At 44.0% G+C, this 288,358-nt stretch overlaps 1 protein-coding gene across 1 annotated transcript; it reads left to right on the plus strand.

The window, feature by feature from the left end:
• Positions 1-50,870: 50,870 nt before the first annotated feature.
• ELFN2 (extracellular leucine rich repeat and fibronectin type III domain containing 2) lies at positions 50,871-210,500 on the plus strand. Its single transcript, XM_040407313.1, has 2 exons — positions 50,871-51,087; positions 206,901-210,500. The coding sequence occupies exon 2, from the start codon at positions 207,267-207,269 to the stop codon at positions 209,694-209,696; it is 2,430 nt and encodes an 809-aa protein (XP_040263247.1). The 5' UTR covers positions 50,871-51,087; positions 206,901-207,266; the 3' UTR covers positions 209,697-210,500.
• The last annotated feature ends 77,858 nt before the right edge of the window (positions 210,501-288,358 follow it).

Genomic DNA, 288,358 nt, shown 5'->3' on the forward strand with positions numbered 1-288,358 from the left:
CTCATATCTGGTGTCACAGCAGCTTACACGCATAGTACCACTAATCGAAAAAAAAATGACAGGCAGAGGCAGGCCACCCCGCAGGGGCCGTCGTGGTCGTGGTGCTGTGATTTCCTTTGGCCCTATAATAATGCCCAGTGTTCAGAGGCCACGTACCCTGAACTCGAAAAGTTCTGAGGACATAGTTGACTGGCTAACACAGGACACCCAATCTTCTACAGCTGCCGCTCGGAACCTTGACGCACCATCCTACTCCAGCTAAGCTTCGGGCACCTCTCAAGTTACCACTCGCCCGCCTGCTGCCACCACCAACACTAGCACCACAGCTGCTTCACTTGATCTGTCAGAGGAGTTATTTACACATCAGTTTGAAGAAATGAGTGATGCGCAACCATTATTGCCAGAGGATGTAGATAACAGGGATATGTCTCAGTCAGGCAGCATTACACACATGGACGTACGATGTGATAATGATGATGTTGTACCCGCTGCTGCTTCCTTTGCTGAGTTGTCAGATACAAGTGAAGTGGTTGATGATGACGATGTGTCCGTGGATGTCACGTGGGTGCCCGCTCGAAGAGAAGAAGAACAGGGGGAAAGTTCAGATGGGGAGACAGAGAGGAGAAGGAGACGAGTTGGAAGCAGGGGGAGGTCGTCGCAAGGAGCTAGTGGCACAGTCAGACAGCATGTATCGGCACCCGGGGTCAGCCAGACAGCATGCCAATCAATGCATGCTGTTGCCACCACCAGAATGCCGTCATTGCAAAGCTCAGCAGTGTGTCATTTTTTGTGTGTGTCTGCCTCTGATAACAGCGATGCCATTTGCAACCTGTGCCAAAAGAAACTGAGTCGTGGGAAGTCCAACAGCCACCTAGGTACAACTGCTTTGCGAAGGCACATGATTTCACATCACAAACGCCTATGGGATCAACACATGATGAGTACAAGCAGCACACAAACTCAAAGCCACCATCCTCCTCCTGGTCCAGCATCTTCAGCCACGTCAACCACTGCTGTCCTCCTTGCCCCCTCTCAACCATCCGCACCTTCAGCAGATCCTGCTCATCTGCCCACGATCAGGTGTCGGTCAAGGAAATGTTTGAGCGTAAGAAGCCAATGTCACAGAGTCACCCCCTTGCCCGGCGTCTGACAGCTGGCTTGTCGGAACTCTTAGCCCGCCAGCTTTTACCATACAAGCTGGTTGAGTCTGAGACCTTCAAAAAATTTACAGCTATTGGGACACTGCAGTGGAAGGTACCCGGTCGATTTTTTTTTTTACAAAAGGCAATCCCCAACCTGTACTCTATTGTGGAAAAGGAAGTCATGGCATGTCTGGTACACAGTGTTGGGGCAAGGGTCCATCTGACCACTGATACCTGGTCTGCAAAGCACGGTCAGGGCAGGTATATCACGTACACTGCGCATTGGGTAAACCTGCTGACGGCTGCAAAGCATGGAATGCGTGGCTCTGCAGAGGAGTTGGTGACACCGCCACGACTTGCAGGCAGGCCTGCTGCCACCTCCTCTACTCCTCCTACTCCACCCTCTTCGCTAACCTCCTCGGCTGAGTCCTCTTCTGCTGCTGTGTCTTGCTCCACATCAACTGCACCCCCCAGCTCCCCAGGGGCTATTCCACATCTCGGATACGACAGTGTCACGCCGTCTTGGGGTTGACTTGCCTGAAAGCAGAGAGTCACACCGGACCCGCACTCCTGTCCGCCCTGAACGCACAGGTGGACCAGTGGCTGACTCCGCACCAACTGGAGATAGGCAAAGTGGTGTGTGACAACGGAAGCATTTTGTTGGCGGCATTGAATTTGGGCAAGTTGACACATGTGCCGTGCATGGCACATGTGTTGAATCTGATCGTACAACGCTTTGTGCATAAGTACCCAGGCTTACAGGACGACCTCAAGCAGGCCAGGCCAGGAAGGTGTGTGGCCATTTCAGGCATTCCTACACCGCCACGGCACTTTTCCGATATTCAGAGGCGAAACAACATGCCATTGAGGAGCTTGATTTGCGACAGCCCGACACGTTGGAATTCAACACTCCTAATGTTCGACCGCCTGCTCCAACAAGAAAAAATAGTATATGCGTGTGCGGGGTGATATATCTACCGTGTTGAACAGAGTCAAACACTTGCAGTATAGACCCCAAAGACAGAATGAGGGAAAAAGAGCGCCAAACCCTGTGTCAAAGTACAGTTGGAAAATAAAAAATGGAATTGGAATTTTTTTTATTTATTTTTTTTTTTTTTTCAACTGTACTTTGAGACAGGGTTTGGCACTCTTTTTCCCTCATTTTGTCTTTGGGGTCTATACTGCAAGTGTTTTACTCTGTTCAACACGGTAGATATATCACCCCGCACACGCATATACTATCTTGTTAAGTGTCTGTAACCACAAACACTTTCTGGAGCTGCCTTCCCCTCCCTCTTCCTCCTACTCTCTTTTTCCTTATTTCTACCACCCCTGTCGGCGCCCGAATTTTTTATTCCTTTGGGATACGTCGTGATCCCTACGGGTCTGAATTAACTTCCCCTTTCTTTCTCTGTTCTTTATTCCAACAAGAAAAAGCAGTCAACGAGTATTTGTATGACCAGGGTGCTAGGACAGCCTCTGCAGAGCTGGGTATTTTTTTGCCACGTTACTGGACACTCATGTGCAATGCCTGTAGGCTCATGCGTCCTTTTGAGGAGGTGACAAACCTAGTCAGTCGCACCGAAGGCACCATCAGCGACATCATCCCATTTGTTTTCTTCCTGGAGCGTGCCCTGCGAAGAGTGCTGGATTAGGCCGTAGATGAGCGTGAAGAGGAAGAGGAAGAGTTGTGGTCACCATAACCACCAGAAACAGCCTTATCAGCATCGCTTGCTGGACCTGCGGCAACGCTGGAAGAGGAGTCAGAGGAGGAATGTGGTTTTGAGGAGGAGGAAGACCAACCACAGCAGGCATCCCCGGGTGCTCGTTGTCACCTATCTGGTACCCGTGGTGTTGTACGTGGCTGGGGGGAAGAACAGACCTTCAATGAGATCAGTGAGGACGAGAGGAACGGGACATGAGTAGCTCGGCATCCAACCTTGTGCAAATGGGGTCTTTCATCTGTCATGCCTGTTGAGGGACCCTCGTATAAAAAGGCTGAAGGAGAACGACCTGTACTGGGTGGCCACGCTACTAGACCCCCGGTAAAGGCAGAAAGTGGCTGAAATGTTACCGAATTACCGGAAGTCGGAAAGGATGCAGCAGTTCCAAAACAAGTTAAAAAGTATGCTTTACACAGCGTATAAGGGTGATGTCACAGCACAACAGGAATCTAACAGGGGAAGAGGTGAAAGTAATCCTCCTCCTACCACAACCACGCCGGCAAGGACAGGACACTTTACAGACGTGTTGTTGATGGAGGACATGCAGAGCTTTTTAAGTCCTACGCATCGCCACAGCCCTTCGGGGTCCACTCTCAGAGAACGACTCGACCGACAGGTAGCAGACTACCTCGCCTTAACTGCAGATATCGACACTCTGAGGAGCGATGAACCCCTTGACTACTGGGTGTGCAGGCTTGACCTGTGGCCTGAGCTATCCCAATTTGCGATAGAACTTCTTGCCTGCCCCGCTTCAAGTGTTCTGTCAGAAAGGACCTTCAGCGCAGCAGGAGGTATTGTCACTGAGAAGAGAAGTCGCTTACGTCAAAAAAGTCTAGATTACCTCACCTTTATTAAGATGAATGAGGCATGGATCCCGAAGGGACTGACAGTGGGGGATACATTTGACAAAAAAAAGGCCTGATGAGATGCCTTGGGCTAAAAATGGTCCACACGCTGCTGTATTTAATCTCTGCATGCCGGATGACTTGCGTGACTTCTCCGCCACCAATTAGGGTTCAAGCCGCAATGTTTTAGTGCACTTTCTGCCTGGAAAACATCAATTTTTCCGGCTGCTGCTACAGCAGCGGCTGCAACAATACCTAATTTTTCAGGCATGTGTACATGCCTAATTTTTCTGGCCTCTGGTGCTGCACTGTGGCTGCAAAAACAAAACAAAAAAAAAAGGCACATACATGTGTCAATTCCCCTTTGTGATCGTTACCTTGTTGTTGTGAAGGGGCTTGCGTATCACAATGAAGCGATCACCTCTATGAGTGTGTTGGCAATGGCAATGTTGGCACACCCCAGATGATAAGGTCGTTGCTTCATTGTGAACAGACCAAAAGTGATCGGCTGGATAATTTTGCATAGAAAAAACATTAGTTTTCTTTGTGATCATCTAAGGTGATCCTTAAAGCCTACTAGGCCAACAATGGGCCCACACTGCAGAATCATTGTTTTCTGGGTCACTTAACTGTCACTGAACTACCTCAGCACGACCATAGGCTTTGAAAAACCACCATCGCCTGCAATCTCCCAAACGTGCGCACGAGCACAGTCATCACTACACCAAGATTGACGCATAGAGGAATAAAATTTATGTCATGAGTGTTGTCTAAACTGCGGTTGTCTAAACTCTATAGGGGACGTAACAGGGATTAAACTGATAGGAATAGTACTACTTAACATACCACTCATATCGGGTGGCACAGTACATTGCACGGCGCACGCGAAGTGCCCCATATTGGAAGTAAGTGGACCAAGCATCTTTTTCCATCTCCCGGTTCCTAAAATCTATTCCATACACCACACCAGCCCCTGATAGGGGACAAAACAGAGATTAAACTGGTAAGAACAGATTTTTTTAATAAATAAAAAAAAGAGGACAGCCTCTGCGGAGCTGGGTATTTTTTGGCCGCGTTACTGAACGCTCATGCACAATGGCTGTAGACTCATGCGTCCTTTTGCGGAGGTGACAAACGTGGTCAGTCAAACCCAAGGCAACATCATCGACCTCATCCCATATGCGTTTTTTCTGGAGCGTGCCCTGCGAAGAGTGCTGGATCCGGCCGTAGATGAGCATGAAGAGGAAGAGTTGTGGTCGTCGTCGATTGCTGGACCTGCGGCAACGCAGAGAGAGGAGTCTAAAGAAGAGGAGTCAGAGGAGGAAGGTGGCTTTGAGGAGGTGGAAGACCAACCACAGCAGGCGTCCCAGGGGGCTTGTTGTCACCTTTCGGGGACCCTTAGTGTTGTAAGTGGCTAAGTGGAGGAAGAGACCTTCAATGACGTCAGTGAGGACAAGGAACGAGACATGGCTAGCTTGGTATCCAACCTTGTGCAAATGGATTGTTTGCGGTTGTTTGCGGTGCGTTAAACGGGGAGTTTGGTCTGTCACTGTGAAGCGGGCGTAACCCTTACACTACCTGATCGATACAACATCATTAGGGATGAGCGAACCCGAACTGTATAGTTCGGGTTCGTACCGAATTGTGGGGTGTCCGTGACACAGACCCAAACTCGAACATTTTCGTAAAAGTCCGGGTTCGGGTTCGGTGTTCGGCGCTTTCTTGGCGCTTTTTGAAAGGCTGCAAAGCAGCCAATCAACAAGCATCATACTACTTGCCCCAAGAGGCCATCACAGCCATGCCTACTATTGGCATGGCTGTGATTGGCCAGTGCAGCATGTGACCCAGCCTCTATATAAGCTTGGGTCACGTAGCGCTGCACGTCACTCTGTTGATACAAGCGTAGGGAGAGGTTGCAGCTGCGACGTTAGGGTGAGATTAGGCAGTGATTAACTCCTCCAAAAGACTTCATTCAGTGATCGATCTCCAGCTGTGGATCGTTGAAGTGCTGATATTCAATTGCTCACTGTTTTTAGGCTGCCCAGAGCGTTTTTATATCACTTTTTTCTGGGGTGATCGGCGGCCATTTTGTGGCTTGTGGTGCGCCAGCACAAGCTACCACCAAGTACATTTAACCATCAATAGTGTGGTTATTTTTTGCTATATCCTACATCAGGGTCAAGCTTTCATCAAGTGCATTTAACCATCAATAGTGTGGTTATTTTTTGGCCATATACTACATCAGGGGCAAGCTGAGCTTGTGTCACCCAAGTGCATTTAACCATCAATAGTGTGGTTATTTTTTGCTATATCCTACATCAGGGTCAAGCTTTCATCAAGTGCATTTAACATCAATAGTGTGGTTATTTTTTGGCCATATACTACATCAGGGGCAAGCTGAGCTTGTGTCACCCAAGTGCATTTAACCATCAATAGTGTGGTTATTTTTTGCTATATCCTACATCAGGGTCAAGCTTTCATCAAGTGCATTTAACCATCAATAGTGTGGTTATTTTTTGGACATATACTACATCAGGGGCAAGTTGAGCCTGTCACACAGCGCCTAAAAAATAGGCCTCACATTTATATTCATCCAAATCTGTACTGTTTTAGCTGGTCAAGTTATTGTTTGTGACCGTCAAAGCACAGTTTTTGTTCTGGGTTAAAAAACAATTCCCAAATTTGCAATTCTCAAAATTTGTGGTTTCTGCTGTATCAGGCCTACTTTAAATCTATCCCTAAAAGGGTATATTAGATTCAAGGTGCTGATAGGGTAGTTCTCAATAACTTCACACACACACGCTACAGTGCAGATCCAAGTCTAATTCTGTGATTAAACGTATACCTGTCACCCAGCGCCTAAAAAATAGGCCTCACATTTATATTCAGCTAAATCTGTCATTACTGGTGTGCCTGTATTAGTGTAATACGGTACCTAAATAGATAGCCAGATAGTGTTAGGTGTCTGTAAAAAAAGGCCTGAATTTTAATTCAATACATTGGCCCGAATAATATTTTCTTATTGTGGTGAACGGTAACAATGAGGAAAACATCTAGTAAGGGACGCGGACGCGGACATGGTCGTGGTGGTGTTAGTGGACCCTCTGGTGCTGGGAGAGGACGTGGCCGTTCTGCCACAGCCACACGTCCTAGTGTACCATCTACCTCAGGTCCCAGTAGCCGCCAAAATTTACAGCGATATTTGGTGGGGCCCAATGCCTTTCTAAGGATGGAAAGGCCTGAGCAGGTACAGGCATTAGTCAATTGGGTGGCCGACAGTGCATCCAGCACGTTCACATTATCTCCCACCCAGTCTTCTGCAGAAAGCGCACAGATGGCGCATGAAAACCAAGCCCATCAGTCTGTCACATCACCCCCATGCATATCAGGGAAACTGTCTGAGCCTCAAGTTATGCAGCAGTCTCTTATGCTGTTTGAAGACTCTGCTGGCAGGGTTTCCCAAGGGCATCCACCTAGCCCTTCCCCAGGGGTGGAAGAGATAGAATGCACTAACGCACAACCACTTATGTTTCCTGATGATGAGGACATGGGAATACCACCTCAGCACGTCTCTGATGATGACGAAACACAGGTGCCAACTGCTGCGTATTTCTGCAGTGTGCAGACTGAACAGGAGGTCAGGGATAAAGACTGGGTGGAAGACGATGCAGGGGACGATGAGGTCCTAGACCCCACATGGAATGAAGGTCGTGCCACTGACTTTCACAGTTAGGAGGAAGAGGCAGTGGTGAGACCGATCCAACAGCGTAGCAAAAGAGGGAGCAGTGGGCAAAATCAGAACACCCGCCGCCAAGAGACTCCGCCTGCTACTGACCGCCGCCATCTGGGACCGAGCACCCCAAAGGCCGCTTCAAGGAGTTCCCTGGCATGGCACTTCTTCAAACAATGTGCTGACGACAAGACCCGAGTGATTTGCACGCTGTGCCATCAGAGCCTGAAGCGAGGCATTAACGTTCTGAACCTTAGCACAACCTGCATGACCAGGCACCTGCATGCAAAGCATGAACTGCAGTGGAGTAAACACCTTAAAAACAAGGAAGTCACTCAGGCTCCCCCTGCTACCTCTTCTGCTGCTGCCGCCTCAGCCTCTTCTGCTGCTGCCGCCGCCTCGGCCTCTTCCTCCGCCTCTGGAGGGACGTTGGCACTTGCCGCCCAGCAAACATGGGATGTACCACCAACACCACCACCTGCGTCACCAAGCATCTCAACCATGTCACACGGCAGCGTTCAGCTCTCCATCTCACAAACATTTGAGAGAAAGCGTAAATTCCCACCTAGCCACCCTCGATCCCTGGCCCTGAATGCCAGCATTTCTAAACTACTGGCCTATGAAATGCTGTCATTTAGGCTGGTGGACACAGACAGCTTCAAACAGCTCATGTCGCTTGCTGTCCCACAGTATGTTGTTCCCAGCCGCCACTACTTCTCCAAGAGAGCCGTGCCTTCCCTGCACAAACAAGTGTCCGATAAAATCAAGTGTGCACTGCGCAACGCCATCTGTGGCAAGGTCCACCTAACCACAGATACGTGGACCAGTAAGCATGGCCAGGGACGCTATATCTCCCTAACTGCACACTGGGTAAATGTAGTGGCGGCTGGGCCCCAGGCGGAGAGCTGTTTGGCGCACGTCCTTCCGCCGCCAAGGATCGCAGGGCAACATTCTTTGCCTCCTGTCTCCTCCTCCTCCTACTCAGCTTCCTCCTCCTCTTCTTCCACCTGCTCATCCAGTCAGCACCAACCTTCACCACCAACTTCAGCACAGCCCGGGGTAAACGTCAGCAGGCCGTTCTGAAACTCATATGTTTGGGGGACAGGCCCCACACCGTACAGGAGTTGTGGCGGGGTATAGAACAACAGACCGACGAGTGGTTGCTGCCAGTGAGCCTCAAGCCTGGCCTTGTGGTGTGCGATATTGGGCGAAATCTCGTTGCAGCTTTGGGACTAGCCGGTTTGACGCACATCCCTTGCCTGGCGCATGTGCTGAATTTGGTGGTGCAGAAGTTCATTCACAACTACCCCGACATGTCAGAGCTGCTGCATAAAATGCGGGCCGTCTGTTCGCGCTTCCGGCGTTCACACCCTGCCGCTGCTCGCCTGTCTGCGCTACAGCGTAACTTCGGCCTTCCCGCTCACCGCCTCATATGCGACATGTCCACCAGGTGGAACTCCACCTTGCACATGCTGGACAGACTGTGCGAGCAGCAGCAGGCCATAGTGGAGTTTCAGCTGCAGCACACACGGGTCAGTCGCACTGCGGATCAGCCCCACTTTACCACCAATGACTGGGCCTCCATGCGAGACCTGTGTGCCCTGTTGCGCTGTTTCGAGTACTCCACCAACATGGCCAGTGGCGATGACGCCGTTATCAGCGTTACAATACCACTTCTATGTCTCCTTGAGAAAACACTTAGGGCGAATATGGAAGAGGAGGTGGCCCAGGAGGAAGAGGAGGAAGAGGGGTCATTTTTAGCACTTTCAGGCCAGTCTCTTCGAAGTGACTCAGAGGGAGGTTTTTTGCAACAGCAGAGGCCAGGTACAAATTTTGCCAGACAGGGCCCACTACTGGAGGATGAGGATGAGGAGGAGATGGAGGAGGATGAGGATGAAGCAGGTTCACAGCGGGCTGGCACCCAACGCAGCTCGGGCCCATCACTGGTGCGTGGCTGGGGGGAATCACAGGACGATGACAATACAACTCCCACAGAGGACAGCTTGTCCTTACCTCTGGGCAGCCTGGCACACATGAGCGACTACATGCTGCAGTGCCTGCGCAACGACAGCAGAGTTGCCCACATTTTAACGTGTGCGGACTACTGGGTTGCCACCCTGCTGGATCCCCGGTACAAAGACAATGTGCCCACCTTACTTCCTACACTGGAGCGTGATAGGAAGATGCGCGAGTACAAGCGCACGTTGGTAGACGCGCTACTGAGAGCATTCCCAAATGTCACAGGGGAACCAGTGGAAGCCCAAGGCGAAGGCAGAGGAGGAGCAAGAGGTCGCCAACGCAGCTGTGTCACGGCCAGCTCCTCTGAGGGCAGGGTTAGCATGGCAGAGATGTGGAAAAGTTTTGTTACCACGCCACAGCTAACTGCACCACCACCTGATACGGAACGTGTTAGCAGGAGGCAACATTTCACTAACATGGTGGAACAGTACCTGTGCACACCCCTCCACGTACTGACTGATGGTTCGGCCCCATTCAACTTCTGGGTCTCCAAATTGTCCACAAGGCCAGAGCTAGCCTTTTATGCCTTGGAGGTGCTGGCCTGCCTGTCTACAGCCAATGTGGACAAGCTGACGTTCATAAAAATGAACCAGGCATGGATCCCACAGGACCTGTCCATCCCTTGTGCAGATTAGACATTAACTACCTCCCCTTAACAATATATTATTGTATTTTTATTTTCATTTTACCATTATATTGCAGGGCAACCCAAAGTTGAATGAACCTCTCCTCTGTCTGGGTGACGGGGCCTAAATATGTGACAGTGGCCTGTTCCAGTAGTGGGTGACGTGAAGCCCGATTCTCTGCTATAACATGAAGACTGATTCTGTGCTGACATGAAGCCAGATTCTCTGTTACGGGACCTCTCTCCTCTGCCTGGGTGCCTGAGCCTAAATATGTGACAGTGGCCTGTTCCAGTGGTGGGTGACGTGAAGCCTGATTCTCTGCTATGACATGAAGACTGATTCTCTGCTGACATGAAGCCAGATTCTCTGTTACGGGACATCTCTCCTCTGTCTGGGCGCGGGGCCTAAATATGTGACAGTGGCCTGTTCCAGTGGTGGGTGACGTGAAGCCTGATTCTCTGCTATGACATGAAGACTGATTCTCTGCTGACATGAAGCCTGAATCTCTGTTATGGGACCTCTCTCCTCTGCCTGGGTGCCTGGGCCTAAATATCTGACAATGGACTGTTCCAGTGGTGGGTGACGTGAAGCCTGATTCTCTGCTATGACATGAAGACTGATTCTCTGCTGACATGAAGCCAGATTCTCTGTTACGGGACCTCTCTCCTCTGCCTGGGTGCCTGGGCCTAAATATGTGACAGTGGCCTGTTCCAGTGGTGGGTCACGTGAAGCCTGATTCTGAAGACTGATTCTCTGCTGACATGAAGCCAGATTCTCTGCTATGGCATGAAGAGACTGATTCTCTGCTGACGTGAAGCCAGATTCTCTGCTATGGGACCTCTGTCCAATTGATATTGGTTAATTTTTATTTTTTTTATTTTTATTTTAATTAATTTCCCTATCCACATTTGTTCGCAGGGGATTTACCTACATGTTGCTGCCTTTTGCAGCCCTCTAGCTCTTTCCTGGGCTGTTTTACAGCCTTTTTAGTGCTGAAAAGTTCGGGTCCGCAATGACTTCAATGGGGTTCGGGTTCGGGACGAAGTTCGGGTCGGGTTCGGATCCCGAACCCGAACATTTCCGGGAAGTTCGGCCGTACTTCTCGAACCCGAACATCCAGGTGTTCGCTCAACTCTAAACATCATACCTGATCGTATACACACACTGGATGTTTTAAAGCACGTTATTCCAAACAATTTAGGAATGTTAGGTGATTTATGCCCTTTATGGATTAAAACCCGACTCTGCGTCAACTACGTAATTTTCCATGGGAGTTTTGCCATGGATCCCCCTCCGGCATGCCACAGTCCAGGTGTTAGTCCCCTTGAAACAACTTTTCCATCACTATTGTGGCCAGAAAGAGTCCCTGTGGGTTTTAAAATTCGCTTGCCCATTGAAGTCTATGGCGGTTTGCCCATTCGCGAACATTTGCGGAAATTCGTGTTCGCCAACGGAAAATTTTATGTCTACGACATCTCTATTCAGGAGTTGTCTAAGATTAGAAAAATAATCTTTTATCCAGAAACAGTCCTACTCATGCCCATTGGTTATATCGGGTACTGCAGCCTAGCCTTATTCACAGTAATGGGACTAAGCTGCAACATTCCACAGAGGCTATGAAAAATTTTGCTGTTTGGGGGGGGGGGGGAATATTCATGCTTCTCTCATTTCTGACAACTTTAATATCTGGATACTTAGATATTATTCTTAGAGTCTTCCTACACTAATTACTTCATATGCTCTATTTTAGGGTAAAAAGGGAAAACTGGATAAGGTACAAAATAATTATTACTCATTTTAAACTATGCTTTTTTTAACCACTTAAAGGGGTTCTCCAAAACAAGGAACACACTTTTGATATTGCTGGGCTGGGTTTAAAGATTAAAAAAAGAAAAAAGACTCACCCATCAAGTTCCATTGCCAAGCTCCATTCTCCTCCTGTTCCTCAGAAGTGACATAATTGCTACCACTGTTGAGTCCATTGATTGGTTGGCAGCGGTGACAGACACATAGAGGAAAGGGGAGAACGGAGCTCTGCACTGGAATCAGTGCACTGGTGCCAAGTCTATTTTTGGCAATATTAAAAGGGGTTTCTAGTCTTGGAGAACCTCTTTAAGTCCTGTACTCTTATAATCACTATAGCATGATCAGGTCTTGTACCCTTTAGGCTGATCATCTGATTACATGACCCGGATATTCTTGTACTGTACCTTCTTTAGCCTCACTACCAATGATAGATCATCATTTTATATTTCTCTGGGCAGTTGATATAACATGACTATCATGTACCTTTCTGAGCCAGAATCTCTGTAACACAGCCATTCATTGCCATGCTGTAGGGGCAATCCTGCAACTTTATTAATACCTTTTGGTACTCAGCAAAGGGCCTTGTGGGGATTTTAGTACTTCTCAGCTGCTATCATCTTTTCTTGTTCCGTCAACCTGATGTACTAGTATAGCTGTGCTGACAGGGAACGCCATTTGCTGTCATAAGCTTATGTGCTGCTATGTTATTATGCTAAGTTCATTAGCATTGTAGAACATCAGTCTGCAGCAGCAGGGCCTGAGCCGACAGTTGTCGGCTCTAAATGCAGCATTACTGACAGCTCATATGTCTGACATTATAGTCAAGTGCAGAATATACATTTTGCATTATTAACATAAAAACTCTGAATTTTGAAAAACAGACATTAAAGCTGCTGCGGTTTAGAAAAACAGTAAGTGTTTACTGCCTTTTGTGTAGTGATAGACATGTGAGTAAATAGAGGCAAATCTGGATTTAATACGGGCAGAGGGTCCTAAAAGCAGGTATATGTGCATTTGTATAACATTGGCCCTGTATATTGGCAGCAGCCATGGAGGAGCGAGTGGAATATGAGTAGTTATGTAGTACCCCAGACCTGGGGGTACTAAAAATTGTATATTGTTTATTGTTATGCATTTTACTGTTTGTTTTATGGCTGTTACTACCAGCATGGAAGGACTGGCAATGGTTGGCTGTAACAGGGTTAACTGCCCTGTTCCCTCCCTTTTGGGAGGAGTAGGATGGTCCTCTTTCCTGCCAGGGGAGGAGTTCCTGTCCAGAGACAGAGTGAAGAGGAAGCAACTTGCAAAGCTCCTGCTCCTGTTACAGACTCCACATAGATATCTACTCCATTTATCCTCAAGTAAAGTCTTTAGTGTCCAGACAGCAGAGTGGCCTGCTGTGAAGTGAGGGAATACAACCAAGCCCATTACCAAACCACTAGACCAGTATCACCTTAGTGCTGAATTGCCACCAACCAACCTGCCGCAATACCGTTGCTGGTGCCAGAGAAGAATTACATGAACAAAGCTGGCTACTATTGTATGCATTTCGAGTTCTACATTGCACTTAACTCTGGCCTCATTCTTCAGTACTATATTTCCACTGCTCCAATCCCCAGGGAGCAACAGCCTGAGGGCACACCCTGGTATTGGGGCTCTGGTCTGGTGGTAGTTGGGAATGCCCTTGATGTTAGGTGTGGGTGCAAAGCAGGAGGGCAGATGCAATGGCCAGCAAATGGTGGAGTCAGTAACCAGGCCAGTTGGTATCAATAAATAAGTCTCTCTTTACTAAAGTACAGAATAGGAGTAGTAGTGCATCCGATAATAACAAGCCACAGTTCTGAGGCATATAACACAGTGAAGTCCTTCCCCAATAGCAGCATATGGGCAGCAGCAATGATGGAGGTTGTAGTACTTTCTTCCTCCGTCTCACTAAAGTCGCTCAACAGAACCATAGGAAGGCAATGAGGTTTTTGTTAACTGTTTCTTCATTTCCCAGGCTAAGGGGGGAAGATATAAGGTATTTGACCAAACTGTTCCCAATTATGTAAAGCTGCTATAGCAATGTTACCTCCCACAGGAGCAAAGTCTCCCGGTCATAAACGCGCACTATACCTTGCTGACTGACTCCAATACATAGCCTTGTATATTCTGGACTTTCTGATTTCCTTTTCTCTAGAACACTTTTGATGATAAAGTAGCTTCCTTGGATGTAAAAGTCTCGAAGATGAAAGTTCTCAGAGCTTGCGTCTAGCTTTGAGGAGCTTGCATATGTAGGTATTCACTGTAGCACAGCTAAGAACAGACTCTCCACAGACTATCCAGTGGGTGGACCCAGGTCCATTTTATGGTCACCTAGCAGGATGAGCCAAGGTTTTAACCCTTAGTTGCCTATACAATGCTATTAGGTACACAGATATAACAAATTACAACATTTAACTTAACAATGTAACATTACTTCAGTAAACTCTTTGCCGTGTCCCTGTTTTGGGATACCGTGTGTCCCATTACTGTACAATTAGTCATCCAAAATAGTAATAGATGGTAGATAGTAAAATAGTACTAGATGGTAAATAGCCACATTTAAAGGTGCAGTGCAAAGATAGTAATGACTTATCCTCAAGATAGGTCATCAATATCAGATCGGCAGCGCTCCGACTCCCAGCACTCCCATCGATCAGCTGTTTGATGGGCTAGCAGTCGCACAGTGTAATTACCACCAATTCATTTGAATGGAACGTGCAGTTGTAAATACACTGCACTGACTCTACAAGCAAGATGACGAACAGGTAATCTGAGGCCTGGCGAGAAAGCAGCTCTCCGAATGCTGTGCTAGAGAATTAAAAAGATCTTCCGGGAGTCCGGGAGGTCTCTTCTTTATCCAGAAGCCCTTCAGATGTTTCAAGGAGTTGGCAAGTATGTGTAATAATAGACATAGGGAACCTAATGAAACATAATCCAGTATTTGGATTATCTTTGCATTTAAGGTAGTGAAATCATAATATATTTTGTTGCAGAAAATCTGCTATAGATTTTTTCCACAGATCTTTTTCCACACTGCATGTCAAGTTATAATTCCATTGAGGAACATTTTCAAGGGTATAGGTCAATTTTTTTTTTTTAAATCTCTTAGCTCTGCTATTTTCTGGAAGTGTATAAGCCATGTGTGGCCGCACTACCAGTAAACCAAGAAACAGGCTCCTCTTTACATTAGCAAAAAAGAAAAAAAATGGAATTCTCCACACAGTCTGGAGCAATGTAAAAGAAGCACTCCACATTAAGGACATCATCCCAACCATTATACTGTAGTATTGTAGTGATGTGTGGATGATTTGTTGCCTCAGGACCTGGACAGCTGGCTATTATTGAAGGAACCATGAATTCTGCACTGTACCAGAAAATTCTTAAGAAAAATATCTGGCCATCTGGCCAAAACCTGAGATGAAGTGTAATTGGTTTATGCAGCCAGACTGTGATTCAAAACACAAAATAAATATACGGTATGTGTGAATATGATGAGTGGTTAAGGAGAAAAACAATTGAAGGGAATCTGTCATCATGATCTTGGACTAGTGCTGCAGATAAGGAGTCCAGATCTCTATTTTGTATTTTCCTACTGCCCCCTGTTCCTCCGCTCCTGACATGAACTGGCCCAGTGTGTAAGTACAAGTGAAGAGTATTTGATCCGTGGAGCAAATGACCATTTAAAAAAACTACAATAAAAATGTGTGGACCTGACTTTATTGCTATGATAAGGTAAATTGTATTAAGAGGTTAAAATAAAGGGATGAGTCCGTCATGCCCATTATTGAGTATTGCAGGGACCTGGGGCATTTTCAGATGGGCAATATTTTCCTCCAGGTGTTGTCTGATTTTTTAAATGACAGCAAGAACATTGACCCATGGGTACCCTGACATGGACCAATTTCTGAACAGACCATCGGTGTGTGCAAAAAAAACTGCCAGCACGTTCCGTGTCCATTTTTTCTGCAATACTTGTTCATTCGAATGAATGGGTCTACAGCAAAAAAAAAATCACAGACTGTACCACACAGTTTTTAAAACTAGTCCATGTTTCTGTCTGGAAGAAGGACAAATTTCCCATCAGTCATCTGATGACCTGTACTTAAGAGTCCCAGCATTCCCTACACTGTGTAATGGATGGAAAATGTACAGCAATCTCAGTCCCATTCTAATGAAAAGGAAATGTTTTCTTGATGATGTTCTTGTGGAAAGCAAACTTTTGCATGCACAATCTTTTGATCACATCTATTTATCATAACACCATTTTCAGAAACAATTGTGAACATAAATACGATACCCAGATACAACAATAACACTGGTCAACACTGCTCTTATTGTCACTTGCAACAGAGCGTTTTTAAGGTGACTTTGTTGAGCTGATTCTCGGTTTTGCAGGATTGTGTCTAATTTATGAGATACAGGATGCCATGTTAAAAACATAAATAATGCAAAAAATGTATTGGCCTCTCACAAATCCCATAAAACAGCACTGTATTCCGTAAAAGAACAACAAAGTAAGCTATCTAAGATAATTAGTTAAAGTGGGATTTTTTAACTGATGACTTAGCCTCTGGAAAGGTAATCAGTATATGATCAATGGGGGTTAAGACATCCGAAACCCCTGCCGATCAGCTGTTTGAGTAGGCAATCACGCTTGCAATATTGCTCACCGTCTCTCAGCTTACCATGTACAGCGCCGTAACTATTACAGCGGCTGTGTTTGTTATGTCAGCTTAGCCCCATTCACTTCAATGGTGCTGAGCTGCACCTAGGCCATGTAACTGATGAACATGAGGTCACATAGCCTAGGCAAATCTGCAAGAAGGCCCCAGTGCTACTGTGAGCACCAGTGCATTTTCAAGAAGCTGATTTGAGAGGGTCCCGGGTGTTGGACCTCCACCAATCAGATACTGATGACCTATCCAGAGGATAGGTCATCAGTTAAATAATCTCAGAAAGCCCTTTTAATGTAATATATAAAATATACTTTTATAACCTTATAGCTTGTTTTGTACTAATTCTTCATAATCATCTGCTTTGTAGTTCCCTGTGAAGTTCTTGAAAACCAAATCATAGCAATGGGAGGCAGAAGCTTCGACATAATTCACAACTTATGAGAAATTTTACTCGTTGATTTAACGAAATTGAGGACCATCAAAGATTAGACCCTTTGATAAAATAATCTTAACAAGTAAAATGGCAATCCAATCCCAGGGTTATACTGGGGTATAAACATTTGAGGGGTATTTCAAATTCTCAAGCTAATTCAGGATCTTCTATCTTACAGCCTAAGGCTACTTTTTACACTAGCGTTCGGGGCTCCGCTTGTGAGCTCCGTTTGAAGGCTCTCACAAGCGGCCCCGAACGCATCCGTACTGCCCCGATGCATTCTGAGTGGATGCGGATCTGCTCAGAATGCATCAGTCTGCCAGCGTTCAGCCTCCGCTCAGCAGGCGGAAACAATTGTGAACATAAATACGATACCCAGATACAACAATAACACTGGTCAACACTGCTCTTATTGTCACTTGCAACAGAGCGTTTTTAAGGTGACTTTGTTGAGCTGATTCTCGGTTTTGCAGGATTGTGTCTAATTTATGAGATACAGGATGCCATGTTAAAAACATAAATAATGCAAAAAATGTATTGGCCTCTCACAAATCCCATAAAACAGCACTGTATTCCGTAAAAGAACAACAAAGTAAGCTATCTAAGATAATTAGTTAAAGTGGGATTTTTTAACTGATGACTTAGCCTCTGGAAAGGTAATCAGTATATGATCAATGGGGGTTAAGACATCCGAAACCCCTGCCGATCAGCTGTTTGAGTAGGCAATCACGCTTGCAATATTGCTCACCGTCTCTCAGCTTACCATGTACAGCGCCGTAACTATTACAGCGGCTGTGTTTGTTATGTCAGCTTAGCCCCATTCACTTCAATGGTGCTGAGCTGCACCTAGGCCATGTAACTGATGAACATGAGGTCACATAGCCTAGGCAAATCTGCAAGAAGGCCCCAGTGCTACTGTGAGCACCAGTGCATTTTCAAGAAGCTGATTTGAGAGGGTCCCGGGTGTTGGACCTCCACCAATCAGATACTGCCCCGATGCATTCTGAGTGGATGCGGATCTGCTCAGAATGCATCAGTCTGCCAGCGTTCAGCCTCCGCTCAGCAGGCGGACACCCGAACGCTGCTTGCAGCGTTCGGGTGTCCGCCTGGCCGTGCTGAGGCAAACGGATCCGTCCAGACTTACAATGTAAGTCAATGGGGACGGATCCGTTTGAAGATGACACAATATGGCTCAATTTTCAAACGGATCCGTCCCCCATTGACTTTCAATGTAAAGTCTGGACGGATCCGTCTGAACTACTTTCACACTTAGAATTTTTTCTAAACTATAATGCAGACGGATCCATTCTGAACGGATCCAAACGTCTGCATTATAGGAGCGGATCCGTCTGTGCAGACACCAGACGGATCCTCTCTGAACGCAAGTGTGAAAGTAGCCTAAGAGGATCTGTTGGGAAGGAATTTTTTTACCCTAAAGTGGAGAAAATTGGCTTCTACCTCACAGTTTATTTTTTTGCTTTCCTCTGGATCAACTTGCAGGATAACAGGCCGAACTGGATGGACAGATGTCTTTTTTTGGCCTTATAAACTATGTTACTATGTTAAATGAATGGCCATGCCAAAGTGATTTAGGTGAACTCAGTTGACAACAATGGATCATCTAATGCTCTTTCCACCCCACCAATCTTAAAGGTGCAACCCTGCTAGCAATGATGTACCCTTACGTTAGACACCAATGGGTCCTTAAAGGAATATGCAGCAATAACAAATTTCCAGTGGATAGGGGATAATATGTTGTAGTTGGAATACCCATTTAATTTGTTCAAGTGCTAGTTTTTAATTAGCCATAATAAGGAAAATTCTTGTTATTAATACCTTATTACAGTCAATTTTATAACAGAAGACTTATTTAAAGATATGTGTCATTGTAATAATATTTTTGATGTTTTGGGTATGTTTTATATTTTTTCTGGGACTGTGTGTTAACAAGGTGTCAGTTACATATTATATAACGGGAGCAATTTCAGGGCATTCGGTTTTATAATAGTGTGTTTTTTTCCCTTTTTTAATGGATTACATGACGATGGATTACAACAATAGATTGCATTATCCTTAATATCTAAATAGTGACTGATTATAATTATTTTTAATGAAGGACTTTTGTACTACATTCATTTTGAATATTATATATTCAGAGTTCTTACAATAACTGTCACGAACCAGCGGGTGTGAACCCACTCTGCCACGTGTCCTACCTCCTCTAAGGGTGTTGTCTAAGTGAACCCCTCGATTCTTCACAATACCCCTGATGGTGGGGATAGACTATCCCCTCGCTACCTCTTGAGGAGGATAGGTACACGAGTCAGCTGGTCCAGACAGACCAGGAGGTACCTGAGAAAGGTACCAGAAGTACAGGCATAGTCAGGCAGGTGGAGTCGTTACCAGGAGCAACAGTGCAGGACCAAAGGATGAGGCAGAGGCGTAATAAGATAGGCAAAAGGTCAGGGCAGGCGGCACAGGTACAGGTCAGGCAATCCAGATCGGCAACAGGAGAGTCAAGGCAAGCTGGCAGGGTTCAGGCGAGTAACAGAATCCAGGAACACAGGTACGAGTCAGGAACACAGGAACACAAGTGTTTATCAGCAACCTAAGCAGAGCACAAGGACCTTGACACTGAGGCATCTGGGAAGTGGGCTGAGCCACTTACAGTGGATATGAAAAGTCTACACTCCCCTTTTAAAATGTCAGGTTTCTGTTCTGTAAAACAATGAGACAAAGATAAATCATTTCAGAACTTTTTCCACCTTTAATGTGATCTATAAACTGTACCACTCAATTGAAAAAAAAACTGAAATCTTTTAGGTAAAGGGGAGAAAAAAATATAAAAATAAAATAATATGGTTGCATAACCCTTAAACTAATACTTTGGTGAAGCACCTTATGAACAGTTCCAAATACCAGTCAATATTGGCACAAAACCTTCAGGCTTCTGCTAGAAAGCTGAACATGAACAGGAACTTCATCTTTCAGCATGACAACGACCCAAAGCATACATCCAAATCAACAAAGGAATGGCTTCACCAGAAGAAAATGAAAGTTTTGGAATGGCCCAGCCAGAGCCCAGACCCAAATCAGATTGAAAATCTGTGGGGTGATCTGAGGAGGGCTGTGCACAGGAGATGCCCTCGCAAATCGGACAGATTTGGAGTGTTTTTGAAAAGAAGAGTGGGCAAATCTTGTCAAGTCAAAATGAGCCATGCTGATAAACTCATACCCAAAAAGACTGAGTGCTGTAATAAAATCAAAAGCTGCTTCAACAAAGTATTAGTTTAAGGGTGTGCACACTTATGCAACCATATTATTTTATTTTTATATTTTTTCTTCCCTCTACCTAAAAGATTTTAGTTTGTTTTTCAATTCAGTTGTACATTTTATAGGTCACATTAAAAGTGGAAAAAGTTCTGAAATGATTTATCTTTGTCTCATTTTTTTTACATCACAGAAACCTGACATTTTAACAGGGATGTGTAGACTTTTTATATCCACTGTATATATGCGCATGAGGGCTAGGATTGGTCAGCGAGGTCACATGACCTAACCCATAAACCCAGGAAGTGACTCGCGCTGGCCCTTAAGAAAGTGTTGCAAAAAACAGCATCAAGCATGCTGTGGCCAGGGCTGAGATGAAACTGTGGAGCGGATCCTCAGAACCACAGCACCTACACAAACAGAGCCCAGCGCTGCAGCGCTGAATGGGAAGCTCTGGCCACAGATCACCGCTGAGCACGGCCCCCGGGACCGTGGTGGTAAGCAGGGGAACTAGGGTTGCCACCCGTACGGGACTGACCCGGAAAGTCCGGGTTTGTAATCCTGTGCTCGGGTACAAGCCTTTCTCAGACCCGGGCACAGCGATCAGCTGGGAGTGATGCGATGCTAGCCCAGGGCGGCGCTGACTTTAGACACGCCCACCCTCTCTCCCTTCTGTTCGGGTTTGGCTTTAAAAAAAGGTGGCAACTCTAAGGGGAACAGCGGCGCACAGCAGCCACTGTTACAATAACGCTGTATGTATTGTGGACAGTGGGGTCTGGGTAATAATGGGTGCATGTGTTTTTTAAACTCTCCTGGTTTTATTGCACACACAGGTTGTAGGCATAAAAAAGAACTTGGAAAGAACCAAGATAAACATCAGCAGTAAATTATGTGAAGTTTGTCCTCTTCTGATCTTCATTGTGGCTTGACCTTCTTTTCTTCATAAGATTTATATAGACATAAGTTAAAGGAAATCCCTTGAAAGAAACTATATCTCGTGCAGGGCTGAAGTGGCAGTGCATGACCCTGGAGCTCAAAGAACACCAAAGGTAAAAGCCGTGCATCTCCCCTCCCTGCCCTGCAATAGGCATAATACATTTATCAGGTTTTTAGGGGTGTTCCTTTAATATTTTACACTAATACGATTATCTAATATATAAAACTGAGTGTATGTGTGTGTATGTCCGCTAAAGGAATCCGCATCGTCGCATTTCCAATCACGAAATTTGGCACACAGGTACATCAGGTGTCTGGGAAGGTTTTAGACCATGTCTCAGCTCTCTAGGACGTACCGTTCCTGGGATATTCCCAAGAAAATGCATTAGTCAATAGAAGCTTGGTCACATGACCCTTATCAGCCAATAGAAGCTCGCAGGTCCTCCAGCCTCCACATAAACAGGCTTCCATAACAACCCAGCCGCTGTAGGAGAGCTTTAAGGAAATCTGTCACCAGGATAATCACTATTGCAGTAAAGCCATGGCCTAATAGCACTTAGTACTTTATTTCAAGATGTGCCTTTGTTCCAGCAATAGATGTTTTAATCCTCTGAAAATCCAGTTTGTTTGGTATACAAAGTAAGGTGCCCAGAGGGGCGTCACTCTTGCAGGAAGTAGCCCAGACACCCTCAAAAGACTTAAAACCCCGCCCCAAGGTCCCACCAAGCTACGACCCCCATTTCTGGTTATGCCACACACCCCACACACCTGAGCCAATGGCAATTGAAAAAATGAAGGTAAAAATCAACTTCTATCAGCTGCAGGGGTGGGAGGGAGGGAACTTTATCCCTGCAGCTTACACTCAGACAGCACAGTGCTGCTGTCTTAGAGTGAGCTGTTCAAAAGGACACGCCTCCGATCCAGTAAAGGCCACTGTTAAGGGGGCGGGCCCCTGTGTAGGTCACTGTCAAGGGGGTGGTATGCTGTGAAAGTCACTGTTAAAGGGAAAGGCTGCTGTAAAGGTCAAACTTAAGGGGGTGGGCTGCTGTGGAGGTCCAATTTTAAGGGATGGGGCACTGTGGGGGGGTCATTGTTTTGGGAGTGGGTTTCTGTAGATGTCACTATTATAGTGGATAGTATTGATATCTTTTAATGATACATACAAACATTAAATGAAATAGATTAAATATACCCAAGCGAAGCCAGGTCCTTCAGCTAGTGCTTTATAGTGATCAAACAATATACAAAACCTATAGGTTGGCAATGGTTGGATATAACCAAAATTAAAGGATATCTTAATAAAAAAAACACGTTAAAAGGATTGCCCCAATTAGATAACACTTCTCCTCCTCCTTTGACAATGAGCTTATTTTGGTGATGGGAGACCTATTGCCAGATCCCCTATAACCCACTGTTATGATCAAGAGAAGAAAATGGCCCTTTTTAATTTCAAACTAAATAGTCTGTCTATTTAATGTATGGAGAAGATGGTTCTTGGTAGTGTTTCTCCACTCTGGCTAATAGAGGGCAGACCCAAGCTGGGAATCTTCCTTCTATAAGTTCCATATGCCCTATATCCATATAGGCAGGCGTTGTACAGATTGATCTACCAATGGTTACTGTTAGCAGTCAACAAACTTATAGACAGATTCACCTCAAACAACATAACGGGGAACTTGCAATGCAAAGCTATTCTCTAAGCTATTACTCAACAGAGCCTGGTGTAAAGGGGGCACTTCCAAGAATGCAAATAAGTAAGTATCACATGCAGTTCAAAAGAGCAAGCTTGGTGAGAGAGAAGGAAACAACTCTGGGTTCAACAAATGGATAGAGATGTGCTATTGATAATGGTCCTTGAGCCAAATAGATAAACCAAAGTAGTTGTGGAGTGACCCAGTGGATCATTGCTAAAGGTTAATTGTTTGCAAAAAAAGTTAAATGTTGCAATTTAATGCTAAAAGCACTTATCTCTCTATGCACTATGTATTTCAAATACTTGTGTATGGATATAAAACAGTAAACACTGGCAGTCTTGGTTAGGTTGCCTTGAAGAACAGTCTGGCCTCCTCTGGTTAGTTAGTGAGTCTTAGTTGAGCGGAGCTAGAGACAAGACCTACATGTGTAAGCTCCTGCCAAATAGGGCCAAAGAGAAGCCTCATCCAGGAAACACCATTCCTGAGACTGAAGAGCTGCCCCTGGGGGAAGAGAACAGATGTCCACAGAAGGTTTAGAATAAGGAGGAGAGAATCAGTTTGGATGAGCCAAACAATCCTGCAGCAGGCAGATAGGTACTCTAACAGAACTAGTAGAATGTCATTTTGTGCTGGGCTGTGAATGAGGGTGGTTGGGTCTTAAAATGTCTGCCAGAAAAACAATCGTAGGAAATCAGGGAGAGTGAAAAAACAATCATGGACTGTCAGAAATCAATCAAGCTTGTATTCTACTGCCAGGAACAGTGAAGGGAAAGGCTAGAATTACAAAGAACAAGAATTGTGTGTGTAGAATAGGAACAAGCAGGAAAGCTATCAGCCAGGGAGGAAAGAGGGAGGAGCTGTGGCTGCTGTACTTCCTAGCACAACTGCAGATGCTGCAAACCTCAAAAGCAGCTACCTACAAAGAAATCATTTAATTTTTTCCCCCCATTTTCACAGAAATCCTTTTTTGGGGGGAGTAGAGGAGTGGAATAAGTGAAAGCTGTACAACATGTACATGTACCATCAATCTAGCACAGCATATAGAATACTAGTGAGACCTCTGTCAGGTCAACTCACATATTATATATTTTTTTTTTATGGCCATGTTGATAACATTGCTGGAGAGCAGACTATAATTCTACTGCTTGTTCCTGTCACAATAAGGCCCCATAAACAGATGAATATATATGTGCTGCTACGCAGTTAAATCTAAATAGTTTTGTTTCGTTGAACTATTCATATATTCATATGTTGTCATATGCTCCCATCTAGTGGCCGTTTTTGGTTATGCACTTTGTTTTCTGCTTTATCTGTCATTCATTTCCTTGCTCCACCCCTTCTTCTGTGTACCTCACTTCCTGTGTCTTCATTCTGCTTCTGGGATTCAACAGGTACACTTGTATTTCATGCTAGCTTGCTAAAACATCATCTTTTGACCCCCTACAACACCGCACAACTACAAAATCCATCTGTTTCTGCTGTACTCTGTATCTGGGCTACAGAATAAAGCAACTTTCTTGGATAAACTCGGTGTTGGTGAGTTCAAGCTATCTGATAAGGATTGTCCGCAGTGATTATATCTGCTCATACAGGCCAGGCATAGAGGTCTCACTAGGGATAAGTCGCTATTACAACAATCGGAGTCAGAATAGTCAAAAGATGCATAGAATTCTTACAGCCTGCTGTGTATATATGTGTGTGCCTAATCTGCAATCAAGCTCAGTGCCATCCGCCATCTTGTGAAAGCACATGGTCACACAAGCTTACTGCACCTCAAGTGAATGTTGAAAACTGTTTCTCTACATTGCACTGTGTTACCTCACCTGTCTAAGCTGCTGTTCGTCTTCTTAAAGAGACAGTACCATTTTGCGCTGTTTGTCTTCTTAAAGAGACAGTACCATTTTTTATGCAAAACCATAAAAAATGTCTAGACAAGGCTCTGAACACTCTTTTATGGCTGAACCAACGAAGATACATCATGCCTCTGAACTGGCAGACGTACAGGGAGCAGATTCTGCAGATATTACCGAACGGAGTGTAAGACCCAAACGTACAATAAAACCAACACAGAAACTCAGAGAAAACTATGAAGCCACTAGAGATGAGTTCTCCAACAATCTGTCAGACCTCTGGGACAGAACCTCACATTGCATGTCTGTTTTGTCACCCTCTAATGATCAACCAGCTGAAATAAGAGACTCTATAAATCACCTATTTGCTGTGTATGTACGCTACTAGCGGCTGTCTGCAAAATACGTAGCCTTCTTGCAGGACTCTAATATAGAGGATTCTTCAGCAGAACTGACCTGGACTGATGCACTGAACCAACAAAGGGATCTCGCAGTGCAAAATCCACCACAACCAAGCGCATTGCACTTTCTTCCAGATCCTCTCGTTCTAGAAGATCAACATTAAGCGACAAGTTAATAGAGGCCCGCGCTGTTGCCGAATCAAACCAGAAAGCAAGCGGAGATAGAAGCTCAAAGGGCAGCTCAGCAAGCAGAGATGGCAGCTCATCAAGCTAAAATGGAAGCTCAAAGCAAAGCTCTCCAAGCAGAGGCAGATTCACAAATAAAGATTCTGCAAATGGAAGGAGAGGAAGCAGCTTCCCTAGCAAGGCTGAAAGTCCTTGAACAAGCAATGGGACAAAGTACTAATTCAGACTTCCTTATCCCAGTAGAACTGGAAGATCCAGCTGAACGCACCAGTGAATACGTTCTAAAGCATAACATCTGCAAAGATACAGAGTTATCTCCTGTACCTCCTACTAACAATACTGTTCTTACTCCCAACGCAGAGACCTCTCAGCTCTATTTGCCTGAGCCTCTTCAAGTCTACAATGCAAGTACATCTATGCAGCAAACCGGATCAACTCATGTTAACAACAAGGTGACTTCCAGTGATAAGCCGCAGCTCAAACCAAAGCCAGCACAAGCCTTAGAGACTATACCACAGTTGAACGCTCATGCAACATCATTTTACCCTGGTAAACCTCACCCTACATCACCAGAGAACTTTCACACCCAAGGGGTTCCACAAGTTACTTTGACACCAAGGAGTGAGAGACCAGACATGAATGACTTTGCCAGATACATGGTACGCCATGAGCTCATTAACACCAGCCTCTCAAGGTTTGACGACTGTCCAGAGAGCTACAGGACCTGGAGATCAACCTTGAAGGCTACTATTGCCGATCTCAACCTTACTGCTAAGGAAGAACTGGATTTGCTCATAAAGTGGCTGGGACCAGAATCTGCAGGTCGTGTTAAAAGACTCAGAACAGTACATGTTGACCACCCAGATGAAGGTCTTGTTGCTGCATGGGCAAGACTTGAGCAAGCCTATGGTAGCTCCGAAGCCATAGAAAGTGCTCTATTCAAGAGACTGCAAAACTTCCCAAAAATAGGGAACAAAGACTACCACAAGCCCCAAGATCTAAGTGACCTCCTCATGGAGATAGAGTTGGCAAAGAATGACCCACGTCTACCTAGACTAAGCTTCCTGGACACCGCTCATGGTGTCAACCCAGTGGTGTCTAAACTGCCATACGGCCTACAAGAGAAATGATCACATCAGGGCTCAAGATACAAAATAGACAATAATGTATCCTTTCCTCCATTCTCATACTTCTGCAGGTTCATCAGTGATCAAGCCTGGATGAGAAACGATCCCAGCTTCAGCTTCAGTGAACCTAACCTGCCTGTTTTATCCTCACCATCATCAAGGTATGATAATACAGCAGCTAAACGTAGAGACTTAAATAGAGCAATATCTGTTAAAAGGACAGACATCTCACCCTCCACTACTGATAAGGGCGTTGTGGATGACAGAGATAAAGACCCTAATCGTCAGTGTCCTATTCACAAGAAGCCTCACCCTCTTAAGAAATATCTTGGGCTTAGGGCAAAAACTTTACAAGAGCGCAGGGAGATTCTCAGGAAACTTGGCATATGCTACAAGTGCTGTGCTTCTTATAGCCATTTTGCTAAAGACTGTAAAGTTGTCATCAAGTGCACAGAATGCGGTAGCGACAGACATGTTACAGTCATGCATCCTACTCCACTTCCAGACAACCCACAACAGCTTCCTACCTCCACTCCCATCTCAAATCATGGCGGGGAGCAACAAAGTCATGTTCCAACCAAAGATAATGTCTCTTCTTCATGTACAGAATTCTGTGGAGAAGGCAAGGACGACAAATGCTGTGCCAAGATATGCCTAGTAAAGATATACCCAAGGGATCATCCTGAGAAAGCTGCTAGGATGTATGCTATAATAGATGAGCAGAGCAACAGATCCCTGGTTAAGCCTAAATTCTTTGAGATCTTCGGCATAGAGGGTCATGCAACACCATATACTCTCAGAACCTGTTCTGGTCATGTAGAGACCTTCGGCAGAAGGGTTGATGGATTCATGGTCTCTCATATCAACGAGGGAGAGGGCATACCCCTACCAACGTTAGTCGAGTGCGACCAGATACCAGATGAAAGGGAAGAGATTCCCACTCCAGAACCTGCGTATCAACCAGTGGCGTAACTACCAGGGAAGCAGGGGAAGCGGCTGCTTCGGGGCCCGGGCTGACAAGGGGCCCGGGAGCAGTGTCTCATACACACACACTTACTGTGTGTACATCATTTTACGTTTTCAGGCCGGCCCCACCCCCGAAAACAACACCTCCAAATCCCCTCCCCTTTACATTTGGTGCGGTCACATAGGGGCCCGCCCCCCTCCCATCCATCCTACTTCCCCATTCATTAACACAGGGCCTGCTTCGGCGGGCGACTCCGTCCATGATTATCTGCTGACTCGCTGCCTCTTCTGCCTGCATAGTGTGACACTTGCCAGAGAACAAGTCGGCAGCACACTATGCAAATGAATCTCTTCAGGCAGCACAGTGGCAGCCCGCCCCCAAATGAAGTCCTCCCCACGGGGCGGGGAGGCTGGGAGAAGAAGCACAGCAGAGGGCGGAGGGAGGCACAGCAGGCATGCACAGCACTCGTTTTTTCAGGTATGTGCCTGGGCCCCCATGTTCCCCCCCTCCCCCCCTTGCCTGCTGCAGCTGCACCTGCACTAGTGCACAGTGGTTCTGGGGCCTCTCTGGGCATGAGGAAAGAGGAGGGCAGGGCAGAGTCAAAGTAGTTAACCCTTTCCTCCTCTCCCAGTCTGTCAAGTTCACAGACTGGGAGAGGAGGGGAGGTAAGACCAGGTACAGCAGCAGGCAAAGTTCTGAGTGTGCAGCCATGGCAGGCTGCAGCATGTAGCTGCCATCCCAGTCCCACCAGCCTCCTATATAATAAAATGCATTCATCTGCTTCTGTTATAGTACAGGAGGCTGGCAGATGCTGGGATCGCCCCCTGGCAGCTGCATGCTGAAGCCTTCAGCATGTAGCTGCCAGGTAGCCAGATCACAACCTCTGCCCACGCTTCCTCTGCCAGCCTCCTGTACTATAGCATGCGGGACATGGCAGCCTCCCCTCTCTGCCTCCACTGCTCTGCCATGTACTAGTGCTTATTATGGCTTTCTCTTAAGTTACATATACACAAATGTGATGCCAGGATGGTTCTGGGCTGGCATCGGGTGCATGCATATGTGTGCCATAATAAGCACTAGTACATGGCAGAGCAGCGGAGGCAGAGAAGGGAGGCTGCCACGTACCGCATGCTATAGTACAGGAGGCTGGCAGAGGAAGGAGTGGGCAGAGGTTGGGATGAAAGTTCCAATCACCCCCTTTCACAGTGTTTTAAATATAGGTAAATAAACATTAAAAAAAAACATTGCTTCTGTCCAAAAATGCCTTCACTATTAAAAAATATAAATAATTTTTATTCAAAAAGGGTACCAATAAAAACTACAATTCATCCACCTGAAGAAAAGCTTCAGCTCTTTAGGCAGAAATCTAAAAAAAAGTTTTAGCTGTCAAAAAAGTGATACAAAGAGAAAGAGAGGTTTTTTGAAAGGTTTTATTTTAAGTAAGGGTCCATTCACACGTCTGTTGTTCTGGGTCCGCATCCGTCCCACAATTTTGCGGAACAGGTGCAAACCCATTCATTTCAATAGGGCCGCAAAAGATGCGGACAGCACACCGTGTGCTGTCAGCATCCGTAGTTCCATTCCGCGGCCCCCGCAAAATAAGATGGAACATGGCCTATTCTTGTCTGCAATTGTGGACAAGAATAGGCATTTCTATCATAGGGAACTATCAAAATGCGAAACGCACGCAGCTGGTATCCATGTTTTGCGGACATTTTGTGGACCGCAAAACACTTGCGGACATCTGAATGGACCCTAAGGGAGGGGGGCCCTGTAAAAAATTTGCTGTGGGGCCCAGTCAGTTCTAGTTACGCCCCTGGTATCAACATCCTCATTTAAGGCACCTTGTAGATGAGATTCCTGCAATGGACAAGAATGCTGAAATCTTAGTCCTGATAGGAAGGGACATTCTCAAAGTACATAAAGTACGCGATCAGTGCGATGGGCATGACGACGCCCCTTATGCTCAAAGACTTGACCTAGGCTAAGTAATAGTGGGCGATGTATGCTTGGACAGGATGTGTACCCCATCTGAGATCCAATCCTTCAAGACTTATGTGTTGGAAAACGGACGTGCATCCCACTTCAAACAGTGCCCTCGCCATTATGTAGTAAAGGAGAAGCTTCTTGACATCATCCAAGTACCTGATGTTACTCCTGTCCTTTGTGATGACAACCTAGTTACTACAGTGTTTTGTACTACAAGTGAGGACAACAAAATAGCCTTGTCAGTTGAAGACAGAGAATTCTTTAAAATAATGGATAAGGAACTCTTTCAGGATGAGTCTAACAGTTGGGTTGCACCATTACCTCTTCGTGTTACAAGGGCCAAACTCCCAACCAATCATGAACAGGCTTTATCCAGATTCAACTCACTTCAACGAACACTAAGGAACAGGCCTGAAATTAAGGACCATTTCATCGCCTTTATGAAAAGGATCTTTGACAATGATCACGCCGAACCAGCGCCACCACTTCAAAGACACCATGAGTGCTGGTATCTGCCTTTCTTTAGAGTGCATCATCCACGTAAACCTAAACAAATCAGGATAGTATTTGATTACAGTGCCAAGCATCAAGGTGTATCCCTAAACGATGTTCGTCTCACTGGCCAAATCTAACCAACAACCTTGTAGGTGTACTTATGAGATTTAGAAGAGAACCAGTTGCCATAACTGCTGATATTGAACAGATGTTTCATTGCTTCATTGTACGTGAAGATCATAGGAATTTCCTAAGGTTTCTGTGGCACCATGACAACAACATGGACAATGAGATTATTGAATACCGCATGAAAGTACATGTTTTCAGAAATAGTCCCTCACCCGCTGTTGCAAAATACGGTTTACGAAGGACTGCCATTGATGGAGAAAAGGAGTATGGGGCGGATGCTCAACACTTCGTTGAGAGAGACTTTTATGTTGACGATGGACTTAAAGAGGACCTTTCACTTGTAAAAACTATGTGAACTAAGTATGCTGCCATGTAGAGTGGCGCCCGGGGATCTCACTACACTTACTATTATCCCCGGGCGCCGCTCCGTTCTCCCGTTATGCCCTCCGGTACCTTTGCTCTGTAAGTTATAGTAGGCGGGTCTTCCCTTGTCCTGTGGGCGTCTCCTTCTCCTAGGCTGCAGCGCTGGCCAATCGCAGCGCACAGCTCACGCCCGGGGAAAATAGTAAGTGCAGTGAGATCCCCGGGCGCCGCTCTACATGGCAGCATACTTAGTTCACATAGTTTTTACAAGTGAAAGGTCCTCTTTAAGTCTCTACCTACAGACGAAGGAGCCATAGACCTGCTCCAAAGGACACAAGGTATGCTTTCTGAGGCCAACCTCAGACTACACAAAATTTCCTCAAATAGTGTTGCTGTTATGAAAGCCTTTCAACCTGGCGATCATGCCACAGGGTTTAAGGACTTAAATCTGGGAATGGACATGCCACCTATACAGAGAAGTCTGGGCCTACGGTGGGACTTATTAAATGACACTTTCAGCTTTCAAGTCAGCTCTACAGACAAGCCATTTACCAAGCGTGGTGTTCTGTCAGTGGTAAACAGCCTATATGATCCAATGGGATTTGTGGCTCCTATCACCATACAAGGTAAAGCCTTACTTAGACAGCTCTCAGAGTCTATTAAAGATTGGGATGCTCCACTGCCATCTGACAAGCTTTCAAAGTGGGAGTCCTGGATGCAATCTCTACATGCCTTAGATGGAATCCATATACCACGCTGCTACACCTCAGCTTCCCTTGCTACGAGCCGGATAAAAGAGCTTCACATCTTCTCAGACGCATCTACTGAGGCCATAGAGGCTGTTGCCTACCTCAAGGTGAGAGACTCTTCTAATCCAACCCACATAGGGTTTCTGTTTGGGAAAGTAAGGTTGTTCTGGGCTACATATACAACCAGACTAAACGTGTCTATGTCTACGTCAGAAACCGTGTAGAAAGAATCAAGAAATCATCTAAGGCTACTTTCACACTAGCGTTCGGGTGTCCGCTTGTAAGCTCCGTTTGAAGGGGCTCACAAGCGGCCCCGAACACATCCGTACTGCCCTAATGCATTCTGAGTGGACGCGCATCCGCTCACAATGCATCAGTCTGGCAGCGTTCAGCCTCCGCTCCGCTCAGCAAGCGGACACCTGAACGCTGCTTGCAGCGTTCGGGTGTCCGCCTGGCCGTGCGGAGGCAAACGGATCCGTCCAGACTTACAATGTAAGTCAATGGGGACGGATCCGTTTGAAGATGACACAATATGGCTCAATCTTCAAACGGATCCGTCCCCCATTGACTTTCAATATAAAGTCTGGACGGATCCGTCTTAAGCTACTTTCACACAATTTTTTCTAAGATATACTGCAGACGGATCCGTTCTGAACGGATCCCAAGTCTGCATTATATGAGCGGATCCGTCTGAGCAGACATCAGACGGACCCGCTCTGAACGGTAGTGTGAAAGTAGCCTTAACCTGAACAATGGCATTATGTTCCATCTGAAATTAATCCTGCAGATCATGCTACTAGGCCAGTGTCTGCAAGTGTATTTGCCAATTCTTCCTGGTTAACAGCTCCTAAATTCCTGCTGGATCACACAGAAGAGACCAAAGTCTTCGGTCTTCTAGAACCTGACAAGGATCCAGAGATTCGTCCTAAAATTACAACCCTTATAACCAGAACTGATCAAAGACTCATCTTGGGCTGTCAACGCTTTGAACGTTTTTCCAAGTGGATAAAACTTGTACGCACCATTGCAAGGTTAGTCCATATCGCACACTGCTTTCACACAAAGCCCACGGATGTTCAATGTCAAGGTTGGCACGCGTGTCAAAAGTCTTTTTCTGCAAAGGACATTGCTAAAAGTAAAATGATCATAATACGCAGTGTACAACAGGATGTCTTTGGCTCTGAAATTAAATGTATCCGTGACAAGAGGGACATTCCAAAAAACAGTCCAATTGCTAACCTGAACCCATTCACAGGGCTCCAGATGGCGACCAAAATGGTCGCCAATGCGACTTAGAACTGCTAAATGGCGACAAGACTTTGTAGTCTTGTCGCCATTTGCGCCTAGACTCTCCGCTCGCTGCTCTGCCTCTTAAAAAAAAAAGGCTTTCATCCTGCAGACAGAGACACGCTGCAGCCGTCTGCTGGGTGAAGACCCGCCCCTCAGATTACCCGGCATAGAGGGTGGGCGTGGCTTGTGCTCCCGCTTCCAGCAGTCTGGCAAGTTTTGGAGTTGAGTCTGTGCTGTGGCGCTGAGCAGCGATGGGAAGTTCGGCTCTTTTAGGTGAATCGGTTCATTTGAATCAGCTCATTCAAATGAACCGATTCATGAATCGGATCTTCGGTTCACTTGGTGAGTCAGACTGCTGAGCTGACTCGCAAGTGCCAGCCCCTCCCCTCCCCGCCCACCAACCAATCACGGACCAGAGCTGAGGGGGCGAGGCAAGCACAGCACACTAGCAGCTCTGACTCGAGTCCTCGGAGTAGTGCAGGGTCAGGGAGTCTAAATGAATGGAATAAGTCACAAGAACCTAAAGATCCGACTCAGTATTAGTGACTCATTCTATTCATTGAGCTAGAAGAGCCGGGAGTCAGACTGTAGAACAGGTTACACTGAGGCTGAGGCTCTTGTTGCAGCAGTGATAAGGAGCAGAGAGATAAGAGAAGGGACAGATGACACAGACTTTAGATTACAGGATGAATTAAATTAACCCTTTAGAATCAAATTGGCTTCTCAGAAGATATATATGTTAAAGGCATCTCATTCAGTAGCTATATAACTAAGGGTGGGTTCACATGAGATGCCTTTAACATATATATCTCCTGAGAAGCCAGTTTGATTCTAATGTAATTCATCCTATAATGTAAAGTCTGTGTCATCTGTCCCTTCTCTTATCTCTCTGCTCCTTATCACTGCTGCAACAAGAGCCGACAGCCTCAGTGTAACCTGCTCTACAGTCTGACAGCCTCAGTGTAACCTGCTCTACAGTCTGACAGCCTCAGTGTAACCTGCTCTACAGTCTGACAGCCTCAGTGTAACCTGCTCTACAGTCTGACTCGCGGCTCTTCTAGCTCAATGAATAGAATGAGTCACTAATGATCCGATCCGTTTGAAACGGCTCATCACAGCACACAGACAATACAGCTCACCACCTCACGCTGGAGCAGGAGCCTGAGGGCGGGACTGGGAGGAGTCAGTAATATGATCTTAGAGTGGAAGCTGCTTCTGCCAGCCCCTCCCCTCCCCGCCCACCAACCAATCACCGACCAGAGCTGAGGGGGCGAGGCAAGCACAGCACACTAGCAGCTCTGACTCGACTCCTCTCTGAGTAGTGCAGGGTCAGGGAGTCTAAATGAATCGAATGAGTCACAAGAATCTAAAGATCCGACTCAGTTATGACTCCTCCGGTTCACTGAACTGAATCGATTCAAATGAACGATTCGTTCATGAACCGGACATCACGCTGCTGGAGACACTTCAACCAGGGCCGCACAGTCCACGGCTGATAACACGAGGCGAGTCACCCGTATGCAGATTTATTAGTGTGTTTTATAGGACTGGGTCCTTATGGGGTCACAAGGAGAAGGCAGAGATCCGTAAGAACAAGTATAAGCACCGGCTGTGCTGCTTTAACACTCGCTGTCCTGGTCTGCATAGCACTGCCGGGGTCGCATGGCATTATATTGATTTATGATGCTATGTAACCCTTAGAGGTCTGGAATGTACTGGATAACACTGACCTAATGCGGTCAGTGTTGTCCGATACATTCCAGAACTGTAAGGGTTACATAGCATCATAAATCAATAAAATGCCATGCGACCCCGGCAGTGCTATGCAGACCAGGACAGACTCCGGTGTGAAACCAATTGACAAGGAGAGATTGCCGCCTATACTGCGCACGTTCTAGAAAAGGAGGGCGATGTCCGTGCACGGCTCCTTACTGACACGGGGGTGATGGGCAGAGAGCCCTTAACTGCTCCTTTCTGTGCCAAAGACATGTGGTAGAGTTAAAAAGAGGGAAAATGGCACTGAAGCAGCCTATAAGGGGCTAAGCACAGGCTAGTTCAGCTGCCAGAGGAGGTCCCCTAGCTTTCCTACATCTCTGCTTGCTGGCAGTGAATGGAAACCTTTAAGGTTGACATTGACAGACTGAATGTCCATGTCCAGCCACAGTGAGCAGCACTAGAATATGGGCGATCTTTCCTCAAGAAACAACAGCAAACAAGAGGTTTTCATTCACTGACAGTAGGGATGTCCCGATACCATTTTTTTAAGACGGAGTACGAGTACCGATACTTTTATTTAAGTACTCACCGATACCAATTACCGATACTAATTTTAACAATAAAATACACACACATGTATTTTCTGACCACTGACCAACCAAAAGGCCCAAAAACAGAACTATAACATTCCAAGGAGAAATTATACTGTATGGGGCAGCCACAAGGAGACGTTACACTGTATGGGGGCAGCCACAAGGAGACGTTATACTGTATGGGGGCAGCCACAAGGAGACGTTATACTGTATGGGGGCAGCCACAAGGAGACGTTATACTGTATGGGGGCAGCCACAAGGAGAGGTTATACTGTATGGGGGCAGCCACAAGGAGACGTTATACTGTATGGGGGCAGCCACAAGGAGACGTTATACTGTATGGGGGCAGCCACAAGGAGACGTTACACTGTATGGGGGCAGCCACAAGGAGACATTATACTGTATGGGGGCAGCCACAAGGAGACGTTACACTGTATGGGGGCAGCCACAAGGAGAGGTTATACTGTATGGGGCAGCTACAAGGAGACATTATACTGTATGGGGGCAGCTACAAGGAGACATTATACTGTATGGGGGCAGCCACAAGGAGACATACTGTATGGGGGCAGCTACAAGGAGACGTTAAACTGTATGGGGGGCAGCCACAAGGAGACGTTATACTGTATGGGGGCAGCCACAAGGAGATGTTATACTGTATGGGGGCAGCCACAAGGAGACGTTACACTGTATGGGACGGCCACAAGGAGACGTTACACTGTATGGGACGGCCACAAGGAGACGTTATACTGTATGGGGGCAGCCACAAGGAGACGTTATACTGTATGGGACGGCCACAAGGAGACGCTACTGTAAGGAGTCAGGACAACAATTTTTGAAGCCCTTCCCTCCTCAGTATAATAGTCTTGTGGCCATCATACAGTAATGTATATTTCTTCTTGCCCTAATGCCTGCTTTTAGAGATCAATGTGCAGCTTGCAGGCAGGAAGGGAAGGACCAGGGCCATAGAAGACAGACACTATCTCCTTTAGAGGGACTCGCTCCTGGCAAACACAGCTCTGCTGCAGTGAATGCAGTGGAGCAGACTGATGTAATTACAATGTATAGTTATTGCAGGGACTCAGAGAATCGTCTGAGAGTTTATTAGTTAAAAGAATCTAATGAGTCAGAGACTGTGTCACCGAGTCCCTGCCAGACTTCCTGCTCTGCTACACGCACCCTGTACACACCCAGCTCCACTACATGCTATGCTAATAATGCTGCCCTCCCCCCACCCCCACTGTCATGCTGGTCCCGTCAACACGTGATGCCTGCTGATGTGGTCACTGGTTGCAGTGGCGACTCTCAAGTGATTGGCCTTTTAAGGAGTGCAGTGGGGATAGTTTTTTTGAACCCATTCTGAGTCACATATAGAATAATACTGGTTTGAAACCCCTTAAAGAAAAATATAAAAATTACTCCTTAAAGGGTTTGGATACACTAATTTCTGGACCTCAGACTGGCAGGACCTTTGTTGGTGATCATACTTGCCTGATGCCCAGTGCTGGATCCCGGCTCATTTGCTCCCCAGCCTTTGTTGCTTGTCTTGAGTCCCTTCATGAAAACCTCCTATTTGACGGTGTTACAGCCAATGACTGACCCCTGCTTCCCATGCATTATATTAAATGGTCATGTGATGCCAGGGGAGCAGATCTCCACCGTGGCCAGAGATTGTCTTGATGCCACTGCAGCCAAACGTTTTCATGGAGAAACCCAAGACAAGCAGCGGAGGCCGGGAAGCGAATGAGCCGGGACCCAGCACCTAGGGATTATCAACGCGAATCTGGCTAGTCCGACAGGTCATGGAAATGAGTGTACAACCCCTTTAACTGCGTGGGCTGTAGCTTAGAAAACCCCAGCTATATTATGTATTTTAAATTTGGCGACTAAAAATTTCATTTGGCTCCTAAATTTTTCAGGTTAGGAGCCAATGGCTCCTTGATATTTTTTTTAGTCTGGAGCCCTGATTCATTGACAATGATGACATGTTAAGAGTTGGTGGACGTTTAAACAAGGCTGAATTGGGAGAACAAGAACAAAAATCCTCTCATAATACCTGCTCGCCACCATATCACCACTCTGCTCATATGGCACTACCATGAAAAGGTTAAGCACCAAGGTAGACACTTCAGTGAAGGTGCCATAAGGGCTGCCGGCCTTTGGATCATAGGAGCAAAAAGACAAATTACAGCTATGCTGCACAGCTGTGTTCAGTGCCGTAAATTAAGAGGTGAACATCAGCAACAGCTAATGTCAGATTTGCCAGCTGACAGATTAAGTACTGACCCATCTTTTTCTCATGTTGGATTGGATGTCTTTGGGCCATGGATGGTAACAGCCCGCAGAACTCGAGGTGGCCAATCAAACAGTAAACGATGGGCAGTGCTGTTCACTTGCATGAGTGTGCGCGCAGTACACATTGAAGTGATAGAATCTATGGATGCCTCAAGCTTCATCAATGCTCTAAGACGATTTCTTGCCATCAGAGGACCAGTCAAAACACTGAGGTCTGACTGTGGAACTAATTTCGTTGGAGCCTGTAGAGAGTTACAACTCAACTCTAAGCCAATCTAAGAACTTTTAGCAGAAAAGTGCTGTACATGGGTTTTCAATCCTCCTCGTTCTTCCCACATGGGCGGCTCATGGGAGAGAATGATCGGCATCACACGAAAAATACTGGACTCTATGTTTATGGACTTAAACTCCTCAAGACTTACCCATGAGATTCTAACCACCTTCTTGGCACAAGCATCTGCCATAATCAACTCAAGACCACTTGTTCCAGTGTCTTCAGATCCAGAGAACCCAACTATCCTTACCCTAGCTACCCTGCTTACCCAGAAGCTTGGGTCCGTTCCTGTTTCACCTGGAAACTTTAGACGGAAATCTGTGCTTTGATCAATGGAAGTGAGTACAGAACCTTACTAACCGCTTCTGGAATCGTTGGAAGATGGAGTATCTTTCCACTCTGCAAGGACGTAGGAAATGGCAACGACAGTACCCTAACATAAAAGTTGGAGATCTTGTTCTGCTCAAGGATCAGCAAGCTGAAAGAATCGAGTGGCCTATGGGACTTATTGTGAAGAGCGTTCCTAGTGATGATGGCAAGGTACGCTAAGTGGAGGTGAAAGTTGCAAGACAAGGGACTGTAAAGATTTTTATCAGGCCTATCACGGAACTTGTTCTGCTCTTACCCTTTGGAGAATGAACTTATTGCCTAGGCTGCGGAATCTTACCTGAAACTTCAAGCAAGAAGTGTTTGAACTTTAATTGATTCACTTGAAGCCTTAAATGTCTGTTTTTGCATTATTTGGCTGTTCTCTTCGCTTATGTTTTTTAGGTCCTCGGACATCAAACAAATACCGTTGTTTATTTGCAATCATATAACTACCGTTATGTTTATATAGTGACATTTTCAATGCCAGACAGGGAGTGTGCTGCTACGCAGTTAAATCCATATAGTTTTGTTTCGTTGAACTATTCATATATTCATATGTTGTCATATGCTCCCATCTAGTGGCCGTTTTTGGTTATGCACTATGTTTTCTGCTTTATCTGTCATTCATTTCCTTGCTCCACCCCTTCTTCTGTGTACCTCACTTCCTGTGTCTTCATTCTGCTTCTGGGATTTAACAGGTACACTTGTATTTCATGCTAGCTTGCTAAAGCATCATCTTTTGACCCCCTACAACACCGCACAACTACAAAATCCATCTGTTTCTGCTGTACTCTGTATCTCGGCTACAGAATAAAGCAACTTTCTTGGATAAACTCGGTGTTGGTGAGTTCAAGCTATCTGATAAGGATTGTCCGCAGTGATTATATCTGCTCATACAGGCCAGGCATAGAGGTCTCACTAGGGATAAGTCGCTATTACAACAATCTGAGTCAGAATAATATATATACACTGCCTGTCCCAAAAAAAAGTCGCCACCTGGATTTAACTAAGCAAATAGTTATAAGCTTCCTATTGGATAATTACTGCATGGGCGATTTATCTTTCAGCTGGGAACAAGTTATTTAACCCCAACTGGTGCAATGAGTTGCTTCTCATTTCTTAAACAACCATGTCGAAAGACACATCTCGTGGTCGTGGAAAAGATTTTAGTCTGTTTGAGAAGGGTCAAATCATTGGCATGCATCAAGCAGAGAAAACATCCAAGGAGATTGCAGAAACAACTAAAATTGGGTTAAGAACTGTCCAACGCATTATTAAAAACTGGAAGGATAGTGGGGACCCATCGTATTCGAGGAAGAAATGTGGCGGGGAAAAAATCCTGAATGATCATGATCGATTTGGTGAAATCAAATCGAAGGAAAACAACAGTAGAACTCAGGGCTAAGTTTAATAGTGAAAGTAAGAGCATTTCCACACACACAATGCGAAGGGAACTAAAGGGATTGGGACTGAACAGCTGTGTAGCCGTAAGAAAACCACTAATCAGTGAGGCAAACCATAAAAAAAGGCTTCAATTTGCTAGGAAGTAGAGATGGCCTTGCGGTTCGCCCAGCAGTCGTTTCGCAGCGGACTTTAAGTGTTCGCGATTCACCGAACATGCGAACATATGGAGATATTCGCGCCTGCCATATTCTTTTATATTGTGAAGAACTTTGACCCATGACACATCCATCAGGTGGTACAGGACAGCCAATTGAGACGTTTCAGCACATGGACATACCCCCTACCTTATAAGTAAACCTGATCTGGCCGCCATTTTACATTCAGTGTTTTGCCAGTGTAGGGAGAGGCTGCTGTGTGGAGCAGGGACAGACTGTTAGGGACACCAAAGGCTAGCTAATAGGGCCACAAAAGTCCTTTTAAGGACTGGTATAGGTGTGCTATCGATAGGTGTGATATAGAGGGGTGCGATATACTTATAATATACTTTTATAATGAGTCAAAAATACATAGATCTATATAGTGATCACCTGGAAGTTAGGGTCTAGAGCAGGGGTACTCAACTGGCGGACCGCGGTCCAAATACGGACCGCGGCCGCCAGTTGTCCGGACCCCGGCCATCGTTCAGAGCGCTCCTCCTCTCCCGCACACTGTACCGTGCAGGAGGAGGAGCTTACCGGCGCACTTCCGCCTGTCCCACAGCGCAGTGAGACAGGGCTTCCTCCACATGTAGCGCTCCTCCTCCTGCAGACTCTGGCAGCTCTGCTCAATACAGCGGCGGGGCACAGGAGATGATAGTTCTCAGCAGCGCAGGAGGAGTCTCTCCCTCCCCCCTGTGCTGCTGCTGCCCCCGCCGCTGCCAGTAAGAAGAGGCAGGAGGAGGAGGGGAGGGGCTGTGGCCACTGCGCCACCAATGAAGAAAACTGATCTGTAATACAAATACAGGAGGCGGGTGCCGGAATCAAATAGCCGGCACCTGACCTCTGTGACAGGGAGCTGCGATCAGCTGCAGTTGAGTTAACCCTTCAGGTGCGGTACCTGAGGGGTTAATTGTAGCTGATCGCAGCCCCCTGTCACAAAGGTCGGGTGCCGGCTATTTGATTCCGGCACCCGCCTCCTGTATTTGTATAAGAAACGTTGGTGGCACAGTGCGCCCCCCCCCCCAACACCCCAGTATAAGAAACATAATTGGTGGCTCAGTGCGCCCCCCCCCCCCCCCCAGTATAATAAACATTGGTGGCTCAGTGGGAAGTGCCAATGAGGGTTAAAAATAATAAAAGAAAATTAACTCACCTCCTCCAGTTGATCGCGTAGCTGCCGGTCTCCTGTTCTTACTTCTTTCTTCAGGACCTGTGGTGACGTCACTGAGCTCATCACATGGCCCATTACCATGGTGATGGATCATGTGATGATCACAGTGATGTCACCACAGGTCCTCAAGAAAGAAGTAAGAACAGGAGACCGGCAGCTACGCGATCAACTGGAGGAGGTGAGTAAATAATTTTTTTATTTTTTAACCCTCATTGGCACTGCCCACTGCGCCACCAATGTTTATTATATTGAGGGGGGGCGCACTGCGCCACCAATGTTTATTATACTGGGGTGATGGGGGGGCGCACTGCGCCACCAATGTTTATTATATTGGGGGGGCACACTGCGCCACCAATGTTTATTATATTGGGGGGGCACACTGCGCCACCAATGTTTATTATTTTGAGGGGGGGCGCACTGCGCCACCAATGTTTATTATATTGAGGGGGGGCGCACTGCGCCACCAATGTTTATTATATTGGGGGGGCACACTGCGCCACCAATGTTTATTATATTGAGGGGGGGCGCACTGCGCCACCAATGTTTATTATACTGGGGTGATGGGGGGGCACACTGCGCCACCAATGTTTATTATACTGGGGTGATGGGGGGGCGCACTGCGCCACCAATGTTTATTATATTGAGGGGGCCGCCAGACGAAAAAGTCGGACATGTAGTACTTTTAGTCTGGCGGCCTCTCACCGTGCTGCACCGTAACTCTGCCCCCATCCCCATTATAGTCGATGGGCACAGAGCAGCGGCACGGCGAAATAGTGGCAAGATGGATCTGACAGGGTGAGCAGCCTGTCGGATCCATCCTGCTGCAAGTGTGAAAGTACCCTTACTAATGAGCGCTTCCATCATGGAACGCCCATTAGTACAGCCTTTACCTCCACCGCTACTTGTGCTAGTAAAAAAAAATATATATTAATTACGGTACCTCCACCTCCATTTGCTCACGCTGTGGAGAACACTCCCTGCTGACTAGAAGCTCAGGACAGGACCTACAAGACGCCATCACGTTAGAGCACCGGTCCTGAGCGTGCAGTCAGCAGCGAATGTTCACCGCAGCCAGGTGAATGCTAATTTTTTTTTTTTTTTGCAAAAGCAGAGAAGGGGGGCACTAATGGGGGCAATACTCTTACTGGGGGCACTAATGGGGACATTTTTCTTACTGGGGCACTAATGTGGCCATTACTAATTCTGTGACTTACCCGGGGCGCTCCACTATAACGTCAGAGCGCCCCACGCGCATGTATCACATGATCGCATGGCATCTTTACTGTTGGCGTTCAGCTCGGACCTTCACCTGACTGCAGACCCAGGTATGTGGACCTTTAATAAAACTAGTTGAGTACCCCTGGTCTAGAGGCTTGCTAAGGCCATTTTTATATAGGGTAAGGTTCCGGACGGGTTCGCCCTTATCAGGGCGGGTGGTCTGTGGTTAGGCTATCAGGGCCAGAATAGCACCCCCCTGTAGGGCAATATCAGGGACAGTTCTTTGCCCACCCTGTCCTTCAATACCACATAGCCCAGGGATAGATGGTTTTTGCTTTCCCTTCGGGATTCATGGATGTGCACTGGAAACCCCCGGATTGTGGTAGGACATATGGTTTCTGATTTGGTGCCGCCGAGCACTTGTTATTGCCTACCACATCTATGCTTTTTGCTTAACTTTAATAATTTAATTTATTTTTATTTTGAGGGATATCTTTTTCCATTCACACGTCCGCAAAATGGGTCCACATCCACAATTTTGCGGAACGGGTGCAGACCCATTCATTGTCAATGGGGCCAGGATGTGCTGTCCGCATCCGCATTTGCGGATCCGCACTTCCGTTTCCGCAAAAAAATAGAACATGTCCTATTCTTGTCCTCCATTGCAGACAAGATTAGGCATTTTCTATTATTGCGCCGGCGATGTGCGGTCTGCAAATTGCGATGTGCATATCCGCAAAACACTTACGGAAGTGTGAATGGACCCTCATAGTAACATTATTTAAGGTTACGTTTTATCTTTATGTATATTCTAATGGATTGCCTTCCTTGTACAATGTTATAATATACTTTCTATGTTAGAAAGTATATTATAGTGCATTTGTATTGTGCGGCAGTTGTGTGCGGTTCTGCTGCAATACCGCAGGTATATAGAGGGACAAGCGTTATTGGAACAAATAATTTCTACTGGTGTGATATACCAGTCGCCCCCAAAAAAACAGATTGAAGCGGGGTGCTATATACCAATATACTTTCTTTATAGTGCATTTGGGTACTGTATAGTGCATTTGAGCAGGCGCGTACACGAAAATTATATTGCCGATATTTCGTATAGAAAGAATAAATAAATAAATAAATAAATGAATGGAAATTTGAATAATACATCTGGTATGTCACTGTCCATGTTGTGGGACTATTTGTGCACGTCTAGTAATTATTCCTTGGCTGCAAATATGAGCTGAATGTTTTTCAGATTCGCCTGCCATTAAAATGAATGGGACCTGCCGCGAACTTGCGGTTCGCGAACATTTTATCGCGTTCGCGAACCATCCCGGCAGATGTTCGTCCATCACTACTAGGGAGCATAAAGATTGGACTCTGGAGCAATGGAAGAAGGTCATGTGGTCTGATGAGTCCAGATTTACCCTGTTCCAGAGTGAAGGGCGCATCAGGGTAAGAAGAAAGGCAGATGAAGTGATGCACCCATCATGCCTAGTGCCTACTGTACAAGCCTGTGGAGGCAGTGCAATGATCTGGGGTTGCTGCAGTTGGTCAGGTCTAGGTTCAGCAACAGTATGTGCTCCAAGAATGAGCTCAGCTGACTACCTGAACATACTGAATGACCAGGTGTCACAACCAGACAGCTGAGAAGCTCTGACAGGAGCCTTCCAGATCCTCCTCCTTGAGTTTCTTTGTTTTGGTTTCAGTTCCTCATCTCGTTAGTCTATCTCAGCTGTTATGCAGTTGGACTGATTGCTTCCCTTTAAGTTCCTCCCCATAATGCAGTAGTGTGCGGCTTATACAACTTCCTGGAGTGTGTGTGCATGCTGTTCCTATTTCCCAGTCCTCTGCAAGATAAGTGCTGTTCCTTTATTTGTGATTTTCTGTCTGCTGGATTTCAGGAGACCCTGACTCCCTCCGTGTCTGGTGTAGGGAGCCGGTGGTCGTGTCCCCTCACTATTGTAGGGTCTTCAGGTATTAGATAGCCGAGGTACGTGGATATGCGCCCATCCACCTTTGGGCCTTTTTGCTGCCGGAGGGGGCACGGCCCCTCCGTTCAGTGGATGAATTCTTTTTAGCCCTGGGTCAGATATATGATGATCCGGATCGTATTGCTCTGGCTGAGTCTAGACTACGTCTGTTATGCCAGGGTAAACAATCCGCAGAGATATACTGCTCAGAATTTTGGAGATGGGCAGCTGATACTGGTTGGAATGATGCTGCACTCCGAAGTCAATTTTGCCATGGTCTTTCAGAGGGATTAAAAAATGCATTTGCCTTTCATGAGAGACCTACCTCCTTGGATTCTGCTATGTCTCAGGCCGTTCGTATTGACAGGCGTCTTAGAGAGAGAGGAGAGATCTCTCCTTCCTGTCATACTCAGTCCCGGGACAGTGCAGCGGTCTCATTCTGTGCACAGGGGTCTCAGTCGCTGTCAGCCCCTTCTGAGCAGGAGCCCATGCAGCTGGGGTTGATTGCCTCTGACAATAGAAGATTCAGCCCGCATGGGAGGGTTTGTTTTTGTTGTGGAGGTATAAATCATTTGGCAAATGTTTGTCCCTCTAGGAGATTCAGGCAGTCTTCTGGGAGTAATAAAGAAACTCTCCTCCGCAGAGAGAAATTATGATGTGGGAGATAGGGAATTGTTGGCCATCAAGTTGGCTTTTGAGGAATGGCACCATTGGCTAGAGGGAGCCAGACACCCTATTACAGTGTTTACTGACCATAAAAATCTGGCCTACTTGGAGTCAGCCAAGCATCTGAACCCGAGACAGGCCAGATGGTCTTTGTTCTTTTCAAGGTTTAATTTTGTTGTCACGTTCCGCCCTGGGGTTAAGAATGTGAAGGCAGATGCCCTGTCACGTTGTTTTCCGGGAGGTGGGAATTTTGAAGACCCGGGTCCCATTTTGGCTGAAGGTGTGGTGGTCTCTGCTCTTTTTCCTGAATTGGAGGCAGAGTTGCAGGCAGCCCAGTCAGAGGCTCCTGATCTTTGTCCTCCTGGGAGGTTGTTTGTGCCTCTCGCTTTGAGACACAAGATTTTTAAGGAACACCACGATACGGTCCTTGCTGGGCACCCGGGGGCAAGAGCCACACTGGATCTCATCGCTCGGAGATTCTGGTGGCCTGCGCTTTGTAAGTCGGTTGAGGGTTTTGTGGCAGCTTGCGAGACTTGCGCTCGTGCCAAAGTCCCTCATTCACGGCCATCAGGTCCTCTCCTTCCTTTACCCATTCCTTCCCGTCCTTGGACACATCTGTCCATGGACTTCATAACGGACTTGCCTCGTTCCTCGGGGAAGACTGTGATTCTGGTGGTGGTGGACCGTTTTAGCAAAATGGTGCATTTCATCCCTTTTCCTGGTTTGCCCAATGCTAAGACGCTGGCGCAGGCATTTATTGACCACATTGTCAAATTGCATGGTATTCCTTCAGACATAGTCTCTGATAGGGGCACGCCGTTTTTTTTCCAGATTCTGGAAGGCTTTCTGTTCTCGCTTGGGGGTTCGGTTGTCACTCTCTTCTGCTTTCCACCCGCAGTCGAATGGCCAGACAGAGCGCGTCAATCAGAATCTGGAGACATATCTGCGCTGTTTTGTGGCGGAGAATCAGGAGGATTGGTGTTCTTTTTTGTCCCTTGCTGAGTTTGCTTTAAATAACCGTTGTCAGGAGTCCTCTGATAAGTCACTATTTTTTGGTGCATATGGGTTTCATCCGCCGTTTGGGACTTTCTCGGGAGAGGGGTCTTCTGGTTTACCTGATGAGGACAGATTCTCCTCGTCTTTGTCATCTATTTGGCAAAAGATTCAGGATAATCTAAAGAGCATGAGTGAGAGATATAAGCGTGTGGCATATAAGAGACGTGTGCCTGGTCCGGACCTGAATGTTGGTTATCTAGTGTGGTTGTCTACCAAGAATATCAAATTGAAGGTTCCCTCCTGGAAGTTGGGTCCTAGGTTTATTGGGCCTTACAAGATCCTGTCTGTCATCAATCCTGTTGCCTACCGTCTTGATCTTCCTCAGACTTGGAAGATCCATAATGTTTTTCATAAGTCCTTATTGAAATCTTATGTTCAACCTATTGTACCCTCGCCTTTGCCTCCTCCTCCAATTATGGTTGATGGAAATCTTGAATTTCAGGTCTCTAGGATTGTGGATTCTCGTCTTGTCCGCGGTTCCCTCCAGTACCTCGTTCATTGGGAGGGTTATGGTCCTGAGGAGAGGATGTGGGTCCCAGTGACGGACATTAAGGCCACTCGTCTCATCAGGGCTTTCCATAGGTCCCATCCTGAGAAGGTGGGCTCTGAGTGTCCGGAGTCCACTCGTAGAGGGAGGGGTACTGTCACAACCAGACAGCTGAGAAGCTCTGACAGGAGCCTTCCAGATCCTCCTCCTTGAGTCTTTGTTTTGGTTTCAGTTCCTCATCTCGTTAGTCTATGTCAGCTGTCATGCAGTTGGACTGATTGCTTCCCTTTAAGTTCCTCCCCATAATGCAGTAGTGTGCGGCTTATACAACTTCCTGGAGTGTGTGTGCATGCTGTTCCTATTTCCCAGTCCTCTGCAAGATAAGTGCTGTTCCTTTATTTGTGATTTTCTGTCTGCTGGATTTCAGGAGACCCTGACTCCCTCCGTGTCTGGTGTAGGGAGCCGGTGGTCGTGTCCCCTCACTATTGTAGGGTCTTCAGGTATTAGATAGCCGAGGTACGTGGATATGCGCCCATCCACCTTTGGGGTGTTCGCATAGGCTGAGCAGTCAGGGAGAGTGGCAGATCTCATGCAGGGGTCTCCCTTTTGTTCCTTAGTTGTGGATCCAGTGAGTCATTGATTATATTGCATTGTCTTGTTTCCTGTACACCATCCGTGACACCAGGTTATTCCATTAATGGATTTCTTCTTCCCTGATGGCACGGGCATATTCCAAGATGACAATGCCAGGATTCATCGGGCTCAATTTGTGAAATAGTGGTTCAGGGAGCATGAGACATCATTTTCACACATGGATTGGCCACCACAGAGTCCAGACCTTAACCCCATTGAGAATCTTTGGGATGTGCTGGAGAAGGCTTTGCGCAGCAGTCAGACTTTACCATCATCAATGCAAGATCTTGGTGAAAAATTAATGCAACACTGGATGTAAATAAATCTTGTGATATTGCAGAAGCTTATCGAAACAATGCCACAACGAATGTGTGCTGTAAAGGCGGTCTAATGAAATATTACAGAAGCTTGCCTTTTCTTTTTTTTTTTGCGGCAAATTTTTTTTTTTGGACAGGCAGTGTACGTATATATATATATATATATACACACTCACCTAAAGAATTATTAGGAACACCTGTTCTATTTCTCATTAATGCAATTATCTAGTCAACCAATCACATGGCAGTTTCTTCAATGCATTTAGGGGTGTGGTCCTGGTCAAGACAATCTCCTGAACTCCAAACTGAATGTCAGAATGGGAAAGAAAGGTGATTTAAGCAATTTTGAGCGTGGCATGGTTGTTGGTGCCAGACGGGCCGGTCTGAGTATTTCACAATCTGCTCAGTTACTGGGATTTTCACGCACAACCATTTCTAGGGTTTACAAAGAATGGTGTGAAAAGGGAAAAACATCCAGTATGTGGCAGTCCTGTGGGCAAAAATGCCTTGTGGATGCTAGAGGTCAGAGGAGAATGGGCCGACTGATTCAAGCTGATAGAAGAGCAATGTTGACTGAAATAACCACTCGTTACAACCGAGGTATGCAGCAAAGCATTTGTGAAGCCACAACACGCACAACCTTGAGGCGGATGGGCTACAACAGCAGAAGACCCCACCGGGTACCACTCATCTCCACTACAAATAGCAAAAAGAGGCTACAATTTTCACGAGCTCACCAAAATTGGACTGTTGAAGACTGGAAAAATGTTGCCTGGTCTGATGAGTCTCGATTTCAGTTGAGACATTCAAATGGTAGAGTCCGAATTTGGCGTAAACAGAATGAGAACATGTATCCATCCTCTGATGGCTACTTCCAGCAGGATAATGCACCATGTCACAAAGCTTTAATAATTTCAAATTGGTTTCTTGAACATGACAATGAGTTCACTGTACTAAAATGGCCCCCACAGTCACCAGATCTCAACCCAATAGAGCATGTTTGGGATGTGGTGGAACGGGAGCTTCGTGCCCTGGATGTGCATCCCTCAAATCTCCATCAACTGCAAGATGCTATCCTATCAATATGGGCCAACATTTCTAAAGAATGCTATCAGCACCTTGTTGAATCAATGCCACGTAGAATTAAGGCAGTTCTGAAGGAAAAAGGGGGTCCAACACCATATTAGTATGGTGTTCCTAATAATTCTTTAGGTGAGTGTATATATATAACACCTTAATGCACTTTTGTGTGCCTCTGACTTCATATAGAAGCACACAGAGATTTTATTTCACAGATTCTTGCGGAGTCCATAAGAGGATTTAAAATGGTCGGTAGCTTCTGGGGAAGGGGTAAGACAACTCTATGATACAGACCTGTGGTAAGCCTACATAAGCAAGATGTTGAACTCCCTTGAATTCCCAGTAACACCCAGGTGGGTTTTCATTTTAAAAGATGTCATGTGATAGGAAGAAGTCGCACACTTGAATAAATGGCAGAACAGTCTATACTTAATATCAAGGGTTAACCAGGCACCAAATCTACACAGTTTCATACAATGTGCAGTGGCTGTGCCTGGTTTCTGCAGCACGGTTCCCATTCCCTTCAGTGGGAGTAGTGCTGCAGTAACCAGGCACAGCCACTACACAGTGTATAGTGTATGGAGCTGTGTAGATCTGCTGCCTGGTCCACCACCACAGCTAGTAAAAACAGCTTGATTGGCAAGTGCCGGGAGTCGGATCCCATCAATTTGCCACTGTTGACATATACTAAGGTAGGTCATCAATAAATAAGGCCTTAAAAACTCCTTTGACAGAGAGGTTTGTACAGGCCAAATTTTCTGGGATATATGATGTAGCTGTAGCCAGGCTTGGACTGGCCCGCAGGGGTACAGGTGAACCCCCCCCCCCCCCCCAGTGGGCCCCTAAGCAATGTGGACCCCTAGTCTCCCACTTCCTGCACAAGTGGCAGATAACACAGTAGACTCACTGCACTACAGACATATATTCAATGCACAGCACCTCAACCAGCCTATGTTCATATAAAAACCTGATAGATTATTAAATAAACTCCCCAGTTTATTATTATAGACACGATCAGAGCTGAGATGACTTCTAGGTATAGAGGAAAGCTACCAGTATCCTCTTTCCCCAGGACCTACCTTCTCTAAGTTGCTGCAGAGACCCCCATATTCAATCATCTGGTAGCATCTTGCTGCTGTGTGAGCAGGTAATATTTGAATGTATCCGTATGGTGAGCCCCCAAAATAAATTTTACTGGTGAGCCCTAGGCACCCCAGTCTGAGACTGACTATAGCTCCTCCGCTGGTCCTGGACTATCTTTGTAGTTGTCTCACAGAAGCGACTCTTCTGGTGACAATATCAATTCTACTAGTTCATACCATCTATGATACATTATTTTCCCTTCATGAATTTCAGGAAATTCCTCGTAAAGTATCTTCATAAATTTCTATATAAAACCATCATGTTTGGAATGTTTTTGACATTTCAAGCCAACTGGGAACACCACAGGTCAATACTTGGAATATAATCCAATGATATATTATTTTCCTTTGCTTACCCCTTCTAGATATGCTTCTGGATAATCAAGCCTTTTTCTTTTTCTAGAGCTGACTCAGCTTAATATAATGTATTGCTTTCTCAATGCTGTGTAAATAGCTGAGAGGAACATGGTATATTTGTGTCTCCCCGCTCTGGACCTGGTTTACCTTTGAAGGATAATTCCTGTATTACACATTTCACTCTCTCTCTCTTTTATTCGACTCTTATTTAATTTTGATTGATTGATGTGCAGGTCACAGAGGCTTGTTGAAGAGGTCCATAATCTCAACGACACTTCTCATTACGTAGAAGGTGATTCAGACCTAAAAGGAGGATCCACATACTGCGGGACGGGGAGTCTCATCGGTCACCTAAGTGACAACCACAGGAAGAAGAAAAAAATATCTATCTATCTATCTAGTTCTAGTGAGGAAATTATTGGCTGTACTCCAGGCTAGATTCGGTGGTACCTTCTCCAGGGCATAATGTCAAAGACGCAGAGGGCAGCTTATTATATCTAGAGATGTTCTAACACATCAATGATGTTCAGGGCAGTCAGTGGAGTCTGTAATATACTGACATTAACAATTGGCTACCCGTATAGGGATGTGATGAGGTATACAGATGTAATAGACCAATATGTAAGTATGGGCACATGAAATAGAGATGACACGGCATACCACTAGAGTTTTTTGCGGATCCGTCATGGTTCTACAAAAATGCTTCCCATTACAATACCCATCACTACACTGGCTGCGTGTTGTACTTATCTTGTGTGGGTATATTTTACCTCCATTATCTTTTCACCCTCCTGTAATGGTGTGTGTGCCCCCTCCTCTCCTAACACATACAGCACACTGTACACACAACCTGGGCTGCCACCAGTTCCTCCTTTCTCTGTATTTCCTTCCCCGTTTCTCTCTTTTTCATCCTTTATTTTTTTTCTGTGTCATCCCTCTCTTGCATCTCGCTGCTTCCTTTGCGCTCACACAATCTCTGCCTTCACCCTTATTTTTGCTCTCTGGCTTTTCAATCAGGTTTGACCCACAATAATCTCCTCTTTCGCTTCGTCTGGTGCTGCACTGGCTGAGTCTGTTCATGATCTGCAAGGCTTCTGTCCCCACCACTTTGATTTTATGCTCCCTTTCTCTCTCGCTCACTGTGCGCCTATCATCCATCATGCTACTGCCTTTTATTTGCTAGATGTCTCTCATCTCTTATGCAGCGTCTAATGCCTCATTCACACTGCTTCTTTTCTCTCACCCTGTTCCTTCTAGACCTTAGCTATTCTGAATTGGTATAATACAGGATTTTTCTTTTCCGTCTGTCGCCTGCTTCTTTCATCCATCCTCTTTCATCCATCACTGTGTTCCGTTTGCTGTATTCTTTCCCTTTTCTATCCTCCTCCTATTTCTGCTCCCCTCCCTTCTTTTCTCTCTCTCTCTCTCGCTGTGTGGGTGCCTATCTGTTGGAGTAAGACAGCTGGGGAGATCTGGAAAGATTTCTGTCTGGGTGCCTGTCTCTGGCGCCGCAAGGGACACAGCTCGGCTGGTGACACCGTAAAGGGGGGAGCGTCAGTGACAAGAAGAGCAAGAAAAGTGACAGGGACACCGGTTGCTAAGCGGATGAGCAGATCCCTAATGCCATAGAGATGAGAACCAGGGACCGATAATACAGAGACGCTGGTGAACTGCGTGAGTGGTCACATAGATATTTTGTGTCTGTATATATATGTATGTGAGTAAACCTATATGTGTACATGTACATGCATGCCTGACTATACAATGGATTGTGCTATGCCCTGGCTATTTGCTGCATTCTACATATTCCTTTTATTCAATGAGGTGCGAGCATTTTGCAATGTATTACAGCAATTACAGAACGTATAAGTATGAAAACCCAAGTGATAAAGCTGCAATTCTAATGTCATGTCAAACACGTGAATGTTGAGTGTTGGTTTTTGCGATCACTTTGGGTGTGTTCTGATTTGAGATGGGTTCATTTATCAGGGATATTGCCTGTGTAACTCATTACATGTGTCTGGTTGGGTTAATCAGTGCATCTGACTGGATATGCAGATATACTGTATCTCCGCCAGTTAAATGCCAGTGTGTGCAGATCCGTGTCTATGTAGGCATGTGTGCAGTAGTATCCATACTGTCATATTCACCCATGATGCTTTGTGTTTTTTTATGATATTGGCATATGCCAATTATTTTTCAAGGCATCTGCTACCCTGTGTCTCAGCGTAATGTCTTATTGTACGAGTTCCTGATATTGGACTTTATGATGGTTTGTGCAGGTCCAGCAAGCTGTTTAGTGCTGTTTCTGTGTCTTGATTTGTATTCGTTCAAGCCTACTGTATGTGCATCTGTGCTGTTAGCTAATATAGGATTGTGACATAGGTCTACTGCATATTTTCCTGCTTGCATCTGTCCTGTAATGATTGCAGAAGTCCCAGCTAGGATCTGGATCATTCCTGTGTTCATTGGTGTCTGAGGGTAGCCACCTTCTTAAGACTTGGATCAAGACCAGATTTTGTGGATTCCTTTAGTCATTGTTTTTATCTGTTAGAAACATCCTTTCCACCATGTGATAATGATTAGATATTTTCCAACACCCATGCATGTCCAGTCATGATTATTCTGTGGGTAGCTCCAACATTTTTTTTCCAGAGGGCTTTCCCATAAATGTTGAAATCTAAATGTTAATCTCCAATATTTTGGCCTTGATTGAGATGTATCACTGGAGTTCACACGTAATAACATAAAATGCGTTTCTTTCCCTTTACAGTAGTAGCTCCAGTCTCATGGAGGTTCTCAAGTTTCCAGAAATTAAATTTGTTAAACTCAATACCAAAAGTGGACTATTTACTCTTATGGTCCTGAATCAGGTCTTAGGTTGGGATCTCAGAGGTGTACGGACATATTGGGGTAGATTTACTAATATGATCTTAGATTTAGACAGTGTAAACATAGACTAGACAGTCTAAAGATACCCGAGATCTATCACGATGGCTCATGCTGGATGATAGATGTGGGGCATCTTTAGACTGTCTACTCTAAGTTCACACCACCTATTGGTTGGCTTATTTTGCACCATTTTGGTGCAATTTTTTTTACAAATTCTTGAATTTTAAACCATAAACATTTTCTGGTAAGCCATATCCTCTTTCTCACCAAGTCATGTCTCCTTTTTTTTGGACAAGCCGAAAGCTGTCTAAAACACTCAGTAAATGTGGTGTAAAGCATGTACGTCAGTTTTTTGGCACAAATTGTGCCAGAATTCTGGTGCATTTTGCTTCGTAAATCTCCCCCAGTGTATTTGTTTATGTATGCACAACTACACAACAGTCTCCATGGAAACAAAGCGTAGATAAATAAAAACCAGTATAGACTGCTTGTCCATATATAAAGCTCTATGGAGGTGCGACACCTCAACTCTGGATGGAAAGTCAGAGTGCCTTTTATAGTGTAATGGGTTAAATAAAGGTGATGTATGAAAACTGAAGATCTTAAAACCGGTAAAATAAAATCCACTTTCCACCTAATGTTACAGTAAATAAATTGCTTTAAAGTGCATATGGTCCTCATTATTTCCATTGACTTCCTCAAGAATCAAGCAAAGTGAAGCGATTGTGTTGTATCTGAAGTCGTGCCTCCTCTTGCAATGGCCAAGGGACCCATTATAAAATAGGACAGAATTTAGACAGTGCCACGAACTCTAATATGGTGACATAGTAATGGCAGCTTTATGGTTTGGCGAACAGTGAGGAAAAATTTATGTTTCTGGAATACAGTCTGGTGTGCCAGTTTGATATTAATTGAGTCACTGCGTTCCATTTTTGGGGCACGTATCATGTTGGGGATGATTCTTAAATGTTGTCTGGTGGCCAGATAACGCAACCACAGTTTTAGATTTGCATTTTATTATGTTGAACTAGTTTATTAAAAGAGATTATTCAGGGTTTTAAAATTGATGGTCTATCCTATTGGTGGAGGTCGGAATTTAGATCAGCTGTTCGAAGGGGCCATGGCGCTTGGATGAACATTGGTGTGCACTAAGGAACATTGTCTTTTTAGTGGTGGCCATGCAGGGTATAGCAACTCTTTCCCATTCAAGTGACTAGGACAAACCTGCAATAACCTGCACCACCACTACTGTAAGTATGATGTCCAGCAGCAGAAATCAATATTCGGATCAATGTAAACAATGGGCTGTAGAGGCGCTGAGTGTCGGACGCTCACCGATTTGATATTGATACGCTATCCAACCTAAGGCTCTAAGTTTAAAAAAAAGTATAACCTCTTTCAGATTGTGGATCCCCTAAACTAAATTGCAGGACTGATGGGAATATAAAGCAATATAGGGTGCTCAATAAAACCGATGGGACTTTAGAATGTCCATTTTCTTCAATGACAATGTGTGATCTTCCTATGTCAAGACCTGCCAAAGGTCTTGGCAGCTGCAATCATTTTTCATATACTGTATGGTTCACAATAGGTTACAATTTAAAAAAAAGAAACCATACTCCCCCATCACTGATCCTCCCACTGCTGTTGTTCTGACGCTGCTCCAGTCCCTGCTGCTCTCCAATGCCTGGTCCCACCTCAACACTTAGGAAACACCAGGAAAGGCCCACTCAGCCAATCACAGCTTGACGTGGGTCACCCCCATAGGCAGTGACTGGTTGATTAGGCCTCTCCAGGTTTTCGTAGGAAGAGCAGGTGGAGCGCAGTGGGAAAAGGAAAAGCATTCAAATGGCAGAGGTGGGGGATAGCTGACAGTGAGAATGGCTTCTTGATTTTTAACCCACTGTAAAAGCCATATAAAAAGAAAATGAATACACGTAGACAACCCTTTTAACTAACATGGGTGAATCCAAAGTAAAGGAATCAGATCAAAGCACAAATGGGGCATATCATTAGGCTACATTGTGGTCTTTTTAAGGTTTAGCCCTAACTTGGAGTATTGAATCAAATTTGTGCTTTCAGATATCATCATTGTCTCGATCATGTCTGTTGGGTGGTAACTGAATTGAACAACCATGTTGAATCAAGACCTGTTGTGAAATTCTATAGAGTTATCTGTCCATGTGACATGACTACACAATTACATTTATAAGCCAATAATAGTAATAGGAGAAGGCTGACTACAGGCCAAAGAGTTCTTCTTACAGATGGCACATTTTCTCGATTTCACTAGTGAAGCTTATAGCAGGTGACAATACTAATTCGGTAGCAGCTATTTTTACGACGTGAAATGTGCTGTACATACAATGTGAGAAAAACAATGCAGGCTGTAACTTCATCATGCATCATAGCTGGTCAATCAGTGGCTATATATATATACAAATACATTAATTAGATGTTTTGGAACAACATTAATAAATCTGTCTCAGTACAATAGTGTCACAGGGACACGCATGAATGCTTACAATGAGTGGTTCGTCATGTAAATCCTGTAACACAACGTAATGTGGAAAAAAGAAGTAATGATAAAAAAAAATGCATAAAATGCCCAATGTCCCAGAGTGCCAAAGTCAATTCTTGTTGCCTCTGTTAAAGAGATGGTTCAGGTTTTAAACAGCAATGAGTAATTTAAAGGAACTGAGTAATAATGGGTTCTTGTGATGTATTGGGGGAGGTTCTAACTTTGAATATTGCTGATCTTTCACTCTTTGCTGATAAAAAAAAGTAATCTAAAAACACCAGGAATAAGGGTCCCTTTACATAGGCTGATAGTGTGGGCAATGGTTTGGGATAAGGACGTTTATTCAATTCTATTCCCACTCATTTACTGCATTTGATCAATGGCATATAGGGATGAATGATCACTATTATGATTGTTAACCCCCACACAGTTTCCTAGTTTGTTGGCAGCACATCCCTGTTTGCATGGGACCATGTGCTGCTGACAAATAAGGATTTTTAGGCTCCTTTTCACAGGCAAATTATATGGAATGAATGTTTGCAGGAATGTTCCTTTTTGATAACTGGCCCTATCCTTGGTCCAGGTGAGAAGGCCTTCACTCTTATTTTACTCTATGAGCAATATGTTGAAATGAAACTTTTCACTCATTGAATTATTTTTGCTATATAGGGGCACATTTATTAAGACCAGCGTTTTATACACCGGTCTTAATAAACCCCTAAGCTGGCGGAGGATCCGCCAGAGGTATGAAGAGGCGCCGGCCTCTCCATAACTTTGTCGGATCCTCCGCCAGTTTTAATTGTAAGACGGCTTCCTAGCTGTCTTACATTTAGACCTTTTTCTATGCCTGAAACAGGTGTAGAAAATGGTAAATGAGACTCCTTCCCCGTCCATCCCATGCCCACTTTTTTAGACCTCGGGTGAGCGGGGAGAAGCCGCAGATTGCGGCGCAACTTGTTGTTGCGCCGCAATCTGCGCCTGAAATACGCCTAATGCAGCCGTATTTAAGCTTAATAAATTACCCCCATAGTATTTTATTTTTTGTAGCCATTTTTCAGCAGTCTATATACACTCACCTAAAGAATTATTAGGAACACTATACTAATACGGTGTTGGACCCCCTTTTGCCTTCAGAACTGCCTTAATTCTACGTGGCATTGATTCAACAAGGTGCTGATAGCATTCTTTAGAAATGTTGGCCCATATTGATAGGATAGCATCTTGCAGTTGATGGAGATTTGAGGGATGCACATCCAGGGCACGAAGCTCCCGTTCCACCACATCCCAAAGATGCTCTATTGGGTTGGGATCTGGTGGCTGTGGGGGCCATTTTAGTACAGTGAACTCATTGTCATGTTCAAGAAACCAATTTGAAATGATTCGAGCTTTGTGACATGGTGCATTATCCTGCTGGAAGTAGCCATCAGAGGATGGATACATGTTCTCATTCTGTTTACGCCAAATTCGGACTCTACCATTTGAATGTCTCAACAGAAATGGAGACTCATCAGACCAGGCAACATTTTTCCAGTCTTCAAAAGTCCAATTTTGGTGAGCTTGTGCAAATTGTAGCCTCTTTTTCCTATTTGTAGTGGAGATGAGTGGTACCCAGTGGGGTCTTCTGCTGTTGTAGCCCATCCGCCTCAAGGTTGTGCGTGTTGTGGCTTCACAAATGCTTCGCTGCAGACCTCGGTTGTAACGAGTGGTTATTTCAGTCAACGTTTGTAATGCAAGGCACCAACAAACAGACCAGTGATGAAAGCAAAAAGGTGTTTATTCACCAGAAACATAAACGTCCAGGACACTTGCTGGTAACAAGGAATAATAACAAAAACCAGGCAAGGAGATTCCAGGAATAGTCCCAACCAGTGCTGAATGATGCTGTGCACTTGGCAGTCGAGTCACTCCAGATCTTGGGTCCGCTGCAAAGGACAAAGTTCCTGGCAGTCTTCAGTCACTAGCAGTTGTGACCTATACCTGGTTGAGGGAAAATAACAGTGGGCACTGATCACCCTGAGAGACCTCCTTTTAAATGCCTGCTGACCAATCCCAGGGTGACAAGTGTCCACTACCATAGGTGAACAAATTGCCCTGCACCTGAGTACATGGCCTAAGGCAATCACAAGTTGATTAACCCATGGCTGGCTCCCTAATCCACTTTGCTCTTGTGAGTCAGTATATTATGCGCCACTGGTCGACGAAGCGCGTACTCGCGACCGTGTATCCCTTTGCGAACCTGCCCTCGTGCGTAAGCACGGACGCATGATTGACTCAGCGCGAGTATGCGAGCGCGTGGACCCAGATGCGGAAACGGAAGTCGCAGGAGACACCGGAGACAACCCTGGCCGCGGCGTCTTGTCACTCGCCTGGCCACTCTGTCCCCGGGACTCCGACGGTCCTCCCCTCCGATGTCCACACGAACGCATCCCCGCACTGGCTCGCAAAGGGGTCAGCGCTGGTGCATCAGAGACACGCATAACCTGTCCCGCAACTCCACGAGGACCCCTCTTGGTTCCCCTGGAGTGCAAAGCAGGTGAGGATCTTACAACGTTGCTCTTCTATCAGCTTGAATCAGTCGGCCCATTCTCCTCTGACCTCTATCATCCACAAGGCATTTTCGCCCACAGGACTGCCGCATACTGGATGTTTTTCCCTTTTCACACCATTCTTTGTAAACCCTAGAAATGGTTGTGCGTGAAAATCCCAGTAACTGAGCAGATTGTGAAATACTCAGACCGGCCCGTCTGGCACCAACAACCATGCCACGCTCAAAATTGCTTAAATCACCTTTCTTTCCCATTCTGACATTCAGTTTGGAGTTTAGGAGATTGTCTTGGCCAGGACCACACCTCTAAATGCATTGAAGCAACTGCCATGTGATTGGTTGACTAGATAATTGCATTAATGAGAAATAGAACAGGTATTCCTAATAATTCTTTAGGTGAGTGTATACTGTGAGTATTGTAGAAAAAAAAAGCCTTGGTCCAGGTGAAAGGGCCTTTACTCTCACTTTACTCTATGACCAATTTGACCAATACATGGTAGTACATTTTATACTATGTGAATCAGCTCTGCATCTGAATGGTTCAATATCCCCTGCAGTTGTAATCACACTTAGTGCAAGTATTAGGTATTTGCAGTATGTTATCAGACTATATGGATATTCTTGCGTTAATAAAGGTACAAAAAGCTGAGTGATCCCACGCGTCATAAGCAGAATAAACATTAAGTCCCAAAAAAAAATGTTTGAACAGCATCTGGCCTTTGTGAATAAGACGGTTTAGTCATGAAATGAAAAATGTCATTTTGTGAAATAAACCTTGTTTTTATGCAGCATAATTTTGATTTCTATAAATGCAACCAGCAAAGTAACTGTTCGGTTACTTTGGCTGAGTCCATGGATGTAACAGCCCAACATACTGTATGTACATGCTTATAAATGTACTTCCTTTATCCTACTTTGTACTATGGCGACCTGTCAGCTTAAAAACGCAGTCCAATGTGCAAGCAGCATGTTATAGAGCAGGAGGAGCTGAGCAGATTGATGTATAGTTTTGTAGGAAAAGCTTCCCTCTAGCTTGTATTTTATAAACGTCTGCTTATTCTGTGGTTAGGAGTCCAGTGGGCGGTGCTAATGAATGACTGACAGCTATCTCTGCATGCATACTTTAGGGAAGGCTGTCAATCCTAAGTAGGACCACCGACTGGACTTCTAAACCGAGAATAAGCAGAGGTTTAAATGAATAGATTACAGATTCTACTTAATCTTTTCCCACAAAACTAGATATCAATCTGCACAGCTCCTCCTGTTGTATAATATGCTGCCTGCAGACTGATCAGAATTTTCAGTGTGATGGTTCCCTAATAAGTCCATAATAAGATGTACATATATTTGGGTTTCTACACAAGACAACCCCTTTTAATTCCTATTCATAAAGCGCCTATTAATATACATTGCATTATACAGTAACACAATTTTACATGTCAAGCTACACAAACAGCTGTGTATTATTCAACATCTGCATTTTTATAATAGTCCCCCCCCCCCCCCCCACCATTACTATCAATTTAAACTGGCCATACACAAGAAATATCTGAACTGTCCTTCAACCAACTGTTTATTCTCTCCCAATTCTCCATTACGCATGCACGGCTGTAGACGCATATGCTGTGAATAGGAGAAGGGAGAAAAGCACAGCTAGACTGGTAGCAGCTTATCTCCCTGAGAACAAAAGGACAGGACATGTTGAAAAGCAACATGAGTGATCCTTCTCTCCCCCGACATCTGCCCCTGGGAGCCCCCGCAATTGGATAGTTGGCCGATCCGGCTGAAATTGTCGGTTTTGGTCAACACACATCTAATGTGCCTGGCCAGGTTTAGACTCATGCTCAGTCACGCAGACTATATCTTAGGGCTCATGCACTTTTTTGTCCGAGTCCGTTCCGTTTTTTTGTGTGGACCATATGCGGAATCATTCATTTCAATGGTGCCCCAAAAAACGGAAATGACTATGTGTGCATTCCATATCCATACATCTACAAGTCTGTTCCGCAAAATAATAGAACATGCCCTATTCTTGTCCGTTTTGAGGACAAGGACAGGCATTAACATAGTAACATAGTTTATAAGGCCGGAAAAAGACATCTGTCCATCCAGTTCAGTCTGTTATCCTGCAAGTTGATACATTGTTACAATGGACCCGCAAAAAAACGGATGTAACATGTACATTACATGGATGTCATCCATTTTTTTTGAGGATCCGTTTTTACATGGGCTCACGGTCATGTGAATGAGCCTTAGAGTCAATAATGCAGTGGCCCTTATTTACTTATTTGTGTGTGCTTAGGATCTGTCACAACTAGTTTTTGCTTGAAAAGTGGGTAAGGCATAGTGGGATGGGTGGGTGTCACGGATGTAGTAGGGGAGAACACCAAAAGACAACAAGAAGGAAGGGGAAAGACACTAGGCCTCACCGCTAGGGAAGGAAAATGGTCACCAACTATAAAACTCTGCTCCTGTCCCTAACTCCTATCCGTATGGGCACCTCTCGATGGTAGAGATGCCCATACATAGTAACCTAGAAAACTCTGGTGACCCTCAGATGCCCTAAAGGTAATGACAGGGCAGAGACAACCCGTTCCTTCCCTGGTGAAGGAACCAGCGTCTCACTGAGGTCTAGTAAACAACCGGGGGGGGAGGGATACAAAACACAACAAGCGGAACACTTAACTTCTGAGGATGATGGATGAACAGGACTTCAACCACACTCCAGCTCTTCCAAAACCAAATGAAGCTATCCAGAGCAAGTAGTGATGGGTAAAGTCAGACTAAATAGGGATAGTTAAAGGTCACATGATCCACACCTGAACAGGAGGTGTGGACATACCAGCAACACACAGACAAAGTGAAACCAAAAGAGGCTGTCAGATCACTAATGTGCAGATAATCTTTCAGACCTTCTAAGACCTGTCACAGGTGTGACAGTGGGGCTTAGCCGGAAAGGAGGCATACCAAAATTGTTGCGTGAAATTCAGTCTCAACAAAATCCAACCAATAGCTGGTATACAATTAGACAAAGGGGGAGATTTATCATCTCCCTGTGCCTCTTTTTGGCATAAAAAAGTCACAAACCTTGTGTTTTTTTTTACGACATTTTAAACTCCACTTGCAACAGATTAGAGGGTGGAGAAGGTGGGAGTGGGTGGGGACAACAAGTCACATTTATCTTCATTTGCGCCTCAAAAATTGCATCTCTGAGCTGCCATCGATTTTATTCTGGGCTCCCGGAGGATGCTCCTAGTATATGATGAGGCCCGCACCTCACTATGAATTAGCTGCATACTCCGGCAGCACAGGAAATTTCTAAGACTGGCGTAAAACACCACTCTTTGATAAATCTCCCCCAAAGTCTCTATCCCTGCACCCCATTTTTCATCCAGCCGGAGCCCTTGGCTGGTGCAGGTCTAGACAGCCTGTCTATACTTACACCATCTATAGGATTAGTAAATCTGCTTCTTTGACTGTGTGATAATAGTTAATGCAGTGGGAATAGTTGCAGTCCCCATACAGCAGGCATGCTCAACCTGCGGCCCTCCAGCTGTTGTAAAACTATAACTCCCACAATGCCCTGCTGTAGGCTGATAGCTGTTGGCTCTTCGGGCATGCTGGGAGTTGTAGTTTTGCAACAGCTGGAGGGCTGCAGGTTGAGCATGCCTGCCATACAGCATACTAGTCTTTATAAGCCTCATTGCGCCAAGCTCCAACTACACGTCCAGGTTGACATGAGGAGTAGTCAATAAAAAACACTAGATGTGTTCCAGCGTACTGTTTGGCTAACAATAAGGGACAATGATTGGTGGCTGAAGTCGATACCAAGGGCAGCAAACAAAAGGGCACAGATGGACTATTGCTAAAGACAAATATAATTCAGACTCTCTGAAACACAGGGACTGTGTATAAAACCTACTGTTCTCATATGCTTTAGTACAGACTAATGTTTCAGAACGCTAGTCCTAATATACCTCCAACATTTGAGGAGCTTCTTATAACTGCATAGGTCTGTGCATTAAGAATTATCACAGTTAGGGTCCATTCACACGTCCGCAATTTCGTTCCGCATTTTGCGTAACGGAATTGAAGACCCATTCATTTCTATGGGGCCGCACGATGTGCAGCCCGGCTCCAGAAATGCGTACCAGCACTTCCGGGTCCACATTTCCGTTCCCGAAAAAAAATAGAACATGTCCTATTCTTGTCCGCAATTGCGGACAAGAATAGGCATATTCCATTAGTGCCGGCGATGTGCGGTCCGCAAAATGCGGACCGCACATTGCCGCTGTCTGTGTTTTGTGTATCCGTGGATCAGCAAAACACGTTACGGACGTGTGAATGGAGCATTATACTTTCTAAGGGCTCATGCACACGACAGTATTTTCTTTCCGTGTCCGTTCAGTTTTTTTTTGGCAGCCCCTATGCGTAACCATTCACTTCAATGGGTCCACAAAAAAAAAAAACTGAAATAACTCCATGTGCATTACGTTTCTGTATGTTCGTATGTCCGTTCCGCAAAAAAATAGAACATGCCCTATTCTTGTCAGTTTTGCGGACAAGGACAGGCAATGTTGCAATGGATCCACAAAAAAAAAAAAAACGTATGTCACACGGATGTCATCCGTTTTTTGGGGCGGATCCGTGTTTTGCGTCATGTGCATGGGCCCTAAGGATTATCTTCAGGTTATGACCAGTTGGTGTTACTCAATGAGTTGAGGAACCTTGGTAAGTTGTAGAGTAGACAACAAATCTATAACAACAATATTTCCAATATTTCGAGCTCAGACTAAACTTTGGTAGGCTGCCTGTTTTTGCTTGCCAATCCTTTTGTTCTCAAGGGGCATATAGTTCTCTCCTGGCAATCGCTTGCTAGCTAGCGGAGGAGACAGCTACTATTACATGCAGTGATTTCCTCCGCAGCATGGAGAGGAGTGATTGTTATGCCATCACTCGTCTCCATACTGCCTAGTGATTTGCCAGCATCAGATCGCTATTAGGCTACTTTCACACTAGCGTTCGGAGCGGGTCCGTCTGATGTCTGCACAGACGGATCCGCTCCTATAATGCAGACGTTTGTATCCGTTCAGAACGGATCCGTCTGCATTATAGTTTAAAAAAAATTCTAAGTGTGAAAGTAGCCTGAACGGATCCGTCCAGACTTTACATTGAAAGTCAATGGGGGACGGATCCGTTTGAAGATTGAGCCATATGGTGTCATCTTCAAACGAATCCGTCACCATTGACTTACATTGTAAGTCTGGACGGATCCGCTCGCCTCCGCACGGCCAGGTGGACACCCAAACACTGCAAGCAGCGTTCAGGTGTCCGCTTGCTGAGCGGAGCGGAGGCTGAACGCCGCCAGACTGATGCATTCTCAGCGGATCCGCGTCCACTCAGAATGCATTAGGGCAGTACGGATGCGTTCGGGGCCGCTTGTGAGCCCCTTCAAACGGAGCTCACAAGCGGACACCCGAACGCAGGTGTGAAAGTAGCCTTAGACAGCCCAATCTGCCATTCGATTTTTAAGCATTGGGCAATCGGCGGCAGTATTATACTGCAAGTTGATCGCTAACAAGCGTTCATGCAAGCACATGTTAGCGATTATCGGCCAAAATATTGTCAGCTTAGGGGCCGTGTTCTTTCGTAGTGTTGATCGCGAATATTCTAATCGCAAATTTTTATAGCGAATATTGGCACTTCGAGAATTTGCGAATATCTATAATATAGTGCTATATCTTCGTAATCGCGAATATTCTCAATTTTTTTTTCCGCAGTACCCATGATGCCTCACTGCTTCTTACTTGTGGGCCAATGAGAAGGCTGCAATATCTTTGACTTTAGGAGTAGTGTTGATCGCAGATTTTTGTATCGCAAATTTTCTGATTGCCGATTTTTGCAATCAAAAAAATAATGACTGGAGATCACGAATTCTAGAATTTGAGAATATATGATGAATATTCGCTCAAATATTTGCGAAATATCACAAATTCGAATATTGCCCCTGCCGCTCATCACTGTTCTTTCACAAAGGCGTGTCTTTTCTGCTGCAGCTGGTGACAGTTGTAGGATGGAACTTAGCATTTGCTTCTGTCTCAGTGAACAGGGCAGAGAGATTAGAAAAAGAGCAAACAGCAGGTGGCGCTATAAAGATTTCATTGAATAACTCAGTAGTTATTATACATTTTTAATGTCTAGACCTGCACCAGATTTATCACAGGGTCTCAGGCTGGATGATAAATCTGGTGCAGCAATGGACACTTTTCTCTGACTTTAAAACAACTATTGCTTACTTTGAGACAGATTTTTATGCCAGAATTGCTCCAAAATTTTGGTGCAAAATTGTGCATCTAAGGTCTCCCCCCCCCTCCTTCCTGCAGAGTTACACCTACTTTCAGCTAACCCCACTCCTTTTCATGTCGGAAAAAAGTATACAAACCCTAGATGTGACAAATAGTGACAATTTGCACAAACTTTTTTTTTTGACAGATTTTTGGCGCAAAATGATTAGTAAATTTGGACGATTAGCTTGGTAATTGTTATTTAAGTGGTTTCTAAACTTAAACCTTTTTTAAAGGTATTATTCGCATTCTAACTTCCATTTTTTACTAGAAAGATCTTTCAAAAATCCGAACTGTATCACCGTCCTCAGTATGGTGATAAGGCGGTATTTTGTGCTGCGTTATGGTATTTGGCTCTGCTGGTGTGGTATTGCTGGCCTTGCCTACTTCTGGCTTGTGTTGGCCCTGCCTACTTATGTTGCCTTCAGTCAATTTGGACCTGCCTTCTCCCAACTTGCCACCTTCTGTCATTTTTGACACGCCTACAACTTGGGGACACTTTTATTTATTTTTGCCAGGTCCACTTGAAGTTCCTAGTCTGCCCCTTCCTACAGCACCCCTAAAGGGGAAGTAAAGTATTACTTCTTAGTTCTTACCTGTTAAAATCAAAGGCCGTACACTCCAGCTAATTGACGGAGGTCCTGAATGCGGGAACTCCTCTGTTAACTTCGAATGCTCTAACAGGGTCTTTGAAATCGACCCCCTTTAACATTCTGTGTGCACCAATTAAAAAGTGCTACATATATTTTGCGCAACTTCTACAAATATGGATCCATAAAGTTATGTCAAGGCTAACTGATTTACGTGTATATATATAAAGAAAAACAACAACAATGTGAGGCTAGCACATATTAATAACCATCACAAAACAGCTATGAAAGCTTAGGGTCAAAAATATACAACACAAATGTAAAAGCTGTAATGAAGATATACAGTAGGTTTCCGAAGAACACACATACTAATTAATGCCATGCACGGTACTTGCTAACGAGACGCATCTCCTTTAATGCATATCCCCCAGAGGGTGAAATATTCAAATCGGTTATTAAGTAATTCTGGCACCGCTCTCACTTAGTACATTGCCCCTCAAGTAAGGACAGGGAAGGCAGATAGCAAGAATGAGCAGAGACACAGAGAAGATATAGACATAGCTATCTCACGTAGAGATAGTGATGCCCTGATGCTACCAGTATGGTGCTAACAGGCTCCCGGTCCCATTTAATTATACACAGAGCATGAACAGAGTCCCATAGCACATCATCCTTCTGGAAATGCATTAAAGGCTTAACCAATCAATTTTCTCCTACTGCATCTTAAAATAAGATCATTGCTTTTCTTAACCTACTGCTACTGCATTAAGGTCACTGCACATTAACAAAGTGACACTTCTTTGAATTAACCGGTTAATATTTTCATCAGTGTCATAGGTAGTCATGTAACCAGGAAGTTTGCTTAGATAGCACATTAACAGGAGATCTGCGCTGCCCACTGCGACGGTTGTAATATCGCTAGAGATGAGCCAAGTATCGCAAAATACAATTAGGCTGCGTCACCAAATTTTACAAAGAAATTGACTTTGTGACGAATTACTTTGTCACAAATTGCATTTATTTGTAAGTGGCGGGTGCAATGATAGGGAGCGGAAATTGCACCGCCCCCATCATTGAACCCCTCAGATGCCTTGTTCATAGCTGATCCCGACATCTAACATTAATAATACAGTGTAACATTTAAAAAAATTAAATAAATTTAAACTAAAAATCATACTTACCCTCATCCATTTAATTGCCAAGAGCCGGCCGTCGCCAACTTGATTGAAGATTTAGTGCAAAATCTCGCGTGGCTATATAAATATAATTTATTGACACAATTTATAAATAACAATTCATAAATGAAACCAAGTGCAGGAAAAGGCGACATCCACATCAGGAGACACAACTGGTGACTCAATCCCCATTATACATAATATTAAAGTGCAAGTGCATATAAGTATCTCATACATACAATGAACAGAGTCTATTTACCCATTATGTGTCTCCTCTGGGATGGTGCCAGCCCTGACGCGCGTTTCGGCGGACCTTCGTCTCGGGACCCCCAGATGTCGTCTTTTCCTGCACTTGGTTTCATGCATGAATTGTTATTTATAAATTGTGCCAATAAATTATATTTATATTTCATGCGGTCTGGTCATTTTTATTGGCATATACAGTACAGACCAAAAGTTTGGACACACCTTCTCATTCAAAGAGTTTTCTTTATTTTCATGACTATGAAGGCATCAAAACTATGAATTAACACATGTGGAATTATATACATATCAAACAAGTGTGAAACAACTGAAAATATGTCATATTCTAGGTTCTTCAAAGTAGCCACCTTTTGCTTTGATTACTGCTTTGCACACTCTTGGCATTCTCTTGATGAGCTTCAAGAGGTAGTCACCTGAAATGGTCTTCCAACAGTCTTGAAGGAGTTCCGAGAGATGCTTAGCACTTGTTGGCCCTTTTGCCTTCACTCTGCGGTCCAGCTCACCCTAAACCATCTCGATTAGGTTCAGGTCCGGTGACTGCGGAGGCCAGGTTATCTGGCGCAGCACCCCATCACTCTCCTTCATGGTCAAATAGCCCTTACTTTCAAAGTTTTCCCAATTTTTCGGCTGACTGACTGACCTTCATTTCTTTACTTAGCTGCTTTTTTCTTGCCATAATACAAATTCTAACAGTCTATTCAGTAGGATTATCAGCTGTGTATCCACCTTACTTCTCCTCAACGCAGCTGATGGTCCCAACCCCATTTGTAAGGCAAGAAATCCCACTTATTAAACCTGACAGGGCACACCTGTGAAGTGAAAACCATTTCAGGTGACTACCTCTCGAAGCTCATCAAGAGAATGCCAAGAGTGTGCAAAGCAGTAATCAAAGCAAAAGGTGACTACTTTGAAGAACCTAGAATATGACATATTTTCAGTTGTTTCACACTTGCTTGTTATGTATATAATTCCACATGTGTTAATTCATAGTTTTGATGCCTTCAGTGTTAATCTACAATTTTCATAGTCATGAAAATAAAGAAAACTCTTTGAATAAGAAGGTGTGTCCAAACTTTTGGTCTGTACTGTAGGTAACACACTTTTTTGCCATAGGCATGAGTGGATTGTGTTATGCATGGTATTGATGTGTATGGATAGTTGTTTCATCCATAAATTTTTTGATGATTTATGGGTTACAGTATTTTGGTTGTACTTCATTTAAAATGGCAGCGGCCGGCTCTTCGCGCTCAAAAGGAGGAAGTAAGTATGATTTTTTTTATTTTTTACCGTCATTCAGGGAAAATTGATTCACTACCATGAAACACAAGGAAATTCGGCTTCGCTGCAAATCGAATTTTCCCTGAAATTCGGAATGAAGTCCACTTTGTGGACTTTGATTTGCTCAACACTAAATACCGCGGTTATCTGGTCATTTACATTAGGAGATGTATATAATTACGCCGCTGGATGTGCAGATTGATTGCACTTAGACCTCAGTAAAACACCTCATCACCACCATACCATTCATCTAGGTCTCACTGCATTATTTTGCCTGCACTGCATTAATACATTGCACATTAAAGGGGTTGTTCGAATAACGGTGCTGTGCTTGGCAAGCTATGAAGAGACTGTAGTGCTCACTGGATCGGCGAGAGGTGCAGGGTGTCCGACCTCCACCGATCAGATATTGATGACCAATCCTCAGGATAGGTCCTTAATATTAAAGGGGTTCCCCGGGATTTTAAAATTTATGACCTATCCTCAGAATAGGTTATAAATATGAGATCGGCAGGGGTTCTGAAACCTGGCACCCCCGCCGATCAGCTGTATGAAGGGAAGGTGCGCGCAGTACGCACGTGTCGTCTCCCTTCTCTCTTTCTGCTCACTGCTGCTGTGTCTAGGGAGAGCAGAAACGGCACCTTCCCTTCATACAGCTGATCCTGAGGATAGGTCATCAATATTAAAAACCTGGAGAACCCCTTTAAACACCCAGAAAACCCCTTCAATCATATGATAACCCCTTTAACTCACCGTCTCATTGTCTCATCCCCATAGATTCCCTCTGAAAACTACTTCAGCGATGCTGCTTTACGAGGCTGCATATTGACAGTTGACACAATGGCATTACAAGTTATTTGGAGTGGTTTCCATGCAACGCGAGCCATGCTACTCATGGATGGGAGATTTGGGGGTGATGTTTGCAGGGGCAGTGAATTTTCCCAGTTGCTATAGAAACGTGGTTGCATGTGAACGCAATTCTCAGGGGCCTTCCTAGGTTTATCATTTCTGATTGTTAATGTAAAATGCGAGAGTTTAGTGCATCAGGACAGCAAAATATTAGTTCTCATAACTCTCCTAGAAACAGACACATAGAGTTGTAAGAAAAAGTAAGTGAACCCTTGGATTCCCCCAAATGTTCCTTGTAGCTGCAAATAAGATTTACACAAAGTCAAACCATTTCTACACTACCTGCAAATACTGTATGTTTCAGTTCATCAATATTTCTGGGATGACTTGCATGCCCCAGTCTCTTCAGGTCTTGCTAGGGTTAAAGGGGTTGTCTGCTCTTTTATAACGATGACCTATCCTCAGGGTAGGTCATCAATATCAGATTGACGGGGGTCCGACACCTGGCACCCCCGCCAATCAGCTGGTCAAAGAGAACACAGTTCTTGTATGAGCACTGTGTTGTCTTCTGTTTACCTGCTCTCCGTTAACATCTCCTCCGAGATGGGACGGCTCCCTCCTATTCAAGTGAATGTCACGTTATGAAGTTCTCAGGGCATTTTGTCTCCTCCAGTGTAATTATGATCTGTGACCCATGCCTATGTTTACATCCCGGTACAAGACTCATGGGGAATGTCTGTAGCATCAGATCTCTGTCTCTCCTTCCTCTCCCAGCTTGAACATCACAGATCCAGGCTTTCTTGAAGCCCTGCTGGAAAAACCCCACCCTAAGATACGGCATCATTGCTGACATCACATCTACATGGCAGGATTCAGGAGAATAAGCAGAATACTGTCCTCAGAGACAAGGTCATTGATGTTGTGTCGACAGGACAGAGCCTTAGAACCCTTGCTTTGCCTCAGATATAGATGTGATGTCATCAGGAAAGGGAACCAATACAGCAGGAAATGACACGTGATTGCTATAGAGTGCAGTAAACCAGGGCATTACAGATAAACAATCACTATTAGTACGTGAACATGTTGTTTCCTTTCAATTGATGCTGAAAATTGCAAAACCAGAATATCCCTTTAAGGCAGAATTTCTACAGCTGCCTTATGACTGCTAGATAGTAGACATCTACACTGAGATTTATGTAAATTTATATTCAGTTCTGTTCATTAGTGGCTTTCAAACTGCAGTATGTGTCTCCCAAAGGGTTTGAGCCGCAGGTTGAGGGGGTGCATAGGACTCTCAGTATTCCACTGCATAGCCATCCTCAGGAGTTGAGTGCTGCGGTGGGCCACAGAAGCCGCTGTCTCCCTGCCCTGCAGCTCACTCTCTTATGTGCTACAGGCACTAGGCCTGAAGGCTATCAGAGGCCAGCGCAGGCAGTGTGATGACGCCATCATCATCGCGCCACCTGAGCCAAACTGCAAGCAGGTCAGAACACAGGGTGGATGAGGCCTGTGTTCTGAGTTGCATCACAGACAGCATCATGGAATTTGATTGAGTTGAGTATTTGTGATTGTTATTTTAATTTGTCACCTTGAGTAGAACTATTGGGTCACTATGTGGGGGTCATCATTATAACTGGGACAGCACTATTGGGCCACTATGTTGGGGTCATTATTATAACTGGGACAGCACTATTGGTGCACTACAGCCGGGGGTCATTATTATAACTGGAGGGGCACTATGGGAACATAAGTACTACAGGTGGCACCATAAAGTGAAATTTTGTATTATATTATGGGGGGCTTTATTACTACTGGGGGAACTATAGGTGGCATTAATACTGTACTACTGAAGGCACTATAAGGGGACATTTTTCTACTAGGAAACATTATAGGTGGTAATTAGTACAGGAGGCACTACAAGGGGATTAGTACTACTGGGAGCACTGTGGGTGGGCATTATTACTTCTGGGGCATACTATGGTGGGCTTTACTACTAGTAGGGCACTATGGTGGGCTTTAGTACTACTGGGGTACTAAAAGGGATATGTTAACTACTGGGGGCACTGTGGTGGCTTTACTTATTACTACAAGGGCACTATAGGAGGCATTAGTACTACAGTGGGCACAACAGGCAGACATTATTACATATTATTATTACTGCTGGGGACATTATGGTGGGCTCTACTTCTACTGAGGGCACTATATACAGAATTATTACTAATAAGAGTGCATTATAATGGGTTTTATTACTACCGGGGACTATGGGGAATATGATTACTAGTATGGGCACTATGGTCATTATTACTTCTGGGGCACTCTGGGAGAAAATTCTTACTGCTGTGGTAGCACCCTGAGTCAGTGTCAGCTTAGCACAATTACTATAACTGTCAGGGGCACTATTAGCTGGGTGCAATTATTTTTGAGGGCACTGTGCATAAAATATTATTGAAGGGGGAACTTTCTGTGTGGTACTAGTATTTTCAGGGGGACTGTCTCTTTCTGCAGTAGAGTATTGGGGAGCACATTTGACACAGTATTGAGGGAGGCAGGATGGGGTGTTTAGAAGGTGGGAAGGATGATGGAAAAGTAGGAAATTAGGATATCTGTGTTCCAAACTCTGCAGAAACGAAACATGGCTGAAGGAAGTCATCATAGAGGTCTGGCCAGAATGGAGGAGATGAGGAAAGCAAACGTCTATATCAGAGGAGATGTCACTAGATGTAAATGTAGTGCTGTGTTCTCCTGTATGTTTGGTAGTGCTAAATGTAATTTAAAAAGTAATAGTCATCTATGATGGGTCATAATATGTGTTTCATTTTTACAGGAAGATTAGTGCTACATGCTGCACTATTCTTCCTGTGAAATCTGAAGGAACTGCTGACAGAGGTTTAAAACAGAACCTATCGACATGAGAATGGCCTTATTTGGTTAACATTTATCACAGTTCGTCTCCTTGGGGATACTCAGTTCGAACTGCTTGTCTCTAGAGGGTACTTGGAATGAAAAGGTTGAGAACCACTCCTCTACACATCTCTTCACTAAATTGTATTCAGCCAGCCATCCTAATCACCTTCGCAAGAATCTAAGATTTTTATTAGACTACTTTCCATACAAATTTAGGTAAATGGATATCTTCTTCTTTATTTGAAGATTTATTTTTGCCTTTATTTACAGCAGTTAGTCTGAGTTAATTGGCTGTCCCAGCCGGGCATCCTTCTTTACATGAGTAGATATTATACCCAGTAACAATAACAGCATGTCAATTGGCTCTTGTTACCTACATTTGCTGGCGGAAATTATTGTATATGATGATGAATGATATGATTGTTTTCATGTATATGGATTTCATTTTTTGGCAGCATATGCCCTATTTACAATGGGTGATGTGCTGTACTGATTCAGATCTCCCAAGTGTCCCTCTTTTTGATTGGATTCTGCACAAATTGGTCATAAAATGTGATCTGATCTTCATCTAAGTCACAACAATAGACAATCACAGTCTGCTTAAACTAATAACACACATAGAATTAAATGGTACCATGTTTTTATTGAACACACCATGTAAACATTCAAAGTGCAGGTGGAAAAAGTATGTGAACTCTTGGATTTAATAACTGGTTGAACCTCATTTGGCAGCAATAACTTCAACCAAACGTTTCCTGTAGTTGCAGATCAGACGTGCACAACGGTCAGGAGTAATTCTTGACCATTCCTCTTTACAGAACTGTTTCAGTTCAGCAATATTCTTGGGATGTCTGGTGTGAATCGCTTTCTTGAGATCATGCCACAGCATCTCAATCGGGTTGAGGTCAGGACTCTGACTGGGCCACTCCAGAAGGCGTATTTTCTTCTGTTTAAGCCATTCTGTTGTTGATTTACTTATATGCTTTGGGTCATTGTCCTGTTGCAACACCCATCTTCTGTTGAGCTTCAGCTGGTGGACAGATGGCCTTAAGTTCTCCTGCAAAATGTCTTGATATACTTGGGAATTCATTTTTCCTTCGATGATAGCAATCTGTCCAGGCCCTGACGCAGCAAAGCAGCCCCAAACCATGATGCCCCCACCACCATACTTCACAGTTGGGATGAGGTTTTGATCTTGGTGTGCTGTGCCTCTTTTTCTCCACACATAGTGTTGTGTGTTTCTTCCAAACAACTCAACTTTGGTTTCATCTGTCCACAGAATATTTTGCCAGTACTGCTGTGGGACATCCAGGTGCTCTTGTGCAAACTGTAAACGTGCAGCAATTTTTTTTTGGACAGCAGTGGCTTCTCTGTAGTATACTCCCATGAAATCCATTCTTGTTTAGTGTTTTACGTATCGTAGATTTGCTAACAGGAATGTTAGCATATGCCAAAGACTTTTGTAAGTCTTTAGCTGACACTCTAGGATTCTTCTTCACCTCATTGAGCAGTCTGCGCTTTGCTCTTGCAGTCATCTTTACAGGACCGCCACTCCTAGGGAGAGTAGCAGCTGAACTTTCTCCATTTATAGACAATTTGTCTTACCATGGACTGATGAACAGCAAAGCTTTTGGAGATACTTTTATAACCCTTTCCAGCTTTATGCAAGTCAACAATTCTTAATCGTAGGTCTTCTGAGAGCTATTTTGTGCGAGCCTCATTCACATTAGGCAATGCTTCTTGTGAAAAGCAAACCCAGAACTGGTGTTTTATTTTATAGGGCAGCTGTAACCAACACCTCCAATTTCATCTCATTGATTGGACTCCAGTTGGCTGACACCTCACTCCAATTAGCTCTTGGAGATGTCATTAGTCTAGGGGTTTACATACTTTTTTACACCTGCACTGTGAATGTTTACATGGTGTGTTCAATAAAAACATGGTAACATTTAATTTTTTGTGTGTAATTAGTTTAAGCAGACTGTGATTGTCTATTGTTGTGACTTAGATGAAGATCAGATCACATTTTATGACCAATTTGTGCAGAAATCCATATCATTCCAAAGGGTTCACATACTTTTTCTTGCAACTGTATGCTGATTAGTGTTGAGCGAGCATGCTCGGCCGAACACCAGTTCGGCTCAAGCATCGCTATGCTTGGCACATCACAGAGTTCGGCCGAACACCACTTGTGCTCGAGCGCGATGCTCGAGTCAGTGTATTTAAATCTAATTTATCCTCTATTTCTATGCAGAAGATCGCTGCATAGTTAGGGAATGCCTCAGTGTAAGTCCGCGGCTTAGGAGTCCCTGCTCTGACTCTATATATAGTTATGTCCTGTCACAAACTTTTTCAGAAATAGAGGTTAAATTAGATTGATATATTTTATATTTTTTTTAGTAATTGTAAAAAATGTATGGCACAAAATAAATGTGTAATTACTAGAAAAAAAAAAAAATAAAAAATAAAAAAAATATATATATAATCATACTTCTGATATATATGAATGCATAATATGTGGAAAACTACTACGGATGTTTTTGCCATAATATATTTACATATTTTATATATTTTATATATATAATAATATGTGTAAATATATTTTGGCTAAAAACATATATATATTTATAATTATGGTCTTATCTTATAGGGGCGACCCCCAATGATGCCATGGCACTTTTTTTTCCCAAAGACCCACCTCCGTTTGTCCGCTGTTGGCCGCGTTGATTTCCGCGCCTTATTGTAAGGCTGTTACCAGCCTGCATTTGTGGGAGGGGCGTCTGGCTATTTAGTCACCTTCCCTCCGTTCAGCCAGGCGCCCGAGCCTCACGCATTCCGTGGTATCGCGCTCCTTCCTCTCTGTTTCGTGACCTCCTTCCGGTTCCAGCATACAGGCACCGCCGGCGTCCGAATCATCCTCTCCATCGCCCTCCTCTCCAGGTAATCGAGGTGCAGTTCGCGCCGCACCAGCTGAGCCTCACGTCGGGGCTCGCCCCCCCTGGTGGTACTGGTCAGGTGCCGCTCTCCCCCTGCCTAGTTCCGATCACTGATTCCGGCTGCAGCGCCGGCAACCGGCGTCCTGGTTCACTATCTTGCCGGTCACGTGCCGCGCTACTGGGGGTACTAAGTAGTTTTCACTTTGGGCTGTCAGTTTTGTTCCCTCTTTTTCGCCACCCATGCACTCTCCTAAATTTTGTTTATTTTATTTTTTTTCAGCAAGGGTTAGCACAAGTGATTCGGGCATTTCTGGCTATGTGATGCAGGCAGCGTTCTCATTCTGGGGGGGGGGGGGGGAGACGCAGTTTTCAACCATATGCCCTCTATTAGGCAGGGCACAAAAAAAAAAAAAAAAGACAGCAGAAGAAGGGAGCAAAAAAAAAAAAAAAGGGAATTTTTTATAAATGCCATTTATCAGGGGGGGAACGTTTCCCTACAGTCAGTCCGTCCTCGTCACTGCCTCAGCATCACATTGCCAGAATTTGCGCCGTGAAGTTGGTGATACATTACTGTCCAATTCTACGGTTGCTTCCGTCTCCGGATCCTTCCACTTTTCAGGGTCCGGTGGATCATCCGGGGTCTTCCCGTGCCTTGCGGTTTTCCCAGGGTGTCACGTCACTGGTTCCGCCCAGGTTGTCAATTGTCTGGATCGCCCAGGTGGTCAACATTCCTGGATCGCCCAGGTTGTCAATGTTCCTGGATCGCCCAGGTTGTCAGTGTTCCTGGATCGCCCAGGTTGTCAGTGTTCCTGGATCGCCCAGGTTGTCAGTGTTCCTGGATCGCCCAGGTTGTCAGTGTTCCTGGATCGCCCAGGTTGTCAGTGTTCCTGGTTCGCCCAGGTTGTCAGTGTTCCTGGATCGCCCAGGTTGTCAGTGTTCCTGGATCGCCCAGGTTGTCAGTGTTCCTGGATCGCCCAGGTTGTCAATGTTCCTGGATCGTCCAGGTTGTCAATGTTCCTGGATCGCCCAGGTTGTCAATGTTCCTGGATCGCCCAGGTTGTCAATGTTCCTGGATCGCCCAGGTTGTCAATGTTCCTGGATCGCCCAGGTTGTCAATGTTCCTGGATCGCCCAGGTTGTCAATGTTCCTGGATCGCCCAGGTTGTCAATGTTCCTGGATCGCCCAGGTTGTCAATGTTCCTGGATCGCCCAGGTTGTCAATGTTCCTGGATCGCCAAGGTTGTCAATGTTCCTGGATCGCCCAGGTTGTCAATGTTCCTGGATCGCCCAGGTTTTGTCTGCATTTTCTTAGGGTTTTACATCTATGCTGATGTCGGTTGTTCCTTCCTTTAGATTGGGCAGTTGTTATTTTTCCTTCCTCTCCTTCGTTTCATCTAGGAATTTCGAGGCAATTCCAGGTAAGTCGGCTCAGAGACGGTCACTGGGGTAGGGTTAACTCTCAGTTTGATACTCAAGTCCGTTCTTTTTATTAGTTTCCACTTAATCGATTGGGGTTTTTGGAAATCATCTTTCTAAATCCGTTCACATTTCCGTCAGGTAGGTTTTTCGTTGGTCACTTTCATACGCTTCAGTCTCTCACCTTCTTTCGGCCGCTACCACCGCTTCCGTCTGTGCTTCTTTTTCGTTTTGCCAGTAGACATAAGTTCCCTTTTTTTTTTTCCCAGGTCATCATGTCTCACATGTCCGATATGGAGGACAACCTCTCCATGCCAGGGTCATCCGTCTCGGGGCATTTTAGCAACACATCTCTAAGGAGAACTCAATCGCAGGGGGGATTCGGCATCCCGCGACGGCCCGCAAGGCCGAATTATACCGGCTCCTGATGACCACTCCGGGTCCGACAGCTGAGCAGTCCAATAGCGATTCCATCCGGCTGGCTCTAGCCCAGATCCAGTCATCCATCACCGGACTCGTTAGCTCAGTCACGGACATTCAGAATAGGGTCGCGGTTTTAGAATCCAGGCCAGCAGCCTCACCGCAATCTCCAGGTTCGGCAGTCATTCCTGCCATTCCTCCGGACGTTGCAGGTAGGCCTTCTGCCACCCCCCAAATTGCTCCTTCCCACTTCGTTCCGGAGCATATTAAGAAGGATATCTTGGCAGGCAAGGACGTTAATTTAGCATCCATTTTGATTGCCTCCCAGGATATCTCCGAGAACCGGGTGATTAATTGCGGAGAGGTTTCCGTGGTGTTGAAGGCCAAGGATGCTCGGTTAAATAGGAAGCTGTCGGTTTCCGAGTTCGTCCTGGCCTTCAGCCTCTACAGGGATGTAATATGCTCCGCCCATCCCAATCGCAGGGAAGAATTAGATACTTACTTGTACCGGATTACGCATTTGGGGCACAAGTACGGCGGCTTGGCATTTTACGATTATCATCGTTCGTTTTCTGCCAAAGCCGCCGCAGCCCTGAATCAATTTCAGTTCATGTCCAACTGGGCAGACTTGGACATGGAGTTATTCTGCCGGCACTTCGCAGGTCTGAAGGCTCCCCTGTGTGCCATCTGCCAGTCCATCTTTCATTCCACGGAATGGTGCCCTAATCCGGTGCAAGATCCTCAGTCAGCGCCCACTCCAGGTCCGTCCGGGTCCTCCAGGTCTTCCTCATCATTAGATAAATTGGGTAGGCCCATTGTGTACCTTGGTAGTAGCCAGGTGTGCAATCATTTTAATGCCAAGGGCTGTGCTTTCAATGCGTGCCGAGCACTGCACATCTGCTCCCTTTGTTTTCGGGCCCACCCTCGTCCTTCCTGTCCCAGGAAGTCAGCCAGGGACTCCTGACTAGCCGACCTCAACTTGGAGTTACTGGCTGCACTCCTGCAGGACCACCTAGATCGTTCCTTTGTCGCCTTCTTATTGGATGGGTGCAGAGAGGGGTTTCATACCGGCATTATCACGCCCCCTCAGGGCTGCTGGTTGGGCCCCAATCTGCTATCTGCCTCCAGTGACCCTGAGGCGGTGACCACTCTCATTCAGGCAGAGGTCGACAAAGGGTTCGTCATTGGTCCTTTCCTTCAGATCCCATTCCGGTCGTGGCGCATCAACCCTATCGGCCTGGTCACGAAGTCATCTTCAAATAAAAAACGTCTCATTTATGATCTCTCCGCGCCTCATATGTCCTCCATCCCCAGTCTTAATTCACTCATTCCGTCTGAGGAATATTCCATGCAATATTCCTCAATTGACGAGGCCATCCAGTACATTCTTCAAGCAGGTGTCGGGGCTTGGTTGGCCAAGGTAGACATTGCCGACGCTTTTAAGCTGCTTCCAATACACCCGCAGCTTTGGAAGTACTACGGCATCCAGTGGGCAGATAAATTTTATTTTGCCAACCGGCTTACTTTTGGCTCCAAGAGCAGCCCTTGGCTTTTTGAACAGCTTGCTAAAGCCCTGCACTGGATTATCAACCATCACGGTGGCTTATCCATGGTCGTTCACTACTTGGACGATTTTCTCCTCATTGAAAGGCCCAGTCAGGTCCCTTCCATTCCCCATTCACTTCTGGATATTTTTTCCCGACTCCAGGTCCCCGTGGCCACGGCCAAGACTGAGGGTCCAGCCACTACAGTCACCTTCCTGGGCATTATTCTAGATACCGTTAGAATGGAAGCTAGCCTCCCCAGCGAGAAGTTGCTCAGGATCCGCTCAGCCATCTCCCGGGCAGTCCAGTCTCACTCGCTGACCAGGGCGGAGCTCCAATCCTTGCTGGGGATGCTTAATTTCGCCACCAGAATTATGCCTCAAGGCAGGGCCTTCCTTTCCAGGTTGCTATGTCTCCTGCCCTCGGCCCCGGAACAAGATTCTGTCGTCCATTTGGACAGCCAGGCCATTGCAGATCTCGACATGTGGAGCAGTTTTCTCGCTAACTGGAACGGCATTTCCTTGTTCGTTCTGCAGTGGGATTCCTCTTCCCCCATGGTTTTCTCCGACGCCGCCAGTTCCTCCGGGTTCGCTGCCATTTTCAGACCATAGTGGCGGCTGCTCAGGCCTGGGGTCACCTCTAGTCTAACTCTTCCGTGACGTTCGTTACGGATAGCCAGACCTTCGTGGACATCGTCAACAAGGGCAGAGCCCAGTCCCTCAGGATCATGGCGTTATTACGCAAGTTAGTGTGGTTATCCCTCCACCATAATTTTCACATGCGCTGCGTACACATCTCAGGCGAGCAGAATAGGGCTGCGGACGCGCTTTCCCGTGCTAACTTTCCAATTTTCTTTCAGGAAATACCCGACGCTGATCGGTCAGGCACCCCGGTGCCCCAATTCAGCACCCTCATTCTGGTTTAGATTCGCTCTTATAGGAGGCCAAGGGCCTGGTCGCCAAATCGTTGTCACGTAATACGGCGAGGAATTATCAGGCTGGCCTAAGGGCGTTTGATAAATTCTCTAGGAATCATCCGAGGGGTCAACACTCCGAGATCTCCTACATCATGGCCTTCCTGGCCTATTGTCACTCGCATCTCTCTCTGTCGTATGGTACCATCAGACTTTATTTGGCCGGACTTCAACATCACGCTATGCTGGCCAATCCTCGTCACAGGTCCTATTTTTCCATCCAAGCTATTAAAGCCACTCTTCGGGGCATTCAAAAGGAAGGGAAGGGATCCGTGAGCCATAGACAGCCAGTATCCGGCCAGTTGTTCAGGGATCTCTCCTCGTCATTGGATGGTAATCCTTTTGGGCCCTCCACTAGCCTGATTCTGAAAGCGGCTATTTGTATCACGCTTTTTATGGGTTCCTCCGGCCCGGAGAGGTTCTGGCTGGTCCAAATCGAAAAAACCATCCTCTGAAGCAACATCTGTCATGGGGCCAGGGCCATTACACTCTGCTTCTACCCTCCACCAAAACCAATCAGACGGGTCCTCCCTCTGAAATCAAGCTCTACCCGACCTTGAACAATTGGTGCCCAGTTCAAGTGCTGCATCAACTGACAGCACTCATCCAAGGTTCATTGCCCGACAGTCCACTCTTGCCGCATGCAGGCAAGCCTCTCAGCACCTCGCAATTCATCGCTTATATCCGTGCCCTCGCCCAGGGTTTAGGCTATGACCCCAAGGTAATTTCAGGGAACTCATTTCGTATAGGGGCAGCCTCCGCTGCTTCCCGTCATCAGGTGCCGGCTCACGTCATCCGGTCCATGGGGCGGTGGCGATCCTCCTGCTTTACCAGGTATATACCCAATTCTCAAACCGAGATATCTCATGCTTTTCGTTCTCTGGCTTTGTAATTTGTAAATAAAAGTGTTGTACCTACCTGTTGTTTTTTGCCCCCTTTTCCTCACTGGTGTACCCGTGCCCGTGGCTTCCGGCACAATTCAGCCACTATGTTCAGGGCAGGTTTCTCTGCGTACGCCGACGTTGTCCTAGCCCTGACCATAAATTGTAAGGCTGTTACCAGCCTGCATTTGTGGGAGGGGCGTCTGGCTATTTAGTCACCTTCCCTCCGTTCAGCCAGGCGCCCGAGCCTCACGCCCCTCCCTCCCGCCCTTTTTCTCAGGCTTCCATCAGGTATGCCCCCTTTTCCTCACTGGTGTACCCGCGCCCGTGGCTTCCGGCACAATTCAGCCACTATGTTCAGGGCAGGTTTCTCTGCGTACGCCGACGTTGTCCTAGCCCTGACCATAAATATAATAATGAACCGACTCGGTTATTCTAGGCGGAGACTCGCAGTTTCGCTGCGGGCGGTTCTCTTCTCCCTGGCTGTGAGCGCATCCAATCATAGCGCACCGCTCTTAGCCAGGGAGAAGAAGCTCCTCCCTGGCTAAAAGCAGTGCGCTCTGATTGGAAGCGCTCACAGCCAGGGAGAAGAGAACCGCCTCCAGCGAAACTGCGAGTCTCCGCCTTTTATAGCTGAGTGGTTAAGCACCTTGCCTCTAATACAGAAGGTTGTGAGCTCAAATCCCAGCAGAAACTTTTCTGAAATACAGGCTAAATTTGATTTAAATACACTGGGGTGTCCCCAAGCACTGACTCCATATATGGATATAGATATATATGGAATCAGAGCAGGGACTCCTAAGCCGAACTAGAGTCCCAACACCCTCCCCTCTTCAGAGCAAGTGGGTGCCTGGGGTTCTCCCATTGACTTCCACTGTGCTCGGGTGCTCGGTAGAACACAAGAGCATCGTGAAGTGTTCTACTGGAGCAAACGAGCACTTTGGTGCTTGCTCAACACTAATGCTGAATAAACGATGCGATCAACTGTTAAACTAGCATTTGTGGCACATTTAAAAAGGCCATGATGGGAGATGAGTGTTGCTTGTTCCCGATTTTCGGCCCATGTAAAAAGGCCCTAAAACTTCCAGTAATCAGCATCGCTGAGCCACACCTTTCCCCTCAAGCCGACCATGATTCAAATGAATGGTGGAGCATTTAATGCATGGTTGTACCAAGTTGTCCACTCTTTTTAGAAATTCTCTATTCCGCCTATTAGTTAAGGATCTCAAGTGGGTCACTCATCTCTATTTTGTAGGACAGGGATTGGCAACCTCCGGCATTCCAGATGTTCTAAAACTGCAACTCCCAGAGTGCACCATTCACTTCTATGCGAGTTGGGAGAATAGCCGTGCATGATGGGAGTTGTAGTTTTACAGCAGCTGAATTGACGAAAGGTTGGTGATCCCTGGTGTAGGATTAAAGGAAAGACTGATAAATATAAGGATTATGCACAATTTATCTAAGTGCAGAGGATTGGCTACTATGAGAGGTATTAATGTCCATATAATAAAAAATAGACACATTTGATTATTTTTCTCTAAATGAAAGGTTTTGTAACTGCACTCAGTCCTTAGAAAAGATGGAATCTATAAAGTTAATATAGATTATAAGTCTAATGCTGAGAGTGCACAGATGTCAAAGATGGAGATGAGAGAATCAATACGGAAAAAATGAATTTAGGTTCCCCACACTTGAACAGTTTGTCCATCTTAATGCCTGGAACTCCCAATTGAAATGCCATTGATATAAAGCAATAAATGAAATTTCATTGAACGGTATCCTAACCCCTTACAAAGCATAAATATGTACAGGCAAGGATTACATATGGTAGCCGTTGCCTCCTTACAGGAAGAAGGACGAGGGTTGCTGACTAATTATCATTAGAAGACACAACTAAAGCACAAGTCCATAAAGATACATGGAAATAGCTCCCATGCTAGCCAAAAGTATGTGAACAGACAAGCTTTGCATACTGTACTCAATATCTCCCTATGAAAAGTGCCTCAAGCGGCATCAGGAGTCTTATAGGCCAGATGATCCTCCTCTGGAATTTTGGGAAGAAGTTATGCAAATTATCTCTTAACAAGCTTTGCTTCTAATGTCACCAAATTTAAGGTAGCTATTCTGTAAGTCAATGTTCAACCATTTTAGAGGCCTGGAGACATGACTTGGATAATAATTAAGCCAGCATCTCCTCTGCAGACAGCTGTTTCAGGGAGATTGCCCCTCAGTGCAGAGCAGAGAGAACTGGCTTAACTGGCTGAGAGGCCTAGGTCAGGATTTGGAGATTACAACTCCCAAATTTATTTTGTTCTGTGTTTCTGTATGTCCCATTTTAAAACCATGGGAATCAATATAGAGCTTGTTGTTCAGTATTTGCTCCTATATCGTGTTGAGTGAATAGAAGTTGACGAAATGGAATTCAATCTGAATTTCAGGAAAAAATTGATTCGTCACGAATCTGAATTTCCTGGCGATTCGTGGTAACGAATCATATTATTTCTAAAATGTCTGCTACACATGTTACAAAGTGGAAGCCCGGGAAGGAGGGAGCATCCATAATGGGGTGCAGTGAGCCAATCAGCAGATAGCCAGCCCCCGTGGTGTCACAGCCCTTTAAAGCTCTTTATGGCCCTGCTTGGTCTTCTCCATTTTACTGTGTACTTAGTGCAGGGATAGATGTGACAGGCGCAAGGAACAGTGATTAGGAAAGATGTTATATACAAAATATTACTTTTGAACAGTTCATGGACAGTTTAGAGATAGTTTAGGGATATAATAGGGAGACTTTATCCACACCATTGGGAGAGAGCTGGGGCCAATTGAAGAGTGTAAACGCTTGGCTAATAGGAGCTATTCTATTACACCTTGCTACACCAATTGGGGTTAAAACTGATTTTAGGGTATTTTCATTCTTTTAGACATAAGTAATTCCATTAATCTTTGATTCTGTTATTGGGGTGAAATTGTGGTATGATGCCACCGATTTTGGGGGGTTCATATGGTTACAGTATTTTACAAAAGTAATTCCAATAATCCTTGATTCTGTAATTGGGGTGAAATTGCGGCTTAATACTACTGATTTTGATCACCTTAGCACCTTCAAACAGTGGGGTTGCCAGGAGTCAGACCTACACTGATCAGATATCGATGGCTTATCCTTAGGAAACCTGTTTAAAGAGTATACGTGGGCCTGATTTGTGGAGGCTGACATCAGGGCTGTGTGTGGGTCAGCCAGGTAATTCAACCTATAGGGCGCCTTCACACATGGCAGAATTTGTTGCAGAAAATTTCTGTGACTGAAAATCTGTTCCATTCATCAGAATTAGGCTGTTTTGTCAGGAAGCACATGGATATTCTGTAAGCCCGTTTCAAATGAATGGAACTGATTTTCCGTTGCAGGGTAGGAGGGTGTGGCACTGAACTTCTTTATGCCGCCACCTTTAGGGGGCAGCTCAGTGCAAACAGATGATTACAGCTTCCATTTCAGTCAATTGTATCTGCATAAATTCCCCTGCTCTGAGTTCCCCTAGTGGAGGCTGCAGGCAGACAGCTTTGTGATGATTTAGCAATGTATTTATAGCAGTTGTCTGATATAAATGCATTAAGAAACATGGTGTTCAGAATCAGCGCCATATTTATGAAGCACCTTTTCCACTTTTTCTGATATAGAAGTCAGATAAAGTAAGTGAGGCTATGGGTGACTTTTCATTACGTATTTTAAAATAAAATTTCTTCCGCTTAATAATAATAAACATAGTAACATAGTTTTTAAAGCTGAAAAAAGACATCTGTCCACCCAGTTCAGCCTGTTATCCTGCAAGTTGATCCAGAGAAAGGCAAAGAAGAATAAAATTCTTCCCAACTCCAATCAGACAATCAGAATATCTCTGTGGATCAACGACCTCTCCAGAAATCTAATAATTATAGCCTGTAATATTATTACACTCCAGAAATACATCCAGGCCCTTCTTGAACTCTTCATGAATTCACCATCACCACCTCCTCAGACAGAGAGTTCCATAGTCTCACTGCTCTTACTGTAAAGAATCCTCGTAAATGTCCCCTCGTCACAGTCCAGGGAGAGATCTCTGTACTGACCCCTGATATATTTATACATAGTTATTAAATTCATTTTTGCATTCTGCATTGCCTGGGAGTGACTGGCTCATGCATATTGGGAAACTGGGTGGGGAAGGGGGGCCCGAACTAAGTTTTGCTATGAAGTACGTGTATGCCCCTGACACCAGCCAATAAATTCTAGGGGCTAGGCTGTCAGCCCTGCCTATTTAATCACTATATGAATCTTGGGGCACAAAGATAGAACCATTCAAAGTGGTAAAAGGAGTGATCACTATGGTATTATTGCAGGGATTGGTATTAATAATATTGCAGACCTGTTGCTATACTCAGAAGTCAGAACATCTATGGATATAATTTATTTATAGTAAATTATATATTTTAGTGACATTTTCACTGTATTGATCTGTCAGTGGACAGAAATGTAGTATTTCAGAGGTAGAAGACCAGAATTCTTCATTAAACCAGATCCGGCATCTGTATATTTAGTCCTATGTAAGGGCAGCATATTACAGAGACAGGTCCACTCTCCTAGTAGCCCAAAGGCAACAAAAATATTGTGCAGTTTGCCTTATAAGTGCAATCAAAGCAGACTCCTAGTTATTATGGACGGCCATGTATTTGCATGCACAGCAGCCAGCCGCCGGTCACCAGTGTAAGGCTTGGGGGGAGATGCGGAGAAAGGTGGGGGATCGCTCCCCTTACACATACAGCAAACTCGTAACGACAAGTATGCTTTATTCTTTGTTTGCTTGTATTAGCCAAACTGCACAATACTTCTTTGATTAATTTGGGCTAATAGGGGTGTAGAACTGTCCATGTAATATGGTGCCGTCACATAAAACAAGAAAAGCAGGTGACAGATCTGCTTTTAAAAGTGTTTTCCCGTGATTTAGCAGGTCCAGTCATAGTATGTGGTTCGGTGAATAGATGACGACATGTGTTTATTGTTCTCTAGTGAATATTTGGCAGTCACAAAAATCTTTGAGTGCTTCCATTCATTTTAATGGAAAGAGACCATATGTGTGCAGCCGCCTCTCTAGTGAAATCAGGGACCTGGTCATCAGCAGAACCCACCTATGCTAATTATTATGTTTAGCATATCGACATTAAATTTAATATAAGAAGTGATCGTTCATTGCTAGAGTATAGAGTATGCCATCACTTCCTGGTCAGTGGAGATCCAACTGCCTTGAGGCCTAGTCCAGGTAATGGACACCTATCAAACACATCTTACTATGCCCATAAGTTGTGTTAAATTACACATTCAGCTCTGTATTTTTCCCACTCAGGCCTGCTACATCTGTAATGTGTTTCATTATCAGTCACCATTATCTGGTTCTTCTTATTTCGGTCTATAGCTTAAAGGGGTTGTGCCACCATTAAACGTTACTTTTCGGTATCAAGTGTCAAGCCTAATGTAGGCAACCAATTGCTAATTCTACATCGGCTTGAAGGCTTGAGCAATCTAAGGCAGACATGTTTGTTCAGCAGGAAAAATGAGTTACTTTTGTAATTTACTTTCTGTTACAAAAATGCTCCAATCATGATATATTTTCTTTGCTTCTTTATAATGGTGTCCTCTGGTGTTTAATCTGTATAGTAATGTGCACGTCCCACCTACTGAGATGGTCGTACATGCTTAGCTCCATCCTTCAGCTGCCGCCAGCTGCCATCTACTGTTAGATACTGGGACAGTCAGGCCTCTTTCACACGAGCGTGTCCGGATAAGGTCCGGATGCGTTGCCGCAAACTCGCGCAAGTAGGGACGCAATTGCAGTCAGTCTCGCGCGGGTGCAATGCGTTTTGCACGCGCGTGATAAAAAACTGAATGTGGTACCCAGACCCGAACTTCTTCACAGAAGTTCAGGTTTGGGTTTAAGGTTGTGTAGATTGTATTATTTCCCCTTATAACATGGTTATAAGGGGAAATAATAGCATTCTGAATACAGAATGCATAGTAAAATAGGGATGGAGGGGTTAAAAAAAAATAAAAAAAATTTAACTCACCTTAAACCACTTGTTTGCGCAGCCGGCATCTCTTCTGTCTTCATCTGTGAGGAATAGGACCTTTGATGACGTCACTGCGCTCATCACATGGTCCATCACATGATTAGATGATGTCTGATTTTCACTTTTTACATAATTCAAGGCATAACCCCTTTAAATTGCAATATAAGGATCCAGTGTCTTCTATGGAACTTATAATAAAATGAAATGGTAGTACTATCAACTGTACACCCCAATATGGTTATTCCGAAAGGGAAGAAGCGATGACAATTTATTTATTTTTTATTGTAAAAAATACTTGTATCAGAAAACGAATGCAATTTGAAACGGGTCCTTTTCTATAGACCCTCACCTAACTGTCTGAACTGAAGTCAGTCGCTGATCATCTGTACCATCTATCCAAAGTACCACGACAAGATGAACCAAAACCGTCTCCCTAGAACTTCCATACTGACCAGATCTTACTCTATTTTTCCCCAGTATTTCTTTCCTTATACAAAATATTCTCATAACTTTTCACCTTATTCACCAGGTCCAACCAAGAGTTGAACCTGGGAATATTTTGCGAAAACCAAACTCGTATGATCAATAGTCTGGCTAGAAAAGTTATTCTGGTCAGGAGTATCTTTTTTAAATCACCGCATTTAACCATAGATAGATCATTCAATATCAAACAGTGGAGTGTAAACGGAATCAGCGACTTCCTTTTTTGAGTAATAAGGTTGTAAATAGAGTTCCAATATTCTTGTAGCTCTGAACATGACCAAAGCACATGTAAATAATCCGCCCCACTTATCTTCAATCCATATAGGGGAATTTCTTAAAACGTAAAGGAGTTGCGGTAAAACTACCATCTTAACTAATGATATTCTATCAGCTCTTGAGAGGGGAAGACGAAGCTAGGTCGTAATTTTGGATCGTAGTGTAACAACCAGTGACATTAAGTTTGAATGTATAAAATCCTCAATATTTGCAGTTATTGTAATTCCCAGATATTCAAGGGAATCTGCAGCCTCCAGAACCTTCATTAGGGAATTTAAATTTATCCAGTGGCAAGACAGTAGTTTTCGACCAATTAATGTCTAACCCTGAGACTTCACCAAATGATTTTACTATTTGCATGGTTCTTGGCAGAGTTTGGTTAGTATGATCCATAAAAAAATAACACATCGTCTGCGTATAGGGAGATACCATCTTCTGCCCCCCTGCATCCCATACCCCTTAGGGTCCATTCACATGTCCGTATGTGTTTTGCAAAACACGGACACCGGTAATTTTGCGGACCACACATCCCCGACACTCTCATAAAAAATGCCTTTTCTTGTCCGCAATTTTTTTGCGGAACGGAAGTGCGGATCTGCAACTGAGGATGCGGACAGCACATTCCGGTCCCATTGAAAATTAATCGGTCCGCACCTGTTCATCAAAATTTCGGAACGGATGCGGACCCTTTTTGCGGACGTGTGAATTGACCCTTAATCATAGTATCTTGTCTAACACTAGCCGCTAAGGGCTTAATATGAATGTCAAATAATAATGGGGAAAGTGGGCAATCCTGACGGGTAGCTCTAGTCAAACTAAAACAGGATGTCATACTCCCATTAATATTCAACTTAGCAGTAGGGCCCTTATAGAGGAGCTTGATCATATTTATAAACCTCTTACTAAATCCCATCCTTCCCAGCATCCTCCAGAGGAACTCCCACTCCACCCTGTCAACTGCCTTAGTAGCATCGAAAGATGGAGATGGAGAGGGAGCCCTCCCAGGGGCCTGTATATTCACAAATAATCGATGGAGATTGAGATGGATACACTTATTTAAAATAAACCCATTTTGATCAGAGTGTATTATTGAAGATATGACCCCGGAAAGCCTTGTAGCCAGAATCAGGAACTTGACATCAGTATTTAATAACGATATCGGTCTACATGACCCCATGTCTAAACATGTCTAAAGGATCCTTACCCTTTTTTAAGATTAATGTGATTACAGCTTCTGACATCGATTCCGGCAGGCTACCACCTTCTAGTGATTCAGTAAATACCTTCAAAAGACAAGGAAGAATAAATTCCCCATACTTTCGATAGACCTCATATGGAAAGCCATCCAATTCAGGGGAAGAGTTACCACCACAAGATTTAATTGTAGACTCTAACTCCTGCAATGACAAGTCTGCTTCTATGGATTCCCTCTGCACTTCAGTAAGTACCGGGAGAGTGATGGAATTCAAATAAGAATCCATTATCTCCACCAATATATTATGTGTTCGCTATATCTCTGAGGAGTGCTTCAGGAATGCCTCCTTAATTTGCTCTTGATTATGTATGATTACCCCCCTCCATAGTACAAATCTTAACAATTTTTTTTTTGGATCCTGATTACGAATCACCTTTGCTAGGAGTTTTCATGGTCTACCTGTTTCACAAAGATATTTCTGCCCCCTAAAGAATAACTTCTCTTGGGCTTTATCCAAGAGGAACTCAGAGTATAGCTAACTTGCACTCTGCATGGCCCTTCTGTTTTTTTCTGTTTTGTTCTTAAAAAACTGGTCCTCCCGGAATAAAGCAGCTTCTTTCAAACTGCTCTCTTTGATCCCATATCCCCTTCTTAAATTAGAGATATTTCTAACAAAACCCACCCTCAAAAAAGCCTCAAAGGCATCCCACACTGATTGAATATTTACAGAGTTATAGTTAGCACACCAAAAATGGGACACCTCTTGCTTAATTAATTCATGGTTGTCCAAAACAGACAACTAATGGAGGTTTAGTTGGAATGGGGGTCTTTCCTTTTTCCCATCATGTCCTATGCAAAGCTCAAGGGAAAACGGCACATGATCCAAGAGCGACCTGGCTTCATATCTCATCTGTTTGATACAAGTTAGGTGTTTTTCATTTATTAAAGCCAGGTCAATCCTGGACATGCAGTTTCCAGATTTACTAATACACGAGTAGGCTCTCCTCCCCTGTCCCAGGAACCCCCAGGCATCAACAAAGCCAGGTTCCTGGCAAAATTGTGCCAAAGGGGATCCCTGACTAGGTACAGAGGGTGCACCCCCTCCTAAAGAAGTCCCGTCAGTCTTAGAATCCATAACACAATTAAAGTCCCTATTGACTGAAGAAAGACATTCCGGCCACTGCTCCATAAATGTCTATAGGCAATTAAAGAGGACCTTTCATGGGTCCAGACATTATAAAATAAGTAGCACGTTATGTAAGGCATAAAGCAGGGATCTAATAGTGCTTACTATTTTTCCTGGGCGCCGCTCCGTTCACCCGCTGTGCCCCTGTTAAAGTCTCCCACCTGGTATGCTAATTAAACGCATCGGAACAGGGAGAAGGAGACCCCAGCGTTTCTCAATGGACGTCTCCTTCTCTCTGTCTGTACCTCGGTCCAATCACTGCAGAGAGCGTCACAGCCAGGGAGAAAAAAAAATCACCTTCTCCCTGGCTGTGACGCTCTCCTTTGGGATTGGACCGCGCTACAGCCAGAGAGAAGGAAACGCTTATTGAGAAACCCTGGCGTCTCCTCCTCCCTGTTCCGCTGCTATTAATTATCATACCAGATGGGAGAATTTAACAGTGGCACAGCGGGCAAACGGAGCAGCGCCCAGGAAAAATAGTAAGCACTATTAGATCCCTGCTTTATGCCTTACATAACCTGCTACTTATTTTATAATGTCCGGACCCATTTAAGGTCCTCATTAAGTACATAAAAAGAAAAGGGGGGCTTTGATATTTTTGATCGGACCATCAAAAGCATGTCTAAAGTAATCTCTAAACTTAGCAAGAGCATTCAAAAATGATATTATTACACAGTTGAAACACCAGGAGTCTGTCTGCTAAATAGTGGCATCTGGATGCAGCACCTTCCATTACTAGGTGGGAACAAGGTTATGAATGTGAGAAATATAACTTTACACCCGGGATTGGGTAGTTTATATGTGTTTGTGGAACTGAGACACTAATATAGATCTGGTTCTCCTGCCAGTGCTTGTTTAAGAATAGTAGTGGTGACGTGCCACTGCTGCCAGTCACTATCTTCCATGGTCTTACTCAGGGCTCTTTCACAAAGGGAGAATTGGGACACTTATGAGGGATGATCACTCATTCCCGATAATTGTCCGGTGTAAGTGTGCCTCCGATCACCTGATGAACAAGCAAATGCTGTTAATGGGACGATCGCATCTTTCATGCTGCAGCTAAAGTCGTCATTTGGGGGCAGCACCTTGTGTGTAAACAGGGATGTGTTGGGGGCAAACAATGAACCTGCATGGGGATGACTGCTGTGTGTGAATGCAGCTGAACAAGCAGGCAATGACTGGGAATGAATGATTCATTCATGATCATTCTCCTGTGCATCAGCCCATGTAAATGGCCCTAAGGTCTCATTCACTCTTCCATGTTTTGGTCAGTATCAAGTGTCAAGCCAAGTGCTAATTCTACATCGGTTTGAAGGCTTAAGCAGTCTATGGCAGACTTATTTATACTGATACACTCGCTAGCAGTTAGGGTTGATTCACATGACTGTGATTGGCCCTGGAAAAGAGGTCTGCATGCAGCCACATATCCCGGCCCGAAACAGTACAATAAATGGTACAAACAGTTTGGGTCGGGGGAGCCGTGTTCGGCCATGGAAATGGGGCCGACACATGGACCGCGTTTCCCGGCTGATCACAGTCTTGAGAATCAGCCCTTACTATTTTAAAAATGAATCTTTCAGACTGATAACCCTTTTCAATCAGTCTCACTCTGTGCCGTTTTTTTTTTTACTAGAAATTGATATTGGTCCAGGATCATAGACTCCACCATTTTGACCAATCTATCAAAAGCTAATTTGACTGGAATATCTCTGTAAATAGTTGTCAAAACAGAGTTGTCATGGAGACAGACTGAAAAGCGTAAAGCTGATAAAGTTGTATAAAACGGCCAATTTGAATAATTTTGGCCAATGGTAGACTATAGTCTGGCAAAAATTTAATCTGTCAAGTTGGTTATTTTTTACTGTTGTCAGATAGATTTAATTTGATTAATCATTTGCCATTTCATTCAATTTTTTTTATTTAAATTGTCTCCTTGATCTGTCAGTTTACTCTTTTGGTCAGACCACTTTTATGAATGAACAAGTCGACAGACAAGTGTTAGCCCTTCATAATTTTTTACATTTTTACTATCTTTACTGTCATCATAACTAATAGAGGCTCCAACCCCTGGGACCATCCCTGATTGCAAGACTAATCTTTCATCTTGGCAGAGAAGTGGCATCATGTGCAGTCACTCTTCAATGGAATATATGGAGTAGAAAGGAATTTTACAGTATATCTCCCAAAGTCAATGTATCAAAAGGAAAACTGGTAAAAACCGTAGTCAACGTGTTTCGAGGGCTGGATTGCCCTCTTCTTCAGGGCTGTATACACTTATGATACCTTGATGTCTCCTGTCCTTTTTCACTGCTCCTTTACAGACTCAAAGTCAATGCACATGGTCAGCTACCACTTTAAATCTAGTATCCTAGTTTCCAATGTTACAAGCAACAAAGCTTAGGAATCTGAGATATGGGCTATTGCTTAGTATCTTCTCACGTTGCACATTGTAGAGCTAGTTGTCTTTCCTCATTTAAGAAAATCATGACTGTTTTTTGAGAAGTCATAGCTAAATTCCAATTTATTCTGCACAGCCTGGTAATCCGAGGCAGAAAATCTCTAGTGGCCATCAGAAGGATCCCATCAAATAACCCCCTATATCTCAGCTCCAGAACATTTTAGTTTTAACATCAATAACTGTAAATGTTTTTGTATTTGAGTGGAGACAGGCATGTACTTGTGTTGCCCTGGATGTAGATAAATCAACTTTCCTCTCTCAAGCTTTTCTATTCCTTTCTGTATTTCAACCATTTTAGATTATTTTCCTTCATATGCATTATGGTGCTTGTATTATATGAAGTATTCTTCAGTTTTTTTTTATAGCTCTGGATTTTGAGCACTGATCTAATACTTTTATTGTTCTCTCTGTCATTTTTCTGGCATTCTATTAGGACAGGATTTTCTACGCTCGAGTGCTACTTTTATATATTTCATATTGACACTCTAGCTAGATGTTTGGGTAAGGTTTACATGTATTTCACTTTGGCTGTATAGTAGAGGAAGAAGTAAGCAGAAGAGTAAATTGCCTTCTACCTGTTAGGCTGGACCACAAAGCAATATGTAGTTATTCCACAAGGAAGTTATAAATGTTATAGGATCCATATGGAGATTTCAAAATGTCCCAAAATGTTGGCCTAGTAATTTTGAAGGTATTTTATGCCTCTCTGTATAAAACTAACCTAATAACATAAAAATGAACATAAACTACTGTATTTAGGATGTTCTGAACTCTATGTACTGTATAATATGAATACTACAGACCCATTTGCAGGCGATCTATAGCACTTAGCAGTACGGACAGATTAGATGGACTAAATTCTTTTCTGCTGTTGAATTCTAGGATATGTTATACTGTATAATAAAAAATCAACTTTACTAATACAACTCTATAAACTTAAACGTCACCTAAACAAACTGCATCAATAGATATAGAGTAATGTGTAAATAGTAATTGTCTAATATAAAGGTATTATTATTAGCATTGTTTCTTGTAGCCATGAAACAGGCTAAAGAATTACCTTTTTAAATATATTCATCGTTTTCTAAGCTTTATTGTAAACAAGGAAAGACCTCTGCATCAACGGCCCCTAGGATTATTACTTCAGACAAGACATGGGGCCCATGTTAATTGGGAGCCCAGCTCATGCCAGGTCAGTCCCCTTGCTTTGGGCTTTGCAGATCGACAAAGATCCACCTCTAAAAATGACTGTAAAATTAGCAAGCGAGATGGAAACAGCTTAAGGTTCTGTCTGCCCTTTATTCTTAAGTTGCCTTTATGGCTGTTAGACTCAGCCAAGCACTCATTAAAGCGACAATCCAGACAGGACTTCAAAAATTAAAGATCTACAGGGGATGATACCCTGCTATTTATTTCCCTCCATTCTGCTTGGCTGCTTTCTATCTCATCTTCATTAGGGCAGAGCTTTGATCTGTGACTACAGCTGAGCTACATAGCCTACAGGGAGTCTGAGGTAGTCTGAGATGTGCCCCCTATATCATCTTTGGCTCAAGCTATTGCTCTCTTCTTCCCCTGCATCTCTGCCTCCTCATATTGACTCCTGGATCTAAACACAAGTATATCACTTGATACGCATAGAGGGCTTATTTCCATTACAGCAAAAGTAGAATTATTATAAAGTGCAGATTAGTAAAGCATCAGTGATTTTAAAAATGTTTAATTATTTAGATAAAATTTTTGAAAATTGCCACGCTTAAACAGAGGGGAATGATCCTTTAAAGGGAATCTGTCACCTGTTTTATGATGCCCATACTTTTAAATCCTAGCAGCTCCAGCGCATGCCAATGAGTCCCCATATTCATGACTCTCTCCGCCCTACTCCCTCTGATTGACATTTTTTTCCAACTGAATCAGCAGCGGGTGGGTGGGGAAAGCCACCAGACAAAAAGAACAAAGGATGGGGAATGTCAAAATCCAATATGCCCATTTTTCCCTAGCAGCAAACATCAAGAATCAGCTATGCTGCCAAAATACAAATTGGGTAGTTCACTGTTGGCAATTATCTATTGGGTATAGATAGTTTTAAAAGGGCTTGACGGGTACAAAACTGAGTGTCCTCCTATTTCAGGAGTAGGATGTGATGGCATAAAGCAGCAATGTGTGGACCTAATTTTTAGTTTTTCTATGGGTACATACGCTATGTACTCCACCATCTTACAACATATTTGCCAACTCTCCTGGAATGTCCAGGAGACTCCCAGAAAAGGGGAGACCTCCCAGACTCACATAAGAGCTGAAAAATCTAATCCATGAGCCCTGAATGTACAATGCATTCGAAAAGTATTCAGACCCTTTCACTTTTGTCACATTTTATGTTCGAGCCTTGTGCAAAAAATAAATAAATCAAACTTCCTCCCATCAATCTGCACTCAATCCCCCATAATGAGAACATGAAAACAGAATGTTAGAAGTATTTGCTAATTTTATTAAAAAAGGAAAAACTAAAAGTTTGCGTGGACATAAATATTCAGACCCTTTGCTATGACACTTGAAATTTAGCTCTGGAAGGCCATCAATTTCCCTTAATCATCTTTGAGATGCTTCTACACCTCAATTGGAGTCCACCTGTGGTAAATTCAGTTGATTAGACATGATTTGGAAATACATAGCCCTGCCTATATAATGGCTCAAAGCTCACAATGCATATCAGGGCAAAAACCAAGCCATAAGAAGAAAAGAACTGTCTGTAGAGCTCAGGCAGGGTTGTATGGAGGCACAGATCTGTAGAAAAAAAATTCTGCACCACTGAAAGTTTCCAAGAGCACATTGGCCTCCAAAATTCTTAAATGGCAGGAGCTTGGAACAAACAGGGCTCTTTTAGAGCTGGCTGCCTCACCAAAATAAGTAATTGGGGGAGAAAGGCCTTGCTAAGAACTCCAAAGATCCTGTGTGCAAATAACAGAAATTTCCAGAAGGTCAACCATCACTGCAACACTCCACCATGGCATAGTTTATGGCAGAGTTGCCAGAAAGAAGTTTTCAAAAAAAGCACCTAAAGGACGCTCAGACTGTGAGAAATGAGATTCTCTGGTCTGATGAAACCAAGTTTCATCTTTTTGTCCTCAATTCTAAGTGTCCCCTTTGGAGGAAACCACGCACTGCCCAATTCCATCACTACAGTGAAGCATGGTAGTGGAAGCATCATGCTGTGTGGGTGTTTTTCAGCAACTGGACGGGAAGACTGGTCAGGGTTAAGAGAAAGCTAAATGGAGCAAAGTACAGAGATATTCTTAATGCTGTGGATCTCAGATTGGGCCAGAGGTTCACCTTCTAACAAGACAATTAGCCTTAGCACTCAGCCAAGACAACACAGGAGTGGCTTAGGGACATCTCTAAAAATGGCTGTCCACTGACATTCCCCATCCAACCTGACAGAGTTTGAGAGATCTGCAGATAAGAATGGCAGAAAATCCCCAAATCTACCTAGGTGTGCAAACCTTGTGTCATCATACCCAAGAAGGGTGGAGTCTGTAATGGCTGCCAAAGGTGATTCAACTAAGTAGTGAGTAAAAAGTTTGAATACTTACAGTAGGTGAACCCGATTTTGTGTCAATCTCGCTCTCTTTCTCGGCGAGATTGAGCACCTACGAGCCCCATCGCGGGAGCCAGCGCCGAGCTGGCTTGCCGCGATGGAGACAGAGCCGTCATAGAAGCGACGGGAGATCCGACTTGGATTCCCGCCAATTCTAAACGTGTGCGGCGTTTGTTATGAATCCTGAGGGGGAAGTCCCCGCCGGATTTTAAATAAAAATCCGGCCTGGGTCCCCCCCTCAGGAGCATACCGGGCCCTTAGGTCTGTTATGGGTTGTAAGGAGAGCCCCCCCTACGCCGAAAAAAACGGCGTAGGGGGTCCCCCTACAATCCATACCAGACCCGTATCCAAAGCACGCTACCCGGCCAGCCAGGAAGGGAGTGGGGACGAGCGAGCGCCCCCCCCCCCCTCCTGAGCCGTACCAGGCTGCATGCCCTCAACATGGGGGGGTTGGGTGCTCTGGGGCAGGGGGCGCACTGCGGCCCCCCCACCTCAGAGCACCCTGTCCCCATGTTGATGAGGACAGGGCCCCTTCCCGACAACCCTGGCCGTTGGTTGTCGGGGTATGCGGGCGGGAGGCTTATCGGAATCTGGGAGCCCCCTTTAATAAGGGGGCCCCCAGATACCGGCCCCCCACCCTAAGTGAATGAGTATGGGGTACATCGTACCCCTACCCATTCACCTGCAAGAAAAGTGGTAAAAACACAAATAAACCACACAGTGTATTAAAATATTTTATTTTTCTGCTCCGGAGGCCGCCCCCTGTCTTCTTTATTAGCTCTTTTACCAGGGGGGGCTCTTCTTCTTCCGCTATCCCGACGGGTCTTCTCCGCTATCCGGGGGGTCTTCTCAACTCTCCGGGGTTCTCCTTCTGTCTTCTCCGCTATCCGGGGGGGTCTTCTCAACTCTCCGGGGTTCTCCTTCTGTCTTCTCCGCTATCCGGGGGGGTCTTCTCAACTCTCCGGGGTTCTCCTTCTGTCTTCTCCTTCTGTCTTGTTGACTCGGCGCACCCCGGTTCTTCGTCTCGCGAGACGAAGAACCGGGGTGCGCCGAGTCTCGCGAGACGAAGAACCGGGGTGCGCCGAGTCAACAAGACAGAAGGAGAAGACAGAAGGAGAACCCCGGAGAGTTGAGAAGACCCCCCCGGATAGCGGAGAAGACAGAAGGACCCAGAGCACCCAACCCCCCCATGTTGAGGGCATGCAGCCTGGTACGGCTCAGGAGGGGGGGGGGGGCGCTCGCTCGTCCCCACTCCCTTCCTGGCTGGCCGGGTAGCGTGCTTTGGATACGGGTCTGGTATGGATTGTAGGGGGACCCCCTACGCCGTTTTTTTCGGCGTAGGGGGGGCTCTCCTTACAACCCATAACAGACCTAAGGGCCCGGTATGCTCCTGAGGGGGGGACCCAGGCCGGATTTTTATTTAAAATCCGGCGGGGACTTCCCCCTCAGGATTCATAACAAACGCCGCACACGTGTAGAATTGGCGGGAATCCAAGTCGGATCTCCCGTCGCTTCTATGACGCGCTTGCTGGGATGTGCTGTCACTATTCCAGTGAGTGCGAGATCTCGGCACCATGTTGCCGAGTATCAGCGCGACGCTGTCGTGCTAAAAGCACAATCTCACAAACACCTACTGTATGTCAATGCAATATTTTAGTTTTTCCATTTTTAATATATTAGTAAAGATTTTGAAAATTCTGTTTTCACTTTCACATTATGGGGCATTGAGTGCAGAATGATGGGGAAAAACTGGAATTTGTCTTTATTTAAGCACAAGGCTGCAACATAAAAAATGTGAAAAGATTGAAATCCATTGTACAGTATATGACTTTGGGATGCCTTAGCCCTAGCTCCTATACATACTCTGTGGTGGGCATGACACGTCACAGAAAGGGGTGCAACCTAAGTAGGAAAGGGTGGGTTTTTATATGGGTCATGTTCAAGGCCCAAAAATTTGGTGGCGCCGCTCTCTGGCTCCTCCTTATTTTTGTGATGATGCAGAATCTGTGTACCTTGGCACAGTGCTCTAAATGTCTTTTTATTGCTGTTGTCTTCTAATTGAATATTCTTCCGTCAGTAGGATTGTGAGGATCATCTACTACTTGTTTTTTCTTTTTCAAATCCGCCCTTTCATTCAGCTGTCTAATACATGTCTGATATTGACCTCTTGCTGCAGTCCTGTGTATCGCCTCTGGATTTGCTCCACCATCCTGGCATTTTCTATTTAGCCTGTGTGCTCGTAATCCCTACATTTCTGGATTTATTCCATTAAACTGGTTTTGTGAACATATTGGAATTATCTCGTAAGTTTGATTTATGTTCTCATATTTACATCATAAAGTATTTAATTTCTTAGCGCACATCTGTATGAATATGTCACGTTGCGTCTATTATCTCTCATACCCATTGATTGACGCTTTTCTTCTCCTTGGCCTTTTACTTACCTAGTCACATTCCTATGGTTCTCTCTCTTTCTTTCCCTCATTAGGCACCCCCACTCTTCTCCTTTTCCCCTCCGGTATAAGGCAGTAGAATAGCGGGAAGCTGTCTTTCACGTAGAAAAATGACACATCTTTTCCCACTCCCTCCTTCGCATTCATACACAAGGACCCCCGCCTCCCTTCTACCAGCATAATCCACATTTCAATGTGGTGCAATGCTCTGCATGTCCCTCTGCATTGGAATTAACCCACAGCAACACGTTATAATCACATTCCTACAACCCCTCCTCCTGCCGCGCTGCACACAGCTCTAATTAACAGCCTCGTTAGGAGATGGAGAAGCATTACCATATGAAAACACGAAGCACTGTTTGTTTTAGTCTGTGTGGGTGCGAGGGAGGGAGTGTGCTCGTCTGAGGAGGGGGCGGCCATGTGTTTCGGGGAGACCCTTAACTTTATTGTTGCCGTATTGACCCGCTTTTCATTTCTGCACATATTTTAAGACATGAATGCAGAAAGTCAGGGATTGTGATATGTCGTCTCTATGGCATGTCCATCAAGATACCCTTAATGTCTTTGCAAATCCCCTTTTAAATGGTTGAGTACAGTAGAGAATTTCCTCTCCTCCGCACGCCTTGCACATGTGTCTCCCTTCAGGTTTTGTCCCAATCGCTCTTATTCTTTCTCTATTTATATCACCATACTGCTGGTTCTCTGCTTCTGCCATTCTTAACACCTTCTTCTTCCCGCCACCACACACCTCAGCTGCTGTCACCATTCCCTTTTATTTTCCAGCACACCCATTCTTCTGCCTTATTCTTCTCAATGCTCCCTTCGTGTTTCAACATCTTGTATTCCCATTGCAGAATCCCACTCCCTCTACACCTTCCCCATATCTTGGAGCGCCCCCCCCTCCCCTACACATACACACATCTGCCTCTTTTTGTTCCTTTCACACTCTCCTCCTCCTCCTCCTCCACCCTCTCCTCTCTCATTCCTTTATTCTCTCCTCCATCAAGTGTGCTACACTCTGTGGTTTATTCGCTCAGAGCGAGGAAGCGTATTCTTCTTTTTAGGAAGGAATACAAATAATTTTTTTATACAAAAGGAACGTACACTGTACCTACAGACATAAAACGTACATTTATTCTTATAGAAATAATGGGATTATTAGACGTCACAGATTCCAGGTTTCATTATCCGGCCTTTAAAGTCAATGTCCATCCCTGAATATCATTTTTAATTAATCTGAAGAGGTTCGAAGACTAGGCTGATTAAAAGGGTCTTCTGGTTATATAAAGTTATCCCCTATCCCTATTAGATCAGTGAGGGTCCGCCCATGATCAGGCGAATGGTGCCCCTCAAAATAAATGGAGTGACCCGTCGGGTATGTGCGCCTCTGCTCCCTTCATTTCTATGGGAGTTTTAGAGATAGCCGGGAGTTCTGGAACTTTCATTGAAATGGATAGAGTGGCTGTGCACATGGCCACCCGGCTGCTCTGTTCCTTTCAGGGGGTCCCATGGAGTATAGGGCCCCTGTTCTTGTGATTGGTAGGATCTCCATTGATCTAATAGTTATGCCCCCTATCCTGTGAATAGGGGATAACTTTAACTGGATTACACCTTTAATTTCTTAAAGGGGTTATTCCACTAAAAGTATGGCTAGGCAATAAATAGGGAATTACAAATGAAGTATTATTGCAATATACATACAATAATAATATTGTTAGATTTTTTATGTACATTATATTTTCCTCTCTGGTAGCGCCCCCTGCTGTTTATCCTTCAGGTCCACCTACTTCTGCATTCAGAGGTGGACTGACATATCCAGTAACGTCCCTCAGCCCAGACACCTTCCATTCATTCATCCCTACTTCTAAATTCATAGAAATACATATCTATATCTCTCTCTATCTAGACAACGGAGAAGGAAATTGTGTGGGCGTTGCATACCATATGTATCACTGGGGATATATGTGAGGGACTCAGGGACAGTCCTGCCAACTTTGGGATAGTTGGTAACTATGCAAGAGCCTTAGGCATAATGGGAAATGTGGGCTGCAGAGGGGCACATGAGACTCCATATAAAAGGTTGCTGGAGTGCCTCATTAAGTTTTAATTCTATTAGGGGAGATTCGTCAAAAGTGGTGTAAAGTAGAACTAGCTTAGTTTCCCATAGCAACCAATCAGATTCCACCTTTTAGAGTTCCTTTGGAAAATAAAAGGTGGAATCTGACTGGTTGCTATGGGCAACTAAGTCAGTTTTCCTTTACAGCACTTTTGATTAATGTCCTCCTCTGTCTGTCTAGTACTGACTCTGCGCACCACTCTTGGCAAAGTTCTGAAAATATCACTTGGCACCCTCTGTAGTTTTCCTCGTCTCCCGTTCCCACATTAATTTAATTTACCACTGAATCGTTCAGATATGTATTCATTTGTAATTCTCTTTCACACTGCGTCGATATTTAAATCCAGCCTTGGTGCTACGGAAAATGACAAATCGCACGTGGTTATACGACAGCAAGTTGTAGCCAATTCAGCTCTGCTACATCTATAAAGTAAAAGGCGCTTTACACTAGACAGACAGGTGATGGCACTGCAAATGTGACAAACTCTAATGCGGCGTTGCTAAAATGATGTAAACGCGTTTTTCTTTTTGATGAATCGTCTAGATCCGACAATCACAGCACATCAGTGATCAGTGATTAGCATTTTGGTCAAAGGATGTAGAAGGGAATATTTTCAAGGTGATCTCATCCCTTATTTTTAGCCATAAAGCTGTTTAGAAATAAATAAATAAATAAAAAGTAACCTGATAAAAAGTTTCTTTCTATTGTGCATCATTTCATTTGGGTTGTCATGGTTACGCCCAGGAACATGTATACGCTTGCGTGTAATAAATGCATTTCTCCGCTAGTCTACAGTAGATATAATAACACACACAGAAACTGGATGACATTTATAAAGGGATTAGGCATAAAGATGTTTTTCCTTATAAGAGATGTAAGTAAAAAGAAACACAGGATCCCAGTTCCATCCAGCAATTCCCTTACAAAGCACGAAACAGTAGTATAAAAAGTGTACACAAATGCCGGTGGACATCGTGGTACAGTATATCTGTTAACCAAGTACATCGGAAACTTTTTTTGATAGAGTGCTGGCTCAAGTTTTACTTGAGGATGATGATATTTAGAATGAAAGTAGAACTGGAAAACAATAGAAGTGCGATTTTTATTAAAGATTTTTATATTAAATGTCTGACGTACCTTTGCAGAGGAACAAGCAATGTTTATACCCTGAGTGCGAGAGTCCTAGGCTTTCCGTTATCTCTAGCCAAATAGTGACCAAAATATATCCAAATAGATAGTATAACATGGGCTATGCCAGCGTAGGAGAATTATATGCCTGAGGAAGGGTGGGGATTAATCCCAAAGTGCGCTGTACGTATGTACTGTATGTTTCTTCCATACACCATACAGTGAAATTTGCTTCTTGACAAATTATTTCGTCACCAAGCGCATTTCTTTATAAGTATTGGGCGCAATGACAGGGAGCGGTGATTACACCACTCCGTGTCTTTGTACGGCTCAGATGCCGCGTTCATAGCTGATTGCGGCATTTAACAGCAATATTACAGTGTAAAAGAAAATAATATATAAAAATGATACTTAGGCTACTTTCACACTTGCGGCAGAGTGATCCGGCAAGCAGTTCCTGTCGGATCAGGCAATCTGCATTGCAAAAACGGATCCGTCTCACAAATGCATTGCAAAAACGGATCCGTCTCTCCGTTTGTCATACGGACAAACGGATCAGTTTCTATTTTTTTTCACACTTTTACCGGTCTACGCATGTGCAGACTGGAAGGACGGATCTGGCATTGCGGTATTTTTAATGCCGAATCCGGCACTAATACATTTCAATGTAACTGATCCGGAATTTTGGACGGAGATAATACCGCAACATGCTGCGGTATTTCTTCCATCCAAAACGCCGTTCAGTGACTGAACTGATGACATCCTGATGCATCCTGAACGGATTTCTCTCCATTCAGAATACATTGAGATAAAACTGATCAGTTATTTTCCGGTATTGAGCCCCTATGACGGAACTCAGTACCGGAAAAGAAAAAGGCTGAGAAAGTACCCATACCCTCATCAATTTGATCGCAAAGAGCCGGCCGCCGCCATCTTCATTGATAGATCCAGTGCAAAATCTCGCTCTTCCTGTGATTACGTCATCACGTTGGCCAGCATGGTGACGTCATACGCCACAGCGCATGGGATTTCGCATGGGATCTTCAATCAAGATGGGGGCTGGCTATTCACTGTCAAACAGATGAGGTAAGTATAATTTGTATTTTTTACAGTCATTCAGGGAAAATCGATTTGTTAACACGAAGCATGAGGAAATTTGGCTTTGCGGCAAATAAAATTTTCCCTGAAATTCGGATCGACTTCCACTTCGTGGAGTTCAGTTTGCTCAACACTAATTCTATGCGTTAACCATTCTCCTCTGCTTCCAGCCCTGTGTTTGGATTGTTGCTGGATGTCAATGAGACTACTCCTCAAGGTGTAGCCTATAATAATAATCTTTATTTATAAAGCGCCAACATATTCCGCAGCGCTTTGCAATCAGAGGGGTCATGCACAAACAAAAACATGCATTAGGGCTCTTTCACACCTGCGTTCTTGTCTTCCGGCATAGAGTTCCGTCGTCGGGGCTCTATGCCGGAAGAATCCTGATCAGGATTATCCTAATGCATTCTGAATGGAGTGAAATCCGTTCAGGATGCATCAGGATGTCTTCAGTTCCGGAACGGAACGTTTTTTGGCCGGAGAAAATACCGCAGCATGCTGCGCTTTTTGCTCCGGCCAAAAATCCGGAACACTTGCCGCAAGGCCGGATCCGGAATTAATGCCCATTGAAAGGCATTGATCCGGATCCGGCCTTAAGCTAAACGTCGTTTTGGCGCATTGCCGGAGCCGACATTTAGCTTTTTCTGAATGGTTACCATGGCTGCCGGGACGCTAAAGTCCTGGCAGCCATTGTAAAGTGTAGTGGGGAGCGGGGGAGCAGTGTACTTACCGTCCGTGCGGCTCCCCGGGCGCTCCAGAGTGACGTCAGGGCGCCCCAAGCGCATGGATCATGTGATCGCATGGACACGTCATCCATGCGCATGGGGCGCTCTGACGTCACTCTGGAGCGCCCCGGGAGCCACACGGACTGTAAGTATACCGCTCCCCCACTCCCCGCTCCTACTATGGCAACCAGGACTTTAATAGCGTCCTGGGTGCCATAGTAACACTGAAAGCATTTTGAAGACGGTTCCGTCTTCAAATGCTTTCAGTACACGGAGTGTAATTCCGGCAAGTGGAGTGCACGCCGGATCCGGACAACGCAAGTGTGAAAGAGGCCTTACATAGTAACAAAGAAGTCAATGATTAAAACAAGAGGAATGAGGGCCCTGCTCGCAAGAGTAATAAGTGCTTGTTTTGTACAATGGTTCCGCCATTTTAACAAATTCGGGGAGTAGATATAAAACTGTATGAGCTAGCCACCAGCCAAATTATGTAGTGCTTTTGAGTGCGTGGGGAGTGGTGGATAGTCAAAAAAACTTGATTAGTCCAAAATAAATAAAACTTCTCCTTTATTGGTACATATAAAAAATTAATCTTTGGACTCGCCACCACTTTTACCACTTAATACACCGCCGACGCGTTTCTGATGCACACTGTGTCCTTAGTCATGGCCTTATGACTAAGGACACAGTGTGCATTAGAAATGCATTGGCTGTGTATTAAAGGGGTCATCCGATATCTAAAATTTCCCACCCAGTGCCGGGGCCCCATATATGGATTATACTTACCTGATCCCCGGCACCCGCGTTGCTCCAGATCCTTGCACAGCCTCCGCATCTCCCCGTCACTCAGATTAAATCATCCGGGCGAGGATGTGGAGGTTATGGGTGGTGTGCAGCCAATAGCAGGCTGCGATTTTGACCAGCCTCAAGGGGGCTCATCAGGTATGCAGCAGTCGCCTTGCAGGGATCCGGAGCAACATGGGGGGCGGGATATTTTAGATATCGATAACCCATTTAGGTGGTAAAAGTGAAGGTGAGTCCAAACATGGGCTTTTAATATGTACATACCAATAAAAGAGAAGTTTTATTCATGCTGGACTAATCATTTTTTTTGATATGCAAGCACTTTGAAGCACTTTTCTTTTTTTTTTGTGGTAAATAGTGTTTAGTGATAGATCAGGTTCAGAAGAATGAAGTTGGGGATGGGGGTATATGGATGTGGATTAGTGGATGTGAAAGGCCACCCTACAAAGATTGCAGTAGCCAATTCCAGAGAACTGGTGGAGCTCAGGAGATTATGTTGGATGTTAGTCATAAATCATTGGCAGAGAGTACAGCATGGGTAGGGCGGCAGACAGAGATGAGGGAGGAGATATAGGTGGATGCACAAATGTGGAGAGCTTTGTGGGTGAGAATGAGCAGTTTAAATTCAATCCAATACTGATAACCAATGAAATGACTGGCACAGGACAGAGGCATTGGAGTAGCGGTTAGACAGATGGATGAGTCTGGCTGCTGCATTCAGGATTGATTGGAGAAAAGAGAGTTTAGTGCCCGGGTTTAGTGTATGGTCCTATGGATTAAGAGCAGCAGTCACGGTAACCTTGTGTGGTGGTCTCTCTATGATCTTGCACCAATTATGTACCTCATTTTTTGCACAGCCCTAACATAGGAGGGTTTTGGTTTCAATATTTTATGATACTATACCATGGAGCATCTATACAAATTTTCTCTCTATGATCAGATTATAGAAATGGCCTCAGGGAAACTGACCATTGGCCTTCATCACCTAGAGACTTCCACATCCCAGTTCCATCCAGCAATTCCCATGCAAAGCACGAAACAGTAGTATAAAAAGTGTACACAAATGCCGGTGGACATCGTGGTACAGTATATCTGTTAATGATGTATATCCGAAACTTTTTGATTTTTGTATTTAGCTACCAATGAGGTCCCACAAAACTTGAGGAGGTCCTTATAATATTTTGGCGCAAAGTTCTCTAACTTTTCTCTAGCCTAGAGCCCAATCATTTATCTCCTCTAGGTCTGAGCTTGATGCTGTGCTCTGTTGACCATGAGAGAAGTGCTAAATGTCCTGAAGAGTAGCCAGACTGAAATGAAAACTCAGTTGCTCAGTGGTTGTTATACCATCCATGACATCTATTTTCCAAAACTCTCAGATACTCACTGGTTGGTATACCATCGACGCCATCTCTTTCCCAAGCGTATCTGACATGCTCAGTGGTTGGTATACTATCCATGCCATCTCTTTCCCAAACTTAGCTGAGATGTTCAGTGGCTGGTAAAGCCTCCAGGCCATCTCTTATCCAAACCTCTAATATGCTGATTGGTTGGTATAACATTCATGGCGTCTCTTGCCCAAACCTCCTAGATGCTCAGAGGTTTGAATACCATCCATACTATGCCTTTCCCAAACCTCTTAGAGGCTCAGGGTCTGCAACATTAATCCACTGTGATGTACAGCTATACTATATACAGTATCACTTGTATCCAAACATTTTTGTTACCTGAGCAAAACACAAATAATGGAAAAGTTCTCCACTTGGTGCACCAGACAGAGCAATGTCACCTGTAATTTTTCTCTGTCCAGCTATGGAAGACCTCTAGCATCAAAGCTAATCCCATGTGAAACTATGAGATCAGTTTTGTTTTCAGTTTACCTTTAGGTTTTTTCATCTTAGCAGAGGGAAAATATACCATAGATCTTGTCTGAATAAATAATTCATAAAGGTTTTTTTTCAGTTGTTTGTGTATAATTTTTATAAAACATAAATATGGAAGAAAGACCGGCACTCACTTCTCCTTGCAATTACTGTAGATTTATTGTGGCATCTGTATCAGTACACGTGACATGTTTTGGCTCAGACACAAACGATTTTCAAACATACATAACCCCTCAAAAAATATAAAACACTTTAAATAACCCACCCTTCACCCAAAATTGACATCACGTTACCTAGGTAACCAATATGAACAAGCAGAAAATAATACAAACAATTAGTGATCTGACATAGGGAATACAGTCCAGTGTGTATATATATATATATATATATATATATATATATATATACACACTTGTAATATATTATTTCTGTAAAAAAAAAAATTATAATAAAAACACTAATTAATTACAAGTCTTTTTATAATCTATAAATAATTGGTGTTTTTATTATAGTTTTAACAGCTAATGTGTAGCAGACGAGTGGAGAACACTATTGGTGGAGAATTAGTTAGTGTTAAAAGGCTAAGTTGTACAAGTTCCAAAGCTTGATTCATCATCTTGGAGTACAGTATATCTACTAGAGATGAGCAAATAGAATAGATTTAAAATAAATAGAATTCTTTATGAATTTTCCCAAAAGTGCGGCCACCGTTTTACAGATCAGAAGACAATAAAGAAGGCAACAGCTACGTTTACCCATAGATATACTGTATACGTCACTTTGACATTAGTAATGTCTTGGGGTTAAAGAGATTGAATGGGGTTGGATATAGTCCTAGGAGCCATCAGCATGCCATACACAACTAGGACACTTTCATTCTGGGTCTCATTTAGTCGGACCAAATTGAATCTGACAGCAGATTTGATCGAATCGAACCCAAAATGAATTTTGAGAAATCTCTAATGTCCACTTATATAAACTATTCATCTATGTGGTTTGAGTTTATTTACCTGAATGAATGCCTTACATGTAGGTATATTCAGTCTTCTACTTAATACCTGTATAAAATAGAAAACTGACCTCTAAGACACCATTTTCCCAATGTAAGCTGGGCCTATCTGTATATATTTCATTCTTTGGACACTAGCCCGATAATGTGTTATCTTGTCTGATAACTGCCACACAGTTTATAAATCAGATATATTTATCAGTACCTTATATTACCCTGGTATGAAACATCCCTTGTCCTGACTTTGAATAGCCCTGAAGCCTCTTGACACAAGGTTAAATGTTAGTTGTCAACTTGAGAGATATAAAGAGCCACAGCTATTCTAACAGACGGGGGCTAACAAGCAGGTCTGGTGACAACAGTCTAGGGGTGTAAGAAAGGACATCTCACAGAACATTTGCCAATAGCTATTGAAAGATTATATTTTGGCTTGAGTTAATCAAAGTATCCAAAGTGGATTTTGATTCAAATTTCGGTATTCAAATTGAAATTGAATCAGTCCTCCGATCCAGCCTTAATGAACCTGAATCAAATTTGGAGACATTTGTTTATCTCTAGTTGTAGATGCTGTCTTCATTTTTAAAGTGTCCACCAAGTTTCGGTCTTTTCACTATTTTTAAGATCTAGTTAGCAAATGGTTTAGAATCGCTTTGACCAAATTATTATTATTGAACCGCTCAGATGCTGATCACGGCATCTGATGTAAAAATGGAAGCCTTTCTGTAATTTGATAATACAAGATAAACATATTATTGAGATGTTAAGATGTTGTACTAATGTCCATATAATCCTGACTGTGTATGACATAAATATTTGAATAAAATGTAAAAAAAATATAGTAATGGCAGGTTTACACTGCCCGATTGGCAGATTATTTAGAACAAATGTTACTACCAAACCTCATTCCTGATAATCTGTCACAGATCACCGATAAACGAGTAATATGCTCTTTCATTAGGTGAACTGATCTTTCATGTGGACACCTTAATTATAGTTTCTGGACAGCAGATCATGCTGTGTGAACAACGATTTGCTATCCAGAAACTATGAATTTGTATGAGGACAAGCGGTGACAGTAGCCATTGCTTGTCCCTACAGATGAGCGAAGTTTTCAAAAATTATATTTGACTGCTTTGCTGAATCTTACAAAAAAATCCGCTTCATGATGAATTACTTCGTCACAAAGCACATTTCTTTGTAAGTAGTGGGTGCAATAACAGCGAACGGCGATTGCACTGCTTCCCGTCATTGTATCACTAATATGGTGCGTTCATAGCTGATCACGGCATCTGATAGGAATAATACAGTGTAAAATTAAAAAAAATTATTATAATACGTGATCCATTTGTTTGCGACAGGCTGGTCGCTGCTATCTTGCTTGAAGGTCTGGCGCGAAATCTTGCACGGCCCAAGATGACATCATCAAGCCGGCCCGATTTCAGCCAAGATCTTCAAGCAAGATGGTGGCAGCTGGCCTATCACGAGCAAATGGATCAGGTAAGTATGATTTATTAATTTTTTTACACTATTTCAGGTTAAATCAATTTGCTACCGCGAAGCACGAGGAAATGTGAATTTGCAACTAATCGAATTTATCCTGAAATTCGGATCGAAGTCCACTTTGTCGACATCACTACTTGTCCCCATACAGTGAATATGATCGCTGCATGTAAATGCAGCTTTTCACTTCCACTGATGAAAGCAGGCAATTATCGGGTAGTAACGGTTACTTCCCGATAACTGTCTTCTCCATCGGGCCGTCTAAATCCACCATTAGTGTTTTATGGTCTCACTGCTACTGGATTCTCATGCACACTACTCAGTATTTGTCTATACTGTTTTCCAAGTTGCTGCTTCCCTGCCTATGAGAGACAGTGATAGGAGACCTGTATCTCCTCATCTCTGTGTGCTGTGTATGGAAGACATCAAAGCAGCTAGTCTCTGCCCACAAGCACAGTGAAATATGACCATTAAAGATAGATCCTGCAGAGGGGTAAACTGGTAATAAATGCCATATACAATTCATGGATGGCCATCTCTAGTGCTACTCCTCATGTACACACATGAAATAATCTGAAACGACTGGTACATGTTAATAATCTGAGTGTCTAAGGGCTAATCTAACCTGGTAATTGAGGTATTACACTATAAGAGGGATGATACAAGATAGCAATATTATACTAAGATACATATATATCATATCCCTGGTGGTAAAAGAAGGCGAAATTCATAAAGAAATTGAATAAATAGGTAGCCCTGAATCTGAAATAATTTCATTATGAGCCATTTCTTCATTGCAAAGCTGATTTGCTGTGGAGATTTATTATACCGTAGTTGCAGGTGTTGCGATTTTATAGAACTAAATCCTCCAGGAATATGAGTCATGATACCACACACACTATCTCCAAAAGAAGTTTTCTCCTATACTGTAAGCTAATGTTCTGAGAGGGAAATGGGCATTGGCTCTTTAAGGTACATGCAGATTCAGCAATTTTAATGCATGCACTTGTGATTGCATCCATAGAACATTTTTCTGCATCAAAGTACACAATATGATATGTCACTCTTCCATGTCCTTTTTTATTTATAGCTCTGTCCCTCTTTCATCAGCTATATGTCTCTCCCTCCCACCTTTCTTCTCCATCATTTTCTCTATGTTTTCCATACTTATTCTCTATTTCTCTGCCTCCTACTGGGCACCTCGTGCCTTCTCTCTGGTGGATGTACAGTGTTAGAGGCAGCAGCTGGCACTATGAGATAACAGGCTAATTAAATCGGCATTGTGTGAGCAAACTTGAGGGGAGAAAGGGAGCGTAAAGAAATGCCACACGGTGCCCCAGCAACTGCTAAGCCCCATTTGTGCCAACTGCTCCTTCCCGCATCCCCCTTAAACATTCATATATTTCAAGGTCTAAGCACATCTCTGACGGCCATTGCAAAGGTGAATAGTTTTGTAATTCTTCTGGAGAGGTTGCAGTTTAATATTCAGAAAGCAGGTGAAATGGTGAATTGGATGTCAGCCCTGTCAATGCGTATTTCACTGGATGCTTCCAGCTGAGCATTTTTTTGCAACATTAATATTATACAGTATTTTATGCTAAAAATAGTTTCCAGTTCAGGCGTGCCTGAAAATCATGATGTGTAAGAACAATCAGAGCAATCAAATGGCTTGCTATAGCTATTAATCCAACTTGAATACCCTAAAGGAACATTTAGACTGCCCAGTTGATGGGTAGATTGTCGTGAACGAACGTTCCTATGAACACTCATTCCCGATAATCCGCCCTTGTAAAGGTGCCGCAGATGCTCCTTCATTGAGTGAAATGATCTTGTTGCACTCTTCTGCCCAGAAACAATGAATTTGTATGAGGACGATCGATGGCAGTACAAGGCAGGAGGTCATTGCTGCATGTAAATGAAGCTTACCTCCCCTGACGAGCAGGCAATTGTCGAGAATAAACGCTTCCTTCCCAATAATTGTCTGCTCATCGACACAGTGTAAATGCGCCATAACTGGCCTCTCTACTCCTCTTTTGATGTACCATTGTTTTCCTTTCTCTTTATTCCTTGTGTGCAACTGCAGAACTTCTCTCAAGTTGTCCTTATTTTCTGAAACCCCCTGTCCAATTTTACATTTGCTAAATGACTTATTTCCTCTTCTTATCTACTGTTGTCTTAAAGGGGTTGTCTGAGTGCTTAATACTGATGACCTATCAGTGGGCGTCCAATTCCCGGTGGGGATCCAATTCACAGTCAGCTGTTTGGAGAGGCTGTGGAACTCATCTGAGCACCAAGGTGTCCCCACAGCTTACCAAGAACATTCACATACCTCATTCACTTGAATCAGACTGGCCTAGGCCATGTGGCCAATGCACATGATGTCACCGGCCCAGGAAGAGGCTTCAGTGCTCACTGTAGTGCCACTATCTCTTGAAACAGCTGATCGGCATGGCTGCTGAGGATAGGTCATCAGTATTCAACACTCAGACAACCCCTTTAAAGCCACTTTACATGCGCAAATGTGCAGGCAATTATTTAATTATTTAGAATGAACTGTTCATTCCCTATAATTGCGATATTCATGCAGTGATCGCCTGCTCTTTATGGGAACAAACGATCACTACTGTGATCACTCACACAGGACGATCTGCTGCGCAGAAATTAGGATTTTAATATCAGCATCAATGATACTTTAACGCAATGAGCGAGCATTTGCTTGTTCATCTGGTGATAAGTAGCACTTTTCTACATGTAAATTATCATTAATGTTCATTTTTTAAGATTTTTACAATGAATTTGTTATTTCATGGTGGGACAACCCATTTAAGAAGCTTTTTAAACCTTTTATCCAAAATTGTCCATCCATATTTGTTATCTTCTACCCACTATGGTAAGTTATCATTATTATAGCAGGTTATAATTGATTGTAAATAGTATTGTAGTGCTAAACCCAAGTAGTAAACCCAAGCAAATATTCAAGGTAAAGATGAGCAAATCGATACTACCGAATTGGAATTAATTGCAATTTTTTTGGTGATTCGGGAGAGGAGAGAGAAACTAGTATGCTACGCTAGGTTTCTGGCCAATATATTACCTGGGGTTTCTCCTTCTCATTATGGAAAGAACACCATTTTGTAATCTATTGCTGGGCCCATACATAATGCTGCTCTGGAAAAGAGACAGGCAAGCTAGTTTCCTTTCTGAAAGGAAGATAGAGTGTCTCCTACCAGCTCTTTCTGGGTAACTACCCTTTAATAGAGCTGAGCAAAGAAAATTTGCTTGGTTGCCTAAGAGGCCTTGGTTGAAGTACTAGACCTCCTTATGGAGAGCACTAAGTATGCATGAGGAGTACTGTAATCCAGGCAATGTTCCTTTGAGCTTCTGGGAAAAATATCTGAAAATTAGCACATCGTACATGTTCCGACATAGGAAAGCTAATTTAAATATCTTTCCGAGAAACCCAGAAGACTGTTGCCTGGCCTGCAATACTTTGCACACATACTATGCATACTAGGGGCTCTAAATAATGACAGTTCATACAATGTGTATATATTGCCTAGAAATCCAGAGTAGCATACTAGACTCCCCCTCTTTGGTCCCAGAGTCTTTAAAAAAAATAATAATAATTAACGTCCTAGGAGACCAGAGAATGTTATATACCAGCTTTCATGGCAATTGGAGTATATTTGATTCAGGTGGAATTGATTCACACCACAATAAAATGTTTCCAAAAAAATTGCAAATCAGACCCAAAATTTATTTTAAAAAATTTGCTCATCATCAATCCAAGGTTATGCATACCATAAAGAAAGCCTACGTAACTGGTATAGGGTCCTTTGAGAGAGAGTCCAGTCCTGGTTGTTCTCATGCCCTTTGTTATTTGATGGTAAGAACCAGTATAGGACCATCTTCTTTAGAGAAAGAGGAACTACTGTACATTGCTGACAAGGAAGTGAGGAACTCACCTAATTGTCATGAAAAGAGGAAGAGAAACAAATACCAGTCCATTTTGTCTTGTGGGCCAAAATCCTGCACCATAATGAGGGATATTTGTTGTGCCCCTACTTCTCTGTATGTTATTGCCAGTAATTTCTAGATAATAGCTATAGGATAGATAATAGCCATAGAAAAAAAATGAAGGAGCAAAAAAGAAAAGAAGGAAGTATGAGGTGAGTGGATAGGTTAAGATTCATAAAAAGAAAGAGAGGAGGATATGAAGTAACAAATACTGTCATATACAGGATACAGTATCTCAAACAAAGATGAGGTAGACTAGACAATCCAAGTTGTCTAAGTTCATCACAAGACACTGGCTCTTTGTCATCTAATGTATACTACCATCATTATCATGATCCAAGTATGTTTATTCTTAAAGCGGTTTTCAGAGACTTAAAGGAGTTTCCCAAGACCCTGTGACCCTCTCTGATCAGCTTTTTGAGAAGGCAGCAAGAATCTTGTGAATGTTGTGGCCTTTTTGCAGATTTCACTAGGCCAGTGACATCATGTTCATTGGTCACAAGGCCTAAGTGCTGCTCACGCCCATTCAAGTTAATGGGGCTGAGCTGCGATACCAAGCACAGCTGCTATACAATTTATAGCGCTGTGCTTGGTAAGTTAAGAGAAGGCAGTGGTGCTCAGAGGAGCTGGTTGGTCAGAGAATGTGATGAGATTAAATTAATATCGGTAGCTGGATAAATAGATATCCCTTACTAAAAAATCTAGGCACTTTGGATAACACCAATACAAATGGAAAATTATGTCAACCAGCTCACATCAGCTAAAACTGAGCCAGGAGGCCTGAGGGGGAAAAAAGTAATATTCCGCTGAGACCTTACAGCATCTTAAAAGGACATCATCTCTCAATATTAAGGCTTAGTATATTCTAGAGTACAGAATAGTATAGGGAAATAAACAAGACTTAGGGGAAGCACGTGTATGGATTACTTTGGTTTTAAAATATAGGTTAAATGAATAGAAAATCAAAGGACATTGTGGGTAATTAATCTTTTTTTTTGTACTAATATTTTTACATATTCTATCAAAAAAAGCCAAACTGTGTTAAATCCATAAAATTGGTTCCATCACATTTAAACCATTTTGGCTTAGAGGCCCGGCATTGATGACTATTCTGATTCCCAAATATATCTAGTAAAACATTTTATTTTTGTTAAAATGTCCCTAATGTCTTAATAAAACATTTTATAATCTACTTTATTAATGTATTTAACTTTTTTAATAGACTCCCCCCCCTCCAAAGCACATCTTTCCCTGTGCGCTTAAAATTGACTTTTCTGTACACCACTGACCTCTCAGCGGTGTACGCAGTATGGAGTACACAGTTTCTCAATGGGGCCGTAGCGCAGGGTGTATGGGCAGGAGTGCACATTGCTGCTCCTGCCCATGCCCCCTGCAGGTTTACTAAATGCTGGCATAGCACATGGGCACCCTGTAACCCTGTGCTATGCCAGGATTAGCGTAGTGGACTCCTGCCTCTGCCTGCTTCGCTAAGCTAAGAGTCCTGCATGTCAGCTTTCAGCTTAGCAAAGCAGGGAGAAGCAGAACCCGCTCTGCTCAGCTAATCCTGGCATACAGGATACCGATGTGCTATGCTAGCATTTAGTAAACCTCCGAGGGGCACAGGGAGGAGCAGCAATGTGCGTTCCTGCCGTGCTCCTTGCGGCCCTATTGAGAAACTGTGTACTCCATACACCACTGTGAAGTCACACTCACACTAAAATGTTCCGGCAGGCTGTTCCGGCAGAGGAACAGCCTGCCGGAGTTTATCGCATCTGGCATAGCCGGAAACTATCACAGCACTGCCAGGCCCCATTGACTATAATGGGACCCCGCAGGGATCCGGCCTGTTTCCGGCATTAGTGCTGGGATTCGGCTGGACAAAAACTGCTGTATTTGACCGGCCAAATCTAGGCACTAATGCCAGAAACAAGCCGGATCCCCATTGGGTTTAATTATAGTCAATGAGGCCTGGCTGTGCTGCGGCAGTTTCCGGCTACACCAGTTGCGATGAACTCTGGCAGGCTGTTTAGGCAGAGGAACATTTTACCGCTAATGTAAAATTAGCCTGAGTGACTTTCTGACATATATTGGGAGGAATTTATAGAAGTCCTGCAATACCAGATTTTGGCTTCAAAATTTGGCTTAGTGGAGCTTGACAGGCTAACCACGGCAACTTTCTCACCCTCTCTTCAAAATTTAAGTCAGTGGTGTAAAAATGCAATTTATCACAGATTTTCTGGTAGATAATCCTAACAAGTTGCAACTCCCTTTTTGAAACCAGAATTTTTAAGATGCAGGGCTTGTAAAATTCAGCCTTAGGGCTCATACTCACGAACAAATTTTCTTTCCGCCTCCATTCTGTTTTTTTTTGCGGACCGTATGCGGAACCATTCACTTCAATGTCCACAAAAACAATGGAAGGTACTCCGTGTGCATTCCGTTTCCGTATTTCCATAGGTCCGCAAAAAATACAAAACGCCCACGGAAAACATCTGTATGTCATCCGTATTTCATCCATCCATATTTTGCGGATCCATACTGCAATTTACAGCCCATATTGCTCATGTGTATGGTGATTAATAAGTTACTGTTTCCGTTTCCGATAAGGAAAAAACGTATCCCATATGGAAACCATACGGATATGTTTTGTGGAATAACGGAACAGAAGAGTACTTAAATCAGAGGAAAAAAAAAATCAGATATGGAACAACGGATCCGTTTAAAACAGACTGCAAAACAACAAAGGTCTTGTGCATGAGCCCTTAGACCTCCTGTACACAAACTTTTTTTTCAGTTTTCGTTTTTTTTGCGTTCCGTATACGACCATTCATTTTGCTTTCCGTATACGACCATTCAGAACCATTCATTTCAATGGAAGGTACTCTGTATGCATTCCGTTTCCGTATTTCCGTTACATTCAAACATAGAACATATCCTATTATTGCCCGCAAATAACGATCCGTGGCTCCATTCAAGTCAAAGGGTCAACAAAAAAACGGAATGCAACCAAATGGAAAAACGGAATGGAAAAACGGAACGGAAAAAGGGAACGGAAGTGTAAACACTACTGAAACAAAAAATGGAAAAATGGATCCGTGAAAAACGTACCGCCAAATACTGAAAAAGCCATGCTGTCATGTGCAGGAGGCCTTAGACTGAAAAAAGTAAAAATACCCTTAGGCCTCATGCACATGACCGTTCTGTTTTTTGCAGTCTGACCATTGTAGAAATGCCTATTCTTGTCCGCAAAACGGACAAGAATAGGAAATGTTCTTTTTTTTTGCGGGGCCACGGAACGGAGCAACGGAAGCGGACAGCACACGGAGTGCTATCCGCATCTTTTGCGGCCCTATTGAAGTGAATGGGTCTGCATCCGAGTCGCGAAAACGGCTGCTCGGATGCGGACCCAAACAACGGCCGTGTGCATGAGGCCTTAAGCTTAGGATTCACATAATTCAGGACTCTTGTCTATTAAGCACCACAGCAAATTGTGTCTCTCACTTTGAAGAATCCAGCATGTCTATAAATCACATGGACAGCCCATTCTTTTTCTTAAGGAGCTGTGCAATGCTTAATTTTCCTTGTGCTGGTGCTGTAAAAGAAATGAATGCTTGCTGATGATTTACTGCAGAAGATATCCCAGTAACAGCATATCTTGTGATCAACATGCATTTAATGGACACTTTAAAAAAGGGAATTGTCCAAAATGTACCACTTTCCTAAGCTCGCCATACACATTCAATAGCTGTCGGCTAAACGATGCTTCAGCCAACAGTAGAGATGAGCGAATCAAAGTTGACAAAGTGAAATCCGAATTTCCTCACGCTTTGTGGTCACGAATTGCAGTTTTTGCTAAAATGGCTGCTGCCCGTGTTAGGACATAGAGCACAGAACTCTGGGAACGAGGGATCACCCACATTGCCATGCATGCAGTCAATCAGCAGCCAGCCAGCCCCTGTCATGTCACAGCCCTATAAATATCCTCAACCATTTTGGATCCTGCCAGGAGAGTGTACACCCTGGGTAATAGGAGCGATTCTATTACACCTTGCTGCACTAATTCGGGATCCAAATAGCTTTTATGGTTATTGCACTATATGATACATCACTAATTCCAGCAAACCTTGCTTGTGATTGGGGTGCAAGTTCTGTGATACAGCTATTTATGGGGTGTATTAATAGGAAAGATATGTACTTCCTTTTTGCCGTTCTGCGTTGATTTTACATTGTTTTACTTTTTTAGGGGTGTTTATTATTAGGGAAAAAAAGGGAAAAATATATGTCATAATTGCTGTTTAGCAGTGAAGTTACATCGGACTACAGCCATTTATTGGGTATATTAATAGGACCGATACGTATGTCCCATTAGCCGTTCTGCATTGATTTTACATTGTTTAACTTTTTTTTTGGGGTGTATTAATAGGGGAAAAAAATTAAGCCTACCGGCCTGGAAAATAGCGGTGCTGGGGTTCACCGAGGCAGCGGTAGCAGGCAGTCAGCGTGGAGTGTTGGAGGGAGAATGGCATACTCGGCGGTGTGGCAATTTTTTGTTAGGCCACCGGAGGAGGTGAACATGGCCATTTGCTGGATTCGTGGGCAGAAGGTGAAGTGTGGCCAGGTTGCCAATGCTGGCACTACAGCCCTGTGTCAACACATACAGCGTCACCATAAAGTGGCCTGGGAGAACCGTGACTCCGATGTGGTGGTCCAGCCTGCCGCAGCAACCTGCGTCACCCACTGGCACGAACCCAATTTCATGCAGTCAATGATGGTCATCCAACGGCGCAGAAGCTGAACGTGCTCCTGCTCAAGTTTCTGGTGCTGCAGTCCCTCTCTGCAACGTTCAGAGAACTGATGGCTTGTGCCAAGCCAAGGTGGAGAGTCCCAAGCCGTCATTTCTTTGCCAAAAAGGCAGTACCAGCCCTGCACACATATGTAGAACAAAAGGTGGGCCAGTCCTTGAGCCTGTCTGTGTCTGCCAAAGTGCACGGCAGTGCCAACGTGTGGAGCTGTAACTACGGGCAATGACAATATATGTCCTTTACGGCACACTGAGAAAATGTGGTTCCTTCCCAGCCAAACCAGCAACTTGGCCAGGTGACTCCACGTTCTTACGCCATTGGTGCTGTGACAATGTCCACCTCTGCCTCCTCATCCTCCACTGTGGCCTCAGCCTCCACTGCAGGGACAATTCACAGTGCCCCTCCAGCATACCACATGTGCAGGGCACGGCGGTGTCACGCTGTTCTGCACCTGGTTTGCATACATTTCAACCACTCGTACACCGCAAAGCACACCTCCTTGAGCTGCAGCGGCAGAACGGCATCCCCCAACACAGGCTGATATGCGACGTTTGCACCCGTTTGAATTCCACCCTCCATATTTGGACCGATTATATGAACAGAGAAAGGCCATAAATGATTTATTGATGATACAGGCGGACAGAGGTACTCCTCTGTGTAACTTCGATATTAGCCAGTGGCACCTCATGCGTAACACCTCCCGTTTGCTTGGGCCCTTTGAGGAGGCCACTTTATTTTTCAGTCGCCAGGACTACGAGATGAACAACGTCATTCCACTGTTTCATGTCCTGGAATAGATCCTGCTAAATCTGGCTGGCCAGGGGACAGAAGAGGTGGCGACTACATCTAACGGCCAAATGAGCCCTGTGGGGGAGAAGGAGGAGGACATTCGAGCACAAGCAATTTGTAGAGAAATGGGTGGTTTTTCTACACAGGTGAAAGGAGAGGAGGAGAAAGAGCAGCCAGAGGAGCTACAGGGCAATGAGGAAGACGAGGCAGAGGACCCAGACACACCGTGGCAGTATGAAGTGGAGTTGGAGGCAGGGAGTCCCTCCGAGTCACTTGTGCAAATGGCCCGATGCTTGCTCACTTGCTTGTGTAGTGACAGCCGAATGTCACAATTTGGCAGAGGGATTACTACTAGCTCCCCACCATGTTAGACCCTCGTTACCAGTCCAAAATGGGTCCCTTTTTCACACCCACCGAGAGGGAGGACAAACTGAACTACTATCAAGATTCAAGACATCCTATGCAGTCAGTTGTCCGCTGCCTATGTGCGCCATCGCCAATCCTCACACAGGTCTGTCCGGGGGGTCCCTCTGCGCTCACGTTTCACTGCCATGGCTTCTTGGGGGGGTTGGAGTGGCAGGAGCAGTACCAGCTCCATCAGAAGCAACTTAAGTCTGGAGTCGCTGATGAGCAGTTTTCTTTACCCACCTACTGAAGAAACTTCTCACCAGCAGCAGCAGCTAGACATTGAGCAGAACCTGAACCAGCAGGTTGTGGCATATTTGGAGGGCACCCTGCCACCTCACATCGAAGATCCCCTGGACTACTGGGCAGTCAAACTCGATGTGTGGCCGCAACTGGCCGAGTTTGCCCTGGACAAGCTTTCCTGCCTGGCCAGCAGTGTGGCATCAAAGCGGGTGTTTAGTGCGGTGGGGGCCATAGTTACCCCAAGGAGAACTCGAATGTCCACCCAAAATGTAGAGAAAATGATCTTTGTGAAGATGAATCAGTCATGGATCAGTCAGGTTTATTAAACACCAGTGCCTGATGCATCAGACTAGATCATCCATGGTGCCACACCAACACTTTGACAAAAGAGACCTGTTTCTTCTGGCTACCTGCTTCAGCTACTATTCTGATGCTGCCACCCGCCTGATGCCACACCTGCTGCCAGGTGCTCCTACTGCCAGATACCATCAGCTGGTACTGGTATTGACCCCACCTCCCCACACTAGGCCACTCTGTGGTCCCCTCATGCTGCTGCTACTACCTCAACACTATGTCAATGAGTCACTCTGTAGTCTCTTCATGCTGCTGCAACCTCAACACTATGTCACTGGGCCACTCTGTGGTCTCCTAATGCTTCTTCTACCTCACCACTATGTCACTGGGTCACTCTGTGGACTTCTCATGCTGTTCCCACCCTCCCCACTCCATGACTGGGCCACTAGTTTGCAATTTTGGCCTGGTTGACATCATAATTTATTTGACACTTATTCGGATCTGTCAGAAGGAAGGAAAAATGAGACACACAATGGATCCTGTCTATGTAGCAGCTGTAAGGCCTGTATGACATGGTCCCTATTTTGCATCAGAATTGGTTTATGATTTGGTAGCCAAAAGCAGGAGTGGGTACAAAACACAGAAGACATGCAAATATTCCATTCACGTGTCATCTCTGTTTCGGATTTACTTCAGTTTTTTTGGGCTTTAGCAATACTGATGGATTACTACTGACCAAATGCTGACCCAGTGAAGGAGGATGCTCAACAGACAGGATCCGTTTTTTGGGGGGTTATCGTTCTGACGGATCAGAGGAAGGGCAAAATAATCTGTGACGTCAACACAAACTTAGAGTCCATTCACACGTCCGTAGTGCACTGCGGATCCGCAAATTGCGGATTCGCAATATACCCGGTCGGCACCCCCATAGAATTGCCTATTCTTGTCCTCAATTTTTTCCGTAGCCGTGGATTCTGTCCCCATAGAGAATGAATGGGTCCGCACCCGTTCCGGATATTGCAAAACGGATGCGGACCCATTCTATGGACGTGTGAATGGACCCTTACTGCTGACACCCTCTCCACTCTGTCGGGGGGCTCTACTTATAAAGGTGTTTAATAGAACAGGTTCTGTAGACATCTATGTGGAATCAGCTGAAGACTGTGTAAAAGGAGTGCGCTTCTTCTTGACGCTAACATCGACCTGTAAGGCTCAGGTCACACTTGAGTTATTTGGTCCGTCATTGATTATAAGAACGACTCCTGTCATCTGCGTGTCATACTGACTCACAGTATTGTTTCACTACCACAGCAGACTCTCTATGGGTGTTACTACTACTATACAGGCTCTCTGCAGCCAGGAAATAGCTGTTTTTTTAATGCGATTCGCCTAAAATAAATTCGGTTTGGATCAAATCTTTTCGGAAAATTTGCTGAACCTACTAAATCGAATTTTAAGAAATTCACTCATCTCTAGCAAACAGCTATCTGTCTCATCTCCCTTTTGGCTTCTCCATACACATATATGTTCAGCTCAGCTGAACGTTTCTGTATATACTATGAGGAGAGTCGAGAAAGCCACTGCTAGACAGTTCTGGTGGCAGCTTATCTCCCAGGAGATTAAAAGGATAGGGTGAAAATATTAATTTTGCCCGATCCTTGTCTTACCCAACATCATCTGTGAGGGGAGATTCGGAAGTTCCCTATACACATTAGCATTTCGGATGAACTCGCCATTTTCGGTCTGACTGACAAAAGTACAGTATAATGTGTTTGGCCAGCTGAAGAATTTGAGTATATGACTAACCTATTATATAAATAGAAACTTTGTATGATACTCAGAATTATTCTAGTTTGTAAAAGTAGACAAAGAAGCAGAGCTGATCCCTTCGAGTGAGTCCATATCTCTTAAATTAATAATTTTTTTGACATTATCCCTGGGTAAGTCCTTTTAAGAGGTTTTCTGGGATTTAAATATATCCACCAGATAGGTGCTCAATATCAGATTAGTGGGGGGACCATCTCACCATTCAGTTGTTTTGGGCAGCCACCACCACTGGAACCTACAGTGGACAGAGTGGGAAGCAGAAGGTCCACTGTGTAGTGGCCATGATGGGGTACTGCAGCTCAGCACCATTTAAGTGAATAAGAGCTGAGCTGCAGTACGCCAGCATCAGAACCTATATAGTAGAAGGAGGCTTCTGTCCACTGTATAGTTTCTACGGCCGATGGCTGCCTGAGACAGCTGATTGGTGGAATTTCAGGTGTTGGATCTCCAACAATCTTATATTGATGACCTAGCCTAAGGATAGGTCATCAATATCTATGTCCTGGAAAACCCCTATAATGCTGCCATTCTGTCATTCTGCCAAAGGAGGGTTAGTGCCCCTCCCTTCTCTGGGTGTAACTTTACATGGAATTTGCTAAATGACTCAGTGTTTAGCAGTTGCCTTGCAAAACCAAAGCCCTGAGTTTGAATTTATTGTTTGCGCGGGTAGGTTCCTTGAGGACACTCCAAAAAGCATACTGTTTGGTTACTTAGCTTCTAACAATATGACCTAAGGTAAGTGTGGTGGAGATAGATAAAATTAGATTTTGAGCATTATTAGACAGGGATTGATGAGACATCTCTGTCCAGCACTGGTTATATAGTACTAACAAAAAAACAAAACAAACAAACACCTGGGGAGTATTATGGGTTTCTGCTGCCACAGGGACTGGTATGGGCTAATGCCTAAAGGCCTCCATAAATATAACACTATTGACGGTAAAATCTACCATTTTCGGTAGGACCGACCATCAATCTAATGTTTTGTCAAAGGAGATGATGATATCAATGGAGAGAAGGGTTGGACAAGTTGAAATTCAATGCCACTTTTCTTTTATTCTCCTTGGAGATAAGCCATCGGAGCCACCTTTAAAATGCCACTGTACTTTGGCAAAAACTTTGATATGCCATAGAGACATATCAAAAGTTTTGATCAGTTGGGGTCTGAGTACTGAGAGTCCTGCCAATCAGTAGGACAAGGAGAGAGAAGTGCTCCTATAGCTCATTGTCTATCCTCGCTGCAGGAGACAGAATCCAGCTGGCCTCTAGACTTTCTGTTGAGTTCATCTTGATCTGTCTCCAGCATTGAGAGAGCACACCATGAGATCGTTCTGTCTTCTCATTCTAGCAATTGATGAGGGTCTTAGCACTCAGATCTTCACCGATTCAAACTTTTGATATGCCGCTATGACATATCAAAAGTTTTCTTAAAGCACAAAGAGACATTAAAACTTTGGAACAGAAACAGTACTTGTGTGGTAACAGGATTTAAGAGCTGTGTACTGATGTGTTAAATAAAAAACTATAAAAACCATGAATCCAACGCTTCGTTTGAATAGGGTTTGTAATTAACCCTCATTGCATCCAAATATATTGAAGTGGAGGAGGGGGAATCATGCTGCAATGAACACGCCAACAATACAGTTTTAATTACTTCCAGATATTAGTAACTGCCCATTTTTCGACGTTTTGGGCATTTTTGGTCCAGATTTCTTTACTGTGTTAAAGGTTTTCATTCTTTCAATGTCATTTATGGCTCCCCTGTAGATTAGAAGCTAAATATAGCTAGTCAAATTTTGATTTTCTCATTATCTTCTACATAATAGTGTATGATGATATGATCCTGACTTGCTTATTCATGCTTATAATTAGAGATGTGTATAATTGGGGTAAACAGACAAATAGGAGATAAGTGTCCATGTGGGAAAGTAAAATGAGGGTTCTAATCTCAGTAATTGCATGCCTTGGGTTTTATCACTTGTCTAACAAGCTTGAAAAAGGCCTCTAAGAAGCTAAGATGTTATGGTCTTTGCTTCATTAGTGATCATTAGTCTTTGCATCTAGAAACCCCCATTATTAGGGCACTTTTTGTTGTACGTTGATAGGACCTGGGTGGTAGGTAAAGATGGAAAGAAAAAGAATTAAAGTAGTTATGTTTTACTGACCTTCCAGGATTTTAGAGAAAATGGGACCCATCGCTGCCTTATACAGTTACGGTTGTATTTTCGACAGAATATATACCTACGTTTATACAGAGCCCCAATATATAAGTATCTGCCCAAATAACACAGCCAAATAATTCCGCCACGGAATACAGGTCCCACAAAATGTCATCACACACTACCCAAATAATACTGTTGTACAGTACCTGATTAAAACTAGCAGTAGGATGAGAGGAAGAAAAAAGGGGATCTACACACTTCTCTGCTTTACTAGATATCGTCTATTTGAATGATATGATAACACGTTTCAGAGCTGAACTAGCTCCTTCTTCAGATGACAAAAAGGAGCTAGTTCAGCTTCGAAACGCGTTGTCTTATCATCCAAATAATAGTCTAGTAAAGAAGAGAAGTGCACAGATCCCCTTTTTTCCTCCTCTCATCCTACTGCTACTGAAGGTTGTCCAGCTCCTTGACCCAATCGGGACACATAGCAAGCTCATCTATACCTTTAATGTCTTCTAGAGTGTTGTGCCTCCCTTTGCACAACACCTAGAGGTAAGCTTCCTCGCTGACCTCCTCCTTCTGATACCTCACAGGTCCTTCCTATGAGCGCATCTCTTTTGTCCTTTTACTTGATTAAAACTGCAATGCAATGTCCAAATAATACTGCTATAATATGCCTTTATCTTTTTCTCATAGGTTTGCAGCACAATGCAATCACCTAGGACAAACATAATACTGTCATACAAATTCCTAATTGGTAATGTGGCCACATAATCCTGCCATACAGGACTGTTATATGGTTTCTCTTTATCTTCTGCTTTTGCACTAATCTCTATGAATGGTGCAGAAGAGCAACTGTAAGCAATCAGCCTGAGAGGCTGACTGGTCAATTCTTGATGGTACAGGGTGGGGCTGCAGCCTGGAGAAGTATGGCACTGTAACCAGATATTTAATCCCTAGATCACTCCGCTATTGTTATTTCCTTCATCAGAACCCTTTACCACCATAGAACCCTATATAATTTACTGATAACTCCTTCAGTACCAAGGAATACTATAGAATTTATGGTTAACCTCTTCACAAATAGAGACTGTCAAGGATGTCTCAATTGACACCTTCATGAGCACAGATACTGTATGAAACACCTTTGATTTCCTAAACTACCATGAATGGGGCCATTAAGCCTTTGTATTAGTCTAACCTCCTTTTCTACCATAAGCCACCAGGAATTTAACTATCAACTTCACCAGGCTTTAATATGTATGGAAGAACTACTTGGATACTGTATAAAAGGTGGGCACACCAGACGTGTCTACTCTCATCTTAACTAATATTGATTTAAGTGGTGGTCCTTTTACAACAACATATCCACCGACCAGGGAATAAGTATCTGATGGGCTAGGGTCTGATCACTGGGGCCCCTGCCGATAATGAGAATGAGGGCCTGACTTCCCCCATCTGAATGGAGTGGAGATAGCCGAGCGCTTTTCCTCGGCTATCTTCGCTAGCCCCATAAAGTCAAATGGAGCTCCACTGAAAAGGTGGAACATGGCCCCCGTTCTCGTGACCAGATATGATCAGACGCAGCTTCTATCTTGTGGATTGGGGATAAGTTGTTGTAATTGGACAACCCCTTAAGAATTACAATTTCTCATGAAGCCAAATCAGTACACTATCTTGATATACCAAAAGGAGAAAAACAGAAGAACCACTCAAAGAGGCAACCTTGACGTGGTGAGTGGGTTTATGCCTTTTGATCAAAATGTACACCAATGCCTCTTGTATAGCATGCAGTATAGGGGGTTGTGCACTAAACATTGCGCTGAGAAGCGAGGTTAATTTTGCTGAGAAGCAGTTATAGATCAAAGCATAGTATGAGGATGTGCGATCCAGTTCTGTTTTTCTCCTTTTGGTATATGTATATATAGTTTTCCTTCTTTATTTCTGGTATCAGCACTCCTCCCATTCGGTACAGGTAATTTTAATTAGCAGGAGTCTGCATATAAGTGTGAATGGACCTACCAGCTCTCAGCTGGCGTTCCTGATAGCATAGGACATGTTGTGTTAGACAACAACAGATGGTGCGGTACTGCGCGGTGGCCATTGTTGCTGTTGTGCTGTTCTGATGGGTTGGGGGGCCCATTGCTAGGTTTGGCATTGTCAAGCAGCAGGGGTCCTGTTTGGCTGCTGGGTCCCGCCGCCTGCCAGGTCGGCGCCGCTGTGTCGGTGGTCGCCGCGCAGTTGCTGAGCCAAATTTGGAGTGGATCCCACTCAAAGAGGAAACCTTGACACGATGAGTGGGCCTATGCCTTTTGATCAAAATGTACACCAATGCCTCTTGTATAGCATGTAGTATAGGGGGCTGTACACTAAACATTGCGCTGAGAAGTGAGGTTAATTTTGCTGAGAAGCAGTTATAGATCAAAGCATAGTATGTGGATGTGCGATCCAGTTCTGTTTTTCTTCTTTTGATATACACTATCTTGATATACTAGCAAAACCCTCGATAGGCTGCAATTCACAACACACCCACTGCACATAGACACATGTATGATAAGGTAAGGTAAGTTACAGTAAGAGAGGACATATCTGCATATGGTGGCATTTTGTAGGCACTGATTAGTAGTAATATTGTTGTATGTTGGCATTATTTGTGACTGCTTTGGGATGATTATTTAGGTACTGTATGTTGGTATTATTTAGACACCGAATGATTTATTATTTTAGCTTTATTATTTATTTTAATTATTTTAGCACTTTATGGTGGCAAAATAATTTCTACATAGAATTATGTGGGCGCTATATGGTGGAGTTCTTTACATACTCTATGTAATTATTTTCAATAAAGGTACAGTCCCCAACGGTTGGATAAGGGTCCATTCCCACGCCCGTGTGTGTTTTGCAGATCCACGAATCCGCAAAATACGGACACCGGCAATGTGCGTTCCGCACTAATAGAATATGCCTATTCTTGTCCGCAATTGCATGTTCTATTTTTTTCGGGAACGGAAATGCGGACCCGGAAGTGCAGGTCCGCATTTCCAGATTCGGGCCGCACGATAGGAATGAATGGGTCCGCAATTCCGTTCCGCAAAATGCAGAACAGAATTGCGGATGTTTGAATGGACCCTAAAATGCAAACAGCTGGAAAACATGAAGCCTAAAGGCTAACATCTAATATTTCCAAATGTACAAATGTTTCTCAGTCAGTTGTACTGACATACGCTTGTATGCACTTTAGGCGACAGAGCTGTTAGAAAAAGAAAAATGAAAGAAAAAACTGGTTAAAAGGTCTGCAGAGTCAGCAAAAATCATGTATTTTATGCTTGCCATCAATCAGCACATGGCACAGAACCAAGCACAGACTAGAACCAATAACACTTTGTTGGTACATTACAGAAGTAGTCCATCCCACACACATAACCGTAGATGATCCCCTCTCTTTCTCAGTCCCTATGGTGACCATTCTCGTTTTCTACATGCTCTCAACATTTTTGGTCCCCAGCATGGCAACCCTCGTATCTGTCCTTTATACTTTCTCTTCTTTTATGATCCACTTCTGATTTTGGCTTCCAAAAATGCATCAGGAAACTTGACTGTGTGACCATGCCATAATACTTGGAAAGCAGCATGGTACTCCATTAAATCTTGTATCCCCGCATGGTACCTAATATACAGTAGTTCGCCTCATTTTCCTAGTCCACAACAATTTTTGCACCCCAGGAAGGAAATCCTAAAAATCTTGATCTCTAGTATAGTTCCCCTCTCTTTCTTTGTATCCACATTGATCCCCTCTTGTTCCAAATCCCTAGCATTGGTCACCTCTTATTCATAATCACTAACATGGCCCCTCTCCATTTTCTCTACTGCTATTCTTGATATCTCAGTGGCAGTCTGCAGCAATTGTGCAGACTGTTCAGTGCAGCATTACATGGGCTGATAGCATCCCTACTCCTCCTCAGTGGTCAGTGCTGGAAATGTTCCTCCTCCTGTTCACGTTGCACCAATGACACAACCTGACACCGTCAGCTTCTCCCTCGATGTCCTGGCATTTTCCTGCTCCTGATTATTCCACTCCTGTAATGTGGCGCAGTGCAGACCTGTGTCCAGGCAGTTTACATTGTGTAAGTTCAACAACTGGACTTTTACTTAAATTTGCTCAAAAAAGTAGCCTTTGCTCTGAATCAAGGGTGATCTGCTGATACATGAGTAGCTCCCATAGAGTATAATTCTGAAAAAAATTGGTTAAAGAAACAAAATGATCTGGAAAGGGGTGGTGGGTACAAGGGGTGGTTTTCTCAGGGGTCCCTATGTGTTTACCTCATTATATGCAAGAATTGTTACAAATGCTTGGGTGAAACATCAAGCTGTAACTTAGTACAAGGTAACCGAACTGACATGTCAGGGGATGACAGACTCCATATCCACTTTTTAACTATAGTTGCTTTGTAAGACTGTGGTCAACCTGTAAGGCTACTGTCACACTAGCGTTTTAGTTTTCTAGTATTGATTTCTGTCATAGGGGCTCAATACCGGAAAAAAATGCTTCCGTTTGGTCCTCATTCATTGTCAATGGGGACAAAACTGAACTGAACAGAACGGAGTGCTCCAAAATGCATTCCGTTCCGTTTAGTTACGTTCCCAGACCGGAGAGCAAACCGCAACTTGCTGTGGTTTGCTTTCCATCCTGGGATGCGTTTTTGCTGACACAATCTGGCACAAAAAAAAACGGATCCATCCTCCTTTGACTTTCAATGGAGTTCATGACGGTCTTGGCTATGTTAAAGATAATACAACCGGATCCGTTCATAACGGATGCAGACGGTTGTATTATCAGTAACGGAAGCGTTTTTGCTGAACCCTGCCGGATCCAGCAAAAACTAATAGTGTGAAAGTAGCCTAATAGATGAAAGTTTTTGTATGATCTTTTGAAGATATTTTACATCCTTGGTTGCTGAAGTAACCAACTTGGTTACTTTGGATACAACCTTGGATACATTCTGCATAGGCACTATGGTATCATGAGAAAACAGATAACGAAGGAAAAAAGGAAGGGAGATAGGGAAGGAGGAAGGGAGGAAGATATTTTGCAAGCCCAATCTGTGTAGCATATACAGGAACTGATGGGATAGAGAATTAACAACGGATCAGATTTTGCAAGGATCTGTTTCATTGCAGTTCTGAAAATGACAGCACAAGTTTGCAGAAATATTTAATAGCGAATATAATGGGAATAAGCCGTTTTGTGAGTTCAAAGAAAATAAAATAATGGTTTTCGTTTGAAATGAAATGTTATAGAGAGAAATTATGGACACAGCTATAGAATGAGCCACTGTGGTGCATGAAGGACAGGGTAATTGAAAAGTTATCATAATCACTTAAGGAAGATTTGATAAGGTCTCCGTATGGGAAAAGAGGATTTATTAGTATCCATTATTTTAGTATCAGATAAAGCATTTTATCCATTCATCAACCTGAGCCAAGTGTATGAGCATGGCTATTAGATCAGTACAGGGAATTTGTATGCAGAAACCTTTTGGGGGGTTTTGGTGATCTGAGACTGTAGTGGTAGATATTATAAATCACAATAATTTAACAAATCTGCCAATTTTGGACTGTAAAGCATAGCATACATTTTACAGGTCACTATGCACTATACTCTAGTTTTGGGACAGCCTTTGCAAACAGCTGGTCGACGGGAATGCTGGGTGTCGGACCCCCGCCAATCAGATACCGATGACCTATTCAGAGGATAGGTCATCCGTGTTAAAATTTCGGAAAACTCTTTTAAATATAATTTTTATAATATGGTATAATATACTTTTAGTCCGTTTTCTGTACTTTACCATTTCTGTCTGCAGGAGGAATGTCTGCCTTAGTATGAGAGAAAATAGATCAAGGTTATGCCCTACTTAATGCAGGTTAGGATTAAAAAGGCATGATACACAGATAAAGAATATTAATTTACAAGGCTATTCCATAATGTTAGAGTGGGATACTCCTTTCTTTGCACTAAAGATATCACAACTTGTTTACTAGACTGTGGTCCCCAGGATAGTTCCCAATGGGCGGTAAGGCAGTAGATGGCATATAATCATGGTCAAACAGGTTTAGGTCAGTTACTGGCAGGCAAAGTGAGCCCCAATGATTAGTAACAGGAGAAGGGGTCAGGTTCAGGCCAGAGGTCAATATACAAATAAATTTGATCAAGCACAGTCAAAACAGAAGTGGATCAAACACAGGAAAATCAATGGGAACAACAGGTAAAAATGCTGTAGCTCAGGAGGAGCTAAGCGTAGGATAGGTGTGGTAGTAGCTTTGGCTGCAATAATCATTCACAGTGACAATCCTTACACTGATGCTCCTTAGGGCCAGGGCAGTGTACCCTTTCTTTCCTTGGGCACATCCTATTGTTTGGGGCTAATGGTAGTTTGGTGCAGGTGCAAGGCAGGAGATGTAGATGCTGTGACCAGAGCTCATGCCAGTACAACCATATTAATGCTGTGCCAACACAATAATGCAAGATGTAGTGTACATACAATCACACAAAAAAAAATAGTACTAGTATGTTTATAATGTATTCTTAACCATCTTTCTCAAACATCACTTCTTTGTCCTCCATATTTTTCTCCACTATTTTTATTTTTATTTAAAGGGTATGTACACCATTTTACTCATTTTGGGATAAAAATATTTTTTTCAATTGGTCTTTATTAAAAATATTGAGCCATTCTGTCACAAAGGGTTAACTATTTTTCTGGTTTTTTAGATGTATGAATAGTACTTTTTAATTTCACTTTGTGCCAGTCATTGGATAACCCTTATCTCTAAATTACTAAGAGGTCGTAAACAGTTATTTAAGCCACATTCTTATCAGTAAGATAACAACTGAGCTATGATAAATGTTTACAATGTCAGAGAGCAGAGAAAAAGAGCCGTCAGATTATCTGTCTGACGGAAGAGCGAGAAAATTCAGATCTCTCTGTTGGAGCATCTCAACCCTGTACAGAAAAAAAGGCTTCCTATTTGTAATAAAGATCAATTAAGAAAAAAAAATTTTAGCTCAAAATGAGTACAATGCAATCATTAATAAAATTGCCCCCAAAGATATACATATCCTTTAAACATTTTTATTGATTTTCAGAAAGCAAAATGTTTTACAATACCAAATCCTCCATTATTTTTAAATAAAAAAGTAAAAAAATCCAGAACTTATTACTCCCCCCTAACCTTAACATATGTATTTGGAGGATTCTGCTTTGTTTCAAAGCTATTGCAGCCAGACCTCCTATAGGCCATTGTGTACATATTCCATAAACTGAACAAATCTTTATACAGCTCTGCTTCCAATGTTCTTCAGACCAAGAATCTTTTTATAATAATAAAATAAATAAGAAGGGTTACTTTGGAGGGGATTTGTCAGCAGTAACACATACATACACTATATGGACAAAAGTATTAATACACACTTCGTAATCATTAGATTCAGGTGTTTCATTCTATTCCATTGCCACAAGTGTATAAAATCCAACAGCTAGCCATGTAGTTTGCAAGAATTGGTGAACGAATTAGTTATTCTGAAGAGCTCACTGAATTTGAGCCTGGTACTGTAATAGGGTGCCCTTTTTTTTCAAAAATTAACTTTGTAAAATATCTTCCCTGATAAATATTCCACGATCAACTCTGAGTGGAAGCATTTAGGAACCACAGCAACTCAGACATGAAGTGGAGATCACGTAGATTTATAGAGTGGGGTCATCAAGTGCTTACTCAATATCTGAAACAGCTCTGAAACAGCTCTGGCATTAACATCAGCACAAAAACTGTGCACTGGGAGCTTCATGGCATTGTTTTCCATGGCCGAGAAGTTGTATGGAAACCTTATACCACCAACCACAATGCCAAATGTTGGATGGAGTGATACAGTGGGATGCGAAAGTTTGGGCAACCTTGTTAATCGTCATGATTTTCCTGTATAAATCATTGGTTGTTACGATAAAAAATGTGAGTTAAATATATCATATAGGAGACACACACAGTGATATTTGAGAAGTGAAATGAAGTTTATTGGATTTACAGAAAGTGTGCTATAATTGTTTAAACAAAATTAGGCAGGTGCATAAATTTGGGCACTGTTGTCATTTTATTGATTCCAAAACCTTTAGAACTAATTATTGGAACTCAAATTGGCTTGGTAAGCTCAGTGACCCCTGACCTACATACACAGGTGAATCCAATTATGAGAAAGAGTATTTAAGGGGGTCAATTGTAAGTTTCCCTCCTCTTTTAATTTTCTCTGAAGAGTAGCAACATGGGGGTCTCAAAACAACTCTCAAATGACCTGAAGACAAAGATTGTTCACCATCATGGTTTAGGGGAAGGATACAGAAAGCTGTCTCAGAGATTTCAGCTGTCTGTTTCCACAGTTAGGAACATATTGAGGAAACGGAAGACCACAGGCTCAGTTCAATTTAAGGCTCGAAGTTGCAGACCAAGAAATATCTCGGATAGACAGAAGCGACGAATGGTGAGAACAGTCAGAGTCAACCCACAGACCAGCACCAAAGACCTACAACATCATATTGCTGCAGATGGAGTCACTGTGCATCGTTCAACCATTCGGCGCACATTATACAAGGAGATGCTGTATGCGAGAGTGACGCAGAGGAAGCCTTTTCTCCGCCACAGCACAAAAAGTGCCGCTTGAGGTGGGCTAAAGCACATTTGGACAAACCAGCTTCATTGTGGAATAAGGTGCTGTGGACTGATGAAACTAAAATTGAGTTATTTGGCCATAACAAGGGGCGTTATGCATGGAGGAAAAAGAACACAGCATTCCAAGAAAAACACCTGCTACCTACAGTAGAATATGGTGGTGGTTCCATCATGCTGTGGGGCTGTGTGGCCAGTGCAGGGACTGGGAATCTTGTCAAAGTTGAGGGATGCATGGATTCCTCTCAGTATCAGCAGATTCTGGAGACCAATGTCCAGGAATCAGTGACAAAGCTGAAGCTGCGCCGGGGCTGGATCTTTCAACAAGACAACGACCCTAAACACTGCTCAAAATCCACTAAGGCATTTATGCAGAGGAACAAGTACAACGTTCTGGAATGGCCATCTCAGTCCCCAGACCTGAATATAATTGAAAATCTGTGGTGTGACTTAAAGAGAGCTGTCCATGCTCGGAAGCCATCAAACGTGAATGAACTAAAGATGTTTTGTAAAGAAGAATGGTCCAAAATACCTTCAACCAGAATCCAGACTCTCATTGGAACCTACAGGAAGCGTTTAAAGGCTGTAATTTCTGCAAAAGGAGGATCTACTAAATAATGATTTCATTTCTTTTTTGTGGTGCCCAAATTTATGCACCTGCCTAATTTTGTTTAAACAATTATAGCACACTTTCTGTAAATCCAATAAACTTCATTTCACTTCTCAAATATCATATATGTGTGTCTCCTATATGATATATTTAACTGACATTTTTTATCGTAACAACCAACGATTTATACAGGAAAATCATGACCATTAACAAGGTTGCCCAAACTTTCGCATCCCACTGTATAAAGCAGTCCTAGACTCTGGAACAGTGGAAATGTGTTCTGTTGAGTGATGAATCACACTTCTCTATTGGGCAGTCCAATGGATGAGTCTGGGTTCAGTGGATGCCAAGAGAACGTTCTCTATCGGACTGCATTGTGCCCGCTGTAAAGTTTGGTGGAGGAGGGATACTGATATGGAGTTGACATTCACAGGTTGGCATAGGCCCCTTAGTTCCAATGAAGGGACATCTTAATGCTTCTGCATGGCAAGAAATATTGGACTATTGTATTCTTACAACTTTGTGGGAACAGACTGGGGAAGGCCCTTTTCCATTCCAGCATGACTGTGCCCCAGAGCACAAAGCAAGGTCTATAAAGGCATGGTGGAATGAGTTTGGTGTGGAATAACTTGACTGACTACACAGACCCTCAATCTCAACCCCATACAATACCTTTGGGATGAATCAGAACAGAAATTGTGAGCCAGGCCATACTGCAGAATATCAGTGTCTGGCCTCACAAATGCTCTTTTGAAAGAATGGGCATAAATCCAAACAGACACACTCCAAAATCTTGTAGAAGCTGTTTTAGCTGCAAAGGGAAGGGGGGGGGGCAGTCCATATCAATGCCTGTGGGTTTAGACTGGGATATCATAAAATGTATAATGTGTATGTGTAATGTGTAGGTGTTGAAATAGTTTTGACCATACAGTGTATGTGTTCCTCTGTCCCTGCTCTTAATCTATAGAAGGCTTTAAAAATTTACTTTGAAAGCTGAAGCTACTACTCCCACAAGTGCATATGAAGTGCATTGGGACAGGCATGAAGGCTTCAGTGCTTCAGCTTCAGTGTATGAGCATCTCTGAAGCCCCTCTTCTCTGTCTGCTGTTGGATATGTAGTGGTTTGCTGGCTGGATTCTACAGTCATCACTTACAGCAAATACTCATACACTGAGCCTGAAGCCTGCACTAGTGGGAGTGGTGCTCATGGCATTCAAAGTAAATTTTTACAGCACTCCATGAATTAAATGCAGGGACTGAAATGAGTATTACCTCCGGTCCCCAGTCTACGTTTATTTGTCAGCAGTTTTGCATCAACAAAACTGCTGACAGATCCCATTTATAAGGGGACTTTTCTGCAATGTTATGATTCAGTCCATTGAGATCTGTGCAATAAAGCTGAAGCACTTGATATCAGAAACTCAGAGACAAAACGTGTCCCACTCTATAAAGGTTTACACAGCTTAAAATGAGTATGCAACAGAGATGACAGGAAATCTAGCTACCATGTACCTGTGATTAAGCAGCTACTTTATATTCTGCTTATATTCTGCCAGTTATCTCCCTCTTTTTTGTGAGCCAACCCCTTCGTTTCCTATCTCCTAATCCCTTTCCCTTTTTCTGGTGGGTTCTCCCTTACTTGTGTCTAACTTCCCTTAATTCCCCCTATTTTGCCACTCATCTGCACGTTTAAACCCCACCGCTTTTAAAGGGGTTGTCAGAATGCAGCCTTTTGAGGCGTTTTGCTGATTGTCCCAGGCAGCTCAGACGACCAGTTGACCGTGCAAATGAAGGTGCGGCCAAACAGGCATTTCCCCTGCAGCAAAAATGTATTTACATGACAATCATCCAGAAGAACACCAGTCCTTGTAATATAAGCATGGTTCTAGTCTGCTAAAACGGGAGCCACGTGTAATTCAAGCCTGGTATGTAATAGGATGTCTCCGTTGCAACATTTCAGTTTGCAAAATATCTTCCCTGATAGAAATTCCACGATTAACTCTGAGTGGTATTATTGCAAAGTGGAAGCATTTCTGAACCACAGCAACTCAGCCTCGAACTGGAGACCATGTAAATTTATAGAGTGGGGTCTTTTTTTAGAGTGGGGTCACTAAGTGCTTAGGTACATGGTGCAAGAAGAGTGGGGTCACTCTGCTGACTCAATAATTGCAGAGCTCCAAAACACCTCTGGCATCAACAGCAGAAAAACCTTGTAATATAAGCTTGGCTCTAGTCTGCTAAAACAGGAGCCACATGTACAGAGCAACTCTTCATTCTAGCTCATGGAGGGGAATCCCAAGTGGGGAAACCCTTCTGTGATGTCTATATGCCCTTTATGGGAGAAGGACTTTGAAAAGATACACCTAGAATACAAGCAGTTTGCTGTGCAGGGTCAAACATTTCTCCTCCACATGAAGTCACCAGGCAAGAGGGGGAGATTTCTTTCTGAGAAGTATATTTAGGGTTTCACTCAGCTGACAAATGGGAAACACAGATCCCAACTGTTCTGCAATACTAACATACTAGTAGTACAAGCCAAACTTTAAAAGGGGCATCCCATGAATTAAAAAAATATATATCTGGAGTAATGTACACTGTTATTTTAAGTATATGACTGCAAACAATTCTGCTCTCCAGGATGGGTTCACACACCAGGCAAGTTCACAGCGGAAATCAGTTTATATCTGCAGATCAGTTTATGTTGTTGGTTTTCTCTGCAGTGTGTGGTGGAGATTTCTTATAATATCAACCACGTGGCTGGTACCATACAATGATGAATGTAAATCGGTGGCAGCAATTCCTCCATGTTTACGCCATGTGTGAATATATACATTCATTTTCATCCTTTTTAGCTTCTTTACTCACCCATCTGCAGCTCTGGTCTGTGAACAGGCAGCAGCTTATTACTTCAAACACCTGTATCTCCCAGGATTGATGATCCAAATGAAAGTTGGTTCTCCACTACTCCATTAAAACATAGAACATGTATTATCAAATGCCTAAAAACATCACAAGAAGCAGTAGCACTTATACATTTCAAACTACAGTAGTTCTTAATCACAGCATCATAACTAAGGAATAGGCAGATCCCATTCCAAGACCGCGCTGACTTTTTCAGGATCCAAGTGGAAGCCCGAAGCGGAAAGCAGGTAACTCAGAAAAGTAATCTCTTGAACAGCAAACACACATTTTTCAATCTTGGCATATAACTTATTCTCCCGGAGGATCAGCAAGACTTGTCTCAAATGATCCTGATGACTCTCCATGTCAGGAGAGTAAATCAATAGGTCATCTAGGTATACGACAACAAACCTTCCCACCAAATGATGAAAAATTTCATTGATGAAATGTTGAAATACTGCAGGGGCATTGGTCAAACCAAAAGGCATTACCAAGTTCTCAAAATGACCCACAGGAGTATTAAAAGCTGTTTTCCATTCATCCCCCTCTCTGATTCTTACCAGATTATATGCCCCTCTTATGTCTAATTTAGAAAACACCTTATCTCCAACAATCTGGTTAAACAAATCTGGGATCAAGGGAAGGGGATAAGGATCACGGATAGTGATGCGATTCATCTCTCGGAAATCTAGACACGGTCTCAATGTCCCATCTTTTTTACAAAAAAGAACCCTGCCGCCATAGGTGACTTAGATGGTCTGATGTATCCCTTTGCCAAACTCTCAGTAATATACTTTCGCATAGCAAATCTTTCGGGTTCAGAAAGGTTATACAACTGGGACTTTGGCAACTTAGCTCCGGGAATCAGATTGACAGGGCAATCAAATTCTCTATGAGGAGGCAACTCCTGATCCACACTCTCAGAGAACACATCAGAAAAATAAGAGATAAATGGGGGTAACATCTTAGTGGATATCCCAGCAAGAGATTGGACGAGACAGTTGTCCATACAGAAATCACTCCAGCCCTTGATCTGTCTCGCTTGCCAATCAATGAAAGGATTATGTTTGGTCAACCATGGCAACCCTAGCACCAGAGGAGCCGGCAGATCCTTCATTATAAAACAAGAAATACCCTCAACATGAGAATCCCCCACCCTTAAATGGATATCCTGCACCATGTGAATCAAAGATTTTTGAGAAAGGGGAGCAGAATCAATTTCAAACACAGAGATCTCTTTGTCCAGTGCATTCGATTTAAAACCATGCATTAGGACAAACTAGTAATCCACAAGGTTAACTCTCAGAGAACCCCTGCCCCGCTGTGCAAAAATACCTCCACATCAATATTTTTGGAATCTAGCGCCACCCTGGCAGCCAGGAGAAAACAGGTACTACCGGTAAAAGACAAGAGCATGTTCTCAGATTCCCCAACTACTCTGCCAAGAGTTAGAGAACAAAACTTACTGGCAACTCCTTTTTCTTTTTTATTCTCGCCTTGATATTTTACATAGGGACAAACATTAACAAAATGATCCCCTTTTACACAAAAAAACCAGTCTCTTACTAGCCCTGAAGTTCTTATCACCAGGGTCTGGAGAGACCCGTCCCAATTTCATAGGCTCATCTCCAAACATGGGCTCAGGTGTCTCAGTACCTCGAGTGTCAGAGGGGACCGACCTCCCTTCAGGCAATACGTCCAGAGGGAACAGAGTCTTGCACCTTTCCCTCAGACGTCTATCAATTCGTACCGCAAGAGACATGGCAGCTTATAATGAACCAGGATTTTCATGGAGTGCTAGGGCATCTTTTAGTCTCTCAGATAGCCCCTGACAGAACTGACTCTGGAGGGCAGGGTCATTCCATTCAGAATCAGTTGCCCACCTCCTGAATTCAGAGCAATAGGACTCAGCAGACCGATTTCCCTGTTGCAAGCCGCGTAACATAGATTCAGCCATAGAAACTCGATCTGGGTCTTCATAACTAAGTCCTAGGGCTCTGAAAAAATCCTCCACCAACCGGAGGGATTGGGATCCGGTTGGCAAAGAAAAGGCCCAGGATTGAGCGTTACCTTTCAATAAAGAAATAACGATCCCTACCTTTCGACTCTTGTCACCAGAAGAGTGAGGGAGTAAGCGAAAATAAAGTTTACAAGCCTCCCTGAACCGAACGAAGTTGTTAGTTCCTCCGGAAAATCGGTCCGGGAGGGCGATCTTAGGTTCACAGCAGGTCTGGACCCCACTGGCGGAGACAGACACCTGACACCTTACAACAGATTCACATTCACGGAGGTCTGCTACCTCCAGCGACAACCCCTGGATGCGATCCCCCAGTGTACAGTCATGGCCAAAAGTTTTGAGAATGACACAAATATTAGTTTTTACAAAGTTTGCTGCTAAACTGCTTTTAGATCTTTGTTTCAGTTGTTTCTGTGATGTAGTGAAATATAATTACACGCACTTCATACATTTCAAAGGCTTTTATCGACAATTACATGACATTTATGCAAAGAGTCAGTATTTGCAGTGTTGGCCCTTCTTTTTCAGGACCTCTGCAATTCGACTGGGCATGCTCTCAATCAACTTCTGGGCCAATTCCTGACTGATAGCAACCCATTCTTTCATAATCACTTCTTGGAGTTTGTCAGAATTAGTGGATTTTTGTTTGTCCACTCACCTCTTGAGGATTGCTCAATGGGATTAAGATCTGGGGAGTTTCCAGGCCATGGACCCAAAATGTCAACGTTTTGGTCCCCGAGCCACTTAGTTATCACTTTTGCCTTATGGCACGGTGCTCCATCGTGCTGGAAAATGCATTGTTCTTCACCAAACTGTTGTTGGAAGAAGTTTCTGTTGGAGGGTGTTTTGGTACCATTCTTTATTCATGGCTGTGTTTTTGGGCAAAATTGTGAGTGAGCCCACTCCCTTGGATGAGAAGCAACCCCACACATGAATGGTCTCAGGATGCTTTACTGTTGGAATGACACAGGACTGATGGTAGCGCTCACCTTTTCATCTCCGGACAAGCCTTTTTCCAGATGCCCCAAACAATTGGAAAGAGGCTTCATCGGAGAATATGACTTTGCCCCAGTCCTCAGCAGTCCATTCACCATACTTTCTGCAGAAGATCAATCTGTCCCTAATGTTTTTTTTTGGAGAGAAGTGGCTTCTTTGCTGCCCTTCTTGACACCAGGCCATCTTCCAAAAGTCTTCGCCTCACTGTGCGTGCAAATTCGCTCACACCTGCCTGCTGCCATTCCTGAGCAAGCTCTGCACTGGTGGCACTCCGATCCCGCAGCTCAATCCTCTTTAGGAGACGATCCTGGCGCTTGCTGGACTTTCTTGGACGCCCTGAAGCCTTCTTAACAAGAATTAAACCTCTTTCCTTGAAGTTCTTGATGATCCTATAAATTGTTGATTGAGGTGCAATCTTAGGAGCCACAATATCCTTGCCTGTGAAGCCATTTTTATGCAACGCAATGATGGCTGCACGCGTTTCTTTGCAGGTCACCATGGTTGACAATGGAAGAACAATGATTTCAAGCACCACCCTCCTTTTAACAAGTCAAGTCTGCCATTTTAACCCAATCAGCCTGACATAATGATCTCCAGCCTTGTGCTCGTCAACGTTCTCACCTGAGTTATCAAGACGATTACTGAAATTATCTCAGCAGGTCCTTTAATGACAGCAATGAAATGCAGTGGAAAGGTTTTTTTGGGATTAAGTTAATTTTCATGGCAAAGAAGGACTATGCAATTCATCTGATCACTCTTCATAACATTCTGGAGTATATGCAAATTGCTATTATAAAAACTTAAGCAGCAACTTTTCCAATTTCCAATATTTATCTAATTCTCAAAACTTTTGGCCACGACTGTAGAGACTGGATCCATGACAACACAGAGCAGGGAAAACAGTAACGGTATACGGCGGCTAATAATGTCACGGGTAGTATGGGGAAGGAAGGACAACCAAAGGGAACCACAACAAAACAAAAACAGACTAGGCCCCAAACCTAGGGAAAGAGGTCACCTCCTACCCATCCCTGAATATCTCTCCCTAAGCTGCTAACATGTGCAAATCTCAAAGGTAGAAATGCACATGTACCAGAACCTGAGACTGCTGAAACACTGCACCAAACCCTCAGCTTAGGGAACAGGGAAAGAGGCAACCGGCTCCTTCCAAACTGAAGGAGCTAGTGTCTCCCTGAGGCCTAGTCAGAACAGACACAACAGGAAAGAGAAGGGAAAGGTACTTAGCTTGAGAAGCAACTGGAACAGGAGAACCACCACACAAGCAGAGCACTAACAGAAGAGCTATTAGCCGCAGTGAAACAAGTGAAAGGCGGAACATATAAAGAGCCACCTGACTGATAATGAGCAGAATCTGCGAAGGGGTGGAAACTTGTCAGCAACAATGAAAACAAGAGAGATCTGTCAGATAGATTCCTGAGTCTTCCATCTATCTGAACTTCTAAGATCTCTCCCAGGGCCAGCGGTGACACTGTATTAGATCATTACACCATCACTGAGAGGAGGGAGGGAGCAAGGAAGCTACAGTACTGAATATGTTACTCCAGCGCTGAGTGCAGGTAGACCAGAGGGATAAATAGCAGGGGTCGCTACTAGGAAAATATACCGTATTTTTCGCCCTATAAGACCACTTTTTCCCCCCCAAAAGTGGGGGGGGGGGAAATAGCAGTGCGTCTTATGGGGCGAATGCTGCATTTTGCCGAATTTTCAATGATACACCCGCCGCGATGCAGCGCGGCGGGTGTATCAGCTGTGAGGGGGGGGGGGCTGGGGGCCGGCATCTGCTTTTATAATAACGGCGGGGCCCGTGCAGTGACTGTATTCTACTACACGGGCCCCGCTCACTGTATAATCGTATCTGTAATAGTTAATTGTTATGTATATAATCGGGTAATCAGCGCCTGTATACTTACAACTACAAGTGCTCGGTAGCAGAGAGGAGGCAGGCCGGGAGGATGGGCGCTGGCAGCGTGAGTTACCACGTCACGCGCCTGCGCCGCCCACTTTATGAATGAAGCAGGTGGCGTGGGCGCATGACGTAGTGACTCACGCTGCCAGCGCCCATCCTCCCGGCCTGCCTCCTCCCTCTTCTCTGCTACCGAGCGCTTGTAATTGTAAGTAATACAGGCGCTGATTACCCGATTATATACATAACAATTAACTATTACAGATCCGATAATATACAGTGAGCGGGGCCCGTGTAGTAGAATACAGTCACTGCACGGGCCCCGCTGTCATTATAAAAGCAGATGCGACCCCCACCCCCTGTATTGAGGGTCATTCACTACAGGGACACTGTTATGGAGGGGATCTGTGGATGACACATAGCATAGGAGGCTATATATGTGTCATCTACAGATCCCCCCCATAACTGTCATACACAGATCCCCATAACAGTGCCATCCAGAGACCCCAATAAGAGCCACATACAGATCCCCCATAAGTGTCACGCACAGATCCCCCATAAGTGTCACCCACAGATCCCCCATAAGTGTCACCCACAGATCCCCCATAAGTGTCACCCACAGATCCCCCATAAGTGTCACCCACAGATCCCCCATAACAGTGCGTCACCCACAGATCCCCCATAACAGTGCGCCATCCACAGACCACAATTAGTTCAAAACCCACCAAAAGCACACCTTTTGGTTCAAAATATTTTTTTTCTTATTTTCCTCCTCAAAAACCTAGGTGCGTCTTATGGGCCGGTGCGTCTTATAGGGCGAAAAATACGGTAATGTCCGTAAAAAAACTAACAATTTCTTTATTTCATGTATATTTCAATAATACTTTATTTGAACTGTCATGGACATATTTTTTTTACTCCAGACACAAATTAACAAAAAGCCCGCTAATTTTATGGACTGTCCTTGAATTAACAGATTATTGATCTTCTTGGCAATGGTGTGGCCATGCTTGCTCACCTTCTCCTGGTCATTACCAGCAGTACAGCTTTGACATCTGCTTAGCTACACGGCACGGGCCCAACCTCCCTCTCCTGCTTTTTTGGAAACATTCCTAGTTAGGCCATTTTACCATGGTCAGTATTTGGTCAGTATTTTGCATCAGTTAGCCAAAAACGAGGAATGGGACCTATAAAAAAAATAAAAACAAACACCTTATAAGCAGTGATGGCCAGTTCGCATTGTTCGCACGCGAACATATGCGGGCTGCCATCTTTTCTCACAAGTCCGGCAAGGCACAGGTAAGCCCTTACCTGTGCCTGTGCGCGAGCCGGTCTGAAAACAAGTGCGGTCAGTGGGAGCAGGCACCGAGGACCTTCATCGGGCTGTTATCGGAACTGTCTGCTCCCGGTGACCGCATTTGTTTTCAGACCGGCTCGCGGCACAGGTAAGGGCTTACCTGTGCCTCGCCGGACTTGTGAAAAAAGATGGCAGACCGCATATGTTCGCGGGAGAACAATGCAAACTGGCCATCACTGCTTATAAGGCCTCATGTGTTTTGTGGTCCACAAACCGCAGATCCGCAAAACATAGATACTAACCTTGTGCATACCGTCATTTTCTTTTTCCCTTAAAGGGTTTCTGTCACCCCGCAAAACTCATTTTTTTTTTTTTGGATAGTTAGATTCCTCATAGCGCGATATAGGAGAATATAATAGTCTTACTTACTTTCATGCGGCCGATTCTTTATAAAACGAACTTTTATAATATGTAAATGAGGGCTCTACCAGCAAGTAGGGCGTCTACTTGCTGGTAGCTGCTGCAGAAATCCGCCCCCTCGTCGTGTTGATTGACAGGGCCAGCCGTGATCTCCTCCCCTGGCCGGCCCTGTCAGTAATTCAAAAATCGCGCGCCTCTGGTCATTCGGCGCAGGCGCTCTGAGATGAGGAGGCTCGTCTCCTCAGCACTCCCGAAGTGCGCCTGCGCCGATGACGTCTTCTCTTTCGGTGATGTCATCGGCGCAGGCGCACTGAGGGAGTGCTGAGGATACAAGCCTCCTCATCTCAGAGCGCCTGCGCCGAATGACCAGAGGCGCGCGATTTTTGAATTACTGACAGGGCCGGCCGGAGGAGGAGATCACGGCTGGCCCTGTCAATCAACACGGCGAGGGGGTGGATTTCTGCAGCAGCTACCAGCAAGTAGACGCCCTACTTGCTGGTAGAGCCCTCATTTACATATTATAAAAGTTCGTTTTATAAAGAATCGGCCGCATGAAAGTAAGTAAGACTATTATATTCTCCTATATCGCTCTATGAGGAATCTAACTATCCCAAAAAAAAAATATGAGTTTTGCGGGGTGACAGAAACCCTTTAAAATGGACAAGTATAGGCCATGTTCTATTTTTCTGGCAAGGGTACAGCAAGGATATACAGATGCAGACAGCACATGATGTGCTGTCCTCATCTTTTGCAGCCCCGTTGAAATGAATGGGTGTGTGTCCGATCCGCAAAAAAAAGCAGATCAGTTATGGATCAAAATAATGGTTGTGTGCATGAGGCCTTATGGCATTTTTTGTACACTGCTCTGGATTTGGAGTCACACTCAAAATTAAAGTGGAAAAACACACTACAGGCTGATCCAACTTTGATGTAATGTCCTTAAAACAAGTCAAAATGAGGCTCAGTAGTGTGTGTGGCCTCCACGTGCCTGTATGACCTCCCTACAACGCCTGTGCATGCTCCTGATGAGGTGGCGGACGGTCTCCTGAGGGATCTCCTCCCAGACCTGGACTAAAGCATCTGCCAACTCCTAGACAGTCTGTGGTGCAACGTCACGTTGGTGGATAGAGCGAGACATGATGTCCCAGATGAGCTCAATTGGATTCAGGTCTGGGGAACGGGCGGGCCAGTCCATAGCATCAATGCCTTCGTCTTGCAGGAACTGCTGACACACTCCAGCCACATGAGGTCTAGCATTGTCTTGCATTAGGAGGAACCCAGGGCCAACCGCCCCAGCATATGGTCTCACAAGGGGTCTCAGGATCTCATCTCGGTACCTAATGGCAGTCAGGCTACCTCTGGCGAGCATATGGAGGGCTGTGCGGCCCTCCAAAGAAAGGCCACCCCACACCATTACTGACCCAATGCCAAACCGGTCATGCTGGAGGATGTTGCAGGCAGCAGAACGTTCTCCACGGCGTCTCCAGACTCTGTCAGGTCTGTCACATGTGCTCAGTGTGAACCTGCTTTCATCTGTGAAGAGCACAGGGCGCCAGTGACGAATTTGCCAATCTTGGTGTTCTCTGGCAAATGCCAAACGTCCTGCACGGTGTTGGGCTGTAAGCACAACTCCCACCTGTGGACGTCGGACCCTCATATCACCCTCATGGAGTCTGTTTCTGACCGTTTGAGCAGACACATGCCCATTTGTGGCCTGCTGGAGGTCATTTTGCAGGGCTCTGGCAGTGCTCCCCCTGTTCCTCCTTGCACAAAGGCGGAGGTAGCGGTCCTGCTGCTGGGTTGTTGCCCTCCTACGGCCTCCTCCACGTCTCCTGATGTACTGGCCTGTCTCCTGGTAGCGCCTCCATGCTCTGGACACTACGCTGACAGACACAGCAAACCTTCTTGCCACAGCATTGATGTGCCATCCTGGATAAGCTGCACTACCTGAGCCACTTGTGTGGGTTGTAGACTCCGTCTCATGCTACCACTAGAGTGAAAGCACCGCCAGCATTCAAAAGTGACCAAAACATCAGCCAGGAAGCATAGGAACTGAAAAGTGGTCTGTGGTCACCACCTGCAGAACCACTCCTTTATTGGGGGTGTCTTGCTAATTGCCTATAATTTCCACCTGTTGTCTATCCCATTTGCACAAAAGCATGTGAAATTGATTGTCACTCAGTGTTGCTTCCTAAGTGGACAGTTTGATTTCACAGAAGTGTGATTGACTTGGAGTTACATTGTGTTGTTTAAGGCCTCTTTCACACGGGCGTTGCGGGAAAATGTGCGGGTGCGTTGCGGGAACACCCGCGATTTTTCCGCGCGAGTGCAAAACATTGTAATGCGTTTTGCACTCGCGTGAGAAAAATCACGCATGGTTGGTACCCAAACCCGAACTTCTTCACAGAAGTTCGGGCTTGGGTTAGGTGTTGTGTAGATGTTATTATTTTCCCTTATAACATGGTTATAAGGGAAAATAATAGCATTCTGAATACAGAATGCTTAGTAGGTGATCAATTGAGGGTTAAAAAAATAAAATAAAATTAACTCACCTTCTCCTCTTGTTCGCGTAGTTCCCGGTCTCTTCTTTACTTCTTTAATGATGAGCTGTGGGCTAAAGGACCTTTGGTGACGTCAGATCACATGCTCCAATCACATGGTCCATCACCGTGGTGATGGACCATGTGATTGAAGCATGTGATCTGATGCCACCACAGGTCCTAGCCGGTAGTTCATCATTAAAGAAGTAAAGAAGAGACCGGAAACTACGCGAACAAGAGGAGAAGGTGAGTTAATTTTTTTATTTTTTTTAACCCCTCCAGGGCTATTCTACTATGCATTCTGTAACCATGTTATAAGGGAAAATAATACAGTGAATAGACTGTCACCTAGCAACCATGCGTGAAAATCGCACCGCATCCGCACTCCGATTTTCACGCAACCCCATTCACTTCTATGGGGCCTGCGTTGCGTGAAAAACGCAGAATATAGAGCATGCTGCGATTTTCACGCAACGCACAAGTGATGCGTGAAAATCACCGCTCATGTGAACAGCCCCATAGAAATTAATGGGTCGGTATTCAGTGCGGGTGCAATGCGTTCACCTCACGCATCGCATCCGCGAGAAAAACTCGCCTAATTTTTTTGAGCAGTGTATTTCTCTTCTGACCAAATGCTGCCTGTGTAAAAGTGGCCTTAGGGAGAGTTGGTGGTTGTGAGATCCAACCACAACAGCAGATGAATTTTAATGCCTCCATTGATTTGTAAGAAGGTTTAAACACAATGATGCTTCATGGAACACATATAACCTCATTATACATCTGCTCTATATTAAGTGAAAACAAGGTTGAAACATCTAATATTTTATAAAAATGAAAATGTAATAAATAGAATGAGTGTTAAACTGTTATTTCATATCTTAAGGTGTAATTTATCATGAATTAATAAAGGAATTCAGTTTATCTTCACTACAGTGATGTAAATTTGTGCACAATTTTTCAAACGGTTTGATAAATTTGGGGAATCTTTACACCTAACTTTACTCCTTTTTTTTTTATACCACTCCACTATGGGAGTGTGATTGTGTCTGATGTACTGATGGGAAATCAGGTGACAGATTTTTCCATCAGCAACCTTCATCGAAAAACATGCACATGGGAAACAAGCGTATGAGAAGCCTTTCATGTGACCCTCCATCAGTGGCCATTTCAAGATGGAAGCTCAATATTTGACATGGGGAGTACGGATTCTTCATCTGCATTTTTTTATTAATACATAATCAATATTGTAGTTACAGTTAGAGAAAATAGCCATTTAGATACTGTTAATTCAGTCCTTGTTTTGGCAAAACTTAGTCTATGGGAATCATAACGGATCTGTCTGGTTCCCATTATGCAGGACTTTTTTGTCCGTTCTGCATAATGGAAACCAGACGGATCCGTTATGCTTCCCCATCGATTTCTATTATGACGGAAAGCAAAACGGAATGCCTTTTAAAGGCTTCTGTTTTGCATTCCGTCATAATAGAAGTCTATGGGCAGCATAACGGATCTGTCCTTCCTTCTTATGGATTCCGTTATTTTCCGTTATAACCATTTTATAACAGAATCCAGAACGCAGATGTGAACCCACCCTAATTGGAGCCCTGTTTCTCGAGTTGAATCTACCCATGTTCTGTTATTACATTTGGGATATGTGCCTCAGACTGTGTACAGCACCTTTGTACTCTTCTGATATACTAAATTAAGAAGTAATTGATACAATATATGTTGCAATTAGTGCTGTATTATATAAATCACACAGAAATCCCATTAAAAACTGTAAAAAACAATCTAAGAAGGGACAGTTACTGTGTAAATCCATGATTAATTAATAAATTAGTAATTAGATTAACTACAATATTAATAATAACTTAATAGTATATATGATAGGGTACAGAAATATCCGAAAAACTTGCTAATCATAAAAAAAAATATAGGCATGATAGCATAAGATATAAAGCAAACTATAAGATGTAAAGCCAAAATTATCATGGGGGTCATTAATGAATCTGAAATACGCCAATATTAGGTGTATTTCAGGTGCAGATTGTGGCTTAGAAAATGGTAAATGAGACATGCCTACCAGTATTCCCGTCTCATTTACCATTTTCTACGCCTGTTCCAGCTCGGAAGCTGTCTTACATTTCGAATGGGCGATGGATCCGCCGAAGTTATGAAGATTACAAAAATTATCACCTACAGTATAAAACCATAATATAATAAAAAATAGAAAGTGTATAGCTAATGAATTATTTAAAGGGCTTCTGTCACCCCACTAAAGTCTTTTTTTTTTTGTTGGGCTAGTTAAATTCCTTATACTGCGATATATGAAAATATAATGGTCTTACTTACTTTCCTTCAGCAGTTTCTTATAAAAACAAACTTTTATAATATGTAAATTAGAACTCTACCAGCAAGTAGGGCGTCTACTTGCTGGTAGCCGCTGCAAAAAACCGCCCCCTCGTCGTGTCGATTGACAGGGCCAGTCGGGATCTCCTCCTCCGGCCGGCCCTGTCAGCATTTCAAAAATCGGTCGCCTGTGTTCATTTGGCGCAGGCGCTCTGAGATGAGGAGGCTCGCCTCCTCAGCACTCCGTCAGTGCGCCTGCGCCGATGACGTCTTCTCTTTTGGTGATGTCATCGGCGCAGGCGCACTAAGGGAGTTCTGAGGAGGCGAGCCTCCGCATCTCAGAGCGCCTGCGCCGAATGAACACAGGCGCGCGATTTTTGAAATGCTGACAGGGCCGGCCGGAGGAGGAGATCGCGGCTGGCCCTGTCAATCAAAACGACGAGGGGGGGGGGTTTTTGTGGCGGCTACCAGCAAGTAGACGCCCTACTTGCTGGTAGAGACCTAATTTACATATTATAAAAGTTCGTTTTTATAAGAAACTGCTGAAGGAAAGTAAGTAAGACCATTATATTTTCATATGTCGCAGTATAAGGAATTTAACTAGCCCAAAAAAAAAATATGACTTTAGTGGGGTGACAGAAGCCCTTTAAGTATATAAATATGAAAGAAACGATAAACGTGAAAAAATAAAATAAAAAAACAAGAGAGCACAGGTGAAAAAAGTGTGAGGTACTCCTCAAAGTAGTGCTAACAATAATATTTTATATATATATATATATATATATATATATATTTATATATATACACACACAATATTATTACTATATTTGTACAATAAAAAGTTGAAAAAAGTTGAAAAAAAATAATAATAATTAATGCAAAAATGATATACCGTAAGTCATTTGACATAAAATACCAAAAAATAAAAAAAATATCTGTAATTAATGTGTAATTATGCCAATGAAGAAATAATTATACAGTAATATGTTAAATAATGAACTCATGTATATAGTACTCAATGATGAAAATGTGCCCTAATCATGATTAGCTCTTGCAAATTATATCACTATCATCCACTAATATAAATATATGAGAATTCTGGCTGAATGCATGAATTTTTCTTGTTTTACAACTAATATGCTCTATATCTTATGCTACCATGAATGTAATTTATTTTTCTCTTATGACTGGAAAGTTTTTCTGATATTTCTCTACCCTATCATATATACTATTAAGTTGTTGTTATTATTATTATAATTAATCTTATTATTTTATTGATCATTGATTTACACAGTTACATTTTTAACTGTTTTTATTGGGATTTTTATATAATGAAGAACTAATTGCAACGTATATTGAATCAATTGTTTCTTAATTTATTATATCAGGAGAACGTATAGGTGTTATATCTGTCTCATAGGTATATCTGCTGTATAGGTATTGATATTTAACTGTATGCCTACTTATACTGTATATACGCCTGCCATTGGACCCATTGTAAAAAAAAAAAAAAAAAAAAAAAAAGTATACTGTGAGATACCTTTTTTTTTTTTTTTTTTTTTAAAGATCCTTTTCTGTTTCAATAAGGGCACGGCCACACAATAATGTTTCTGCATGCAGTTTTGAAAGCCAAAACCAGAAGTGAATTAAAAAAAGAGTAGAAGTTGTATATGTTCTTTATACTTTCTCTCCTTTTATGATCCTCTCCTGATTTTGGCTTCTAAAACTGAACCTGGAAACCAGACCATGTGGCCGTAGCCTAAGGTGGAAAAAAAGCTATATCAATATGTATGGCCAAATATACAGTGCTAAAAAATAAATAAGGGGAACACTTAACCTCTTCTACCCCGGGCCAGTTTTCGCCCTTCTGCCCAGGCCTTTTTTTGCAAATCTGACATGTGTCACTTTATGTGGTAATAGCTTTTGGAACACTTTTACTTATCCAAGCCATTCAGAGATTGTTTTCTCGTGACACATTGTACTTCATGATAGTCATAAATTTAAGTCAATATATTTCACCTTTATTTATGAAAAAATCCCAAACTTACCAAAAAATATAAAAATTTGCAATTTTCTAAATGTCAATTTCTCTGCTTTTAAAACAGAAAGTGATACCTCATAAAATATTTATTACTTTTTTATAATTTATAAATATTTTTTTTTATTCCTTTGATAATACAAAATTTAAATTCAATTTGACAAATATTTATTACTTAACACTTCACATATGTCTACCTCATGTTGGCATCATTTTGTAAATGTCATTTTATTTTTTAAGACGTTAAAAGTAGTGTTGAGCGCGAATATTCTAATCGCGAATTTTAATCGCAAATATCGCCATTTTGAGAATTCGCTAATATTTAGAATATAGTGCTATATATTCATATTGGCGAATAGTGTTGAATATTCTAATTGCGAATTTATCGCAAATATATTACATTGCCAATTTTCGTAATCAAGTAAACCAGGCATCCTCAAACTGCGGCCCTCCAGCTGTTGCAAAACTACAACTCCCAGCATGCCCGAGCAACCTACAGGTATCAGCCTACAGCAGGCCATTGTTGGAGTTGTAGTTTTACAACAGCTGGAGGGCCGCAGTTTGAGGATGCCTGAAGTAAACACTGACTGGAGATCACAAATTCTCGAATTTGCAAATTTATGGCCAATATTCGGCCAAAAATTAGCGAAATATAGCAAATTCGAATATTGCCTATGCCGCTCATCACTAGATAAAAGGCTTAGAATTTTAGAAGCAATTCTTAAAATTTTTAAGAAAATTTCCAAAACCAATTTTTTAAGGACCAGTTCAGGTCTGAAGCCACTTTGTGGGGCTTACATATTGGAAACCCCTCATAAATGACCACATTGTAGAAACTACGACCCTCAAGTTACTAAAAACTGATTTTACAAACTTTGTTAACCCTTTAGGTGTTCCTGGAGATGAAATTTCAAAATTTCACTTTTTTGGCAGATTTTACATTTTAATCCATTTCTTTCTTTAACACATCGACGGTTAACAGCCAAACAAAACTCAATATTTATTACCCTAATTCTTAGGTTTACAGAAACACCCCACATATGGTCGTAAACTGATGTAAGGGCACACGGCAGGGTGCAGAAGAAAAGGAGCGCCATATGGTTTTTGGAAGGCAGATTTTGCTGGACTGGTTTTTAGATGCTATGTCCCCATTTTGGAAACTAGAGGATAAGGTGCCAGTTTTATTGCTGCTTTTTTGGGGTACATATGATTTTTAATTGCTCTATATTATGTTTTTTGTGAGGCAAGGTAACCAAAAAATGGTTTTGGCACCATTTTTTTTTTTTTACAACATTCATCTGAGAGAGTAAATCATGTACTATTTTTAAAATGCAGATTGTTACGGACGCAATGATATCAAATACGTCTTCTTTCTTTCTTTCTTTGTTTTAGTTTTATATAATAAAACATTTTTGAAAAAAAATATATGTTTTTGTGCCTCCATATTCTGAACGCCTTATTTTTGTTATTTTTATGCCTATCGTCTTGTGCAGGATCTAGTTTTTTGCAGGAAGAGTTGCCTTTTTTATTGGTAAAATTTTTGGGTCCACATGATTTTTTGATCATTCATTACTACATTTTATGGTGCAAGGTGACCAAAAAATTGGTTGTTTTGGCACAGTTTTTACTTATTTATTTTTACAGTGTTCATCTGAGGGGTTAGTTCATGTGACATTTTTATAGAGCAGATCGTTAGGGACGTGGCAATACCTAATATGTATACTTTTTCTTATTTCTTTAAGTTTTACACAATAATGGCATCTTTGAAACAAAAAAAAATGATGTTTTAGTGTCTCCATAGTCTTAGAGCCATAATTTTTTACATTTTTGAACGATTGTCTTAGGTAGGCACAATTTTTTTGCAGGATGAGGTGACGGTTTAATTGGTACTATTTTGGGGGGCATATGCCTTTTTGATCGCTTGTTGCACTTTATGTGATGTTAGGTGACAGAAAATGGCTTTTGTGGCACTGTTTTTATTTTATTTTTTTACGGTGTTCAGCTGAGGGGTTAGGTCATGTGATATTTTTATAGAGCAGGTTGTTACAGACGCGGCAATACATAATATGTCTACTTCTTTTTAATTTATTTTACTTTAAAACAATAATAGCAGTTTTGAAGCAAAAAATAAAAAATATAATATTTTAGTGTCTCCATTGTCTGAGAGTTATTTTTTTTATTTTTTTAAACGATTTTCTTAGGTAGGGTCTCATTTTTTGCGGGATGATGTTACGGTTTTATTTGTACTATTTTGGGGGGCTTGGTGTTGCAATTTTTGTGATGTAAGGTAACAAAAAAAATGGCTTTTTTTGGCACGTTTGCAGTGATGAGGCGCTCACCGATCCGGTGCCTGCCTATTCACCATGACGCAATAGTACATCAAAATGCGGCAAGTCACTTGACGCCATGACGTACTATTACGTCATATGTCGGGAAGGGGTTAAACAACAGGATGTAAATCCAAGTCAATCACACTTCTGTGAAATCAACCTGTCCAGTTATGAAGCAACACTGATTGTGAATCATTTTCTCCTACTGTTGTGAAAATTGAACAGACAACAGGTAGAAAACCCATATAAAGGAGTGGTTCTGCAGGTGGTGACCACAGACCATTTCCCTATTCTCATCCTTTTTGGTTGTTGTTTTGGTCACTTTTGCATTTTGCCATTGCTCTCACCCCTAGAGGTAGCTTGAGGCGGACCTACAAACCACAGAAGTTGCTCAGGTAGTGCAGCTAATCCAGGATGGCACATCAATGTGAGCTGTGGCAAGAAGGTTAGTTGTGTCTGTCAGCGCAGTGTCCAGAGCATGGAGCAGATACCAAGAGACAGGCCAGTACACCAGGAGATGTGGAGGGGGCTGTATGAGGGCAACAATCCAGCGGCAGGTCCGCTATCTCCTCCTTTGTGCAAGGAGGAGCAGTGCCAGAGCCCTGAAAAATGACCTCCAGCAGGCCATTAATATCTATGTGTCTGCTCAAACTGTCAGAAACAGACTCCATGAGGGTGGTATGAGGGGCTGACATCCACAAGTCAGTGTTGTGCTTACAGCGCAACACCGTGCAGGGCGATTGGCATTTGCCAGAGAACACCAAGATTGGCAGATTCGAAATTGGCACCCTGTACTCTTCACGTGTGACGTTACAGAGTATAGAGAAGAAAACACCCAAAAAGCCACACTACAAAAATGTAAATAAATATATTTATTGAATTCCATATAATAAAAAGTATAATGATACAATCACAGAGATACGGTTAAAAGCGGATACCATATAGCAGCATGTGGCAAGTCACACATAAGAGCATACAGCGATCTATACGTATCAAAGAACACCTGTAAAAGTCCCCTAATCATAGGGGTCCATATCCATCAATGCACTAATCTTGTCAGTCAGGATGATTTACACTCACCTAAAGAATTATTAGGAACACCTGTTCTATTTCTCATTAATGCAATTATCTAGTCAACCAATCACATGGCAGTTGCTTCAATGCATTTAGGGGTGTGGTCCTGGTCAAGACAATCTCTTGAACTCCAAACTGAATGTCAGAATGGGAAAGAAAGCTGATTTAAGCAATTTTGAGCGTGGCATGGTTGTTGGTGCCAGACGGGCCGGTCTGAGTATTTTACAATCTGCTCAGTTACTGGGATTTTCACGCACAACCATTTCTAGGGTTTACAAGGAATGGTGTGAAAAGGGAAAAACATCCAGTATGCGGCAGTCCTGTGGGCAAAAATGCCTTGTGGATGCTAGAAGTCACCGGAGAATGGGCCGACTGATTCAAGCTGATAGAAGAGCAACGTTGACTGAAATAACCACTCGTTACAACCGAGGTATGCAGCAAAGCATTTGTGAAGCCACAACACGCACAACCTTGAGGCGGATGGGCTACAACAGCAGAAGACCCCACCGGGTACCACTCATCTCCACTACAAATAGGAAAAAGAGGCTACAATTTGCACGAGCTCACCAAAATTGGACTGTTGAAGACTGGAAAAATGTTGCCTGGTCTGATGAGTCTCGATTTCTGTTGAGACATTCAAATGGTAGAGTCCGAATTTGGCGTAAACAGAATGAGAACATGTATCCATCCTCTGATGGCTACTTCCAGCAGGATAATGCACCATGTCACAAAGCTCGAATCATTTCAAATTGGTTTCTTGAACATGACACTGTACTAAAATGGCCCCCACAGTCACCAGATCTCAACCCAATAGAGCATCTTTGGGATGTGGTGGAACGGGAGCTTCGTGCCCTGGATGTGCATCCCTCAAATCTCCATCAACTGCAAGATGCTATCCTATCAATATGGGCCAACATTTCTAAAGAATGTTATCAGCACCTTGTTGAATCAATGCTACGTAGAATTAAGGCAGTTCTGAAGGCAAAAGGGGGTCCAACACCGTATTAGTATGGTGTTCCTAATAATTCTTTAGGTGAGTGTATATAGCTAGGAAAAAAGTTCCCTAGCCAGCCTACAAAGCAGGCCCGAGGACCATATCATATTAGTGCATGTTGGATAACCCAGCTATATAAACCACAAAATAAGATAGGTAAGGCACAAGGCTAGACTCAAAGGTAATAAGTATAAGTGGAACAAACATAGAAACATGAAATGATACAGACCGCTGTGCAGTGTGACCTCCAGCAACTCCCCGACGTACGTTTCCCCGACAGCTTCTTCACGCCCCCTGGAAGAAGTCGCCGTGATAGTATCATTATACCTTTTATTATATGGAATTCAATAAATATTATATTTATTTACATTTTTGTAGTGTGGCTTTTTGGGTGTTTTCTGTTTATATGGCCACACACTTGGTTTAGAATCATTGGAGTGTTGTGGGAGAGTATAGAGAAGCTGTGGAGAACGTTCTGCTGCCTACAACATCCCCCAGCATGACCAATTTGGCAGTGGGTCACTAATGTTGTGGGGAGGCATTTCTTTTGAGGGCCGCACAGCCCTCCATGTGCTTCTATTTGGTACCAGGATGGGATTCTCTGACCCATTGTGAGACCATAAGCATGTACAGTGGGACCTGGGTTCCTTCTGATGCATGACAATGCTAGGCCTCATGTGGCAGAAGTGTGTCAACAGTTTCTGCATGATGTAGGCATTGATGCTATGGACTGGCCTGCCCGTTCTCCAGACCTGAATCCAATCGAGCACATCTGGGACATCATGTCTCGTTCCATGCACCAACACCACTTTGCACCACAGACTGTCCAGGAGTTCACTGATGCTTTAATTCAGGTCTGAGTGGAGATCCTTCAGGAGAACAACCGCCGCCTCATCAGGAGCATGCCCAAGCATTGAAAGGAGGTCATACAGGCATGTGGAGGCCGCACACACTACTAAGCCTCATTTCCTTGTCTTGAGGCATTTCCACTGAAGTTGGATCAGTCTGAAATTTGATTTTCCACTTTGATTTTTATTATCATTCCAAATGCAGTCCTCCATGGGATATTAGTTTTGACTTACATTCATCATTTTTATTTTTTATTGTTTTCAACACATTCCACTATGTAATGAATAAAGATTTGCAACTGGAATATTTCATTAATTGAGATCTAGGATGTGGTATTTTAGTGTCCCCTTTATATTTTTGAGCAGTGTATATCAAAGGGACACCAATTTCCCATACCTCTGACTATTAAAAGTCTATAGGCTTGTTAGATGTGTACATCAGAAACATTTAACAACATACACTGCCTGTCCAAAAAAAAAGTCGCCACCAAAAAATAAAAGGTTACACACTCTAATATTTCGTTGGACCGCCTTTAGCTTTTATTACGGCACGCACTCGCTGTGGCATTGTTTCGATAAGCTTCTGCAATGTCACAAGATTAATTTCCATCCAGTGTTGCATACATTTTTCACCAAGATCTGGCATTGATGATGGTAGAGTCTGACTGCTGTGCAAAGCCTTCTCCAGCACATCCCAAAGATTCTCAATGGGGTTAAGGTCTGGACTCTGTGGTGGCCAATCCATGTGTAAAAATGATGTCTCATGCTCCCTGAACCACTCGTTCACAATTTGAGCCCGATGAATCCTGGCATTGTCATCTTGGAATATGCCCGTGCCATCAGGGAAGAAAAAATCCATTGATGGAATAACCTGGTTGTTCAGTATGTTCAGGTAGTCAGCTGAGCTCATTTTTGGAGCACATACTGTTGCTGAACCTAGACCTGACCAACTGCAGCAACCCCAGATCATAGCACTGCCCCCACAGGCTTGTACAGTAGGCACTAGGCATGATGGGTGCATCACTTCATCTGCCTCTCTTCTTACCCTGATGCGCCCATCACTCTGGAACAGAATAATATGGACTGATCAGAACACATGACCTTCTTCCATTGCTCCAGAGTCCAATCTTTATGCTCCCTAGCAAATTAAACCCTTTTTTTCTGGTTTGCCTCACTGATTAGTTGTTTTCTTACGGCTACAAAGCTGTTTAGTCCCAATTCCTTGAGTTCACTTCTCATTGTGCATGTGGAAATGCTCTTACTTTCACTATTAAACATAGCCCTGAGTTCTACTGTTGTTTTTCTTCGATTTGATTTCACCAAACGTTTAAGTGATCGCCGATCACAATCATTCAGGATTTTTTTCCTGCCACATTTCTTCCTCGAATACGATGGGTCCCCACTATCCTTCCAGTTTTTAATAATGCGTTGGACAGTTCTTAACCCAATTTTAGTAGTTTCTGCAATCTCCTTAGATGTTTTCTCTGCTTGATGCATGCCAATGATTTGACCCTTCTCAAACAGACTAACATCTTTTCCATGACCACGAGATGTGTCTTTCGACATGGTTGTTTAAGAAATGAGAAGCAACTCATTGCACCAGTTGGAGTTAAATAACTTATTGCCAGCTGAAAGATAATCGCCTATGCAGTAATTATCAAATAGGAGGCTCATAACTATTTGCTTAGTTATATCCAGGTGGCGACTTTGTTTTTGGACAGGCAGTGTATATGCCTAAAATACTGCCTAAGGGCAGGTCTGCAATGCACGGGCACCATCCGTGGGGCAGGCACATGGGGATTGCAGACCTATTCACTTGAATGGGTCCGCGATCCTTCCGTTCCGCAAAAAAATAGAGCAAGTTCTATTTTTTTGCAGTGCAGAAGCACAGAATGGAACCCCAGAAAGCACTCCGTAGATCTTCCGTAGTGTTCCGTTCTTCCGTTCCGGAAATTAATGGGTCTGCATCTGTGATGCGGAATGGCCATGGAATGGTGCCTGTGTATTGGGAATCCGTAAATGTGGCCCGCAATACGGCAACGGGCATCACACGTTTGTGTGAACGAGCCCTGAGGCTGAGTTCACATCACCGTTCAGCCTTTCCATTCTTCTGCTCTGTTATAGGAGCAGAAGAACAGAAAGGACGAATTTGGCACATAATTGATCCGAATAGAGTCTACAGACCCCATAGACTATAATTGTGCATGCAGGACTTTTGCCTCCGCTTCAAAAATCTTCCTCTGAGCAAAAACCCAATGGACCTTATTATAGTCCTATAATAAAGCAGAAGAATGGGAAGGCGTTCCTTCCCATTCTTCTGCTCTATTATAGGACTATAATGGGGTCCATTGGGTTTCTGCTCAGAGGAAGATTTTTGAAGCGGAGGCAAAAGTCCTGCATGCACAATTATAGTGAGCTCAGCCTAAGGGCTCAGCCTAAGGGCTTATTAAAACGATCGTAGTGTTTTGCAGTCCGCAAATTGCGGATCTGCAAAACACAGATACCGGCTGTGTGTTTTCCACATTTTCTTGACTACACATGGCTGGCACTATGATAGAAATGACTACTCTTGTTCACAATTGCGGACAAGAATAGGACTTTCTGTATCTTTTTTTGCAGGGCCGCAGAACGGAACTACAGGTCTGCAAAGTTGAGGGACGGATGCGGGCTCATTCATACGGTTGTCTGAATGAGCCCTAAGTGTGATATAAAAAGAGATATAGACAGTGTATTACCAACCAGCATGTCTTAAATTACTCAGATCCTCAGCCCACAGTTGGACTGGCACCATACTGACAGCAGAAAAGGTAAAAAGCAGGTCATGTCCTTCCCTCTATAAGCCTGTATTAATTATAAGATGTTTCTAAAAATACATTTCATGGAGAACCTCTTTAATTAGAGGAAAACAATAAATAATGTATGTTAATTCACCTACTTTACAGTAACAACTTCATGCAGAGTGCATAGAGAGATCTTTAGTTAAAGAAATGAGGGGCACTCCGTATAAGGGAACAGGAGAGGGTAGTGAAGGATTAGAATTTAATTAAAAATAACACACTACACATCAAATGGTCATACATAACATCATATCATATCACAATAAAATCAATCAATGAGAGCAGGGCCCTAGAAATAACCAGATGGTAATAAAAGTTCAAGGGTTCATGAGGCACTCCTCGCAATGCAAATCAGTCCCAGCAGGTCTTGATAGACCTAGATAAGGCTCCAAAAGCGCATGGCTCAGATGGAGGGTATGGATATCAAACATTGTCCAACTTCAAACCTCCACGATAGGAGGATAGACAATTGTGTCAAGTCCTGAGAGATATATCTATTCGGATGTTGTAGCGAAATAGTAGCAAAACGTCTCTTTCCCTGTGCCTTCACTAGGCTTACTGCGGTGAATCAAGGAAACAGCCGATTACAGCTCAAACGCGGCGTCCCACGTGGTATAGAGTCTGAACGTGACGTCTCACGTGACTCATCGGCTGGAGCTGTGGTAACGTAATCTGTTGAACTTGAAAACACCACCTCAATGCGAGACTGACTGTGCAGATCACCCCGACCGACGTAATTTCTTCTCGGTCACTTGTAGTACTTGGGGGAAAAGGCTCACTGTCCCAACTTGCCCAAACGCGTTTCAGGGTATACACCCCTTCCTCAGTGGTGCAATTAAGAGATGGAGCAGAAGAATGAAGAATGAGGCAGTAGTTAAACCAAACAGGAACTTTACTTGTCAGATGTAGTAAGGCATCCAATATCATCACTTTGTCTTGCATACAGATGGCAAAAAGGGTAAAGCTGCAAATCCAAGTTAGCAGGCTCCTTGAGGTGAAGTGTAGAGGTTAGCTCCAGCTCACTTTAGTAGAGGTGATGTTCTTACTTGTACTTGGTTCCTGATCTTGCTTTTGTCACTCACCCTTTCAATAGTAGTTTAGATCCTCTGTAAATAAGTATTCTGACAGATGGCCTTTCTGTCCATAATTACGGTGGGCAGCCTGTAGCTTAGAAACTCTCCATCTAATGCAAAGGTGACTAATATCTGATAAATGGCAGTTATCTTCCTTTGCCAATAGTCTATGGTTCAGTAATCCAGCAACCCAAGGGCGATCTCCCTCACGGCAGGCAAACTCTCTGCTTCATTTTTTTAAAAGGTTGCAGTCCTCAAAGTGATAATCCACTTTATACCCCGGAAGGGTAATCTACAGTGTAGGATCAGATAGTCCTAATCTTGGACTCAAAGGTTGAGGTAAATTGGTTCTCTGGGCTAGGCCAGAGAGAACAGAGACAAGCCTGTCTCCTCTCCTTTCTCCTAACTCCCAACTCCTAATCTTTCTCTAACTTCCTGTGGCTGCACTATATAAATGGTGTGATGGAGACCTCTAGTGGTGGAAGTATGTAATGCATGCTACCAGCCTGTAATATGGATTCAGCAGCATAGACAAAGGAATAGTGCAGACTAGATGGGCCAAATGGTTCTTATCTGCCAACACATTCTATGTTTCTAGTGCAAAATGACATCACACTATATATAACAATTTGGAGTGGACCATACACACATACAGTATGTGGGACACTACATGTGCACAGAAATCTGCGAGAACTCAGAGCTGGCTTCATTTGCTCAAGAAAACTGACGTAAATAAAGGTAAATTTATTGGGGTGGTTGGCCATGCCTCTTCCCACCCTTGTCACTCCCCCTTTAGGGAAAGTGGAGAGGTCAGCATAAAATCAGAGAGATGGGACAATTTTTAAAAATAAAGTAACAGTTAAAAAGTCTCAAACACATCGTTTTCGAGGTGCAAGGGATATGATAAATCTTCCTCATAGTCCTGACCACCAGCCTACTGGGAAACAGTGAAGCGCACCCGTGCTCACTGATTCAGTAGCTCCTATTGTGATGCATGAGTGCTATACAGTGTAACACAGCAAGCTGTGCTGTTTGCAAGAGCTTAGCTTACTATGCTACACTGTTTCCATTGCTCCAATGCATCATAATGGGAGCTACAGAAACAGCAAGCGGCATCAGCATACTCCTCTGTTTCCGGGGCTGTGTCTCATTTCGCCTTAGTAATGGTGAAATGAGACAACCTCGTCAAAATGCATCTGATAATAGGACAGACAGGGCAGCTAGCAGGTGTCAACAAGATAACTAAAATCTGTATGTAAATAGTATGTGCTGCCTCTCATTGTCCTCTTTGCCAATCCTAAATCAGCATCTGTGCTGTCAAAAAGAGCCTAAATTCCGGTTCCTTTGGTGCATCAGATGACCCAAGATGGCTCAGTGAGACAAGAAAAACTTTATTGCCATATTAAAGGGGTATTTCTATCTGGACATTTATGGCATACCAATAGGATTTGCAATAAATGACCAATAGGTGCAGGTCCTACCTCTGGGACCTACTCCTATCTCAAGAACAGGGCCCCTCTGTGAATGTTGAGCATGCCATTCATGTGTGTATACCTCTCCATTCACTGCTATGGGACCTCCCAAGTTCATACAGAGTTTTTTGGTGCTGATTTTGGAGCTTTTCTACCTCAAAATCTGCTCCAAAAAAAACAACTCCATGTAAGTCCATACGTTTTTTGTGTGTTTTTTACTTTTTTTGGCACAGATTAGGTTCACAAACCTCACGTTGAAAATTCAGCTTTGTATTAAACCCATTGGCAAAAAAAAAGACGCGTTAAAAAACTGCATCAAAAACACGCCAAAAAACAACATGAGAAACGCAGTTTCCGCACTGATTTTTTTAGTGTGTTGTCGTATGAACTGGCCCTAACAAAGAGGTGTTTACATCATGTAGGCAGCCCAGTCAGGTTCTGTGGGGCCCATTAAAAAAGGGCATGCAGCTTTAAAAGCCTCCTTATCCTGCACCTCATTGGCAGTGTGGTCCCCCATAAGACTCCTCTTTGCTACATGACAATACTCAGAATGATAGCAAAAATGAATATAAAGGGAATAATTTTTTTCCCAAGTTTAAGAAAGCATTTGGTGAAAAAGCATTGTCTTTTTGTCTTAAGTCCATCTAATATACAAAGCTGAGTGTATGTACAGTATGTGTGTGTGTATGTATGTATGTCCGCTAAAGGAATCCGCACCGTCGCATTTACAATCACAAAATTTGGCACACAGGTACACCAGGTGTCCGGGAAGGTTTTAGACCAGGTCTCAGCTCTCTAGCACGTGCCTTTCCTGAGATATTCCCAAAAAATGCATTAGCCAACAGAAGCCAGGTCACATGACCCTAATCAGCCAATAGAAGCTCGCAGGTCCTTAGTCTCCCCATGCACACAGTTTTACACCAGGTTTCCATAACTACCCAGCCATTTTTCTTTACTGCTGTAGGTGAGCTTTAAAGGCAATCTGTCACCAGGATAATCGCCATTGAAGTAAAGCCATGGCCTAATAGCACTTAGTACCTTATTTCCAGATGTGCCTTTGTTCCAGCAATAGGTGTTTTTTATTCTCTGAAAATCCAGTTTATTTGGTATGCAAATGAGCCAGTAAGGTGCCCAGACGGGCGTCATTCTTGTAGGAAGGAGACCAGGCACGCCTCCTGCCACAATGTGTCCACCCACCCCTCCTACATCACATTCAAGCCATAACTCTACCCCCCTTTTCCCTGCTCCCAGCATTAGGGCGGGCTTAGGCACTAGAAAGAGGCGTGCCTGAGCTCCTTCCTGCAAGAGTAACGCCCCTCTGGGCACATTACTTGCTCATTTGCATACCAAATAAACTGGATTTTTAGAAGATAGAAAACATCTATTGCTGAAACAAAGGCACATCTAGAAATAAGGTACTTAGTGCTATTAGGCTATGGCTTTACTTCAACAGCAATTATCCTGGTGACAGATTACCTTTAAAGGGGCAGGGTGTCCATCTGTATATTTGTCCATAGTACATACGTATATTTGGTCTCTAAAGAGCAATATAAACACCTGTATACTTAACTTATTTGTACATAATCTGTGCATAACTATTCCTACTTCTACAATATCCTTATCTGTATATAACTTGTTTTTTTATTGCACTTGCTGCCCTTTGCACTTCTGATGAGATGCAAACTGTATTTCGTTACCCTGTATTTACATGTGTAATGACAATAAAGTTGAATCTAATCTAATCTAATGACACTGTTAAGGGCGCAGAGTGCTGTGGAGGCCATAGTTCAGGGGGCAGGTAGCGTAGCCATTCAGGCCACCCTTAAAAGACGGACTTAAAAATCCCACCCCAGGTCCCGGTAAGCCATGCCCCCGACCCGGTTAGGCCACGCCCCCTCCTGCTCTGCAGCCGGCTGGGTTTGAAAAAATGAAGGTGAAAATAAACTTCTGTCTGCTGCAAGGGTGGGACGGAGGTTGACTTTCTCCCTGAAGCTCACGCTCAGACAGCACAGTGCTGCTGTCTGAGAGCGAGCTGTTCAAAAGGACATTCCTGTGTCCGTACAGGCCCTGCACCGGACAGAGGACAGGGAGTCTGAAAGCCTGACTGTCCGGCCTAAAACCGGACCTCTGGCCACCCTAGGAGGAGACTGATGTGGAGGTCACAGTAAAGGGGATGGTCCGCCATGGAGGTCAGTGTTAAGGGGCAAATTGCTGTAGAGGCCACTGTTAAGGGGACGGGGTGTTGTGGAAATCACTGTTAAAGAGACGGGGTACTGGGGAGGTCACTGTTAAGGGAGCAGGGTTTTGTGGCAGTCACTGTTAAAGGGGAAGTCGCTGGGGAGGTCTCTGTTAAGGTGGCCGGGAATGGTGGAGGTCACAGTTAAGGGGACTGTAACCTATGGTCAGTGTTAAGGGGTGGGTGCTGTAGAGATCACTGTTAAGGGGTAGGCCCCTGTGGAGGTCTCTGTCAAGGGGATGGGGTGCTGTGAAACAAACTATTAAAGGGGCAGGCTGCTGTGAAGGTCAATGTTAAGGGGGTGGACTGCTGTGGAGGTCCCATTTTAAGGAGACGCGGCACTGTCAGTGTTAAAGGGTGGGGGGCTGTGGAGGTCACTGTTAATGGGGTGGGGTACTGTAGATGTCACTGTTATAGTGGATACTGTCGATATCTTTTAAAGACACACACAAACATTAAATGAAATAGATGAAATATACCAGTGCGGGGTCCTTCAGCTAGTAAAATATAAAACTACTTTATCAAATACTGTATTTTGTATGTTTCTTGTTACTTATGTAGTGCCAGGATATCCCATAGCTCTATAAAGAGGCACCATTCACATGCCTGTCCCAATGGTAATCATATTTCCTTTCATCAGACACACTAGAGTCAATGTCATAAGAAGCCATTTAACCTATTAGTATGTTTTTGCTGTGTGGAGAAATGTTAACTATCCAAAGGAAACTGTGTGAAAACTGGGAGAATATACAAGTACCATGAAGAGTTTACTCCTGGTAAGATTTGAACCCTGGTCCCCAGGGCTGCAGGGCAACATTGATATACACTAAGCCACCATGCTGCCTATTTTAATGTCCAAAATAGCCCATATGTACATTTCAATATTAGAAGAGAATTCACCAATATACACGTTAAAAGTACTCAAGGTTGACATATTTTCTGTCTGTAGTCCATCTACGGTATCTCGTGTAGATCATCATGAAGGATTCTCCTAGTTGCTATACAATCTCCCTTTTGACCTATGGACTTTCAATACTATAAGTTGAAGAGCATTTACCCACTCCGGCAGTCTATATATTAGTCAGTCAACTAAGGCAGCACATACCCTCACTTGTTTATCTAGAAAATACAAATCCTATTCTTATATTTCTAGGAGAACATCTCCTTCAACAATCTGGCAGTACATTTGCTGCCTCTTTCTTTCAGACATCATCCCCACACACCCTTCACTTTAGCCACACATTTCTTTCCTCCAGCCTCTTCCTACTCATTATCTTCCACATCCACTCCCTCTGATAAGCCTCATCTACTCCAATCTAAACTTTTCTTGCAGTAGTCCTTCTAAAAAACCCAACACCTCACCCGACCATACCACAGTTTTTCACCACATAAAATTATAGACATTATTTATGGCATTAAATGATTGATCTTGGTGAAAAGTAGTCTTGTCTTTGTTTCAGTGATTCGGGACCCGCACCTATCGGACATTGGGGGCCTATCCTAGCGATACGTTACCAAAGTGCCAGATGGCTTAACCCCTTTAAATACTGGCACATGGATCCTTTCTCCCTTGTCTTATATGCAGAAAAAAAGATCTGTAAAAGAAAATTTGCATGCTGAATGAACGCTGAAAAGTAGAATTTAGCAGATTTGCTCTCTATATTAAGTGGCAATGGGTGGGGCATTTTTGTTGATTTGGAGAGGCATATTTCTAATAGAATTGCTATGTTTTACATCCCTGCCCATTCTGGGGCCGCCACACACCATTGGGGCTTATCCCTGGGAGGTGCCAGGAAGCTTCTTCAGCACACAGAGATTTTCTCTGGAAATCCAAGAGGTGTCCCCTTTTTCTGGGCATCTTTCATACTTTCAGGGAGAATTGGAAAGTATGGACGTGTGTCCTGGAGCCTCCAGCCTCTAAACTAGTGGGCCAAGTTTGATTTTTGCAATGGAACCCTCTGTACCCTCTTTATTGTTTGTCACTGGCTCTCAGTAAAGCGTTGAGGCAGAAAGATGAATTGATATATGGAGCAGTAAGACCATTAGGCAGCGGCTGGAAGAATCTAGGTGAAGAAAGCCATTGAGCTATTACTGTATATTGCAGAAAGATATTCATTTTTAAGCCGCCAGCTATTTAAAATGAGTTAGGTAGCCCTCAAAAGGAGTGCTTTCCCAAACAGAGTTAAGTCAATGATCTTAATATACGCTTATTTAATCTGTGTCCATCTACTGATCCAAACCTGCCTTTTGAAGGTAAGGGGTTAAGAAAAAGCTCTAACCTGTCAGTACAAATCTCAAACCCATTAGTCTCATGGACATCTCTCCCAGGATGGTGGGGGTTAAAACATAAATTTCTAACACAGCCCACTTAGCACAGTAATATCATGCTCTGCTGCTTCTCAATTGGGACTTACGCAAAGCTACTTCTCGCTTTCTATCTCATGTCAGATGTGATCTGTAAGACAGGGTGGTGTGATACTCTGCAGTCCAGTAGTGGAGCTGGACTGAGAAGATCGCTCAATGGGATATTAATGGTGTGAAGCTCTGCAGCTCCTGCAAATACCATAATGTTATTAGCTCGATGCTCTACAGGTTTTTTGCAATTGGCCTGCCAGTGGCGTCATGATACGCAGGCTACAGGTTCTTGTCTGTCATTATGTGCTGCTTGAAAACCTCTTTAAATCACATTGCAGAATTCCAGGAACACTGTCCAATAGCCTGAGGCTCAAACAATTAACTGGCAATAATAAAGTAATGTGCAAAGAATAAGACTGCAAACAAATATTCCATCAAATATGCCTTTTACATTATTACTAGTGTTCAGCGAAGCAAAGGAATTCGGTCAGAATTTTAGGAAAAATTTGATTCTAAACGAAGCCAAATTTACTTTCGTGGTATCAAATAATTTTTCCTTAAATGGCGGCTGGAATTGATGTAGAAACACCTGAAAAAAAAATCTTTCACCTCCTCCACTTGGCAGTCCACCCCTCTCTTGATTGAAAAAGACCTGCCGAAGGACCTGCAATGAGCATGATGACGTCACCGCGTGCTCCCAGCTTGATCACATGGTGACGATTAGTTTTTTAATGGCCGTTTAAAATCGGTCCCATTGATTGATAGGCTCAATGGGGTTTTAACATAGCGATTTGTGACAAATAAATTCATCACAAATCAAACTTCTTGACAAACTTTGGCAAAGCTGCTGAATAGAATGTTTTAAAATTTCACTCTTCTCTAATTATTCAAAAATGATTAAATTAATAAATGAATAGTGGCTACTGGGAGCACTCTCAATATTCCTGTTTTGTGAGATCATATCTTCTAATGTTGAAGAGTAGGAGGTCCGAGATTAGAGAGATATCTCACCAACGCGCCAGTTTTGACATCAAAGATGACCAAACATATTAGAATATGCGCTCATGGGTTAGTAATCTTGTCTGATTGTAAGCTTTTAGGGGGTCATTTATGATGCCGAAATACACCTATATTAGGCGGTTTTCAGGCACAGATTGTGGGCAATGGTTAGTTGCCCCGCAATCTGCGACTTCTTCCCGCTCACACCAGGTCTAAAAAAGTGGGCGTGATGTGGGCGGGCAAGGGGACAGGCCGGAAGGCCTGTCTCATTTACCATTTTCTACGTCTGTTTCAGGTGTAGAAAAAGATTTATATGTAAGGCCCCTTGCAGACGAGCGTGTCCGGATTAGGTCCGGATGTGTCTCGGTGCATTGCGGCAAACCCGCGCGAGTAGGTACGCAATTGCAGTCAGTTTTGATTGCGTTCCGTTGTTCAGTTTTTTATCGCGCGGGTGCAATGCGTTTTGCACGTGCGTGATAAAAAACTGAATGTGGTACCCAGCCCTGAACTTCTTCAGTGATTGGACCATGTGATGTGACGTCACCACAGGTCCTTTAGCCGGCAGCTCATGATTAAAGAAGTAAGAAGAGACCTGCTGCTACGCGATCAAGAGGAGGAGGTGAGTTAATTATTTTTTTTTTAACCCTCAATTGACCTTCTACTAAGCATTAAAGAATGCTATTATTTTCCCTTATAACCATGTTATAAGGGAAAATAATACAGTAAATAGACTGTCATCTTAGCAACCATGCGTGAAAATCGCACCGCATCCGCACTTGCTTGTGATTTTCACGCAGCCCCATTCACTTCTATGGGGCCTGTGTTGCGTGGAAAACGCACAATATAGAGCATGCTGCGATTTTCATGCAATGCACAAGTGATGCGTGAAAATCACCGCTCATGTGCACAGCCCCATAGAAATGAATGGGTCCGGATTCAGTGTGGGTGCAATGCGTTCAATTCACGTATTGCATCCACGCGGAAAACTCACCCGTGTGAAAGGGGCCTAAGACAGTTAGGAAGCTGTCTTACATTTAGAACTGGTGGAGGGTCCACCGAAGTTATGAAGAGGCCGGCGACTTCAGAGGAACCACCGCCAGCTTAGGGGTTTATTTCGACTGGAGTCTAAACACTGGTCCTAATAAATGTGCCCCTTAATCTCTCTTTTGCAGTTGTGCATTTTCCCTTTTTCTTAGATTATGTACCATGTCCATGGCCTCACCAACTCTGAAAACCAACCAATATCTTACCAACCAAAGGTTACTGGGAGGGTTTTACTGGTCATATTTGTCTTAGGCCCCTTTCACACGGGTGAGTTTTCCGCGCGGGTGCAATACGTGAGTTGAACGCATTGCACCCGCACTGAATCCGGACCCATTCATTTCTATGGGGCTGTGCACATGAGCGGTGATTTTTACGCATCACTTGTGCATTGCATGAAAATCGCAGCATGCTCTATATTGTGCGTTTTCCACACAACGCAGGCCTCATAGAACTTAACATGGATAAGACAGAATTTATAATCTTTCCCCCATCTTGTTCAACCCCCTCAACAGACCTATCTATCATGATCAATGGCTGCACACTCTCCCCGGTCAACAAAGTCCGCTGCCTTGCATTCTGCACTTTCCTTCCGACCGCAAATCCAAGCTCTTTCCACCACCTGCCGCCTCCAACTCAAAAACATCTCCCGCATCCGTGCTTTCCTTAACTTTGAATCTGCGAAAATTCTTGTACATGCCCTCATTATCTCCCGCCTAGACTACTGCAACATTCTCCTCTGTGGCCTTCCATCTAGCACTCTCGCACCCCTCCAATCTATCCTCAACTCTTCTGCCCGACTAATCCACCTCTCACCCTATTACTCCTCTGCCTCTCCCCTCTGCCAATCCCTTCACTGGCTCCCCATTGCCCAGCGAATTCATTTCAAAGTACTAACAAATACATACAAGGCCGTCCATAACCTGTCCCCTCCCTACATCTCTGAGCTACTTTCCCGATACATCCCCACACGCACTCTCCGATCCTCACAAGACCTCCTTCTCTCCTCTCCTCTTATCGCCTCTTCCCACAATCAACTCCAAGATTTCTCCCGTGCATCCCCCATACTCTGGAACTCGCTACCCCAACATATCAGACTCTCACCTACATTGGAATCCTTCAAAAGAAACCTGAAAACCCACCTCTTCAGACAAGCCTACAATCAGTGACCCTGCTGCCTTTATACTGCCATGACCAACTTAACTTGCACCTACTGTGTCCTTCTCCCATACCATGTAGATTGTAAGCCCTCACGGGCAGGGCCCTCTCTCCTTCTGTACCAGTTTGTAACTTGTCTTGTTTATGAATAGTGCAATTGTCTGTATTATGTATGTGCACCGCTTATCATATGTACAGCACTATGGAATGAATGGCGCTTTAATAATAAATAATAATAATAATAATATTTCTAGTGCAAATCTGATGATAATCAAAAGAGATGAGCAAAGTTTTAAAAAATTAGATTCTGTCGTTTTGCCGAATTTCTCCAAATTCTCTCGCATTAAATCAGGTCTATCCCAGCCTGCAGTTAAACTTTAGGGAGAATGTATCTCGGTGTACATCACTTTGCATTGCAGCAACTTGTATAACTAGTCCTTTCTTTTAGCGAAACAGTTACTGTGCATCAGAATTACAGGTAGGTCACATATATGGACGTGCAGGACTCCAACAGTCCTAGATAACCCCTAGCTAAACCAAACCAAAAGTATACAGCAGCCTTCAGTAAAGCAAAAAGTAAAAAATAAAAATGCTGCACGCCCCAGGAGGAGCTCTGTCTCAATGACTCTTTAGTGGAGCAAAATAAGGACATGGAGGCAGCGCCAATAAAGTAGTGGAGAAAAACAAAAAGAGTCCTTTTAATCCATGTTGTGGCAGTGCAAACACATGCTTTTGAATCCCTTCTGTTAGCTGTAGAATGACTGCGCGTCACTATAAGGCCTCATGCACACGACCGTAGTTGTGGTCCGCATCCGAGCTGCAGTTTTTGCGGCTCGGGTGCGGACCCATTCACTTAAATGGGGCCGCAAAAGATGCGGACAGCACTCCGTGTGCTGTCCGCATCCTTTGCTCCGTTCCGTGGCCCCGCAAAAAAAATATAGCATGTCCTATTCTTGTCCGTGATGTGGACAAGAATAGGCATGTCTACAATGGGCCGTCCGTTCCGTTCGCAAATTGCGGAAGGCACACGGGCGGCTTCCGTTTTTTGCGGATCCGCGATTTGCGGATTGCAAAAAACGGCACGGTCGTGTGCATGAGGCCTTAGGCTTAGTTCACACTTCACTTATTTTGTCAGTTATTCTCATCAGTTATTGTCAGCCCAAAGCAGGTGCATGTCAAAACCACAGAACAGGTGCAGATCTATTCATGATACCTAATCTGAGAGTAGGCTTGGCTTGTGAACTTGGCTCACAATAAGTGATGGAAATAACTGACCGAATAACTGAAGTCTGAAGTCTTAGGCCCCTTTCACACGGGCGTTCCGTATTTGCTCCGGATGCGTCGCGTGTGCATTGCGGGAAACCCGCGCGAGTAGACACGCAATTGCAGTCAGTTTTAACCCCTTAGTGACCACCCATATTTGTTTTTACGGCGGTCACTAAGGGGCCTTGGGCTGGAGCGCCGCCTTTTTACGGAGGTAGCTGAGGGCTCGGGGCAGTGATCAGAGACCGTGACAAGCGGTCTCTGATCACGTGATCGCTGTGATACACTTTATCACGGCGATCACAGAAAATGCCGGCAGCGGAGCTGCCCGCACTAAACTTTCTCCCTCCTCTCATGTAAGAGAGGAGGAAGAAAGTCTCCGGTGCAGCGATCGGGTCCCCCAGCGCTTCTGGCCCTAAGCTGAATCCCGATCCTCACCCCCACCCCCCCTTACCCTCAAGAAAGATGGCGGTGGCGGCCCGGAGCATGAGCAGACTGAAAGACGGCCGCCGCCGCTCACCGCTGCTCTCAGTAAGGTCTCTCTCCTCAGGAGAGGAGAGAGAAGTTCAAATTATGCCCCGATCGGGTCCCCCAGCACCCCGATAGGGGCAATATGGCCCCCAGATGTGTTAAATAAAGTTATTAGGGCCCCCCCACATCTAATTTAAAAAAAAGGTAAAAAAAAATTGTAAGTGCAGCCAAAATAAAGTAAAGATGTGGAAATATATTTCTGATAAAAATATTGAATAGTATTTATGTATGTGAAATATTGTAGTTAAAAATAGGAAAATGTGCCAATTTTTACATATTTTCATAAATTTTCACAAATGACACATGTCAGATTTCCAAAATTTGGCTTGGTCATTAAGGCCCAAAACAGGCTTGGTCACTAAGGGGATAAATGTGATTGCGTTCTGATGTTCAGTTTTTTCCGCGCGAGTGCAATGCGTTTTGTGCCCAGACCCGAACTCAGACTTCTTCACTGGAGTTTGGGTTTGGGTTAGGTGTTCTATTCATTTTATTATTTTCCCTTATAACATTGTTATAAGGGAAAATAATAGCATTCTTAATACAGAATGCTTACTAAAATGTGGATTGAGGGGTTAAATAATAATAATAACTCACCTTATCCAATTAATCGCGCAGCTGGCATCGTCTTCTTGCTTCATCTTTCAGGACCTGCAAAAAGGACCTGTGATGACGTAATTGCGCTCACCACATGGTGAGCGCGGTGACGATAGCGCAGGTCCTGCTGAATGAAGATAGAAATCTTTTGTCTTCATTCAGCAGGACCTGCGCTGACTTCACCACGCTCACCACGTGGTGAGCGCGAACGTGTCATCAAAGGTCCTTTTGCAGGTCCTGAAAGAAAAAGCAAGAATACGATGCCAGCTGCGCAATCAATTGGATAAGGTGAGTTAATTTATTTATTTTTTTTTAAACCCTCAATCCACATTTTAGTAAGCATTCTGTATTAAGAATGCTATTAGTTTCCCTTATAACCATGTTATAAGGGAAAATAATACAGTGAATAGACTTTAATGGGGTCCGGGGTTGCTTTCATCCCTATCATCTCCTAGCAACCATGCGTGAAAATCGCACCGCATCCGCACTTGCTTGCGGATGCTTGCGATTTTCACGCAGACCCATTCATTTATATGGGGCCTGTGTTGCGTGAAAAGAGCAGACTATAGAACATGCTGCGATTTTCACGCAATGCACAAGTGATGCGTGAAAATCACCGCTCATCTGAACAGCCCCATTGAAGTGAATGGGTCCGGATTCAGTGCGGGTGCAATGCGTTCACCTCAAGCATTGCACCCGCACGGAATTCTCGCCCCGTGTGAAAGGGGCCTTACAGGTCAGTGTTAGCGTCAGGTCTAATTTATCATCATGGACTTAAAGGCTATGAACACCTTTGTGCACTAAAAATAAAAATAAAACATATCTTACCATAATGCAGCACATAATAAAATTGCACTTGTTTGTTTACTGGTATCAGCTTTGCGTCACATGGTCTCAGAATGCTCTTCTATGAGTTTTTCTCCTGTGAGGCTCTGTGGGCGTTCCTGTTGCTGTCACATGCACCAGCACAAGCTCTGCTGCCCCGCCCCCACATCCTGTTACACAGCACAGCTAGCAGCCACTTACATACAGAAGGCCTGTAATCAGGGACTACCTCTTGAAGCTCATCAAGAGAATGCCAAGAGTGTGCAAAGCAGTAATCAAAGCAAAAGGTGGCTACTTTGAAGAACCTAGAATATGACATATTTTCAGTTGTTTCACACTTGTTTGTTATGTATATAATTCCACATGTGTTAATTCATAGTTTTGATGCCTTCATAGTCATGAAAATAAAGAAAACTCTTTGAATGAGAAGGTGTGTCCAAACTTTTGGTCTGTACTGTGTATATATATATATATATATATATATATATATATATATATATATATATATATATTAAATATATCTTTTTTTTTATCATGCTTTTGTGTTTCCATTTTCTTATTTTTTATTTCTTTTTTTGGGTGATTGTCTTAGGTAGGATCTAATTTTTTCCTGGACAAGATAATGGTTTGATTTGTACCATTTTGGGGCACATATGACTTTTTGATCGGTTGGTATTACACTTTTTGTGATGTAAGGCTTTTTTTGACACATTTTTATTAATATTTTTACGACGTTCCCCAGACGGGTTGAATCATATGCTATTTTTATAGAGCAGGTTGTTACAAACACAGTGATGCCTAATATGTGCATTTTTTTTTTATTATTTTACTTAAATAAAAGCATTTTTGAAACAAAAAAATCATGTTTTAGTGTCTCCATTTTCTGAAAGCCATATATATATTTTTTGGGACGATTGGCTTATGTAGGGGCTCATTTTTTGCAGGATGAGATGACGGTTCGTTTGGTAAAATTTTTGGACACATTTGACTTTTTGATCGCTTGGTATTACACTTTTTGTGTTGTAAGGTGATAAAAAATGTTTTTATTTTTATTTTTTTACGGCGTTTTCCAGACGGGTTAGGGCATGTGATATTTTTATAAAGCAGGTTGTTACAGACGCGTCGATACCTAATACGTTTTTTTTTTTTTAATATATTTTTACACTATAAGCATTTTTGAAACAAAAAAATCATGTTTTAGTGTTTCCATTTTCTGAAAGCCATATTTTTTTTTTTGGGGGGGGCGATTGTCTTATATAGGGGCTCTTTTTTGCGGGGTGAGATGATGGTTTGATTGGTACTATTTTGGGGTAAATATGACTCTTTTGATTACTTTTTATACAATTTTGGGGGAAGTGCGCTGGGCAAAATTGCAATTCCATCATAGTTTTTTTTTTTTATGCCGTTCTCCATGCGGTAAAAATACATGATCCTTTTTCAGATCAGGTCGTTACAGACGTAGTTATACCAAACATGTTTTAGTTTTATTTGTTTTGTTTTTTTACTCTTTTTCAGTTTTTTTCTACACTTTTTTGACTCTTGAAGTAGGTCTGATGCTTCTACAATACACTGCAGTATACTGTATAGTGTACTGCAGAGTATTGTCATTCACAATTGCTATACCATGGCAATCTGGATGCCTGTGAAGGCGTCCGTTTGCCATGGTAACCATTGGGACGCTGGGGGAGGAGAAGGGAGACAGTGCGCGCTCCTACAGGAGGAGTTACAGAAAATCCATCAGATGAGAGCAGCCTGCTGTGCATAGGAAGCACAGCAGGCTGTAGAACAAAAATAAAAAAAAGATAGATAAATAGAACCAATTGGAGAAATGATTTTCTCCACAAAATTAGTGTATTTTTATTTGAATTTTTTTACAAAGGTGTTCATATCCTTTAGGCCTCATGCACACGACCGTTGTGTGCATCCGTGGCCGTTGTGCCGTTTACCGTTTTTTTTTTCGCGGACCCATTGACTTTCGGACCGGTCACAGACAGCGCAGCAGGTAAGTATGATGCTTCTAATATTGTAATATTGCTAAGTAACCATGGCAACCAGGCCTGCAGTAGCATCCTGGTTGCCATGGTTATCGATCGGAGCCCCAGAGCGATTAAACTGGGACTCCGATCGGAATCTCCGCTGTCACCAATGATCGGGGGGGGGGGGGAGGGGAGGCTGCACACTGGCCACCAATGATATTAATACAATAGAGGGGGAGCGGGGGGGGGGGGGGGCGCACACTGGCCCCCAATGATAATACAATAGAGGGAGGGGGGGGGCGACGGAGGCCGTACACTGGCCACCAATGAAATTACAATAGAGGGGGGGAGGGGGGCCGACGGAGGCCGCACACTGGCCACCAATGAAATTACAATAGAGGGGGGGAGGGGGGCCGACGGAGGCCGCACACTGGCCACCAATGATATTACAATAGAGGGGGGGCGGGGGGGCCGCACACTGGCCACCAATGATATTACCATAGAGGGGGGGCGGGGGGGGGCCGCACACTGGCCACCAATGATATTCAAACTGGGGAGGGAGGGGGGTCTGCCCCCTGCTGCCTGGCAGCCCCTGATCTCTTACAGGGGGCTATGATACGCACAATTAACCCCTTCAGGTGCGGCACCTGAAGGGTTAATTGTGCTGATCACAGCCCCCTGTAAAAGATCGGGTGCTGCCAGGCAGCAGGGGGCAGTCATGTACACAGTTTGTAGTATATTCTAACTAGAAGCGTCCCCATCACTATGGGAACGCCTCTGTGTTAGAATATACTGTCGGATCTGAGTTTCACGATGTAACTCAAATCCGATGGTATATTCTAACATAGAGGCGTTCCCATGGTGATGGGGACGCTTCAAGTTAAAATATACCATCGGATTGGAGAAAACTCCAATCCAATGGTATAATAGGGACTCCTGACTTTACATTGAAAGTCAATGGGGGACGGATCCATTTGAAATTGCACCATATTGTGTCAACGTCAAACGGATCCGTCCCCATTGACTTGGATTGTAATTCAGGACGGATCCGTTTGGCTCCGCACGGCCAGGCGGACACCAAAACGACTTTTATTTCATGTCCGTGGATCCTCCAAAAATCAAGGAAGACCCACGGACGAAAAAACGGTCACGGATCACGGAAAAACGGAACCCGTTTTTGCGGACCGCAAAAAAAACCGGTCGCGTGCATGAGGCCTTAACCGTGTATTGGCCCAAGATTTAAGTAATGGGTGTCAGCAGTAAGGCTGTGTTCACATCACTGTTTATTTTTCTGTTGTTCTGATCCATCTCAAGAGCAGCCCAAAAAACGCAAATCCTGTATTTTGAGCATCTGCCTTCAAACCGTCAGTAGTTGGTCAGCATTTGATCAGTATTTGTACGGCGAAAACAGTAGTGGGTCAAAACAGAGATAAAATTTGCTGGAAATATTTGCATCTGTTAAGTGTTTTGGACCAACTCTTGCTTTTGGCTTCCAAATCATGATCAATTCCTGATGTAAAACACTGACTGTGTGATAGAGGCCACATGCTCAATTTGCACGAGTTTTGGCCATTTGCATCTGAAATCGGTTTGCTGCATGCAGAACTTTAAAGGCCTCTATCACACGGTCAGTTTTTTGCATCACTATTTGATCAGTATTGGTAAGGCAAAAACATGTTATGGAAATATTTGCATGTCTTCTGTGTTTTGGCTTCCAAATCAGGATTAAATCCTGATGCAAAATACTGACCGTGTGATAAAGGTCTTATGGACTCTCAAACGAAAGGAGTCTTTTGGTGTTATTTTTCTGTTCTTCTGACTGATAAAAAGAAAGGAAAAATAAACGGTGATGTCAACACGGCCAAACAGGGTCACTAGTGTCCCCGTAACAGACTGGTCAGGGTGGCAACAGCATGAAGAGTCACAATAGTGGCCCCAGAACAACAGAGTGGTGAGGGTAGAAACAGCAGGAAGTTTCACAACAGTGGCCCCAGTACAGTGTGGTGAGGGAGGAAACAGCATGAAGAGTCACAATTTATCAGCATCCCCTCCAGGATGACATCATTCATCCCGTAGTCCTAAGAACTAACAAATAAAGTTGCCTCTTTAAAGGGCCAGAGCAAACCGCAGGGGTCACCAATAGGCTGCCACTGTCATTACAGCTCCTGCCCCTGCACTGTAGCAGGAGCAGGACGGGTCGTCGGCTGTCAGTGACAGCGGGGGAGCCGAGGAGAAGGCAGAAGCAGTTTATCAGCGCTTCTGCATTCTCTTCACACAGGTGAACGCTATGTAGGGTGGACCCGGCTTGGGGGCAGAGGAGCGCTGAGCTGCAGGGTTAGGAGACCTGATCAGCTATGCCTGTGTGCAATGCCCCCACCGCAGGCTGGTTTCCCCTGTAACTGGGGCTCCTTTGGATGCCCCAGTTACAGTGGAAATAGTGCAAAAAAAAAGTCTGTGTCCCCAAAGGTCTTTCAGTGACCTCTTGGGGACAAATTATGGGGAAAAAATATATTAAATAAGTTAAAAAATTATTTAAAAAAAATATAATAAATCACAAATAAAAGAAAAAAATAAATAAAATATGATGTGGCAAAAAAATAGAAAATTATAGAAAAAAATACAATACAAATAAAAGGAAAAAAATAAAAGGAAAAATTGCTAAGTAAAAGAGTATACACTGCCCCCTTACAGTCTTTTTATGATCCCTTGTCATTATGTGGCAAAAATATATTTAAAAAAAATAGAAAATTAAAAATAAAAAACAATTATAAAAATAATAAAATACAAATAAAAAAATAAAAAAAGTGCAAAATAGTAGAGTGTTCATTGTCCCCCAACAGACTTTTTGTGACCTCTTGGGGGAGATATTATGTGGCAAAAATATATTTAAATAATAAGTAATAAACCAATTATAAAAAAAAATACAATAAAATATTATTAAAATACAAATAAAAGTAATAAATAAAAAAGAAAGAGTGAAAAATTCACAAAAAGTGTCAGTGTCCCCCAAAGGTCTTTTTATGACCTCTTGGGGGATATTATTTGTAGCAGAAATATATAAAATATATATAAAAGTTAAAAAAGATGAAAAATAATGAAATACAGAAAAGAAAAAACACCCACACCAGCCAAAACTGTTGCCATTATCGCCCCATTCATGTGAAACTAACTATACATATAAATATAACAAAACGACCGACACAAAAGAGGGAACTATTTATAATTATTTATTTTGGTGTCAGTTTGCATATTTAAAGAATAAGGAGCTATAGTTTGAAAAAAAAAATACTTTTTAAAAATGTTTTGTGCAGTAAAACAAAAAAAAAATTATAAGGCCCTATCTGTCAAGTGAGAAATTGTTGCAAAAATTATTTTGGTAGTCCCAACACATAAAAAAGTTACTACTGTTCGAACCACCAGGTGCACAAAAACACAAAAAAAGTGTCTTTTCAGGCCTGGTTATTAAAGTGTTAACCAATAAGCGCTTTCCCCACTAGTAAGAGAAAGTGCTTACTGGTTATTGCAGGGCACCTGTAACTGGCAGTAGGCGGTAATAACCAGGGAGCACAGCCTCTGCAGTGAGGAAAATCACTTATTTATGAACAAGTTCCTTCAGCGTGGCCCCTGAACCAGAAGATGCATACTTACCTGCTCCATTCCACCCTGCCCAGGCTGCCTCCCTGCTCCATGCCTGCCTGCCCCCACTGCCTCCATCTTCCGGTTCCTGCACTTTTACACCTGTCCGTGCATGACCATGGTCACATACACGGCTCCAGTTAATGACTGGCTGCAGCAGTGACATGCTGCTTGTGGCCACATCACCGCTGAAGCCAGGGATTGGCTGCAGAGGTACATGAAACCATGGCCATGCACTGACAGGTGTAATCAGTGCCGGGAGCAGGTAAGTATAACTCTTCGGTTTAAGGGGCCCTGCTGCAAGAACATTTTTACTGGGAAATCCCTTTAAGCCAGGGTGGATTAGCCATAGATCTCACAGGCAAACTTCCCAGGGGGCTGCCTGGGCCCTCCTCACGGCCAGCCAGTGAGAGTTTTTGGGGATGTATTTTGTGCTCATGGGGGCAGTATTGTGTGATGAACTGTGGGGCAGTATAATGTGCCACAATATGGTATTGCTGGCCCGGACTTCCATCAATTTGTACCCGACTACAAAACGTGGCTACTGTTAGTATTTTTCCAGGGCCAGCAATGAGATATTCATGTCAATTATTGGAAACACGTCTTCATAGGGACACTCACTCATGATAACTGGCGGTATAATCGTGCCGCACATCTCTCTGTGTGATCAGGGATGTGCTAGTGATAGTCAATGTAACTAAATGAAGGAGGAATGACTGTGATAGCGATCATTCCTCCCCAGTCACTTTACATCGGCCTGTGTACATTGCGGCCCCTTGAAATAGAGCGATGTGACAATGCGGCCCTCAGACCAAAAAAGGTTGTGCACCCCTGGTCTATATCATCAAGAAATCGGTGATGGGTTTATTCCTCTGCTTATACAGTTGGTCCAATATGTGGTGCGTGTAGTTCAAATGTGTGGAAACGTCTCGTATGAGGCGATGTAGGGGAACACCATTCTGTCTTTGCAGCTCAAAAAGGGCATGTTTTGCATGGTAAGAGCGGCTGAAGTGCATGCAGTTTCCTTGACATTTTCAAAATGTCTTGCAGTTCGGTGGGTGACTTCAGTATTTGAGTGACAACCAGATTGAAGATGCACGCCATGCAGGGCGCATGGTTCAGCCCTCCCTGACGCAATACAGACAAAATGTTCTTCCCGTTATCTGTGACCATGATTCCTCTCCAGTTGGACAGCCAGGATTCAATTTCTTGGTTGATGACACATTGCAGTTCCTCCCCAGTGTGACTCTATTCACCCAGGCTGACCAGGTGTAGAACCGCGAGACAACACCATGCTTTGCATAGGTGGTATGCTGGAGGACCACTCTGAACTGTGTCTACAGTGGAGGCGGAGGACAAGGTGGAGGATGAGGAGGCAGAGGAGGACATTGGCGTAGAAATTCCACGTTTACAACGCGGAGACGGCATTGCTATCACCATGCCAAGTTGCCGGTGTGCCTGGGCCAGAACCACATTTACCCAGTGGGCTGTAAAGTACATATATTGTCCTTGAACGTATGCAGTTATAGCTTCACACCTCAGCCCTGGCAGGAACTGTACCAGATGCTTATAGGCTCAAGGACTGGCCCACCTTCTGCTCAACATTCGTGTGCAGGGCTGGTACAGCTTTTTTTTTGGAGAAGTAATGACGGCTTGGGACTCTCCACATTGCATGGGTGCAAGCCATCAGTTCTCAGAAATGTTCAATGAGTCCACGATATGGAAAGGGAGGGACTGTAGTACCAGCAACTTGGCCAGGTGCACATTCAGCTTATGCGCCATTTGATGAGTGCATGCATACTGTTGTTTCTGTGCAATCGCCTTGGTGATCAATTGCTGGTGAAACAAGTGACAAGGAGTAGCAGGAGCAATAGACGAAGGGAAGGAACTACAGCTTCCTTCTGCTGAGGTTGAGGAGTCCTGACTGATGGAAAAGGCATGCAGGCACTGGGAGATGCAGCAGTTGCTGCGTCAGGCTGTATCACTACATTAGTGCCATGGTTTTCCCAGGCCACTTTATGGTGATGCTTCACCTTCTGCCCACATATCCTGCATACTGCCACGCTAATGTCTATCAGCGCCTTCATCAAAAAATTCCCACACTACCAAGTATGGCATTCTACCCCCACCACTCTCTGCTGACGCTGCCTTTATGAACCCATCCACCATTAGTTGTTTCCTGACAGATAGGCTTCTGAGTAGCAGATGGTCTACCCCGGGCGCATTTGGCTCTAGATCTCCTGCTGCTTCCACCATGCTGGCTCATTGACATGCAGCCACCTTGCTGCTATCCAGGGGCTTGCTGCCACCCTCACCTCCTGAAAATGATGATGATGCCCCCTCTTCACCCGACTCTCACATGCAATCAGATACATCATCCACTAGTGTCTGTTTGACCCTCAGCAGTCTCATGGCCACGTACATGACCACTTGCAACACATTGTCCCACCCAACTGTCATCAATGCTAATTGCACACCTAAGGGAGGACCTCTCCTCCAAGTCTGTTTTGGCCTGTAACTTCTGACTATCCTCACTAAGCTTGACCTTGCTGAAAAGTGGAGCAAAGCCGGCAGCATACATTACTTCCCAAACTGGAGGAGAAGCATAAGAAAGAGGCAGTTGCGGTACAGGTGAGGGCACAAAGATTGCTCCTGGGCCATGCCAACTAAGTGTGGTGTCAGGGGAACCCACCGATTCCTGGCTGTGTGTATCTGTTGTCACCTGAGATGATGTTGAAGAGCGAGTCAACTATTCCAGTACTGCTGGATCGTTGGTCAAAATGCAACAGCTGGATGACAGTGGCAGCTCTGGCCTGTTGATGTGGCTGCTGCTACCTCCACCCCTTCTTCTGCTGCTACTTGTGCCAGCTACAGTAACCGTTTGAGGGCCCAGGCAACTGTCTATTGGACATAGTGTACAGTAACTGAATCAGTAATGTAACGATGTAACTAAGTATAAATGGCTCAGCAGGTGAACTAGATAAATGCACCTACAGTGGGGGAAATAATTATTTGACCCCTCACTGATTTTGTAAGTTTGTCCAATGACAAAGAAATGAAAAGTCTCAGAACAGTATCATTTCAATGGTAGGTTTATTGTAACAGTGGCAGATAGCACATCAAAAGGAAAATCGAAAAAATAACTTTAAATAAAAGATAGCAACTGATTTGCATTTCATTGAGTGAAATAAGTATTTGAACCCTCTAACAAAAAAAGACTTAATACTTGGTGGAAAAACCCTTGTTTGCAAGCACAGAGGTCAAACGTTTCTTGTAATTGATGACCAAGTTTGCACACATTTTAGGAGGAATGTTGGTCCACTCCTCTTTGCAGATCATCTCTAAATCCCTAAGGTTTTGAGGCTGTCTCTGTGCAACTCTGAGCTTGAGCTCCCTCCATAGGTTTTCGATTGGATTAAGGTCCGGAGACTGACTAGGCCACTCCATGACCTTAATGTGCTTCTTCTTGAGCCACTCCTTTGTTGCCTTTGCTGTATGTTTTGGGTCATTGTCGTGCTGGAACACCCATCCACGACCCATTTTCAGTTTCCTGGCAGAGGGAAGGAGGTTGTCGCTCAGGATTTCACGATACATGGCTCCGTCCATTTTCCTGTTTATGCGAATAAGTTGTCCTGTGCCCTTAGCAGAAAAACACCCCCAAAGCAAAATGTTTCCACCCCCATGCTTGACGGTGGGGACGGTGTTTTGGGGGTCATAGGCAGCATTTTTCTTCCTCCAAACACAGCGAGTTGAGTTAATGCCAAAGAGCTCTATTTTGGTCTCATCAGACCACAGCACCTTCTCCCAGTCACTCTCTGAATCATTCAGGTGTTCATTGGCAAACTTCAGACGGGCCTGCACATGTGCCTTCCTGAGCAGGGGGACCTTGCGAGCCCTGCAGGATTTTAATCCATTGCGGTGTAATGTGTTTCCAATGGTTTTCTTGGTGACTGTGGTCCCTGCTAATTTGAGGTCATTAACTAACTCCTCCCGTGTAGTTCTAGGATGCTTTTTCACCTTTCTCAGAACCATTGACACCCCACGAGGTGAGATCTTGCGTGGAGCCCCAGAGCGAGGTCGATTGATGGTCATTTTGTGCTCCTTCCATTTTCGAACAATCGCACCAACAGTTGTCACCTTCTCTCCCAGCTTCTTGCTAATGGTTTTGTAGCCCATTCCAGCCTTGTGCAGGTCTACAATTTTGTCTCTGACATCCTTGGACAGCTCTTTGGTCTTTCCCATGTTGGAGAGTTTGGAGTCTGCTTGATTGATTGATTCTGTGGACAGGTGTCTTTTATACAGGTGACTAGTTAAGACAGGTGTCCTTAATGAGGGTGACTAATTGAGTAGAAGTGTCTAACCACTCTGTGGGAGCCAGAACTCTTAATGGTTGGTAGGGGTTCAAATACTTATTTCACTCAATGAAATGCAAATCAGTTGCTATCTTTTATTTAAAGTTATTTTTTCGATTTTCCTTTTGATGTGCTATCTGCCACTGTTACAATAAACCTACCATTGAAATGATACTGTTCTGAGACTTTTCATTTCTTTGTCATTGGACAAACTTACAAAATCAGTGAGGGGTCAAATAATTATTTCCCCCACTGTATATATTAGACCACCTGTTGTTGCTGAGTCTGATCCATACTAAGTTTATGTATAACAGAACAGATTAAGTATCAATGGCGCTGTAAGCGAACTCGATAAACGTGACGATATATTAGACCACCTGTCGACAATGAGTCTGATGCAAAGTAAATTCATGTATAACTGAACAGATAAATTATTAATGATGCAGTAGGTGATCTACATAAACATGCCTATATATTAGACCATTTGATGAGATGAGTCTGATGCATAGTAAGTCTATGTATAACTGAACAGATTAAGTATGAATGGCGCAGCAGATGAACTAGATAAACGCGCCTATATATTAGACCGCCTATTGACAGTGAGTCTGATGCATAGTAATTCTATGTATAACAGATTACTGCCTAACTAAAGTACATTAAAAACACTTTATTTTATTTTATTAAAAAGTTATCTCCACAATTATAGGCTGATAGGGTGAACTGGAACTAATTCAGACCAATAATATCCTGGTTCCTAAGTAGACCCTACCACAAGAACTCCTTATGTGTGTAGGAGTATGAAAAGCAAAGGAAAACTCCTAATGCAGTCCTAGAAGTGTATCTGCACTAGTCCCTCAGGGCTGCAGACCCTATAGACAGTGCATACCCTATTGTTGTATAAGACCAAGATATAGAAGGAGTATTCCCAATTGGGGCTCAGTAAGGGGAAGAGAGTCAGCCTGCATGTACCAAATCTATACTGCAGTCTAATGCTCGACGCGTTTCCCTTCCGACTACTGTCGGTAATTCATCAGGAGCATTGATCTAAGTGTATGGCCAACACTATGCACTGTGACCCTGATGGTGGGTGCGCAGTAATCACGCCAGCACACTTGATCTAATTGCTGACTATAATGCTGCACGCCTCTGATGGCGTGCGTGCAGCAAACAACCAGCCTCCCGGCACTGTAGTGGCCGTAGCGCGCGCGAGGTATGCGCTAATTAAATGGAGATGTCTACTCCCCTCTCACTGCCAAGCCTCTGACAGGCATCCAATAGGCGTCCGACCGCTCCCACCGGCCACGCCTCCTACTGCCATCATCACTAACTTCTGACAGGCAGCCAATCCATGCACGACCGCTCTCGTCAGCCACGCCTCCTCCTGTCGTCATCCTTCGCTATGGCAGTGGGGAGTAAGTATATTCGTGACGAAACGTAGTTGAGATCCTCAGATACTTTATTCTTGGGATGCAGGAGATTTCCCCTATCGCATGCAGCTGCACACTGATAGGCCTCCTTCAAGACAGTTTTTGGGTAACCCCTCTCCACAAACCGTTTCTGGAGGTCATCCGCTGATGCCTTAAAATCAGACCACTGAGAACAGTTCCGTATCATTCTAAGGTATTGCCCCTTAGGAATGCCTCTTTTAAGTGGGTGTGGATGTCCACTGTCCCACCTCAAGAGTGCATTAGTGGCCGTGGGTTTGCGGAACACTTTTGTTTTCAGATATCCAGAGGGGTCAATCTCAATCGAGAGGTCCAGGAAAGTCAGATGTTTTTCATCAATCACAGATGTGAAATATAGGCCCAAAGTGTTTACATTCAGCCTAGATACAAAGTCAGAGAATTTTTTCTTTGTACCTCTCCACAAGATGAATATATCGTCAATTAACCTCATCCATAATAAAATGGATGATGTCCATTCTTCCATCTCGTCACTAAACACCGTCTCTCTCTCCCACCAGCCCAGGTAGAGGTTGGTGAAGGTTGGGGCACAGGGGCTGCCCATCGCCACCCCCCTGAGCTGGCGGTAGAGGGAACGGTCAAACATGAAAACATTGTGGTACAGAATAAAATTGAGCAGAGTTATTATCAGCTCATTATGCTCACGGAAATGAGACCCTCTTTCCAGTAGGAATGTCTGTAACTGCCTCACATCCTCGTTGATGTGGGATGGAGCTTGTGACGAAACCAACCTCGCCACTGGGTGGTGGAAAAGCCTGGCTACCAGCCTCTTGCCCCAGGATTATGGGCCCTCTCATCAGCCAGGCTTCCTTTGTTCACAAAGGACTTTTACTAACTTTTGAACCCCTGGTCTAATTCCTGCCATTTTGGGATATGTTAAATGTCTATGTGTACTGTAAAGGGTGGGACATTGTATATTTGAGTAGTGATGTCTGTCCTATTGTCTCCACGTGTGTATTGGCGATTTCCCTTTGTCCTGAGAGATAATTGACTTACTCCTCGGTTGTCCCCAGGACAGAAGACACTGTGTATTCTCCTGCCTGTGATACAATTGCATCAACCCATTGTGTAAGGTAATTGTATCACAGGCAGAGGGGAGGATTTTGTGTGGGAGTGTCTGAGTGTATTGTACATGTTTATTGGTTGTTTTTACAAAACCCTGTGGGTGGTAACCTTGTTGGAAAATGTGTATAAGTCAATGCTTGTGTGTTTAATAAAGAGTTACTGTTTTACCCTTCATCATGTTGAGGCTGGTGTTTGGGTAACTGATCGACACTGGGGATTGCTATACGCGGAAGATTTGCTATACTCCCTTGGCTATAACTACTAGCTTTTGTAAGAGCTGTTCCTGCTCTCTGGATTTAGGAGAGGTTCACCCACTGGAGCCTGGAGCCTTGTCGTAGGCCCAGGGTGGGTAGGAGACGGTGAGACCTCAACCAAGCTTCGGCGGTTTGTGGGGTCTGCAGCGCTTACGGTGTCAAGTGGAGTGCTAGGAGTCCTCTGGAAGCACTAGGAGCATCATTCGACGGAGGTACCCGGTCGGGGTGCCAGGAGATCCGTTACAGAGCTGTACAGAGCTTCTATGTCTAGGCTGGCGAGGAGGGTGTCACTATCACATCTGATGTAATTTAATCTCCTCAACACGTCCATAGAGTCCCTAACAAAGGACGGCAGGCTGAACATAAAAGGCCTAGAAATTTTAAGGCTCCCTATTCTTGACACTATCGGCCTTCCCTTTAAGGGATCAATGCCCTTATGTATTTTGGGTAAACTGTAGAAGGCCGGCAATGTCGGGTACATGGGTAACAAATATGCAAGTTCACTAGCACTTATTAGTCTGCGCCCCTTCGCTCTACTCAGAATTTGATTCAGTTCATTCTTATATGTATCAAGGGGGTTGTGATCTAACTTAGTATAGCATGTCCTATCGTCAAGGATTTTCTTACACATCTGTGTGTATATGCTGACATCAAGGACTACTGTGTTTCCCCCCTTATCCGAGGGTTTGATCACAATACTTGAATTTCTCTGTAATTCCACTAATGCTAGTTGTTCCTGCTCTGTTATATTCCTAGGGTAGGGACCTTGGACATGTAGGGACCGTATTTTCTTGGTAACCACAGTGAGGAATACATCAAGAGGAGAATAAACTCCCACTGGAGGATATTTTTTTGACGGTAGATTGAGGTCAGTAAATGGTCCTTCACCCAAACCTTTTTCACCATCTGCTAGGAGACCAGCCAGTAGTATCACATCTGGGAGTTCATCTTGGTCAATACCCAACTTCTCACATTGTTCCCTGTCATGGGTGCAGAAAAACTTCTTCCACTTCAGTTTCCTGATAAACAGATAAATATCTTTCACCCATGTTAAAGGATTAAACCTACATTCGGGCACAAATGACAGGCCCTTGCTCAGGACAGGTCATCTCAGAAGTGGCTCAAACACGTTTGGAGAGGTTAATAATCTGAGATGTATCTACAGATGTTGTCACCCTTGATTGCCTCTCCTGTTTCTGAGTGGATACTCGTTCGTCACTTGAGTTGGTTCTAGTGACCTCAAAGCTGTCCCTAAAAAACCTCCTTGATGTCCTCTCTCACTGTTACCACGTCCCCGGCCACGGGCTCTACCTGCACCTCTGCCTCTCCCTCGATTCCTATAGTTTGTTGACAGTGGACATCCACACCCACTTAAAAGAGGCATTCCTAAGGGGCAATACCTTAGAATGAGACGGAACTGTTCTCAGTGGTCTGATTTTAAGGCATCAGAGGATGACCTCCAGAAATGGTTTGTGGAGAGGGGTTACCCAAAAACTGTCTTGAAGGAGGCCTATCAGTGTGCGGCTGCATGCGATAGGGAAAATCTCCTGCATCCCAAGAATAAGGTATCTGAGGATGCTCAACTATGCATCATAGGGACCTATGACACGGCACACAAGGATATACGTGCGTTGTTGACTGAACACTGGGAGATTTTAAAAATGGACCCGGATGTTGGGCATCTAGTAGGAGGATATCCTATGATAACATACCGTCGTGGTGGGAATATAAAGGATAAGGTGGTCCATAGTGCTTTCAATTCCCCTACCAATGAGACCTGGTTAGCGGCGAATATACCAAATGGCACATATAAATGTGGGAATTGCATAGCCTGCAAAGTTATTTTGAAGGGTGCACACTTTACTAGCTCAACCACAGGACACAGATTCAACATCAAATCCTTTATTAATTGTAAGACAGTAGGGGTGGTGTACCTCGCGACCTGCATTTGTGGATTACAATATGTAGGGAAAACGAAGCGCGAGTTTAGGAGACGCATAGGGGAGCATTTACTGAAGATCAGAAGCCATAGTGATAGCCCTCAAATTTCAGGGAATAGAACATCTCTCAGGGGGAGAGATGTAGACACACTCCTCCTCAGAAAGGAAGCGCAGTGGATTTTCACGCTGAATACAGTGAAACCAAAGGGCCTTAATGATGCTATTTCATTTTCATGTTTTATTGAATGAATAGCGTTGCCCTCCACTATACAGTATAGTTTATATATCCTCTGCCTTCCTGTCCATTTGATATGGTTGTTTCCCCTATTTGTCTCCCCTACCTGTGATCTCCCTCTACCTGCCAGACATAGAGACCTCCCACGAGACAGGATCCAATCGGATCCATTATATTTCTAGCAGGAGTGGCAGTGACTGACATTTCTGTTTAATACTGGTCACTATCTATGGCAGGTAGTGTTTCACCTGTTCTGATTCATAGACATAAGATTTATCTGAATTTGGAGATATCTTATGGGCCTCATGTCCCCGTTTAGATTATAACCCTAGCATTCGTCACAAATATACTTACTACCCACTGCCATAGCAAAGGATGACGACAGAAGGAGGCGTGGCCGACGAGAGCGGTCGTGCATGGATTGGCTGCCTGTCAGAAGTTAGTGATGATGGCAGTAGGAGGCGTGGCCGGTGGGAGCGGTCGGACGCCTATTGGATGCCTGTCAGAGGCTTGGCAGTGAGAGGGGAGGAGACATCTCCATTTAATTAGCGCATACCTTGCGAGCGCTACGGCCACTACAGTGCCGGGAGGCTCGTTGTTTGCTGCACGCACGCCATCAGAGGCGTGCAGCATTATAGTCAGCAATTAGATCAAGTGTGCTGGCGTGATTACTGCGCACCCACCATCAGGGTCACAGTGCATAGTGTTGGCCATACACTTAGATCAATGCTCCTGATGAATTACCGACAGTAGTCGGAAGGGAAACGCGTCGAGCATTAGACTGCAGTATAGATTTGGTACATGCAGGCTGACTCTCTTCCCCTTACTGAGCCCCAATAGGGAATACTCCTTCTATATCTTGGTCTTATACAACAATAGGGTACGCACTGTCTATAGGGTCTGCAGCCCTGAGGGACTAGTGCAGATACACTTCTAGGACTGCATTAGGAGTTTTCCTTTGCTTTTCATACTCCTACACACATAAGGAGTTCTTGTGGTAGGGTCTACTTAGGAACCAGGATATTATTGGTCTGAATTAGTTCCAGTTCACGCTATCAGCCTATAATTGTGGAGATAACTTTTTAATAAAATGAAATAAAGTGTTTTTAACGTACTTTAGTTAGGCAGTAAACAGTATTCACTTAGTACGTCCATCTACTATCATACTATAGTTAATCAGTCTATGTATAACAGAACCAATTAAGTATTAATGGAGAAAGTACAGATTCCTGCTTCGGCGCTTCAAAACCCACTTCAGGAGATCTTGTATGGTGGAGAACTTCTTTATTTCATTAAAATAATATGCACAATAAAAACAACGCGCTTCGGGGAGTCACAGGCCCCCTTCATCAGGTTAATAATTATACACTTGTATGTGGAGCCACAGGGGGTATATAAACATTTTTATATACCCTCTGTGGCTCCACATAAAAGTGTATTATTATTATTAACCCGATGAAGGGGACCTGCAACTCCCCGAAATGCGTCGTTTTTATTGTGCGCATCATTTTAATGAAATAAAGAAGTTCTCCACCAAACAAGATCTCCTGAAGTGGGTTTTGAAGCGCCGAAGCAGGAATCTGTACTTTCTTCTTGAAACAACCTTTCGGAGGGACTGGACATCTCTTCTGAAGAAAATATATAACCTGCGGCAGCACATCCGAGGATAAGATCTTATGTACTAAGCCTACAATAGGGTTGTGCCTATATTAGCACAACCCAACAAGGTGAGCCTCTAGTGTACACCTCTATTGTATGTAAATAATACATTGAACATACTACACTATTGTGCGCTATCTTCATTGAGCCCTAGGCACATCCACTTCTTTGATTAAGTATTAATGACACAGTAGGTGAACTAGATAAACACTAGTGATGGACGAACATCGGCCGGGACGGTTCGCGAATTCTCGTTCGCGATCAAATGTTCGCGAACCGCGCGTTCGAATTGCGCCTATTGACTTTAATAGCAGGCAAACCTGAAAAACCTTCAGGTCATATTTTCAGCCACCAAATACAAACTGAAAATGAAAGACGATTCCGCCACTGTATATTCTTCCCATAAAATCTTCCTCTTTATTAAATCACAGCATATGCGGACAGTATCAGAAACAAGCAGTTGTTTACGCGTTTCAGAGACCGTCTCCTGAGTCGAAACAATGTGGTCTGAGGGTTTAGAAAATTTAAAGACCCATGTACCCTTCCCCAACTAGTGGGTGGTGGTAACATGATGTCATAGCTTGATCAACCCAAAGACTCACACCTGAAGTATCATTCTCAGTTAACACATAGGTTAAAATAGCCCCACACGATGTGCTCCTCACTACCCTGCGCTTGGACTATGCATGTCATCATGGCTGGAAGCCTTTGCATATCAAGAGAGTAAGCACAAGCGCAAGGTGTGAGGAAACGCATCATGTGAATAAGGCATATACAGAATATCAATGACAAATAAAATATACATACATATAACCTGTAGAGAACTCTACATGCGAAATGGGTGGAAAGGTGGATTAAACACGGCCACAATCTTCTAGTTATTGTGATATAAATAGACATATTGGAATTTACCGTTTTTTTCGCCCCATAAGATGCACTTTTTCCCCCCCAAAAGTGGGGGGAAAATGCCCCTGCGTCTTATGGGGCGAATGCTGCCATTTTACATCGCAGTCTGCGATGTATCAGCTGGACGGGGAGGGAGGAGGGGCCGGTGTCATGCAAATGCGGCGGGGTGGTGCGGTCACTGTACTCCGGCCCCACCGCTCACTCACTGCTTTATTGCCTAAACATTTTATAATAATAGCTTTCATTGAAGTTCCGATCCCCAGCCCCATCTGTACTACTTACTAAATGTCCTGTAGTAGGCAGAGCAGAGCAGGCGGCCGGCCGGAACTCACTGACGTCACGTGCCTGCGCCGCCTACTTCATTCATAAAGTAGGCGGCGCAGGCACGTGACGTCAGTGAGTTCCGGCCGGCTGCCCGCCCTTCTCTGCTTGCTACAGGACATTTAGTAAGTAGTACAGATGGGGCTGGGGATCTAAACTTCAATGAAAGCTATTATTATAAAATGTTTAGGCAATAAAGCAGTGAGTGAGCTTTGGGGCCGGAGTACAGTGACCGCACTGGCCCCGCCGCATTTGCATGACACCAGCCCCTCCCACAGGTTATTAGGGCTTCTGTGGATGCCACTATTATGGGGTGGGGGATAAGTGGATGGCACTTTTATGGGGGGGGGGAGATCTGTGGATGGCACTGTTATGGGGGGTTGATCTGTGGATGGCACTGTTATGGGGGGGTGATCTGTGGATGCCACTATTATGGTGCGGGGGATATGTGGATGGCACTGTTATGGGGTGGGGGATCTGTGGGTGACACATATATAGCAGTGCCATCCACAGATCCACCCCCATAACAGTGCCATCCACAGATCCCCCTCCATAACAGTGCCATCCACAGATCCCCCCCATAACAGTGCCACCCACAGATCACCCCTCCATAACAGTGCCATCCACAGATCATCCCCCCATAACAGTGCCATCCACAGATCACTCCCCCATAACAGTGCCATCCACAGATCCCCCCCATAACAGTGCCACCCACAGATCTCCCCCATAACAGTGCCATCCACAGATCCCCCCATAACAGTGCCACCCACAGATCTTTCCCATAACAGTGCCATCCACAGATCCCCCATAGTAGTGTCATGCATAGACCACCATTAGTTCAAAACCCATCAAAAGCACAACTTTTGGTTAAAAATATTTTTTTTCTTATTTTCCTCCTCAAAAATCTAGGTGCGTCTTATGGGCCGGTGCGTCTTATAGTGCGAAAAATACGGTACTTATAAATAAATAAATGAACCATGGTAGACAGGCATATAATATTGCAATTATCATCCAATGACAACTAAAAGGTTGGATGCTGGCTTCAGATATGAGAAATTATTGGTAAATATACATCAATTATTTATTTTGATTAAGACCTGTTGGCACCCTTGTATTTAGAAGGAAAATCCAAAAGGCCTCTCTCAAAAGTATTTTCCTATGGTAGTCCCCTCCCCTAGCTGGCACCATTACCTTCTCAATTGCAAATGCACGGAGGGATCCAGTACCACGATTTTGTGCGTGGATGAAGTGTTTGGCAGCACCAGATATATTAAGAGTAGATGGATTTGAAATGTAGTTCAGATGTTCTAAAATTCAGTTTTTTTAACTTGCGTATGGTGCTGCCAACATACATCAACTCACACTCCACACACTGTATAACATAGATCACCCCCGTGCTATTGCAGTTGATATATGTTTTTATAGGGAAGGTTGTGGAATGGTCAGCATTATGAAAACTTTTTTTGACTGAAACATATTTGCATGTTTTACAAGGATGGCTACCACATTTTGTGAAGCCTTTGTAACTGATCCACGTGCTCTGAAATTTTTTATCTTTGTTGGCCATGTACAGGCATATAATATTGCAATTATTATCCAATGACAACTAAAAGGTTGGATGCTGGCTTCAGATCTATTATTTGGACCCAAAAATACCTTTAAAAAAATAAAATAAAATACGAAGCATTGTGCAGAAATGTCTGCCTATTTTATTTGATGACAATATTCTATACAATGCCTTAAAATATGGCTGTAAAATAGTGTCCAGAAAAGCATCAACCATGGCGAGTTCCCTTTCCCCTTCCCTGTACATGGCCAACAAAGATAAAAAAAATTACAGAGCACGTGGATCAGTTACAAAGGCTTTACAAAATGTGGTAGCCATCCCTGTAAAACATGCAAATATGTTTCAGTCAAAAAAAGGTTTTCATAATGCTGACCTTTCCACAACCTTCCCTATAAAAACATATATCAACTGCAATAGCACGGGGGTGATCTATGTTATACAGTGTGTGGAGTGTGACTTGATGTATGTTGGCAGCACCATACGCAAGTTCAAAAACAGAATATTAGAACATCTGAACTACATTTCAAATCCATCTACTCTTAATATATCTGGTGCTGCCAAACACTTCATCCACGCACACAATCGTGGTACTGGATGCCTCCGTACATTTGCAATTGAGACGGTAATGGTGCCAGCTAGGGGAGGGGACTACCATAAGAAAATACTTTTATAAGAGGCCTTTTGGATTTTCCTTCTAAATACAAGGGTTCCAACAGGTCTCAATCAAACAAAAGAATTGATGTATATTTACCAATAATTTCTCATATCTGAAGCCAGCATCCAACCTTTTAGTTGTCATTGGATGATAATTGCAATATTATATATCTGTCTACCATGGTTCATTTATTTATAAGTAAATCCCAATATGTCTATTTATATCACAATAACTAGAAGATTGTGGCCGTGTTTAATCCACCTTTCCACCCATTTCGCATGTAGAGTTCTCTACAGGTTATATGTATGTATATTTTATTTGTCATTGATATTCTGTATATGCCTTATTCACATGATGCGTTTCCTCACACCTTGCGCTTGTGCTTACTCTCTTGATATGCAAAGGCTTCCAGCCATGATGACATGCATAGTCCAAGCGCAGGGTAGTGAGGAGCACATCGTGTGGGGCTATTTTAACCTATGTGTTAACTGAGAATGATACTTCAGGTGTGAGTCTTTGGGTTGATCAAGCTATGACATCATGTTACCACCACCCACTAGTTGGGGGAGGGTACATGGGTCTTTAAATTTTCCAAACCCTCAGACTACATTGTTACGACTAAGGAGAAGGTCTCCGAAACGCGTAAACAACTGCTTGTTTGTGATACTGTCCGCATATGCTGTGATTTAATAAAGAGGAAGATTTTATGGGAAGAATATACAGTGCCGGAATCGTCTTTCATTTTCAATTTGCCTACACATCCAGGAACTTGCTGGTTTGACTCTGGGCACACGGGATATTATATGCCGAATAGGTGAGCTGGACAAACGTTTCTTATACAGGGAGTGCAGAATTATTAGGCAAATGAGTATTTTGACCACATCATCCTCTTTATGCATGTTGTCTTACTCCAAGCTGTATAGGCTCGAAAGCTTACTACCAATTAAGCATATTAGGTGATGTGCATCTCTGTAATGAGAAGGGGTGTGGTCTAATGACATCAACACCCTATATTAGGTGTGCATAATTATTAGGCAACTTCCTTTCCTTTGGCAAAATGGGTCAAAAGAAGGACTTGACAGGCTCAGAAAAGTCAAAAATAGTGAGATATCTTGCAGAGGGATGCAGCACTCTTAAAATTGCAAAGCTTCTGAAGCGTGATCATCGAACAATCAAGCGTTTCATTCAAAATAGTCAACAGGGTCGCAAGAAGCGTGTGGAAAAACCAAGGCGCAAAATAACTGCCCATGAACTGAGAAAAGTCAAGCATGCAGCTGCCAAGATGCCACTTGCCACCAGTTTGGCCATATTTCAGAGCTGCAACATCACTGGAGTGCCCAAAAGCACAAGGTGTGCAATACTCAGAGACATGGCCAAGGTAAGAAAGGCTGAAAGACGACCACCACTGAACAAGACACACAAGCTGAAACGTCAAGACTGGGCCAAGAAATATATCAAGACTGATTTTTCTAAGGTATTATGGACTGATGAAATGAGAGTGAGTCTTGATGGGCCAGATGGATGGGCCCGTGGCTGGATTGGTAAAGGGCAGAGAGCTCCAGTCCGACTCAGACGCCAGCAAGGTGGAGGTGGAGTACTGGTTTGGGCTGGTATCATCAAAGATGAGCTTGTGGGGCCTTTTCGGGTTGAGGATGGAGTCAAGCTCAACTCCCAGTCCTACTGCCAGTTTCTGGAAGACACCTTCTTCAAGCAGTGGTACAGGAAGAAGTCTGCATTCTTCAAGAAAAACATGATTTTCATGCAGGACAATGCTCCATCACACGCGTCCAAGTACTCCACAGCGTGGCTGGCAAGAAAGGGTATAAAAGAAGAAAATCTAATGACATGGCCTCCTTGTTCACCTGATCTGAACCCCATTGAGAACCTGTGGTCCATCATCAAATGTGAGATTTACAAGGAGGGAAAACAGTACACCTCTCTGAACAGTGTCTGGGAGGCTGTGGTTGCTGCTGCACGCAATGTTGATGGTGAACAGATCAAAACACTGACAGAATCCATGGATGGCAGGCTTTTGAGTGTCCTTGCAAAGAAAGGTGGCTATATTGGTCACTGATTTGTTTTTGTTTTGTTTTTGAATGTCAGAAATGTATATTTGTGAATGTTGAGATGTTATATTGGTTTCACTGGTAAAAATAAATAATTAAAATGGGTATATATTTGTTTTTTGTTAAGTTGCCTAATAATTATGCACAGTAATAGTCACCTGCACACACAGATATCCCCCTAAAATAGCTAAAACTAAAAACAAACTAAAAACTACTTCCAAAAATATTCAGCTTTGATATTAATGAGTTTTTTGGGTTCATTGAGAACATGGTTGTTGTTCAAAAATAAAATTAATCCTCAAAAATACAACTTGCCTAATAATTCTGCACTCCCTGTATACCAAATACAAAATAGCCACACAACATGGACCGTGACATACCAGAGGGGGATCATTGGCAAAAATTCCCACAAAAAATATCTATTTTAATCAGGGGCCATTTTTATGCGTCTTAAAGGGAAACTCTCAAAAATTTGCCCTGCTGGAGCCTAGAAAAATGTTATTTCCCATCAGTTTGATGTTTTACAAATGTGCAGCACTCCACATTTTTATATCCTGCAGAGTCCATTTCAAATATGCACACGTTAACGTAAATTTAACGTGTGCGTACCCTGGGACATTAGAAGGTCCTTATGGTGAATGCAGTTCATACGCCACCATAATGAGAGGCAGAGGAGTGAGAAAGGGGTGTGATTATGTGGCTAGAGATAAAAAATTTAACTGTCGGCCAGTACAGGCCCCAAAAATTAGGCAAAAGGCATTCACCTGACAGCAAAGAACTTTGGATTCTGTGGCTGGAGGTACATTAGGCGGTCACAGGATAAAAATGTAACTGTCAGCCAGTACAGGCCCCAAAAATTAGGCATTCACCTGACATAAAAAGCCTTTTATGCCACTGTATATACATAAGGCAAGGACAATTATTTGTTACTTATGGTGGAGGATATGTGTAGGCTGGCATGAGGAAATTCAATTACATGTGGTCATCACAGGTGTTGAATTCCTCCGAGATCAATGCCTCATTTATTTAAAAAAATGTGAGGTAGTTTACACTGTTGTGAGCTAGGCGAGTGCACTTAACGGTTGCGATCCCCCCTGCTGCTGGCTGCAAGAATGACCTCATATCCAATAGATCTGGGGCATTGGACTGGCTTATGCATTCCTGATATCCTTACCAGAAGGTACTGTAGTGCTGTTCTACATTCTACATTATATTGTGTCTCATATCCGAAGTGACCAACACATCTTCAAACCGCCCTCTTTTTAGGGGCGCGGTAGGATTGGTATCAGCACCTGTTTCGCTGTGGGTGGAAATTCCTCTGCCAGCGCCAGCAACAGCAGAATGCAGCATCTCTCGCAGCAAGGCCTGGAAATACTGCATTCTGACAGCCCTCTGTGATGCTGGTAACATGTCTGCCATTTTGTGTTTGTACCTGGGGTCTAAGTACATTGCCACCCAGTACAGGTCCTTGACCTTTATGCTTTTTATACGGGGGTCCCTCTTCAAACACTGGAGCAAGAAGGCCCCCATTTGCTCTAAATTAGAAGCGGTTGAGCACCCTGGCTCCTGCTCATCGCCCAGGAGAATGTCAAACTCGATCTCCTCCCCCCAGCGACGGACAACACCAGGGATCCTGCTCTTCTTACTCCTCCTCCTCCCCCCAGCCACCATCCTCCTCTGACTACTCTTCAGACTCCTGCTGACTTGTCTCAGATAGAGTAGCATCCCCCTGGGAATTCATTCAGCATTGCAACTTCCTCATCTTCCAGCTCCTGCTCCTCGACGGCTTGATCAATGACACAACACAATGCACACTCCAGAAAGAAGGCGTAAGGTACAATGTCACTGATGGCGCCCTGGCTGCGACTGACCAGCTTGGTGATCTCATCAAATGGCCGCAGAAGTCTCCATGCGTCCCGCATAAGCAGCCACTGGCACAGTGGAAAAAAAACAGGCTCCCAGAACATGTCCTTGCGCAGAGTTTGTACAGGTAGTCATTAACGGCACATTTCTGCTGGAGCAGCCTATCAAGCATATACAAGATGGAGTTCCAGCGCGTCGGGCAAGTGGTATCTTGGCACCGACACTGTGTGCCAGAAATATATTAACTTGCCGCTGAACATGGACATATAGTTCAAGGATGCCCTTTTGGGAGAAATATTTCCTTCCGGGGACCTTCCATTGGGTTGTGCCAATGGCCACAAATTTTCGAAAGGCCTCAGAGTCCACTAATTTTGATGGCGGTAGTTGGTGGGCTAGCAGTTCCGACAAGCTAGCTGTCAGCAGGAGGATTATCCAGCGTCATCATTTTTTTACGCTCGAACATTTGGCCCACGTAAGTCTGCCTTGTGCCAGATGAACGCGACGAGGGCACAGTGGAAGGTGAAGTGGAGGACAAATGGGAGGAGAGAGGAGAAGGAGAAGAGGCAGGACATGGAGAGCCGGGAGTGTGGCTTTGTGGGTTTTGACGATGTTGCTACCACTGTGCTTGGTAATGGAAGGCCAGGTGCCTTCTTAAGGTGGTCGTCCCTAGGTGAGTGTTGGGCTTATCGCGACTTATGCGTTGACAGCATAGGCTGCAGATGGCAAGAATATTATCAGCAGCTGACACGTTAAAAAAAGCCCACACTGTGGAGCCATGTGCCGGCGTCTTGGGAGCGCAAGATATGACCGTGTATGGTGGATGGCTCGCTCCAAATACATTTGCAGTCTGCTTTTTGCCTCCTGTGCACTGCGAGTTCTGCCTCATTCTCCTCCCTATCTGCTGCTCCGTCTCTCCCTCTGAACTCCCCTCCTCTTCCTCTCTTGTGGGCATCCATGTGACATCCATCGACACGTCATCATCGTCACCATCACCACCACTGGCATTAGAGATCTCGGAGTAGGCAGCAACAGCGGGGACCACCCTCCTTAGGATGATCTGGGTACTGTCGTCAGACCGCTGGGTGGCGGCTGTTGCTACCTCCTCTTCCTCATCTGATACCAAAAATGGCTGCTCATCGGTAAGGTCTGGAAATGGATGGGAAAATAATTCCTCTGACTCGAGTGGAGGGGCTATGGTGGTGGTGCTGTTGGTGATGGTGGTGGTGTCTTTGGGGGTGCAGATAGCTGAGAGTGAGGAGGGTGCAGATACAGAGGATGAGGAGGGTGCAGAAGTGGAAGGCTGAGTGAGCCACTCAATCAACTATTGTGCGCCCTTTGAAGTTATCGCCTTCTCTAACTTTCCACTTAGGCTCCGGCCTGGTTCACCTGCCCAACCCCTACCATCCCTGTGGAACGGTCTGCCGCTTCTTCTGTCTGTCATTTTCTAAATGACCCTCTGCCTAAGGCCGTAGAAAAGAGCAATATTTGGTGGAAAAAGGTATATAGCAATAGCACCCTTCAATCAGTATTTTGTGGAAGAAGGTACGTATATGGCACCCCTCAATCAATATTTGGCGGAAACAGGTATATAGCACTCCTCAATCAGTATTTGGCGAAACAGGTATATGGCACCCCTCAATCAGTATTTGGTGGAAGCAGGTGTATCGCAGCCCTCAATCAGTATTTGGTGGAAGAAGGTATATAGCAATAGCACCCCTCAATCAGTATTTGGCGGAAACAGGTATATAGCACCCCTCAATCAGTATTTGGCAGAAACAGGTATATAGCACCCCTCAATCAGTATTTGGTGGAAACAGGTATATGGCACCCCTCAATCAGTATTTTGTGGAAGCATGTGTATTGCAGCCCTCAATCAGTATTTTGTGGAAGAAGGTATATAGCAATAGCACCCCGCAATCAGTATTTAGTGGAAGAAGGTATATGGCACCCCTCAATCAGTATTTGGCGGAAACAGGTATATAGCACCTGTAAGGGATCGCCTCTTATTCGGGGGTCATTCTCACAATGATCTTCATCGACCACAGGGTTAGGGGCCAAACATTGCTTTTATTTGGCACCTCAGCAAAACCAAAACAAACAATACAAATAAAACACCTGCCCGGCTGGGCTCTAACTAAACATGAGGACTCCCTACCTCACTGAAAGCCCCGTTCACACACGGGAAGAACATGCGGCTTTTCCCAGCCTAACAATCCAGCACTTACAGGCTGTAACAAAGTCTAGTACCTTTTGGGGGATTGTGGCCCAGAAGTCCTCCTGACTCTGGCCTAGTGACCGTCGATTCCAAGACCTCGCGGAGTCCCCCAAAGTTCAGGCTAACACCTAGCCCGTGGCCCCTCAGCCAGCTCGGCTGAGCCCACTTGTACAGAGCCTTCCCAGGCCTCTGCTGCACACAGACTCTTCCTCCTCCTAACAGTCTGGACCTGCTGATTGACAGCGAAGAAATGGAAACTCCTGCCATATTTCTCCCCTAGCAGCCGTGAGGCCTGTCACTGCCTCACACACCCCTCACTCAGTATTTGGCGGAAAAGGTATATGGCATCCCTCAATCAGTATTTTGTGGAAGAAGGTATATAGCACCCCTCAATCAGTATTTGGCGGAAACAGGTACATAGCATCCCTCAATCAGTATTTGGCGGAAACAGGTATATGGCACCCCTCAATCAGTATTTTGTGGAAGAAGGTATATAGCAATAGCACCCCTCAATCAGTATTTTGTGGAAGAAGGTATATTGCACCCCTCAATCAGTATTTGGCGGAAACTGGTACATAGCATCCCTCAATCAGTATTTGGCGGAAACAGGTATATAGCACCCCTCAATCAGGATTTTTTGGAAGAAGGTATATAGCACCCCTCAATCAGTATTTGGTGGAAACAGGTATATGGCACCCCTCAGTCAGGATTTTGTGGAAGAAGGTATATCGCAGCCCTCAAGCTGTTTTTTTTGGGGGGCAACAGGTATATCACACCTGTTGCAATTAGTTATTCCAATAGCGTTTGTCCCTCTATCTAGATGCAGTATCGCAGTAGAACCACACACAACTGCTGCACAATACAAATACAATATAATATAATTTCTATGTTAGAAAGTATATTATAAGTATATCACCTCTGTATCACACCTATCGATAGCACACCTATACCAGTCCGTAAAAGGACTTTTGTGGCCCTATTAGCTAGCTTTTGGTGTCCCTAACTGCCCTGCTCTAAAATGCAACCTCTCCCTACACTAGCAAAACACATAATGTAAAATGGCTGCCAGATCGGGTTCTGTTATAGGGTTGGGGGTGTGTCCATGTGCTGAAACTTCTCAATTGGCTGTCCTGTCCACCTGATGGATGTCTCATGAGTCAAAGTCCGGCGCTATGCAAAAAAAATATGGCACGTGCGAATATCGCCATATGTTCACACGTTAGGGCGAATCGCGAACGAGCAAAGTTCGCCGCAAAATGACCGCCGGGCGAACTGCAAGGCCATCTCTAAAAAAAACATGCCTACTGTATACAGTACAGATCAAAAGTTTGGACACACCTTCTCATTCAAAGAGTTTTCTTTATTTTCATGACTATGAAGGCATCAAAACTATGAAGTGACACATGTGGAATTATATACATAACAAACAAGTGTGAAACAACTGAAAATATGTCATATTCTAGGTTCTTCAAAGTAGCCACCTTTTGCTTTGATTACTGCTTTGCACACTCTTGGCATTCTCTTGATGAGCATCAAGAGGTAGTCCTCTGAAATGGTTTTCACTTCACAGGTTTGCCCTGTCAGGTTTAATAAGTGGGATTTCTTGCCTTATAAATGGGGTTGGGACCATCAGTTGCATTGAGGAGAAGTCAGGTGGATACACAGCTGATAGTCCTACTGAATAGACTGTTAGAATTTGTATTATGGCAAGAAAAAAGCAGCTAAGTAAAGAAAAACTAGTGGCCATCATTACTTTAAGAAATGAAGGTCAGTCAGTCAGCCGAAAAATTGGGAAAACTTTGAAAGTAAGGGCTATTTGAACATGAAGGAGAGTGATGGGGTGCTGCGCCAGATGACCTGGCCTCCACAGTCACCGGACCTGAACCCAATCGAGATGGTTTGGGGTGAGCTGGACCGCAGAGTGAAGGCAAAAGGGCCAACAAGTGCTAAGCATCTCTGGGAACTCCTTCAAGACTGTTGGAAGACCATTTCAGGGGACTACCTCTTGAAGCTCATCAAGAGAATGCCAAGAGTGTGCAAGGCAGTAATCAAAGCAAAAGGTGGCTACTTTGAAGAACCTAGAATATGACATATTTTCAGTTGTTTCACACTTGTTTGTTATGTATATAATTCCACATGTGTTAATTCATAGTTTTGATGCCTTCATAGTCATGAAAATAAAGAAAACTCTTTGAATGAGAAGGTGTGTCCAAACTTTTGGTCTGTACTGTATATAAGACAGCCTGTTGACAATGAGTCTGATGCACAGTAAGTCTATGTATAACAGAACAGATTAAAAATGAATAGTGCAGCAGGTGAACAAGATAAAGAGGGAGATTACACTGAGCCTGCACTGTCCGTGCAATCTCCCTATGCTGGCCATACAGTGTCCAAAAACTTCTTACGATCTCCCTACACTGTTCCTATCCAATATTCTACAATGAAAAGCTTTCCAAAACACTGTCCCTAGTGCTTGTCATGTCGCTCCCTATGCTCAGTTCACAGTGAAATGGCGGCGACCGTGTGTGATGAGACTTTTATAGGGCTGTAACATCACAGGAGATGGCTCTGCCGATCTGCTTGCTGCATGACATTATGGGTAAAAGCGCGTTCCCAGTCTAATTACTTTCACTTTGTAACATGTGTAGCTGGCATTTTAGCAAAAAAAAAAAACATATTTGTTTCCACGAAGCAAGGGGAAATTCAGATTTGTTGCGAATCAAATTTTTCCTGAAATTCGGATCAAAGTCAATTAGTTTCACTTCGATTCGCTCAACACTAATCATTAATATATCATGACTATGTCATGAGTATTCATGCATGAATAATAAGTTTATCATGATTATATATTAAGTGTTTACCAATAGTGCCTTGCTGAGTCCACTCCCAACATTCAATGTGCAGTACGCAGCCCTGCAGGGTGAGCGAGTGTGAGGTCACGGTTAATAGGCAGAAACGAGGGTTGCTCTTGGTACTCACAGTTTATAGAAGACCCTGGGCAAGCATACAGCAGTGATGGAGAGGTTGGCACATGGATCCTCTGGGGCACTCTCTGTGTATAGGGGCCAGGCCAGGTGGTAGGTGAGGTGCCCTAGGTGTTGTAGGTTTAGTGTGCCTGTGGCAAGATCCCTTAAAGTTTGTGACGCCAGTGCCAGTAACGGTGGCACACCGATTTCTTGCAGTAATAAGTGAGGAACACACGTTGCAGTGAACCAAAACTTCTTTTTACTGAACAGGTTAACTATTTACAGTCTTTGGTCAGTTCCACATGTAAGAAGTAGTCAGATGCAGGCTTTACATCAATTGGCAGGTACAATGTTCTTGCAAGATACTCAGAGGGTTAAAACACTTACAGATCAGGCTGCACTTTTTCTCAGAATCCTGTCTGTCTTTATCCCAATGCCCTATTGCTGGCTTTATCCTTGGTTAGGGAAAACTTCCTCTCATATATGACTCCTTGCTTTGAATAAATCCTTCTGCCCTTCAGCTTTCTGTTTGGCTGGAAACACCTTGGCTCTGCACTGTACTCTTGTGGGAACTGAGTTTCTCAGGAGGCAGGCTCTTCTCCTGGTGGCAAGCTAGAAGCCTGGGCTATCTAGCTGCATGTCAGAAGCTGCACCTCAGCTACTGTCTGGCTAAGGTGACTCTTGGCTTCTGTACACACTGTCCTATCTCTCTGGTCTGGACCTGGCTATTTATACTAGGGGGTTCCCTAGCTCCCTCTACTGTCTAGGAGGAGGAACTACACCCCTACAGGCCTGGTACACAGGAGATAAACATAGATAACATGACAATATACATTAAAATGCCATCTAAAATACAATAACCATGTTCCACAGGAGGTGGAGAACAACGTGCCCCAATTGACCCTTGTGTAGTGCCCACATTTACCTAGTGGGACACTCCAAATGTCTGTTGGTTCTACATTAAATGCAAAGCGAGCACCATCTGATGCTTCACAATCTGCTGGACGGCTACAGATATGCCTGGGATTTTCCTTGTAATATGCACTACAGTAATTAAGTCCACTGGCAGATGCTTGTCTTTGTAAATGAAGTCAGAACCACAGACTAAATCAGGACTCTCATAAGCCTCCGCAGTCTATACTCTAAACATGATTCCTCTCCTCGGCAATTATTATACTCTAAAATCAATAACTTTTAGTTTAATTAGTGTGAGGAGTGAGAATCACAAAGGATATCACTTGCTGAACACAAATTAATTGATACAATGGATGAGTAATTATTTCTTTTAACACAATCTTGGTGATTTTGAGATGACACAACAAGTGGATTAAAGGGCATTGAAATCTATGAAGATGTTGCTGGTGTCCTATTCTGTAGTGTGTGTTCCTTTTCCATGCCATGGATGGGTGTAAATAGTGGTCTCCAACCTTGTGACAGATACTTTGGATAAAATTCTCCTCTACAGCCATACTTTACTTTTCTCTGCCAAGAGCTAATTTATTAAAGCGGCAATACACATTAGATAGAAGTTACAGTCATCCAAACTGGACGAACGTTCAATGGACGAATGATCTTTCTGGGAATGTTCTTTTCAAGAAAGACATTTCATCCACGAATGATCTTTGTTTAATGAAAGAACTTTCATCTGATGGCAGATGAAAATTTCAAAAGGGTCAAATTCTTTTCAGATGATGATGTTCTGTAATCAGAAGGCAGGGCCGGCTCCAGGTTTATGTGGGCCTTTGGGCAATAAAGTCTCTGTGGGCCCGCTTACACAGTGATAACTCTATGAGTACAGATAATGTAGTATATATCACTTGCAGTCCTATGTAACAACACAGATAACACAGTGATGGCTATCTGAGTACAGAAAATGTAGGAGTGTTACCTGCAGTCCTATGTAAAACCACAGATAACACTAGTGCTGATAATGTGGTAGTGTAACCTGCAGTCCTATGTAAAACCACAGATAACACTATTGCTTATAATGTGGTAGTGTTACCTGCAGGCCTATGTAAAACCACAGATAACACTAGTGATGATAATGTGGTAGTGTTACCTGCAGTCCTATGTAAAACCACAGATAACACTAGTGTAGATCATGTATTAGTGTTACCTTCGTCCTTAGTGTGCCTTCCTGTGTCTCTCCCACGGACTCCATGCTGGCGGCGCTGCCTCCTCTTCCATCTTCTTCTTCTTGCCCCTCAGAGAACTTCCTGATGCAGCTGCATCAATACATAGGAACACTGTGGGCATGGTGATGGTGACACACACAAGGAGAGACACACAGGGACAGACACACAGGGACAGACAGACACACACAGGGACAGACAGAAACAGGGACAGACACACACAAAGGGACAGGGACAGACACACACAAAGGGACAGGGACAGACACACACACAGGGACAGACACAGACAGGGACAGACACACACAAAGGGACAGGGACACACACACAGGGACACACACACACAAAGGGACAGACACACACACACACACAGGGACAGACACACACAGGGAAGGTCAAATACACATACAGAGACAGACACACACACACAGGGACAGGGACACACACAGGGACAGACACACACGCAGGGACAGACACGCACACAGGGACAGAGACAGACACACACAGGGACGGTCAAATACACACACAGGGACAGATACACACACAGGGACAGACACACACACACAGGAACAGACACATACATATGGACAGACACCTATGCGATGGTGAGATCGTCAACCAACCTCTTTGTAATGTGTGTGACCACCGTTAGGGGACATTAAAAGGGAATTCCACCTTTAGTTATGCTCCTACCTTTTGCTACCTTCTAATATGACTCTCACTGATTCCCAGTACTGAGGGGACATGTACTGGGGTTTAAAAAGGAATTATTTACTAGAAGGTGGTCTAAACTGTAACCCATTAGGCACTGGCTAGACTGTGGTATGGAGTCTAAGCAATGCCTTAGACACACACAGGGACAGGGACACACACTGCCCTAGAATTCAGAACAGGCAGTTTAATGAAGACCAGAACACAGCTGCAGGAGTGAGCGGGCACAGTTGGCCCCCCCAGGAGCAGTGGTCTCCGGCACTTGCCCGGGTGTGCCGGGTGCTGATGCCGTTCCTGTCAGAAGGCTAAAAGATCATTCTTAAATTTAACCCAACAATTGTTTTGGTTGAACATATCTGTTTGGATAAACTTTAGACTACTGTGTATGGCTACCTTTACACTGCAGTGGAGATGGGAGCTATGGATGGGACTTCAGGAACATTGTCGCTTGCAGTAGGATTGGATGTGGCTAATACTAGGGGATCACTGTGGCTGGCGCTCAGGGAAATGCTGTGACTGGTAGTATTCCACTTCCCGATCTTTTGGCAGTCCATTGACGTTTATTTGCACCGGGCTGATTACACAGGTCGATGCAAACTTTGAATAATGGAGGAACTTCTATAGAGGATTTACAGCACATAACTTATTACACTGAGTAAACATTTGCTTGTTCATCGGCTGATCGATTATATCGGGAACAAGCGTTTGTATTCCCGATAATTGGCTCAAAATCAGTCTAATATAGCCTTAATACACACCTTAAGCTGTGTTCACATCTACATTGGAGGATCCTTTAGGAGACTCTGTTGCAGAGTCCGTTAAAAATGTCAGAGAAACAGCACAGAAGATGGGCTATTGTTTCTGGTAAAATGACGGACATCATGACAGAAACTTGAGAAACTCGTTTATAGTCAATAGCATCTGCCAGGTTGCCTTAGTTATCTGTCATGTGATGGATCCATGGATGCATGTGATGTATATGGTCATGGACTTCCCCAGCAACTACTGTAATTAGGGTATATTCACATGTGGAGAGACAACTATGGATGTTATACAGCAGAAGATGGGACAAAAAAAATGCAGCTTCAAAAACCTTCCAAAATGATCTGGTTCTTGCAGAGTGTAATCAGAGTGTAATCACTGTGTGGATTACAGAGGGTCTTCCATAGTTTCACCTTTTGCATTGCAGAGGAGGAAAGACACCAGTAAAAGCCGTAGCAACAATTCACATACTGCAGATGGACATAAAACAGCACAAGTCAGTTTACACTGTGGGTTTTCCCAGCAGAATGTGGATGACATTCCTGAAATCTTATCCACTTTGCCTGTGCTGTAAGGATATGGCCACATGTTCAGTTTTTTTTTAATGTAGTTTTAGAAGCCAGAAACAAGAATTAAAAAAAAGAGAAGGTATATCTGTCCTTTATCCTAATTTTGGCCTCCAAAACTGCATCAAAAACCCAATCGTGTGGCCGTACCCTAAATGCTGAGGATTTTCTGCCTGGAAACATGCCCAAATAAAAAGAGTTTGTCATGCTGAAAATGGAAATCTCTCCTAGAAAGTGCTGTGGCCTCACAGATTACATGATCAGCATTGTTTTCTTAGAACAGACCCCAGACTTGTAGCATCTGCACTTGCCTGGAGGTGAAACCGCACTGCGTACGATCAGGGGAGACAAATGAATACATTTGTGCAAGGTTGGCTTTTCTCCAAGTCCATATATCCATCACAGAGTCATCATCAAAATACTACATGGCCAGCAACATAACTCAAAGTAGTGCATTGAAAAATTTGGAAAAATTATTTTATTCATGCAAAACAGCCACGCTTACTGCCACTGATGCACAATGTCTGACATCTATCATGTGGCTAACCTGTCTAATCACTATGGAGAGTTAGTTGCACTGACGATTTATGTTACTGTACATACATAGAAACATAGAGGGAGATTTATCAAACTAGTGTAAAGTAGAACTGGCTTAGTTGCCCATAGCAACCAATCAGACTCCACCTTTCATTTTTCACAGCTCCTTTGGAAAATAAAAGGTGGAATCTGATTGGTTGCTATAGACAACTAAACGAGTTCTACTTTACACTAGTTTGATAAATCTCCCCCATAATCTATATAATCTGGAATTAGGCTTTAACTACATGGACAGCTGATGTGGGCTGATCTTGCCACTTGGCATAGGTTCTGACTGACCAGATCTCCACAGACACTATAATATTGAGATCATGTTCCGATAATCAATCTGCAAATAGAAGAATATAGCACTTTATGAAACCTGGTTGAGTAAAATAAGGCCGGATGACAAAGAAATGACACAACTCCTGCTAGTTAAAGGGGTTGCCCCATGAAATATATTTTACAGTTTTCAAACCAGCACCTAGATCTGAATTCTTTTGTAATTGCATGTAATTAAAAATTTATTATAACTACTGAATTATTCAATTAAATCTATCTGTACAGCGCCACCTGCTGTTTGCTATTTTTCAATTTCTCTGTCCTGCTCGCTGAGATGGAAGCACATGCTCTGTTCAATTCATTAACTGCCACAAGCTGCCGCAGGAAAACATACCCCCTGTGAAAGGAAACACTTCCTAAGCTGGCAGCTTGAAATAAATCTAGCAGAGCAATTGGAGCAATGAATGGGGAGATCTCTGGACCCATCTGCGGTACAGAACTGCAGGACTGGTTCTAGCTTTGTTAGAAAGAGGTTGTCATGTACTAGATTATGTATGATTTTCATTTTTTACTTTATTTTTGGGATAACCTCTTTAATATAAGGGAAAATCTGGGAATGAATCAATAGAAGGTACAGAGAGGAGGGGTTCACTTTCACTACTCTTTACGATTTCCAGAATTTCCCATTTATAGGCAGGGCCATAAATATTGGGACATCAACACATTTCAAACATTTTTGGCTCTATACACCACCACAATTGATTTGAAATAAAACGAACAAGATGTGCTTTAACTGCAGACTGTCAGCTTTAATTTGAGGGCATTTACATCCAAATCAGGTGAACGGTGTAGGAATTACAACAGTTTGCATATGTGCCTCCCACTTGTTAAGGGACCAAAAGTAATGGGACAATTGGCTTCTCAGCTGTTCCATGGCCAGGTGTGTGTTATTCCCTCATTATCCAAATTACAATGAGCAAATAAAAGGTCCAGAGTTCATTTCAAGTGTGCTATTTGCATTTGGAATCTGTTGCTGTCAACTCTCAAGATGAGATCCAAAGAGCTGTCACTATCAGTGAGCAAGCCATCATTAGGCTGAAAAAACAAAACAAACCCATCAGAGAGATAGCAAAAACATTAGGCATGGCCAAAACAACTGTTTGGAACATTCTTAAAAAGAAGGAACGCACCGGTGAGCTCAGCAACACTAAAAGACCCGGAAGACCACGGAAAACAACTGTGGTGGATAAACGAAGAATTCTTTCCCTGGTGAAGAAAACACCCTTCACAACAGTTGGCCAGATCAAGAACACTCTCCAGGAGATAGGTGTATGTGTCAAAGTCAACAATCAAGAGAAGACTTCACCAGAGTGAATACAGAGGGTTCACTACAAGATGTAAACCATTGGTGAGCCTCAAAAACAGGAAGGCCAGATTAGAGTTTGCCAAACGACATCTAAAAAAGCCTTCACAGTTCTGGAACAACACCCTATGGACAGATGAGATCAAGATCAACTTGTACCAGAGTGATGGGAAGAGAAGAGTATGGAGATGGAAAGGAACTGCTCATGATCCTAAGAATACCACCTCATCAGTGAAGCATGGTGGTGGTAGTGTCATGGCGTGGGCATGTATGGCTGCCAATGGAACTGGTTCTCTTGTATTTATTAATGATGTGACTGCTGACAAAAGCAGCAGGATGAATTCTGAAGTGTTTCGGGCAATATTATCTGCTCATATTCAGCCAAATGCTTTAGAACTCATTGGACGGCGCTTCACAGTGCAGATGGACAATGACCCAAAGCATACTGTAAAAGCAACCAAAGAGTTTTTTAAGGGAAAGAAGTGGAATGTTATGCAATGGCCAAGTCAATCACCTGACCTGAATCCAATTGAGCATGCATTTCACTTGCTGAAGACAAAACTGAAGGGAAAATGCCCCAAAAACAAGCAGGAACTGAAGACCCAGCGTCTGGTGATGTCTATGCGTTCCAGACTTCAGGCTGCAATTGACTGCAAAGGATTTGCAACCAAGTATTAAAAGTGAATGTTTGATTTATGAATAGTATCATACCCCATTACTTTTGGTCCCTCAGCAAGTGGGAGGCACATATGCAAACTGTTGTAATTCCTACACTGTCACCTTATTTGGATGTAAATACTTTCAAATGAAAGCTGACAGTCTGCAGTTAAAGCACATCTTGTTCGTTTCATTTCAAATCCATTGTAGTGGTGTATAGAGCCAAAAAATTTTGAATTGTGTCGATGTCCCAATATTTATGGACCTGACTGTATATGAGAAAAAGCTTCATATGCCTTCTAAAAATTGTAAGCATAGGTAGGTACAGTAGAGGCCCTGTGTATCATTCTGTGCAAAATAAATATGGGTGTGTGTAGGAACAAATTCTACTTTAATATATCAACTTCATGGGTGGGTGATATTACCAATAAAAATTTGTATTTGCTAAGTGAATATTTTGCATGATATTTTTGTATGATTTGTTTTTTAAACAGTATTGCATGACTTTCTGCTGATAATGCCCAGCCATGGAGCTCTATATTTTATTCTAAATGTCTGATTATATACTGATTAATCTGTGGTCATTAGAGGACACCACATGTTAAACTACTATTTGCTAATCTGCTGTCATAAGGGCATGGTACTTTGCATAGACCCTGTGCATGCTCTGATTCTGGGCTGAAAATCTACTGCCATCAAGGTATAACCTTATATAAAGATCATGCACTCTTCAGGTCTCTGCTGGCAGCATACGATGAGGTCTCACACATAATTGCATTAAATCGGAGTTGCACTACACCGCCATAGACATAATCCTCCTATGTCAATATATTCCAAAACATGAGAACAAGCTGTCCCTGGTTCTCAGTATGAGAGCACCATCGTGTCAATAGGGAAGATGAGTTGCTGTAGAGAGCTTTGTATCATGTGAAGAGGATCGGAAGCTTTCCACCAAGCCAACCCTGCCCCCACCTCTCTTTGCTTCCAAACAGCTTTTTCATATTGATACCGCTGTACAAGCGAACATCTGTGAAGGTTTTCTCTTTTTATTTAAAGCAGATCCAAGCGATGCCTACCCAAGCAGCCATCTATGCAGCCAGTAAATTGTTGTTGTTTGTTTTAAGTATATGGCAATTAGGGAATGATAGTTTCTCGTATCCAGCAAATAATAGCCTCATACATCAATACAAAAGGCAATGCCGTTTCTGTGTGTAGCAATGACCTATATTTATCTTCTGTATGACTATGTCAGATGTAGAAAATATGTGTCTTAAATTCATTTGGGATTATTTTCCACTATAAATACTGACAGAAGAGAGAATACCCGACAAACACTTTTTTTGTCATATTTATTAATAACCAAAAAGTTCCCTTTGTTGGTGGGAGCTGAGTTGATTTTGTGCTGGTTTTTGTCGACTTTAATTTACATCAACCTCTTCAATCCTCATTCTTTCACTCTTCCTCTCTTTATCTTTCAACCCACTGGCTTTGATTGCTGCTATATCTCCTTCTAATCTCCCTCCAACTCCCCCTTCTGTGTAGCGTGAGGATCATTTACATATTTATCACCTACTTCCACTTGCCTAGTCCCTCAGTTTTTCTCTCTCCTGCATGCTATCTTTTCTTTTATTCATTATCTACAATCTCTTCTGTCACTTTTAGTCCCATCTATGACACTATGTCTTTCTTTCCTTCCTATATCCATCTCTTTTCTGCCTCCAAGCATCTGCTTTTCATTCAATCTCTCCCTCCCGTTTCCTCCATTGCTGACGTAGTCTTGTCTCTTCTTTTTCAGATTTTGGTGGCAGCTGGGACAGACACAGAGACGGATTCTTCTCTTAAAATCTGCATCCCAGGGCAGAGAGTCGGCTGGCACTCACATACTCATTCTCTGTCTTCTTTCTCCAATCATTCCTTCAGTCCTTTCTCAGTTACCAAGGCTTGATAGAAGATACGAAGATACAAATGAGTAGCTGTTGATAACGAGGAAAAACCTAGTTGTTTAGATTGTTATATTTAAAAGAGGCTTGCTCTCATATCCTGTCCTGTAGAACATGATGCACAAAATCTCCAGAATGACTGTGGAACAAAGACTTCTCTAATTTAGGCAAAAAACTCCAGAGTTGGACATCATCTCTTGCCTTTGCCCTTCAATCTTGATATGGCTATCATGGCATGCTGGTGGGTCTTTGTGACAATAACTTTTTGTTTTTCTTACCTCCCACCAGGAGCACACAGCGATTGCTGGTTGATTGAGGGAGACAAAGGTTATGTCTGGTTGGCCATATGTAGTCAGAATCAACCACCTTATGAGACCATTCCTCAGCATATTAACAGTACAGTACATGATCTCAGGCTTAATGAAAATAAGTTAAAGATAATTGGGTATGCTTCCCTTTCTCGCTTTGGAAACCTGACAGATCTGAACCTAACCAAGAATGAGATCTCCTACATTGAAGATGGAGCCTTCCTTGGACAATCCAATTTACAGATTCTTCAGCTTGGTTATAACAAGTTAACCAATTTGTCTGAGGGAATGCTTAGGGGTATGCCCAGATTACAATTTCTCTTTGTTCAGCATAACCTGATTGAGGTGGTAACCCCAGGAGCTTTCTCCGAATGTTTAAGCCTTATAAGCATTGACTTATCTTCGAATCGACTCCAAAAGCTGGACAGTTCTACCTTTGTTGGTCTTCCAGCACTAATGGCATGCGAACTGGCTGGAAATCCTTTTCATTGTGGTTGCGAACTATATGGCTTTCTTGATTGGCTTGTCATGTTTAACAATTTTACTCGAAATTATGATCGTTTACAGTGTGAAAGTCCTAGAGAGTTTGCTGGTTACCCACTCTTAAGCCCCAGGCCTCACCACAGTCGGAATGCTATAACTGTTCTTCAGGCTCGATGCAAAAATGGAGGAATATTTTCTGTACCACGTGAAAGACCGACTCCATTCATACCAGATTCCTTACATGATCCAGATGAAAATTCTGGCTATAGTCCTGGGGACGTTTTATATCCTGAGCCAACACCTCCCTTCACCACAGACTCATCTGTTATGCCCACCATTGAAATTCATCATGTGACTGGAAGTTCAGCTACTTTGATTGTCACTATTCCATATCCATATAAAAAGATGTACATTCTGGTGCAGTATAATAACAGTTTTGTATATGATGTGACAACTTTGAAGCACAAAAAGGAATATATAACCTTAGATAAGTTGAAGGCTCATGTAAATTACACTTTCTGTGTGGCTTCCATACGCAATTCAAAACGCTACAACCATACATGCCTCTTTGTATTCACTCGTTCTAAGGAGAAGGAAGAATTTTCCCCCAATGCTTCCACTACTACACACTATATCATGACCATATTGGGCTGCCTCTTTGGTATGGTTATCATACTGGGAGTTGTGTATTACTGCTTAAGGAAGAAAAGGATGCAAGAGGAGAAAAAAAAATCACTCAATGTTAAAAAGACTATTCTTGAAATGCGGTATGGTTCAGATATTGATCCATGTCTGGGAGCCCATTCTTCACAGAAGATGTCAGAGCATCCCATCCCTATATCTCGCATTTCTTCACTGCCCACTTCAGTGTCTGGACTTGGAGGTGGAGATAAAGGTATTTCTAAACCTATGAATTCTCAAATGGGAACACCTAAATGTCCAAAGGGAACTAGCTACATGGAAGTAAGAAGTGGAGAAGGGCTAGAAAGAGGTCAAAGAGGGATTTCAGGAGGAGATGAAGATGAAGAAGATTTTCGGGAACTAGACAATGGTGAGGGCTCAGCATCTGAGATATCAACAATTGCCAAGGAGGTAGATAAAGTGAACCAAATTATTAATAATTGTATTGATGCCCTAAAACTAGACACAGCTTCTTTTTTAGGCGGGGGGGACCCGGAGCTGGGTTACGATTGCCAGTCAATCCCAGCCAGCTCTTCGGGTCACCTAGAGCGGTTGAGCTTCCTCTCTCCTCCATACAAAGAGGGCGTTCACCCTCTTCAGCGCCAGCTGAGTGCAGACGCGGCCACAGTTGCGAAGAAACGTTGCAGCATTTCATCTAGTGGCTCCATTAAAAGTGCCAGGGTATTTAGCTTGGATGTACCAGATCAGTCTCTAAAGTGTGACTCCAAGTATATCGAGAAGAGCAGCCCCCTGAATAGCCCTTTGGATCGCCTTCCATTAGTATCTTCTTCTGGAGTCCACCATTTAGATGTCAAGCCTTCCTATCACTGTAGTGAACACCGCCACTCCTTTCCTGCTCTGTATTACGAGGAAAGCGCTGATACATTAAGCCAGAGAGTCAGCTTTCTGAAGCCACTGTCACGTTCTAAGAGAGACTCTAGCTACTCCCAACTGTCACCAAGACACCATTTCTCTGGATACTCCTCCAGTCCAGAGTACTCCACTGAAAACACCCACAAGATTTGGGAGCGCTTCCGTCCTTATAAAAAACACACCCGAGAAGAGGTCTACATAGCAGCTGGACATGCCCTGCGCAAAAAGGTCCAGTTCGCGAAAGGAGAGGACTTGCACGATATCTTGGATTACTGGAAGGGAGTGTCTGCTCAGCAGAAACTGTAAATTACACCTGTCAAGGTGCTTAGAGCCGGCTAGGGCTGTGGACACGTCTCAGCTGAGAATTGTGGTGCTGAAGCACTACAGTTTGCAATTAAAGTTTACATTGGAGGTGGGGATGTTCCCTCACAGAGGGGAGACAAAGAGATTGTGAGTTCTGCACAGGGAATTTTCTGGCACAGACCTCCTCCCCTTTTTAACACTTTCCCCCACGTCTCCACACACTGTATTGGTGACTTTCTTTCCATTTACATATTTTTGTTGCTAAAGATTTTCTTTAATTTTTATCATTTTGTTAAAAAAAATGATATGTATTGCTCTGAATGTTGCAAGCTGATGTCATGTACTCTCCCCCTTACAGAGCGCCATTCCTCTAATAATTTTAAATAATAATCTTCTCCTATAGTTTCTTCAGTACTTGTATAAATTGATAGGAATGACACAAAGCTGGCATTAAAGCAGCAATCTAATGTGATGGTGAATTTTCTTCCCAGACCTCTGGAGAATAGTCTGTCCTGCTTACAATAATGAAATAGTAACCTTAAATGAGATTTGTCATCGTGATCAAAAAATAGCTTCTCCAAAGTATCATTAAATGCTCTGTAACGTATAGGTAATATATGTTGACCATGATTACTGGAGAAGTTTGAGTCAGCATAATAAATTCCAGTATATGTGATTTTAATATGGACTGAAAAACCTCCCATCTCTCCAAAAATGTATATCAAACATTAATTAATTGGCAAATTTTTGCATAAAAAGTTATATTTGCAATTTACAATTTCATAGTGGCCCTGTTTCATTGCTTATGTGTGCAGACCTATGACTTTACCTCTTATTCTTCCGCTATATTATATTTCTCAGTGTGTTTAACTAGCCCAGGGGAAGGTGCTAAATATCTTTGACTCATCTTACAATGTTACAGTTTGTAATTTGTGAAAGTAAATCAAAATCATTTTCAACCTGTGGTTGCTAAATAGCATAAAATTAATTACATTTGCAACAGCATTGTCTACGATAGGCCATAAAGCACATTTAGCTTACACAGGTTCCTATGGCACCCTAGAACTTCTTACTAATATGTGTATGCCTTTGTTTACATAGAGTACTCAGAGTTGGCTACTTTAAGATTAGCAATAGGGATATGATGTTTTAAAGGAACAATAAGTCTAGAAAAATCCTCCCTCAATATCCAATGATCATATCCTTCTCTTATATTGCAATCAAATTGTGATATATCGTGCATAAATAATTCTATAGGTGTCTCAAGAGAGCGGCCATTTCCTCCGACCTTCATCTAAAAAAAACATGTTTGGCTGTAAGACAACTAGCAGCAGAAGGAGACCTGCCCGTAGGAGGAGACTATAAATGTTAAACCGCACCTCCTTAGCTAAGCCTCGCCCTGACCATAAACCATCTACTATCTTTCAATCAACATATACTAGATGCTAATTTTTTTTAGGGTGTCCAAATTGTTGACATAATATAATATAATAGTAGTACAGAGAATAGATTATACAGTGATAACATATCTGAGGATATAGCTGAGGGGGTCAAATAAGGCACATAGATGAATATAGCAGGATTTGACCTTCCAGAATAACATCTTTGCACTCTGAGATTTTTCTAGTCTTCAAGGGTTTGTCTTCAAATGCACCTTTGGATTCAAAGATTACATAATATAAGCTGTATTTTGGGGTCCGCTTATTCCATCCGCCTATTTTCATGATGTCAGCTTGCAACATATCTCTCTGTAGTTTATCAGTGCATGGATTTAACTTCGTCACTTATACATTGCCCAGTGTTTTTTGACTTTTTAGAAGCTAACTGCCGTATGGCGTTTTTAGGTTATTATTTTTTTTTATGTTAAAGAATACAAAATGCTCACATACATCAGAGGCAGTCATTTTGTGGCAAATTGAAAGTACTAATTCTTACAGATCAAATAATATAAGGTATCTCAGTGATAGCAGTCCATTCTGTCAACCGATATTCTCCTGAATACTTTTCAGCCTTCAAAATGGATGCCTGTATTGTGAGTAAGCTGCAGGTATAATTTAAAGGTTTACTGCTGTGGTTTCAGAGACATAATCTGTTTCAGCTTTTTGTTTTCTGTTTTTTAGGGTGGAATTGGGGGCATGGGAGAGTTTGGGGAAAAAGGGATGGAGGGGAATGTACACAAGACTTTTGGCCAATGATTTTCAAGACAGGAGATGGGAACTGTATTTTTGCATGCGTTAGTGTAAAAAAAAAAAAATGAAAAAAAGAAGAAAAACACTTATGATGAAGAAGTAAAGAAATATAAAAGCACTTGGCACATTTCACTTTTAAAATAAATCTAGCAGTGACAGATGGAGATATCCTGACTGCTAAGGACTGGCTGGTATCTGATGGGGTCTAGAAGGCAAAAATTTGCAATCCACTTCACTGTGTCCCTAAATATAATGCATTATCCTGAAATTGCATTTTCTAATGAAAAAGAAAGTAAACATAATATGGACTCCAAACATATTCCATGTAAATGCATGTATCAGTCATGTACTGATAATTGACCTTTAGCACCTAAAAGTACAGAATTTGGCTTTGCAATGGTCATTGTTTCTGAAGTGAAACAAAAAAGGGTTTTCAATAGGTTTGCCATAGGATTGATACTGCAACTTGTCAATTCTGCTAAGAACAGTTACATGAGATTCAAGGCAGTGGGATTTATTACATAGCACACAAATAAACAGGCTGTAGGTTTTCTCAGCAGATCCTTGGCCCTTCATCTGCTTTTTCCAACATTTAGTCTGACAAGTAAGTGAAATGAATGGAAACCGGAAAGGAAATATAATACCACAAGGTGATGGCATCTAGCAAAAAATGTTCTCTTTAAGTAAGCAGCTACATATCATAGTAGGTGGAGATAAAATGCATAGCACATCATAACCAATACATGAGGGCACAAGTTGTTGGATATTGTAGTAAAGTCAGTAGTCAAAGTTGGATGTGATCAAATGTTAGAATTTCCACAGGACTGCTTACACATGCTGTCTGAGAATTATAATTGGCCTGACATTGGCCCAAAAGTAATCATAACAGATTAACCGGTGTCTATATCCACATGCCCTTCACAAAACAATATGAATTCCACCGTATTTAATGTTTGACAGTCTGACACAGGATCATGAAAATGTTCAAAATGTCAACTTTTACCTCAGCTCATACTTGGTTATGGACTAGAGTAACATGACATGCTACCAAACCCTTAATAAGCTATAATTCACCTCACAACCACTGGGTGACCAGACATAGACACATATAGATAGACATCTTGTGGCAAAGCATCACAAAACCCTGTGTTTTAAAAAGCTGGTCATCTCACACCACCCATCTTGGGATATATTGAGCCAATGGGAAAAGTAACAAGAAACACATCTGTATGATGACTACTGTATCCCAGGAGATCAGTTTGAAGAGGAGGCTGCCATGGTCTCTACCTTCTGGCCAATGTGTTGACCCTCCTTGAAACATTGTCAGCAGAACTAAGCAGGAGAGATATGGTTAATACCTGAAACTTCACTTGGAGACTAGGTAAGCAATTATTGGCATCTAATCTTTGGATTTATTCTATTAGAAAGCAAATAAAAAAAGAGACGAGAATAATATTAATCTGTTGCTTAAAAACCTTGGTTAATGAAGGATTTTATTTTCAGATTGTTGACTATAATCCTTAACATCTTTAATACAGCCATAACAGGTTTTCCTATGGTAAGACAATTTAGGCAAATATCATAATTAACTAAATTACAGAAAGGTGGCTCTATATCTTGACAAAGGACTTCTCTTTTTAGGACAACTCCTGGTCCACTACATATTTTCTCTTCCATTTTTAGCTGCACTTTCCGCTTTATTAAATCACATGTTGTGCAATGCACCTCAATCTTCTGACAAAGGCTTTTGTGAGCATCAGATCACTGGATGACATTCAAAAATATAAAGAGGTTTCAATGAATGAAGACCACATGGCCATAATATAGCTCTGTTTATGTGCCTAATATTTAGAGCCAATGACGGAATTAATTCTTGCTCAGTTAGTTTGGGAACTTCTTTTGGAAATTGATTTTCTAATCCTATAAGATAGGGTCAAATTCCATCTTTGGTATTAAATATATGGCTCATGGTCCATGGACAACAATAAGTAAAGTTTCTAGTGTTTAGTTTAGGACCTCTCCCCCTGCCTTCCTCCACCTCTCAGAATGGTCACCTGTACACATCAGTTACGGATGAGTGGGGTGGGGGGAAGCAGAAGCAGCCCTCCTGACATTGGAGTTATGAACTATGTGTCTGATGTAATAACTGATTCAATACTAGTGTCAAGGTATATTGCAATCACTCACTATATATACTGTATACTGGTCAGCATTTTATAGCTATCCATTGCAGAATTGGGTCAAAATAATTGTTAAAAATAAGATATGCCATACGATTTCCTGTTATAAGAACTAATTGGACAACCATAACCTTAGGCAAAGCCTTAAGGTTACATCTGTCCAGCAAGTAGGGCAGCAATATCTTAGCTTATCATTGACCTTCCCTGTATAAAATTGGCATGGGGGAACTTGAGGCAAGTGAGTAATGAATGGATATCCTAGCTTATAATTAGATACCCGGTAGCCACGTCTGTTTTTGTGACATCCATTCATTACTCCTTTAAGCAGCACCAGAAGAATTAATCATGAAACCATGGTGGGGAGTGATGATTAGAATGCTCCTGTTTTTCTGAATAAGATATGTCAAGACTTAATAGGTCCCTTCATCTGATAAGCTATCCTTTTTTTATAAATGTGTGTATAAAAGAATTCAATTATTCAAATTACAACCAGGCCTTTCTCGTAGGTAAACACAACTAAAGGTGGTCAGGTGGAATGCAGCATCGTGTAAGTTCCCAAAGAGCCTATATGCCGTGGATTTTCGAGCACGGAATTGTCACTGGAAATTCTTCAGCATTTACAGCAGCAGCTCATCTCATCAATCTCAATGCTCTGCTGCAAAAAATGTATGCAAAATCTACAGTACACGCAATTTCACCTGCGGCATGTCAGATTAGGCTGAGGATTGTGAACTATACAGTTGTTCATTGCATAGGGTACAAAGCTTTGCTGTGGATTCACCACAGATTCTGCCACAGATTCATAGCAGAATTTTTCAAAAGAAATGACATCCTGTGGAAATATATCCTAAGGGTACGACCACACGGCATGGTTGTGAGCCGTTCGCGGTGCGGCCAGCTATGGTCAAGAACCGCAAGGCCAATTAGGCCCCAATTGCCTGATATTCAACTAATGAAGACCGCACTGTATAGGCAGTCTGAATTCTTAATTCCGCACGGTATTGAAGATGCCATGTTTCCATTAAGAATTCAAACTGCTTATACAGTGCAGTCTTCATCAGTTCATTGGCCATGCAGTTCTTGACCGCAGCTGGCCGCAACCTGAAAGGATCACAACCACGCCACGTGGTCGTACCCTTAAAGCTGAGCTGCAATTGAAGACACAACCTGTGGACAGGTGTTACATGTTGTTGGAATTAGGCAGCCATGTTTTTCTATTTTTCGACAACCACCGGAGTTAACTTCAGTACATTTTATACAATGCATAAGACAATTTCCATTTGATGATGGTGAAATTAAAAAGATATGTGACTGGAAGCATCTGGGATTCCTTCCAACCTACAATGTGCCGTTTATAATACTGGTGCCTTCTTAGGTGGCAAGGGTATTTCTGAGTCTCCAAAAACCCCACAGCCGGAAGGAGCTGCTACCATACCCCTGCACCCCCTTTAACTACACTCCATATGACAAATTCACCTGTTTATGGACAGATATGTACAGATTTAAACATACAGATGTGTTCACCCTTACCTTTGCTCGAATTCAGACCCCAATTTTACATGAAACCAATTCAATACAATATCATAAAATGCTAGCAAAACTCTTGACAGACTGTAATTCACAACACAACCACTAAGTGGCTGCATATACACATACATAGGTTAAACATCTTGTGACTGAATATCACAATTTTTTTTAAAGACAGTCATCTTGTGCCACACATCTCCTTTATGTGTAGCCAACAGAATCACATGATACTGCATCTACACATATTCCATGATAAATGATTTAATGGAAGTGATTAAAGTTCAGATTTTTAAAGAGATTACCACAAAGCCAAGCCAAATTGAGACATCAGTGAACAACTGCAACCAGTCTCGATAATACTGGAGAAGTGGCAATCCTCTGGAGTCACTTCTCATTAAAAGAGATGGAAGTTACTGAGTGCTATCTCTTGTAAGTTTCCATTTCTTGCATTCGCTTCTGTAGTTTTCGTTCATCTCTGACTGACAGTTATAAAAGCCTTTTCAGATATCAAGCAAAATTAGTCCTGCAGTATTGTATGAGTGGTAAAAAACGTAATAAATGATGGTTGTTACCAGGACAGCTAAATGAACATTCATCATGATAATCAAGATCTCTACTTGCAATCATTCAATAGGAACCTTTAGCGAGATATAAATCTGCCCTGGTCATGTGATGATCAATAAGGTGCTCAGCCCCTTAAATGTATATGACAGTTACCAGAACTGTGTCTTTAAACCAGTCTATGTGTCCATCACAAGACTAGGACAAATAGGCATCCACATGAGGTAACTACTGAAAGTTCCAGTTGAATGACAGCAAGCAAAGATGTTCAAGAGTATAAAGTAATAAATTCCCCACCCCCCCACAAAAAAAAAAGTACATCTCAGCCTTGATTACATACAGTACTTTTTAAATGGGTTTTCAAATGAAGCTGCAGTACCAGACACAGCCATCAGATTGGGGAAAAAAGCAGACTATTTTTGCTATGGAAATTCCTGGATAATCCCTTTAATGGAGTTTTAACAAAAATGTGACCCATAATTACAGATTAAACCACATTTGATGAAAAGGTAAGGACTGGATTATAATTTGCCCTCAGTTCTTTGTGTGTTCAATGGAATTAGGAATATCAATATACTGATTAAATTGAAATTTATTTTGACTATTAATAATCGATATAGAATAAAAAGAAGCAATATATATATATATATATATATATATATATATATATATATATATATTTATTTATATCAAAGGAAATGGTTCTCTTGACCTAGTAACCTAGACTCCGTGGTAGGCGCTGAAACTGTTATATCACACAGTTCTAATATGAACGGCCTTGAAAAATGATTCCCATTAGATTGCATACGCCACTGCTAATTATCCAATGTTGTTTTAGTAACTTTACATTATTCTTAGCCTTCTGCAAACCTTTCCGCTGATTATTTCACGTCCTTCTGTGACCCAGCAGATACCAGTAGTCATGTGTCCCTTATCTTATGAGGAGGAATCCAAATGTCCTCTAGTTTGCTGTCTTTCCAAATTTTGTGTTAATGATACACGATTGCTCCTAAACCTGGCAAGAAAAAGGATCAGTGGATGGAAAAAAAATTCTATTTCTATATTTGCAATAAATTTCTTATGAAAACCAAGGACCACTGTGTGATTTTTTTATGTGATGGTAATGGAACAGCTTGATTGTTCTTTATGATGTACTGCCGAAAATGGAAAATATTATATTGGTAGAAATTTCATGTAGAGGTGTAACTTGAAGCTTCTGAGCTGCAATACTAAATCTGTATGTGTCATTTATAGTACAGTTGGTGTCTTCTAACACACCAGGGCCAAGATTTAACTTCTACCTGGAATGGTATGCCTCTCTATTGGTGTATTATATAATGTTCGAGGAAAGTGGATGGGCCATGTCCGAAAGAGGAAGCAGTAAACAGATTTAAACTGTAATATATGTATATATATATAAATATATATATATATATATATATATAGAACCATCTTTATATGGTTCACAATAACAATCAGAATAATTTATAGGCAGGTGTATATATCAGCCTCTATAATTGTCCCATGGATGCAACTCTAGCAGCATTGTGGTTTACGTACACTTAGGCTTCTTCTAAAGGGGTTATCTGAGATTTTGATATTGATGACCTATCCTCAGGATAGGTTATCAATATCAGATCAGTTGCGTCTGACTCCCGTCACTACAGTGAGCGTCACAGCCTCCTCAAAGGTTACTAAGCACAATGCCATACATTGGATAGTGGCAGTGCTTTGTATTGCAGCCCGGGCCCATTCACTTGAGCTGCGCGTAGACTACATGACCAATGAGCATGACATCAGCACCCTAGGAAGAGGCCATTGCCTCTTCAAACAGCTGATCTTCGGACCCCCACAGATCGGGTATTGATGATCTTTCCTGAGGATAGGGCATCAATTTCAAAATCGCGGACAACCCTTTTAAAGGAGTTGGGCAAGCTGATGCCGCACATATCTAACATGAGTAGCATATCCTAGCAAAATGCCACTATTGTGTGAAATGGGCCAAACACTTTAAGCTCTGCTTGCTGCTAGCTGCTCCAGTATTCTGTTAGTTCTAATACTCTGTTACTTATACTCGACACAGGTACCACAAAACTGTAATGTCTCGTCTTGTGGCTCCAGCCAGAGTGGAGAACTTGGCTTTCCTTGACATAGACACTTATGTCTTTGCACACATGTACACACGTTGAAGATGTGTTTCCTGCCTGCTTCCTATCTAGACTGAATCTTCTTCCCTGGGGCTGTCCTGACCAAGTATATGGCACCATCTGCTGTGGTTATATGTTGCAGTAGCATTTCTGTGTGTTACAATAAGATTGACAGGGGGGAACTAACTCTCCTTAGGGAGAGAGCAGCTTAATCAGTGTGAGGAGACTTATAGGCCATACATTCTCCTCTGGAATTCTGGGAGGGAAGGGATGCAAATCAGCTCTTAACAAGCTCTGCCTCTAATGCCACCAGAGGTAAGGCAGCTATCCTATAAGTCAATATTCAGCTCTTAAAATAAGCCTTGAGACATGACTTGGATATTAAATAAGCCAGCACCTCATCTGCAGACAGCTGTTTCAGGGTGGTTGCCCCTATCAGTGCAGAGCAGAGAGAACTGGCTTAACTGGGTGAGAGGCCTGTGTCCTATAAGTCAATGACCTGGAAACAGGCTTCTCATTCAGTTAAGCCAGTACTCTCTGCTCTGCACTGATGAGGGGCAACAACCCCGAAACAGCTGTCTGCAGATGAGGTGCTGGCTTATTTAATATCCAAGTCATGTCTCAAGGCTTATTTTAAGAGCTGAACATTGAGGATAGCTGCCTTACATCTGGTGGCATTAGAGGCAGAGCTTGTTAAGAGCTCATTTGCATCCCTTCCCTCCCAATAAGATTGACAGAACTGATATATATATATACAGTAAAAGTTAGACTATTGAAGGGGACCACACATTGCAAATTACATTTTCAAAGTTTTTGTAAAATAATAGGTATGCTTTAAGACCATAGGGATATACAACTACCATACAAAACAAGAGAGGACTTGAAAAGCATGGACTACATAACTCCACTATACACAACATAACACACCTACCCTCAATAGCTGGGTTTTTTATGTTTTGGAGAAATCCTCATGCACTGAGGACAATCATAACCAGCATCTTTCATCCAGGGTCCACTTAAAGATGATCGAATCGATCATGAATCTTTGCAGGAGCAGCATTTGATGAATGAGGTTTTGCTTGTTAAGAAGGAATAGAGGCTTTATCGAGCAACAAGTCATTTATTATAAATCTTTTCTGAACAATTGCGAATAATCAGGTGCTATGAGATTTCTGAACATTCCTTCACGCATGATCAACATGGTGGAGCGTGTCTTGCCAATCTATAGTTTTTTCCTTCTATGAAAGAAGCCCAGTATTACATCTAGGTCCAGCTTTGGATCAGTTCTGTAATTCCAGTCATACACTGGTTCACAGAGAGCAAATAAATGAAAGTGTAACACTGAACCTAAAGTCTGTTTGTCCTCAAAATTCAGCATTAGTTCTGGAATAGGACTATCAACAGGCTTAGTTTGGCTAGCATCTATTGTTGGGGTAACATGCAGAGTTAAAAGGGTTTTCCAAGATTCTGATATTGATCACCTCTTTTCAGGATAGATCATCAATATCAGATCGGCGGCGGTCCAACACCTGGGACCCCTGCCTATCAGCAGTTTGAGGAGGCTGCATCTTACCAAGTACAGTTCTGTCCCTTGGACAGTGACAGTGCTTCGTATTGCATAGGCCATATGACCAATAAAGGTGACATCACTGGCTTAACGAGAGGTCATGTCACTCACTGGAGCACCACTGCTTCTTCAAACAGTTGATGTATGGTAGTCCCAGGTGTCAAACCCTCACGGATCTGATATTGATTATCTATCCTGAGGATAGGTCATCCATATCAGAATCTCAGAAAACCCCTTTAAAAATTAATCCGCAGGTTTTGTCAGCCATTCACCATAATTAATTCTTATTTAATGGAGCCATTCAATCTAATAAATTTAAAATAGCTTTCAAAGGGCAAAAATAAAATAAAAATATGAGATGAAACATGAGTTACTTCCATACTTCTACTCTATTAAAACCACGTCATCCTCTGTGAGGAAGTTCTCATGCTGGAAAGGCCAAGCAAAATAAATACAAAGTAGTCTGGACTCAAGTTTTTTAGTAATCTCCCAAGGAAAAAGTGGGGCTGCTGGGAATTATGACAAGAAACTCTACATGTAATATGTCTAGTACCATTCTGGTTTCTTTTTCAGGAATAACCACTTGACTTCCATACTGTCTATCAAACTGTCACCAATCAGACAATTAAAGTTGATGCCATGTATTGGAAAATCAGGATGCCAAGTACATTAAAACATGTACATGACTTTGAGTGTTTTGGGTTCCAAATCCATAGGACCTTGTTGTTACGTGGTCAGTGCAGTGGATCTACAACTGCTGCAATATTGGCCAACACTTTGATAATTGTGAGGTCCAAGGAGTTCTTGGAGGTGACATGGATTTGGTTCAAATTCTTTGACTTGCTTTTGTTTTTTGTTGGACCAGTAACTGAATCTTCACTACAGAACCCCCAAAAATTACACTTTTTTTTTCTTGAACCTCATGACTGATGAATTGTAGACACCTAGACAGATTCATTGTTAACCCAGGTGAGGATCCCAGCTGCAGGGACTAATCCTACTCCTTATCTCAGTCTCCATTGTCCTTACGCCAATAGAACTTTAGAATAGGAAATTCACATATCAGCAAAACTTCTCTCATATATAGTAACAATAATAATCACAATGGATTGGCCTTCGGTCCTGTTTCTTTTATAACCATGGAACACCTAGTTCTTACAAATATCATTACATTGTCCCTTACTCTTCTGCAGATAAAACATCATCTGTAACATAATAATGTATATTGGTTTCTACTTCATATGTTTTAATGGCAGTGCATTAGGCCTATTGCACACGACAGTATGGCTTTTTCAGTATTTTGCGGTCTGCCAAAAACGGATCTGCAAAAAATACGGATGACATCCGTGTGCATTCTGTTTTTTGCAGAACGGAGAACCTGGCCCCTGATAGAACAGTATTATCCTTGTCTGTTATGCGGACAATAATAGGACATGTTCTCTCTTTGAACAGAACGGAAATACGTAAACAGAAGGCATAGGGAGTACATTCAGTTTTTTTTGCAGAGCCATTGAAATGAACGGACCGTATACGGAACGCAAAAAACGGAACGTAAACGGAAAAAAAAGTTTGTGTGCAAGAGGCCTTAGAAATGAAAGAGCATCTTGACAGTTGTTTTAATCTTTTATTAATGGGAGGTATCAAGTGTGAAGACTTTTATCGGTACTGTCAAGAAGGCTGTTATGACCAAGGAAAATTTATTATTATAACACTTATACCACATTCCTTTGAAATAACATTACTTCTTCCTTTCTATCCCATGTAGAACCAGATACCTTAGTGCGGTACAAAATACCTCCCCAGCAGTGCCAAACAACTGCCATACTTCAGCAATTCTGCCACCAGTGGTCTTCAGACTGCTGTTGGAATTCCTACTGAGTGAAGGACCTATAGTCATGTAGACATGATGTCACGACAGGTCCTTGACCGCCTCTGAAAAGGAAAAGTGCACTGATAATGCAGGGCTGGCATTATCGCTGCAGTTTCAGCTTGGACATGTCAAGATGCCCACTGACCAACTAGTCCATCAGTCTGTATACCCTACTATGTGATATCAGCCTACTATTGTTACGCCTTGCCCTGTGAATGTGCAGAGGCACTGGCTGCACATGTCTGACTTCTCTGTTTGTTTTGATTTGGGTTTGAGCTAGATCCACCTTCCTTCAGGTGTACTGGGTTTCATTGTTAGTGAGGCTATTTATCCCTCCTTCTCCCAGTGGCCTGTGCAGGTTATAGTTCTTTCCTGGGAGCTCTTGATTTGTGGTGGATCGTCTGCTCCAGCTCTGCTCAAGATAAGTCCTCTACTATATTTCCCTTTGTGTGTTTTATCTAGGCCTCTTGGGAGACGCTTGCTTCCTCCTGGTTTGAAGAAGCAGGTTGCCTCTTCCCTTTTCTCTGCTGCTTAGGGTTTGCCCCAGGGTGTTTAGGTTTAGGCACGAGGGCATGTGCATATCCACCATTAGGGTATGCACATGGGCACAGCAGTTTAGGGAAAGCTTTTAGGGATCGCTAGGAGGTGATCCTTTTCTCCATAGCTTTTGGGCCTAGTCGTTTGTTCTGTTTGTTTTCCCGTGTTTGGTTATTTCCCCGCTTACCTACCTATCGTGACAACTATTGTCAGTGACTGTAGGATGCTGTGTAGGTCAGGGAGGGGACTGAACTCCGCTAGGGAGATAGTAGGATGGTGGGTCCACTGCAGACAATGGCCCAACTAACATTTAGCAGAATTGCCAGATCGGTAGTCTCACCCATTGTTGCTATCTTTAAGTTTATCTACCAGAAGGTCAGCACTAAGGTTCATTTAAATCATACCAAAGTTCATAACGCTGACTGACGTGGAATGTTTCTACTTTTCTACTCATCAATATATGACCTTCAGCAGCACACAATTTTAACTTATGCTACCCATTATACTTTTTATAAGTCACATAATTCATGACTGCTTTACATATGGTGGCATATGTAATAGCTTTATAGTTTTAGTGGGTAGTAGTCCGTGTACAGGAGTCCATGTACAGGTTTTACACCAGAACAATATACTGTCAAGTTAAAGAAGGTCAGATTAAATTGAATAAGATTGTATTGGCTAGGTTAAATATTAATTTTCCAACCCAGCATCTCATGGTCCCAGCTCCTTGCTCTACTTAAATTTCAAGATTATGTCTCTTGGTTTCTGGTGATAACCAAAACCATGATGCATAGCTGTGTTGTCTTACCCAACGACTACACCCCACCCATGAAAATAAGCTGAGGGGTGGTCACACCCATGCCATGCCTGGACAGGAAGAGTATGCTGTACAGGAGTAGACGCGACATAGAGAGAAGTTGCTGTTTACAGTGTCAAGGGACAAGCATCTGAATCTGAAGACACAAGTATATTACAAGATGCTATCACAATTGCAGATTAAGCAACAGCACAACACATGTTCCTCTTACAGCTAATTGACCATTATGAGAGATAGGATCTGGAACTCTTAAAGACCATGTGTCAGCAGGATCAACCCTATTAAACCGTAATGCCTGGTAAGGTTGATGCTGCTTAGTTAAACAATACTTCATTGATGTTCCTTTGTTGCACTGTTCCTGAGAAAAATAACTTTTTATTACTATGTAAATTAGGTCTTCCTTGTGCAGCAGGCGCCTCCCCCCAGGGCCCTTTAAGAGTACTAGTACTTGTTTTGTGACGTCAGTTGCAATGAAGCAACAAGGGCGCAGGGCCCCTTTTAGTGATACTGTGGATGGTATACAGGTGTAGGAATGCCAGAGTGGTGTAGGGTGGCCTAAATGTCCCTTACTGTTGGTGCACGTGTCACGGTGCTCCTACCTGGATATGCTGGACCCCAGGCGTTGGCCCCAAAGTAATAAAAAGGGGATAGTTGGATTAGGGGGTGAAGAATAAATTAAGTCCAGACCTTGTGATGAAGTTCAATAACAGCTTTACTTTGCATAAACGTTTTTCCAACAGTTTCAGGCTTTGTCTTGGTTCCCAGCAGGCTTTAGCATTAACTCTGGCAGGCGAAAAAACTCAATTCTGCCACATCTGGAGCTCTCTGGCTCTGCTGTGTTGACAGGCTGACTGAATAACTTTTTATTTAGCTGTCAGCTGCAACTTCTCTCTGTAGTCTGACTCGAGATTTTTCCAGGGAAAACTCCTCCTGGCTACAGAGGCTCCAAGCTGTGGCCTCCACATCCAACAGAGCTTAAGGTGTTCTGGCTGGCTTGGGGAAGGCACGTCCAGCAGGGAAGTGCACCTGCTGCACACCCTTCCTTTACAGGGGGTAAACTAGAACTGACTTTAACTAGAACTCCACCCTCCCTTCCTTAGAGGGAGAATTAGAATGGAAAGAAGGGTTCCATTCTCTATAAATGTAGCTCTGCCATGCTTACTGCCACCTTCTGGTGAACCCGGTAAATTTCATGAACAATAACAGTTACAAGAAATAAATATGCACACTGTTTAGGACCTGACATAAATACACATGATGACATGAGGTTAACCAATAAAGACAGTAGTGGTGTGCAGAAATGGTAATGCCACTATGGGGCGTTACACTTGTTCCGAGGGGCAAGTCTCATGTCATATTGTACATTATATCTTGCGCCTTCCTTAAAGAGCATTTACTGGCAGGATCAAACATATTTAACCAGGTGGCTCAGACCCATCACTCGGTAAGACCTAATTCACATATTAATAAAAAGTTATTTTTCTCAGGAATGGTACAGCACAGGAACATAAACAAAGTATTGTTTGACTAAGCAGGATCAACCTTACCATTTGGCTGGTTTAATAGAGTTGATCCTGCTGACAGATGCTCTTTAAGGCCACCTGAACATGTTGCGGAATACATGCGGTTTTTCCGTACGGATTTCCATGCACAAAAACTGCAGCGTATTACAGTACCAGCAAAGTGTATAAGATTGCACAAATCTCATGTACACTTTGCAGATTTATTACGTGCGGTAATTGACCTGCCATGAGGATTTCAAAATCTGCAGCATGTCAATTATGTTTGTGGTTTTAGCTGCAGATTTCATCCTTTTCAATGGAAGGGTGAGATCTGCCCCAAAACTGCATCAAATCGCCCCAAAAACCACTGTTAGACATTGCGGATTTTGGTCCGGATATGCTGGAGTAACGCACATAAATCTGCAAGGAAATTCTTGTGAATCTTATGTGCGTTTACCCGTGTAGAGGTGGCCTAAGCAAGGCAGAGGACTCCAGTTTCCTCCCACTGTACTGATAGGGACCTTAGACTGTGAGCCCCATTGCGGACAGATTGATGCTAATGTCTGTAAAGCGCTATATAAGTGAGTGAAATAAATAAATATAAGGTACAATATGAGACATGAGTAAATTCATATTTCACTGTAATGGTAAGCTTGATGGTATTCATATTTTTTATGTAAATTCAGATAATTGGTAAAATGAATGAATGCTGATAATGGTGTATTACGGCTTGAGCACTGAACGTGATGTTTTGTATCCTATAGTAAACCATATGTATGCTGTATACCGACAAGAAAGACGCATGCATGCTGCAGAGAGCACCAATGTTGTCAATTTGCCAACAATACCTGCTTTACAACATGGTTATCAGGGTGCGAGCCAGGACAGACGGGCTGGCTGAAGATGACGCAGTATCAGACCGAGGGGACGAGCGAGGGAAAATTAAGAAATTTGTAAAACAATCAATAAAACGATATAGAAGATTTTATTAAAAAAACATCTGTGTTTTGGAGGACTACAGGGGGTTTTATACCAATTTCCAGGGCAATTGGAACAATTGGAACAACCCAAACCAAACTTTTTGAAAAATTTGGCGAATCGAAAACTAACCAAATCTTGGAAGATTCACTGATCTCTAATTTACATATATATTTCTGGATTTACCTGGGAACAGTTTACCTGGGAACCCTTAGGCCTCTTGCACACATTTTGCGGCTCGGGTGTGGACTCATTCACTTCAACGGGGCCGCAAAAGATGCGGACAGCACTCCGCAAAAATTATAAATCATGTCCTATTCTTGTCCGTTTTTCAGACAAGAATAGGCATTTCTATAATGGGCCGTCTGTTCCATTCCGAAAACTGCGGAAGGCACATGGGCTGCATCCATTTGCGGACCGCAAAACACGTCATGTTCTTCCGCAAGAGGACTTAGCCTTGGTCCTCCTGCACACAAACGTATTTTTTTCGTTTACGTTCCGTTTTTTGGGTTCGTATACGGAGCCATTCATTTCAATGGATCCGAAGAAAAAATTGGAAGGTACTCGGTATGCCATCCGTTTCCGTATTTCCGTTCAGTTCAAACATAGAAGATGTCCTATTATTGTCTGCATAACGGACAAGGATAGTACTGTTCTATTAGGGGCCAGATGATCCGTTCCCCAAAAACGGAATGCACACGGATGTCTTCCATATTTTTTGCGGATTCATTTTTTGCGGAACGCAAAATATTTAAAAATCCATACGGTCATGTAAAGGAGCCCTTTAAGGGGTCATCTAATTGCAAACAATTCCTTCAAGATTGGAGCTGCCATGACCGTCCCTAGGCTCCCCGAGAAGACAGCAGATTTTGCAAAGGACAGATATATAGGTTCCCAATAGTGCCTGCTGTAAGGAAACTGTAAGTTTCAAATTAATATCAGATGATTAGTGATTCATTTTATACATGGATGACTTGAGTTTGCTAGATCATTAGCTTTTTAGCAACTCTCCCCTCTGGCTCAGACAGGAAGATGTAACAGTACCTTAAAGGGATTATCCCATAATTAATGGAAAAAATGTAAATCAGACATCATTCCGTATTTCAAGCTGCAGCACAGGGAGCTTCTGCTTTCTGGTGCAGGTCACAGGGCATGTCCTTTGTGCTGCAGCTCAAAGAGCATATCCCTTCTGCTGCAGCTCAGTCAGCATGTCCTTTCTGTCACAGCTTCTAATATCAGATTTGGCTAGTGGTAGTTAAAGGATGGAACTGAGAATATTTGCAGTGTATGAAAAAATGTATATCGTGGCTCACCCTTATCTGATGTACGATAATGGTGCTATATTTTATGGGTGGTTCACCTATCCACCCAATAGCAGATAATTGAAATTAGATAAATAAAATAAGCACTCACCACCTGGTATAATATCAATAGTTTATCTATTCAAATATTTAAAATTGATTATAACACATATAACATTAAAACATAATTATAAATTCCTATACATTGGTGAATATATCTGTTAAATATGTCTAGTAGATATATCTTATCTCTTATTTCTTAATATCCGGAATAGATGTCCTAACTTTGGTATACCTAATACATTTATACCATGTGTATCAAATAAGTATCAAAAGATGCATATAAGTATCAAAAATATATATATCAAAAAGTGTCCATGATGTGGCAACCTATTCAAATGATTCCAAGTGAAAAAATAGTGTTTCAGAAGTATATGTATACAGTCAAAAGTCAAGGTAAAATATGGTGTCAAAATAAAAATAAAAATATTCAATGTGATAAAATCCTTGTGCAGTAATAGGTATCCGGGCAGATATAAAGAATCAAGAGCTTGGGATAAACATTTGAGTCTCCCAATAACCGTCAGTATTTTTCCAATGGAGGCAATCAGTAGGCTAGGTGTTAGTAATGGGGTTAGGTATTAGTATATAGGGATTGCGTCTGGGGCGTCCCCCTGATGCTCACCCTCTTACCTTCCCCTGCGTGGTGTTCGCTACTTTAGGTGGTCAGCTTCGGTGCGACTCGCTGTATATCACCGCTGAAATATGGTTAGAGTCCAATGGTTGTTCACGGGATCTTCGGCGTTGTTAGTTTGTCTCGTGGCCTTCCTCTGACGTCATCAAACCTCGTCTGGTTTGCGTGTCATTCTCCCGGCAACTCACGTATTACCTCGCGGTATGTTCAAGCACCGCTTCCTGATTGTAGATAAGTGTATATGTCGGTCCGTATAAGGAGCGACTTACACAAAAACACTTTCTTTAGGTTTTCTTTTCTTTTAGGTTTTGATGGGTAGTTGGTCCTCTCCAAATCAGGCCAGACGCGTTTCGAGGGTTAATCCTCTTCCTCAGTGGCTATAATGTGGGATCCAACTACCTCCTCCTTATATACTGTGTGGTTCCCAACCACCCACCTAAACCCTGACATGGATTTGTAATACATATCCATTTTCATACTTTTCTAAAAAATCCAAGGTTCTTCAATTTATGTTATAACAGTCAGAACTATACAATCAATTATATAATACAAACTACAAAACATATAAAACACTCATCCCATTGTTTCATTATATCATCTCTCCACCTTTTGGTTATTTCCCAATGGATATTACTCCAATAGGAAGAGTGGAATAGTCTCTCTCCAATAAAACATATATTCAGTCACATTCAGTGTTCTATATATCTATTCATTTTTGTTATTTTCATTGCCCTCTTCATAATGACAACCTATATATCATAAAATATCACTTTTTGTCTCATTTAGAGGAAACCGCATTGATTCCCCAAAAAACGCACCTGCGTTTCTCATGCGTTTTGGTTGCGTTTTTTCCGGAAATCACTTGAAAATCATTCCCCAGGAGTTTTGCTTTTGGGGGCACCCTCTCAATATATTCCCAAATAGGTTTTACCCTGAGTATCATACCCGATATTTTGATTTTATTTTTAGTTTTTATATTTTTTGTGTATATTTGGGGGCGCAAAGATTTCATCTTCTAATGATCCTATATCTCCCCATTTCCTACTGTATTTTAGAAAGTTTTGATGTATCCCATTGTATGGTATACCCGGTTCAATGTTGCGATGAGAAGTACGAGAGAGGATTTAAACACATTCTTGGAGGATATCAATACCAATGTATATAATTTGAAATTTTCAGCTAATGTGAGTACAGAGAGGATTGAATTCTTGGATCTGCAGATTAAAGTAAAAAACGACCAATTGGTCTGCAGTACATACCAAAAAGAAGTCTCTAGGAACAGTTATATTATCTTTTCAAGCTGCCATCTACCTAGGTGGCTGCTTGAAGTTCCTACGGGACAATTCAAGCGTATAAAAAGAAATTGTACAGAGGAAGAGGACTTTGAAAGAGAATCTAAAATTTTGAAAGAACAATTTTTAGAGAAAGAATACCCCATTAATATACTAGAAACAGCACTGACAAAAGTAAAAAATATGCAGAGAGAGTCCTTTTTTGGGGAAAACACCCCACAAAATACAAAAGAAAAAAAAGAAGAAAATTTGAGAATAATTCTGCCCTTTAATAAACAACATAAGTTAATTGAAACAATTGTGAAAAAACACTGGCACCATCTATTAGGTGATAAACTGATAGGTCCTATGGTAAGTGAGGGTCCCTTGATAACCTATACAAGGGCCCAGAACGTATCTTTAAAGGTAGCTCCAACAGTTAAGAACAAAACAGGAAACCAAACTATACACAATTGGTTAAACTTGCAGGGCTTCTATAGGTGTGGTAGTTATGGTGTATGTAAACTAACATCATTCCCTAAAAAAACTACAGAAATTCAATCAAGAGTTAATTCCTTTAAATGGAAAATTAAGGAGTTCCTTACCTGCAGCTCAAAGAACATCTTATATATAATTGAATGTCAGTGCAAGAAACAATATGTGGGGAGAACGAAACGGTCCCTCAAGAAAAGACTGAGTGAACATATCACTAACATCAAAAATGGGTATGAGAAGCATTCTCTCTCACTGCACTATAAACAATATCACAACAAAAATCCTGGGGGTATGGTCTTCGCAGCCTTTGAAAAAGTGGATCTACACTGGAGAGGAGGAGACCATATCGCCAGGATGTCGAGACAAGAATCCAGACGGATTTTTGAATTCGAAACACTCCTTCCCCATGGCCTAAACTCCGATTTTGAGCTATTTGGTTTTCTGTAGCCGGGGGGGGGGGGGGGGGGGTGCCCTCCTCTGATAGAGCGTCCTGAGTTAGGCTGTTTACCAGTACCGGGACGCTCTCTCGGGGGGAGGCTCCCTTCCCTTACACAACATCGCAACATTGAACCGGGTATACCATACAATGGGATACATCAAAACTTTCTAAAATACAGTAGGAAATGGGGAGATATAGGATCATTAGAAGATGAAGTCTTTGCGCCCCCAAATATACACAAAAAATATAAAAACTAAAAATAAAATCAAAATATCGGGTATGATACTCAGGGTAAAACCTATTTGGGAATATATTGAGAGGGTGCCCCCAAAAGCAAAACTCCTGGGGAATGATTTTCAAGTGATTTCCGGAAAAAACGCAACCAAAACGCATGAGAAACGCAGGTGCGTTTTTTGGGGAATCAATGCGGTTTCCTCTAAATGAGACAAAAAGTGATATTTTATGATATATAGGTTGTCATTATGAAGAGGGCAATGAAAATAACAAAAATGAATAGATATAAGGAACACTGAATGTGACTGAATATATGTTTTATTGGAGAGAGACTATTCCACTCTTCCTATTGGAGTAATATCCATTGGGAAATAACCAAAAGGTGGAGAGATGATATAATGAAACAATGGGATGAGTGTTTTATATGTTTTGTAGTTTGTATTATATAATTGATTGTATAGTTCTGACTGTTATAACATAAATTGAAGAACCTTGGATTTTTTAGAAAAGTATGAAAATGGATATGTATTACAAATCCATGTCAGGGTTTAGGTGGGTGGTTGGGAACCACACAGTATATAAGGAGGAGGTAGTTGGATCCCACATTATAGCCACTGAGGAAGAGGATTAACCCTCGAAACGCGTCTGGCCTGATTTGGAGAGGACCAACTACCCATCAAAACCTAAAAGAAAAGAAAACCTAAAGAAAGTGTTTTTGTGTAAGTCGCTCCTTATACGGACCGACATATACACTTATCTACAATCAGGAAGCGGTGCTTGAACATACCGCGAGGTAATACGTGAGTTGCCGGGAGAATGACACGCAAACCAGACGAGGTTTGATGACGTCAGAGGAAGGCCACGAGACAAACTAACAACGCCGAAGATCCCGTGAACAACCATTGGACTCTAACCATATTTCAGCGGTGATATACAGCGAGTCGCACCGAAGCTGACCACCTAAAGTAGCGAACACCACGCAGGGGAAGGTAAGAGGGTGAGCATCAGGGGGACGCCCCAGACGCAATCCCTATATACTAATACCTAACCCCATTACTAACACCTAACCTACTGATTGCCTCCATTGGAAAAATACTGACGGTTATTGGGAGACTCAAATGTTTATCCCAAGCTCTTGATTCTTTATATCTGCCCGGATACCTATTACTGCACAAGGATTTTATCACATTGAATATTTTTATTTTTATTTTGACACCATATTTTACCTTGACTTTTGACTGTATACATATACTTCTGAAACACTATTTTTTCACTTGGAATCATTTGAATAGGTTGCCACATCATGGACACTTTTTGATATGTGGTAGGCAATTAAGAGTGCCGTATTTGTGTGAGGGGAGGCGGGGCGTTCACTATTTAAACCTGGCCCTCCTCCCCCCACTTGTCGGTTCGAACGATTTCGAATCGGCTTGTGGGTTGGTGCCAGAGAAGGGCATGCGTCACTGGAGGATCGGGGGATCGGCTGCGTCGAGCTCGTCGCTACGGTGATTAGGTAGGCAGGGTGGCTTGCACACCCGTCTCGCTATGTATAACATGTGGGGCTGCCGAGCGTGCCGCCGGTCCCCAGCTGCGCTGGAGACTGCCCGCACTCCCGATCGCTTCCGGCACCCCGAGACAGGCACCCCGATCCGCTCCAGGCCCTGCGCTAAGCACCCCCGCTCCCACATGCAGCGTCCCCCAGGCAGGCACCCCTCACCTGTGGCTCAGCAGCGACGGGTCACGACGTCCGCTCGCATACCCTGAGCATCGGTCACGCCGGCCGTCGGCTCCACGACGCAGCGTTATATATCACTCACTCCCGTATCAGAACGTTCCGCCGTAGAGGAAAACGCCGTCCGCTCACACAGGGGTCTATTCATTAGCTGCAATCAGTAAGCGGAGGTCCAGCTGCAGGATCAGGGGACGGAAGCCGAAACCTATAGGCGATTAATACGCCGCGGCTTTCCCTGTACAAATAGTCGATAGCGGTGGGCACGGGATGCAATGTTCCACATGGCGGAGCGCAAATCCCTCGCAGCCGATCCTGATGCACGTTCTCCTGGTAATTACAATTAGCGAGGCTGTGAAGGTGGACATGCTTATTCATGTCTAGGAATCCGCTGCAGAATAAACTCGTCTTCTTTACTGCGCCAAACTCAGGCAAGACGAGATAAGCAGATACTCAGACATGTGCACTGTATAACAAGTTATGATTTCAATGGTTAATTCTAACCTAGAAGGGAATCACTGGCTTGCTGCGCTCCAGCAGGTCCTGGCTTGAGAGAGGGCGGGGGATGGTCGACACCTACAGGCCCATACTGGTACTGCAGTCTTGGTGCAGGGCTCCTCTGCTCAGGCACAGTGGCTAGGTACTAAGGCAGGAGTAAAAAAAAATAAATATATATATATATTTAAAAAAATAAATAAATCTGGAATATGTTCAAGGATCAAATATAAAGAGGGCTTCAAGGAGGGGGGCTGGCCAAGTCACTTTGCGCACGCAGCCGGGCCGCCCGTAAGCCCATACGGTCAGTCAGGGGGTTGGTTCGGGCGCAGTCACAATAATCCGGTGGTTAGCTAGGGAGCGGTGGCATGAGTGAAGTGTCGCCCAGCTGGCGTGCGCTCACTCACACGTCTGTCCTTGGTTATTCAGGTTCACAGGTGGTGGGCTAACTTACGATACTGTGGGGTTCGTGGCTGTCATGGCCGCCAGGTGAGTCAGGGGTGGTGCATGCGGGGGCCAACCCCCTCTTTTCTCCTGCATAGGCTTGGGGGACAGGGGATGGTGGTCTATTATGTCCAGGCCTCTGGCGCATCTCTTACAGGGTGGCGCCTACAGTCGTGGCCTTTGGTGGGGGGGGAAAGAAAAAAAAAAAATGAAAAAATTATAATAATGGTATAGATAGGAATGTTGCTTTGCCAGGTCTGTCACGACTACAGACTCCTTATAAAGCCCTGCCACGACTGCAGGCATCAGTCTGTCACGACTACAGACCCGCTCTAAAGCCCTGCCACAACTGCAGGCAACAGTCTGTCACGACTACAGACCCGTTATAAAGCCCTGCCACGACTGCAGGCATCAGTCTGTCACGACTACAGACTCGTTATAAAGTCCTGCCACGACTGCAGGCATCAGTCTGTCACGACTACAGACCCGTTATAAAGCCCTGCCACGACTGCAGGCATCAGTCTGTCACGACTACAGACTCGTTATAAAGTCCTGCCACGACTGCAGGCATCAGTCTGTCACGACTACAGACCCGCTCTAAAGCCCTGCCACGACTGCAGGCACAAATCCGTTACGACTGCAGACTCATTATTAAGACCGGCCACGACTGCAGGCATTAGTCTCATGTCAACAGACTCATGAGGTAATACTACCACGTCTACAGGCGATGGTCCGTTACCGCTACTCTCGATGTAGGGTCCCCTCACGACTATAGGGGCTAGTCGGTCACATCCACAGACTCGGTCGCACTCCCGTTAACTACAGGCACTGGGTGGGCATCTACGGGTAGTTGCGTCACGACTACGCACGTGGGTCAGCCACGGCCTGGGAGGTCAGCCTTCACGGTCACAGGTAGGTCCAGTTAGGCTTCAGTCTCCCAGCGGGTTCCAGTCACAATAACCAGCCCCTAGGTGAGGGGGGGCACTCCCGCACCGGCGCACAATGCCAGGGAGCTGTGCGGCTCCTCACGCGGCACACGGTTCAAACCAGCGGGGGCCGGGGCCCACGGTAAAGGAAGGGCTCCATCTGATCCGGTGCACATTGCCAGGGAGTGGCGCTGCTCCCCACGCGGTACGAGTGTCCAGCCGGCGGTGGGTTGGCCCTCCCGCACTGGTGCATTCTGCCAGGGAGCAGCGTGAGCTCCCCACGCGGCTGGGGGGTAAGGCTCCTCATCTTCAATAAAGTCTGGCACGGGCCGCCGTGCCGTTAGGTAGGCAGGGATCAGGGGAAGGAGTACTAGGCTCGGTCAGGGGGAGCAGATCATAGGCGGTGGCTGGCTTCCTGCTGCCGGCCGTACATTAGGTTCCAAGGGGGTTATTTAGGCACAAGATGTTAGTTAGTCCGTGCAGGTGATCTGCGTTATACCATGCTCTTCATGCTCGTACTCAGAGCTGTGCCCATACGGGAGCTGCTTAAGTGGTTGATAGTGAAAATAAAAAAATAAAAAAAGTATGTGTATATATATATATAAAAAAAAAAAAAAAAAATAATATATACATTTTTGAGTCTCTCACGCATGGCTTCTCCGTGTTAGTTTTACACATACAGATCTGCCATTAGAGTCTCTCACGCATGGCTTCTCCGTGTGAGTTTTACACATATGACTCCGCCATTAGTCTCTCACGCATGGCTTCTCCGTTTTAGGTTTACACATATGACTCCGCCATTAGTCTCTCACGCATGGCTTCTCCGTTTTAGGTTTACACATATGACTCCACCATTAGTCTCTCACGCATGGCTGCTCCGTTTTAGGTTTACACATATGACTCCGCCATTAGTCTCTCACGCATGGCTGCTCCGTTTTAGGTTTACACATATGACTCCGCCATTAGAGTCTCTCACGCATGGCTTCTCCGTTTTAGGTTACACATTTGACTCCGCCATCTGAGTCTCTCATGCATGACTTCTCCGTTTAGGTTCACACATATGTCTCCGCCATTAGAGTCTCACGCATGGCTGCTCCGTTTTAGGTTACACATATGACTCCGCCATTAGAGTCTCTCACGCATGGCTTCTCCGTTTTAGGTTTACACATAGGACTCCGCCATTAGAGTCTCTCACGCATGGCTGCTCCGTTTTAGGTTTACACATATGACTCCGCCATTAGAGTCTCTCACGCATGGCTTCTCCGTTTTAGGTTACACATTTGACTCCGCCATCTGAGTCTCTCATGCATGACTTCTCCGTTTAGGTTAACACATATGTCTCTGCCATTAGAGTCTCACGCATGGCTGCTCCGTTTTAGGTTACACATATGACTCCGCCATTAGAGTCTCTCACGCATGGCTTCTCCGTTTAGGTTCACACATATGTCTCCGCCATTAGAGTCTCTCACACATGGCTTCCCCGTTTTAGGTTTACACATAGGACTCCGCCATTAGAGTCTCTCACGCATGGCTTCTCCGTTTTAGGTTTACACATAGGACTCCGCCATTAGAGTCTCTCACGCATGGCTTCTCCGTTTTAGGTTTACACATATGACTCCGCCATTAGAGTCTCTCACGCATGGCTTCTCCGTTTTAGGTTTACACATATGACTCCGCCATTAGAGTCTCTCACGCATGGCTTCTCCGTTTTAGTTTTACACATATGACTCCGCCATTAGAGTCTCTCACGCATGGAGATTAAAAAAAAAAAAAAAAAAAAAAAAAAAAAATTTCCTCACCAGGCCCAGCTGCGCTGGGACTAGTCTCCCATCTCACCATAGCTAAGAGACTGATGGCCAATTCCTTGGCCAGTAATACTCTGAGGGCTTACAAGACAGCTTGGCACCTGTTTCAGAGATATGAGAACACCTACCCGGCCGCTGGCCGGGGACCTATCACTCACCTATTGGGCTTTGTCGGGGTTTTTGCCACTCTCAATTAAACCTGTCCTATAGCATTGTTAACTATACATGGCAGGTATTCAGCACCATTGGTGCAGGCTACATCCGGACCTACCGTCACTCTTCTCCGCCCACCCGATCAAAGCGGCGTTGAAGGGTTTGCGCAAGATGTCTGTTGTGAAACGACATGGGCGTCAGCCATTTACCGGTAGCTTGTTCAGGCCGTGACAGGCAAACTGCAGGGGCAAACCGTTCGGGCCGCAGGTTAGCGCTCTGGTAGAAACAGCCTTGTACCTGGCTTTCCATGGATTCCTCAGGTCAGGCGAGCTCATGGGCACCAATACGCTGGTTGGGTGCCTGCGGAAAGGTCAGCTCATCCGGCGCGGGTCCATCTCTGTCCTCACCTTGGCCTCGTCCAAGACGTCACGGCCGGGGCAACCAGTGGCGGTCAGATACTTTCCCACGGACAGCAGATGGTGTCCGGTGCAGGCCTTGGAGGCTTGGCTGCGTAGTATTTAGTCCAAGCGGCATGTTCTCCCGTACTCGAACTAGGCAATGCCCGGCTAACCACCGCGGCCTTTCTTACGTACTTCCAGGTTAGTTGACAGGTCCAGGGGTCGGTCCTCGCTGGATCACAGGACATTCCTTCCGCATGGGCGCGGCAGCGGCGGCGTCCATGCATAAGGTGCCAGTACATGTCATCAAACGGTTGGGTCGTCGCAGTTCCGTGTGTTCCATACGTAATATCCCGGATCCTTATACGAAATATCATTGGCTTTCGAGTTTTGGTCTGTAGTTTCTGTTATCAAGTTTTCTAACTCCTATGCATGGTTCTTTTGGCCCCTTTAGGCTACCCTTCGATAAGCAGTTCCGGCATAACTCTGCTGCTTCTAGGTTGGGGGGGTGGAGTATAGGCGTAGGTAGGGGACCCTCTCAGCATGAGCCGATCCGAGCACAAGTGGTAGGCAATTAAGAGTGCCGTATTTGTGTGAGGGGAGGCGGGGCGTTCACTATTTAAACCTGGCCCTCCTCCCCCCACTTGTCGGTTCGAACGATTTCAACCCACCCAGGAGCCCTCCCTTCCTTCAGGTCTCATTATTGGGGTAGCCCCCTTTAGGCTACCCTTCGATAAGCAGTTCCGGCATAACTCTGCTGCTTCTAGGTTGGGGGGGTGGAGTATAGGCGTAGGTAGGGGACCCTCTCAGCATGAGCCGATCCGAGCACAAATATATTTTTGATACTTATATGCATCTCTTGATACTTATTTGATACACATGGTATAAATGTATTAGGTATACCAAAGTTAGGACATCTATTCCGGATATTAAGAAATAAGAGATAAGATATATCTACTAGGTGGTAGGCAATTAAGAGTGCCGCATTTGTGTGAGGGGAGGCGGGGCGTTCACTATTTAAACCTGGCCCTCCTCCCCCCACTTGTCGGTTCGAACGATTTCGAATCGGCTTGTGGGTTGGTGCCAGAGAAGGGCATGCGTCACTGGAGGATCGGGGGATCGGCTGCGTCGAGCTCGTCGCTACGGTGATTAGGTAGGCAGGGTGGCTTGCACACCCGTCTCGCTATGTATAACATGTGGGGCTGCCGAGCGTGCCGCCGGTCCCCAGCTGCGCTGGAGACTGCCCGCACTCCCGATCGCTTCCGGCACCCCGAGACAGGCACCCCGATCCGCTCCAGGCCCTGCGCTAAGCACCCCCGCTCCCACATGCAGCGTCCCCCAGGCAGGCACCCCTCACCTGTGGCTCAGCAGCGACGGGTCACGACGTCCGCTCGCATACCCTGAGCATCGGTCACGCCGGCCGTCGGCTCCACGACGCAGCGTTATATATCACTCACTCCCGTATCAGAACGTTCCGCCGTAGAGGAAAACGCCGTCCGCTCACACAGGGGTCTATTCATTAGCTGCAATCAGTAAGCGGAGGTCCAGCTGCAGGATCAGGGGACGGAAGCCGAAACCTATAGGCGATTAATACGCCGCGGCTTTCCCTGTACAAATAGTCGATAGCGGTGGGCACGGGATGCAATGTTCCACATGGCGGAGCGCAAATCCCTCACAGCCGATCCTGATGCACGTTCTCCTGGTAATTACAATTAGCGAGGCTGTGAAGGTGGACATGCTTATGTGACTTTCAGTCATGTCTAGGAATCCGCTGCAGAATAAACTCGTCTTCTTTACTGCGCCAAACTCAGGCAAGACGAGATAAGCAGATACTCAGACATGTGCACTGTATAACAAGTTATGATTTCAATGGTTAATTCTAACCTAGAAGGGAATCACTGGCTTGCTGCGCTCCAGCAGGTCCTGGCTTGAGAGAGGGCGGGGGATGGTCGACACCTACAGGCCCATACTGGTACTGCAGTCCAGGTGCAGGGCTCCTCTGCTCAGGCACAGTGGCTAGGTACTAAGGCAGGAGTATAAAAAAAAAAAAAAAAAAAAAAAAAATTTAAATAAAATTTGGAATATGTTCAAGGATCAAATATAAAGAGGGCTTCAAGGAGGGGGGCTGGCCACGTCACTTTGCGCACGCAGCCGGGCCGCCCGTAAGCCCATACGGTCAGTCAGGGGGTTGGTTCGGGCGCAGTCACAATAATCTGGTGGTTAGCTAGGGAGCGGTGGCATGAGTGAAGTGTCGCCCAGCTGGCGTGCGCTCACTCACACGTCTGTTCTTGGTTGTTCAGGTCCACAGGTGGTGGGCTAACTTACGATACTGTGGGGTTCGTGGCTGTCATGGCCGCCAGGTGAGTCAGGGGTGGTGCATGCGGGGGCCAACCCCCTCTTTTCTCCTGCATAGGCTTGGGGGACGGGGGATGGTGGACAATTATGTCCAGGCCTCTGGCACATGTCTTACAGGGTGGCGCCTACAGTCGTGGCCTTTGGTGGGGGGGAAAAGAAAAAAAATAAAATAAAATAATAATAATAATAATAATGGTATAGATAGGAATGTTGCTTTGCCAGGTCTGTCACGACTACAGACTCCTTATAAAGCCCTGCCACGACTGCAGGCATCAGTCTGTCACGACTACAGACCCGCTCTAAAGCCCTGCCACGACTGCAGGCATCAGTCTGTCACGACTACAGACTCGTTATAAAGTCCTGCCACGACTGCAGGCATCAGTCTGTCACGACTACAGACCCGTTATAAAGCCCTGCCACGACTGCAGGCATCAGTCTGTCACGACTACAGACTCGTTATAAAGTCCTGCCACGACTGCAGGCATCAGTCTGTCACGACTACAGACCCGCTCTAAAGCCCTGCCACGACTGCAGGCACAAATCCGTTACGACTACAGACTCATTATTAAGACCGGCCACGACTGCAGGCATTAGTCTCATGTCAACAGACTCATGAGGTAATACTACCACGTCAACAGGCGATGGTCCGTTACCGCTACTCTCGATGTAGGGTCCCCTCACGACTACAGGGGCTAGTCGGTCACATCCACAGACTCGGTCGCACTCCCGTTAACTACAGGCACTGGGTGGGCATCTACGGGTAGTTGCGTCATGACTACGCACGTGGGTCAGCCACGGCCTGGGAGGTCAGCCTTCACGGTCACAGGTAGGTCCAGTTAGGCTTCAGTCTCCCAGCGGGTTCCAGTCACAATAACCAGCCCCTAGGTGAGGGGGGGCACTCCCGCACCGGCGCACAATGCCAGGGAGCTGTGCGGCTCCTCACGCGGCACACGGTTCAAACCAGCGGGGTCCGGGGCCCACGGTAAAGGTAGGGCTCCCTCTGATCCGGTGCACATTGCCAGGGAGTGGCGCTGCTCCCCACGCGGTACGAGTGTCCAGCCGGCAGTGGGTCGGCCCTAGCTGAGGAGGGGGGCTCCCCCGCAATGGGGCATTCTGCCAGGGAGCAGCGTGAGCTCCCCACGCGGCTGGGGGGGGTAAGACTCCTCATCTTCAATAAAGTCTGGCACGGGCCGCCGTGCCGTTAGGTAGGCAGGGATCAGGGGAAGGAGTACTAGGCTCGGTCAGGGGGAGCAGATCATAGGCGGTGGCTGGCTTCCTGCTGCCGGCCGTACATTAGGTTCCAAGGGGGTTATTTAGGCACAGGATGTTAGTTAGTCCGTGCAGGTGATCTGCGTTATACCATGCTCTTCATGCTCATACTCAGAGCTGTGCCCATACGAGAGCTGCTTAAGTGGTTGATAGTGAAAAAAAAATAAAAAAATAAAAAAATACATTTTTGAGTCTCTCACGCATGGCTTCTCCGTTTTAGGTTTACACATATGACTCCGCCATCTGAGTCTCTCACGCATGGCTTCTCCGTGTTAGTTTTACACATACGGATCTGCCATTAGAGTCTCTCACGCATGGCTTCTCCGTTTTAGGTTTACACATATGACTCCGCCATTAGAGTCTCTCACGCATGGCTTCTCCGTTTTAGGTTACACATATGACTCCGCCATTAGAGTCTCTCACGCATGGCTTCTCCGTTTTAGGTTTACACTTATGACTCCGCCATTAGAGTCTCTCACGCATGGCTTCTCCGTTTTAGGTTACACATATGACTCCGCCATTAGAGTCTCTCACGCATGGCTTCCCCGTTTTAGGTTACACATATGACTCCGCCATTAGAGTCTCTCACGCATGGCTTCTCCATGTGAGTTTTACACATACGACTCCGCCATTAGTCTCTCACGCCTGGCTTCTCCGTTTTAGGTTGGCACATATGACTCCGCCATTAGAATCTCTCACGCATGGCTGCTCCGTTTTAGGTTTACACATATGACTCCGCCATTAGAGTCTCTCACGCATGGCTTCTCCGTTTAGGTTCACACATATGACTCCGCCATCTGAGTCTCACGCATGGCTTCTCCGTTTTAGGTTTACACATATGACTCCGCCATTAGAGTCTCTCACGCATGGCTTCTCAATGTGAGTTTTACACATACGAGTCCGCCATTAGTCTCTCACGCGTGGCTTCTCCGTTTTAGGTTGGCACATGTGACTCCGTCATTGGAATCTCTCACGCATGGCTGCTCCGTTTTAGGTTTACACATATGACTCCGCCATTAGAGTCTCTCATGCATGGCTTCTCCGTTTTAGGTTACACAAATGACTCCGCCATCTGAGTCTCTCACGCATGGCTTCTCCGTTTTAGTTTTACACATATGACTCCGCCATTAGAGTCCCTCACGCAGAGCTTCTCCGTTTTAGTTTTACACATATGACTCCGCCATTAGAGTCCCTCACGCAGAGCTTCTCCGTTTTAGTTTTACACATATGACTCCGCCATTAGTCTATCACGCATGGCTCCGCCATTAGTCTCTCACGCATGGCTTCTCCGCTTTAGGTTTACACACAGGACTCCGCCACTAGAGTCTCTCACGCATGGAGATTAAAAAAAAAAAAAAAAGGGGGCCTATCACTCACCTATTGGGCTTTGTCAGGGTTTTTGCCACTCTCAATTAAACTTGTCCTATAGCATTGTTACATTGTTAACTATACATGGCAGGTGTTCAGCACCATTGGTACAGGCTACATCCGGACCTACCGTCACTCTTCTCCGCCCACCCGATCAAAGCGGCGTTGAAGGGTTTGCGCAAGATGTCTGTTGTGAAACGACGTGGGCGTCAGCCATTTACCGGTAGCTTGTTCAGGCCGTGACAGGCAAACTGCAGGGGCAAACCGTTCGGGCCACAGGTTAGCGCTCTGGTAGAAACAGCCTTGTACCTGGCCTTCCATGGATTCCTCAGGTCAGGCGAGCTCATGGGCACCAATACGCTGGCTGGGTGCCTGCGGAAAGGTCAGCTCATCCGGCGCGGGTCCATCTCTGTCCTCACCTTGGCCTCGTCCAAGACGTCACGGCCGGGGCAACCAGTGGCGGTCAGATACTTTCCCACGGACAGCAGATGGTGTCCGGTGCAGGCCTTGGAGGCTTGGCTGCGTAGTATTTAGTCCAAGCGGCATGTTCTCCCGTACTCGAACTAGGCAATGCCCGGCTAACCACCGCGGCCTTTCTTACGTACATTCAGGTTAGTTGACAGGTTCAGGGGTCGGTCCTCGCTGGATCACAGGACATTCCTTCCGCATGGGCGCGGCAGCAACGGCGTCCATGCATTAGGTGCCAGTACATGTCATCAAACGGTTGGGTCGTCGCAGTTCCGCGTGTTCCATGCGTAATATCCCGGATCCTTATACGAAATATCATTGGCTTTCGAGTTTTGGTCTGTAGTTTCTGTTATCAAGTTTTCTAACTCCTATGCATGGTTCTTTTGGCCCCTTTAGGCTACCCTTCGATAAGCAGTTCCGGCATAACTCTGCTGCTTCTAGGTTGGGGGGGTGGAGTATAGGCTTAGGTAGGGTACCCTCTCAGCATGAGCCGATCCGAGCACAAGTGGTAGGCAATTAAGAGTGCCGCATTTGTGTGAGGGGAGGCGGGGCGTTCACTATTTAAACCTGGCCCTCCTCCCCCCACTTGTCGGTTCGAACGATTTCAACCCACCCAGGAGCCCTCCCTTCTTTCAGGTCTCATCATTGGGGTAGCCCCCTTTAGGCTACCCTTCGATAAGCAGTTCCGGCATAACTCTGCTGCTTCTAGGTTGGGGGGGTGGAGTATAGGCTTAGGTAGGGTACCCTCTCAGCATGAGCCGATCCGAGCACAAACATATTTAACAGATATATTCACCAATGTATAGGAATTTATAATTATGTTTTATTGTTATATGTGTTATAATCAATTTTAAATATTTGAATAGATAAACTATTGATATTATACCAGGTGGTGAGTGCTTATTTTATTTATCTAATTTCAATATTTGCAGTGTGCCAGCAGCCCACTGCATAAGGGGTTAATTTGATGTCAGTTGTGCACTTTGTATATCAAACATTATGCGTGGGGAGTAGGGAATTAACTGGCCAGCCAGCCCCTTTAGTAGCAATTTCCAGGTAGGGGAGGGCTTGAACCCTTCCTCCTGTGGAAGCAGTTGGGTTTATATGTAGCTTGTGAGAAAGTGAGCAGCAAGGAGTAGAGTGAGCTCCAGATCTAACCTGGAAGCAGCTACAATACATGTACATGCCCCTGAGGGAAAGAATTGATGGAAGCAACAGAAAGTGTAGCAGTTATACAAGCAGGAGTTCTGAGCATCTGTCAGAGAAGGAAATGCCGGCACCTTGCCTATAGACTTCCCTGCATTTTGGTTGGCATGATAAACCTCAGGGACCTTATCATGTTGAAAGGACAGACCGGCTATCTGTCTGAAGACTGCACCCTGCTGATGGTACTGCAGGTATATAGGTCTAAAGAGAAAAAGTAGCAATAGTCTACATTTGGCTCCCATGCCCCATTCATAGCCCTTCCCACTACCTGTTCCTGGCCAGTGTATACAGCAGTGTAGTGATATGTGACGTATGAGATATAAATTACAATGTGTACCTCACATATCAGTACACTGTTGTATATACTATATATCTGTACATAGTGCATCTATTATACCTCATACCTCACATATCAGTACACTGCTGTATATACTATATATCTGTACACTCTGTATCTATTATACCTCGTACCTCACATGCCAGTACACTGCTGTATATACTATATATCTGTACACACTACATAAATTATACCTCGTACTTCACATATCAGTACACTGCTGTATATACTATATACCTGTACACACTGCATCAATTATACCTCGTACTTCACATATCAGTACACTGCAGAGTCAGTTATATATTATGGCTATTGTGTGAGGTACATGAGGGAATAGTGTCTGTAGTACTATAGATATGAGTGAGATATTAGTCAAAATAGGGAATGGGGTGCAAATGAAGAGAAGGGAGGAGGACCCCCTCTTACCACTGCATTCTAGTCTCAGTGGAAAACTCATCCTGCTGTTCTTCTCCATGCTGTTGGGGGTTGAAGAACCTGTGATGATGCTCTGTGTAGTTCCTTTATTAGATGTACAGGACCTGTGATGATGATGATGAGTATTTCATCACAGGTCCTGGCAAATGCTCCTAACTTGGAAACTACACCATGTTCTGTGCAATTCCTTTACTAAATGTATAGGACCTGTGTTCTGAAGATTATGTCATCACAGGTCCTGGCAGATGTTCCGATCTAACCTGGGAACTACACAATTCTTTGTGCAGTTCCTTTACTAGATGTACAGGACCTGTGATGACATCATCTCAGGACCTTTAGCTTTCTCCACTGATGATAGGGATACTATACTGAACAGTAGGGATGAGCGAAGCTCTAAAATTCGTTTAATTGCTGTACGGAGATCCATCTCTGTACAGCATTAGGCTACTTTCACACTTGCGTTAGGAGCGGATCCGTCTGGTGTCTGCACAGACGGATCCGCTCCTATAATGCAAACGCTTGCATCCGTTCAGAACGGATCCGTTTGCATAACCATGAACAAAAAAAAAAAATATATATATATATTTTTTTTTTTTTCATGATAATGCAAACGGATCCGTTCAGACTTTACATTGAAAGTCAATGGGGGACGGATCCGTTTGAAAATTGAGCCATACTGTGTCATCTTCAAACGGATCCGTCCCCATTGACTTCCATTATAAGTCTGGACGGATCCGCTCGCCTCCGCACGGCCAGGCGGACACCCGAACGCTGCAAGCAGCGTTCAGGTGTCCGCTCACTGAGCGGAGCGGAGGCTGAGCGCTGGCAGGCGGATGCATTCTCAGTGGATCCGCCTCCATTGAGAATGCATCAGGGCCGGACGGCTGCGTTCGGGACCGCTCGTGAGCTCCTTCAAACGGAGCTCACGAGCGGACACCTGAACGCAGGTGTGAAAGTAGCCTTAAAATGTATGCGCTCCGGCAAGGCAAAGTGAGTTTTCTGTTATTTGAAAACCATTTTAAAACAGGTACCTGAATTTGGCCGCGGTACCTATTGGTACCTCGGTACCAAAGCCGACTTAGAAACGAAGTTTTAAATTGTTTTCAAGTTCAAAAATCAAATCCTGAAGTCATATTTCGGGGACTTCAGTGATAACTTACTTTGCCTCACCGGGGCGCATACATTTTAATGCTGTACAGAGACATTTGGACGTATACAACTCAGCAGCTGCAGAGTATTTCATCAGCAGCTCCATCTTCAGTCTTCAACCAACCTGTATCTTCTTGGACTGGGCTAAAAATGTTAAAACGCTATTAAGGTCACTAAAAGTCAATATATTTCCAAATGGCAGTGCCTAGCTTTTTGCAGTTTGTCATCTGTACATGTTAGCTCAAGAACTGCTGACTACTGGATATTTTTTCTATGTAAGTCAGATTACACCACAGATTGGCCACTGCCATCTGTCTTCGTATAATGTCCCTAGCTCCCTGCATGTCCTTCTATAACTACTTTCATACGCCGTGTGGTCTCTTTGCTAAGCGAGTCATTATAGGTCATAACACATCTTTACTGAACAGCTGTGCCATGGCGTGATAATACACAATCTTCCAGATTTTCTCTGCAGAAAAAGAGACCTTTGTCACACAGAGCTAAAATGTTCCTCATTGAAAATGTGTACACATTTTGTGAAAAGGGACAGACTAGTGACATTATATAACCTTAGTGTCATCTGTCCTCTCCTCCTGTGCCACCCCATGACTAAAAGGCAAATTTTACAGTCTGTGTTTAGATAGAGATGGTCAAGAAGATAGTAACACATTTGGTCATTCTGGGTGGAAGGGACATTATGGGACTTGTCGATTATGCATACATATTTACTAATAGATTGCAGATTTTAAAAATTAAAGATTATATTCATATCTGCTGTGTTACTTCTTTCCCCCATGCCCAGTCACATAGATCAGCTTTGTCGCCACCCAATGTGTCATTTTCTCTATTGCTTGCGTATATTTTCTCTCCTCCCTCCCAGCTCTGCACAGTTTGCAGCTGACATGCAGCTGCGTGGTTGCTTCTGGCTGAAAAGCTTTGATGGCGGGTGCCTCTGCTATTCTCTGTGCAAGGATCAGATCATGCCATTAATGGACCCTCCAGGGCCAGTAGCTCACTCACTAGTATAATGCCAGAGAGATAACAGGGACTGTAATAAGAATCAGCTCCTCCCCATTCAGATTTATCTATCTGTATCTTAGTTTGCAAATATTATCTGCTCATCTGCGCCTCTCATGTCTCTAATCAATCCCCACGCATTTTCATTGTTCTTCCAGTCTTTCATTAGACGTAAACACCTCTATAGGTTCCTTTAGCGCTCCCCTTCTCCTTCCTCTTTCCTGACTTCTTATGCTCCCACTGATAGGTTTGCCCCTGTGCTTCCCTGATGTGCCGAGCTCTTTTAATGATACTCTGTGGAATCACAGGGGGTAATAGGATTAGGTGGAAAATCCAGTTTCCCTGTGGATGAGAAGAAAACTGTGAGAGAGGCAAGAGAAAGGGGGCGGAAAGGAAGAAAATGCGTTCACAGAATAGTGGAGACAGGGAGAGCAGGTTGAGAGTGTGCACAGGGTTATAGGAGTGCTATAAGGATGGTGGAGAGACTGGTTCGTTGGGTCATGAGAAACTAATGACAAAATGTAAAAAATAAGCAAAAAAAAAACAAAAAATTACTTCCCTCTCGAAAGAAATTGTATTGTGTGGTGTCGTCTTCTGCTCTTGTATGGCATTTACAGCTCAGCCTCAGAGGACAACTCATGTTCTCAAATAGGATTCTAATCCACCAGAATCAATGTAACAGACACGGGACTAACACACCATGGACACCTTAACTCTTGGTCTTATATCAGCAGTTATTGCTACATCATACATGTGTAAGGAAAGTCATAACTAGGCTTCTACTTACCTGGAGTCCAGTTCCGGGACCTCACCCTCTATCTAAAGACCCTGTCCCAGGTAAAGTTACTTGTTGTCACCCCACCTCAATAACCAGCACTGATTTTTAAGTGTTGAATTGAGACTGCTGGACCAACGTCTACTTTATTAACTACAATCTGGCCTAGACTCTGGTGACCAGATGCCTTCAGCTGCTCGGCCACTGCTCATCTCAGGACTTTTGTATCTAATGGAAAATCAAGCGGATCTGTCCCCTCCTCTATGTATAAATATGTGTACTGTAAGGGATTGTTCTCTCAAGCAGATAACAGATACCGCATCAAACAGGGTGTTTAAAGTCCATACGGTGCATTATTTTGGCACTTCAGCACCAGCCCCAACATAAACAAAGCAAAATAAAACACCTGCCCGTCTAGGCACTACCTAATATATAGGTTGTTTCTACCTCACCTATCGAGTTCACACACCCGTTAAGGTCCAGCTTTTCTCAGCCACATGGCCCCTCAACCCTCCTGGCTGAGACCACACAGAACCTCTGCAGGGTTCCGTTTCCCAGTTCCCCTGGACAACTACACTGAGGGCTGGTTTATCCCCCCAGTGATTAAACCCCAGCTGCCCTCACCTGTGGTGGAATAGGGGTGTGGACTGAAATATCCACCCCTACACACCTCTTTTAAGTATGAGGCCTGCTACTGGCTCACATACCCACCTCCTCTGTTCAAACCTGTGGGGGTGAACATTGGCACCAAATCTGGATGCTTGTGACAGGGCATCCGTATTACCTACAGTTTTCTCTTTGTTCTGCTACACCGAGGCCAGCAGAGCTCAGTTTGTCACAAACACAGACTTTCTACTCAGCAGATCGTGTCTAAGAGACTACTGTGCCCATTTAATGGCCAGACACTCTCGTTCTACTCTTTCAGGAGATAAAAATAAAAAAATATAATATTTATACAGGTGTGTATTCTAGGTACCAAAATCATGGGTATACTTGGGTTGTGTCTTTTTGGGGTATTTATAATATAATTTCATGTATTTCATTCAGGCCATTTGGAGTGAGGGTATTCAATTAATAGATCCAATACACTTCTCTTTTTTGGAGGAGGTTGAATCTATTATAGGGATTAGGTGGTATGAAGTCTATTGGGGTGATATGTATCTGGTGTTTTTCTTTTTCAGGGGTACTCATGCAGTGTCTAGATAGACTGTGTTTGGTGTACAGTTTCTGTATATTGTGACAGTGCTGGTTTAGACGGCAGTGTAATGGTTGGGTGGTGCGTCCTACATATTGCAGTCCGCACTGGCATTCAAGCATTCAATCAGTATAGATTACATCTGATGATTGACAGGTTAGATGATGTTTGATGCTGAAGGAGGTCTTGTTGGTGTTTGAGATAAAAGATGTTTTTTTGTGTGTGATGGTCTTACAACAGAGGCAGCATTGAGTGTTGCATTTATAACTGCCCGATTTTATAGTATTTTTGGGGTTTTGTTTATTGTCTGTGTTTTTGGGGGGGGTGTCTTTTTAGATGGTGTTTTGGTTTGCTTGGTGCTAGTAGGTTCCGGATTGTGGGGGCTCGTCTGTATGTGATTTTCGGTCTGTTTGGTAGATATTTTTTGAGGTATGGGTCTTGTAGTAGGAGATGCCAGTGTTTCTGTAGGATTTGTAGACGGACAGAATTGGACGTACTGTACTGCGTGACAAAATGAACGGTTTCCAAGGGAGCAGATATTTTCATACTTGGTTGTAGGCATTCAGATTGTGTTAATTCGCGGCTTCTTTTGTATGCGTCGGATATGATTTTTTCGGGATATTGTTTCTCTTTGAATCTTTTTTCTAGTAGTTTTGATTGTGCAGTGAAATCTGTATCATTGGTTCAGTTGCGTCTTATGCGTTTTTATTCACTATATGAAATATTCCTGAGGCATTTTCTTGTGATGGAAACTCGAATATTGGATATAGCTGTTCGTGTCTACGGTCTTAAAGAAGGTTTTTGTGATAATTTTGTTATCTTAATTGGTTACGATGATGTCTAGAAATTCTATTGATTTTCTACAAAATTTAGGTGTGAAGGTGATATTCCAGTCTGTGAAGTTGAGGCTGGTTCAGAAATCAAGTGCTGATTTCTCATCACCATCCCAGATGATGAACAAATCGTCTATATATCTTTTATAGTATACAATATTGTTTTTATATATCTGGTGTCCCCATATACACTCACCTAAAGAATTATTAGGAACACCATACTAATATGGTGTTGGACCCCCTTTTGCTTTCAGAACTGCCTTAATTCTACGTGGCATTGATTCAACAAGGTGCTGATAGAATTTTTTAGAAATGTTGGCCCATATTGATAGGATAGCATCTTGCAGTTGATGGAGATTTGAGGGATGCACATCCAGGGCACAAAGCTCCCGTTCCACCACATCCCAAAGATGCTCTATTGGGTTGAGATCTGGTGACTGTGGGGGCCATTTTAGTACAGTGAACTTATTGTCATGTTCAAGAAACCAATTTGAAATGATTCGAGCTTTGTGACATGGTGCATTATCCTGCTGGAAGTAGCCATCAGAGGATGGATACATGTTCTCATTCTGTTTACGCCAAATTCGGACTCTACCATTTGAATGTCTCAACAGAAATTGAGACTCATCAGACCAGGCAACATTTTTCCAGTCTTCAACAGTCCAATTTTGGTGAGCTCGTGCAAATTGTAGCCTCTTTTTCCTATTTGTAGTGGAGATGAGTGGTACCCGGTGGGGTCTTCTGCTGTTGTAGCCCATCCGCCTCAAGGTTGTGCGTGTTGTGGCTTCACAAATGCTTTGCTGCATACCTCGGTTGTAACGAGTGGTTATTTCAGTCAACGTTGCTCTTCTATCAGCTTGAATCAGTCAGCCCATTCTCCTCTCACCTCTAGCATCCACAAGGCATTTTTGCCCACAGGACTGCCGTATACTGGATATTTTTCCCTTTTCACACCATTCTTTTTAAACCCTAGAAATGGTTGTGCGTGAAAATCCCAGTAACTGAGCAGATTGTGAAATACTCAGACCGGCCCGTCTGGCACCAACAGCCATGCCACGCTCAAAATTGCTTAAATCACCTTTCTTTCCCATTATAACATTCAGTTTTGAGTTCAGGAGATTGTCTTGACCAGGACCACACCCCTAAATGCATTAACGCAACTGCCATGTGATTGGTTGACTAGATAATTGCATCAATGAGAAATAGAACAGGTGTTCCTAATAATTCTTTAGGTGAGTGTATGTGTATTCTCAAATTTCCCCATAAAAATATTAGCGAACGTCGGTGCTACCCGATGGGGACCATAGCGGTCCCGGTGCTCTGATGGTAAGTGTTATTGTTGTATATGAAGTAATTGTTTTCTAATATGAACCGGAGGCTTTCTGCTAGAAATTCTATCTGAGGTGGTTTTAATGACTTGTTTTTTACACATTGAATACCTATTTCGTGCTGTATGTTAGAGTAAAGGGCAGTAACATCGAGTGTGAGTAGACCATAATCCGGTAACCACGCTATTGTTTGTAGTTCACGTATCAGTTGACTTGAATCATGTAAATAACTTGGTAACTGTTTGACATATGGTTGTAGGAATAAATCCAGATATTGTGATAAATTGCTGGTTTCACATTTTGTGTTTGATACTGTCGGGCATCCTGGGGGATGGGTTGTGCTTTTATGGATTTTGGGCAGATGGTAGAAATATGGGATGCAAGGTGTTTTTGGGGTTAAGAAGTTTTTTTCTTTTTTGTTTATGTACTGATGTGCATAGGCTTCTTTTACATCACAAGAAATTGCTCAGGAATATTCCATATAGTCAATATAAATGCATAAGACGCAAATGCACCAATGATACAGATTTAACTGCACAATCAAAACTACTAGAAAAAAGATTTAAAGAGAAACAATATCCCGAAAAAAATCATATCCGACGCATACAAAAGAAGCCGCAAATTAACACAATCTGAATGCCTACAACCAAGTATGAAAGAATCTGCTCCCTTGGAAACCGTTCATTTTGTCACGCAGTACAGTACGTCCAATTCTGTCCTTCTACAAATCCTACAGAAACACTGGCATATCCTACTACAAGACCCATACCTCAAAACATATCTACCAAACAGACCGAAAATCACATACAGACGAGCCCCCACAATCCGAAACCTACTAGCACCAAGCAAACCAAAACACCATCTGAAAAGACACCCCCCCAAAAACTATAGACATTAAACAAAACCCCAAAAATACAAAAAAATCGGGCAGTTATAAACGCAACACTCAACGCTGCCTCTGTTGTAAGACCATCACACACAAAAAAAACATCTTTTATCTCAAACACCAACAAGACCTCCTTCAGCATCAAACATCATCTAACCTGTCAATCATCATATGTAATCTATATGATTGAATGCCAGTGCGGACTGCAATATGTAGGACACAACACCCAACCATTACACTGCTGTCTAAACCAGCACCGTCACAATATACAGAAACTGTACACCAAACACAGTCTATCTAGACACTGCATGAGTACCCCATAAAAAGAAAAACACCAGATACATATCACCCCAATAGACTTCATACCACCTAATCCCTATAATAGATTCAACCTCCTCCAAAAAAGAGAAGTGTATTGGATCTATCAATTGAATACCCTTACTCCAAATGGCCTGAATGAAATACATGAAATATTATAAATACCCCAAAAAAAACACAACCCAAGTATACCCATGATTTAGGTACCTACACTAGAATACACACCTGTATATATACATATTATTATTATTATTTTTTTGCTTCCTGGGGGACAAGAACCAGCACCCCAGCACAGATGTACTGCAACATAGCAACAGGGGTACACTCTCTACCAAACACACCACTTGAGAAGCAGGATCTGAGCAATATGAGCACATGATCGGGAAATCCTCAGAACCATTCCCCACAGGAAACAGAATAACACCCACTTATGCGACGCCACCCTGCACCCCAGAGGAAGAAACATGCATCCTAACAGATGGATTGCACATTGCGATCTACATTATGTTGTATTTTAAATCTATTTTAAATCTATATATGTAACCAATGTTCTGTATATGCTATATATGTTTATCTATTCACTTAGCCCCGCCCCTTCCCATTAAGCCCCACCCCTCCCCAGCCCGCCAAAAACTGGCTTTTAAACCTTGTGTAGCCTGTCATACTGTAAATAGTCCTGACGAAGGGAGTAAGCCTGCCCCAGAAACGCGTTGACTATATCGTATAATAATAAAAGATCTCTTAATACCAGACACTTCAATTGTGAAGTTTATTCAATCAAGGTCTAGGCAGCGCCAAAGAGGTCTGCAACAAAGTTTTTTAAAGGTTATCTCTCCCTCCTAGTGCCACCCATAATGTACCAGTATAAAATGCCCCATATATAGTTCCCCAGTAGATGCCCTCAGTGTCCCCTATAATTAGTAAGTATAAAATACCCCTTCTCAGTGCCCCCGTAGATGACCCCATAGTACTCCTGTCCCCCTTCCCCATAGTATCCACTATAATATGTCCCAGTAAAAAATGCCACTATACAGAGCCCCCATATAAAATAACCATTCTTTGTGGCCTCAGTAGATGCCCCTATAGTGCCCACCAATAATGTGCCAGTAATAAGTGCCCCCAATAATGTGCCAGTAATAAGTGCCCCCATAGATGTCCCCCAATAATGTGCCAGTAAAATTTGCCCTCATAGATGCCCCCTAATCATGTGCCAGTAATAAGAGACCCCCCACCATCATGTGTCGGTAACAAGAGCCCCCCATCATGTGCCAGTAGCCAGAGGCCCCCTATATTATGTGCCAGTAGCCAGAGCCCCCCTATATCATGTGCCAGTAGCCAGAGCCCCCCCTATCATGTGCCTGAAGCCAGAGGACCCCCCCATCATGTGCCAGTAGCCAGAGTCCCCCATCATGTGCCAGTAGCTAGAGGCCCCCCATCATGTGCCAGTAGCCAGAGCCCGCCTATATCATGTGCCAGTAGCCAGAGCCCCCCCCCATCATGTGCCAGTAGCCAGAGCCCCCCCTATATCATGTGCCAGTAGCCAGAGCCCTCCTATATCATGTGCCAGTAGCCAGAGCCCCCCTGATCATGTGCCAGTAGCCAGAGCCCCCCTGATCATGTGCCAGTAGCCAGAGCCCCCCTATCATGTGCCAGTAGCCAGAGCCCCCCCATCATGTGCCAGTAGCCATAGCCCCCCCATCATGTTCCAGTAGCCAGAGGCCCCGATCATGTGCCAGTAGCCAGAGCCCCATGTGCCAGTAGACAGAGGGCCCCCCATCATGTGCCAGTAGCCAGAGGCCCAACCCATATCATGTGCCAGTATCCAGAGCCCCCCATATCATGTGCCAGTAGCCAGAGCCCCCCTATCATGTGCCAGTAGCCCCCCTATATCATACGCCAGTAGCCAGAGGCCCCCCTATCATGTTCCAATAGCCAGAGCCCCCCCATATCATGTGCCAGTAGCCAGAGCCCCCCTATCATGTACCAGTAGCCATACCCCCCGATCATGTGCCGGTAGCCTGAGCCCCCCCATCAACATGTGCCGGTAGCCAGAGCCCCCCATCATGTGCCAGTAGCCTGAGCCCCCCCCATCAACATGTGCCAGTAGCCAGAGCCCCCCATCATGTGCTTGTAGCCACCAGTATTGTACACAATTTCACAAAAAAAAAACCACTTATACTTACCTCCATGTCAGCGATGCGATGCAGGCCTCTTCCGGCCTGTGTCCCGCGCTGCACGGCTCAGGCGGGCCTAGTTCCTGCAGCCTATCAGAGGAAGGGGAAGGGACACACCACTCCCTCCCCTGCTGCTCAGCCATCTGTATCGCTGTCCTGAGGACGGCAATACAGATGACTATGGAGATGAGCGCTTCCACAATGGAAGCGCTCATCTCTATGTGACTGTCCGCTGCTGCCCCCACAAAAATATAGTTAGTTGTGGGCCGGCGCGGGGGGGCCCCTAAGTACTCGGGGGCCCGGGGGCAATTGCCCCCCTGGCCTTAATGGAAGCGCCGGCCCTGGTCCCTGCTGTCTGATGAGACACTTGCTTGGGGAAATCCTATTTGGGAACATGGTGGTCCAGAGAACACTAATCTGCAGCCTTTCCTGTCTACCTTCCGGCTGGTCTTTGAAGAGCCCAGCCGTATGTCCTCCGCTGCTTCAGCTCTGCTGCGTCTACGACAGGATTCCTCGTCTATACAGTTTCGTACCCTGGCTGCCAAACTTGCATGGAACAATGAGGCTCAATGGTGGCGGTGTTCTGGTCAGATTAAGGATGAATTAGCTGGTGGCGACCGTCCGTCTACTCTGAATGACCTGATCTCCTTGGCCACAAGGATAGATATGCTTTTCAAGGAATGTTCTAAGAAGGTCGTATACACCAGAAGACCACCTCGTTTGGCGTCATCCTTCCAGAGGCCGGTCCTTCCTCTAGCGTCCACCCCATCTGAAGAGCCCATGCCCAGAACCAGTGCTTTCTGTCACTATGCCCCTTAAGCTGCAAATTGGGGTTCTGCATTCTGAGATGATCTCCTTTTATGTGCTGCCAGCCTCCGTGAATCTGGTTATTCTTGGTCTCCCCTGGCTGCATCAACACACTCCAGTTGTGGACTGGCACTCCGGTCAGATTCTGCTTTGGGGATCTTCCTGTCATTCCACCTGCTTATCAGAGGTCCGACCTGCTTCTTCGCCTACTGTACCTGTAGATCTGCCTGGACTCCTGCATCAGTATGCCAGTTTTGCAGATGTCTTTAGTAAGAAAGAGGCCGAGACCCTACCCCCTCATCGTCCGTATGATTGTCCGATCGACCTTCTTCCTGGTTCCACTCCTCCTTGTGATCGAGTCTACCCACTCTCACTTCCAGAGACCCAAGCGATGTGAGAGTACATCAAGGAGAATCTCGAGAGGGGGTTTATCCAGAAATCTACTTCTCCAGCCGGTGCCGGGCTCTTCTTTGTGCAGAAAAAAGATGGATCCTTATGGCCTTGTATCGAATATCGAGGTCTGAATAAGGTCACAGTTAAGAATCGATACCTTCTTCCGCTAATCTCCAAACTCTTTGACAGGATCCGGGGGGCTAAGGTCTTCACTAAACTCAACTTGTGCGGCGCATACAACCTTATCCGCAGTGCGATGAATAAAAGACTGCTTTCAACACTCGTGATGGACACTACGAGTATCTCGTCATGCCTTTCGGCCGCGGTATTTCAAGAGTTGGTAAATTATATCTTCCGGGATCTGCTCTATGTCTGCGTTCACCTGCACGATATACTGATCTACTCTCCAGATCTGACCACTCACCGGAAGCATGTGCAGTGGCCCGGCATGGGTGGATATTATTCTGATATTTGTTGTGATGCCAATTGCAGAGTGTGCAGGGTACTATCCCAGGGCCCTTCCAAGGTGTAATAACGCATGTCTCAGATTAGGAATGCCAGAGTGGTGTAATGGCCTATAATGTCTCTGTAGTTTGGTGGTAGTTGTGTCACGGTGTCTCCTACCTGGGTACGGCCGGACTCCTGGCTCACTTGCAATAAATTTGAGTGTAGTGATAGTAGAAGTAATAGAGGGACTTTGCAGAATAAATGATGTCCAGACCTTTAGATGAAGTTCAAATGTTGATTTACTTGAAATAACTTGCATCCAAACAATATACAGCTTTGGTCTCTTGGTCCCAGCAGGTTTTGGCACTGATTGGCAGGAATGAGTACTTCTGCTTTAAATGTGGAGCTTGCAGGATAAATGTCTGCTTGGTAGCTCTGTAACTGTGGCAGGGTTAGCTTCTGGACTTATCTGTAACTTTTGGGGACAGACTAGCTGAGGAGGATTTGGCTTCTCCTAAGACTCTGGACTTATGTCAAAGATGGATTCTCAGGGGATGCTTTATTCCTGGAACTCTGGAGTTTGTCTATCGTTTCTGCTTTCTTCATCCAGCAGATCTGAGGGTGCTCAGACTGAGAATATGGCCACATCTGTTGCGGAACCGCGCCCCTACTTTGTTAACTAAGGAGGGAGTACTACTCAAAACCCTCCTTTCCCCAACAGGGAGTAAACTATATCTGGTCCTAACAGTTTTTTCCTTCCCTTGCTGCAGGAAGAGGGACTAGCCCAACTCTCTCTCTAGAAGGGGAGGGGGGGGGGGGGGTTGTCAGAATAGAACAGGATTGTTCCACTCTGAACTGCCATAACATTTAGACTATCTCTGTCAATGATGCTGCCCTCCGATGGTAACCAGGATAATAACATGAACCATTACATTTAACATAGCTTTATGCACATTTCTGGAGGACATGAGCAAAATCACATCTGATTACAGTGTAAAGGCTTTTAGGAGATAGTAGCGGGTAGAGGCGTGTAGTAACACAACTCTGGGGTGTTACATATGTACGTTTAGTTTTATAGCGGTTGAGAGAGAATCGACTTTATGCCAAACTCGAGAAATGCATCTTTGAAAAATCTACTGTACCAGTTCTCGGATACATCATCTCGGATGCCGGGTTGCAGATGGATCCTGAAAAATTGAATGCAGTAATGGACTGACCCCGCCACAGCACTTCCTTGGATTCGGTAATTTCTATTGTCAGCTAATTCCAAATTTTTCATCCCTTACGTCTCTGATCTCCGCCCCTTACTTAGAAAGGGGTAAATGCCAAAGACTGGACTCCTGAGGCAGAGGTCACCTTCGTCCAATTAAAGAGGTCCTTTGCTTCTGCACCTGTTCTGCTTCATCCCAATGTCTCCTGCCAATTATTTTTAGAAGTGGACGCCTCCTCCATAGAAGATGGTGCTGTTTTACTACAGAAAGGTTCAAAAAGGGCAAGGTGTTAACATGTGGATTCTCCTCTAAGCTCTTCTCACCTACTGAGAGGAATTACTATATGGGAGACAGAGAACTTCTGGCCATAAAACTTGCCTTGGAGGAGTGGCGTTATCTATCAGAGAGGGCTCAACATCCAGTGATAATCTTCACCGATCACAAGAACCTCACATATCTGCAGACCGCCCAGCGTCTAAACCCTCGTCAAGCCAGATGGGCTCTCTTCTTCTCCAGTTTAGATTTTGAGCTGCACTTTCGCCTGGCTGAGAAGAACATCAAGGCGGATGCGTTGTCTAGGTCATTTGACTTCTCTGACCAGCAGGAGGAGCCTCAGTACATTGTAGATCCTGCCCGATTGATCACAGTGGCTCCTGTCTTGATAAAAGACATCCCTCCCGGGAAGACATTTGTGTCATCTGCCAAAAGGAGACGTATTTTAGCTTGGGGGCACAACTCCAAACTGGCCGGTCACCCAGGGATCCGCAAAACCACAGAACTTGTCTCTCGCCACTACTGGTGGTCCACATTGTCCAAGGATGTGCCTGATTATGTCTTTGCCTTCACCATCTGTGCTCAAAATAAAGTCTCCAGGATCAAACCATCAGGCTGTTGTTACCTCTACCTGTTCCTGATGTTCCATGGCAACACATTGCCATGGACTTTATTACAGATCTGCCCTCTTCTGCTGGATGTACAGCTATTTGGTGGTCGTGGACCGCTTCTCCAAATTGGCGCACTTCGTTTCTTTGACTGGATTGCCCTCGGCTGCAGAACTTGCTAAACTGTTTGTGAAACATATATTCCATTTGTATGGTTTACGTGGGCATATTGTTTCTGATTGCGGAGTCCAGTTTACCTCTAAGCTCTGGAGAGCTCTCTGCCGACTGCTAGAGATCGACCTGGACTTCTCTTCTGGTTATCATCCCCAGACCAACGGGCAGGTTGAGAGGGTCAATCAGAAATTGGAAAACTATCTCCGGCATTTTGTTTCAGCTCAACACGACAACTGGGCACAACTGCTACCTTGGGCAGAGTTCTCCTATTATAACCACACTAATGAGTCTACTGGATCCTCTCCTTTCTTTGTCATTTTTGGACGACATCCTCATATGCCTCTCCCTGTCCCTATATCTTCTAAGGTAAAAGTGGCGGATTCTTCTTTTAGGGATTTTTTGAAGATTTGGCGTGATACCAAGGTCTGCATCAGTAAAGCGGTGACCCACATGAAGATAAATGCAGACAAGAAAAGAGGAAAACCACCACAGTTCTCGTCTGGAGACAAGGTATGGCTATCCTCCAAAAACATCAGTTTAAGGGTTCCTAGTGCAGCATCCCACATATGTGTGTAAAAGGGGCACTTTAAACATCTGCCTATTTATTTAATGTATTTGCAATGTATGGTATTTCCTATTTATCAGGCTGGCAATGTCATTACACCCATTCACCCCTAGGTGAGTCAGTTCAGAGTGTAGTGAACGAGAGAGAGGAATGTAAGTGTATGGAGGAGAGAAACAGGCCTTATCCACTATGTAGCTGCAATTTCTTTCCTCCGGGACATGATCAATCCTGGAGAGGACAAACTAAGAGTAGTTACAGCAGCTTAGCACTGGACATTAAGTGTACGTTTAAATATAAAGCAAGCCTAGTGAAGGTTAGAGCCTATGGACTTCACAAGCACAAGTGACCAAGAGTAACTTTCCAAGTTCCTGGACACGACTGGATTATTAAAGGCCATAATTATCCTTATTCACTAGAAGCATTCCGGGATATAGTGAACCTGAATACTTCAGGAGAGCATCCTGTAAATAATGTTGCAGAGAGTTTGCCTGCCGTGAGGGAGAAACACCCTTATTGTATAGCTCAAGATAAGTAGAAAACAATATACCAGAGTGCTATAGTTTGGACTTAGAATAATTACAGACGTCTTGTCTGTAAAGTGTCAGCCTTAATGTCACCGCCAGTTCTGCGAGAAGCTCTGGCAGACGTTATTCTCTACCTCTTGTATGATGTTCTTTGTTTTTGTTTCACTTTCTCATCTCCTTTCCTTCTGCCAGGTGTCACTTATTTAGACATAATCGTCTTCCTTTATATTCCCTCCCATACTGCCTCACTTTGCGGTTTATACTACTTCCTGCATGAAGTGTTCACTGCTGGAGGCTGCGTCTGCTGTTTGCTCAGATAAGTCCTTTTACTTTATTGTGTTTGCTTGCTGGCTTGATTCTAGGTGACCCTGACTCCCTCCGTATTAAGTGCAGGGAGCCAGTGGTCATGTCCCCTCACTATTATAGGGTTTTCAGGTGTCCCACAGGCTTAGGTACATGGGCATGCAATCATCTACCATGGAGACCCTTGTATGTGCATAGCAGTCAGGGAGAGCTCTTAGGGTTTTATAGGGCTCACCTATAAGCTCCTTAGTTTGGGATCAAGCCAGTCGCTCGTTTATTTATAGGTTCTAGCTATCTGGAAATCTCATCCATGACACTTAAAGAGAACTCCTCAACTGACAATTGCCTAAGCCTGATAGAAGGAATACTACTGAACCTATTTCTGAGTCATCACTCATGCCATACAAATGAACTGTATCTGTACTGACTACCCGAAGACAATTGATTCAGTAAATGTTCAACTGTTTGATTATAACTGCCTCCTCATAATTTCCACTACAAAACTCAACATTTGCACCTTACTGCCCCCCCTAGATCATGCTGTGCCCCCCCATGTGCCCCCACAACTAAAATGCCCCCCCCCCCCCAAGTGAGCCGCCGCTGGGCACAGGGAGATGAACGCTTCCATTGCGCTCATCTCCATTGTAAACTGCCTGTGCCAGCGGAGGTGCAGGGGAGGGAGAGGCGTGTCCCTTCCCCTTCCTCTGATAGGCTGCAGGCAGGCACCGAAGTGGAGGAGAGGCCCCGCCCCCTAATTACTCCTGTTTATCTTTCTAAAGCTAAAGGACCTTTGATGATGTCATCACAGGTCCTGTAAGGGAACTGCACAGTGTAAAGTGTAGTTCCCAGGTTAGAACAGTGCATCTGCCAGGACCTGTGATGACATCATCTTCAACATCACAGGTCCTGCAGAATCTAGCAAAGAAACTGCACCAAAAATGGTGTAGTTCCTAGGTTTCAAAGGTATATCTGCCAGGACCTGTGATGACATCATCACAGGTCCTTCAACCCCTAACAGCAAGTATTAGAGGTTCACAAGCAGCTCTGCATTGATCTATACAGACTGGAATGGAGAGGTAAGAGGAGGTCCTCCACTTTTCATCATTTACTCCCCCTCCATGCCCTGTTTTTACTCATTGCTCACTCATGTATAATACTTCAGACAGTTACAGTGACCACTACCTCATGTACCTCACAGTGACCACTACCTCATGTACCTCACACACACAGTGACCATAATGTATAACTGACCACATATTTCTATAAACACTGCATCTACAGTATTATACCTTCTATGTCTCACACACATACATGCACACACACTGCATACATTACACAGTATTATACATGCAATATGTACAGATATATAGTATATACCAGGGTGCACTGATATGTGAGGTACAAGGTATAATAGATGCTGTGTGTACAGATATATAGTATATACAGCCAGTGTACTGATATGTGAGGTACGAGGTATAATAGATGCAGTGTGTACAGATATATAGTATATACAGCGGTGTACTGATATGTGAGGTACGAGGTGTCAATACACTGCTGTATTTACTATATACCTGTACACACTGCATCTATTATACCTCGTACCTCACATATTACACTACTGTATATACTGTATACCTGTATACACTGCATATATTATACCCCGTACCTCACATATCAGTACACTGCTGTATATACTATATACCTGTACACACTGCATCTATTATACCCTGTACCTCACATATCAGAACACTAGGGAATATACTATATACCTGTACACACTGCATCTATTATACCGCGTACCTCACATAACTGTACACTGCTGTATATAATATACATCTGCATCTATTATACCTCTTTTGTGTGCCAGGGCTGTTTTGTAATCCCATTCCGGCCCTGATGGCATAAATTATAAAACGCAGTAGCAAGAATAGTTCATGGAACAAAGGGAGGGGCTATAAAAGGGGAATGGGGGCCCAATTTAGATTCCTGCTATGGGGCCCAGTGATTTTTATGTACGCCCCTGGCTGCAGGCACTAGGCCGGCAGCCTATCAGAGGCCGGCGCAATGACGTCATCGTGCCGCCTGAGCCTTACATTACAGCGTGGGACACAGGAAGAGGCTGCATCGCTGACACTTAGGTAAGTATAAGTGTTTTTTTTTTTTTTTACAATAGTGTTACTGGCACATTGGGGGGGGGCTTATTACAATACTGGCACATGATGATGGGGGGGACTTAATACTGCCACATGATGATGGGGGGGACTTAATACTGGTACATGATGATGGGGGGGACTTAATACTGGAACATGGGGGGGCTTAATACTGGCACGTGATGGGGGGCTTATTACTGGCACGTGATGGGGGGCTTATTACTGGCACGTGATGGGGGGCTTATTACTGGCACATGATGGGGGCTTATTACTGGCACATTGGGGCGCTCTTGTTACTGGCACGTTATTGAGGGCACTTATTACTGGCACATTATTGGTGGGCACTATAGGGGCATCTACTGAGGCCACAAAGAAGGGGTGTTTTATATGGGGGGCTCTGTACAGTAGCATTTTATACTGGGACACATTATGGTGGGTACTATGGAGAAGGGGAGAGAGGAGTACTATGGAGTCATCTACGGGGGGCACTAAGAAGGGGTATTCTATACTTGCAAATTATGGGGGACACTGAGGGCATCTACTGGGGCACGATATATGGGACATTTTATACTGGTACATTATGGGGGGCACTAGCAGGAAGGGGGGAGAGGAGCACTATGGAGGCATTTACTGGTGCACTATATAGGGGTATTTTATACTGGCACATTATGGGGGAAATTAGCTCAACTGGGGGCATAAGGGGCATGTTTTGCACATTATAAGGAGAATTATTTCTACTGGGGGGCATTATGGTGGGCTTTATTACTCCCCCATGGTATGACCCCCTAGTAGCAGCACCAGCCTCTCCCTGCTCTGCTATCCCTCTGCCCCTTCTCCAAATCCTTATTATGAAATCTTTCTCATTAGGATAAAACACAACATCAGCTCCACCGAGCCCCCGGCCAAGTGTTGAAGTGGCGTCCGAGATCCCCAAGGGCCAAGCCAAGTAACTGTACGTTTTCATGTGAAATATGTTTATTTTATATATGTACACTCCTGTAAGAGGCGGGGAGGGAGATCTGTGGATAAAACTGTTATAGGGAGGGAGATCTGTGGATGACACTGTTATAGGGAGGGAGATCTGTGGATGACGCTGTTATGGAGGGGGAAATGGGGATGACACTGTCATGGGGTGGATCTGTGGATGACACATATAGCATAAGGTGCTATATACGGTATGTGGCATCCACAGATCCCCCCCATAGCAGTGTCATCCACAGATCCCCCTCTCTATAAAAGTGTCATCCACAGACAGCTGGACTTTTCTTCCCTGTTGCGGTTTTAGGTATTGGGTAAAGTATTGCAGCATTTCTAAGCGTACTTGTGTAAATGTATCGTTGTTATAGCTGCCCCCCCTACTTTTGTCCTGGCCCCCAGTGTGCCCCCCCAAAATTTGAAAGCTAGAGACGCAACTGCTTGGCGGCTCTGTCTATTCCTAGTCCAATATCTGAAGATTCGGAGGGAACATTCGAGGTCAAGGGCATCTTGGACTTCAAGAAGCATGGCAAATAGACCTACTATTTGGTGGACTGGAAGGGCTTCGTTCCTGAGGAGAGGTCTTGGGAGCCAGAGGAGAATATTCATGCGCTGGATTTTATAAAAAGTTTTTTGTCCCGTTGTGAACTCAAGAAGAGGGGGAATAAGGGGGGAGTACTGTAACAGTGGCTGCTGTACACAGCTGTTCCCCCACTTACCGCATGGTCCTGGGTGCCATGCTCAATGGTGATACTTCCATCCACCGCTGCAGTCCTGGGCTCTGTCTCTGTATGTGCTGTGGTGCTGAGGATTCCGCTCCACAGGTTCCACTCAGCCCTGGCCACAGCATGCTTGCTGCTGGTGTCTTGTTGCACTGCCCTAGGGGAAGCACGCATCACTCCCTGGACTGCATGGGTTGGGTCATGTAACCTCGCTGACCAACCCAGGCTCTCTTGCAGGTACTAAAGTGGCTCAGCCCCCTTCCCAGATGCATCAGTGTCAAGGTCCTTGTGTTTGCTAAGCTCCTGATACTCACGTGTGCTCCTGACTTATACCTTGTTCATGGATTCTGCTACTCGTCTGATCCCTGTCTGCTTGCCTTGACTCTCCTGTTGCAAACCCGGATTGCCTGACCTGTTCCTGTGTCACCTGCTCTGACCTTTTGCTTGTCTGACTAGGCCTCTGCCTCATTCTTCGGTCCTGCACTGTTGCTCCTGGTAATGACCCAGCCTGCCTGACTACGCTTGTACTTCTGGTACCTACTCAGGTACCTCCTGGTCCTCCTGGACCAGCTGCCTCATGTGCCTACCCTCCTTAAGAAGTAGCGACCTGGTGTTCCCCTCGGGAAAGTCTATTCCCACCATCAGGGGTACTGTGAAGAATCGACGGGTACTGTCACGGCGCCGTCTAGGAGGCGGGCACGTCCAGAGCGCGCGCGCATCATCAGTGCGTCCAGCGTCACCCGCGCTCCTGATAATACTATGTGTGCATCTATCTGCATTCATGCTAATGGTTTTAGGGCTGAGCACCGAGCTGATCACTCGGTGCTCGGCTGTGTAGTCTGTGTGAAGTCATGTGATGCTGGCCACGTCACATGACCCCTCTAGCTCCCTATTTAAACAGGCAATCTGCTGGCCACAGATTGCCTGTTATTTAGGTTCCACCTGCGATTTTGTCTTTCCTGGCGTACTGACCCCCTGATGAACTCCTGACGATCCTCTGCTGACTCCTTTGGTACTTCACGACTCTCCTGGTATTTATGACCCCGGCTTTTCCTGACTATTCTCTGCTTGCTCTATTTGTACTTTGTAGATTTCCTGGTATTGACTCGGTCGTTCACGTTCTGTTGTTTGTCTGTCTGTCATCCCTGCACTTATTCCAAGCTAGGGATTGCCGTCCAGTTGTTCCCTGTCATTAGGACTCGCGAGGCAAGTAGGCAGGGCCAGGGGTGAGGGTGGAGCGCAGTGGTCACTTCCCTCCCCCCTGTGTGTGTGTGTACGTTACCGTTACAGGTACACTTAGACAACGCCCTTAGAGGAGGTGGATCACGTGGCACAGTGGGTTCACACCTGCTGGTTCATGACAGGAACTAACTGGTCCCCGCCCTTCCTGTAGGAAGTAGGGCTAACCCACTTCTCTCCAGAGGGGGTTAGAATAGAATGGTAATTTCCATTCTATCTAAGTAGAGCTCTGCAGTGTTTACTGCCACCTACTGGTGAACCAGGCATATTACATGAACACAACAATTGTATAAAGATATTAGGAATGCACATTGTGGAGGAACTGGACAGAAACACATAGAATGACGTTTTGTTAGCCCAATAAAGACAGTAGCAGGGTGCAGGAGTGGTAACACCACTCTGGGGTGTTACAGATCCATCCGGTTTCCGTTATGCAGGCCATAGACTTCTATTATGACGGAATGAATAACGCAATGCCTCTAAAGGCATTCCGTTATGCATTCCATCATGGAATTGCATTAATGTCCGTGGTAACGGAATCCATAACGCAATTCAGTAAATACCACAACACGAACCGAAAACGAATTTCAAAATAGGAAATTCACTCATCCTTAGTCAGAGCCACTGTGGTATCTGTCTCTGGCCCCCTATCCAGAAAGTCCAGTATGGCGGGCATAACCCAGGATACTTGTTATCCAGCATCTAGAGTGACTCTCAGCGGGATTCCCCCAATCACCAAATCGCAGGATCTTTCACATGTTTTGTCAGATCTCCTGATCACAAGACAATCAGGTACACACTTTCCCACTTGACGGCTTCTCCAGCAGCACTCTCTCTGTTGCTGGACAGCTGCATGCTGTAGTTGTTGTTGCTTCCAGCAACTGCATTACTGCACCTCCAACACATCCTCTCTAGGACTCTGTACACATTTGCAGGGAACATATGAACTTTTGAAAGCTGAACCTCTCTCCATCTCACTTTGCTCCTGTTGGTTGCCCTTAGCAACGGCACACATCACCTTTTCCTCTGTAACTCCAGGCACATCACAAACACCTTGGACCTTTACAAAGTGTCCACTCAGCATTGAAGACTTTCTTTTTAGGGCCAACTGCAGTTGCGCCTCCAATGCCTCCTGCTCTGCATCAAACCACACCATTTCACTTTGGGTACAACCCATCTGTTTGGCCAGGTTTTCCTGCCATTTTATCAGCCACAACCACCTGACATATTCCTCCATGAGACCCATGGTAACAGACAGTCCTGTAGCAACACAGTTTCTGCAACTTGGACTTTTGGCCCTTTAAATTTCAGCAAGTTTTCCTTGCAACACAGCAGAAGTGTCCAGATTAGAAAGAGCAGCAGGCTTCCGGCCCTTTAACTCCAACACAGTAACAAGGCAGCAGCTTTATTAAGACATTGGGCTTCCGGCCCTTTAAATATCCAACTCAGTTTAATGCAAGATGGCCACAGTGTCTGGATTAGCAGCATTCAGCAGCACCTGCTCTTCTTGTCATGCTGTTGCCCCTAGCAACAATCGCTGTGCCCTTTTTGCATGGACACTGCGTGCATCCTCCACCATATGTAAGCGATCGCTCTCTCAAGCATGGCGGCGATAACAAATACCGCATCAAACAGGGTGTTTAATCCCTTCAGGACCCTGCTATTTTTCACCTTAAGGACCCTGCCATTTTTCACCTTAAGGACCCTGCCATTTTTCACCTTAAAGGGGTTATCCCACTTCACTTTTTTATACTTACCTGCTGCCAGTGCGCCGTTCACTTCCTGGATTCTAGCTGGGGGCGGGCTTCATCTTGATAGAAGTTTTCTCCTGGCCGCACCGCATGCTGGACTGAATGTGTTCGCGCATGCGCGGTGGCGTGCGGGTTCAGGACAGCGAGCGCCCGGCCAGGAGAATAGAAGGAGTCTTCTGCGCAAGCGCGGCCACCGGGATTCCCGAGAAGAGAGGTGGCCGTAACCAGGGGAGACCGAATGACAACAATGAGGTAAGTGGGGATGAATTTTCTCCTAAACAGTGGGAATTGGTTAATCAAATATATTTACAAAAATGATCACTGTCAAAACATTAGCAGATTTCACAGTGATCATTATGATGGAAATACCCCTTTAAGGACCAGGCTGTTTTTTGCAAATCTGACATGTGTCACTTTATGTGGTGATAACTTTGAAACGCTTTTACTTATCCAAGGCATTGTTTTATCGTCACATATTGTACTTCATGACAGTAGTAGACTTGAGTCAAAATATTTCATTTTTATTTATAACAAAATACCAAATTTAACAGGAATTTAGAAAAATTTGCAATTTTCAAAATTTCAATATCTCTGCTTTTAAAACAGATATAAAAACCTACATTCACCTAAAGAATTATTAGGAACACCTGTTCTATTTCTCATTAATGCAATTATCTAGTCAACCAATCACATGGCAGTTGCTTCAATGCATTTAGGGATGTGGTCCTGGTCAAGACAATCTCCTGAACTCCAAACTGAATGTCAGAATGGGAAAGAAAGGTGATTTAAGCAATTTTGAGCGTGGCATGGTTGTTGGTGCCAGACGGGCCGGTCTGAGTATTTCACAATCTGCTCAGTTACTGGGATTTTCACGCACAACCATTTCTAGGGTTTACAAAGAATGGTGGGAAAAGGGAAAAACATCCAGTATGCGGCAGTCCTGTGGGCAAAAATGCCTTGTGGATGCTAGAGGTCAGAGGAGAATGGGCCGACTGATTCAAGCTGATAGAAGAGCAACGTTGACTGACATAACCACTCGTTACAACCGAGGTATGCAGCAAAGCATTTGTGAAGCCACAACACGCACAACCTTGAGGCGGATGGGCTACAACAGCAGAAGACCCCACCGGGCAAAAGGGGGTCCAACACCGTATTAGTATGGTGTTCCTAATAATTCTTTAGGTGAGTGTATAAACGAACACTGAGAATTGATAAGCTATAAAAAATTGTTTATTGAAATACATGATTAAAACATACAAAAGGAGATGACAGACAAATCCATAATTGAAAAAAGTGCGGTACAATCCTGGGAGAGTATATGAAGTACAAAGGTATAGTAAAACAAGTGACCTCACAATGGAGCCTACAGACAATATACTACTGCATAAGAAATGTATGTACATATAGATGTCTTAATCAATGAGAAAAAAGTGCTGTCAATTATAAAGTGCAAGTGCAAACTACAATAATATTCAGTGAGAAATAGCAGCTCTACAAGTACATAGATCATTGATTAAAAGGACATCTATCTGATCAAATGCAGCAAATACCATAATAAAGTGCATGTGCAAGCCACAACCAAGTGGCAAAAAAGCATGGTAAAGACTTATTCAAAAGGCTCAACAAAAGTAGTGTGTACCAGATGAGTAGAAAGGGTCACATTTTAAAACAGATAGTGATGCCTCCTAAAATAGTTATTACTTAACATTTCCCATATGTCTACTTCATGTTTGGATAATTTTGTAAATTACATTTTTTTTTTTTGGGGGGACGTTAGAAGACTTAGAAGTTTAAAAGCAAATCTTAACATTTTTAAGGACCATTTCAGGTCTAAAATCACTTTGTTGTGCTTACATAATAGAAACCACCCATAAATGGCCCCATTTTAGAAACTACACCCTTCAAGGTATTGAAAACTGATTTTACAAACCTTGTTAACCCTTTAGGTGTTCCACAAGAATTAAAGGAAAATGTAGATAAAATTTGAGAATTTAACTTTTTAGCAGATTTTCCATTTTAATCAATTTGTTTCTGCTAACAAAGCAAGGGAAAAAAAGCCAAACAATATTTATTATTCTGTAGTTTACAGAAACACCATTTGTGATGGCGAACTGCTGTATGGGCACATGTCAGGGCGCAGAAGGAAAGGAGCACCATGTGTTTTTTTTGAGGGCAGATTTCACTGGGATAAAAACTGACCCCATTTTGGAAACTACGGGATAAGGTGGCAGTTTTGTTTGTACTATTTTAGGGTACATCTGATTTTTGGTTGCTCTATATTACACTTTTTGTGAGGTAAGGTAACAAAAAATAGTTTTCCGGTGTTCATCTGACAGGTTAGATCATGTGCTATTTACGGACTCGACAATACCAAATTTTTTGGTTTGTTTGTTTCAGTTTTACATAATAAAGCATTTTTGAAAAAAAAAAATTTTTTTGTGTCTCCATATCCTGAAAGCCATAGTTGTATTTTTATTTTTTGGGTGACTGTTTTATGTAAGGTCTCATTTTTTGCGGGATGAGATGACTGTTTGATTGGTACTATTTTAGTGCATAAACTGCATATGACTTTTTGATCACTTGGTATTACACTTTTTGTAATATAAGGTGACAAAAAATGGCTTTTTTGACACCGTGTTTATTTTTTACAGTGCTCACCTGAGGGGTTAGGTCATAGGATATTTTAATAGACCTGGTTGTTACGGACACGGCAATACCTAATATATCTATATCTACCTATACCTATATATTTTTTAAGCATTTTTGAAACAGAAAAAACATGTTTTAGTGTCTCCATATTCTGAGAGCCATAGTTTTTTTTTTTAGTTTTTGCCCGATTGTTTTATGTAGGGGCTCATTTTTTGCAGGATGAGGTGACTGTTTTATTGATACTATTTTGGGGGGCATACACCTTTTTGATTGCTAGTATTGCACTTTTTGTGATGTAAGGTGACCAAAAAATTATTGTTTTAGCACAGTTTTTATTTAATTTTTTCTACGGCGTTCAGGTGATGGGGTGGATCATGTGATATTTTTATAGAGCCGGTAGTTACGGACGCCGCAATTTTATGTGTTTTATTTTGGGGAATTCCTGGTACCAGCTGACAAGGGCAATTCATGACCAGGCAATACTTCTAGCGGTCTGGTAGAGGGTACCATTACACAGCCTACACAGCTGTCCATGTCCAGGTCCACCCCCTGGAGCTTGCAGTGAACCACATTGTTGTAACTTTGCAAATGGTGCAGGATACAGCTGTCTAACCAACTTTATAAAAGACAGTGCATTTTGATATCTGTTGTTAACTAATAGACTGGCCAACAGAGTCGAGTAAAAGTCTGCGAGAAGTTGGCTCATCAAGGGACACCAATCTAGCTGGGGACTTCTCACAGTTTCATTAAGGTGACTACTCCAGTAGTAGGGCTGCCTGGCCATCCATAAAGGTGGTCCTTTACTTAGCAATTTGTACTGAAAGAGAAGGAAGTGAAAGTGAATGCTGAATAGATGCCTGCAGAGAAGGATACTTGAGGCCTGCAAAGACATTTCTCTAACTATATTGATTCTATTGGGACCCTATTCACATAGTGATGTGGCTCATGAAGTTTGCAGAGGTTGCAGAAGCTAGGATAAGAGAACATCAGGTAGCAATAAGTATCATCAAACTTTCTCTCCCTTTCAAGTGGTGTATATTAACTTGCAGTGATCCACTAAGCCACTGCTAGTGGTTATAGCAGGGATATTCTATAGCAATTTATGTAATTTATTATATTCCTTATGTTTTGTTCTGTTATAATGTTTTGCACTAGTTTATGTCATTTCATACAAAATATTGTGCTGTACCTTTAAATATAGGCTGAAGGCCAAATCATGGGTCAATTCAGTATCTGAGATGCTTTCTAGAGGGAAAGTGGAATTTATGCTCTTAGGTTTAACTTCTTTTTGGGTTCAGTCAGTCAGAGTGTGTGTTGGACCAAGGCAACTGGGGGCACAACCTCCAGTCCTGTCAGTCAGTTATCTCAAGGGACCCCAGTGAATCCTCTGAGACTGAGTGTAGATGGTGAAGCCCTAAGATTGTCAAACAGGTAAAAGAGGGAGTGCAGGGTTTTCATCTGTGAGAGTTACTCATCTCTATGAATTCCACATCTAACAGAATTTGTCTGGGCTTAAAAGCGTTTGCCTTTTATTCACATCAGATTGCAGCTTTTAGTGCTTCTTTGTGTAATCTGATCCTTGCTGGCAGAAATTGCAGAGACATTTTGGATTTGAGGGCACCCCTCGGCTGGCACTGCATGTATGGATTTACATTTTATAAGGACTTTGGAGACAACACATTGTTCAGCCAGAACCTTTTGGAAATGTTGGAACAAGATTTGCACTTCCATCTTGTGTATAAGTGTTTTGCAGCGACTAGTAAACACTGTCAGTTGGCCTTGTTCAACTCCACTCTGTCTCCAGCCTGTTGTCCCACACCTTACAAATCAAGGGCACCTCATCTTCCATCGGCCAGGGGACTTCACATAGGGTGTGCCCCAGGGGAAACCACTACTACTCCAATTATCTTATGAACCCCCTCATTAATGTGGCAGCCCTGGAAGTGAGGGAGAAGGACTCAGCTACTGCAAGTACTGTGAAAACTATTATTATCAACAGGACAAACACAAAATCCTATTCTCTGCTCTCCCACCGGTTGCTGTAGATAATCTAATGGTGGAAAATTCCTTAGAAGATCACAAATATTTGTTAGAAAATTGTGGACCATTTCCAGAAGTTTGCAGCATCAGTCCTCACTCAGGACCAGACAGCAGAGTCGGCATGCATGAACTAAGTATGAAGAGTGGATGTCTCAGATTTGGATGAGAGGACACTGTAGGGGCTGGAGATGTATGACCTGATCATCCAGTGGCTAGGCCCCCAGACACCTAACACAATCCAAAATAGAAGCATTTGCCACTACAGGTGGAGGAGAGCCAGAAAGTTGCAGTGGACCATTCTTTATGAAGTTGTACATGATCATCATCTACCGGTCTTTGAGATTAAACCTAAAAGTGCAGTGACTCAGGAGGAGCCAGAGTGAAGGATGGGAGGATGGGAGAGGTATAGGCTCTGTCCGCACGTTGTTGCTTCCTAGGGCCATGCAGTGAAGGAGGCACACCCCGATTCTGGGGCTCCTTTCTGATGGTAGCTGGGGTGCCCTTGATGTTAGGTATTTGAATGAGAACAAGGCATGGCATGTAGAGTGCAACAACCAGTGTATGGTGTAGAAAAATAAATGTCTCTCTACTTAATTGCAAAATGGAAGTTGTGGTATATCCAATTACAGCAGTTAAGGTTCCCAGATAATGGTGTATGGATTTAGGCAATGATGGGACACTATATTGTACACTATATTGCTAATGTCTTCATCCCTAGAATCTATGATTGGCAACAGTACCTTGGCAATAATGGTTGTAATGTCTACTGCAGAATACAGGGTTTTGAAACCATATCTGGCCAGGACATGTCCAAGTGTGATGGGTGTCTTAACGGTGTCCTTCAAGTCTGAATGGCTGTAGCTGCAGATTACCTTGCTGATTCCTTTGCTTGTCCATGTAGTTTCCAAATTTTCCTCTATCTCTCTTTTGTAGATCTTGCAGGATTGACACAGAGATCTGTTAGCATCTGGAACTTTCTGGGCCTAAGAAGAAGGCACATAAGGCACACCTTCCTTCCTCTCTGAACTCTCCCCTAGAGCTAACTAACTGAGCTGTGGGTGGATCCTGGATCCCCAACCAACGTCCTGCAAACAGCTGAGCCAGGGTTATTAACCCTGGATGTGCCATCCATACACAACAATGCTGGTTGCACTATTCAGTATAACATAACAATATAAATCCCTGCCAGATCCTATTATAGTCAATGGAGTCTGGCAGTGAACAGCAGTATCCGTCTAGGCTGTGACTGTACCCTAAATGTCTTTCAAATCCATTTGGTTTTGCAGTGAGCTTTGATAAATGCAGATTAATACACAGGTGCATTTGCGAGCCCATCTCATGGCCAGGGTAGATTTTTAAGCTTTTGAAGTAAATGATGCAGGTTTACATTAAATGATTACAAGCAAAAAAAAGTCAGGAATTGATATACAAAATACAAATTATAATATTTTATTATTTTCCATTTCAGTTCCAATGAATATACTTTATTTGCTGAAACTGAAAAAAAACTTAAAAAAACAACTGTCATGAAACAGTGGTGCTTAAGGGCTCTTTCACACTTGCGTTGTCCGGATCCGGCGTGTACTCCATTTGCCGGAATTATACGCCGGATCCAGAAAAACGCAAGTGAACTGAAAGCATTTGAAGACGGATCCGTCTTCAAAATGCGTTCAGTGTTACTATGGCAGCCAGGACGCTATTAAAGTCCTGGCTGCCATAGTAGTAGTGGGGAGCGGGGGAGCGGTATACTTACAGTCCGTGCGGCTCCCGGGGCGCTCCAGAATGACGTCAGAGTGCCCGATGCGCATGGATGACGTGATCCATGCAACACGTCATCCATGAGCGTGGGGCGCCCTGACGTCACTCTGGAGCGCCCGGGGAGCCGCACGGACGGTAAGTATACTGCTCCCCCGCTCCCCACTACACTTTACCATGGCTGCCAGGACCATGGCTGCGTCCTGGCAGCCATGGTAACCACTCTGAAAAAGCTAAACGTCGGATCCGGCAATGCGCCGAAACGAGGTTTAGCTTAAGGCCGGATCCGGATTAATGCCTTTCAATGGGCATTAATTCCGGATCCGGCCTTGCGGCAATTGTTCAGGATTTTTGGCCGGAGCAAAAAGCGCAGCATGCTGCGGTATTTTCTCCGGCCAAAAAACGTTCCGGTCCAGAACTGAAGACATCCTGATGCATCCTGAACGGATTTCTCTCCATTCAGAATGCATTAGGATAAAATTGATCAGGATTCTTCCGGCATAGAGCCCCGACGACGGAACTCTATGCCGGAAGAAAAGAACGCAAGTGTGAAAGGGCCCTTAAATAAGGAATAAAATAGTGGTCATAGGTAGTGATAAGCGGCAGGGGCAATATTAGATATTTCGCGAATATTTTGTAGAATATTTGGCATATATTCTCGAATTCGAGAATTCACAATTATTCTCTTGATTGCGAAAATCGGCAATGTAATATTCGTGTAAAGCGCATGCAATACAGGCGTGGGTCACTTTTGCTACATTTTCCAAGCTGCTAGAAGTTTCCTGAGACTGGAGAAAATGGTTGGCATGGCAGAACATTAAAAATGGCTTTATATGCAGATAGAGTGCTCCAATATATTCGCAATTGGGCTAATCGTCAATTAATGATGCACATATTTTGGCGCAATACGTGAAACTTAACATTTTAGCAGGTCTGACTACATATTACTGATTGGTGCAATATGTATTGTTGTGACATCATAGCACTATGTCTGTAGCATGTATGTATGTATGTATGGACAGCAGAACCTATTACACTACCTAACACCCTGCACTGGAACAGCTACACTATATCAGGATATAACCTACACTGACTATCTCCCAATAACTATCTGTATTATATATATAAGCTATCTAACTATCTATCTAATGTAATGTGGAAAGCACAGAGCACAGCAATGACACTGCTGTCTCTCTCAGAACTTTAAAAAATGGTAGAAATGGCTGCTGGGGAAGTTCTTATATAGTAAGGGGTAGGCAACTTTCTTATTGGTTGCTAGAGATGTTGCTAAGCTCAGACAAAGACATTGCAGCCTTCTCATTGGCCCATAAGCAAGAAGCAGGGAAGGATCATGGGTTCAGATGAAAAAAATTCTAGAATATTCGAACACACGAATATATATATCACTAATTCTCGAAGTGCCGATATTCGCAATTAATATTCGCTATTCGAATATTCGCACCCAACACTAGTCATAGGAGACTTAACAAGACTGAAAGTGTAGGGCTTTCCTAGAAGTTGAATATTGATGACCTGTCCTCAGGATATGTTTCTAATATTATGTCAGTGGAGATTAGTGGAGATCTGGCTACCGATCAGCTGTTTGAGGGGGGTGAGCCCTTGGGTCACTTCAAGGTATGTCAAGCATAGGTTGATACATTGTATAGTGACTGCTCTTGGTATTGCAGCTAAGTCCCAATTACTTCAATAACACTGAGCTGCAGAAAGACTATATCACTGATGGACATCACAGGCTGAGGAAGAGGCCAGAGCTGATCGGTGGAGGTAGATCACCACCAATCTGATATTGAGGACCTATCCTAAGGAGAAATCCATATTTACCTCCCAGGAAACCCCTATAAGTTGTGAGGTGGGGCCTCCATGGATCGTACTTCTTTTTACAGCACATTTTACTGATGCTTGATAGAACTGAGATCAGGGGAACTTGGAGGTCAGGTAAAACCATGAATGTGTCATATTCCTAAAACAATTTTGAATAGAATTTGAACAGTAAGTCAGAGTGCAATCACCTGCTGAAAGAGGTCACTGCCTTTTTCTTTAACAATGCTGGTCTGCAATAATGTTAGAATAGGTGTAACATATCAAAATATCATCTACATAAATTCCAGGGCCCAAAGTTTCCCAGCATCTCTGCTTACACTGCCTATGCAGGCTTCCTTTCCCATAGTGCATCCTGGTGCCATATACTCTGAAGGAAAGTGCTCCACCATCTACAGTACATGACATAAAAGAAAACATGATTATCAGACCAGGCCACCTTCTTTCATGAAGCATTGGTTCTACACAAGCTATGCAGTTTGTGCTACGGTACATGTAGCTTTTCTGTGGAATTGGACTGGATGGGCTAATCTTCATTCCCCATTAGAGTTATTGAGCCTTGGGAGCCCAATGATCCTTTCACCAGTTCATCAGTAGAGATGTCCCGAACTATTCGCCGGCAAACAGTTCCCGGCGAACATCGCTTATTCGCGTTCGCCGCGGCGGGGCGAACATATGCGATGTTCGGTCCGCCCCCTATACATCATCATTGAGCAAACTTTGACCCTGTACCTCACAGTCAGCAGACACATTCCAGCCAATCAGCAGCATACCCTCCCTCCCAGACCCTCCCACCTCCTATCAAAAAGCAAGGACAGCATCCATCTTAGATTCATTCGGAAGCTGCAGTGTTAGTGAGAGGAGGGACAGTGCAGCTGCTGCTGATTTAATAGGGAAATCGATAGCTAGGCCAGTGTATTCAGTGTCCACTCCAGTCCTCAAAGACTCATCTGATCTGCTGTAAGGACAGCGTCCTGACAGCACCCCAAAAAGCCCTTTTTATGGCTAGTACATCAGTCTGCTTTTTTTTCCTCTGTAATCTAATTGCAGGTGCCTGCCAGCGTGTGTGTCAGGCCTACAGCATGTACTGTGCCCACTACTGCCAGTGCCCAGTGCCACCACTCATATCTGGTGTGTCATAGTCGTTACCTCTGGCTGTGACCTTCTGTCTATGCTCTCGCTGCAGCTCCGTTCCTGTGTGTTATTTGTGGTTCTTTATGGGTTAACTCCCCTGTGTACCTATTAGGAGTTAATCCTCTCTGCCTGCTCCATGGGTGTGGCCTCTCTGCTGCACCCATGGAACCTGTATATAAGGCTGAGGTTTCCTTAGTTCTGGGTCAGCTCTCCTGGTGTGTGTTGTCTTGTCCTGCTCCTTGTTTGTACTCACTCTCCCATGCTGCTGACCCATGGGATCCGTGTCTGTCTGTGGGTTTCCTACTTGTTCATTCCCGTCCTCCTTCCTGTGTTTTGTTATCTGTTCTGCCAGTTATGTTTGAGTCACCTTATGTGTATTCATTTGTCTCTATTCAGCAAGCCCTTGCTGCAGCGCGCCTTGATGCAGAGTGCTATGGGCAAGGCCACGCAGTATACCACTGGTGGAGCTAGTCCTTCTCTGCTCATTGCCACTCCTGTTCCCTTGCGTGAACTCCTGCTTGTGTTTTTAATTGCCTGCTTGTATTTGCTTGTTTGCCTATGTACCGTCGGTACCTTCTGGTACCTGTTGTCCGTTTACTCCTGTTGTCACTGTCTAGTTCACGCTCCAGAGTGGACCCTGGCAACTCCCTGCGGCAAAGCCTAACCCTACCATCTGGGGCCCTAGTGAATACCAGGAGTTGCTTAGTCACGCCCCTCTGGAGTATTACTAGACAGTGGCGCAGTGGGGGTTTTCCTCCCACTGTGCGGACGGTACATAAAGCTCTCAATTTCCCTGTGTTTCCCTCCTTGTATTGCAATAAACTATGTTGTGACTGTACCGTATTGCTGTATGTCTTTGCTTGACGACGCAGAGGTCTCTCCTGGGACCTCCAACTCGTGACATGGTGTCACAGTAGCTTGCATTTTAAAAAAAAAACAATTTTTTCACTGTAATATAATTGCAGTTGCCTGCAAGCGTGTGTGTCAGGCCTACACCGTGTACTGTGCCCACGACTGCCAGTACCCAGTGCCACTACTCATATCTGGTGTCACAGTAGTTTGCATTTAAAAATAAAAACAATTTTTTCACTGCAATATAATTGAAGTTGCCTGTAAGCGTGAGTGTCAGGCCTACACCGTGTACTGTGCCCACGACTGCCAGTGCCCAGTGCCACTACTCATATCTGGTGTCACAGTAGTTTGCATTTAAAAATAAAAACAATTTTTTCACTGCAATATAATTGAAGTTGCCTGTAAGCGTGTGTGTCAGGCCTACAGCGTGTACTGTGCCCACTACTGCCAGTGCCCAGTTGCACCACTCATATCTGGTGTCACAGTAGCTTGCACGCATAGTACAACTAATCGGAAAAAAAATTACAGGCAGAGGCAGGCCACCCCGCAGGGGCCGTCGTGGTCGTGGTGCTGTGATTTCCTTTGGCCCTAGAATAATGCCCAGTGTTCAGAGGCCACGTATCCTGAACTCGAAAAGTTCTGACGACATAGTTGACTGGCTTACACAGGACACCCAATCTTCTACAGCTTCCGCTCGGAACCTTGACGCACCATCCTCCTCCAGCTCAGCTTCTGGCACCTCTCAAGTTACCACTCGCCCGCCTGTCGCCACCACCAACACTAGTACCACAGCTGCTTCACTTGATCTGTCAGAGGAGTTATTTACACATCAGTTGGAAGAAATGAGTGATGCGCAACCATTATTGCTAGAGGATGTAGATAACAGGGATATGTCTCAGTCAGGCAGCATTACACACATGGACGTACGGTGTGATGATGATGATGTTGTACCCGCTGCTGCTTCCTTTGCTGAGTTGTCAGATACAAGTGAAGCGGTTGATGATGACGATGTGTCCGTGGATGTCACGTGAGTGCCCGCTCGAAGAGAAGAAGAACAGGGGGAAAGTTCAGATGGGGAGACAGAGAGGAGGAGGAGGAGACGAGTTGGAAGCAGGGGGAGGTCGTCGCAAGGAGCTAGTGGCACAGTCAGACAGCATGTATCGGCACCCGGGGTCAGCCAGACAGCACGCCAATCAACGCATGCTGTTGCCACCACCAGAATGCCGTCATTGCAAAGCTCAGCAGTGTGGCATTTTTTTGTGTGTCTGCCTCTGATAACAGCGATGCCATTTGCAACCTGTGCCAAAAGAAACTGAGTCGTGGGAAGTCCAACACCAACCGAGGTACAACTGCTTTGCGAAGGCACATGATCTCAAATCACAAACGCCTATGGGATCAACACATGATGAGTACAAGCAGCACACAAACTCAAAGCCACCATCCTCCTCCTGGTCCAGCATCTTCAGCCACGTCAACCACTGCTGTCTTCCTTTCCCCCTCTCAACCATCCGCCACTCCTCCTCTCACCTTCAGCAGTTCCTGCTCATCTGCCCACAGTCAGGTGTCTGTCAAGGAAATGTTTGAGCGTAAGAAGCCAATGTCACAGAGTCACCCCCTTGCCCGGCGCCTGACAGCTGGCTTGTCGGAACTCTTAGCCTGCCAGCTTTTACCATACAAGCTGGTGGGGTCTGAGGCCTTCAAAAAATTTGTAGCTATTGGGACACCGCAGTGGGAGGTACCCGGCCGAAATTTCTTTTCACAAACGGCAATCCCCAACCTGTACTCTATTTTGGAAAAGGAAGTCATGGCATGTCTGGCACACAGTGTTGGGGCAAGGGTCCATCTGACTACTAATACCTGGTCTTCAAAGCACGGTCAGGGCAGGTATATCACGTACACTGCGCATTGGGTAAACCTGCTGACGGCTGCCAAGCATGGAATGCGTGGCTCTGCAGAGGAGTTGGCGACACCGCCACGACTTGCAGGCAGGCCTGCTGCCACCTCCTCTACTCCTCCTACTCCATCCTCTTCGCTAACCTCCTCGGCTGAGTCCTCTTCTGCTACTGCGTCTTGCTCCACATCAACTGCACCCCCCCAGCTCCCCAGGGGCTATTCCACATCCCGGATACAACAGTGTCACGCCGTCTTGGGGTTGACTTGCCTGAAAGCAGAGAGTCACACCGGACCAGCACTCCTGTCCGCCAGTTCACCAACTGGAGATCGGCAAAGTGGTGTGTGACAACGGAAGCAATTTGTTGGCGGCAATGAATTTGGGCAAGTTGACACATGTGCCGTGCATGGCACATGTGTTGAATCTGATCGTACAACGCTTTGTGCATAAGTACCCAGGCTTACAGGATGTCCTCAAGCAGGCCAGGAAGGTGTGTGGCCATTTCAGGCGTTCCTACACGGCCATGGCGCACTTTTCAGATATTCAGCGGCGAAACAACATGCCAGTGAGGCGCTTGATTTGCGACAGCCCGACACGTTGGAATTCAACACTCCTAATGTTCGACCGCCTGCTCCAACAAGAAAAAGTTGTCAACGAGTATTTGTATAACCGGGGGGTGCTAGGACAGCCTCTGCGGAGTTGGGTATTTTTTTGCCACGTTACTGGACGCCCATGCGCAATGCCTGTAGGCTCATGCGTCCTTTTGAGGAGGTGACAAACCTAGTCAGTCGCACCGAAGGCACCATCAGCGACATCATCCCATTTGTTTTCTTCCTGGAGCGTGCCCTGCGAAGAGTGCTGGATCAGGCCGCAGATGAGCGTGAAGAGGAAGAGGAAGAGTTGTGGTCACCATCACCACCAGAAACAACCTTATCAGCATTGCTTGCTGGACCTGCGGCAACGCTGGAAGAGGAGTCTGAGGAAGAGGAGTCAGAGGAGGAATGTGGCTTTGGGAGGAGGAAGACCAACCACAGCAGGCATCCCAGGGTGCTCGTTGTCACCTATCTGGTACCCATGGTACCCATGGCTGGGGGGAAGAACAGACCTTCAATGACATCAGTGAGGATGAGGAACGGGACATGAGTAGCTCGGCATCCAACCTTGTGCAAATGGGGTCTTTCATGCTGTCATGCCTGTTGAGGGACCCTCGTATAAAAAGGCTGAAGGAGAATGACCTGTACAGGGTGGCCACGCTACTAGACCCCCGGTATAAGCAGAAAGTGCCTGAAATGTTACCGAATTACCGGAAGTCGGAAAGGATGCAGCAGTTCCAAAACAAGTTAAAAAGTATGCTTTACACAGCGTATAAGGGTGATGTCACAGCACAACGGGAATCTAACAGGGGAAGAGGTGAAAGTAATCCTCCTCCTACCATGACCACGCCGGCAAGGACAGGACGATTTACAGACGTGTTGTTGATGGAGGACATGCGGAGCTTTTAAGGTCATACGCATCGCCACAGCCCTTCGGGTTCCACCCTCAGAGAACGACTCGACCGACAGGTAGCAGACTACCTCGCCTTAACTGCAGATATCGACACTCTGAGGAGCGATGAACCCCTTGACTACTGGGTGTGCAGGCTTGACCTGTGGCCTGAGCTATCCCAATTTGCGATAGAACTTCTGGCCTGCCCCGCTTCAAGTGTCCTGTCAGAAAGGACGTTCAGCGCAGCAGGAGGTATTGTCACAAGAGAAGTCGCCTAGGTCAAAAAAGTCTAGATTACCTCACCTTTATTAAGATGAATGAGGCATTTGACTAAAAAAAGGCTTGATGAGATGCCTTGGGCTATAAAATGGTCCACCTGCTGCTGTATTTAATCTCTGCATGCCGGATGACTTGCGTGAATTCTCCGCCACCAACTAGGGTTCAAGCCGCAATGTTTTAGTGCACTTTCTGCCTGGAAAACATCAATTTTTCTGGCCGCTGCTACAGCAGCGGCTGCAACAATATCGATTTTTTCAGGCATGTGTACATGCCTTATTTTTCTGGCCTCTGGTGCTGCACTGTGGCTGCAAAAACAAAACAAAACAAAAAGGCACATACATGTGTCAATTCCCCTTCGTGATCGTTACCTTGTTGTGGTGAAGGGACTTGTGTATCACAATAAAGCGATCACCTCTATGAGTGTGTTGGCAATGGCAATGTTGGCACACCCCAGATGAGATAAGGTCGTTGCTTCATTGTGAACAGACCAAAAGCGATCGGCTGGATAATTTTGCATAGAAAAAACATAAATTTTCTTTGTGATCATCTAAGGTGATCATTAAAGCCTACTAGGCCAACAATGGGCCCACACTGCAGAATCATTGTTTTCTGGGTCACTTAACTGTCACTGAACTACCTCATCACGACCATAGGCTTTGAAAAACCACCATCGACTGCAATCTCCCAAACGTGCGCACGAGCACAGTCATCACTACACCAAGAATGACGCATAGAGGAATAAAATTTATGTCATGAGTGTGTCAACTATTGACAACTCTTTGCGGTTGTCTAAACTCTACTCCATACACGTCCCCTTATAGGGGACGTAACAGGGATTAAACTGATAGGAATAGTACTACTTAACATACCACTCATATTGGGATTGCACAGTACAGTGCACGGCGCACGCGCAGTGCCCCGAATTGGAAGTAAGAGGACCGACCAAGCATCTTTTTCCATCTCCCGGTTCCTAAAATCTATTCCATACACCGGCCCCTGATAGGGGACGTAACAGGGATTAAACTGATAGGAATAGTACTACTTAACATAACACTCATATCTGGTAGAACAGTAAATTGCACGGCGCACGCGCAGTGCCCCAAATTGGAAGTAAGAGGACCAACCAAGCATCTTTTTCCATCTCCCGGTTCCTAAAATCTATTCCATACACCACACCGGCCCCTGATAGGGGACAAAACAGAGATTAAACTGGTAAGAACAGATTTTTTTAATAAATAAAAAAGAGGACAGCCTCTGCGGAGCTGGGTATTTTTTGGCCGCGTTACTGAACGCTCATGCACAATGGCTGTAGGCTCATGCGTCCTTTTGCGGAGGTGACAAACCTGGTCAGTCAAACCCAACATCATCGACCTCATCCCATATGCGTTTTTTCTGGAGCGTGCCCTGCGAAGAGTGCTGGATCAGGCTGTAGATGAGCATGAAGAGGAAGAGTTGTGGTCACCATCACCACCAGAAACAGCCTTGTCGTCGTCGATTGCTGGACCTGCGGCAACGCAGAGAGAGGAGTCTGAAGAAGAGGAGTCAGAGGAGGAAGGTAGCTTTGAGGAGGTGGAAGACCAACCACTGCAGGCGTCCCAGGGGGCTTGTTGTCACCTTTCGGGGACCCTTGGTGTTGTACGTGGCTGGGTGGAGAAAGAGACCTTCAATGACGTCAGTGAGGACAAGGAACGAGACATGGCTAGCTTGGTATCCAACCTTGTGCAAATGGGGAGTTTGCAGTTGTGCAAATGGACTGTTTGCGGTTGTTTGCGGTGCGTTAAACAGGGAGTTTGGTCTGTCATAGTTTGGTCTGTCACTGTGAAGCGGGCGTAACCCTTACACAACCTGATCGATACAATATCATACCTGATGTTTTAAAGCACGTTATTTCAAACAATTTAGGAATGTTAGGTGATTTACGCCCTTTATGGATTAACACCCGAATCTGCGTCAACTACGTAATTTTCCATGGGAGTTTTGCCATGGATCCCCCTCCGGCATGCCACAGTCCAGGTGTTAGTCCCCTTGAAACAACTTTTCCATCACTATTGTGGCCAGAAAGAGTCCCTGTGAGTTTTAAAATTCGCCTGACTATTGAAGTCTCAGGCGGTTCGCCCGGTTCGCCCGTTCGCAAACATTTGAGGAAATTTGCGATCACCGTTCGCGAACGGAAAATTTTATGTTCGCGACATCTCTATTCATCAATTGTCCTTCTTAGGAACACTATTGGTAGGTAGTAACTAGTTCATATCAGGAACAACCTGCACAACTTGCCATTTTGGACATCACAATTTGGCTCTTGTCAAAGTTGCTCAGATCCTTCCTGCTTTCCAACACATCAATTTCAAGAATTGGTAGGTACCTTGACAGTTACCATTGTCACAAAATAATCATTATAAATTTTTTCCTAAGGTATACAGTGAAAATGCTGACATAATACGCCAAATGATATTTCCAAAACAATTTATTGATCAGTTGATATTCCCTGCTAGATGAATAGAATGTAGTTTATATATCTAGACCAAGAAACTCATGCCCATGAATGTTAATGACCACTTCTCTTTCCCATGGCTCCAGGAACAAATTATAATGTGAAGATGCACACGTTCCACCCACCCTGGAGCTGTAGAAAAAAAATAGTCCTTAGGGTACTTTCACACTAGCGTTTTTCTTTTCCGGCATAGATTTCCGTCACAGGGGCTCTATACCGGAAAAGAACTGATCAGTTTTATCCCCATGCATTCTGAATGGAGAGTAATCCGTTTAGGATGCATCAGGATGTCTTCAGTTCAGTCATTTTGACTGATCAGGCAAAAGAGAAAACCGTACCATGCTACGGTTTTATCTCCGGAGAAAAAAACTGAAGACTCGCCTGAATGCCGGATCCGGTATTTTTTCCCATAGGAATGTATTAGTGCTGGGTCCGGCATTCAGAATACTGGCATGCCGGATCCGTCCTTCCGGTCTGCGCATGCGCAGACTGAAAAAAAGGTGAAAAAAATAAATGCCGGATCCATTTTGCCGGATGACACCGGAAAGATGGATACGGCATTCCAATGCATTTTTTCGACTGATCAGGCATTTTTAAGACTGATCAGGATCCTGATCAGTCTTACTAATGCCATAAGGGCTCTTTCACACCTGCGTTATTGTCTTCCGGCATAGAGTTCCGTCGTCGGGGCTCTATGCCGGAAGAATCCTGATCAGGATTATCCTAATGCATTCTGAATGGAGAGTAATCCGTTCAGGATGCATCAGGATGTCTTCAGTTCCGGTACGGAACGTTTGTTGGCCGGAGAAAATACCGCAGCATGCTGCGCTTTTTGCTCCGGCCAAAAATCCGGAACACTTGCCGCAAGGCCGGATCCGGAATTAATGCCCATTGGAAGGCATTGATCCGGATCCGGCCTTAAGCTAAACGTCGTTTCGGCGCATTGCCGGAGCCGACATTTAGCTTTTTCAGAGTGGTTACCATGGCTGCCGGGACGCTAAAGTCCTGACAGCCATGGTAAGTGTAGCGGGGAGCGGGGGAGCAGTGTACTTACCGTCCGTGCGGCTCCCCGGGCGCTCCAGAGTGACGTCAGGGCGCCCCAAGCGCATGGATCACGTGATCGCATGGATCACGTCATCCATGCGCATGGGGCGCTCTGACGTCATTCTGGAGCGCCCCGGGGAGCCGCACGGACTGTAAGTATACCGCTCCCCCGCTCCCCGCTCCTACTATGGCAACCAGGACTTTAATAGCGTCCTGGGTGCCATAGTAACACTGAAAGCATTTGGAAGACGGTTCCGTCTTCAAATGCTTTCAGTACACTTGCGTTTTTCCGGATCCGGAGTGTAATTCCGGCAAGTGGAGTACACGCCGGATCCGGACAACGCAAGTGTGAAAGAGGCCTTAGTTGGCATACGTTTTGCCTGATCCGGCTGGCAGTTCCTGCGACGGAACTGCTTGCCGGATCTCTCTGCCGCAAGTGTGAAAGTACCCTGAGATGCATAATTATGTTTCGGAAAGTGTCAAACTAATTTGGTTTGGTCAATATTAACCCCTTAGGGACGCATGATGTACCGGTACGGCATGTTTCCCAAGTCCTTAAGGACCCATGACGCACCGGTACGTCATGGGTTTAAACCGCGATTGCGGCGCGGCGGGGGTTAATAGAAACAAGATGCCCGCTGAAATCATTCAGTGGGCATCCTGTCACAACACCGGGGGGGTCAAACGCAGGTCAATTCGGGTTCCCATGCGGCTGTGGGGGGGACCCGATGGCATGGAAGGCAGCGCAATGTCTAAGGAAGGCATCGCGCTGCCTTCCAGTGAAGAGCCTGTGAGATCCAGCCCCCTGGATCTCACAGGTCCCGGAAGTTGTACACACAGTATTACTACAGCCAATGCACAGTATTACTACAGCCAGTATTAATACAGCCAATGCATTCCAATACAGAAGTATTGGAATGCATTGTAAAGGAATATACCCCCCAAAGTTCAAGTCCAAAGTGGGACAAAAAATAAAGTGAAAAAAAGTTGAAAAAATTAAGTTCCCCCCCCAAAAAAAATTAGTTTCAAGTAAAAATAAACAAAAACGTCATTTTCCCCAAATAAAGTAAAAAAAAAATTGGGAAAAAATAGGGGAAAAAAAAAAAGTATACATATTAGGTATCGTCGCGTCCGTATCGACCGGCTCTATAAAAATATATCACATGACCTAACCCCTCAGATGAACACCGTAAAAAATAAAAAATATAAACTGTGCTAAATAAACCATTTTTCTGTCACCTTACATCACAAAAAGTACAACAGCAAGCGATCAAAAAGGCGTTTGCCCACCAAAATAGTACCAATCTAACCGTCACCTCATCCCGCAAAAAATGAGCCCCTACCTGAGACAATCGCCCAAAACATACAAAAACTATGGCTCAGAATATGGAGACACTAAAACATCATTATCGTTATTGTGTAAAACTTACATAAATAAAAAAAAGTATACATATTTGGTATCGCTGCGTTCGTATCGACCGCCTCTATAAAAATATCACATGACCTAACCTCTCAGATGAACACCGTAAAAAAAACAAAAAACTGTACATAAATAAACCATTTTTTGTCACCTTACATCACAAAAAGTGTAAAAGCAAAGGATCAAAAAGTCATATGCACCCCAAAATAGTGCCAATAAAACCGTCATCTCATCCCGCAAAAAATGAGACCCTACCTAAGATAATCGCCCAAAAACTGAAAAAACTATGGCTCTCAGAATATGGAGACACTAAAACATGATTTTTTTTTTGTTTCAAAAATTATAATATTGTGTAAAACTTACATAAATAAAAAAAAGTATACATATTAGGTATTGCCGCATCCGTATGGACTGGCTCTATAAAAATATCACATGACCTAACCCCTCAGATGAACACTGTAAAAAAAGTAAAATAAAAACTGTGCTAAATAAACTATTTTTTGTCACCTTACATCACAAAAAGTGTAATAGCATGCGATCAAAAAGTCACACGCACCCCAAAATAGTGCCAATAAAACCGTCATCTCATCCCGCAAAAATCATACCCTACCCAAGGTAATCGCCCAAAAACTGAAAAAATTATGGCTCTCAGACTATGGAAACACTAAAACATGATTTTTTTGGCATCAAAAATGAAATCATTGTGTAAAACTTACATAACTAAAAAAAAGGATACATATTAGGTATCGCCGCATACGTGACAACCTGGTCTATAAAAATATCACATGATCTAACCTGTCAGATGAATGTTGTAAATAACAGAAAATATAAATGGTGCCAAAACAGCTATTTCTTGTTTTCTTGCCTCACAAAACTAGTACCAACAATACTGCCACCCTATCCCGTAGTTTCTAAAATGGGGCCACTTTTTTGGAGTTTCTACTCTAGGGGTGCATCAGGGGGGCTTCAAATGGGACATGGTGTCAAAAAATACAGTCCAGCAAAATCTGCCTTCCAAAAACCGTATGGCATTCCTTTCCTTCTGCGCCCTGCCGTGTGCCCGTACAGCGGTTTACGACCACATATGGGGTGTTTCTGTAAACTACAGAATCAGGGCCATAAATATTGAGTTTGGTTTGGCTGTTAACCCTTGTTTTGTTACTGGGAAAAATGGATTAAAATGGAAAATTTGCCCCAAAAATTTAAATTCTGAAATTTCATCTCCATTTGCCAATAACTCTTGTGGAACACCTAAAGGGTTAACAACGTTTGTAAAATCAGTTTTGAATACCTTGAGGGGTGTAGTTTCTTAGATGGGGTCACTTTTATGGATTTTTTACTCTAGGGTTGCATCAGGGGGGCTTAAAATGGGACATGGTGTAAAAAAAAAAACAGTCCAGCAAAACCTGCCTTCCAAAAATCGTATGGCATTCCTTTTCTTCTGCGCCCTGCCGTGTGCCTGTACAGCGGTTCTGTAAACTACAGAATCAGGGCCATAAATATTGAGTTTGGTTTGGCTGTTAACCCTTGCTTTGTAACCGTAAAAAAATTATAAAAATGGAAAATCTGCCAAAAAAGTGAAATTTTTAAATTGTATCTCTATTTTCCATTAATTCTTGTGGAACACCTAAAGGGTTAACGACGTTTGTAAAATCAGTTTTGAATACCTTGAGGGGTTTAGTTTCTTAGATTGGGTCACTTTTATGGAGTTTCTACTCTAGCGGTGCATCAGGGGGGCTTCAAATGGGACATGATGTAAAAAAAAACAGTCCAGCAAAATCTGCCTTCCAAAAACCGTATGGCATTCCTTTCCTTCTGCGCCCTGCCGTGTGCCCGTACAGCGGTTGACGACCACATATGGGATGTTTCTGTAAACTACAGAATCAGGGCCATAAATATTGAGTTTGGTTTGGCTGTTAACCCTTGCTTTGTAACTAGAAAAAAATTATTAAAATGGAAAATCTGCCAAAATTGTATCTCTATTTTCCATAAATTCTTGTGGAACACCTAAAGGGTTAACAAAATTTGTAAAATCAGTTTTGAATACCTTGAGGGGTGTAGTTTATAGAATAGGGTCATTTTTGGGTGGTTTCTATTATGTAAGCCTCGCAAAGTGACTTCAGACCTGAACTGGTCCCTAAAAATTGGGTTTTTGAAAATTTCTGAAACATTTCAAGATTTGCTTCTAAACTTCTAAGCCTTGTAACATCCCCAAAAAATGTAATATCATTCACAAACATGAAGTAGACATAGCGGCATGACGTAGGTTGCCGCGCTCCTCCTCCGGCGGCTCTCTCCTCTCTCTTTGCACCTCGCCTGCCTCGCTCACTGATGTGCTCTCCAAGGAACGCCGTCCCCTGGCCAGGCCTGGCTAATCAAGCTCAGATGGTACTCTGATTCACTCTGTCCGGCCTCCTGCTGCTGGCTGCTACCTGCATGCTGCGAACCTGTGGACGCTGACCGATCTGACCCACTGCCTATTGCCGGTTTCTGAGGTGACCAGCTGAAGGGTGTCCCGCTGCCTCGGAGGGGTTGGGTGAGCTAAACGCTACACTGGCTGCTGTATTAACTTTCTCTTTGCCGCCTGTTGCCGACGGTTACTGCTGATACCGGTCTACAGCCAATCTTTGTTCTGTTACCTGAAGCCTGTTTTCTGGCGTGATCTGGTGTGACCCGTGGCTCACTGGGTGCCGGAGCTGGTGGAACATTATGTGAAGCGGGCTGGTCCCTCTACGGCTGAGGTGGTCCCAGTTGGCTGGCGGGCGTTCTTTGGCCCAAGTGTTCTGGTCCCTGGGGCAGTAGGGAGGCAGCAGCGGGATGGTGCCCTTGACCGGCTGTTTTATCTTCGGCCCCGTCTGGAGAGCTAGGCAGTTTGCGGTTTTGGGGCTACAGGATCTGTGATGTTTACTGGAGACTGAGGCTGCAAATGCAGATGAACTCTTTCTCTCTGTATAAAGTACAGGCAAGCAGTTAACTCCATAAAGGCTATTTGTCTGCTCCAGCGCCCTGGACCCTGCCTCCTGCTTCTTTGGATGGACTGGCCTTCTGAAATTTTCTGTCTCTGTGGGGCATTCCGTTATTGCATCGGTGTGGCTGGGAATACATATTTTTGTGCCCTCTGGATATTTTGAATATTTTGCTCCGGCCCCTTTTTTTTTTTTTTTTTTGTTTGATCTCACATCACAGTATATTTGGTAATCTAATTGAGACTGATCTATCTATGTCCACATGGCCGATATATATGTGCCGATATATATTTAACTGTTGATATATACCCTATTATTGGGGGGGGGGGCAATTGGTTAGCTCGCATTTATCCTGTTTTTTTTTGTCTTTACACTGTGTGTTTTTTTTTTTTTTTCTTCTCCTTTTTGGGGCATATATATTTAACCAGTATCTGTACTTCAACCCTATGCGTATCCATTATTAATGTTTGGTGGTGCTCTCTGTATATATATATATATACATAAGACATTGCTGTGTAGGAACTGTGCACTTAGACACAATATATTGACCCACACATATAAAAATGCCGCCAAAATTTCGTAAATCAGGTGGTGTGACCTCTCCAAAAGGTGGATCAGGGGGGAGCCCACAGGCTCGATTAGATAAGTTTTTGAAGTCACCCCCGCACAAGACTAGAGGTGGAGTACAGAGATCTATGCCCCAGGTTGAGACAGGCTTAGATAATACGGACCGGTTAGAACAGGGCACATCAAAGTCTAGCTTTTCCCATAGTGAAGGCTTCGAGAGCATTAACATTAAATTGCAGGATATTCTGGGAGTTGTTAACGCTACTAGTGCCTCAGTTACAGAGTTGGCTTCGTCCCTCTCAGCAGTACAAGGAGATGTTAGTATAATAAGAGACGAAATGACGAAGCTAAGATCAAAGGTGAGGGAATTGGAAACTGCAGTTAACTTAGTTAATATAGAGAATGGCGCATTAAAGAACAGATTAGAAGAAGTAGATGAAGATCGGAATTGGTTAAGAAGGAAGGTGGTAGAGTTGGAGGATAGATCACGTCGACAAAATCTGCGGTTAGTGGGATTTCCAGAGGGGGTAGAACGGGATAATCCATCGGAATTTATCCAGAAATGGTTGCTAGAAAGTTTGGGTCCAGACTGCGACGCTTCTACCTTTTGTGTGGAAAGGGCCCACAGAATCCCTTTTAAAAAACCTCCATCAGGTGCCCCTCCCAGGGCAATACTAGCAAGATTTATTTGCTCAAGGGATCGGGATTGGGTCCTTAGACGCAAAAGAGAAGTATCAGA

The sequence above is a fragment of the Bufo bufo genome, chromosome 9 (genome assembly GCF_905171765.1).
Source record: "Bufo bufo chromosome 9, aBufBuf1.1, whole genome shotgun sequence".
In the NCBI taxonomy this organism is placed as follows: domain Eukaryota; kingdom Metazoa; phylum Chordata; class Amphibia; order Anura; family Bufonidae; genus Bufo; species Bufo bufo.

Coding starts and splice junctions, on each gene's coding strand:
- ELFN2 (XM_040407313.1), top strand. CDS start 207,267: ATGGCTATCATGGCATGCTGGTGGGTCTTTGTGACAATAACTTTTTGT.